This window comes from Pectinophora gossypiella, chromosome 19 (assembly GCF_024362695.1).
Source record: "Pectinophora gossypiella chromosome 19, ilPecGoss1.1, whole genome shotgun sequence".
In the NCBI taxonomy this organism is placed as follows: Eukaryota; Metazoa; Arthropoda; class Insecta; order Lepidoptera; family Gelechiidae; genus Pectinophora; species Pectinophora gossypiella.
The window spans coordinates 9,363,118-9,572,369 of record NC_065422.1 but is presented as its reverse complement, the minus strand read 5'-3'; the positions used below and the strand labels follow the sequence as shown (position 1 = coordinate 9,572,369).

The 209,252-nt window shown below is 38.3% G+C and overlaps 1 protein-coding gene and 1 non-coding gene across 5 annotated transcripts; one reads left to right on the top strand and one right to left on the bottom strand.

Annotated features, from left to right (window-relative positions):
• The first annotated feature begins 5,203 nt into the window (after positions 1 to 5,203).
• On the top strand, positions 5,204 to 5,285 carry Trnal-aag (transfer RNA leucine (anticodon AAG)). The gene has a single exon. It is a non-coding gene; the product is annotated as a tRNA-Leu (tRNA).
• A 45,577-nt stretch (positions 5,286 to 50,862) lies between these two features.
• Positions 50,863 to 208,034, bottom strand: LOC126375680 (synaptotagmin-10-like). 4 transcript variants are annotated; one of them, XM_050022760.1, is made up of 11 exons: positions 207,924 to 208,034; positions 129,711 to 129,870; positions 127,624 to 127,765; positions 95,058 to 95,201; positions 76,256 to 76,378; positions 68,314 to 68,468; positions 64,434 to 64,602; positions 61,201 to 61,321; positions 56,028 to 56,199; positions 54,886 to 55,083; positions 50,863 to 51,450 (listed from the first exon to the last, which is right to left on the bottom strand). In XM_050022760.1, exons 1-11 carry the CDS (start codon positions 208,027 to 208,029, stop codon positions 51,447 to 51,449), a joined length of 1,494 nt encoding a protein of 497 aa, XP_049878717.1. In that variant the 5' UTR covers positions 208,030 to 208,034; the 3' UTR covers positions 50,863 to 51,446. The 4 variants fall into 4 exon arrangements, with proteins under 4 accessions (XP_049878717.1, XP_049878716.1, XP_049878718.1 ...); XM_050022759.1 differs by having other exon boundaries at positions 129,711 to 129,873; positions 207,924 to 208,033; XM_050022761.1 differs by lacking the exon at positions 207,924 to 208,034 and adding an exon at positions 169,440 to 169,576 and having other exon boundaries at positions 129,711 to 129,873.
• Positions 208,035 to 209,252: the final 1,218 nt, after the last annotated feature.

The window sequence follows — 209,252 nt, the reverse complement described above, 5'->3', positions numbered from 1 at the left end:
ATAAATGTTATTGTTACCAACTTTGGCGGAGCGGTGCCTCGTAACACAGGCCCTATAAGCTTAAAAGAAGGCACCAGCCTCTAGCTGATTGTATTTTGTTTGTTGCCAATATAAAGTTTTTTTATTACAATCATCATCACCAGCCCATTACCGTCCCCACTGCTGGGGCACGGGCCTTCCCTATGGATGGATAGGGAGATCGGGCCTTAAACCACCACGCGGGCCCAGTGCGGATTGGTGGTTATTAACGACTGCTAATGCAGCCGGGACCAACGGCTTAACGTGCCTTCCGAAGCACGGAGGAGTTCGAGATGAAAACTTTTTTTTTGTGGTCACCCATCCTATGACTGGCCTTTGCGAAAGTTGCTTAACTTCAACAATCGCAGACCGAGCGCGTTAACCGCTGCGCCACCGAGCTCCTCATTACAATTTTATTACAATACTTAATGACAATTATGAGCATGTTGTTTAATTATCAGCATAATGAGCATATTTATAGGCGATAGACTGATCCCTTTTATTGCATAATATGTTAATAAGTCTCCAAGTTATCTTTCACTACGGAAGTACTTGTTGTTTATTTACACAAGAAATATAAACTCACGCCTATTTACCAATAAACTTTTATTTGTAATCATTGCTTGGTCTCCAGCCAAACAACACAAACAAACAGCCTCCGTGGTCTACTGGTTAGAGCGTTAGTCTCACGATCTGGAGCTCCGGGTTCGATTCCCGATGGGGACATTTTCGAATCGAAATCAGTTTGTGAGACTGTCCTTTGTTTGGTAAGGACCTTTCAGGCTTGAATCACCTGATTGTCCAAAAATGTAAGATGATTCCGTGCTTCGGAAGGCACGCTAAGCCGTTGGTCCCGACTATTAGCCGTAAAAACATATCCACTAACCCGCAGTGGAGCAGCGTGGTGGAGTATGCTCCATACCCCCTCCGGTTGATTGAGGGGAGGCCTGTGCTCAGCAGTGGGGCGTATATAGGCTGTTTGTTTGTTTGTTGTTGTGTGTGTCCCCATCGGGAATCGAACCCGGACCTCCAGATCGTGAGCTCTAACCACTAGACCACGGAGGCTGTTAATATATTTATTATTAAGTAATTATTATTATAAAAAAAGAAAAGAAAGCTACGCTTATAAAATACAGTTTTAACGTCAGCATTCGCCGCTCTTAGTAATCTAAAACGCAATCGACCTCATAAACATTTAATGGTAAATAAAATTCTATGACCTAATAAAATGACACTATTTCTATTTCTGTCGTGCAGTCTTTGTAAAACGTTTACGTTGTAATGAAGTGTTTTAACCTCCTAAATGTTAACATGGGATCACAATGTGATTTTTGTGTTTATGTCCCCACTGGGCTTCGAACCCGAGACCTACGGGTCGTCCACGGAGGTCACGCAATGGCCTTTACAACGGTGAACCAATTTCATATGATTTTTAATTAAAATATCAACGTTACTCGTGCACACGGGATACATTAAGCCCCTGTGAAATATATTATAGCAATTCAATTTGTACACCATTCAGCGTCTTTTGCTATTATATTTTTTGTAAACGATTTACAAAGATGTAACAAAAATGTAATAATCATCTAATCAAATAGGGTAAGTACCTGCTTTTGACATACGAGAATCAAGAAAGTAAAGCCCCTATTTTTTATATACATATGTGTGTTAAAAAGTGTACTGAGCAAAAGACTCGACATACCTACTAAGTGAGTAAACTACCTCAATAAAATACAATGTGTAATGTATCTATTCTAGAACATGTGGTAAAATAGTAAAAAATACAGACTATTCATTACGAAAATACCTATGAAGAATTCAATTTAACCTAACGCCAAAACAATCATAAAGGAAAACAATATAAAAACGTATCCCCCTATTTTCCCCACTTACGAACTAACATGATAAGCTCGTTAACCGTAATATAAGAAAATAAGAACAATGTAAAACTGCCTGTTGCTCTCTACGGGAAATCAATGCACGCACACACTCGCAACGTTGCACGTAATATAACATTGAAAAGCTGTACACATACACGGCGGAACGCACACATGCGCAACGCTAGGAGGAAAGTTCACGCACACATCTATGATTTCAGGGTCTGGATCACGCACACACACACAGGCCCGGCGTAGATACAAAGGAAGCTGCAGCTAGGTCGCCTCTGACGTCATTCGCACGCAAGGTCAATATCACCTACCTCTCCTTCTCGCTCACAGCTGAAACCATCTTCTGTCCTTGTCTTTGAAGCGCGTCTGGACTGGGGTGTGCAAGGTGTGTTTGTGTGCGTAGCTTGTGTAAATATGTAAAGAAAGGCACACCGGTGCTTTTGAAATGTTTTCAGACTTCCGACAGAAATTTTACATTAATTTTATGTGCGCGTACAATTTTAAGACTGTGCACGACACGCCTGGATTTTATTCAACTGGGACAGGGTTCGATCGATGCGTCTTTCACACTTACGAGTTATAAGAATAAAATAATTTGTTGACAGTACTTAGAATAGTTATCTACGATACCTGGATTGGAATGTGACGCCTATATACCTACGAAGAGGAAAATTTTAATGACGGATTAAATAGGCGTCGTGTCGCATCGTGACATCGTACATCTACTTCAATCGAACTCTACGCGAACGCAAGAGTATCGATACGCGTGTGCGATGACGTTAATGTGTAGTATCTGTGTAAAACGAGGTGTATGAAGTGTCCGGTTGTGTCTGAAATGTAAATAACATCTGTAGATAATCTAATACATACCATATTTTAGCAAATAAATTTGTATTGATTTGCATCAGGGGACATCCTACGGCCTGGCAAACGTATCGCACCTAGAACTTTATTGTTTTCAGAAGACCTATTTAAGTCTTGATCTATCGCCAGTGAAAAAAAACAAAATGGCGGAAAAACAATATGGCCGCCATATAAATAGGTAGGTGGGGCAGTTTCGAACAAATACAGGACACGCGAGCTTCTTTAGCAGGAAACGAACCACGCATCATCTAGTTTATACCTATTCGTAGGTACAGTTAGCTAATGAGAGAGTAGCAAATTTATTAAAACATATCCAATGAGTTTAAAATAATAGCTTAACATCGACATTGGTCGCCAATCTATCGATAAATTCTCTGAACCAAATAATTAAAATAATGGAATAAGCTCTTTATCTCCTTCAATCGAACGCAAGCTTTATTGTATTCATAATGGGGATTATTGCCTGGAATAAGGGTTATGTTACATTAAATCTTACATTTAAAAAACGGGATCTGTTAAATATTCAGGTTAGGAAACTGGACCCCGTACAAAACGAGGTAACGCCAAGGAGATGATGATGACTTAATAATGCTCATCATCAATCATTATCCTGCTTTTCACAGGGTCCGCTTACCTACCCTGAAGATTTGACAGGTCCGTTTTTTTACAAAAGCCACTGCCTGTCTGACCTTCCAACCCGCGAAGGGAAAAGCACATACCTGCGAAAATGCATTTCTCGATGTTTTCCTTCACCGCTGAGCACGTGATAATCATTTATGATCCAAACATGAATTCGAAAACATATTCGACAGTCATTGGTTTAGGCCTCTGCTGAATTCGAACCTGCGACCTCAAAGTGAGAGGCAAGCGACCTGCCAACTGGGTTACCTAATGACTAGCTACCTACCATGACTTAATAATACTAGTAATAAGTAAATAATCTGCCTAGCTGTAGAACTAGGAACGTACTCTCAGAAGTATAAATTGAACGACGTAATATATCACTTGCAGATGGGACGTTGGACCAAAAATGAGATGGATTCCGGAAAATATTCGTTCCCCGAATATTTTCCTCGGTTATTTTAGGTCAACGCACCCATTACAGCACACTTGTCGCATACACAACTGCTGTTTATGATATTACCAGGCATAATTCATGTGATGACGGCACTACAGAGCACGGAAACTGAATCTTAATCTGAAAGCACTCAGGATTGTATTGAAATGTACACGATGTCAGATTTTTTGTTTCGAGACTCGCCGCGCCGGCGACAGAAACAGATAAAAAAGGTCATATGTGAGAAAGAGATGCAGAAGGCAGGTCTCAACCTTTAGCGCTCGAACACGACTCAAGGAGGACTGAAAATTTTGACAGTTCGTACGAGGCAAAAAAATCTTGCAGTGCCTTTAACTTAGGACATAGAATAAAGAGTTAAGCTAGATTTTTCTGTATATTTTTGTGGTCGACGTCCAATACGAATTGGTGCAGGGCGAAGAATTACCAGACTTCGTCCCGTACCAGTACAAAAATAAATGTAATTACTACCAAATACTTCGCTTTTGTGTGTAGCGAGGTTTTTCAATTCCATAAAAACAGCAATTTTCTTGCTAAAGCTAATGTTTGCAATTTTTCAGGCGATGAAATTCAATGGGTTTTCGTTGTAAATGGACCTTGAACTTGGGTTATAAATTGCATGACATTAGACTTTTTTTTGAGTTTTGCATTGGACTGCATTCACAGTAGGTTAGTTAGTAGTTAGTACCTAATAAGTAGGTTAGGTACAACCACTGCCCGAAGAGGTTCGTCAGTTTTCCACAGTTTTCAAATGGATTCGTTTGGAGGTTACCTACAAAACCTTTTTTTGATAACAAAGTGATCCTATAAGTACCTATTCCGTTATTTTTTTGGAGTTTCGAAACTCTTAACACAGAATAAAACCTTTTTTTTTTTAATCTTGTCTGATTTGAATGAAATTTCCTTAGATTAGTAATTAGTGCAAAGAGTCAAAGGTCGAGGGGTAAAACAAAATTGAGTCAATTTAAACTTTGTAACTTGTTAAAGAGTTTGTAGGTCGACAACCATTATTTTTTTGTTTTACCCACAATACTTTCGAAAATAAATTATTTCATCACCCACCTTGTTCCCTTTTTATAGGAAGAAATCCTCCAGCACTCCACATCTGTCCGGCCATATAGTGAATGCCTAAGAAAATAAACTCGATGTAAAAAAATAAACATAACGTGGACATGATAAAGCTCGTAAAGGTGACATCCTACCGGCTTTATCGCTTATAAGTACTCCCTACTTCCACTGAGTAGTTCACAGAGTATAAATAGATAAGTTATTTTTAGTGATAATAAAAACATCCAAAAATATAAAATTTACTAACTAATACTGTAACAGAAGCATAATTTCGTCATGCTTGCCAAGTGGTAGCGTGGCCGAGCGGTCTAAGGCGCTGGTTTAAGGCACCAGTCTCTTCGGAGGCGTGGGTTCGAATCCCACCGCTGCCAAGCTCTTTTTGACTTTTTTTTTCAGTAATATTTTTAACCATTTTTTTTATTTTTCCGTTCATTACAATTATTAAAAAAAAACTCAATATCAAACAAGACCTATCTAGTCCACAAGTCAAGTAAATTCCTAAATACATACACATAGGACAGAATATAATGTTATCATTACCTATCCAACTGGAATTAATTTATGCATCGACTTAGGTATGCGCTTCGCATTTATTCAATATTTCTTACCTATTCCTAATCAGAATTATTAAAAAAAACATTAACATAAATATGCGCATTTAGGTTTTTTCCATAAACATAAACGTGCAAAAGGGGAGACAAAATTTGCCTTGCGGCTCGTATTCCTTTTTCAGTTACGTTTCAAACTGATTACTGACCCTTATTACCATAGCCCTTACTGTCCTTTTAAAAACGCTTGAAATCCCTTGTAATTTATTGTTAAATACCCGAAACACGTGTACTGGTACACGTCCAACATCATTGACCTGTACCATCACACTTATAGTTCCTAATGAGAGATCTTCATTAAATAGTCGGTGATAACGCCACGCGCCAGTATTTATTGAGCTCTTTTGTGGAATTTTTTTGTATGTAGTAAGAGGTCAGGTTAAAATGGACTCTGGTGCATGTACAAAACGTGTGTTTCTTGTCTATTTCCGAACGACAATGTCAATGCCATGCTGATAGTCACGTTTTCTAGGAGTTTAGGCCCTTGAAAGGTCTTTTGTAGTAGTAGTAGGCAAGTAGGAATATTTTTAGACAAAAAATTCTCTAGACCCATACAAATAATGTTACGTTCGAAATGTTACGTAATTTTAAAAAATACAGGGTGTTAGTGACGTCGTAACGAAAACTTTGAGGGATGATTGAGACCATGATTCTGAGATGATATGAAGTGGAATTTTCCGTCGCAAAAGTATGGAACAGAAAATAATAAAAAGAAAAACAAAAATTTTCATGAATTTTCCGACTGAAAATTCCACTTGATATCAACTCAGAATCATGGTCTGAATCATCCCCCTCAGTATTCGTTACGGTGTCACTAACACCCATACCTACTTGTATGGGTACAGTATGTACTTGTGCGGGGTGTAAGTGACATCGTAACGAATACTGAGGGGGATGAAACAGCTGATTATTCTGAGTTAATATCAAGTGGAATTTTTCATCGCAAAAGTATAGAATTGAAAATAATTTTAAAAAACTAAAAAAAAATCATGAATTTTGCGACGGAAAATTCCACTTGATATCAACTCAGAATCATGGTCTGAATCATCCCCCTCAGTATTCGTTACGATGTCACTAACACCCTGTATATAGAATATAGATAGGTTTCTTATTCTGCTTATAAGAGTTTTATCTTGCGTCCGACGGACGGTAAGTAGAGATACTTATCTTGTTTTTTTCTTGACGTTACTTCCCCATTTGCCTCAGACGGCATTAACTACTTGGCCAAACAAATGGGGAGCGCTATTACGGTAAAGTATCTAACTAAATATCGATTTATATACCTACGACGACATAAAAATAAGATATTTTACATGTGAAATACGACGACATAAAAATAAGATATTTTTACATGTGAAATGCTGCTAATTCCTGTAGACACCATCTAATTTTATTTTAAATTATATTAGGATGTGTCTGCAGGAATCGGGGAAGGTAACTAAGTATACTTTATTTTTAGATTTGCGTCGGAGAATAGAATAATGTTGTTTTTTTTTTACAAAAACACTATCTCTAGATCTAGCCAGGCTCATATCCGAAGGTTGCTCGAAAATACTTTATCATCATCAGCCGTACGACGCCCACTGCTGGGCATAGGCCTCCCCCAAGGATCTCCACGACGATCGGTCCTGCGCTGCCCGCATCCCGCGGCTTCCCGCGACCTTCACCAAATACTTACCTACCTATAAATGAGAATAACCCAAAATCGTGTAGGTACCTAATATCTCACACTTCATACAACAAACCTGTAGAAACCATCTAATTTTATTTTAAGTTATATCTGTCATTTTCTTATCCGCCGAAAAGAAAAGGGACGGGTAATCAACATCAAATTTTAATTATGGAACACACTTCAATACGTGCATCGTGCGTGTTGTTTTTATGATTTTGGTTTGTTTTTCTTTTTGTTTTGGATATTTTTTTTTTCTTGTCTGGTACTTATTGATTCCGTGTGGTTTCTGTCCTGTGTTAAATGTAATGTACTGTCTGTCTGTGTCTGTGGTGTCCCGAAGTAATAAATGTTTCTTTCTTTCTTTCATCTGTGTGTCGTCTGAACTCTGACACAATATGATTGAAGACTAAAGTAAGACTGACGGGGGGTGAGGGGTGAGGTAAACCTAGCTCGGACGCTGATGGGGAGCGGAGAGTTGCCGTTCTATACGTAGTATTCCTTATTCTATGCTACTGTGTAAACATGCGAAAAACAGATAAAAGGATATTGCACTCAATCCTTTCTCACTAAGAAGTATTAAAGCCAGCTTTGTTTATCCTTTTGGTCAATATAAGGAAAACCTTTACAATGATAATATTTGCGAAGGAATTCTCGGAGCCAGAATATGGTTTATAATCGTCTTATCATCCTTCAAGGATGGCGAATGAACAACATACTGCGGCACGATGAGTGGTGAGGATGGTATCCCGACGTGCCGTGAGAGTAGAAGAATGATGGGGATGACGATGACAAATTACAGGCAAGTAGCAAGTATATACAGGGTGTTAGTGACATCGTAACGAATACTCAGGGGGATGATTGAGGCCATGATTCTGAGTTAATATCAAGTGGAATTTTTCGTCGCAAAATTCATGATTTTTTTTAGTTTTGTTTTTAAATTATTTTCAATTCTTTTGCGATGAAAAATTCCATTTGATATTAACTCAGAATAATCAGCTGAATCATCCCCCTCAGTATTCGTTACGATGTCACTTACACCCCACACAAGTACATACGGTAGCCACACAAGTTGGTATGGGTGTTAGTGACACCGTAACGAATACTGAGGGGGGTGGTTCAGACCATGATTCTGAGTCGATATCAAGTGGAATTTTCAGTCTGAACATTCCTGAATTTTTTTGTGTTTTTTTAAATTATTTTCAATTCCATACTTTTGCGACGGAAAATTCCACTAGATATCATCTCAGAATCATGGCCTCAATCACCACTAAAAGTTTTCGTTACGATGTCACTAACACCCTGTATAGTATATAGTTATAGTTTATTTAGGAACCTTAACTCGTCTGTCAAATTTGTCAACTCGCGCTTTGACATTTACTCGCTCTACTCGCGAAGTTAGTATACTAGGCCTTCTGCTAAACACTATAATGTTAATTGGGCTTAACTTACGTCAGAGAAAATGAAATGCAGGATGCTTACGTTACAATGACGTCAAAATATTCCACGGTCACGTTTCAAATCACGCCGCAATGTCCCTCGTTGTTAGGATAGTCATATTAATGCAAATATTGAAGGAATCATGTTTGACCACGTATGGGATGACCTTTTTCCCGAATAAATAGACTAATAAATAGATTACATTATTATAGGTTCGGTACCTTTTAGCGATGGGCGTTATTAACCATAACTGGTTATATATGCAGTTACGAGCTCGAACAGTGATCACTCGTTTTCCACTACAACAAAAACTAGTGATATTCATAACGCCATTTAAACGATCGAAATAGGCATCAGTCTTCAATAACTCTTTTAATCACAACGCCATAAAGTTAAATCGAATTCACTCTTATGTTTAAGGCATAGCGTCGATGTTTGGCTACTTTCACTACTCACGCAAAATCACTGGTTTTACAATATTCGTAATGACAAGATGAAAACGACGTTTTACATTGACCACCTTACACATAGCTTTGACAACGTAAAGGAGTAAAACGAGTAATGTAAAAAGCGCCTAAAAAAAAAAAAGGATCGCAACAAAATTACGTGTGCGTGAAGAAGAATTAAGTTATACTGCTACCTAACCAAACGATTTTACGTTACAATTATCACGTTTGCTTCAGAACGTTGTGAAAATAACTAGTTATAAAAATCACTAGTTAAGAAACTAGTTATTGGAAATCACATAACGCTTACGTTACGTTATCTCAAAAACCGATAACGACCCATCGCTAGTACCTTTTTTTTTCTTTTTTTTGGTAACGAAGGGGAAATCCTCATGGATACCTCGCCACCCAGGGGGAGCGACGAAGTTATGTCGGACTCCTACCGACTAAAACCCCTCCGATGGACCTCTGCTGTGCATGTCGGGGAGCTCCGGGATCTCTGTCGAACGCACCGGTGCTCCCCTCGCACTTGCTTTCACTAAAGCGCGTCCCGGGGTAGATCCCCACCCCTACGCCATCCCAGTTTTACGGCGATGCGAGGCCATATCGCATTGCCGTCCATCCCGGAGATCGTGTGTTGAGTGGTTCGGGCCCCCGCCCTTATCACTCACGATCCCCAGTGTCCCCTTTCAGTCGCCTCTTACGACAGGCAGGGGGTACCGTAGCCCTATTCTTGCTCCCGGAACTACAGGGCGGATAGGTTCGGTACCTACAGGGTTGGAGGAGCTCGGTGGCGCAGCGGTAAACGCGCTCGGTCTGCGATTGTTGAAGTTAAGCAACTTTCGCAAAGGCCGGTCATAGGATGCTACTAGGCTGGATAAATGTGGAGCTTTTTCACTCGATACGAAAAAATAAGACAGCTGACCTAAAAGTGTCCTAATCGCCAAAAAATCACAAGAAAATTCCTGCAAAAGTAAAATCGAAAAATTATGCCGCAGGCAGTTAAATTCTTAATTTATTTTAGATCAAAGCAGATTTTAAATTCAATTTGTGCTGTAATCTCTCTTGTGTAAGTATGTTTTAAAATCTTTCGTGTTTGTGTGTGCAATAAAGAATATTTGATTTGATTTCAGAGTTCCTAAGCAAAATGGTTTACAAACATCTCATTGCTAACGGAGTCAAGTACAACATTGCAGCTTGGATGCAGTTTTTATGTGGCAGACCCAAGTGAGAGCCCTCCCGGGTGAGAGCCGTCAGCGCTCCCCATTTGTCCGGTCAAGTAGTTAATGTCATCTGAGACAAACCTCAGTGGGTAGGCCCGCTACAAGGTGGACCGACGATCTGGTGAAGCAGCGCAAGACCGATCGTCGTAGAGATCCTTGGGGGAGGCCTATACCCAGCAGTGGGCGTCTTACGGCTGATGATGATGATGTGATGAGACAAACCTACAATAAGATCCACCAAAAACAAAGTACAAGCGTACATTATGCTTCAGACAGACATATTATTTTATGCTTCAAATTTTAAAGTGACTTTATCGAATTATAAAGAACTTTTGATTGAAAATTGGCTGTTACTTCTTTTGAAATTGCCCTAATACCCACGTAACACGCAATGGCAGATCCTTACGTAAGCGGGGGATCGCCTATTTACTAATCCAGATTTTCTATTGCGCAACTACTAAATGAAAGCTTACTAAAATTATAATTCTTTATTATTGTTCGTCAGTGTCAAATTTTTGAGACTTTGTGAGACTGTCCTTTGTTTGATAAGGACTTTTCAGGCTTGAATTACCTGATTGTCCGAAAAAGTAAGATGATTCCGTGCTTCGGAAGGCACGTTAAGCCGTTGGTCCCGGTTACTACTTACTGATGTAAGTAAGTAGTTGTTACATGAGCCATGTCAGGGGCCTTTGGCGGCTCAATAGTAACCCCGACACCAGGGTTGATGGGGTTGGTACTCCATCTCACAACCCACTCGATAGAAGAAGAAGAGTGTCAAATTACAAGATTTAATAATAATTATAATAAAACACTTTATTACACACAACAAAACATTTACAGGATAAACTTATTCTAAGGTGGGCAAAGGCGGCCTTATCGCTAAGAGCGATCTCTTCCAGACAACCTTCGGCAAAGGATAAGGTACATTTGTACAGCTGCAGTGTAGTGCGCAAATAAGTAAAATAAAATAATAGACTCATTGTATATATACATACACAATCATATATTGCATACTAAATATATATAACACATACTATAGATATATACATACTACGGTACATATAAGTAAAAATTAAATATTAGTTGCAAGACGATGATTTAACCAAGAAAAAATTGTGAAGTTTTGTAATTCAACGCACTCGGGTGCTCTGTAAGTATACTACATTATTTCGAAGCTTCTCTGGAAACTGTAAACCAATGAGTTTCCGGCCGCTAGGCTGATCAGCTACACAGCTTCCGTCCTACCCAGATGCTGATGGTGCGTGTCTAGCTGACCTCTGAGTATGTAGTTAGAACTCACTTTTTGTCTCGCTCTTAAGGTGGTTTACGTATTTTCCTTATAATGCCTCTAGTTTCCCGCCTGTGAAAATTAGGATCACAAACTTTTTTGTACCCTTTTCCCATCGGGATTGTGAAGAAACCGACTGGATCACATCATCATCATAGTAAGTTCAAAAAAGGAGTGAAAATGACTTAAAGGTCGGCAACACATAGGGAATAACCCGGGTGCTTCAAATGTACATATGTGGTGATCACCTTACCATCAGGTGTCCCGCCATATCACTTAAAAAAAACCTTTGAATCGCTATATTATATGTATATGACCCTAAATCGAATGTGTAAGAGTTCGAACAGTATCCTGAGTGTGCTGATCGGCAGGTGGGACGCGCCTATGTTCGCGCGGTGGATGCGATTGCACACATCTGGCAATCGTTAACTTATTTTGTGTTTTCTACTAACAATAGGTTAAGACTGCATTTTTACTAACAACTATGGATTGTAAATCTGAAAATAAACGATTATTATTATTATTATTATATGTCGTGGCCAGATCATAGAATTGATCATTTCATGATGTGCTCGATCATTTCATGAACTAGTCGTATTTCATGAAATAGAATATCATTCATTGGCCACATCATAATTGTAGTTTGGCCAGATCAATGAAAACAAAATGTTTAACGATATGAGCAACTAAACGCATGACTACTTCATGATATGGCCAAACGTTGGCAATCATATCGTAAAATTAGTAACATTATCCACCGATAGCGGCGCTGGTGTCGATTATATTTAAAACTTGATTGATATTATAATCGATGAATCAATGTAATTGTAATCCATATCGAATAGGTACATAATTTTGAACCTAAGAAATTAATAGACTATTCTCATTTTTATTACACCACATAGCACGGACACCGCCTACATTAACGATATAACCAAATGTTGATTAATATATCATTAAACTTTGACGTTTTAATGATATGGTCAAGTTAAGTCGGCCATTTCATGAAAAATTTACATTTCATGAAATGGATGAACACATCATGAAATGATCAATTTTACGATCTGGCCATGACATAATATTATATTAATACGCTTACATCTTCATTTCTGGTTGACGTTGAAACTTCTATCGCGGTTCCTACTTACACACATTTATATTACGTGCAAAGCACAAACATCATTTATCAAAGTCAGGAAATTTCACTGTAACAACATATTTCAAAAGTTTCCCAAGAATAACGATTTCGGGAACGTAATGTTATACACTTTCTTTAGTAAAAGGGTTTTAAATGTATACACTTAAGCCGAGAGTTATGACTCAGCCACAAATTGTAATTCGCGGCCTTTGATATGATCGAAATCCTAGAATGGACCACGTTGAAGCATTTATGATCAGGGGGGTTAAAAAGGCCACATCGAAGCAATTCATCTAAAAATGCAACATTGCTATTTGACATTTGCGCATATAAAAGTAAGTGCATAATGCAAACAAATGTCAAAAAGAAAAAGAATTGCGCACTTACTTTTATAATATATATTATGCTACTTCTTCTTCTACCGTGTGGGTTGTGAGGTGGAGTACCAACCTCATCAACCCTGGTGTCAGGGTTACTATTGAGCCGCCAGAGGCCCTGACATAGCTCATGTAACGACTACTTACTTACATCAGTAAGTAGTAATCGGGACCAACGGCTTTACGTACCTTCCGAAGCACGGATCATCTTACTTTTTGGACAATCAGGTGATCAGCCTGTAATGTCCTAACCAAACTAGGGATCACAAAGTGATTTTTGTGATATGTCCCCACCGGGATTCGAACCTGGGACCTCCGCATCGTGAGCCCAACGCTCAACCACTGGACCACGGAGACCGTTATAATTATGCTACTTATATGTTACTATTGAATTTGTATGAAAAAGCAACCTGTGACGTCATAGAAAAATGTGACAAAATGTTGCACTTAGTATTATATTTTTCTTTATTAAAATTCATAAATAAGTTACATAGAAAAAATAAAACGTTTTTTGACACTTTTAGATCTGTCTTTATTTAAAGCGGTATTAATAAACTAACCTCATCTTCGAGACTGCTCTCAAGATCGTGTCAATGTGTCCGTTCTCATATAAAAACAGGGACATTAGCATGGGGATATTTGGGCATGGTCTTGAAGGCAGTCTCAGCTGAGATTCGTTTATTAATACCTCCCTTAGTAATCAGGATTTTATAATTTATCTTTGACCTAGGAAGCTACCCAATTACTATGATCCAAACATGAATTCAAACTCATAAAGTCGAATTCATTAGAATTCGTACCCATGACACTACAATTTTAAGACACGCGATCTCTGAACAGTCAAGTTGCAAACGATTATGAGAATCGACAGTGACGTATATAATAATTATTTTTATCACTATCACTGTCGATTTCGTCATAATTGTTTGCAACTTGGCTGTTTGGAAAACGGGTGACTTACGTGGCAGTGTCTTGGCCTATCACATATTCTTCGCTGTCTTTCTGTCCGTCCACCTGTCTTTCACCAGACTGTATCTGAAAAACCGTGGTAGTTATACTGTTGAAATTTTCAGAAATCATGTATTTCTGTTACCGCTTTAACAACAAATACTAAAAAGAAAATTAAATAAATATTTAGGGGTGGCTACAATACAACAAACGCATTTTATTGGCTGTTTTTGCCAATAAAGGCTGTTTTTGCGCGATATTGCATATTGCAACAGGCGATATGCAATTTGTGTACCCGGTTTTATCGATTTAGATGAAAATAAAGGCTTTATCGCGTCATGTTTGCATGTTGCGAGTGCGAATGACGTACCCTAGGTAGCCTGCGAACAAACGTGCATGAAATGGGGAAAGCTAAATCTATTTCAAGGGTGTCCACCGTTATTTAATCAAACCGTTGCGTAACATCGTTTTTGTCTGCATTGTAGCTGTGCCCATACCATTGGGGATTACGACACTAAATATTCCTAAGTATGTTTGTAAATCAAAAGAACAGATAACATAACATTTATAAGCTCACGACTAAAGTCAACCTTTTTTTTTTTTAGCTTCAGTAAAATGACGTTTTGTGGGTTGCCGCTTTTTGAAGAAAAATAAATTGGGATGTAACTAAGTGAGTGAGTGAATCATTCAATGAATGATCAGTTTGGTTTTGCTTTTGAAATACATGAATAATTAAAATAGAATTAAATCAAAATTTAATCAAATAATTTATTTCGAACTACTATGGTCCATATTGATGTTAGTATGACTTAATCTATGTAAATTAAGTATTATGAGTTAGTTGTGGAACGATTAGATCTTTAATCTATCACATCTCTATTGAGATTAGGCTGGCAACATTATTTTACGAAATGACATTTTGAAACGTCAGTTTACTGCAGCTGATTAAAAGTTCGACTTTATATCTCAGTTGGCGTAGTCAGTCAGACGTACTCATTCCAAGATGAAATAAGTACCACACCTCACCGAGCTTTCTGCAAACGTGATAGGTGTTGAGCCGTATTGCCGTCTATAATGATCGAGTCAACTGCGTTAGTCAAAACTGCACTTAAGATAAATTAATAACTCATTGGTGCAATATCAGTGCCGGGGTTCGAACTGGCGACGCTCCCCGATTGAGAAGTAATCCGGTGTACCACAGGACACAGTTATAAGTCTAGAAAAACAACTCCAATGCACAAATAGGTCCACTTAACTATAATACTACTTACTTAAATATAAAATCCGACCCATTTTACGACCGTCTCGAAACGCCTCCGAAAATTAGGTCCCCATTGGTCCCCCATCTATATGCATAGTGCAATACGGGACCTATTCCAGAGGTCCGGAATTCACCCAAGTCACGTGCCTACAAGGACCCGGCAACTGTTTGACCTTAGGCATCACAAAGACCTCCAAACTGTAAGGTGTGAATAAATTCATTGTTACTTTTTTATTGTTGCTAAGGAACTCTTTTGTTCGATATTTTTCAGAGTGAATAATATCAGTTCCAATCTTTGGAGGTTGTATTTTTTTTCTAGACTTATGGTGAAATGGACTTATGGAAAATGGAGGTACTTACTTCTTACTCTGTTATGAATTGGCTACTTGACAATTTTCGTATAAGTATTTTAAAAATAATATTTAAAAATACAGATGCTTATAATAATACCTCTTAAAATATTTTATTTTCTCGAAAAAGCTTTATATAATAAAAAAAAAACATTATTATTGTTCAATTATTTTAAATTCCGCGCGAAAACGGTTGGTCACATATCATTCGCCAAGTGACGTCACATTTCAACAAACAAAGAAACTGCCGAACAGTGTAACTTGAAATCCTCTTGAAACCTGACAGATAGTTGTTGTTTAATTTGTGAATTGTGACGTCACATGAAACTCAATCATGGCCGCCCGTGTTTTAAACGCATTCTTATTTTGTAAAAATAAAATATTTAAAAATGTTCTTAATAAAAAAACAATTGGATGACGATTATCGTTAAGCGATAAACTACCATATCCAACATATTTCATAAGTATTTTATTGTTACAACTGTCAATTCTGTGCTTAAACCTAGAATGGCCCCGATTCCTGCAGACACCGCCTAATTTTATTTTAAGTTATATCCGTCATTTTCATATCCGTCGAAAAGGATTCACAGCTCTTAATTTTAGGAAGAATGAGTAAATGAATGAATAACCCGGGCGAATCAAAAGGTACGTCGCTGGTATGCAATCCGTTTGACGTGCTGTCTACTTAACTATGTCGGGTTATTGACGGGTGTAAAATTTTTAGACGGTTGGTTTAGATTTGTGCTTAAAATTGACGTGTGTTCCATAAATTTTATGCTTGTCGATTACCCGTCCCTTTCCTTTTCGGCGGATAAGAAAATGACAGATATAACTTAAAATAAAATTAGATGACATTTACAGGAATTAGCACCACTAGGTTAGTAAAACCTTTTTCCTAGTAGAAATCTAGATTCCCGGTAAATTCGAATAGAAATGTTGGCGAGATTGGTTCCTCTTTTTAACGGCTGAAATGAACTAGTTTCCTTGTAACTACGCTGGAATATTTTATTAAAATGTATTTTCAATTCAATTTTTTTTTTATTTAATGGAGTGGGGCAAATGGCATATAAGATTTTGCTGTTATAGGTTAGCAATTATACCCAAATACAAAGATAAAAGGTGCATAATGTCTATGGTTGTTGATGTTGTCTGTTGGTTGATTGAGAGGAGGCCTGTGCCCAGCAGTGGGACGTGTATAGGCTATTTATGTTATGTTATGTAATGTCTGTTATCCATGCAATTAGAAGGTTAAACGAAGGAAATCTAATAGAATCCAGAAGAAAGGATAATTGAATAAATGGATCTAAATAGGAATCGAACGTATGTCCTTTGGTTTGGTCGACATAAAGTGTAGCCATTACACCACAAAAGCCGTAAAACTAGAAAACATGCAGGGTAGTCCCATTTTTGTCAATGGCACGGAACCCTGCATAATATAGCGTCCGTACGTTCGGTTTATAATTAGGTGTTTTCTAGGTCAAAAATATGTTTTTAAATTAATGATTTCTAAATGAAGACAGATCTATAGGTGACAAAAAACGTTTTATTTTTTTTCTATTTAACTTATTTATGAATTTTAAAAAAGAAAACTGTAATAATAAGTGCGATTTATGTCACGTTTTTCTATGACGTCATCAGCTACTTTTCATACAAATTCCGTAGTAACGTGACTGATTTGACTAGTTAGAAACTAGCCTATTATTGAGCATCTAAAGCTGTACTATAGGGAAATACAAATCTATAGAAATTGTTTCCACAACATTCAATTGCGCACGTTCACCATACGTCATTTACCTACAAACACGTTGCCCGCGATACTACGCAGTTTCCCCCCTGAAACTTTATCAGTGGTTTAATAACAAAACTTCGCGCGTGTAGGTGGGATAAAGAGACCACAGGCCTACCACGCTAACGGCGCGCGAGTAGTGCGAGTAAATGTCAAAGCGCGAGTTGTCAAATTTGACAGATGAGTTAAGGTTTCTCGTTCACGCATCGACTTGTTTGCGACTTGAATACAATACGTGTGTCATGCAAATGTTGTTAAAAACTAACAATTTTATCATTTCTTATGTGAATAGGTATCTGTTTGTTCTTTTTTGGTTTCCCTATAAGCAGTATACAATAAAGATAGACAGACACACACAGACAGATAGACAGATTTGGAGTGCGACGTTATGAAAAAATCGCGGTAGTCGCGTGTACTAAGGATCCTATTAAATTTTATCTTGCGTTGCGTCGCGCTTACATAGCATACTAGGCCTGTAGGAGGGTCTGTAGGAGGGATGATTCAAACCATGATACTGAGTTGATATCAAATAAAATTTCCTGTCGGAAAATTCATGTTTTTGTGTTTTTTTAATTATTTTCAATTCCATACTTTTGCGACAGAAAATTTCACTTGATATCAACTCAAAATCATGGTCTGAATCATCCCTCAAAGTTTTCGTTACGATGTCACTAACATCCTGTATACTATTTGCAGGTCTGAATCCAGCGTACCTAGGCTTAAGGATAACCATTAATGTATATTATTTTATTGCGATCACGCGAGCGATATCAGAATTTTCAAATTTATGGAATTGTTACGAGTATCACATCAAAGCTAAAAATAAACAAGTGAATTTTAAACAAACATAAATTCTATGCTAATTACGTAGGCTGCTGCCGGAGGATCGAAAAAAAACCGAAATGATTTATAAAACTATTTAATTTCAGTAATTGAAATTACAATATTTAAACTTATATTAACTAAAACTAAAAGAACCTAACTTGTTCGATACAAGAATAAGTAGTGACAATCTAAAATTATACATCAAAAAGTAAATGTCGAAATAGTGGGGAAATAATATTGAGTCTGCGGAACGTGTCGTCGCTTGTCCTCAATCTAGATGTTAACGCTAACGAAGGGTTTGCTGCGTCGGCAATAGTCTTATAGTAGGCATATGTAACACCTCCCCCCTAAGATGAGCAACTATTTTAGTACGTTCAGTGAAAATGTTGCGGGGACGTTCTCCAGGGTTTGAAGTTGTTTCTTATTTCCAGGTTTTTCATAAATATGTCGTCCAGGGGCTGGCGATGCTGGATCCTCAATCGTCTTATGATGCCATAGCCGGTAGCGACGTAACACGATGTAGAGGGTGAGTGCGCCTGCACTTAATATCACGATGTAGAAGGGTATGGTGGTGTGATACAGGGCGTTTGGTTGCGCTCGTTCCAGTTGAAGAGGAGCCTCCATCATGATCCTATCTTCTATCTCATGCAATCCCTTGAGATTAATAGAGTGGAGATTAATATGAGATGTAGTGGTAGGGCGTTTTTCTTCATCATATGGTATCTTCATAAGTTTCAGAGGCTGGCCTTTTATCTCATCGTTATCATTGGTAATAGTGAACTCCGGTGTTCGCAGGTAGCAGTTGACGGGGATAGTAGCGAGATAACTTCCCTGCAGTGAGTTGATGTCTTCTCTTCCGCAGGTTAGGCGTACTTTCGTGGGTTGTGGGAAGGACACGACGTAGTGCTGGTCATCGAGCTTCTCCATGGCTTCTCTGGATAGTGATACCTCTGTAAAGTGGCAGGAATTCTCCAGAGCTTGATTAGTAATGAGATGTTGTATACAGTCAGACTTGGTGCGAATCTGGTGGTTAATGTTCTCCTCGCAGAGATACCAGTTATTTAACTTCGGGCATTCTGCCTCTATGTACACGAACTTATTCTCAGTATTGATTGCTATGAAAGGATAAGAGGGGATGAGAGCTAAGTGCTTTTTATTAGGCACTATAGAGAGTCTATACAAGTCATAAGTACTTTTTGAAACTATAGGGAATCTAAAAATGATAACTATTTGCCTATCTATGTAATAAAACCCAGGTTTAATCATATCGTAATATTCTCTCAATTCTAAGTTTAAAATTTGATCTTTATTATAAATTAATTTTAATTTACGTATCATAGTTTCTAACACTTCTACATCTATCATAGAATGATGCGTGCTAGAGGCACGAATAAAAGCTAACGTATTTTCCAACCTAATTATTTCTGACATAAGGTCCTCTACATTTTCAGTGACTATTTCTAAAATTTGGGCAAATTTCGCATATTTAATTAAACTACTTTCTCTATAGGTTTCCTTGTCCAAGAGTAACTCTAAAGTGGCATTAATTTTATTTTGGTTCTCAATCAGCTGGGCTAATGCACTGCTGTGTCGTGACATCCATTCTTTACTCAAACTAACGTGATTATTTAACTCGGATACAACTTTATCTTGATTTTTCTGTAAGTAATTGATAGCGTTATTATATTTCAAAGCGTCAGTGTAGTCTAAGTTACCAGATATACTTTTTATTACAGAGCCCAGGCTGTCTACAAGACCTCTTTTAGCGCGGTTTGGTTCTAATGATCTTAACTGACTTAATACTTTGCCAAGCTTACTCGTAAGATAAGTTATTTGTAACTCGTATAGAAGGTAAGTGTCGTTACTAAGTCGCGAATTGTAGGTAAGTAATTGAGCCTGTAACAGATTAATTTTGTTTTCAATCTCGTCCAGTTGTACGTATTGAAGGAAAGTATGGTAATGGGTTGTCAGTCTAGTAGCTCCAAGTTTGTAAGGTAAAAGTCCAGGTCCATCGTCAAGGCTTTCAAGTCTTATCTCTTGAGGTCGAGTCAGACGGATCACCAGTAACAGCGGAATTCTGTAACAATTTAGGAACACGTTTCAGGCGCGATTTAGCCACGGGGCCACGTTTCTTCGAGGTATAAATATGTATGGGTAAGTCGGCGAGAACAGTGTCCTGGGTATAACGCGGTGCGGTTTTTTGTCGGCTCGCGAAAGGATTTTTAATAAAAACTTGTTGTTGCGGTGAATATTCTACTTCGGGCTCGCGGTCTTTATTGCGGCTCTCTATTAACGCGGTACGATTAGCAAGTGAAGATTCGTTAACTATTTCATACACTTTTTCCATTTGCTCTTTATGATTTTGCGTGTACTGTTGCAATAAGTGTTGCGTAAGATCCATGTCGAGGGTATCACGTGCGTCAAAATGTCCAGTCAGCAAGTCAAACGGTCTGCATTTAGTAAAAGAGTGTATAGAGCTATTGTAAGCGATAATTGCATATGGCATAAGATTGACAATTGGCTCGTCCTTATGTTGCAATTTTAATATTCTGAGGTGTTCAAGTACAGTCAAGTGGAAACGCTCTATGTTACCATTGTCATTTGGGGAGTGGGCAAGAACTTTATGATGATTTATCTTATGAAGTCGGGTAAATTCAGAGAAAAGTTGGTTGGTGAATTCAGTTCCATTGTCAGTTATTATAGTCATAGGGAGACCGTGATGAGTACAGTATAACAGTAACGCTTGCAAGATACTAACAGCTGTGCCGTCACGTAAATGGTACGCTTGTCCGTACTTCGTGAAAACATCGATGAAAGTTACGTATTTTTCACTTTGCACAGTGAATAAATCCATGTGAATTATCTCAAACGGTTTTGTAGCTGGAGGTACTAGATTAAATTGTGGTCTAATGGGATTCCTATCGTATTTAGCTTGTCCACATATTGTACATTCGTTAATAAATTTAGTTATGTGCTCCTTCATTTTAGGCCAGAAATATCTTCGTGATAGAGCGAGATAACACTCGTGAATGCCACGGTGGTTAGTCTTACCGTCATGGTAATGGCGAATTATGTCTTGTTGGCGAAGATATTCCTTGACGTTCTCCAGTTCAACCTTGGATAAAACAAGGTTCATAGAAGAACTTTTGAACTTGTCCTGGATGATCGGGATGATAGAGTACATGGCTAAGGGTGGATTTATTAAGATTGCGGTTTTGACTTTAGGGTTGACATATTCTTTTATAGCGTTAACTACATCGTTCTCTAGATTTGATTCGGACAATTGAACAGCTACACTCGTGTGAGTGTCGAATGGCTTAGTCATTACCGGTTTACGTTTAACGTCACTAACTACAGTGAAACGGATTTGTCGGTGAAACTTATTAAGGGGTTCGTCTGTAATTGGGACTTCTAAGATGGGATGTTCGTTAGCAGTATGTACGGTGTTAGTCGATGAGTCAGCTAGAGTCGGTGGTTTTTCAGAAGGGTTGCCTAGGAGTGAACTGAGCTCCTCAATTTCCTTAATTAAGGACTCAACCTCCTCATTATGGATCTCAATACGAGAAAGGGCGTCGGCATTAGTATTGTGCTTGCCTTTCTTGTATACAACTGTGAAGTCGTACTCACTAAGTCTTAGTCGCCATCTAGTTAGGCGTGAATTTGGTTCTTTTAAATTCATCATCCACTGGAGTGGTTTGTGGTCAGTCAGTATCCTAAACTTACGTCCAAAGAGATATGGTCGGAAGTACTTTGTAGCCCAAACTATGGCAAGAAGTTCTTTCTCGATGGTACTATAATTCATTTCGCTCTCGTTAAGAGTGCGAGAAGCGTAGCACACGGGCTTGTCCGATCCTATAGGCCCTTGGGATAATATAGCTCCAATAGCTACGTTTGAAGCATCTGTGGTCAGTATAAACTCCTTATTGAAGTCAGGGTACTGAAGTATGGGGTCATTAGTGAGAAGAGTTCTACATCTCTCGAAGCAGTTAACATAGTCGGAGTCTAACGTGATTTTTCTACCTTTTTTTAAACATTGGGTAAAAGGTTTTGTTATGCGAGCAAAGTCGGGGATGAATTTACGGTAATAACCGAGAAGACCTAGGAACTGCTTAATTTCCTTGGGGGTTTTTGGGATTGGATACCTCTGTATGGCTGAAATCTTGTCCGGGTTAGGTTTTATGCCATCACTACTGATGATATGACCTAAATAAGCCGTTTCAAGTTTAAGGAATTCCGATTTATCCATTTGGATCTTAAAATTGGATTCTCGAAGGCGTTGGAAAACCTTTTCCAGGTTAATCATGTGTTCCTGAAGGGATGTGCTGAACACAATGATGTCGTCAAGGTAGACAAGGCATATCTCGTTTTGAAGACCTCTAAGGACATTATCCATAACTCGTTGGAAGGTGGAAGGCGAGTTTTTAAGTCCCATAGGCATTCGAAGAAATTCGAAATGACCATGCTCGACGTTAAAGGCTGTCTTGGGGATGTCCTGCGGGTCCATTTCTACCTGATAGAAACCACTTGCCAAGTCTAAGGTAGTAAAGTACTGGCATTTCCCTAGCTTGTCAAGGACATCGGCAATGTTGGGTATCGGGTACTTATCATCTATAGTCTTTTCGTTAAGTTTACGAAAATCGACTACTAGACGCCATTTTTGCTTACCAGAAGCATCCGCTTTCTTGGGTACTACCCAGATGGGTGAGCTCCAGGCAGAGTCCGATGGTCGTATAATACCCTGGTCTAACATCTTAGCTATCTGATCTCTAACTTCCTGTCGGTGAACGAATGGGTAGCGATAGCTTTTCGTGTACACGGGGACCTCGTCAGTTGTTCTAATGCGATGTTTAATTTTATTGGTGAAAGTTAGGGCTTCACCATCGATATAAAAAACGTCTGCGTAACGGGAACAAAGAGTAGTGAGATTAGCTTTTTCCTCTTCGTTAAGATGGTCCGTACGCAATCGCGATACCACGTCCTGCTCGCGCAACATAGCTTGTGTGGTGCGCGTGCACTCTACGTTGAACAACTCGGCTCGGGCGGGGTGATCGAGTGAAAATATAATGTCGTTTGACGTTGTATTTTCGACTTCTAAATAGCCACGGTTATTAGATACAGTAGTTAGACACTCGTAAATCATACAGTTACAAATTACCTGCTGTGGGATGATGACGTCACCGTCGGGTGCATCAATGGGGATTCGAATCAATTTGGAAGTACCGGCGGGGATGATATCCTCATAAAGGTTAACATTATGTGAATTGTACATTCTTATTGGATTTATAGCAGATCGCGTAACTAAATTACCGTGCTTTAAGTCAATTTTTGCTTCCCAAGTCGTCAGTAAGTCCAATCCTATAAGTCCATCAAAGTAGTCATGAAAACGGTATACAAATAACTTGATACTATCGTTGTCATTGAATTCGGTGAAACAAGGTAACGTGATAGAATAGTCGTTCCTACTTGTGGCGTGAACATTCGTAACTTCAAAGGGATCGTAGTTGAGAGGAAACTGCGAAAAGTATTTTTCAACAGCTTCGGGACTAATAAAAGATTGATTTGCACCGGTATCTATTAAAAGTTTAAGTGGTGGATTTGAAATTTTTATGTACGGCTGTTGACGTTGAGTTTGCAAGTTTAATTCTATTTTGGCTTTTTTAATATCGAAGCCGTCTGAAAATCCTGCTCAACCTGGCTGGTGCCTGGCTGTGGTTGACCTTCATCGCTCAGCTGATTGTCTGTCGTATCGCAACGATATGCACTGGTGTCATATTCAACGGGATAAGTATTATCGTAATCCGCGTAGTAAACGTACTCAGGTTCGCAGTAGTACTCGGAATTGTAATATGAATCGTCGGGACTTGCACACTCATTCATGTTCATTTCGCGGGTTTTAAAATAACTTGTTGGTGGTGGATTGCCTGATTTACGCCAATCATGTCCTGTCATCATAGTATGGGGTAACTGTTTAGGGACGAAATGCTGTACACCACTCATGGGTTTAGGAAAGTTTTGCGGTGAATGATTTTTGGGTGGTAACCGGAACACGTTACTATTGGGGTTGTAATTAGGTGGTAGAGCGCGGAACATTTGTTGCGTACGAGTAGGCATACGAAGTTGCGGCTGATTTGGTGGAACGTGGAATTTAAACGGCTGAGGCGCGGGTAGCATAGCGCGTTGTGCCATAGGGGCTGGCCAGTTGAATGGTATTGGCGGCGCTTGGTAATTCTGATTAGACGGGGTGGACTGCTTGTATTGGGACCTTGGTACATCACTACGCTGTTGCAAATACATAGCGTTAAGTTCGTCCTGCACATACTCGAGAGCTTTCTCGATGGTCTCGGGACGCATACACCGTATTCGGGACCCTAAGGGTTCTTTCAACCCTCGAACAAATGCCTGCATAGCGACCTTCTTATATAAAGTTCGCTTTGCCTCAATAGTCGTCTGTATAGAGTCATGTAATGTCACGTAAGTCATTATCGTGCTGAATAAGGTTTGGCATTCCGCGTAAAATTCCTGCGGTGTTCTATTACCCTGCGTTGCTAATGAGAGGTCATTGTACAGTGCTGTCTCGTCACGTTGATCCGAAAAATTATTAACTAACGCCGTACGAATACCCAACCAATTATCAGGAATCCCATTGGGGTTGATAATGCTTGCTGCGGAACCGGTGATTTTATTAAGTATTCCGTTTAATACACACGAGTTAGTTAATTCACTACCTGGATCATTGCTCATATATTCGATTACTATCTGATCACAGATTCTAATGAATCTTGTGAGCACATTCGGGTTCCCATCAAACTCCGGGACCATGCGCAGTGCTTTGTAGACATTATCTCTATCGACTGCCATTTTTATATCCTTACCTAATGAATTTAGATTTATTATCCTATTACTATCTACTACGTGGCGGCGAGCCTGTCGAGATGCAGGTTCCCGCGGGAGGGAATTTTTCGATGGATGAAAAATTGTGTAAAACTAAAGAGAACTAGGGGGTAAAAATAGCAAGCAACACGAGAACAGTTCAAGTGTACTCACATATATCTCATCTCTGGTTCCTCTCTTGAATCGAAGTCTGGATTCTCCTCTTGGCGGCAGCTGGTTCGTAGATTCAGGATACTCAGGAACGGAGCTCAATAGCTACCCGAGAGATTTGCGGCGATCACTCTTGATGTGCGAAGAGTTATGGTGCCCACGGATCTACTCGTGAGTATCCTACCGACTGCGCCAATTACGTAGGCTGCTGCCGGAGGATCGAAAAAAAACCGAAATGATTTATAAAACTATTTAATTTCAGTAATTGAAATTACAATATTTAAACTTATATTAACTAAAACTAAAAGAACCTAACTTGTTCGATACAAGAATAAGTAGTGACAATCTAAAATTATACATCAAAAAGTAAATGTCGAAATAGTGGGGAAATAATATTGAGTCTGCGGAACGTGTCGTCGCTTGTCCTCAATCTAGATGTTAACGCTAACGAAGGGTTTGCTGCGTCGGCAATAGTCTTATAGTAGGCATATGTAACATGCTGTAATCCCTATCAAAGCAACAAAATAAATGAAGACACTTTTAAACACATTTGACACAAAATAACCCGTTCACATAAAAACAGCGGGATTTGACACAAACTCCCGCTTTCCGTCTGAAATGTTCCCAGTACATTAATATGGTACGTATTATTCTTTACTAGCTTTTGCCCGCGACTTCGTCCGCGTGGCGTGTATCTATATTACGCGGTTTAGATTTTTTCATACAAAAGTTTTTTCCCGCTAATTCCCGTTGCCGTGGGAATTTTGCAATATCCTGTTGTAACTAAGTTTTAAGTTTACTAAGGTACTTACATGCCAAATTTCAAGCGTCTAACTTAAGCGGTTTAGATTTTTCATACAAAAGGATTTTCCCGCTAATTCCCGTTCCCGTGAGAATTTCGGGAATTCCTTTCTTAGTGCACCTCTACGGTACCTAAGCTACGTCCCTTCCAAATTTCAAGTGCTTACGTTTAGCCGTTTAGGCTGTGCGTTGATATGTCAGCCAGTCAGTTTCTCCTTTTATATATTTATATAATATAGATGTCCTATATTTTACTTGTACGACTCTTAATGTGTGTGGACTGTAGGTGTACGTACAGTCATGAGCAATATCATGTACCCACTTTAGAACCCTGTCGCACTATTATATTTGACATTTAATAAGACTTACGGTTTAATTTGTCAAAAATGTTAATGTGACATGGTTTCAAAATGTATATGTCACCGTAAAATTGTAAATAACGTTAGATTATATAATTATTCGACAGTTCACAATCTCGCGAGATAGATTATAATCTAATTTCGGTGTTTAATCTTTTACGGTGACATATACATATTAGTACTCGTGACCGTAGTAGATGGTGAGAGGCCAAGGGTTCTACTTCCAATTGCAAAACACCAGTTTGTTCCTTGTCACCATTTAATTAAGTGGTTGTAATCGTTAAAATACAATTTCGCGGGAGGCGTCGGCAATTCAATTCCCTACAATATTGCCATGCAAAAAATATTATTAATTATTTTATACTTGTGTTGCCAGCAACATTACTAAGTATATTTTACTGTAATAATACGAATGGTAAACAGCCTCCGTGGTCTAGTGGTTAGAGCGTTAGGCTCACGATCTGGAGGTCCGAGTTCGATTCCCGATGGGGACATTGTCGAAATCACTTTTTGTGAGACTGTCCTTTGTTTGGTATGGACTTTTCAGGCTTGAATCACCTGGCTGTCCGAAAAAGTAAGATGATTCCGTGCTTTGGAGGGCACGTTAAGCCGTTGGTCCCGGCCATTAGCCGTAAAAACACCTCCACCAACCCGCGGTACAGCGTGGTGGAGTATGCTCCATACACCCTCCGGTTGATTGAGGGGAGGGCTGTGCCCAGCAGTGGGACGTATATAGGCTGTTTATGTATGTATGTAATATATGTAGCCGCCTGGGACTAAACAAAGGAAGGTCGTAGTTCTGACAAACTGGTAGCCCCGGGCCCTACTCGGTAAATATGGGTCTGGAATAATAAAAAGTATTTTTGGTCGTGAACGGGAAGACGATTTCTAATTAAGTTTTCGGCTATGAATCTGGCTGGATTCCTTTATCAATATCACCTCATTTGAGAAGGGCCCTTAGCTCTTCATTTGTTGAGCAAAAACCTTTCGAAGCACGTAGAAATACGACAGTCATGTCATAATTGTTTTAGGCTTTATGTTCCTTAGACGAATCAAAATATTAGATTTGAGATATTTTGCTGAACAAGCAGGTAAGGGAAAATATAAATTTATTTATAATTAATTACTTGCGACGTAGCAGCGCAACTACTTGATTGGTCGTTGTTTTTCGTCAACAAGCGTTCAGCATTCTTCTTTTGTCCGCCTAATTAGTGAATACCATCCGAGGGATCCGCAGCTGAATATCTGAAAAGGTTTGTTTTGTGTACCTAAATATCTAGTAATGATTGAGCCGTTTGCAAGATCTTTATATTTCTAACAATAAGCCTACCAACCCAAAGAAAACACACGAAAAAGACTCATTACTTTATAATAAAATAGAAAAATAACCATTGGGCCGTGTACAAGGTTCAAGTGAAATTATGAAATTTTGTTTAATTAGTGTTTAATAAAGACAGATCTAAAACTAACGAATTATTTTTTCTTATTTCTATTTAACTTATTGAAGTATGAATTTTAATCAAGAAAAACTACTACTAAAAGTCCCATTTTTTATCACGTTTCTCTAAGACGTCACAAATTCCATAATAATTTCGTAATTAGACGTTTAGTAAATAGTAACTGATTTGACTAGTTGGAAACTAGCCTATTACAACTTTCTGTGCTATCGTGTGAACCACAAATACACAATACATAGTTAGTTAGTTACGTATAGTTTTGACTATGGCATTTTTATATGCAAATATGTAAAAACAATAGTTTATAATGCATCTTTGAAATCACGACATAGCATTGCTGTATTGACATTTCATAGTATTGACATTTTCTAGGCAAGACAGGCATTTGTTTCTGTAAACAACTGGATCTGTCTAATCTTCAGGTTAGGTAAGCGGACCCTGTGAAAACGGGATAACGCTAGGACACACCCCTAACACTTCATACAAACAACCTCATTTTACACAGACACTACACATCGTCATTATGGTACACGCGCATCTGTGTGTGTGACGTCTCACGCCTATACTATTGAAGACTAAAGTAAAACCGAGGGGGTGAGGTAAACCTAGCTCAGCCGCTGGTGGGGAGTGGAGAGTTGGCGTGCTATACGCAGTCTTATTCCTTATTCTATTGCCTGAATACTTGAATAAATCTAAACTATGTTCGAGGGGGAGGGGGGGGGGGGGGTGAGGTAAAGCTAGCTCAGACGCTGGTGGGGAGCGGAGAGTTGCCGTTCTATACGTAGTATTATTCCGTAGTTAATGGCTAGGGCGATGTGTTTGAAAGAATAAAACACGTTGAAACGTTACGTCACTTAGGAAACACGAACACAAACAATGCGTATCGAAATTACCAGAGTACAAATCCCCTAGGTATTGAGAGTATACATTTTTCCAAGTCCGTTGAGATTCCAGAAAATAATAATGCACTGTTTGAATACGAATGTCGACATTTGGAGTATATTGCCAATGAGGCAAACGTCCTTCGATTGTACCGAACCTTGATAGAATGCTTGTTGACAGAATACTGGTTCTGTACGCACTTCTTTCTACGCACTGGCGTAGTAACTTTATTCTTTTACAGGTTACGTGTGTTACAGAACTCCTTTAGTGTTTTAAATAGGGTAAGAGGGCACGTTCGAAACCCGAATCATCTTACTTTCGGACAGCCTGACGATCAACTTCAAGGGTTTACAAACCAAACACTATTACTATTGAGATACCTATTACTATTGGTAGTCGTTACATAAGCCATGTCAGGGGCCTTTGGCAGCTCAATAGTAATCTAGTAGTAGGGTTGATGAGGCTGGTTATTCACCTCACAACCCACACGATAGAAGAAGATTGAGATATATCCCGACCGGGGATGGAGCCCGAGACTTTCAGACCCAGAGACCAACGCTGTAACCACTAGACCACTGAGGTCGTTTCTTTTTTGCCATATTTGGTACCTATAATCTCCTTAGACTGATGCTTTATTGCGCGAATCGTGTAAAAGTAGGCAACCCTATTGCAGTCAGCCACTCAGGTTACTTACGCTGTGTTAGCAATGCATCAGAGCATACCTTCCCCTACAGAGTAAACAGATAGACCGTATTACACGCTTCATTTACCTCCTTACACGGAACTGTGTAGGTATATCACCTGGAGCAAATCCATATGTACTATTAGCACAGAGTAAACTTCCTAACTTCATACAATATACCTTTTTTTACACAGACACTAAATTAGGCGGATAAATTAAAATGAATAATGGTGCTAATGCCTGTAAATACCATTATAGAGATCGACACTTCTTTGGACCGTCCCCTCAGGGCGACCAGAGGCACCCTGCCCTGGCGTTTCCACCAGTAATCATTACCTCCGCGCATTTCCTTTATTTTATAATTATTTTATGTCAGTGTGTATAAACTCTTAGATAACATTTGCTCTACTTTATGGTTTTTTCATCAGAACCTTAACAATTATCTTTTGTCTATGCGCCTGTGCGCGGCCATAATATTTTGTCTGTGCTCTATCTCTCTTTCTGTGGTGTTGTTATTATTGTATCGGATGCGTGTGCGCGAATTTATTATTAAATAAATAGTGTCTCTCAGACTGGACTTTAACTAATGAACCCAAATAGACTAAACCATCTAATTTTATTTTAAGTTATATCAGTCATTTTCTTATCCACCGAAAAGGAAAGGTTATATTAAAGTGTTAATATATTTAGAAATAATGACAAGATTTTTCTGTGTTGGAGTGCCCCTTTAGTTGCAAAGGGTCGTTAGGGCAACGAGTGTATTTAAAAACAACACTTTTCCCCTTTTCCGAGGCGGATTTTGTGCCCCTTTTTCTGCTCATATTATGGTTCTACACGGCTTAAAGAGTACACGAACATTTTTATGCGTCGGGAAAATGAATCAGTATTTCTCGCAGTGAAAAGTCAAAGCTTTTTGCAAAAGTCCAAAGAATAATGGAACTTTGTAATGTGGTTTTTATTTTTAGGGGTACGTTATGCAATGTTCACTTTTCCCTTTTTTCTATTAAGGTTTTCCATTCCCCTATAATTCATATAACAATTTAATTCTACCCAAGCGACTTATAACAATAACAAAACTAACTCTCTAACTCTTAAACCTCCTCTCTAACTGTAACTCTTTAAGTTACAAAAAAACATAATGGATGGCCTTACATAATTTATTTTCTATTTCAAAGGGAAATACCCAGTATTGTTGATCGGAAAACTGCATTTCTTCGGATTTTCCCGATTCCTTACTCGTGTATCACAATTATACAAGTTTGTTGTTAAGAAGCTTCCAGCTGTTCGAAGACTTTCAGAACACGCTTCCTTTCAAAGTGACTTTTAATAAATAATTTTCGACAAGCGATATCGGTGCATTGTACCTATATATGCGACCTCCATGCGGCCTAAGTTAATAATAATATGTCCTTACCTAAAATAGAATAAGGCATAATACAACGTACAGAATGCCAACTCTCCGCTCCCCACCAGGGTCTGATCTAAATTTACCACTTCCCTCGAACACAAGGCAATTTTTATTTTGTTTTGTATTTAATTTTGGCGTGTTAGGATGCCAGCCAGAAGCGGGGTTTGAGAACAAGAATCGACCTTATATCAGTTCGGTAATAGTAGTCACTAGATAATTCCATACAAAATACTTACACTTTCTACCATCGGCACGGTGTACAGAGGGATCCCATCCATATTATTATGTGGTCGACATTCCTCCTTTTCGAACCGCTAGATTCGTTTCCTCCTTCATTATGCGAACTGCTAAAGAATGGAATTCCCTTCCTGCATAATTGTTCCCAGATACATATAATTTGGGGTGTTTCGAGGCAAGAGTGGATAATAATATATGCTTTATTTCAGTTTGCGTGCTCCAGCTTACGGTCACGAGCATTAATATGTATACACTTTGGCACCATGTCACATTAACTTTTTTGACAAATTGAACTGTAAGTCTCACTAAATGTCAAATATGTTAGTGCGACAGAGTCCTAAAGTGGGTACATTATACAGGGTGTTAGTGACATCGTAACGAAAAAAAAAATGGAACGCCTATTTTATTGTACTAAAAATGATGGTGGGTGTTTTTCTTGTCGCAAATGTTTAATTAAGATTTTCAATTTTTACTGTGCCGCAATGTAAGTCGAACAACGCGCCACACAGACGCTAAACTTACGCGCGGCTACGTTACGCGTGCGTGATACGATGTTGATATCTAGGTAGGAGTTTTCATTCTCTTGTATTTAGATGCTTAGTGGTTCAACGTTTAAAAATGTTGTTTGTTGAAGTAGAACACCTACTGCCACGATTTTTCACGCACGGTACCTACCTACCAGTTATTAAAACGTTCCTAACTTATTAACAATAAAAACCCTACTCTTGCCTTACCTTAATTGTTATTCCTTCGGATGAAGTACCTAGGTAGGTACCCTAGAACATGTCACGTCACGTAGGTATGCAACATCGCGTTTCCTCCGCGGTAGGTAGGTATCACACGCACTCACAAACACAACACCTTGCTCTTTAATAAACATCAACAATCTTCCATACTTTTGCGCAGTAAATGGTCTATGATCTATCATCATAGTCGACACTACTCATTTACAGAATGAAACAAACACTCACAAACACGAAAAAAATATCCTCGAAAAACATCACGCGATTCGGGTCAAGCTTAGTATTCGACTGAGCGGAAGCGCGCGGCGGCGGCGTTAGCGCAAAGCATCAAAGGCGCCGACTAAGGGCGCCGACGACGCACCGGCCGCGGCCGAGTCGAGCCGACGACTAGAGAGAGAGAGAGAAGTATGTTTATGGTGCAAGTGACAGAGAAAGAAATAGTATCTGTTCTTATGCCTACTTTATTGGCGAGCGTTGCCCTTGACCCGTGCGCCGGCTATTCACCTGCGCATAGCTGAAGTTGTAGATACGTTATTATTATTATTGATGACATTGATAAAATTTAATAATTAGTAATTTTTATTTGTTTATTTTAAATGTGCGTTCTATGCAGCTTAAAACACAATATGGGACTGAAAAAAATCTAATTTTTTTATGAATTTGGCGACAGGAAACTTCACTTGATACCTATCAACTCAAAGAAATACCTAGTATCTGTTCGTAATGCCTACTTTATTGGCGCGCGTTGCCCTTGATCCGTGAGGCTATTCACGTCCGAGTATCCATCAAGACAGATCAAACAAGCCCTAACTCGGAGGTCTTGCGTCCCAGGATCCTTTAATTATGTCTTAGAACCTTCTTGGCCTATGTGGTCCAGTGGTTGAGCGATGGGATGCGGAGGGTCCGGGTTCGTATTCCGGTGGGGACATATCACAAAAATCTGTTTATAAGGCCTTTGGTTGGGACGTTACAGGCTGATCACCTGATTGTCCGAAAGTAAAATGATCCGTGCTTCGGAAGGTACGTTAAGTCGTTGCTCCCGTCTACTAGGTACTTATGTAAGCACGTAGCCGTTACATGAATATTGTACACAGAACAGGATAGGTTTAATTAATTCTTTACTGATGATTTAACAATGAGATTTAAAACCACGAATAACTTAGTTTTTAGTACCTCGGTACCAACATGTAACAAGAAAAATAAGATCACTCCTCTCGGACAATTTTTTTCTTTGAACATGCCGACATTGCCTACGCGGCGGAGTTGCCGAACTATCGATAGGTAGATTATCAATTGTTGAACTTGAAAATTGTCTAAACTATCGAAAGTAGTGATAGTACATTTAGATCGATACTAGCGATAGTACCGATAGGTCTTGCTTTGTAATAATAATGGGTATTGATCTAAAAGATCTATCGATAGGTACCTACTATTGGTTTTTTTTAACTAGGTATCGATAGAATATCGATAGGCAACACTCTGGCGGAGTGTCCGCCCAATTCTAGACGCGATCTCGCTCGATTTTTGTGTAGCGAGGTTTTGCGTAGGTACTTACATACTAAATTGGTGGATGGTTGACATAGTAGGTAACTAATTACCTAATCTGTGGTGGTTGTGTTAGTTGGTTGTTAGTTATTCTAATGACAACAAAGAATACAATTATTTACTGTTTCAACTGTTTTAGGTAGATAATGGCCCCGATTCCTATGAGTAAATGAATGAATAACCCGGTCGAATCAAAAAGGTATCTCGCTGGTATGCAAACCGTTTGACGTGTGCTGTCAACTTAATTCTGTCGGTTGTTTTAGATTTCTGCTTAAAATTGACGTGTATTCCATAAATTTTATGCCTGTTGATTATCCGTCCATTTAAGAATAAGAATAAAATAAATTTATAAATTTACGATAGACAGAGAAAGAAATAGGATCGGTTCGTAGTGCCTACTTTGTAGGCCGCGCCGCCGCCGCGCCGCCGCCGCGCCGCCGCCGGCGTGCGGCGCGGGGCGCGCGGAGCGGGGCGTGCGGAGCGGGGCGCGCGGCTCGGTGCGTGTGGCCGTTGACCCGTTCGAGCAGCTGTTGTCTCCATTACATCGAAAATTTTCGATAATTTGTCATTATTGTTTTTTTTATTGAAATTTGCGTTCTATGCAGCTAAAAACACAATATGGAATTGAAAATAATTAAAAACAAAACTCAAAATTTCATGAATTTTGCGACGGAAAATTCCACTAGATATTAACTCAGAATCATGGTCTGAATCATCCCTCTCAGTATTCGTTACGATGTCACTAACACCCGGTATTGCTCATGACTGTACACCACATCGATGCTTACCACCAGGGGACTGTTTCATGAAATTGAAATTACTATTTATTATTTATTAATTTTATTATTGATAATAGAGTGTGAGCCTAGAAACATTTTGTAGCTTGATATTAGTTACGTAGTGAACACCAAATTGTCGTCGATTGTAATTTATAAGTGTATGTTTTATAAAAACAGACCCCAGGTGGAACCGCATTGCACCCGATTCATTTAATAAAAAAAAATACAAAACTGAAAATGCCGATAGTGCGTACGATTCGGAAGAATCTGGGTTTATAACCTGTCCTATGTTCTTTTCTGTACGCCTGGCAACATAGACTGCTTGATTCATTTCATTTCGCTAGCAAAGGTAATATAGAACTTTATTATGTATTTTCGAAACGTTGGCTTTTATTCGTCTATGTAATATTCTGATGTTTCATCACTGTTAAGGCCCGTCTCGACCGCTCTGCCGACGCTCTCCTCTCGCTCCAGTCCCGCAGGGAAGAGTCGCTGCCGCAGCTTCTTATGCCGATGAGACAGGTGGTTTGGGGTTCTTCATAAGTAAAAGCGCCAGTAACAACTTCACATATTTATAATGAATTAACTAAGAGAGAAATTACAAATTGAATATAAATGTCGTCATTTTGACGTTAAGACGACGCGCCCGTTACGCGCGTGCGTTGTTGCGGTCCAATCCCGAATATAGCGGCGCTGGAGTCTTCCTCGCCTCCCGCTGCCCCCTTGTAGTGACGTTCCACGTCCCACAAGTGACATATGTCACGATCATTAACATGCTCCCCCCCCTTGAAAGCTGGCTTTCAAGGAGCTCATGAGAATCTCTAGGCACCAGCGGACACACTTTGGTTAGTGTCAGCCTTATCATGCCCTTTGAAGTTAGAATATCAGCAACGCGGCTGATGCAGGTCCAGGTCCAGGATGAAGAACTTTGATGCGTCCCATGACCCACTTCATGGGTGGAACATTGTCTTCCTTGACGACGATCAGGTCACTGACGTCGCAGCTATGTCCCGGAGTTTTCCACTTCGTTCTCGTTTGCAATTGAGACAGGTACTCCATGGTCCACCTGCTCTAGAAGTACTGACGGGACGTTCTAGGAGTTGGTATCGATTGAAGCATATCTTCTCGATGGTTGGTGAAGGACTCGACGTTAGTGGACGACCAAGTAAGAAGTGCCCATACGTTAAGAATGTCAAACCTAAAGGTCAGCTGACAACGGGTCAACAGACGAGTTTAAGACTGCCTCGATCTGAGAGATCAGTGTACATAGATGGTAAACTCGTGTTGCCAGCTACTCGTAATAATAAAACGGAATTTGTCGATTTAACATCCGCCCTCTAGATCCCACCGAAATTAGGCGAACACACAGGCGTAAATTGAAAAACAGTGCCCTCACCGCACGCAAATTCATCAACCTCACGGTTACAACTTTGAGCTAGTCTGTTCAACTCACCTATTATTGTACCTATGAAATTATTTTCATTGTCACAGAAAATAGTGCGTGGCTTTCCACGTCGCGCTATAAATCTTCAAAGGCAAAGTATGATTGTACTTAGGTAGAAAAACAGACAAATGTATACAAAGGCAACATTTCGATATTTTAACTACACGCCACTTGCGGCTGGAGAAATAGAAGGACTATAACAAAGTCAGTGCAGCAAGTCTAAGAGTGACACGAGGTTGATGTAAATTATAAGTATTTATAGTGATTTATATTATGTTTGAAATACGTGGACATCTTTAACAAAATAAGATTCCCGCTAAGACATGTTGTCTATAAGGTAAGCAAATTATTTACTTTGTATTTAGACTAATTTAGTAGCAGTAGTATAGTATAATTATTTATCTAGTTTATTTATTTATTTTAAAGTCGTTTATAAAAACGTAAGACATAGACATAAATTATTATAATAAGTATATTAGTATTTGTAATTTTAGTTATATAAGAATGTTTGTAATAAAATAGTATAAACTTGTATTAACAAACTAACCATTGTTTCAGGTAAAGTAACTTTATGAGGTGTTAGAACATTCACTACCCAAACACAGATTATAAGATATATTTACATTAGTTAAAATCTTTTATTATACACTTTAAATGATGAAGAAAATCCATCTTTAGATTTCCACAATTTAGGAAAAGACTTTAGTACATCTCGACAGAAATAGCATTGTACATGACAATTAAGTAGTAGCAGTAGGGTTTACACCCGTCGAGCCGGCGACAAGCCAGCCGAACATAGATTGTTGAAGAATGGGTTTGTTTCGCCCAAGTCTAATTTGCTGCGACTCCACGACTTCCCAAAAGGCATCTGCCCCTAAAAGAACATGTATCTCGGAGGGACGAAAGAAGCCTGGGTCCGCTAATAGAACATTATTAGGAATGTTAAGACGCGAGGGGTCAATTTCCACATTAGGCAGTTGATTAGTAATTTGTGGTATGACAAGACACGACAAATCAATGTGGAATGAGTTGACCTTAGACTTTACTCGTAAATTACAGACTTTATTTACACTTGTTTTACTATTATTGATTCCAGAGACCGGCATTGGTCTTACATTGTTGGAATCAAGATTCATTATACTTTGCATTTTTTCAGTTACAAAAGAAGATTGACTTCCACTGTCGAGCAGCACTTTAGCAGGGTAAGTTTTATTACTTTTCAGGTCTACTAACTCCACCTCAGCGGTACAAAGGAGCACCTGTCCCGGCGTTGCCGCAGAAAGAGACAAAGAAGACGACGGCGACACCGCGGTGGCAGGCGACGACGACTCAGCGACAGCAGGCGACGGCGGCACTGCGGCGGCGGCACCAGCGACGTGGCTGGCAACGGCGGAAGCAACATGTAAGTGCGACAACCTATATTTATTAGTATTTGTTTTACATTTATGTAACAAAGAATTATGTTTTTTCTTACAGAAGCGACACGGACCTAGACGGCACTGTGCAGGTCGGTGCCCTGTACGAAGACAGTTCTTACACAAGTTGAACTTTGAGACCTGAGCCAACCTATCCTCTAACGACATTTCTTTAAATATAGTACACTGGTATAGAAGATGAGATTGGTTACATATAATACATTCTTTATAATTTGTAGTATCGCCAAATAAAGCGACAAAAGACTTTGTAAATCTTTGTTTTTCATTCCTTGCAGCCCCACTGTTGTGGTTGTACTGCATGGTTTCCAAAACGTCAGCACGAGAGCGTAAAAACTTAATAAATTCTTTAAGAGTTGGTGATTTTTCAAGATTACTTTTGTGCTCTTCCCACTTGCGTGCTGTAGCACTGTCCAGTTTTGATGCCATCATAAAAATAATTAAGGTATCCCAGTATTCCGTGGGTTCCTCTAACTGTTCCAATGCACTTAAATTCTTTGAATAATAATCAATCATGTATCTTAACGATTTGTAAGATTCTTTTGTGATGGGATCAAAATTAAATAAACATTTGATATGATTATTTGTTAAAATTCGTTTGTTATTAAACCGCTCACAGAGAAGATTCCAAGCAGATTTATAATTATTAGCAGTGAATTCAATTGATTTAATAACAACTGCTGCAGCGCCCTCCAGTGAGGAACGCAAGTAGTGAAATTTATTTATATTTGGGACAGAATCATTTTTGTTTATCAAAGTATCAAATGAATCATGAAACTCGAGCCATTTTAAATAATTACCGTCAAAGGTCGGTAGTTTAATAGTTGGCAGTTTAATGTTACAATTATTATTTGAAGAGTGGCAGCTGCCGTGACCTGACTCGGAACGCGGGTGCCTTACTTCTTCAACTACATTATACTGATCGCAAATATTTTGCGCCAAAGAAATCAATTTACAAAAACAATCTTCAATTTTGTCTCGTTCCAGCATTTGTTCCTCAATATTAGTAGCATAAATTTCAATTTTAGATTGAATATCATCAAACTTTACAAAAAGTTCTTGAAATCGAGACAATTTCAATTGTAATTCACTTAGCATTACTTTATCAAGTTTACTAGTTTCAATTAATTTAATATTGTCCACATATTTATGAAAAATAGTTATCCTTGCCTTTATAGAGCTTCTTTGTTTAATTAAAGTATTCAATTCGCCTTCCATAATGACTACGTTACGTTATGGAAGTGACAACAGATAGACAAGTTGAACAGACAACGCAAAAATAGTAATATAAAAATTAAACCATATGCGCCGCAATGTATTGCAAAGCGGCAATGGACGCGGTGTTGACGAATCACGCGCAGTGGAGTGCAGTGCAGTGCAGAGCGCAGCTGTGCCACGGTGTCACTCACTCTCACGCGCTGCGTATAAGCCGAACCCCGGTGTGGAACCCGAAGACGGTTGTAGCTCAGCGACTCTGAAATATGTTCAGCAGAACACTTCAATATTTGTTTCACATTAATTTAAAGACTTTATAAGATCTGCCTACCCTATTAGGGACTTAGCATGAAGAATGAGTGCTTAGCAACTTATGAAATAACTTATAAACAAGTTGAATAAGATTAGAATATTAGTATGACTATGCAATAATGACAAATGACAACATAGAATTTATTGCATAACAAATAAAATTATAATTGTGCTATTATTTTGGATTGTTTCACCTAATAGCTAAAGAATAATTAAAGAAACTTAAAGACTACTATTTGGATTGTTTCACCATAGGTTTAAAAATTATAAATTAAATGTTTTATGCTATATTATTTGGATTGTTTCACCATAGCTTTAAAAATTATAAATTAAATGTTTTGTGCTATATTATTTGGATTGTTTCACCATAGCTTTAAAGTATTAGTTAATATGTATGTACCTAGCTGGATTGTTTCACCAATGGTTACATAAAATTAAGAATTATTATTTTATGTACCTAGCTGGATTGTTTCACCGATGGCAACATAAAATTATAATTACTGTGTGCTCCTAAATGGATTGTTTCACCGTTGGTAGCACAACATTATAGGAATAGTTTTGTACCTAAATGGATTGTTTCACCGATGGTAGCATAACATTATAGAATTAGTTTATGTACCTAAATGGATTGTTTCACCGTTGGCAACATAAAATTATAATTATTGTGTGCCCCTAAATGGATTGTTTCACCGGTGGTAGCACAACATTATAGAAATAGTTTATGTACCTAAATGGATTGTTTCACCGATGGTAACATAAAATTAAAATTAATTATTGTATGCTCCTAAATGGATTGTTTCACCGATGGTAGCATAACATTATAGAATTAGTTTGTGTACCTAAATGGATTGTTTCACCATTGGCAACATAAAATTATAAATGTTGTATGCCCCTAAATGGATTGTTTCACCGTTGGTGGCATAACATAATAGAATAAGTTTGGTACACAAAGTACAAAAACATTAGTTTGCTTATGACCTGCCTGATTGTTTCACAGATGGAACATAGCTAAATATTAGAAATAAGCAACAGCGGCTTGGTTAGTGCTTGCAGAAGCAGAGTAGGTTACTTGCTTGGACAGCAGATAGGCAACCTAGGGTCATGACAAACCTTAGTACTTCGTGCAAATAAAATTAAAATTAACAAATAAAAACACTATTAGAAACACTATCCAAGCCAAAGTTGTAGGTTATATGTATTAGTTATTTGGACATAGAACTTACATGGAATTGAAATTATACGTTATGCAAACGCGGCAAACAGAAATGAAAAGATGCATATGCAAATGGCGGACGACGCCGACCAAGAAGCTCACATAGCTTATTACGAAATTATAAGAGGCATATGCACACTGATCACCCAAAACGAAGCAATCTGAAACCCACTGAAACATTTTCACGAAATAAGTGACTTTAAATTATTATTTTTATACCAAAATTGGGCTTACTTCCATTTTAATCATGCCGCGCCGTGTAATCTTCACATTGTAGAAATTATGTCTCCATGTCCATATTGTTATTGTAGAAGTTGGTTGCTACTGGATCGCCTCAGACCTCAGAAGATGTACCCGAAGATTGTAGGTTTCTTTGTCCTGTCACGGTCGCCATGTTAAGGCCCGTCTCGACCGCTCTGCCGACGCTCTCCTCTCGCTCCAGTCCCGCAGGGAAGAGTCGCTGCCGCAGCTTCTTATGCCGATGAGACAGGTGGTTTGGGGTTCTTCATAAGTAAAAGCGCCAGTAACAACTTCACATATTTATAATGAATTAACTAAGAGAGAAATTACAAATTGAATATAAATGTCGTCATTTTGACGTTAAGACGACGCGCCCGTTACGCGCGTGCGTTGTTGCGGTCCAATCCCGAATATAGCGGCGCTGGAGTCTTCCTCGCCTCCCGCTGCCCCCTTGTAGTGACGTTCCACGTCCCACAAGTGACATATGTCACGATCATTAACAATCACTAATTTAAGAGCCACGCTAATGTCTGTGTAGCATTCTCCATTCTTGTCTATCAAAGGCAAATTCTTTAACTTCCTTATATGACTCGACTCATTTAATCTGTGCCATGTAAGCTCTTCTTGGTCTTCGTCATCCTCTATTTCCATGTGGCTTCCCTTCTATGAGGTATTTAATTAATTCGTCGTGTATTATTAAGTGTCCAATCATCTTGTCTCTTCTGTCCTCAATAATACTCTTACTAGCACTTCTTGTTTGTTTGTATACTCTTTTAACTTATAATATATAGGGAATTTATCGTTTATCGTTAGATAAAGCATAGGCGAGCTTATCCCTAATTGGGATTTCTTCCAGATAACCTTGGACAGCCTGAAAGAAACTCAGTGCGCCGGTGTTAACGCAATAAATGGGTTGATAACTATGTGATATGTGATGTCTACAAAATGTATACTTATTACTGATATTACTAAACACGTACATAGACTACTTATCATTAATTACATAAATAAATGTATTACAAAGTGTATTACTTCTTCATTAGTATACACTCCGTATCTGCCTCCGTGGTCCAGTGGTTGAGCGTTGGGCTCACGTTCCGGAGGTCCCGGGTTCGAATCCCGGTGGGGACATATCCTAAAAATCACTTTGTGATCCCTAGTTTGGTTAGAACATTACAGGCTGATCACCTGATTGTCCAAAAAGTAAGACGATCCGTGCTTCGGAAGGCACGTTAAGCCGTTGGTCCCTGTTACTACTTACTGATGTAAGTAGTTAGACGTTACATGAGCCATCTCAGGGGCCTTTGGCGGCTCAATAGTAAGCCTGATTCTAGGGTTGATGAGGTTGGTACTCGACCTCACAACCCACACGATAGAAGAAGAAGTAACCCTTTTTATCCAACTTATTCTTCCCATCCTCCCCAAACACCACATTTCAAAGGCCTCGAGTCTCTCTGATGTTTACTCAAACGTATCTAAAATAAAATTCGTCTTCAAAGAAAACCATTTTTTTTTTGGATAGTTTCCAGGTCAAAGATAAATTATGAAATAAAAGGTGACACAAAACGTTTCTTTTTTTGCTATTTAATTTATTTCTGAATTTCAATAGAGAAAAATTTAATAATAAGTGCGTCATTTTATCAAGTTTTTCTATAACGTCACAGGTTGTTTTTTCATATAAATTCCGTAGTAATTTCTTGTTTTGTCGTTTATTAAAAAGTAACTGATTTGACTAGTTGGAAATTGGCCTAATCAAAAATGAGTAATGAAGGATGTAATATAATTTGTACTTACTTAGCTATAAGAACAAAATAAATGTTTGCGGACGCAGGTTGATTTCCTTAGAGTATCGAAAGTGCCTATAGCCGAAACAGTGGTCACTGTTTACACTTCTTCGTCTATCGTGTGGGTTGTGAGGTGGAGTACCAACCTTATCACCCCTGGTGTCAGGGTTACTATTAAGCCGCCAAAGGCCCCTGACATGACTCATGTAACGACTACTTACTTACATCAGTAAGTAGTAACCGGGACCAACGGCTTAACGTGCCTTCCGAAGCACGGATCATCTTACTTTCGGACAATCTGGTGTTCAGCCAGTAATGTCCTAACCAAACTAGGGACCACAAAGTAATTTTTGTGATGTGTCACCACCCGGAATCGAACCCGGGACCTCCGGATCGTGAGCCTAACGCTCAACCACTAGACCACGGAGGTCGTTACTGTTTACACTTTCCAACATAGACGAGAGTTATAAAAAAATACGTTTATTACATCCATATATTTTTTTTTTGTATTATATCTACTGAAATGCTCAACTACTAGTTTTTGTAATCCGGTATCTTCTGTAAGACAGGGAGAATTTCAAGTAGGTGAAGGCCGACCTAGTAACACAGAATCTCCATCGAACCTTAATATTAGAAGCCTCTTGGAAATATGTATTCCGTCAAGGCGGTACATTAAGATGCAAGTCAGCCAAGTTCTGACCTATTTCCTACACCATGTCGTTGCCTATTTATAGAATCTGCAAAAGAGTACATGCTAACACCATCTATATATATTATAGCATTCTTCCGTCGTATGTGTTGTTAGTTGATAATGAGTAACCGTTGTGTTAGGGTTACTATTAATTCGCCAAGGCTCATGTAACGACTACGTACTTACCTCAGTAAGTACCGGCTTAAACTGCTTTAAGAAGTACGAATCGTCTTCGGACAATCAGGTAACCAATCCAAGGTACACAAATAGTTTTTTTATAATAATTCCCCACCGGGAACCCAAGACGGATGTCCCAGATGTGTGTGGGATTCGGATGAATCGGCCTGCCATTCTAGCCTTTTTGCTTCCCACAGCCTGGTAAAAAAAAAATTACTTATACCACTTAATTATTGGTTTAATAATTAAATTAAATAAAAATAAATATATAAAAATAAATGAGTTATATTTACAAATTAAATAAATAATAATTAATTAGTATTATTAACTAACAATTAAATAATAAATAATTATTGCGATAAACAAATGCAGCCAGTAATTATAATTTTATTTTTATTTATTTGTACCCAATAAAACAAACAAAAAGAATATACAATAAAAAACATACTGTACAGATATGCAGGCGTTGTTTAACTAGTTAGTACTAATCTTGTACGATTATTTTTTAAATAAATAATAATATATAAATTGTATCATGAAGTTAAAAATATTTAATATACATAAAATAGCATAAGCTCACGACTATATCCCAACTGGAGTAGTCAGAAGTACATCCATCGCAAGATGAACTAATTACCTACACCTCACAGAGCTTTCAGTTAGACTATATAAATAATGACAATGTATGATAAATACAAATAAATATATGAATATGAATATCGTGATAGGTGGCGGCTAAAAAGATTGTCTTCAAAAAAGTATATAACCTAACATAACATCCACCATTTTTATTCACTTTTAGATTTTGGTAACCCTATTACTGGCAAGTTGACACCTACATAGACCTTTTGTTTCACTAACAAGACAGTACAGACCCGTCTATTTTGAGAAAAATGAACAACTCTCTTTGATACCAGAGCCTTAACAAATACAAGATACAATATAAATAGGATTTCTATTATGATATTAATAAGAATAATAAGGATTTTTATATGGCCTATTGAGGGGTGGCATAATATTCCTGAATATATATACTTAAAGATTATTTATTTTTTCCTTGACGATGTCACTTACACCGCGTACAAGTACGTACAGGTAGCCATACAAGTAGGTATGGATGTTAGTGACACCGTAACGAATACTGAGCGGGATGATTCAGACCATGATTCTGAGTTGATATCGAGCTTTTTTTTTTAAATTATTTTCAGTTCCATACTTTTGCGACGGAACATTCAACTTGATACGATCTCAGAATCATGGTGTGAATCATCCCTCAAAGTTTTCGTTACGATGTCACTTACACTCTGTATACATACTTAATCAATTATAAGGTCCTGCCCAGTCCTTGACGAAAGAAGCAGAGGCACAAATAACCATCAGACTGGTAACCACGCGCCTAAACTTAAATTTATTTTTAATTTGAATATTTACGTGCACGAGTAACCTTGTTAATTTTACACGCATTAATGTCTGAGGCTGCGCTTGCTTTGATGCGGATTGGCTCCGATTTCAAAGAGGAACTCAATAACGTAGTTTAGCGACCTTCTTCCGAGTTTCAGATGAGCTTACTCACGGGTAGACAACAACACCAGTCTTATCTATACATTTCTTATCGTGTGGGTTGTGAGGTGTAATACCAACCTCATCAACCCTGGTGTCAGGGTTATGATTGAGCCGCAAAGGCCCCTGACACGGCTCATGTAACGATTGCTCACTTACATCAGTAAATACTAACTGGGACCAACGCCTAAATGTGCCTTGCGAATCACGGATCGCCTTACTTTCAGACAATCAGGTGATCAGCCTGTAATGTCCTAACTAAACTAGTGATCACAAAGTGATTTTTGTGATATGTCCTCACCGGGATTCGAACCCGAGATCTCCGGATCGTGAGCCCAATGCTCAGCCACTGGACCACGGAGGTCGGACTTTTACACTAAGAGGAACAGACGTATAAGGCCATGAATCGATCTAGCTCCTGTATCATTGACCAGTCTACCCAGCCGTGTGTGCAGTGCGACCGTTACGCCAGGAAACGTTTGGATAACAGCAAATGAGCTGCCATTTCCTTTTATGAAGGAAAAGTTTGAGGGCCCTTCTTAATTAATGTTATTGAGTTGCTGCTGTAATATCTGCAGCGTGCACCAACTTTCTGGAGTGCTGAGTGAAATTGATGGGTTCGTAGATTAAGATTCAATGAAGGAAGTTGGAAAATATACTTCACGAATTACAACTACCTAACATCGTTTTTGGCCTGAGATAGACTCATCTTTGAACGAGACGGTGATCATTTTGGCCCAAAACAAAGTCAGGAAGGAATATTTTTTATTAAATATATTATGTAAATGTACATGTTTGAAAACCTACAAACTATGTTAACTTGATGTGTGAACTTGGAGCACCCTGTTCACTATCTTATTAACTTGTTTGTTGCTTGCCAGTTTCTCGGAATCACCCGCTCATACGTAGGTATGATGCGCCTCACTTGTGGCGAATTACCTATTCTACCAGTTTTTTCGTCCATGTATGCGTTTGGCTTTATTTATTTGTTTATTTCAAAAATTAAGTACAAACAGTGATTATGCTAACTAACATAGCATAGCAACTTATATACTTTATTTATTCAATAGTGTAATTAGGTGTGCTCACGTGCCCTCACTGTGCGCGGGAGTTCACTGTAAAGATAGGCTACATAAGCCATCTTCGGGCGCATCAGCGTCGTGCCGACTAGGAGTCGAAGTGGTCGCCATGGCCGAAATCGGTCGGAGAGATCATTTTTCATTCAGTGTAATTAATTAGTAGTATACTTCCGAAATACAAACTGTAACAATAGCGGAATATAGCATTGAGAAAAACCTGCAAAGTTTAGCAATGCGATTCAATTGTATCATTATGTAAAATGTTTTCAACAATAAATAAAAAAAAATGTGTCGACTCGCCCCAATTACTACTGTAAGAAAGTACGTAGTCGTTACAAGAGCCATATCAGGGGCCTCTGGCGGCTCAATAATAACACGAGGGTGATGAGTTCACAGCCCACACGATAGAAGAAGATTGGACAAGTTTGGTTATGGTTTTAGGATGATTTGACCACCGACTCCTTTGAACATGAGCTAAGGGATGCATAAAAAAAAATAAAAAAAAAATTATAACCATCGCTAGCGAGCTCTAACTAAAGCAGAAGACATAGGATTTTGGCTTGATATTTTAAAACAGTTGAGAAAGTAGATCAACATAATTTGAGGTGTGTCAGAAGTGGGCCCATGTACTTCTCTTGTCCACTGCTTTTTTTTTAATGCTGCCCTTTATGCTTTGCCCTTTGTCCTTTTATTTAAAAACTGCTCAAAATTACTTGGAGGGGCTCGCCACGTTTTGTGTTCTGATACTGGAGTAAGAAAGTATACCATACGGATTGCAGATAATTGTATTTTGATACTTTCGTGTGTACCTTCCGAATAATAATTAAAGTAAGGAACGTTTTCTTGAAAACTTTGTGTTTCCAAAAAGTATCAAGTTTTGCGTAGCGATTATCGCAGTCGACCTACATCGAACCGCCTCTCTGTAATGTAATCCTCTAAGACAACGGCCTGATCTCTGTGTTCACCTGGGTGCCCTAGGCATTGTTGCCTTTATTATTATTGATTACCGGATTACCCGCTGGCTATTTGTTAAAGAAAGATAACTTTATTTCAGAAACAAGGTTAACTTAATATAAATCTTCTTCTTCTATCGTGTGGGTTGTGAGGTGGACTACCAATCCCATCAATCCTGGCGTCAGGGTTATTATTGAGCCGCCATAGGCCCCTAACATGACTCACGTAACGACCACGTACTTACATCAGTAAGTAGTAACCGGGACCAACGGCTTAACGTGTCTTCCGAAGCACGGATCATCTTACTTTCGGACAATCAGGTGATCAGCCTGTAATATCCTAACCACACTGGGGATCACAAAGTGATTTTTATGATGTTCCATCGGGATTAGAACCCGGGACCTCCGGATCGTGAGCCTAACGCTCAACCATTTGACCACAGAGGCCGTTACTACTATGAATGTTATTATACATAGTGTGGTAACAACAAGCCGGTACCTAATGTTCGATCATCTTTCAGCAAAACTAATTAGAATATTCATGTTAAGGTTCCGAACATTCCGATATCAAGAACATAAACAAGCGGCAAAGAAAGAGGGTAGACAGATATGTCTGCCCGTAGAATATTATGGATCTACCTACTCCACTCCAATCTCATCAGTCATCCCGTGATCATGGCACTTGCAACAGTGTCGAAATATCGGGAGTCTCATATCCCCATTTAAACGCGGTAAGAACCCGTTATTATGTGTTTTAATTATGTTAACGTAACTCTGTTTGTCGGTTTGTTCGTAACTGAACGCACTGGGTCGATTACGATGTATAAGATATATAAATGTATAAGATGGTATAAAATTCGAAATCCAGGGTGGGACAGAATAAGGGATTTCCCAGGCTACGTTCTTCGAATACAATATAGTTGACACTGTATAGGAGTTCTGCAATAGTATATTGAAAAGTTGTCTTGTACATGTTGCAGGGCAAAAAACAAGTATCGACTATCATGCAAGCACTTTGTGATCCCCAGTGTGGTTAGGATATTACAGGCTGATCACCTGATTGTCCGAAAGTAAGATGATCCGTGCTTCGAAAAGCACGTTAAGTCGTTTGGTCCCGGTTATTATTTACTAAGTAATCGTTACATATGCCATGTCAGGAGCTTTTGGCGGCTCAATAATAACCCTGACACTAGGGTTGATGAGGTTGGTAATTCACGTCACAACTCACACGATAGAAGATATTCATAGTAATTATTTATGAATTTTTTATATTTTTTTTTTTTTGGATACATATCATCGTTTATCCCGATTATCATGGGGCCTCTTTATCTACTTCTATGCAAAGATTATTACAAAATAGACTGTCAAGCTAAAATTCCGTTTCGAAGAGAGGCCAACACCAGCCTAATTAGTGTAGGAAAGCTAGTGAACCCCAACATTAATTCCTGAGACAACGAAACTTCGCAGTATGATAAAGTATTATGAAATAAACGTACTTTATAAATATCCAAAAAAATATAATATACTTACCGGAAATTAGGTACTTATTTAAATTCACAAATCCTGCACCGAATAGAACTTGGGCTAGCATTAGTAGCCGGGAGCAACGGCTTAACGAGCTTTCCAAAATATTGAATCATCTTGATAAAAAAAATTTACGGCATACTAATGTTTTTTTATCAGTGGTCGCTCTTAGTGTGAAAATGAAGAAAACGGTGAAGGCTGTATACCTGGGAATAGACAGAATAGACATCAGGTTGTAAGAATATATAACCACATTAGCAATGACTTGCTTGAAGTCGCTTGTCACTAACGGTTTTCCTCAGAGGAGTATACTAGGTCAATGTTAAAGGCTATGGGAATAAACAGTGATCTAAGCGATCACCAACCATCGACATCAGGTTGTAAAAATCTAAAACCACATAGCGATGACTTGCTTAAAGTTGCTTGTCACTTACGGTGTTCCGCAAGGGAGTATATTTGGTCCCTCCCTGTTTTTAATATTTATTAATGACTTTTGCAAAATACAGCCAGTTGATGGAAAGTGGAGGAAATAAAGTTTTTGATTATTTATTTATCATGGTAACTTAATTATTTAAACTGAGAACAAAATAGATAATATTCTTGTTGTTGGCGATATCACAAAAGGGTACCAAAACAACACTTTGTAGGTGAATGCGCAGTAATTTTACAAGTACATTAACAAATAAAATACCAATATGAAAATGTCAACATTTTATTCTTAAATCAGTATAAGTACTTACATCCACTTAAATACAGTTTACAGTACAAAGACTAGATCAACTTACAGTATCTGCTCATACAAAAATATTACCTCTCGACCATCCACCTTCGTTCTGACATTATCATTTCTTTCAACGTCAAGAAGAAATCAAAGGTACTAGAACAATTATTCTACACCTTAACATCTAGAGGTACTGAAAGTACATAGTGCATAGAAGTATATACTTTTTAAAACATTGATATAAATTACCTGTGTGTTTGGCAAGGAGGTGGCACGTGATTTGAGTTTTTTTTTTCCAATTAGTTATAAAATGTAACAGGGATGAATTACTTTTGTAACATTGAAGACTTCAGTACGTTAAATCACGCAGCAGGCGCATATTATAAAAAAAAAACTTTTGTATGAAGAGCAGCAGTTTGAGCGCAGGTGCGGTGGCAGCGAAAAATACGAGTACGTGATAGCCCTGTTCAAAAAACGCGTGACTTACATCGTAGCATCCCTGGTTCGATTCCCAGCTCGGGCTCTGAACCGCTGAAATCCTCGTTATGAGTTCGAATTCTTGTTTGGATCATAGATAATTAATATCATAATATAATGATTTCATTTGTACCCGGATACATGGGAGTTCATGGGACATAAACATAGCTGGCGAGGAGTAGGTGTTACACCTCTGCCTACCCCTTCGGGGATATAGGTGTGATTTTATGTTAGGTATGTGTTTCAAAAACAACATTGCAGAAACACAACGTTGTAGGAGAATATTGCACGGGAATTAAACATACTGAAACTGATTAGACGCACTGAAACTGCCCCGTACTGTCTTTAGACCTGAACCTGATCTGTTGGTGCACCAAAGACTTGACTTAACGTAGCGGGAGGCCTTAATTTTAATTTGACAAGTGTGTTAAGTTAGCAAGGTATCCGTTTAGGTTGTAGGATAACGGACGTCTTAGCGGTGACGCTCCGTCGCCCTACGTACTAATAAAGGTGAACGCGCCGCAGAAACCGCACGCGCCGAAGTCATCTTATTTTGTAAATCTTTGTATGAAATCGTATGCAACGTCGCGCACCTATCCACGCCGCATGACCCGCATTTAACCGCAAAATGCGACGACTTGCGCGTGTGCGGCCTCTGCGGCGGATCTATTTGCACGTTCACCTTAAATCTCAACGATATGGCACATTTTCCGACGTCGCAACACTGAGTACTTTGAAACCATCAACACGATGACGCAACGGACTAGTTACGTGTGACGCTTCTCTTAGCCGCTTAGCTACGCAGGCGGTGGAATTATATTTAAAATACAACTACTTATTTATTCCGATTAATAAATTAATACGTTAGAAAAACTCTGAGCTTGTGCAAAATTTTTTATAATCTTTCTTCATACTTATTTCTTTTTATATCGGCATATTAAATATGGTTGTAATCTATTTTCGAAAATACTAGATAATTACACACACATGACAGAAATAATACATCTTAACCATAATCCCTTACATTACACAGCTCAGTCCGAAGAGACAATTGGAAAATGACAAGTATATTTATAATTATTACTAGTATTATAAATATTATAACACTGACACTGTAGAAAGATCTGTGGGATTTCATAGAACATTATTTATTATAAACAGCATTCCAAAATTCTAAGTTTTTCAAAGCAGGTCACGATAAAAATTCATCATTAATATTAACAACTTGAATATATTGCATAATAAACACGATATTTTGAAAATTTTCCAAGTCTTTTCACTTCAAAATACAGTTATAATCCTGATGATTTGATAACTATGAATAATCGCTTTCCCTTAAATACTCTTAAACATAATATATTTTTATATTTAATATATATTTTAGAAACCATACAGTAAAACTCTAACATAGATGATTCTCTACATTTTGATATTCGCATTAAATGCTGACATCGATATTTTTTTCCAAAATCCAAAACAATTATAATTTGTAGTATATGTCAAATATTAAATATTATATTAAATTTTAACACGATTTAAAGCTTCATTTCCACTTATAAAGACTGTAACTTACGTAACAAACGTGATATTTTTATATACTGTGCATATTAAATGAAAATATTTTCATATAATTATAATAAATATATATAGGTATTTTTTGCAAAAATCCATCTACATTATTGTCCCACACTAAAAGACTGTTTAACATACACATACTAATAACTCGTGCATTAAAATTACCATAAGGTATTTTTAGAATAAAATTTGCTTTTCATATCGTGATATGATTATTTCTGATTATATAATTAAATATAAACACGCTTATACATTGTAAAAGACAACTATTAACATTTACTAATATATGTACATGATACGATAAGTCTTGAATTTGAAGTGTGCGTATTCAGATATACATATATAAATAGAAGTAATAGTGTATATAATATATAATATTGAGTTGGTATAATAATATATAAACGTAGATGTAAATTTATCGAAAGGAACGGAAGATTTAGACATGTATAGGATGAAAACGGTAAGTATAATGGTACAAATGAATCTACGGTTATTATATTTTTTTTCCTGGGTATATTAGCAACATCTACTAAATTATGATGGTCTAACTAAATTCTAAAGGTTAAATTCTTTGTCTACGTCAACATATATTTGCTAAATATATCGACATCTAATCAGAAATTCTACATCTGTATCACTTGACATTGATTCTTTTAAGTTAAATTATATATAATAATGCTACAGTAAATGGACAACAACCATTATTCCTCTAATCACATTTACTAATGCTATACTTTGGCATCTAGAGTGTCATTCTGGTGATATCCAGGTCTCAGGTAGTGGTACCTTTCGAAGTAGACGCCGGTACGATGACTCCGTGATATTAATTTCTGGAATCCCTTCATCTGTTGGCAAAGAAATAGGCTATAGTTTAGTCATGTTCGAACAGGTTCTTCTTGGGTGTCTATAGCTCGGCCGACCACGTATTGAATCGCGTCTGAGGCATTTACAAAAAGTCACGCAGACAACCCCTCCCCATCCCCTGCCTTATTGCAATTTTTTTTTCATGTTATTTTATTAAGACAATTTCTATAACATCCTCTAGATTCGCATCGTCATTTAAAAAGTTGCGATATAAAGTGAAATAAACAGTAAATTAAATTAGAAATAAAGGTGGTAATAATTTACCCCGTGAACAGCTTAAAAACTCATTAAAACTCGTCTCGTATTCGCTTTAATACAACCTGAAAGATCAATTTCAAGTTGTCTTAAGAAAACTAATTTGAAAGGGAATTATTAAAGTATTGTACCTTATATTGAGGTCTCAATTACTTTTGTTTGCTCATAAATAAATTAATTAAAATAATATAATAAAAAGAGGTTACCTACCAACCTACCTTTAAATGGTTCGTTATTTGGATTTTTATATTCAACGAATGATCGGAGATAGGGTTACCATCCATCCGAATTTTTCGGACATGGTCCAATACAATTAGTCCGTCTATTATCCCAAAGTCTTCATTATTCAAACACCCTTAGTTTTTTTTATGTGACTTATTGTAGGTACTTGGCCGGACAAATGGGGAGCGCTGAGGGCTCTCACCCCGTACAAAATTTATAATAATATGATAAGCGCTGAATGAGGGAAATCGACGACCATGCCGGCGGGGTCGGCATTGGGGTTTTGAAGTGTTTGTTATCGCGAGCTGATTGGCCACCTCTATGGCTAGAGTAATCGGGTCGTCGGGATCGTATGTTATGTCTTTCGTCCGATACTTTTCAGTACCGTCCCTAAGCGGGAAGTATTCAGAAGCCGCAACTACCAGGGGATTAATAATAATAATCACTTATTTTCAGATTTATAATCCATAGTTGTTAGTAAAAATGCAGTCTTAACCTATTGTTAGTAGAAAACACAAAATAAGTTAACGATATTGATACATTCGTTTAACGATTGCCAGATGTGTGCAATCGCATCCACCGCGCGAACACTCAGGATACTGTTCGAACTCGTACACATTCGATTTAGGGTCGAGGCGCCTCTCTTCCTCATTATTGTATAGAAGCAGTCTATCCTCGCTTCAGCAAACATGAGAGAAGCGCTACAGAAAAGCGTAATGACTTAAAGCTTATATTTTATTACTTTGACTCATAAATACTTTATAAGTTGGTAGCTACTCGTATTTGCTCTGTCCTTATAGCAACGATATTACTTATATTTTTAGCTAGTCTAGAAAGTCAAGATCTAAATGGATTACTACATTTTCCTCTAGAGTATTTGTCTTTGGACCTTGAACACAAGGAAAATTACATGAAAAACATACCACTGAATCGTTTCTAAAAATAACCATCACTGTAATAGATGGAAGGCTTTAATGGCTCTCAAATCCTGAGGGTGATTGATTACGTATTATGAGAATTTAATACTATGCTGACTAACGAAATTTTTAGAAAAACAAACTAGACTATGTATAATAAAAATGAAAGTTTGTAAATACACACGTTGTTAGAATCTTTAAAAAAAACTATGAAGAGCCAGTCATATTCCCCGATGGAGAAATCACTTTATGAGACTGTCCTCTGTTTGGTTAGGTCATTGCAGGCTGGAATCGCCTTATTTTCCAAAAAAGTAAGATAATTCCGTGAATGTAAGAGTACGTTTGTTATTTCTGCAGAATAATTATATAAGAAACAATGTTGGTCTCTGTAATAGTATTCTAGCTTTCCTAACATCCGTGGAAGCTAGAGGTCTATTCAGAGTCGTTCAGAAGGGCGTAGAACGTAGATCATAAGTAGTTTTTTTTTCTTCGTTTCAACAGATTTTTTTTATGTATACAATTTGCACCACTATGAGGGTGACATTATCTTTTAGAAAAATCCCTTTTCAAAATAAAGAAATAAAAAAGGGTACTTTAAGCTGTTGGTACCGACTATTAGCCTGTTTTACGGCTCCATCAACCAGCAGTGCATTTTTTTTTGACGTGACTTATTGTAGATTTGCCGCAGATGGCATTAACTACTTGGCCGGACAAAGCCAGCAATGCATCAGCTTAGCAGAGTATGCTCCATACCCCTTCGGTTGATTGAGGGGACGCCTGTGCCCAGCAACGGGACGTATACAGGGTGTTAATGTTTATGTGTCTTTGCGTTGTTGTTGTTATTCATCAGGTTAGATAAGCGGATCCCATGAAGAACGGGATAACGCTGAGATGTTGTTTGTATAGGTTCTTCCAAAGGCATGTTTAGAATTATCAAACATTGAAATCTCTAACACGTGGTTTCGCTCATATTGGGCGCACTTAATATTCATAATATCAGAATTAATATAACGAACGGATATATTAAATATAAGTTTACGCATGTTTTTAAACATAGCAGGCTGAATCACCTGATGTCATCATACCCCTTCCGGTTGATTGAGGAAAGGCGTGTTTATTATAAGCTGTTGATTTTTTATATATTTGTTTATCTTCACTTCAATGGTCACCCGGATCAAACCATATCTCACATAGTGAACGAATGCCCTCTGCACCGGTTCCCAGGTGGTATAGCCGAGTTGCACGGTGTGACGGATCCGGCAGAGACTTGGTTAGGAGAGCTTCAGCTGGATATATGATCCACGCAGGATATTTTTTTGGTTCTCTATTTTTACTCATATTTTTTTATGTAATAATTTACCATGGCATAATGTTACTTGTCCTATTATTAGTTACGCATAATATTAATTTGTCATAACTTTTTAAGCATAATTTTGAAACTCATAACTACCATAAGCATAATAATTAATGACAATAATGACATATATTCATAAGTATTATAAGCATAAAAACTATACTCCGAATAAGAATAGTTTTGGCACAACTTTGAACATTCACGAAACTTGCTTTTTCCTTGGTTGCATTTGATTCATGATTGTGACTTTTTATATTTTTTGACTCTATTTCATGCTGTTGGCCCGGTGGTCATTCAGTATACTTTTCGTGTGTAAGATAAACATACTGGCGGCGTAGGGGTGGCCCAAGGGCCACCCCCGCCGCACCCTAACCTACTGTTATGCCTTGAACAAAATTATGACAAAACACTATTATTCTAAAAAAGAATTATGGATACCTATTTATATGCGAATCAAATTTATACCGACAAATATTAGTCCAAAAATAAGTTATACCTAACAAACCAGTATTCTTAGATGTTATTATGGGAAAGTACTATTATGCTTTAAAACGTTATGCGAAAAGGATTATGATAATTAAAATTATGACAAAAACATTTATGCATTTTAAGAGAATCCCTATTTTTTTTTTGTCTGCCATACGCAATAATAATAATAATAATCTTACCTTCCATTCAAGCAGCTTAGCCCAACATTTTGATCATTCGCCGGCAGCGCGATGTTCGTCGGCGGACTCTTGTTAAGTTGGTACCACTGCGCGACGGGTTTCCGAGGGTTGTCCAACATTTCCAACCAGTGGTCGCGCCCAATACCGATCAGCGTGGAACCAATAGCTGTGCAGCCTATCAGCTCGTTCGGGCCAATCCTGGGAAAAACATATATTTTTTTAAGATATTAAGTATGTTCTTTTTAAGGAGAAGAACTCCTTGGGTGGCGGGGCGGTGATTCTGTGATGACAAAATGAAACCACCATCGTTTTGATTGATGTGCATTACAAAAATGTTCTTATATTCAAAAATAAGTAACTTACATGTTTTCGACGTAACTCCCACTAACGGCCTCTGTGGTCTAGTGGTTGAGCGTTGGACTCACGATCCGGAGGCCCCGGGTTCGAATCCCGGTGGAGACATAACATAACATAAACTGCCTATATACGTCCCACTGCTGGGCACAGGCCTCCCCTCAATCAACCGGAGGGGGTATGGACCATACTCCACCACGCTGCTCCACTGCGGGTTGGTGGAGGTGTTTTTACGGCTAATAGCCGGGACCAACGGCTTAGCGTGCCTTCCGAAGCACGGAATCATCTTACTTTTTCGGACACTCAGGTGATTCAAGCCTGAAAAGCCCTTACCAAACAAAGGACAGTCTCACAAAGTGATTTCGACAATGTCCGACCCGGACCTCCAGATCGTGAGGCTAACGCTCTAACCACTAGACCACGGAGGCTGAGGGGACATATCACAAAAATTACTTTGTGATCCCTAGTTTGGTTAGGACATTACAAGCTGATCATCTGATTGACCGAAAGTAAGATGATCAGTGCTTCAGAAGGCACGTTAAATCGGTCGTCCCGGTTACTAGTTACTGATGTAAGTGAGTAATCGTTACATGAGCCGAAGGTACATCCATCACAAGAGTTTTTACTTACACAGTTGGCTCGACCTTTATAGACGGCGATACGGCTCACCACCTATCACGTTGGTCTAACAAAGAGCTTGGTGTGGTGTAGGTACTTAGTTCATCTTGCTATGGATGTACCTCTGACCACCACAATTGGGAAATATTGTGCTTATGTTTATTTCTTACCTGTCATAATCAATGACTTTGACTAGGAGTGTGACGTCATAGACGTTTTCAGCAGGAAGGTCGAAGACCAGCGCTTCATTGTAGATTGGGCTGAGGGTGTTCTTCTTGACCGTCGTCTTTTTCTTCTTGATTCGCTTGCCTTGGCAGATCAGGCAGATCTTCACGTAAGGATCTAAAAAAAAAGAAAATGATAGTAACACCCAAATGAAACTTGAATTTATTTATCTTAAATATTCAACTTAATCTTAAAACAAAACAAGCAACACAAATTAAACGAAACAAACCTAAAAAATATTAATTTTAATATTACTTTTATTTTTAAATTGTGTAGGTGTATTAAATAGAATAATATAATTGTAAATATTGTAATAACATTTGATGTATTCCATTTTTAAATTGAACATAAGTACAATAAGTCGTTTACGGTGCAAGCTGTTCGGTTATGGAATTCTTTGCCTGAATCCATTCGAAGGGCACCGTCGTTGGATGCTTTCAAAGGGCAAGTCAAGCAGCACTTTCTCAGCTCTCTCTCCTCTTTATAACGCTTTTCTTTTCTACTCCATTCTTCTTACATCTTCTTCTTTATAAGGTAGGTAGTACTGTCATGGTTTCCTTTCTTCCATAGTAATGTATGTATGTATTTACGTATTTATATAATTATTATAATCATTATTTATTGCTTTCTATGTATTGTTTTTAATATAGTCATTTTTTTTTCTTCTTATTTTGCACTGTCTATCCCGCTACACTTTTCATTAAATTCATATCCTATACCTAAAGGTTGCCTGGAAGAGATTGCTACCTTAGCAATAAGGCCGCCTGTTGTACTACAAAATTTAATTATAATACTATTTTTATTTTTTTTATGTGATTTAAGTGCAATAAAGAGTTTTTGTATTGTATTGTATTGTATTGTATGAGGGATTTTCCAGGCTACGTTCGTCAAAAACAATATAGATGGCGCTGTACAGATTTTCCTTCGTTTAACGTTCTAATTTCATGGATATCAGACACAATTACATATTATGCATGTTTTATCTTTGTTTTTGGATATAAATTACCCTTTATTACACTCAGGCACAATTACATCTTCCACCCATTACTCATCATCATCATCATCATCACCAGCCCATTAACGTCCCCACTGCTGGGGCACGGGCCTTCCCTATGGATGGATAGGGAGATTGGGCCTTAAACCATCAAGCGGGCCCAGTGCGGATTGATGGTTATTAACGACTGCTAGTGCAGCCGGGACCAACGGCTTAACGTGCCTTCCGAAGCACGGAAGAGCTCGAGATGAAAACTTTTTTTTTGTGGTCACCCGTCCAATGACCGGCCTTTGCGAAAGTTGCTTTACTTCAACAATCGCAGACCGAGCGCGTTAACCGTTGCGCCACCGAGCTCCTCCCATTACTATTTACCCATTACTATTTTGACCTAAATAAAGAGAAGCAATATAGTTAGCAACATAATTCTCTACATAATGCGATCCAAATATCAAGCAACAACTCTAATACATGCTTCTGGCATTATATTGTATTTTGGAATAATTATGTACCCGACTGAGGAGCTCGGTGGCGCAGCGGTAAACGCGCTCGGTCTGCGATTGTTGACGTAAAGCAACTTTCGCAGAGGCCGGTCATAGGATGGGTGACCACAAAAAAAAAAAAGTTTTCATCTCGAGCTCCTCCGTGCTTCGGAAGGTACGGTAAGCCGTTGGTCCCGGCTGCATTAGCAGTCGTTAATAACCACCAATCCGCACCGGGCCCACGTGGTGGTTTAAGGCCCGATCTCCCTATCCATCCATAGGGAAGGCCCGTGCCCCAGCAGTGGGGACGTTAATGAATAGAATAGAATAGAAAAAGTTTATTATAAAAGGACGCCACACACAAAAAAAGACAACAACATCATATCAAATTTCCACTAAAACAATTACAAAAAAGCAAGACGGATGTTTGTCGAAATGACCATAAGGTGGTGGTGGACGTCCTGAGGTAAAAGGGCCTCACTCAGCACAAGTCGCGGCGTGAACCACGACGCTGATATTATGTGGACCCTGTTGGGTGACGCACGAACATCGTATTTCATAAACATGTGTTAATGGTGTATATATTCCAATTCAATTCCAAAATATACTTTATAATATATACCAAATTATTAATATATACCAAATTAATGGGCTGGTGATGATGATGATGTACCCGAGTAATGAGAAAATAGGTACCATGTTAAAGTTATACGCCAACTATTATTGTTTTTGATGTACATAGCTGGAAAGTCCATCATTTGATATTTCAGGACGAAAAATCGTCTCAGTCATATTTTTTTATTACCTAAATACTTAGTGATGTAGTGACTAGCCTCCGTGGTCTAGTGGTTAGAGCGTTAGGCTCACGATCTGGAGGTCCGGGTTCGATTCCCTATGGGGACATTGTCGAAATCACTTTGTGAGACTGTCCTTTGTTTGGTAAGGACTTTTCAGGCTTGAATCACCTGATTGTCCGAAAAAGTAAGATGATTAAGTGCTTCGGAGGGCACGTTAAGCCGTTGGTCCCGGCTATTAGCCGTAAAAACACCTCCACCAACCCGCATTGGAGCAGCGTGGTGGAGTATGCTCCATACCCCCCTCCGGTTGATTGAGGGGAGGTCTGTGCCCAGCAGTGGGACGTATATAGGCTGTTGATGATGATGATGACTTAGTGATGACCATGACGACAAAATTTACTATCTTATTATGTGTTACTTATATATAAAGAATATAGAAACAAAGAATTAGGGAAATACGAATAAGTTCTAACACTAACTTCATCCAGAAAAGTCTTTAACAACTTAATTCCAATCGACAAGCTAATCTCATAGCAATCTAGTCATATTATTCTCCGTTCTATTTCTGTACTTGTTTATTGGATTCCCATGACAGAATCCTAATTGCGACCTATTTTTACGTTATAAGTAGAAATTACTTTTACTTTCTTGGGATTGACTCTATATGTATTATTCTAGCAGCAGCATAGAAGTATTATACTGAGAATAGATCGGCAACTCTCCGCTCCCCACCACCGGCTGAGCTAGGTTTACCTCACCCCCGTCGGTCTTACTGTAATCGTGCATCAGACGTTACACAGACAGATGCGCATGTACGGTCACTAGCATTAATATGTATACACTTTGGTACCATGTCACATTAACTTTTTTGACAAATTGAACTGTAAGTCTCACTAAATGTCAAATATGTTAGTGCGACAGAGTCCTAAAGTGGTTACATTATATTGCTCATGACTGTACGATAACGTCAATGTGTAGTGTCTGAAAAACGAGAGTATCTGTATGAAGTGTCCAAGGTGAGCCAGCAGTCAGCCATAAAAATGCACTCTCATATTCTCCAATCTTTCCTTCCAGCTGTATTCGGCCATGGCGATGAGTCTCCAAACTAGGAACATGTAAGACGCGTCTTACATGGCTTATGTAATCAATCTAAGTAATGAATGTACGATTTCATTACACGTTATACACTTCCGATATAATTGTAGGTTATGGCTGTCGGTGGTCGGGCCTTAAGCTTATTGCGTTTTACATCTAGCTCTTTTCGACAATTCTAGTCAAAGCCTTTGACCAAACTGAAGACGTCCTTAGAAAAGGTTCAGTGATCTACTCTGAACCGGCATGCGTGTATGAAACGATTGATGAACGTGGAGGAAGCAAGAGAGGTTTGTCAGGATCGAAGCAAATAGAATTCCATAGTCTTTGCTTACTCCGGTGGGAAATAGGCGTGAGTTTATGTATGTGTGTATATATGTGGTCAAAGCCGTACCTTGGCGTTCACAGTACGCATCCAAATTGGCCGGTTAAAAAGGCCACATTGAAGCAATTCATCTATAAAATGTGCAATGCGCACTTACTTTTACATCGATAAGTTGTGAAATCATAATCCCTACGATTTGAATTGCTCAAAAATATCAGCTCTTGCCAATTTATTGTTACTCAGGATAAGATTTTTAAATCTGTCAAGGTAGAGACTTAGTTACATGAATACCCTGGAGCTATTCAGCCCGTTCACCTTATTGGTAGGATTCGATAATAAATGGAACTAGACTATAGGCACAAAAAGTGTAATGACGTCACATAATCTTGATCAGTGACCCGATCAGATCTCATTCATTCGAATGAGGCAATCTTCTTCGATCTCCCGAGAGTTTGGAAGTCACTGACTTTGGAATGAGGACGTTAGGAAATCGGATGTTGAACGAAACTTGTTTTATGTAAGTGCGAAAATTAAGTCTAGGTTCTATATTCTATATTACACGCTTATTTAGGATCTTACATATTTTAGCTGGCCACCAAACAACCAGACACCAGGGGTTGGAGGGGCATAAAGGCCACATTGAAGCAATTCATCCAAAAAAGCAATATTCTTATTTGACATTTGTTGACATTGGACATTTATTTTTATATGCGCAAATAGCAATATTGCTTTTCAGATGAATTGCTTCAATGTGGCCTTAATATCTCCCCGGGGTGATGTCAACTGCATACATTTTGTTGTGGCGTGACCGTGGTGGTGCCACCTTGGTGTCCAAGTAATATATGGCCTTTAGGCATTCGGTTGTACCCCAGAGCAGTACAAAAGACATAAGGTGTATGAGGTTTAAGTCTGTATTGTGGCGTCGAATAAAAAAAATTCCAGGAAAAATTAAAAGCCAGGTCAAAAGTACTCCAAACCGGCGAGCATGCATGACAGTCTTTGATGATGAGTGGAAGAAGCAGAAGTAGTGTGTCAGGATCGTATCTCTACCCAACAGGAAATAAACTTTTCTTTGACATGACTTATGGTAGATTTGCTGCAGATGGCATTAACTACATGGCCGGACTTTAAGATAACGGAAAATTCAAGATAACAGGCCTGAGGCTGCCCAGTTGGGCGCGATCCTCGGCTCAGGGCGTCGTCTGAGAGGGAGAATGTTTGAAAGAATTAATCGATCCCAGTGGGTTGACAGCGATAAGTGCTGAATGAGGGAAATCGTCGACCACGCGGGGTCGGTATTGGGGTTCTGAAGTGTTGGGTGTCGAGCTGATTGGCCGCCTGTATGGTTAGAGTAATCGGGTCGTCGGGATAGGAAATAAGCGTCATCTTATGTGTACCTGTGTACAAAAAATACAAAATCTTCTTTCTTACCGGAAGATCCATTGATGTCCATAGCCTTCAGGTTCCTTCCCTTGATTACGGTGACGGTAAGACGCCCAGCAGTGGGAAGATAGCACAGCGACAACATCAACTCGCCAAGATCTTTCTTTTCCTGCAATAAAATTAATAAGTCATAACTTTTTCCAGGACTGGGATCTGGCCTAGGTCAGATAAGATGACCTTGGTAGGTCAGGGACGACGGTAAAAAAATAGGATTGCATAATCAGAAAATTCCAGAGATTACTTGAGAGGTTTTGTTCTGTGATAAAAACGCTATAGGTGCTTTTTTGATGTGACTTTTGTATATTTGTATAAAGTGAAATAAGGTAAACGTAATATGACTGATTATCATAATATCACCAACAAAATATGTTGGGGAGGAACATCCCTTAATTCAGAAGTAAAATGCTGACACTTATCCCACACCACAATTCTTTTTTTTTTAAGAAGAAGAAGAATAATAAAATAAAATTTATTGCCAGTAATAATTTACTTTGTTTCAGTTTTACTTTGCAATAGTTTTCATTTTGTTTTAGTTTCTAATTTTCAAATTTTATTTATAGAAAGTTTCTACAATTTGTTTTTAAATTTAAATTTCTATTATTAGGTAATTATTTTATTTTTAATTATAAAAATTATTTTCATTTTTCTAAAGACTAATGTTAGCAAAAAATAAAATCAAATCATACTAAATTAAGTAAAAATTAAAATTAAAACCATTTCAGTTTGAGGATAATTTTGTCGTACACCATGTTTTCCGACAAATGCGTCGAAATGAAGAACGGTAATTTTATTTCTTTATTCCCTTGAAATTACCTTCATTTTCATCTTATAAAGCCTCTGCGTATTCCAAACCAATTTTCCTTATTTACATTTATCCATCAATTTATTATTGAATAACCTCAAGGACTGTGGACGATAAGGGCCATGAACCTTGGAATATGTCAGCCGTTTACAAAGGAAATGGCCCACAAAAGCCTTCAAGGCTTCAACGAGACCAATATTGGGGAAGAAACTGATTAATGGTTGCTAAACTATCAATAGAATGTCTGCCGTGAAAATTAAATGTGATCCTTCGTAACAATAAATAATTCTTGTCACGAAATTTTATGATAGGCCTTTTATTGTGGCTACATCAACATATGGAGGTATAATAACCCGGGCGAATGAAATAAACATCTCGCTAATATGCAACTCGTTTTACGTGTACTGTCAACTTAATTCTGTCGAGTTTTGGCCAATATCAAACTTTGGGAGGGTTTTTTAAATTTCTGCCTTAAATTTACGTGTGTTCCATAAATTGTATGGCTGTCGATTACCCGTCAACACGTATGTTACGAACTCTGGACCCAAATCTTGTAATACTAAACCGAAAAAAAGAAAACTTTCCCTATAAAGTTACCTACGCAAAGTAGATCATTAGGAAACAACTCATTCCTCAAACACTCACTTGTTTCTAAGGTAACTTTGAGGATAAAACGGGAAAAATAATGTCCAGAATAACTTTCTGCGATTACGCAACAGTTGTTATGAACCAAGCAATTAACTTGAGTGTTTGGATTATGTTTGGATCTCAACAAACGGAAACTTTTACTTCATCCCGCTGTGTATGAGAGCGTCATGGTTCACGCCGCGACTTGTGCTAAGTGAGGTGAGGCCCTTTTAACTCAGGACGACCACCACGACCTTATGATCGTTCTAATGAACATCCTTTATGCTTTTTGTACCTAATTGTTTTCTGAAAATTTTTAAATGATGCTATTGTCTTGTCTTTATGTGCGGCGTCCTTTTATAATAAACAATTTCTATTCTATTCTTTTTTTAGAGCTATGGAAAAACAAAACAAAACAACAATACATTGCCAAGATGGAAAAAACAATTTTGTGATGGTAAAATACGGGGAAAATTTCCAATATCGACAACAACTGGCTTGTAAAGAAGTGGTGCGTGCTAAATGATGTGATAAACCTTTCACCATGAAAAATAAGTACGTAAACGTATCTTTCAAAATGATTTACTGCGGATTTAGGCACATTCAAACCTAAAAAAATTAATAGTAGTAGTAGTGTTAGTAAATAAAATCAAAGGAACAATAGAAATATGGATTTCACTAGCGAAAATTATTAATTTATGGTCAGACATTGTCCTGAAGAGAGCGAAAAATGGCAATGTTGCCACATTATAAAAATACAAAAGTTACCATTTCAAAAGAATAAAAATAAAAGGTTACACACTTTTAATATTTATGTTCAAGTATTAAACAAGTAGTTTTAATGTTATCTTAAATTTTGTACCGGGTGAGAGCTCTCAGACCTCCCCATTTATCCGGCCAAGTAGTTAATGCCGTTTGCAGCAAATATATAATAAGTCATAAAACACGTAAACAGCCTATGTACGATCCACTGCTGGGCACAGGCCTTCCCTCAATCAACCGGAGGGGGTATGTAGCATACTCCACCACGCTGCTCCACTACGGGTTGGTGGAACTGTTTTTTACGGCAAATAGCCGGGGACCACCGGCTTAACGTGCCCTCGGAAGCCCAAAATCATCTTACTTTTTCGGACGGAATCACATGACTCACGCCTATTTCCCGCCGAGGTATGGAGCAACTATGGACTTTTATTTGCTTCGACAAACACACTTCTCCTGCTGCCTCCACATTACAAAAGGAAGATAAATAACCATGAAATGTACCAGTCATTTTATAGCATCTCTTGTACCTTTGTCTACCGAGATCGTTAGAAGATCGTTAGGCGATGGTATTTTGCATTTCAATCTATCTTTAATGCGCATCCTATTGAGAACGGGTGGATGGTACAGAATACGATTAATTTTATTATTATTACGACACAGCTGAAGCCGTGCTTGCCCAGTGGGTAGAACGCCTGCCTCTCACTTTGAGGTCGCTGGTTCGAATCAAAAATTAGTTTTCAAATTCATGTTCATGCTCAGCGGTGAAGGAAAACATCGCGAGGAAATCCACATTCCCGAGAAATGCATTTTCGGAGGTATGTGACCTAACCTGTATTGGGCTGGTTTTCCCTTCGCGGGTTGGAAGTCAGTCTGTAATGTCCTTACCAAACTGGGGATCGCAAAGTGATTTTTGTGATATGTCCCCATTGCGATTCGAACTTGGGACCTCTGGATAGTGAGCCCAATGCTTAACCACTGGACCAGAGAAGCCGTTAATAAAATGATAAAAACAAAGTTGAACCTAACTGACCTGCGGCGGCGCGAGGATGTTCATAGTATATTCAATCTCCTGGTTGAGGTCGGTTGCCTCCAGCAAACCCTTGAGGACGACGTGGCCAATCAGGTCGTGCCGGCTGAAGCGGTCGAAGTCATACACGGAGAACTGCAGGTACCGCTGGCGTAGCTCTTCATAGTTCACACTGCGGACAATATTTTCTGTTTGAAATGATAGGTTCATTATAAAAACTAAATGAACAGAGGTTCCCAAACTAGGCGGAGCTTGTATCTTGGGAACTTGTAAAAACTGGGGTACAAAAAGTTGGGGCACAGTTTGCCAAAGGAAAATTAATAAAATATGTTTAAGGTAAATGTGTGTGAATTGAGTAGGTATATGAATGTGTTTAGTGATATTTACCTAATAAGGAAGGTAAGATCAGGAGTACTCTAAAACGGTGAAAATGGTATGAAGAGTTCAATGAGAATAGATTTTCCAATATTATTTACATTAATCGGAATGACAAGATAAATAAGTTATGTTTCCATAAAATCACACAGAACTTTTCAAGATTCCATAAATTCTCTAATAAATAATTGATTCAGTAGCAATTTTCATATACTTTTATATTAGTTTGTCGTAGTTTATAATAGATGATATTTTTTGACAAAATAAATTGGCTATTTCAAGAATAAATTTAAGTTTAAAGTTATATACATACACAAATTTTCCTCATAATCCTTACGTGTTCTGATTTTTTTAAGTGTTAATAAAAAAATAAACTCGGCCTAAAAATCATAAAATTTCATTTAAATTAAACAGTCTATGATCGTTAGTTTGGTTAGGATATCACAGGCTGATCACCTGATTGTCTGAAAGTGATACGATCCGTGCCTCGAAAGACACGTTAATCAATCGCTAAGTAAGTAGTCTCACGTGGGTCGTGCCAGGGGCGGTACTGAGAAGTATCGACGTCCGAAGGACGTAATATACGATCCCGACGACCTGATTATATATAGCCATACAGGCGGCCAATCAGCTCGCGACACCAATCACTTCAGGACCCCGATACCAACCCCGCCGTCGTGGTCGACGATTTCCCTCAATCAGCGCTAATCGCTGTCGCTCCACTAGGGTCGATTAATTCTTTCTAATATTTTTCCTCTCAGACGACACCCTGTTCCGAGGTTCGCGCCCAACTGGGCACCCTCAGGCCTGTTGTCTTAAACGTTGTACCGGGTGAGAATACCCCCCATTTGTCCGGCCAAGTAGTTAATGCCATCTGCGGCAAATCTACAAGAAGTCACGTCAAAAAAAAATCGGGATCTTTCTCGCGTAGCATGGGTTAGCAATAATATAGCCGCAGCAAGTAACGCAAGCTTTCAAAAAAAAATCAAAATCAATGTCTTAGTTGCCTTGTGATTTATATTTTTATGTTCTTTTTATTATATTTTTTGATTTATTATTTTTACTTGAAAACAATGTTATGTTATTTTTACTGTTGTTTTTTTTTAAATATACCTAATATTTATTTATCTCCTTAAAATTTATTCCCAGAAGTTTTTTTACAATCAATCCGAGGAAATATATATTTTATTTCGTCAGAAGTATCAAGGATTCCTGGCTATTTGAGTTAGATTAATGACATGCCTTTTGGTTCTGGATTGTATCTCGACCCGTACACGAGGCTTTCACATGTCCGGAAGCCGGAAACAAGAGACCTTTCAACGGGTTCCCGGATAAACAACCGGAATGTTCTCGGCTCTTTTATCTTACCATAGAGTGCCTGGTGGATCTATAAGTCAATGCATATGAAATGCGATTTACCTTTATCTCTAAAACGCAAATTCGTGCACATGTGCATAAACCCTATCCTAAAGAGTTCAGACTTAGTCTTTGACAAATCCTGTTCGGTGTGAGGCGGACTTATCGTGTCCGAAATACAATACTGCGTTACCATAGAGTAAGGAATAATAATTACGTATAGAACGAGAGCCGTAGTAGCTCAGTTGGCAGAACGCTTGCCCCTCACTTTGAGGTCGCTGGTTCGAATCCAGCACAGGTCTAACCAATGACTGTCGAATTTGATTTCGAATTCATGTTTGGATCATAAGTGAAAATCACGTGCTCAACGGTGAAGGAAAACATCGTGAGGAAAGAAACATTCCGAAAAATGCATTTTCGGAGGTACGTGAGCTAACCTGTATTGGGCTGGCTTTCCATTTGCGGGTTGGAAGTACGGACAGGCATTCGCTTTTGTAAAAAAACCAGACCTGTCAAACCTTCAGGTTAGGTAATCGAACCCTGAGAAAAATGGGATAATGCTAGGGAGATGACTCCGCTCCCCACCAGCGCTTAGCTAGGTTTACCCCGCCCTCCACGGTCTTACTTTAGTCTTCAATCGTATGGGTGTCACACACACAGATGCACGTGTACGATAACGTCAATGTGTACTGTATGTGTAACACTAGGTGTTTTGCATGAAGTGTTCGGTGTGCGGCGTTAGTAAAATTATGAATGTGGTTAACCACAAACCAAACGCAGGCGCCAAGTTAAAGTGGGATTGGGCAGGTCAGGTATACTCATCTCCTCTGAATCTTGCTTTAATTTTAATGGACGTAAGCGAAGGAGTGCGAAGGAGCCCGCTGATTGTAGTCTCACTCGCACTTATGCGTTAGACGGCGCAAGATATAAATTAGTTTTTTTTTCTTTTTCACGTGGCTTATTGTAGATTTGCCGCAGATGGCATTTACTAAATGGAGATATCTGAAGGCACAGCCGGTGGGTATAAATTAGATATTTGTATGGTAAGTATGGAATACCCGGTATATCATGACGAAGGACTTGATGTGTGCAATTTCCGCCGTATCAACTTATTTTCTCAATTCCGCATTTGTGGGAGCATCGAAAACAAACGAGGGTCAAATACATGTTTAAGTGTTTGACAGCCAAACAGAATTCAATCGAATTATATGGGCTAGCTTTTTTTCGCGCTCATTAATTGGTACCGAAGGTCAATAAGCTCTCAAAATGTTATAAGTTTATAACAGAAATTTATAAAAAAAATACAAAAAAAAAATATCGGGAAATATCGAAATATCGGGAGTCTCACATCCTTGATTCAAACGCGGTAAAAACCCGTTGTTATGTGTTTTAATTATGACATTTATTAATAAAGAAAAATGTTATAATAAGTGCGACACTGTCACTTTTTCTATGACGTCACGGGTTGCTTTATCATACAAATTACATAGTAATTTTGTGTTTTGACGTTTAGTAAAAAGTAATTGATTTGAATAGTTGGGAAATAAGCTATTTACAAGGCGCAAACCGGGGCCGGCGATAATTTTTTTCAAGCTGACGGTGGCGCCGCGTTGCGGAGGATTTGAGAACCGCGCGGCTCCCGCGTCAAGTGCGCGCGAAATTTAAGTCGTAATTTCACGCGTTGAAAGGCGGGAGGAGCTTGTAGTTCAGGCTCCCACACACAAAAACGTTACGACGTCGCGTCGTACAACGCGCAAAATTCAAAGATGACGGATGATGAAATGGGTGGATCCAGTATCTTCTGAGTATCTGTCTTTTCTTTCTTCGTCTTCTTATTAACAGAAGTAGCAGAATGCGTCTAGTGCGTTCCATTTTTCGTAATGAACTAACATCACCCCAACTGTATCGACGGCATCGTGCTTTGCGTGGCACGTTACGATGTTGTGTTATTTTACGATGCTCATCGTAGATTTCCACGACGCGCCGTCGTATCGTGAAACGACGGCGCATCGTTGTACGACGCGACATCTTATCGTGTTTATGTGTGGGAGCCCTTAGATTATTAGCCCAAAACCCAACACATACATACATAAACTGGAATGGACTACACTGACAAGAACGTGGCTCTTAAACTGATGATGATGCAGCTTACCTGAAGAGGAAGGTCTCATTGAACACCGGATTGAGGTTCTTGCGATGTACCTTCGTCTGGAATTTCTTCTTGCGATCCGGGAGTAGGAACACCTTGATGTAAGGGTCACTGCTGCCAGACACGTCCTTGACCGGTAGGTCGCGGGCTTCGAAGATCTAAGGACAATAGGAGAACGTTAGTATGACGTTTTAACAGTTAATTATAGGCCTATCTAAATTAGAATTCTATGCGGGATCAGGGGGGTTAAAAAGGCCACATCGAAGCGATTCATCTAAAAAAACAATATAGCAATTATAACACGATTGATGGATATCTATCGCCCGATGGCTGATCACCTGGCACCATACGATTTTCATAACTAAGTACTTTATTATTCCTTATCAAAAGTAGTTGAAGTTGTTTCCTGATTACTTGTAGCTTCGCTCACACTACACACACAAACAGACATGTTAAGTATGTATGTATATTTCACTAACGATACGACGCCCAACGTACAAACCCGTTTCCCAAACGACATTATCCTGAAGATTCCAAACTTGAATTTGAAATTCGTATTTCGAATTAGGTCATAAGTTCGTTGACTCCGTAATCTGTAACATGTTCCCGCCATTTCCAGGGCAATGATTTTCTAACTTACAGCCAGCATAAAAGCTTGTGACGAGTGGTTCCGATATCCGGCGATTTGGCCTCTCGCTAACTTAATAAATGTTACAATTAGGAAAGTAAAAGTGTTTCGTATACCTACTGATAGCAAGTTTTCTTTTGTTATATATTAGCCCCGATTCCTCAGACACATGCTAATTCTATTTAAGTTATACCTGTCATTTTCTTATCCGCCGAAAAGGGAAGGGACGGATGATTGACAACCCTATTAATTTTAAAATGAATGAATAACCCGGGCGTATAAAATAGAAATCTCGCTCATATGCAACTCGTTTGATGAGTGCTGTCAACGGATTGGCCAATAGGCCAAAATACAATTTTGGAAGGGCTTTTTAAATTTCTGCCTAAAATTTATGTGTGTTTCATAAATTTTATGCTGTTATTAGGTTGCTACCGAATGCGAAACGTTACTTCAGCATTGGTAAAATAGCATCTCATTAGAGATAAAACAATAGATAGGTATATCTAACTTATACATTCCCGACGAGACCGCCTTCCCACTTTTATTTACTGACCTATCACAGCATGCGGATTTGGCTGGATGACATCTCTTTTAGAGAAAAGTCCACCTTTTGTACCAATGTTTTTGTCATTAAATGTATTCATGTGAACAATAAAGAACCTCTAGAGCCCTGTGCCGAGGTTTTTCTTGCAGCAGTGTTATGTTACCTATTGAATAAAGATATTTTTCTGAATTTGAATTTTTAATTTGTAACGTAGATAATAAAAAGATGAAAAAAAATGTATTTACGTCACTTAGAAAATAGAAGGAGAGTAGATAATAATTCAAACGGAAAGCAGAGGCCAATAGGGAATCCTACACTTTAACAGTCCGCATAATTAATCAGGAATCGAATACTCTGTGCGGACTTGTACGATATCAGAAATGAATTATTTATTACAATAATAATGAATTTTGATGAGAGTTTAAGAAGCGAAAGGGGTGTGTTTACTTTCTTCATAATAAGTAGAGTTGCGTACTCTTTACCCTACCATAATGGGAAATACGCGTAATCTTATACAGGATGTTAGTGACATCGTAACGAATACTGAGAAGTGATCCAGACCATAATTCTGAGTTAATATTAAGTGGAATTTTCCGTTGCAAAATTGATGTCTTTTTGTGATTTTTTTTTCTTTTTTTTTTTGTACGCGATTTCCAGGATATGTGTTCGGTTAATGGTTTTGATGAGAGTCTAAGAAGCGAAAGGGGTGTGTTTACTTACTTCATAGTAAGAGTTGCGTACTCCTACCATAATAGGAAATACGCGTAATCTTATACAGGGTGTTAGTGACATCGTAACGAATACTGAGAGGGTGATCCAGACCATAATTCTGAGTTAATATTAAGTGGAATTTTCCGTTGCAAAATTCATGTCTTTTGGTGTTTTATTTTTTTTCTTTTTTTTTTGTACGCGATTTCCAGGATTTGTGCACGGTTAACCTCTCATATGCCGAGATACCAGACACAATAGATTTTACATTGTGTCTGGTCGAGATCCGCGTTCCGGCGTTCGAAAGATTAAGATAGGCGCATGGAACTTAAACATAACTGGCGAGGAGTCGGTTGCTATACACCTCAGCTACCTTCGGAGATACAGAAGTGATGCTAACTTAAGTTATTTTTTTAGTATTTATGAATTATGATAAGTAGCTGAACACATTATATATGTTAGTTATTTCTTTTGTGTATGGTTATGACAGAAGCAAGAGAAGTGTACCAGGATCGATGCAAATGGAATGCCATAGTCTTTGCTTACCCCGGTGGGAAATAGGCGTGAGTTAATGTATGTATTTCTTCTGTTTTAGGTCAGCAGATAAAATAATATAGTCTACCATACGTACCTAATAAAGACCAAAATTATGTTTTTAGTTGCTATCTGTAGATCTGGTTACTTTCCTCAGAAAATATGCCTCCAATTAAGCTTTTGGTACAATTTAATAGCAAAACAATGTCTGCCAGAATGTATATTACCTTTATCCCCATTCTATCAAAAACACGCTACTAACGTACAAAATGAAAAGGAATTCTATTTACTTGATATTAGCAAATATTAACGTAATATATTTTGTCTTTTGACTCATTATTTTCTTGTTTTGTCCTCGTAGATAACTTTATGTAGAATTACCTTATATAATTTTTGTTCAATAAATATTAGTGATGTTTTACTACAATTTTATATCTCATATCACGACATTTTTACTGTAATTCCGTTATATTTCCACTTTTTTAGGTAAAGTAATTTATTTATAATTAATTATAAATGACTGTGTAGGCTGTGTAGATAGATAAATTAATTATATACGTATTTTTTCCTCCAGTTCTAACGAAATCCACTTTTTTATTCCTTTTGTGCACAGACTACTAACACAAAACAGCACTAATTAGTGGAATGCCTTTTTAAAAAAACATTGTTATTCTATTGAGAAAAGCTTTGACATGGGATCTGTACATAATATTGACTCCATAACATTCATCATCAACTCCCTAGCGATATCCCGTTTTTCCCAGGGTCCGCTTACCTAACCTAAAGATTTGAGGGGTCCGGTTTTTTACAGAAGCAACTGCCTGTCTGACCTTCTAACCCTCGAAGGGAAATCCAGCCTAATAGAGGTCAGGTCCCATACCTCCGAAAATGCATTTCTAGGGAATGTGGGTTTCCTCACGATGTTTTTCTTCACTGCTGAGCACATAATAATCATTTATGATCCAAACATGAATTCGAAAACAAATTCGACAATCATTGGTTTAGGCCTGTGCTGGATTCGAACCTGCGACCTCAAACTGAGAGGCAAGCATTCTTCTAACTGGGCTATCACGGCTCTTAAAAAAATACAATAAATGTTTTGAATTTGGAAAATAGATTGGATTCATGAATTTCCGTACAGGTTTGGGATCACTAAAGGTAGAAGCTCGTTATCGTATCCTTAAGGGTACCGGGATCTGCGGAAGGTGTTGATCCCGCAATTCTGAGGGCGTTGAACCGAATCCCGGAAAATTATGCGGGACCATGGTTGGTTAAACTTGTACTCTGTGCTCTTACTTAACATCAAAGTTTACACCAATCTATATTAAGATCTTATACTTGGTCGTATATAAGTTTAATGCTTCGGACGGTACGTGAGGCTCGAACGTAGCTAGGCAGACTGTACTTCTCTCGTGTGGATTGTGAGGTCAATGACCGACCTCATCAACCCCTATCATTATCCAATGAATCATCATTACCTCCGTATCATTATCCCGTTTTTCACAGAGTCCGCTTACTTAACCTGAAGATTTTAGAGGTCCGGTTTTTTACAGAAGCGACTGTCTGTCTGACTTTCCAATCCGCGAAGGGAAAACCAGCCCAATACAGGTTAGGTCACCGAAAATGCATTTTTCGGGAATTTGGGTATCCTCACGATGTTTTCCTTCACCGCTGAGCACGTGATAGTCATATGATCCACACATGAATTCGAAAACAAATTCGATAATCATCGGTTTAGGCCTGTTCTGGATTCGAACTCAAAGTGGGAGGGAAGTGAGAGGCGGGGGGAGTGTGAGGTGGGTGTGAGGCTGGTCTACCAACATAAGCATATAAGATGGCTAATGTAACGACTACTACATTACTCGCGGCCATGCAAGAGCCCAGTAGGGCTAACATGCGCAATGGGATACAATTTTCTCCCGGTCATTTTATCGATTCTGACGTATCATGTCGATTGGTGCTAATATCCCGAACCCAAATAAGTCATGACGTTCTGTCAAAATACGAACAAAATCACGTGCCACGCATGTTAGGGAAAATAACAAATTTATCGATATCGACAAAATTATTATGAATCAGTCGACAATTTTATCACGTTGCCGTCAATGGACACGTCATTATCATGACATTACGTAATGTTAATAAGTAATTGTTTTCTTCCGCGCTTCTGAGAGCACGTAAACCCGTCGGTCTCGACCATTGAAACAAGTGAAGTCGTTAAACTACATAATGATGAGCTCGGAAATAATGAGGAGCTCGGTGACGCAGCGGTAAACGCGCTCGGTCTGCGATTGTTGAAGTTAAGCAACTTTCGCAAAGGCCGGTCATAGGATGGGTGACCACAAAAAAAAAGTTTTCATCTCGAGCTCCTCCGTGCTTCGGAAGGCACGTTAAGCTGTTGGTCCCGGCTGCATTAGCAGTCGTTAATAACCATCAATCCGCACTGGGCCCGCATGATGGTTTAAGGCCCGAATTCCCTATCCATCCATAGGGAAGGCCCGTGTCCCAGCAGTGGGGACGTTAATGGGCTGATGATGATGATATCTACATAAATCCACATTCATAATCCCTAATGGGTTGGGCAGAACAATTTTTACCTTTTACAACATGCCCTAAAAACAGCCAAATAGGTACTATGTATTTTAATTGCTCCCAATTCAGCATGGTATTCAAAAGCAAATTACGTACCTATAATACCTTTGTACTGTAGTACTCTGTAAAGTGTTACTTCAATTATTGTCTGGATATTGTGTAGAAAATGGCAAAATCTGGTAGGTACCTAATAATTAATTTAATACGGTAATTATATTTTGAATAGTAAGTATTTTCTACATAGCCTTGTATGCCAGTGGTAATTACAAAACATGTACTTACAAGTACCTACTATACTGTACATGGGTTAAATCAGTGTTTGTCAACCTTTATAAACTTTGAAAGTTTGGTGAGCTGTGGATACTTAGTTCATCTTGCGATGGATGTGTCGTAAGCTTATGTTATGTTATATGTCAACCTTAGAACTTCTTTGTTCGGAACAGGTAGCCTAAAGTTTAAAAATAAAAAAGCAAGTAAGTACCTACCTATTTGAAAATCATTCGCACCTGCCTGTAAGTAGATTCCGTGCTTCGGAAGGTATGTTAGTAACACGGCCAGTATGTCTAACATTTTGCGTGATAAAATTTTGTTTTGTCGATTGGTGCTAATAATGTAAAATTGTAAACCCAAATAAAGCACGCACGTTAGGGAAAAACAAACTTGTCGATATCGAAAATGTATTTCATTGATCGATATATCATGTTGCGCATATTAGCTCTGCATGTCTTCCCATTTATCGGGGATGATGTTGAATGCAAGCATGTCACGCTTTGCGCAGTCCTAAGCGCAACATGGGTCGTCCTACTCTTCATAACAAGCGAAGACCTGTATTTATTAAACGCTGGCTCCGAATCTACACATGTAATAGACCCATGTGGGTTTCCTCACGATGTTTTCCTTCACCGCTGAGCACGTGATAATCATTTATGATCCAAACGTGAGTTCGAAAACAAATTCGAAAATCAATGGTTTAGGCGCCTATGCTGGGTTTCGAACCTGCGACCTCAAATTGAGAGTCAAGCGTTCTACTAACTGGGCTACCACGAGTCATTTAACTAACATAGTGAATAAATACCTACTGCATTTTAAACTAAACTTCGACGATGCAATAAAAACAAATGAACTAAGATCGCTAACAACCTACTCAGTCACCTAAACATTGTAAACGCAAAATGAAAATAGATCTAGATAGATAGATAAAATACTTTTTTGAGCACAATGGACACAAAATACAGAGATAAGGACAGCATATACAGAAAAGCACAATAGGTGGCCTTATTGCTCATGCAGCAATTTCTTCCAGGCAACCTTTGGGTACAGGAAAATAAATACAAGTCTTCCATTAACAAGCGAAGACTTGTATTTATTAAACGCTGGCTCCGAATCTACACATGTAATAGACACTTACTGGTCCGCAGATCACAAGTTAGGAACCTCTAAATTCAACAGTACCCAATTCCATTACAAGCGCGTAAAATGGAAAAATAAATAGGTATTTACTCAATTTGTGAACACAAAGCCGAAAGTTCAAAGACCTTTCTACCCTTTACAGAGTGTTATACACCCTTTTAACATTCCTCATTGTATTATAATACAAAAAAAAGCGTTATTTCCCCAATTTATTCGGAAAAAGATTGCAGAAGAAAATTTTAATTTTCCACTCCCAGCAGTTTGAGCAGTGGCTGACAGTTATTCAGTAAGTCTCCTTTCATAAATAAGTATTCAATTACATGTACCTGGTTACTCTATTATCAACTTGAATACTCTAGCGACTACGTATAGGTTGAATACCCAAAATTAAACAAACTTAAAAAACGTAATTACTACCCAAACTACTACTCCAAATCATCAACAATTTAAGAGCCACGCTCTTGTCGATGCACCATTTTCCATGCAACCCCAAACCAAAAAAAACAACTACAAACCAAATCACCACCAAACCAAACCAAACACCAAACCACTACTGCAAAACTACTCCAAATATAGACAACATTTTTGACAACTCCAAACCCAAATATGGTTAAACAATAAAGTTACGTTGCTAACACGTACTATGGTTTATATTTGCTCCTAATTCAGCAAAGAAGTTTGTTTTTCTGCAAGGCTAGCCGTCGGAAGCACAGGAAAAAGAGCCGCACAGCAATGGGGGAGTTCTTTGCCCAGCAGTGGGATACATTTACTGTCCATCATCATAAAATTATGACATTATCATTCAAGACGTTATAGTCCAAATATATATATATATATTAGGGGAATGTGAGTCCCAGATAAGCAAGCGCTATGTCATCTTTGGGGGATAACTAATGACTTTAGAGAGGCGCTCGTACAGTCATGAGCAATATCATATACCCACTTTAGAACCCTGTCGCACTATCATATTTGACATTTAATGAGACCTACGGTTTAATTTGTCAAAAAAGATAATGTGACATGGTTTCAACGTGTATACATATTAGTACACATGACTGTACATCTCACTCCTAAACAAATACTACACTCCTCCTTATTTAATTTTTAGTTATACCCGTCATTTTCTTATTCGCCGAAAAGGAAAAAGACAGATGATTGAGAACTGTTAATTATAAAATGAAAGAATAACCCGGGCGAACAAAATAGGCATCTCGCACATGTGCAATCCATTTGTCGTATGCTGTTCATTTAATTCTGTCGGATTATTGGCCAATATAACATTTTAGAACGGTGTTTTAAATTTCTGCCTAAAATTTCCCGTCCCTTTCCTTTTCGGTGGATAAGAAAATGACAGGTATACCTTAAAATAAACTTAGATTGTGTGGACTGAAATCAGTACCACTATATAGATAGGGTAGGGCTTAGAGGTGAACTTGTAGCACAAGGCTGCGATTACAATAGATCTCAAGTTGCTGTGATACAGCGCATGAAATAACGCCTGGACAAGGCCTTGAATTAATAGCACCAACCTTCACAACCAGGGCTTCAACTTCGTGGTCATACTTGAGAGCGAAGTGCAGCTTGCCACAGAACTCCAATTCGGCGCTGTCCGTCGATGACTGACGAACTAACTCGTTCTTATACAACTCCGGCTGAAACAATACACATTTTATTAATCTTCTTTCTTTAAATCTTCTAAATATATAAAAGGAGAAACTGACTGACTGAATGACTGACATATCAACGCACAGCCTAAACGGCTAAACGTAGGCACTTGAAATTTGGAAGGGACGTAGCTTAGGTACCGTAGAGGTGCACTAAGAAAGGAATTTTCGGAAATCCCACGGGAACGGGAATTAGCGGGAAAATCCTTTTGTATGAAAAATCTAAACCGCTTAAGTTAGACGCTTGAAATTTGGCATGCAGGTACCTTAGTTAAATTAAAGCTTAGTTGCAACAGGATATTGCAAAATTCCCACGGAAACGGGAGTTAGCGGGAAGAAATATTTGTATGAAAAAATCGAAACCGCATAAGATAAATGTTTTCAATCCAGCATGCATGCATACCGTAGTAAATATAAAGTTTAGTTATGGCTGTATTTTGAAAAATGGGAGTTAGGGGGAAAAAAAATTGTATGAAGAAATCTAAACTGCTTGAAATTTGATAATAATATATGCACTCCCATACACACAAAGATCTCTCTTTTATAACACGCCACGCGGACGAAGTCGCGGGCAAAAGCTAGTATCAATATATAGGGTGTTAGGGACATCGTAACGAATACTAATAATAAAAAATATTATTTTCACTTCTATTCTTTTGCGACGGAAAATTCCACTAACTATCAAGAATAATGGTCTTAATCATCCCTCAAAGTTTCAACGTGCCGTTGTAATAATTATTTTTAACAGTAATTTTATATGAATTATAAATTCACGCATATTTGATGGGATGGTCAAAGATACAATTAATATTATTATGACTCATTTAACTAACATCATCGGGAGATGATGATGATAAAAGATAAAAGATCCGCTTCCCAAACCTGAAGATTTGACAGGTCTGGTTTTTTACAGAAACGACTGCCTGTCTGACCTTCCGACCCGCGAAGGGAAAACCAGCCCGGTATAGGTTAGATCACATAACTCTCGGAAATGTGGATTTCCTCACGACGGTTTCCTTCACCGCTGAGCATCATAATCATTTATGATCCAAACATGAATTCGAAAACAAATTCGAAAATCATTTGTTTAGGCCTATGCTGGGATTGGAACCTGCGAACACAAATTGAGAGTCAAGCGTTCTACCAACTGGGTTACCACGACTCATTTAACATAGTGAATAAATATCTACTACATTTTAAACTAAACTTCGACGATACAATAAAAACAAATGAACTGAGATCGCTAACAACCTACTCAGTCACCTAAACATTGTAAACGCAAAATGAAAATAAAATTTACGGTTTTGAAAATTACTTCGCCAAATGAAAATCTTCGGTGACCGTGAACATTTAACGACCATCAATAAAAACTAATCAAGTGCAAGTCGACCTTTGATTGTGGGTTCCGTACCAGCGGTATTACTTGCTGTCGCAAGTAAAGAAGCAAACATAAGCTCACGACTATATCCCGATTGGGGTAGACAGAATAACATCCATCGCAAGATGAATTATGTATCCACCGAGCTTTTTGTTAGACCAACGTGGTGAGCCGTATCGCCGTCTATAATGGTCGCACCAACTTTGTTAGTGGAAACTGCACTTAATATAAATTAAATCAAATGTCGCTAGTAGTGTACGTAGTTACATAACAAGTAATAGCTTTATCTCTACTTATTTTGTAGTCTGGCCACTTAATAGGTATAAAGTGAAAAAAAAAGAAAGAAAGAAAGAGAAAAGAAAAGAAAGAAAAAGTAGTAGGAGTAGTGAAAGATTTAGAAAGAGAGACATAGTGAAAACATGATTATTTAAAGTTAAAGTACGAGATCTCGAAAAATGTCAGGAAATGTGTATTGTCTTGAAACTTAAAAATAAACTCATTTGAGTGCTGCTAGGGGTGCTATAGCCATGACTCTATTTTTAGAGACTCCCGCTGTCTACCTTACATTTAGTAGACACTTCAACTTACAACGTTTCTCGCTCTATTATTAATTAACCAACTGCAGCGAATCCAAAAGAAGGATTATGTGTTTGACCGCTATATATGTATGTATATAACCTATTTTCTTTATATACCTATTTTCTTGTTTCATACTTTAGAGCGTGATTTTTCCATAATCGGGTTTTAGTTTTTAAACCTTTATTTTTATTACGCTTTTCCCTATCCAATACGGATCTCTAAATGTTCGCAACGTTGCTTCTGGTAAATTTCATTCTAAAATTTTATTGGTGTCTTGTTTACTTTAGTATCTTGACTTAATAGATTTGGAGGGAGTCGGAAGAAGTTTTAATGAGTAGGTGTCATTTGAAAAGATTATTTTCCTTTTGCAAAATACTTAACTGGAAACAAATTTAAATGTGTTTGTTAAGCCTGCTAGTCTATATAAAGCACACCGCGGACACTTCATACAAAACAACTCGTTTTACACAGACACGGTAAGTGGTAATTTATGTTAAGTGTAGGTACGACCTCTGTGGTGCAATAGTTGAGCGTTGGGCTCACGATCCGGAGGTCCCGGGCTCGATTCCCGGTGGGGATACCACAAAAAATACTTTGTAATACTATGTGATTGAGGAGCTCGGTGGCGTAGCGGTAAACGCGCTCGGTCTGCGATTGTTAAAGTTAAGCAACTTTCGCAAAGGCCGGTCACAGGATGGGTGACAACAAAAAAATAAAGTTTTCATCTCGAGCTCCTAGGCCCGATCTCCCTATTCATCCATAGGGAAGGCCCGTGCCCCAGCAGTGGGGACGTTAATGGGCTGATGATGATAATATCTACATAAACCCACATTCATAATCCCTAATGGGTTGGGCAGAACAATTTTTACCTTTTACAACATGCCCTAAAAACAGCCAAATAGGTTCTATGTATTTTAATTGCTCCCAATTCAGCATGGTATTCAAAAGCAAATTTAAGAGAAGGCCCGTGCCCCAGCATTGGGGACGTTAATGGGCTGATGATGATGACTATGTGATTGTGAGCCGTTGGTCCCGGTTACTACTTACTGATGTAAGTAAGCAGTTATTACATGAGCCATGTCAGGGGCCTTTGGCGGCGGATGAGGTTGGTAATCTTATTTTTTTTTTTTTTTTATTATTTATGATCCACCTCGCAATCCACACGATAGACGATAGAACCTTACTTCTCTGGTCTACTAGAAGATCCATAATATAAAAGGGGAAACAAATACTTAAATAGATATCTCGAAAATCAGTAACGAAGACATATGAGATCCGTGGGTCCCAACACAAATAAATACTATTTCAAGCGACTTTGCTACGTAAAATATATTATTATGTGTTTTCCTAAAACACACAGCGTTTAGGTGAAGAAGCAGTCTGTGAATAGCCTTGAAACCATAAATAATTTAAGAAAACATACCTGAATCTCTATGGTTTACCGTAAGTTTCTTTCTACTGTCACCAGAGGGCGCCAGTTTCTATGCGATTGGGACGTCATCTATGACGTACTTCATAGCGTTTGTGAATTTTGCCGGTAACAGAACGTCAAAAGTTTTCTCGTAAGAAAAAGGCAAAATTAAAGTTTATTCTCATAGATTTTTATGTTAAAAAACGTAAAAGTGAGTGATAGCATCACGTAAAAGTGGTTACGAATGTAATATGGATCAACCAGTGGATAATTCAGATCCGGAGCATTATGGCGATGCAAACCAGGCGGGTCCTTCTGCTGCTCCTGAGGGAGAGCAGAATAGGACCTCGAGCGATACTGATAGCAGTTCTTCATCTTCGGAAGATGAGGAAAGTATCGTATCGCCGCCGCCTAATAAGAGACCAAAACGTAAGTCCACCAAACATGTTACGACGTGTTCCGACCCTCGTGTCGAAACTTTAATTAATCATGTAAGTTGTTTATCTGAGTATGTGTCACAAATACCGCAATATTTGCAATCTTTAAACACTAATACAAATGTAGATAACATTGCTCAGCCAGGCCCATCATCTTTTTTACAAAATCCGTGTCTGCCGGTTTCTAACTGTGTCAGTTTAGGTGAGTTAGGTTTGGAATTTGACCAAAGAAACATAGTGCCATTAGCGGACAAGGACCGACTAGAAGAATTAAAAAGACTGCAACAGTTTGATAGTCCAGCTTGGAAAAATATCCGCTATAAAAAAGCACTGCAAACTCTTTCAGCAACACCTGGTTTTGTAGGGTTGAAAGTTAATGAGGAATTTTGTCATTTTAACAAGAACAAGGATTATTTGGCATCAACAGAGAATCTGTTAGCTGGTTTGTCAAATGCTGTTTTACAACAAAGGGAACTTTTAAAGACAGGTTTACAAAACTTGGTAGACTGGGCATCGGCCAACCCCAAAGACTTGAACCCTAATTCTTTATTTGAAAAGGTTTCATCTACATTTGGTCCCGGTTCCCCAAGCTATAACATGTCTGAAACAACGATGCAAATAATCTGTGGTAAGAGATCAGAATGCATCGAGGTACGTCGGGACCGTATCCTTAAGGAAATAAAGAACCCGAATGTTAAGACAACCTTAATGAACATTCCTCCAAGTGCAGAACACCTGTTTAGCCGAGGTAGTTTGCTGCCACTTATTAACTCTCTGGGGGGAGTGCAGTCTTGGCTGAACACACCTAATTATTTAAAAGAAAAAAGGTTTTCAGAGCAACATACAAATAAAAAAGTCCAGAAGCAACCAAGCAAATTTAATAAGACAGAACAGAAAAAACAGACTCATAATAACAAGAAAAACCACACCTTTCGCCGAAACAGTGGAACAGACTCCAATACTAAGTCAAAATGACTATCTGTTGAGGGCGTTCAGAGGGGGTTGCCTGAGGGAACATTTAGCAGACTGGGAACAATTAGGTGCCCAACAATACATCCTGACAACCATTGCGCGGTGTCGGATACCTTTCAAAGACGAGCCCCCTCTACATTACCCTCACAGAAAAATTATAAAGAATTTTTCAACAAAAATATCCCCGGAGATGACATCAATGATAAACGATCTGAAGGAGAAGGGGGTATTAGAACAACCACCCATTCTAAATTCCGGCTTTCATTCGAGGATGTTTTTAGTCAAAAAGTCAGATGGAGGCACTCGGCCAATATTCGACCTCAGGGGTCTCAATGCCCACATATATACAAAACATTTCCACCTAATAATGCAAACAGATGTGAGAGACTTTTTACAGACCGGAGACTGGTTAACAAAGATAGACCTTCAAAATGCATATTTTCATATACCAATCTCGGAATCGCACAGGCGCTTCCTACGAGTCATTTACAACCAGGAAGTACTCCAATTAACTTCTCTACCGTTTGGCCTGTCATCGGCCCCCCGCACTTTTGCGGCCGTTACAAATTGGGTTGCGGAGATTCTTCGTGCCCGTGGCATCCGTCTGTTGGTGTATCTAGACGACTTCCTGTTAGTACACCAAGACCGCTCCAAATTAGTCTGTCAGGTTGCGGAAACACTGAAGACTTTGCAAGCACTGGGCTGGCATGTCAATTACCAAAAATCTGTTCTCGAACCCACCCAGGAGTTAGAGTACCTGGGGCTCTTATGGAACACCCAATTAAATATCCTGTCACTACCCTCAAAGAAAGTTACGAAGCTAAGGGAGTGCATCTCGATGCTCCTAAGCAGAAGAAGGTGTTCTCTGCGGGAAGCTCAATGCCTTTTGGGATTACTAAATTTCGCAAATTATGCCATTCCCAAGGGACGCCTACGTTGTCGCAAAACCCAAATTTTCTTGAGAAAATTCAACAAGAACAGACCCAGACAAAAAAGAGAATTGCCCCCTCATGTACTCCAAGATTTAAGTTGGTGGCTAGCTGCAATCAATCACAGCTCAACGCTACTGCACAAGCCAAAAGTAACCCACTTTCTAACCACCGACGCAGCGGATGCGGGGTGGGGAGCACATTTAAACGAATTCTTCCTGACGGGGAAGTGGACTTCAGATCAAATGAAATGGCACTCCAACATGAAGGAAATGTACGCAGTGTATGGTGCCATAGAACACCAACGTGCAATCCTTCAGAATGCTCATGTCCTGATTCAATCGGACAATCGGACGTTAGTAGCCTACATAAGAAACGAGGGGGGCACGCACTCACAGGGGATGCTGGATCTAACTACCAGGCTCCTGGAGCTAACCGAGCAGCTGAATCTGACGCTGTCGGCTTCCTACCTCGGGGAGGTTAAACGGAATAGCGGACCGCCTGTCAAGGGGTCGACCATTACCGGAATGGCACCTACTACGCCCGGCCGCGGAGGCCATATTCAAAAAGTGGGGCGTTCCAGACGTCGACTTCTTCGCGTCCAGAGAAACCGCCGTAGTAAAAAAATATGTGTCCCTAGACTCGAGAGATGGCTCGGCAATTTTTTGCGATGCCTTCAGTCAAGAATGGGTTGTCCAGCTGGGCTGGCTGTTTCCACCACCCAATCTCATACCGCGGGTGCTAGCTCATCTCAACAATGCGAGCGGGACGTTCATCCTGATAGCCCCGAATTGGAATCAGTGCTTTTGGCTACCGGACCTTCAGGCGAGAGCCCTAGAAGAGCCAATTCCTATACCGAACCTGCGGAAGGTTCTGATAGACTGGACTACAAAAACTGTTCCACCACAAATAGACAAGTTATGTCTGCAGGCGTGGAAAATTGGGGGTGGGCTGATAGGATCGCGCATTGGAGCCACGAAGAACAACAGCTCTTGAGAAGTAGTTGGCGGACATCTACTCTTACTACTTACAGCGCTCCTATTAAGAGATGGATTTCGTGGTGTGAATCTAATAGCATTAATCACAAGATTCCACATGGAAATGACATTGCAAGATTCTTAGCCAACCTTTACATAAAGGAAAACTTGGCTTATAGCACCATATTGCTACATAAATCTGCAATTTTGACATATTGTGCATCATCCGGAGAACATCTGACAAAAAATTTTCTAGTTCACCAAGTGTTAAAAGCCATATCACAAGCGAAACCAAGACCCCAAAAGCCACCAATATGGGATACAAAATTGTTATTTGATTGGTTAAGAACAACTCCGAGTACAGGTTCATTTTTTGATATTTCCAGAAGAACAGCATTGATTCTTCTATTAGCATCAGGACGTAGATTACATGATTTGACACTTCTTCAAGTCACTGATGAGAGTTGTATTCAACAAGATGATGAAATCATTTTGTGGCCAATGTTTGGTTCCAAAACAGATTCAGCTTCTCATCGTCAGTCAGGTTGGCGACTATATGCACACACTGATGTGAAGGTTTGTCCTGTAAGACATATTAAACAACTTATCCAAGCCTCTAACTCTAGACGTTCAAAAGGAGGAAATCCTTTAAGTCTATTTATCTCGGTTACTGGTGTAGTAAAACCAGCTACTAGGACCATAATAGCAGGATGGATACGGACCATTTTTAGAGAGGCTCATATAGATGCTTCACCTGGAAGTATAAGATCAGCTGTAGCTTCAAGAGGCTGGTTAGAGAATAGACCCGTAGAAGAAATTCTCCGCAGAGGGAATTGGAAGAGTATTGAAACTTTCAGTAAATATTATTGTAGGCAGATTGAAAGAACTGAAGCTAAAAGTGCTGATTTGTTGGTTTCTAATTTTACAAATGCCTAAGAATTTTTTGATTTAATTTTTAAATAACTTAGGAAGAATTTTAGTTACTTTTCGTTTTTTATTTGTTTAATATTGATTGTTTATTTTGAATATGTTTAAGACAAGCTTCTTAAATGTTTATTTTCATACATTTTCATGATATGTAAATGTTTATTTTCTTAACATAAAGTTTCTGATTATGTTAAAGTGTATTTTCTTATAGATCACATAGCGTTTGTTTTAATCACCAGCAGATAACAAACAGGTCTTCACCTAAACGCTGTGTGTTTTAGGAAAACACATAATATAAATGTTTTGCATTACAACAAAACAGTTATTATGTGTTGAATAAAACACACAGCGTTGCATCAAGGTACTTGCTGGTGGCGAAGACACTATGAAGTACGTCATAGATGACGTCCCAATCGCATAGAAACTGGCGCCCTCTGGTGACAGTAGAAAGAAACTTACGGTAAACCATAGAGATTCAGGTATGTTTTCTTAAATTATTTATGGTTTCAAGGCTATTCACAGACTGCTTCTTCACCTAAACGCTGTGTGTTTTATTCAACACATAATAACTGTTTTGTTGTAATGCAAAACATTTATATTTTGTTTCAAATATAAGCACTCAAGGTCTTGGAGGTCTGTACCCAGCAGTGGGACGTATATAGGATGTTTCACCATCATCATCATCAGGATGTTTATGTTATATAATATAAGAATTCGAACACAATGGAAAAAACACGATCAGCTTGCAAATAGAATGACACATACATACATAAACTCACGCCTATTTCCTACCGGGGTAAGCAGAAACTGTGGAATTCTATTTGCTTCGATCCTGACACACTTCTCTTGTTTCATCCACATTCATCAATCGTTTCATACACGCACGCCGGTTCAGAGAAATAGAATGAATTCAGTTCAAATTCCGTTTAGTTATTACGAATAAACGGTGCAGTTTATAATAAGTGGTGAATGTAAAGGTAGTTGAAGAATTTGTATTTAGTTAAATTAAGATTGAAGTTAAGAGCGTACGGTCGATTTTTCTTGATGAAAACTTGCACGATTGTTAAACATTCTTAGAACATTTTAGTTCGTTAAGAAACGAATACACTTCACATGTTTATACGGCAAATATATGGCCTCCGTGGTCTAGTAGTTGGGCGTTGGGTTCACAATCCGGAGGTCCTGAGTTCGAATCCCGGTACAAATCACTTTGTGAGCCCGGTGCGGTTAGGACAAAACAAGCTGATCACCCGATTGTCCGAAAGTAAGACAATCCGTGCTTCGGAAGGCACGTTAAGCCGTTGGACCGCTTGCTACTCACTGATGCAAGTACGCCTTTACGCCGATACAGGGGCCTTTGGCGGCTCATTAATAACCCTTAACCAGACAATAGAACACATTTTTAATATCTCCCAGCTTCTGATCTTGGCGTTAGGTATATAAATAAGACGCCTTTATTGCCAAACGCAATAAGACAGAGAATGATACTGTAATAACTGAGCCGTTTAAAAAAACGACGGTAAAATATTATCAAGAGTGCGATTGCGCCCATTTTCCGGGTTCGTGGTACGTGTACCCTTGCCTTTATTAAGGCTACATTGGAGATAAAGTGTAATATATTTTTAGCTTCATTTTATTGTCTTTTGAACACGGGAATAAAATTTTTATTATGAATACTATGACACAATTACTATTTCTTGCAGACAAAATAAACATATGACGTAAACGGGAGGATTCTTTTGTTTTGATAAGCCATTATTAAAAACTTCTGTATTTCTTTGTTTCGAAAACATAAGTAGTACGACGTTTGATCGCTTTTATTGATGACGTCACAGTGTACGACGACGACGAGTGTGTGACGTCACGAATAAAAAGACGAAAGTTTCTTTGGAGTTTGTATGGAAATAAACTCCAAAGAAAATTTTCGTTTCGACGTTTCGTAAAAAGTATCTCACTTGACTAGCTTGTCAAGTAACCTATTATCACCCCCACTTAGCTGTCAAGACTGTCTACTCTGCGAAATGTCTATGTTTTTAAAGTACAACCTACACACCTATACACATAGTCGTGGATGGGATGAAAACAATGTATGTGTGTCAGGGGGTGAGATGATGTAAGTATGAAGACACGTAATTCAAATACGCCCGCGCGGTGTCCAATTAATTTCTATTACATCGTCATCATTATTCTGGCCACGCTCTTATCGGTGTAGCATTCTCCATTCCTGTCTATCAAAGACCAATTCCTTCACCTCTTTATAAGACACGACGTTCGCCTTCTCTTTAATCTGTTCCAAGTAAGCTCTTCTTGGTTTTCCTCTTCCTCTTCTTCCTTGTAGCTTCCCTTCCATGATGATTTTAAGAAATTCGTCTCTAACGGCCTCTGTAGTCCAGTGGTTGAGCGTTAGACTTAGGATCCGGAGACCCCAGGCTCGAATCCCGGTGGGAACATATCATAAAAATCGCTTTGTAATAGTTTGGTTAGGACATTACAGGCTGATCAACTGATTGTCCGAAAGTAAGATGATCCGTGTTGCGAAAGGCACGTTAAGCCGTTGGTCCCGGTTACTACTTACTGATGTAAGAAAGTAATCGTTACATGAGTCATGTGAGAGGCCTTTGGCGGATCAATCATAACCGTGACACCAGGGTTGATGGGGTTGGTAATCAATTATGATCCAAACATGAATTCGAAAAACATATTCTAAAATCATTGGTTTGGGCATGTGTTGGATTGGAACCTCCGACCTCAAAGTGAGAGGCAAGTGTTGTACCAACTGGGCTACCACGGCTCTGCGTAGGTATACATACGTAGTATTGGTTATTCTATGCTCGTGACAAAGATGGTCAGTTGTTTCCAGCATCATGGCTTGAAGACATTCGGAAATTAGCTTGCAAATGGAGTTTACTACAATAACGCAGACTACAGAGTGACAGCACCGACCGGTAGAGCTTTATTCACTTTGCTTGCTTTTGAAGCGAGCGTAATATACAATCCCGACGACCCGATTACTCTAGCCATAGAGGCGGCTAATCAGCTCGCGACACCAAAAACTTCAGGACCCCGATACCGACCCCGGCGGCGTGGTCGACGATTTCCCTCAATCAGCGCTTATCGCTATCGACCCACTAAGGTCAATATTCTTTCAATTTTTTTTCCTCTCAGACAACGCCTGGAGCCGAGGCTCACGCCCAATTGTCGTTTACATATCTCGAGCCTATGGAGTCCTGGACTTTTGGAAGACGTGCGTAGGGCAGAAGCCAACGTATAAAAAAATAAATTATTATTATTATTAAGTACCAGTATTCTCTAAAGGGATGAGCAGAAGGGATGACGAAGATAGGAAGCAAATCCACTTCTTTCGTGTGGGTTGTGAGGTGAATAACCGACCTCATCAACCCTTGTATCCGGGTTATTATTGAGCCTGACACGGTTCATCTATCATGACTTATTTACATCAGTAAGTAATAATCGGGACCAACGGACTAACGTGCCTTCCGAAGCACGGATCATCTTACTTTCGGATAATCAGGTGATCAGCTATAGAGGTTGAGAAGCCAAAATAGTTTTAAGCGTATGAGACGGTCGAAAAAAATATACATACATAAACTCACCTCTTTTTCCCTCCAGGGTAAGCAGAGACTATGGAATTCCATTTGCTTCGATCCTGACACACTTCTCTTGATTTCCGCACATTCATCAATCGTTTCATATCACGCGCCGATTCAGAGTAGATCGTACTAAACCTTTTCTAAGGACATCTCCAATTTGGTCGATATACATCCATTTAGTTAAAAAAATACATTAAAATTCTCGATTCAAAGTATAACTAAGTTTGTTATCGACTAATAGTAGTACAGTCATGAGCAACATAATGTACCCACTTTAAGACTCTGTCGCACTAACATATTTGACATTTAGTGAGACTTACAGTTCAATTTGTCAAAAAAGTTAATGTGACATGGTACCAAAGTGTATACATTTTAATGCTCGTGACCGTACAGTCGATCATGACAATTGTGAAGTACCCCAGCTATTGCCACTGAATTAAGTTTCATAAAAGCGATTCTATCTCTTGTGGCTATGTGGTATTCAAATTCAGAATCCAGTAATACCGTAGTGGATCAGACCGACTTAACTTGTCAAACAATAAAGCCGCATCGTCCGACAAATGATACCAAGCGTGAATTTGGCTTCATTCTCATACCATTCGAATTGTGGACGATTGATCGAGTTTGACGCCAATGCGATAAATCTCTCGTCTGTCTATTCAGTCGTAGTAGGACCGCAAATGCTGAAGCCTCCAGGGTCCATTGGTTAAAGAATTGGGCTCACGATCTTTAGGTCCTGGCTCGATTCCTGATTCTTCTGACGTTTGGGTTGAGAGGTGGATTACCAACCCCATCCACCCTGGCATCAGGGTTACTCTTGAGCCGCCGCCCCTGACATGGCTCATGTAACGACTACATACTTACATCAGTAAGTAGTAACCGGGACCAACGGCTTAACATGCCTGTCGAAGAACGGATCATCTTACTTTCTGACAATCAGGTGATCAGCCTGTAATGTCCTAACCAAAGTAGAGATTGTTCGGCTCTTGGTTTGTGTCGACTGTATATGTAGATGGTGAGAGGTTGAGGGTTCTAAATCCAACTGCAGCAAAACACCAGATTGTTACTTTTCACTATATAATTAGATTGTTAATAAAAATACACTTTTACACTTTCGCGGGAGGCGTCGGCCATTCGATTCTTACAACATTGCCATACCAAAAAATACTAATTATTTTTATACTTGTGTTGCCAGCAACAGGGATCGTAAAGTAATTTTTGTGATGTGTCCCCACCGGGATTTGAACCCGGGACCTCCGAATCGTGAGGCTAACGCTATTGTCGAAAGTTATCTTGTGAGACTATCCTTTTCAATCACCTGATTGTCCGAAAAAGTAAGATGATTCCGTGCTTCGGTAGGCTCGTCAAGGCGTAGAGGCCTATTACTTCAAAACGCCGGAGCAACATGAGGGGGAGGGGGGATGGAGTTCGCTCCATACTTCCTCAAATATTTCTATTTTTAACTTCTTAATAAATATGGACGAGACATTGTTGTAAATATTTTCTTATGTACAATAAAATATCTTCCTTTTTATAAAATGTCTCTGTCTGGTTGTTTCTTTCTGATATCTGTGGGTTGTTTATTTAAGAAACATTCATATCTTATTTTACAAGATTTGTCTGAATATAATCTTTTTAATTTCTTGCTGTAAATATTATCTAAGATTTAAATAAAGAGTCTGTTAGACATTATTTTTGTACTGTTTCTACTGACCTTTCTTTATTAAATTATTTATTAGATTCTGTATATTAGGGTCAGTTGTTAGATAAGTAGGCACCTAATAATTATATTTCAAATTCATCTTCTTAGATCGCCTGAACAAATAATTTATTTGAAATGTTCTTTTGTCTTTGTTACCGTTTGCGAGAACTAACTATAGGCATAATACCTACTTGATACGATCTATTGATAGTTTTAACAGCTTACCACCTGAGCACGATCTAGACCTGTTTTGTTCTAAAGTATCCATGATGCGACAAAAAATTGCGAAAACTTTCTTTGAGACACAAGTGATTTATTAGCCCTAGTTTGGGAACATCAAATGTTTGTACCTACCTTACTTAACCTACTTTACTTCAATCTCGATTTTTATAATTGTAAAAGGGTAAATAACTTAGCCACTATTAGGTGGAGACTTGTAATTAGCTTTTAGTTATTGTCTGGTTATTATTTTAGAAAATGTATATGGCCGTAAGTCTTCCTCAAAAAAATAAAAATAAATTACCTTAAGATACTCCTTCACCGGAAGCATTACCCTGTAATGTAATCATTATGACTCGATTTTGAGCATTACATTACAATACTTCTCAGCTGCTTATTAGCGGTTCTCCTCCCTCACCGATGTTATGTTCGAATATGTAACATTAGGTACATTGCAGGCTGTTGTAATTATACTCCTTACTGCAATGTCCATATTTGAATTTTCCTCTATTTGTACGTAGAACGTGTCACTTCTTTATTTTCATCACAATAAACGACAACTCAAAAATAACTTATTATTTCTTATTTATTAATTCAATACAGGCGAATGTTCGCGGTGCCATGAGCGAGTACCTTAAAGGTGGGTACTGGCCGGTGTTACGGTCTGGACTTAAATTTTGTACCGGGTGAGAGCCCTCAGCGCTCCCCATTTGTCCAGCCAAGTAGTTAATGCCATCTGCGGCAAATCTACAATAAGACACGTCAAAAAAATATAAAGCATCATAAAGTTTGAATATGCATGGTTCACATCCCACACTTATTTAATCCTCCAATCTGTAACATTACCGACTACGCACGGGTAATGCTCGATTTGCCTCCCTTACTGGTGATTTGCCTGCGAGAATTCGCCTGCGAACATTATATTGTTCCCCTCTAAAGCTCGCAGGCAACGCGAACGGTTACGTTACAAATTCGAGCACTGAACCAGAGAAGGAGGTGAACCAAGCATATTTATACTTATGACGCTCAAAATCGAATCATAAATGATACATTACAGGCAAATTCTTGCGATGAAGGAGCACCTTTCTTATTCTACTTTTTGGGTTATTCTCATGTAAAATGACGTGCTAAAAAGGTCGTGAGAGTACTTTACTAACTCTGTAATAATTTATGGCTTCATAAACGCAACAACAATACACAAAATCACTTGTCCGAAATACTGTTTTCTGCTAAATTAATTGTCTAAAGGATAACGTGACTTCAAAGAGCCTCATATTAAACCTGTCAAGTTTAAACGTAGACAAGACTGGAGCAGAAATGCCATCAATGTCCCCAATAGACAAACGTTTCTACTCAACATCCTATTTCTCGCTGTTCTACCATTTCCGTGAGCTATAAATAGATACGGTAAGGGTAGAATCAAAACGTGGGCTGTCTTCATCCGTCTTAGGGCACATTTCTCAACAGTCAGATAGCGTTCATTCGAAGGAAAAAGAGTTAATAGTCAAGTGGAATTTTCTATCGTAAAAGTGAATTTAAAATAATTAAAAAAAAAAACACAAAAATCTAAGAATCACGGTCTGAATCATCCCCCTATAGTATTATATTAATTATTTTCGTGTGGATTTGTTTCTTTTGAATATACATTATTTCTTTTATTTTGTGATTCTGCTCGGAGACGATATCAAAAATAATTTAAGTAACTAATGTATGGTCATCGCCCTAAGCCAAAGAAGGCACCTCTTGTTCTAATGACTATTGAGTTCTGTACCTCCTCCTGATGTTATAATGGCTTTTATCATACAGGTCAAATGGGTTCCTCGCCGCACGTTAGGTAATACAATATGCTATACAAATATACTTTATGGCACAAAAAATAAGCGTCATTCCGGCTTTACGGGTTAAATCAAATCAAATCAAATATACTTTATTGCACAAAACTAAAATTCCAACAATCAGACATAACACATGAATACAGTACAATTTGGGCTGCCTAACCACCTAACTTGAAGATTTAACGGGTCCGGTTTTTTTACAGAAGCGACTATATTCTGACTTTCCAACCCGAAGGGAAAACCAGCCGAATACTGGTTAAGTAGGTCACATATACATCCAAAACGCATTCCTCGGATATTGTAGGTCTCCTTAATACGCTCACTGTGTGAACCACATATGAGGCAATAAATTTGAAACTCATATGTGCGTGTCCCATATGTGGGGCACTAGGGAAAGTGGGAAAATCCGACGGGAGGCTTTTCAGATTGTTTTTGTCTTGCCATAGTGTGTCTGTATATACATTTTAATGTGTTTATCGTAAAATAACATTACACGTGAGGGGTCGATATCACATTTTCAGTTACATAGTGAACGTGTTGACAATCATTACAATTAAATAGTTGGCGGCAAATGGCAGCTTTACTGCAAATTTAGCGATTTCTTTCACAATACAGATTTTTCTTTTATCGTGTGGGTTATGATGTGGATTACCAACCCCTTCAACCCTGGCGTCAAAGATACTATTGAGCCTTACTTACATTAAGTAGTAACCCGGACCTACGGCTTAATGTGACCTCTGAACCACGGATCATCTTACTTTCGGACAATCAGCTGATCAGCCTGTAATATCCAAACTAAAATATTTATCACAAAGTGTTTTTTGTGATATACTCGGGACCACAAACGAAGTCTGGCTTATAAATATCTTCTTTAGTACACAGTTACTAAGGCAGAAACTTGAAAACAATGTTTCTGTTTCTATATTTATCCCACCAACATACTAATTACGTATTATATTTACACAAGCGGAAATTAAATTAAATTCAAGGCTAAATCCGTAAATAGCTGATTAAGAGGCATAATAAAAACCTAATTAACAAACGAATTGCTTTAATTACAAGCTTAACAGGACTCTAGACAAACGGATTGTGTTTCAAAGTAACTCAAAATCTTGAGTTTCAAAGTAGTAAAAGGTTAATGAACAATAATTAGAATGAAACAACAATAATTAGAGCAACGTAAAAAACAAGTAAATTAAACTCACACTCACTCATGGTGTGCTACACACCACAGGACTATAGTGACTTAGTTTAATGGCTTGCTTCTTAAAAGGGAAGCACTGGTTCGAACCTCGCTACCGGACTTCCACCAATAACATAGTTGGCTCGCCCATTATAGACGGCAATGGGTCGTTCTTCTTTTTTATCGACAATGATCTGTCTTACGTACATACATACATACATACATAAACTCACGCCCGTAATCCCAAATGGGGTGGGCAGAGCCACAAGTAATCAAAGACAACTTGCAGCCACTGTTGATACGAAGTCCTAAGATGGATATGATGAACCTTATGGTGATAAGGGATCAGCCTATCGCCCATAACATTAGTCCATCATGTTAGAGGACGCAATCCCTCTGTCGGTCCCTCTGTCTTACGTACTGCTTTTAATAAGTTATGTTTTAGAATTTTATTTCATGTTTCCATTGTCCAAAAATATAGTTATCTTATTATACTCAAAATACAAGCAAAATACTAATCGGTCCCTCAATTAATTATTAACGTAGCTTCATTGTTTTTCACAAAATTTTGTGACAGAGTGGTATATTGAAATGCTGTCTCCGATGAAAAGGGCCACTCTGTCACAATATTTTTTGGAATGCGCATGCGCATGTAAGAAAAGTATGTTACCTAGATAAAGAGAACCACTAAATAGTCCTTTACGGACAGATCTTTATATTATTATGATGTTTTAAAATATTTATTGCCGTTATAATTTTAAAGATGTTAAGTCCGATTAATTGGAAAAATGTCTTTTTATTGTCGATAAAAAAGAAGAACGACCCCAATACGGCCACCGGGTGAGAGCCTTCAGCGCTCCCCATTTGTCCGGCCAAGTAGTTAATGCCATCTGCGGCAAATCTACAATAAGTCACGTCAAAAAAAAAACGGCTCATAGCAAATTCGGTTCATAACTTTATCACGCCTACACCGCTGGGCCAATTTGGATGAAAATTGGCACATATATAGATCGAAACCTACAGACGGTCTTTTCGGGAATACCAAGAATGGACTTAGTACAGCGATAACTAAAGGAATAATCCACTCGTGTAAACTGCATCTGTGTTCCGTATAGCCGCACCCCGGACACGTCATACAAAAAAATAAAAAAATATAAAAAATATTTATTCAAAAGACACGGTATAGCATTGCTTATTACACTGCGATATCCACACTAGGCATGCCTGTGTCGTGGGTACCACTTCAGAAAACTGTTTACTAGGACTATACCTGTCAGGGAACTACATACAAATATATAAATGAAAAGAATAAACAAGAAATAAAGAAAAACCTTCTCTTCTTCTTATCGTGTGGGGTATAAGGTGGAATACCAGCCACACCAACTCTGGTATCAGGGTTATGAGTGAGGCCGCCAAAGGCCCTTGACATGGCTTGTGTGGGGACTTTGGTAACGATTACTACATCAGTAAATAGTAACCGTGACCAACGGCCACAACAAAAAAAAAACCTTATTTTACACAGACATAACACATTGACGTTATCGTACACGCGGATCTGTGTGTGAGATGTCTGACGCGATTGATGAATAAAGTAAAACCGAGGGGGGTGAGGTAAATCTAGCTCAGCCGTTGGTGGGGAGCGGAGAGTTGCCGTTCTATAGTAATATTCCTTATTCTATGGCATACTTCTACATCAATGCCATCATCGGGCCAGAGTGAATAAGCCAATTACGGACTTGTGTTGGTTCATAGTGGTTTGAATGCATGTCTACTCCAAATAGGCTTTTAGGTCTCGTATAAGCTAAAATAGGCTGTATAGGCGGAGAAGCATTTACCCTAATTGAGAGTGTTTTAGCTCAAGTAGCTTGTTGAGAAGCCTCACAGAGGGAGATAGGTACTATACTATTATTGTAGTATACCTAACTGCCGGCTTCCCGCGTATGTTGGGTTGTGAAACCAACGACCGACCCCATCAACCCATCATGGTTACTATTGAGCCGCATAGGCTCATGTGGTGACTACATACTTTAGTAAATGGTAGTCGAGACCGACTGCCTAACGTCCCCTCCGAAGCAGGGATCATCATACTTTCCGACAATCGGGTGATCAGCTTGCAACATCCTAACCAAGGGATCGCAAAGTAATTTTTGTAATATGTCCTCTCCACCGGGTTTGGAACCCAGGGTCTTCGGATCGTGAGTCCAATGCTCAACCACTTGATTACAGATGCCGTGGATATTATTACTAGTTCGAAAATAAAACTAGATAAAATGTGACAATGATTCGGTTCTTCACACCATCTGAAGAATTCTTTAGGAAGTATAATAATCATGTTATATTCTGGTGCCCGGACAATTCTACCTGATCTTTGAAATTAAATCAAATCCAACACATGTACAGAGCATAACATTCCAAAAAGTCGGCCTTATTGCACTAAAACAATTTCTTCCAGGCCACCAGTTTTCAGTTGGTTTTTTTCCTGAAAAGGACGGAAAAGCAGAACTTACCTTGATAAGACCAATGGACGAATCAGCTCGCTCCAGACTGCAGATGCTGAACTGGATGGAAGGCAGGTCGAGTCGGTGTGACAGTTGCCGCTGGAAGGTCTGGTGGCGGGTCGGCACGATCGGCAGTGTGGTCTGACGTAATACCTACGACAATTAATAATAATAATAATAATAATAAAAAAGTTTATTTAGGTAAATTGTTATGACATTAGTATAAACCACTTTCTTCTATTCCGTGGTAAACATAACGGCCTCCGTGGTCCAGTGGTTGAGCGTTAGGCTCACGATACGGAGGTCCCGGGTTCGAATCCCGGTGGGGACATTGTCGAAATCACTTTGTGAGACTGTCCTTTGTTTGGTAAGGACTTTTCAGATGATTCCGTGCTTCGGAGGGCACGTTAAGCCGTTTGTCCCGGCTATTAGCCGTAAAAACAATCCCTAGTTTGGTTAGGACATCATAGGCTGATCACCTGCTTGGCCGAAAGTAAGATGATTGGTGGTTACTGATGTAAATAAGTAGTCATTAGTAACCCTGATACCAGGGTTGATGAGGTTGGTAATCCACCTCACAACCCACACAAGAGAAAAATAATATACCTAAACTCTATAACGGTCAAGCGATTGAGAAATTTTCAAAATTAAAATTTAATTTAAGTAAATTAATAAAAATACTAAACTTAAATTAATTTTTATTATTTCATGTTTAATTTAATTTATTTTTTACTTAAATGTTCATATAAACCAGCATCCATAACTCTGTACAACAGTTACCTACAATTTTGCATACCCTGTAATACACAGTTCATTCACCCTATATAAATCTTAGCAAGACACGTTCATAGCGTCTGGTACCAGAGCTAGTACAATAATAAAATTATGTTCCATTTTAAACCAGATTGTTTCACATAATTAATTTAATTAAATACTCGTGTATTCATAAACGGTGTGCCCAGTATAAAGTACCTACCTAATATATTCGTAAGATATTGATATATTGAGTTACAATAGCAGTTACGTGGAACAGACTAGAATTATTCACTGGTATATATTGGCATATATAATTATTAACAGCCTCCGTGGTCTAGTGGTTACAGCGTTAGGCTCACGATCTGGAGGTCCGGGATCGATTCCCGATGGCGACATTGTCGAAATCACTTTGCGAGTGTTTGTTTGGTAAGGACTTTTCAGGCTTGAATCAACCGATTGTACGAAAACTAAAGATGATTCCGTGCTTCGGAGGGCACGTTAAGCCGTTGGTCCCGGTTATTAGCCGTAAAAACACCTCCACCAACCCGCAGTGAAGCAGCGTGGTAGAGTATGCACTATACCCCCTCCGGTTGATTGAGGGGAGGCCTGTGCCCAGCAGTGGGACATATATAGGCTGTCTATCTATGTATGTATGTATATACTTATGCCACTTCAGAAAACATTGTTTTAGGTGATAATAAATAAACTTATTTCACAAACACATCAATCACTTGTGATATACCGAGCGTAATATTTTCTAGAGAAACATTCACATTATGAACAGGGGGGTTCAAATGGCCACATCGAAGCAATTCATCTAAGAGAACAATATTACAATTTGACATTTGCGCATATCAAACGTAACTGCGCAAAGCAAGCAAATGTCAAATAGCAATATTGCTTTCTGAGATGAATTGCTTCGATGTAGCCATTTTAACCCCCCAGAAAACCTTTACTTTTAAAGTTGCCCAACGCTAAATGACGCAATGATTTTTCATTTTTTAAAACTCATCACATAAGTTCACCACTATATCCCAATTGGGGTAATCAGAGGTACATTTATCACAAGATCAATTAAGTACACACGTCTCACCGAGCTTTTTGTTAGACCAACGTGATAGGTAGTGAGCCGTATCGCCGTCTATAATGGTCGATTTAACTTACTAGCTGAATGTAACGCTATCTCAGTTCAGTCGAAACTACGCGTAAAACCCAAATTTTAACCTTGACTTGAAATTGCCTGCCTACTTACAAGACGACGTAATTTCTAAGCTTTTGTGACTTAATTTTAAGAAAACGGCCCTAATACTCCCTAAATTGTATTTAAGCGGTGTGAAACGTAGAGCTAACTATTTCTTATGGAGGTTCTAGAGTGATAAAAATTTAAGATGTTGACGGCAGACGTTGTTTTGACTTACTTTTTGTAGTATAACCTTAATAAGCAAGAATTTTCTAGAAAATATATGTCAGTAAATTCAGTGCATTGTCATGTTTAATAATCGCTGAACTCAAATGGCAATATTGCACTTTTAGATAAATTGCTTCAATGTGGCCTTTTTAACCCGCTGGTAAGTCTGTACTAAATCGTATAGAAATTCGAGTAAATGAATTAGTCTATTTAAGTCTATTAAGAATTAAGGTTTTTAGACCTCTGCAGGCTATGTCACCAGGTCACCATGGAATACCTCGGCCGCACCACCAACAAAATGTATGCAGTTGTAAAAACGCAACCTCATTTGATGTCTTGTGAGTGTCTTAAGACGTAGCGTTATATGTGACAAAAAAAAGGTAGAAGCATAATTAATTCTTAATTTTTGTTCCCTAATACGCAAGAAGGACAAAAGGCAAGATGATTGGACACTTAATAAGATACGACGAAACTATTTAAACATGATAGAGGAAGCTACAAGTAAATAGAGGAAAAGGAAGACCAAAACCAAGAAGAGCTTTCATGGAACAGATTAAAGAGAAGACGAAGGAAAATCTTATAAGGAAGTAAAAATAGACAAGAATGGAAAATGCTACACTGATAAGAGCGTGGCTCTTAAATTAGTGTGTGTGATACGCAATTAAACAACAGCACATATTCACACAAAGCCTTTATTGCTTCAAGACGTTAAAGATATTTATACACGTAATTTCAACCACCTACGTATTCACTTCGAGCTATGAATAACTTTTCCTCGGCAATTCCACTTCGTTATAGAAACTAGGTAATTATTTTGCAAAGTTAACCAAAAGGTCCTTTTCGGGACAGAACAAATAGCCAAGGGCGACTTACAATGTTAGTCCAAAATATCAAAGGAATTATGTTGTAGGAATTATATTACTTATATCACGGCCTTAGGTTGTTTAGAAGAATTTCACTTCGTCGCTTTTTGTCGCTCCCGACGACCCGATTACTCTAGCCATAGAGGCGGCCAATCAGCTCGCGACACCAAACACTTCAGGACCCCGATACCGACCCCGCCGGCGTGGTCGACGATTTCCTCCAAACAGCGCTTATCGCTATCGACCCACTAGAGTCGATTAAGTCTTTCAAATATTTTTCCTCTCAGACGCCCTGACACAAGGTTCGCGCCCAACTGGGCACCTTCAGGCCTGTTGTCTTAAACGTTGTACCGGATGAGAGCACTCAGCGCTCCCCATTTGTCCGGCCAAGTAGTTGAATTCGACTTTATGAGTTTGAATTCATGTTTGGATTATAGATAATTGATATCACGTGGTATCCAGGGTTTGTGACCGATTAATGGCTATATGCTCGCCCTCTATTGTGAAGTTGGTGATTGTATATACTATATACTATGATGCTATGTGATTATGTTGTATAACCGGACTTGATGAGGGGCAGGCAGAGAGGAGTAAACGCGCTCGGTCTGCGATTGTTGAAGTTAAGCAACTTTCGCAAAAGCCGTTCATAGGATGGGTGACAACAAAAATAAAAAGTTTTCATCTCGAGCTCCTCCGTGCTTCGGAAGGCACGTTAAGCCGTTGGTCCCGGCTGCATTAGCAGTCGTTAATAACCATCAATCCGCACTGTGCCCGCGTGATGGTTTAAGGCCCGATCTCCCTATCCATCCATAGGGAAGGCCCGTGCCCCAGCAGTGGGGACGTTAATGGGCTTATGATGATGAACCGGACTTGTTAATATCGGGCGACGGTAAACTATACGGTGCGTTACAAACAGGGTGCAACTATAGCTTCTTCTATCGTGTGAGTTGTGAGGTGGATAACCAATCTCATCAACCCTGGTGTCAAGGTTATTATTGAGTCGTCGAAGGCCCCTGTCGTGATTCAAGCAAGGACTACGTACTTCCTTCAGTAAGTAGTAACCGGAATCAACGACTTAACGTGCCTACTGAAACACGGGTCGTCCTACTTCTAGACAATCAGCTGATCAGCCTGCAATGTCCTAACCAAACTAGGGATCACAAAGTGATTTTTGTCCGTAACGGGATTTGAACTATAGCAAAGAATAACTCCGCCCTCCACCGATTTGTATGTTGCGCCTACCTCTCCCCTTCCAGGAGGAAGGGGGAACGCGCGTAATATGTCTCCCTCGCAATTGCACGTTAGGTTAGGTTAGGTTAGGGAGTGTCCTGTGTCTATCAGGCCATCCACTACCGGGTCGCGGAAGCATGCTTCGGCGATTCCTGGGTCCCGGTAACACCGTGGACGGGACGGAACACCGTTGGGTTTTAGTGGGTATACCGGGTGGCGACACCCGGGGAGTCCCACATAACCACGTCGCCCCCCCCCCCCCCCCGGGTGGCGTGGTATGCGTAATGCATTTCCAAACGTTAAAAAAAAAGGGAGTGTCCTGTGTATAGTCGCGTCAGTGCGATTTTGAAACGTGACTCAAGGTTCATTGCTCAAGGACCGTCCAAGTATAATCTTATTAATCACTGACACCGTTTCTGTACCCGAAAATTAATTAATTAAACCTTGTCGTGGATTCCTTTACAAGAACTTATAAAACATAATCAATTATATTAGGTAGGTGCAGAATTAATAAATTCATTTATTAAAGGGAATCAAATAATTCGTTTATTATGCCTGGAAAATTCGCGTGCCATTAGTATAATTATGTTTTTACATTTTCAACCGAGATGTTTTAGAGAAAAGCCAGGTCAAGGGTAGTCTATACCGGTGAGCAGGCATAAAGACTTTGATGAGAGTGTGAGGGTAGTAAGTGGAATTCCGTAGTCTCTGCCTTCCCGAAGGGGAATGCCCGTTCCGCATAAATATGCGTGATCTTATTGTATCTAAGTAGCATTTTAATTAAAGCCTAGCAATTTAAAGCCTATATACGTCGCGTTGCTGGGCACATGCTGCCTCTCAATAAATTGGAAGAGGTGTGCATACTCCACACACTAATCCAGTGCGCATTAGTGGTGTTTTTGCTATGAACCCGCGACCAACGTCTTCACATGCCGTGTGCTTCCGTCAAAGGATGGAATCGGAGTGCCGAACAGAGCATAGTAACCCGCTAGCCACAAGTTGGTAGCGTGACTAGGGATTCACGATCCACTTGAGACATGTTAGAAGTTGTATACCTATATGCGTCTCGCTGTGTAAACTTCGATAGCGCGTTTTAGGACTGCATTATTGAATGTAGAGCCATCTGTTGCATGTGGGCGGAACTGGCTAGTCAACTAGTTGGGTCCGCCACAGAATCATCTCAGTTTTTCGGACAATCACATAAGTAAATCTGCAATGTCTGTGAAAAGTGATTTCGACAATGTCCGCAACATCGCCTGTTAATCGAATAACTTTAATTAAAGGAATTGTTTCAAAATATATAACAATTACCTGCAATTAACCTTTACAAAGTTAGAGACAAACTTGGCTATAAAAGCCTGTAATGTAAACCTGTTTTAGTATAGTAAATGGAGGTGATTAATAACAGACTGGGGACCATTTATATCGTTTAGTCGTCGGTGGGTAGATAAAACTTCTCACCCTCGTCTAGACAGCGACAGGTTGAGGATAGTGCCTATGATATAGTTAGGCGGTTAAAGAGGCCACATTGAATCAATTCATCCAAAAAAGAAATTTTAATTTGCCATTTGACATATATTAACATTGCGCACTTACTTTTTTTATGCGCAAATGTCAAATTTATGGAAAGGCGATTTGGATGCGTTTGAAGGGAATTGGTAAGACTACTTGGATAAGGAATTGTGGAAGAGGAGAGGGGAGGAATTTGCTCAGCAGTGGGTCGCGATAGAATAGAGAACAAAGATACAAATAGAATAGAACATAAATAGTTTAAAACACATAATAACGGGTTTTTACCGCGTTTAAATCAGGGATATGAGACTCCCAATATTTCGACACTCCACTTTAATAATCCACAAATATTATCGACAGAACGTCATTAATCCCCAGACTCGTAAAAGAGGCTATTGAAATCAGAAAACACAAAAAAATATATATTATAGAGAAGACTTTAAGGGTTCAAATTATCGAGCATGTGGAATACAGTGGCAGGTGTTGTAAAAAGCTCAAAACGGCCTAATGTGGTGACAAAACGTGAGGACACAGAGAGTGCGGTTTGTCGTAGTGAGTTTGGTGCGAGTTCAGATGGTTCCGAACATTCCGACATCAAATACAAACAAGCGGCAAAGAAATAGGGTAGACAGATATGTCTGCCCCTAGAAAATTATGGATCTACCTACTCCACTCCAATCTCATCAGTCATCCCGTGATCATGGCACTTGCAACAGTGTCGAAATATCGGGAGTCTCATATCCCTGCTTTAAACGCGGTAAGAACCCGTTATTGGTGCTAATTCCTGTAAATACCATCTAATTTTATTTTAAGTTATATCTGTCATTTTCTTATCCGCCGAAAAGGAAAGGGACGGGTAATCGACAAGCATAAAATTTATGGAACACACGTCAATTTTAAGCACAAATCTAAACCAACCGTCTAAAAATTTTACCATGTCAATAACCCGACACAGTTAAGTAGACAGCACGTCAAACGGATTGCATACCAGCGACGTACCGTTTGATTCGCCCGGGTTATTCATTCATTTACTCATTCTTCCTAAAATTAAGAGCTGTGAATCATCCGTCCCTTTCCTTTTCGACGGATATGAAAATGACGGATATAACTTAAAATAAAATTAGGCGGTGTCTGCAGGAATCGGGGCCATTATGTGTTTTAATTATGATAATACGACGTAAACTTAAAACAATGTAGAAATAGTTTATTATAAAAGGCCACACACAAAAACAAGACAATAAAAATAACATCATTTAAAATTTTCACAAAACAATTACGAAAAAAGCGAAACGGCAACATTGCTTTTTAGATGAATTGTTTTGATGTGGCTCTTAAACCCAAAGTCGTTCTATCTTGTCGCGGACTATTATTTTAAACCGGCTATTATCTTTAAGAGCTTCAGAGAACAGTACCCAATCCATATAAAAACACGGGCTTGGTGAAAATATTGGGCAGAATAGCTCATCGTAGGGCGCGGCCACAATTTTGTGATTGTATATGTCACCGTAAAATTGTAAATAACGTTAGATTATAATCTATCTCGCGAGATTCTGAACTGTCGAATAATTGTGAAACGTAATATACTGCTTACAATTTAACGTATTATTATTCGTCAGATTATAATCTATCGAAGTAAAACTGTTAAATCACAATCTTACAATTGTCAAATTGTCAACTGTCCGACGGCTGTCCCTGATTGGTCGGCCTTACAGTAGACCGTTCTGTGTCCATAGAGTTAGGAATAAAACACAGGTGTCAGTCAAATAAAATAAATGCTCTTCAAGATTGTGAAATCAAGTACGTATTTATTAATTATTTAGTAAGTAATCAATAATTCTGACATCACATGGTAAGAAAAAATGTATCAAAATTAAAAAATCTGAAACGTATAATTCAGTATACTTTTCGTGTGTAAGATAAACATGTTGGCGGCATAGGGGTGGCCCAAGGGCCACCCCCGCCGCACCCTAACCTACTGTTATGCCTTGTAAAAATTATGACAAAACACTATTATTCTAAAAAAGAATTATGGATATCTATTTATTAATCCCAAAAATAAGTTATACCTAACAAACCAGTATTCGTAGATGTTATTATGGGAAAGTAAAACTATTATGCTAAAAAACGTTATGCAAAAAGGATTATGATAATTAAAATTATGACAAAAACATTTATGCATTTTAAGAGAATCCCAAATTAACATTATGCTCACTCTAATAGTTTTGTAACTCTATGGTATAGCACGCGAGGTGCGTTTCGTATCACAATTTGACGGTTTCACTTCGATAAATTATAATCTACCGAAAAATAATACGTTAAATTGTAAGCAATATGATACGATTCATAATTATTCGACAGTTCACAATCTCGCGAGATTCAAAATCGATAGATTATAATCTAACGTTATTTACAATTTTACGGTGACATATATAATGTAAAAGAGCCGATGCGATGTGACTTAAGGCCACGCATGCTTGCCGCATCGAGCCGATACATACATACATACATAAACTCACGCCTATTTCCCACCGGGGTAAGCAGAGACTATAGAATTCCATTTGCTCATTTCGAGCCGATAGATTGAGTAGTTTAACAAATTCAAACTGTAAATTAGATATCGACCCCTCACACAATAAAATTTATATACTTAGACACACAGAAAAGCCTCCCGTCGAATTTTCCCATTTTCCCTAGTGCCCCACATATGGGACATGCACAGTGAACGTGTTAATAAGCCCTAGAAGATAACAGCAGCTTTAAAATCAATACCGCGTTTTGTAATAGATAAGGTGGTAGAAGTTTTATAACGTTTGAGCAAATATAGAGAGAAAGTAAAAAAAAAAACTGAAAGCGAGCGACAAGGAACACCGAATCAGGTTTTGGGTTGTCACAGTACATTTAACAGCAGAGTGATGTTAGCAAATATCAGGGTCTGTCTCAATATTCAGTTGTCTTGTTTTTTTTTATCTAAAAAGCTTTTCTTCCGCTTTTTTTTATTCGAAATTTCATATCTATATCAAGAACGAGATGTTTGTAGGATTTTCCTGGCTATGTCAAAGGTGTCTAACAGGTCGGAAACAATACCAAAAATTCACAGCACGTAGTCCTGTTGGCCCTAGCTAATGGTGCATATTAGTAATCATTAACCCAAGTCGTCTTTGGGTGTAAGTCATGTTAACACTTTCAAGGACAGAACGTCTAATGAAGTTCCGATTCCAAGTTGTCATATTCTCATACTACCTATTATGAACCATCAATGACCCATGGTCTCTGTCCGTGTCCGTGTCTGAGAGGGTTATACCTTTCACGGACAGAGATCATGGGTCATTGATGGTTCATAATAGGTAATATGACACATTCCTTACTTGCTCTTTGTAACTTCTACGTCTCTGCGCTCTACAAGAATGTGATGCAGCCTTAACACGTTCATTGTGTAACTGAAAGATATCAACCCCTCACGTGCAATGATATCTTTCGATAAACACATTAACATTTGTATACACATTAAAATATGTACATAGACACACTATGGCAAAAAAAACAATCTGAAATTTCTCCTGTCGGATTTTCCCACTTTCCCTAGTGCCCCCCATATGGGACAAGCACGTATGAGTTCCAAGTTTATTGCCTTATATGTGGTTCATACATTTTGCACTACACGTATAATAAGTCTTACGCTTTCATACATAAACAGCGTCATACAAAAATACGACGAAAACTAGACGCTAACTTAACTATACAATCATACTCAGCGGTATATAGATTCTATATATTATAATCGTCAAAAATTGCGTAGGTACGCTCGTTATCTTAGCATCTACAGCATTTTACTAGCATCTACAGCAGCTACGGTGCCTTCGCGGGTTGGAAGGTCAGACAGGCAGTCGCTTCTGTAAAAAACCGGACCTGTCAAATCTTTAGGGTAAGTAAACGGATCTTTTATCTTTCATCATCTCCCGATGATGTTAGTTAAATGAGTCATAATAATATTAAATGTATCTTTGACCATCCCATCAAATAGGTATGCGTGACTTTATGATTCCTATAAAATTATTGTTAAAAATAATTATTACAACGGTACGTTGAAACTTTGAGGGATGATTAACCCTTTCATGGACAGAGACCATGGGTCATTGATGGTTCATAATAGGTAGTATGAGAGTGTGACAACTTGGAATCGGAACGTCATTAGACGTTCTGTCCATGAAAGTGTTAAGACCATTATTATTAGTAGTCATCAAGTGGAATTTTCCGTCGCAAAAGTATGGAAGTGAAAATAATATTTTTTTTATTATTAGTATTCGTACTATGTCACTAACACCCTATATATTGATACTAGCTTTTGCCCGCGACTTCGTCCGCGTGGCGTGTTATAAAAGACAGAAAGAAAACGGGATAATGCTATAGAGAAATGATCATGTTAAATCTACGATACTTCAATGGTGTTATGAAGTAATGTCGTTCTTGTATTGACAAGCATCTTCGTGAGATTGTATTTCTGAACAGTAATTTCACTCCCGCATACCACGTCTTTGCTACACAGTCTCTGTTTGCCTGTTTGATGTACTGTATACACATTTACAGGGAAGACAAACCGCTGCGGGGTTCCTTATTAACGGAGGTAAGGAGGCTTAATGAGTTCAACAAATATTTGTTTTCTGTCTCAGGTCCTCCTAACGAACTCACAATTAAACTGTCCCATTCTACTTTCGATATTCGCCCCGAGATGGAGACGATACTGCGCAAGGTTATAGTTTATCACTCTAACGCTCAAATAGCTCGTCGTTTTAGGAACTTTGAAGTAGATATTATAAGCTGTTATGTGTGTTGTTGTGTAGTATATAAATAGTTATAATTCTATTTTTCTGACCTTCCAACCCGCGAAGGGAAAACCAGCCACCGTACTGGATTCGAACCTGCGACCTTAAAGCGAGAGGCAAGCGTTCTACCAACTGGACTACCACAGCTCTACATAATAGTTGATACACAAAAATTATACAGGAAATAAATTAAATTACCCACATTACGATGGATATCAGACTCAAATGACATAGCACGTGTATCCATTTTCATTTTGCCTCTAATATTATGTATAATTAAGAGACATAGGTATTTCTGTTGAGTTTTCCTTATCAACAATAATAAAAGGCATTTATTATCTGGGTTTCCCCCCGCACCTCCATCCGCAGCCTTCAAATATCGAATGGAAGAAAATAAAAAAGAAACATTAGAGTATAACACAATATTTGGAATATAAATTATGCGTATGAAAAAAACATTATTAAATCCACCACAGGCTTCGTCAAAAAGGAACTAAAAACAAGAATAAACCATAAAACCACAAAAGTTTCGTCAAAAAAAAAACGAATCAAATGTTTCGTGATTTGTTTCGTTCGTTTCTTATTTAAGTACTAATTACTCGTATATATCGCGTGCGGAGTATTTATTCCACTTTTTCTTCCACTTAGGGATTAGTTTCCGTAATAAAAGTTATATTTTCTTCCTTGATACTCAAACTATTTCGATGCTAAATTTAACCTTTACTACTTCCGTAGATTGAACATCAACGCTCAAAAAGCGGGACGCAAAGTTACTGTTAATATAGTGACGTTGACAGTTCCCACTAAAATTATTATTTTAGTTTAAAATACACTAAAACAAGTACCTACTCCCGGTCAATCCGAGTCGCAGTATAACCCGACCGCGTTACGAATCACCACGTGTTAATGTACGTAATAAGACGATGCGTACTTTCTTAATTTGACACGATATTATTGAGTGTATATACTGCTGTGTACGAATATATAGCTAAACAAGCGCCAAGTTTTCCCCGCATTTTTGTATCAAGCGCTGTATCTACGGTAGTGATAAATCAATGGTAGAAAAGTAACATACAGACAGAGTTACTTTCGCATTTATAATATTATAGTATGGATATGGATAGGACATGTCATGATGCCTGATTCAACTTATTTATTTTGTGAAACCCATTTATTGTGCATTATTTTGTGAAACCCATTTATGTACATTGTGGAGAACAAATAAAAAGATCTTTATTATTAACTAATTTAGTAAACAACAATCATTGCTGAGCATAGGCCTCCTGCCTTTTGCACCACCCTTTCCGATCTTGCGCTAACCTCATCCACAAGTTTCCCGCCCTTTTTCCTTTAATATTAAATTAATTATTCATATTTTTATTAAGTTATTTATAATGAATATACTGTTAGATAACCATTTATAAATTATTAGGATAAAATATAGCACTTCTAACTGGTGACACCGAACAATATTCCGTAAAAAGAATTTCACACAACCACTCCGCAGCGCGTGTCGAATCAAAGTGAGCTCCGCGTTAGCGACTCTTCTCTCCATGCATGCAGAGAATGGTCCATGGCATAGTATAGGAAGACCAGAAGGCTCTGCACGGTAACATCGCGCGCGACGCGAAATATATCGAGCCCTTCGACCAATAGCCGTTTATCGTCCATCTACGTCGATAGCATTCGTATCATTTATTGATCGAAGCCCTCAATATAATTCGCGCCGCGTGCGGCGCGGTTGTCATGCAGACCCGGCAGTTATGCTCAAAACTAACAGCTAGCTTTTCAAGGTTAGCCCAGCTGACGACAATCTGAGACAAATAATCTTATATATCAATATAAAATAACGGTCAAAAAAGACAACTATATAAAAAACCTACTCAGGCGCCACTTTACAGTAGATAAATACCTACACTCATTAGATAACTGCGAGTGAAACGAACTCAACAGTATTAGGTTGCATGCAAATAATCTTTATACTTTTAAAATTCAGCATGTAACCTTAAAATGTACCCAATTTTTATTTTGAAATAAACAGTTTATTCAAAATCAATTTATTCAAACAATTAGAAACAAAACAAACACATCTTATAAATAAAACACCTCCTCCAATGCGTCACATCACACAAAACAATAAACAGTTAAACAGTACGTGACAAATAATAGTAATTAAACAAATTAGTCAGTAATTCTCTTTTCCAATAATAAAATTTACGTCCTTGGAATGGTAACACTTGACACATATATAAAAATCATTAAAACTATAAGTAAATTTTTACAAGTTCAAAACTTCCTTGCAAAGTAAATTAAAAACATTGGTCGCGGGTAATTTATTTTTTCCGAAATGGCAACGCAGGGTACGATGACGTCAGCTGGGCTAACCTTGAAATGTTAGCTGTCACTTTTGAGAATACCTGGTTTTGATACCATGGGATGGTTAATAAAGCCTTGGATGATCAGTTGGCTAACAGGCTGTTACTTCAGCTACAGCAGCGTCATTTAGTTCTGAGCTCATCCCTAACAATATATTTTTCCACTATACTTCAGAAACTCGCGACATAAGGCCCAATAAAGGTCATTCCTCACAAACCCTCAGAGATTGAATCTTGATTGAATCATCCACTACGCAGCTACAAATCAACCGGGTACTCAATTAAATTATAAGAAAATAAACTAGCCAAGAAGTCACAAAAGATATCAAACTCCCTAATGTAATAAATCCATTAAAATAATGCTCCAAACAGGATCATGCTGGAGAAAATACCGAGAATGGCTGAAGGTAAAAACTTTTCTCATAAAATTATAGCTGAAATATTGATTACCGCTTAAGAGATAGAATTATTCAATTATAAAATTATGTCCAAGGTCAAAATGAAAGAATGAAAAAATCAACTTTTTAGTATAGTTATAGTAAGAAAGAAAGAAACATTTCTTATATACAGGGTGTTAGTGACATCTTAACGAAAACTTTGAGGGATGATTCAGGCCATGATTCTGAGTTGATATCAAGTGGAATTTTCCGTCGCAAAAGTATGGAACGGAAAATAATTTAAATAAGCTCTAAAATTTTCATGACTTCTCCGACAGGAAATTCCACTTGATATCGACTCAGTATCATGGTCTGAATCATCCCCTTCAGTATTCGTTACAGTGTCATTAACACCCATACCTACTTGTATGGCTACTGTATGTACTAGTATGGGGTGTAAGTGACATCGTAACGAATACTGAGTGGGATGATTCAGCTGATTATTCTGAGCTGAAATTGTACTGAAATTGAAAATAATTTAAAAAAACTAAAAAAAAAATCGTGAATTTTGCGACGGAAAATTCCACTTAATATTAACTCAGAATCATGGTCTGAATCATCCCCCTCAGTATTTGTTACGATGTTACTAACACCCTGTATAAAGAAGTAGGTTAGGACGCCCTAAGTAGTCAAACGAATTTTGCATAGTATAATATATACTTTAAAGGTATTCGTTGCAAAAGCAATATTATAAAAAAGCCCGTCAAGGAGAAACTGTGACTTTGCAGTTGAAAAACTATTGTTGCCATACATTGACATAGGTCGCGATTAGTTTACCGACTGCAAATAAGTTTGTAATCGCCAAAAACGTATTTTTTAATCATAATCATTAATCATAATCATTTATTGCAAGTCACAGTTTGGAACGTAGTTTGTTTGTTTTTATTGTGTTGGAACAGCGAATTGTCAGTTTTCGGATTTTTTTCTTTGCTTTTACTGTAATAACTTTCATTTCACCAAATTTCGTGATTCAAGGTCTAGAATGAGGGACTTTCCAGGCTAGGTTCACTAAAAACAGTATAGATGGCGTTGTACAGCTTTAACCTCTTAAGACCGAGATTTCCAGACACAATAGTTTAACAATGGGGTTTGGATTTATAAAGAACATTCGGTCTTAGGAGGTTAACGTGATATGTTCTCATTTCTCGGGTACATAATTATGCCAAAATATAAAGTCATCGAAGAAGCATATAGGTATATAAAAATAATAAATAAAATTGTTGATTGATTTTGGATCACATTATGGACAGACTTATATTGCTTGTCTTTATTTAGATCAGAATAATAATGGGTGAAAGATATAATTAATGGTTAAATAAACTTACCTTGTGAAGTTTGACCATAATTATACTAGTCGCTGCATCCGAAGAGATTCATGTTTACCAGGTAGTCCATTCTTCATTGTACCAGGCACCGCGCACAACTTCAGAGCAATAAAAAGTAAATCCCCACTCCCCTCACCCCTCTGTATATCTGTCAGTTCCGTGAGCTGTCATTTTTTCAGAGCCGATTCGCAAAGACAAAACAGGGGTAAGCGAGGGTTGGGAGGGTTCATGAATCTCTTCGGATGCAGCGACTAGTATAATTATGGTCAAACTTCACAAGGTAAGTTTATTTAACCATTAATTATACGTCGTCGCTGCATCCTCGAGATTCATGTTTACCAGGTAGATGCTTAGCGCTCTTTGCGATATCATCAGAATCAGAGCTGGAAGGCTGTGAAATGGAAAGATTATTGTTACAATCAGAGTAATTTATTGTATTACCTTTTGTTTAACAATCTATTAATTGGTTATTACCATGTTAATCAGAATCACAATCAAACACTACCTCTGCAAATGCGCTTTCGTTGGTGTTGCTAATCGTTGGTCGATTGTAAAATTTTGCAAAGACTAGAGAGCTGCCGCTCCAACCTGCACTCTTTTTAATAGCCTCTATTGAAACGCCCCTACGGTGTGCTACAGATGTAGAAGCATGACGAGTGCTGTGGCCTGAGAACACCGCAGTGTCGATGCCGCTTTCACCCAGTGTCTCTTTAATCCAGCGGCTAATAGTGCTGGGAGTAGCATTATGATGTGGCTTTCTGATTGTTAAAAAGAGGCGCTCGGTAATTTCGGTACGTCTTAGTGGTTTGGTAGCGTTAAGGTACGCTGAAAGCGCATTTGCGGGGCATATTTCCACCCTATGAGGGAAGAAAGGAATCACTAATCTAGGTATTGGTCGCCCAGGGCCGGAAGTTTTCAAAAGATCGTTGATTACGATTTCGACGGAGGAGTCTTTAAACTCTATATTCGATAGACGGATTAAAGACAATGTCTGTACTCGTTGTCCTGAAGACAATGCGAGGAGAGTGGTAGTCTTTTTGGTTAGCTGGCTCAAGGGAAGCTCCTCGTTGGGGTACCAATGGGATACGAAATCCAAGACTGAACTTGGATTCCAGGTATTGTGATAACGCGGCAGGCTAGGTCGCGATCTAAAGACTCCTCTGACAAACCTTGCAATTAGATCATTTCCACTCAGTGATTTGCCGAATAAAAGTGAAAGCGCGGAACGGTAAGTATTAATACAGGAATATCCAGCGCCCTTATGAAATTGACTTGACAAAAAATCCAGTATATTTGGTATATTAACTTTGAAGAAGTCACATTTATTTTGTTTACAAAATTCCCACCATCTTTTTAATACCACATCGTACTGTTTAAGTGAGTTTTTAGACAGTGATGCTATCATCACTTCTATTGCATCTGGCTTGAGTTTTTGTTTCGAGTACTTCGACCTGATACAAGGCACGATACCAGGGTAAGTGTCCTCCATAGTGGGTGCGGATCCCTGGAAGGAGATAACAGTAAATTTTGATTTGGATGATGAAACAGTGGGTCCGCGCACATTAATTTATTGAGCAGCGGATACCAAGGCTGACTAGGCCAGTGAGGTACCACAACAATACCGCAAGCTTGATCTTCTACGATTTTCCGTAGGCATTTCAAAATCAAAGAGAACGGTGGAAACGCGTAAAAGAATTCCGCAGCCCAATTAATTGTAAAGGCATCGATGTTCGATGCGGATGGGTCCCTCTTCCAAGAGATGTATTTTGGACATTTTGCATTTAAACGTGATGCAAATAGATCTACTTCGGGCCGACCGAAGTTTTCAGCAATAGTTATAAAAGTTGTTTGAGAGAGGTCCCATTCGATATCGACATTGGTGCACCTTGACTCTTCGTCAGCTGCAGTGTTCTCTTTTGATTTAATGTACGAGGCAAATACGAATAGTCGCCTTTCCTCGCACCATTGCCATATATCGCGAGCGATGTCATTTAGATATTTGTACTGAACACCGCCCATTCTATTAATGTACGAAATGGCAACTGTATTGTCTATTCTCAATAATAGTTCGGTATTGCGTAAATCGCGTGCAAAGCATTTAAGGCCAAAGAAAGCTGCTTTCAGCTCAAGATAATTAATGTGGAATTCCTTTTCTTCTTCGTTCCAGAACCCGTTAGCTCGTTCCCCTTTACATACGGCACCCCAACCTGTAAGGGATGCGTCAGAAAATATTTCTAAGCTATACGACCCGCGTCTTATTGGGCTACAGGTAGACTTAATGTGTTGTTCCCACCAGTCAAAATCTGGCTTCAGGGAGGCCTCCAAGGTCATAATTCGATCATATTCTTCTGAGAATTTTTTTAAGGCTAAGAATTTTGCGCTCTCGAATCGCTTGGTGTATACCCAACCGTAATCCACTGCAGGGCAAGCTGAAGTGAGAACTCCTACAAACTTAGCGAAATCCCGTATAGGTAGGGAAGACTTTCTGGAGGTTAGTTTTACCAGATCTAATATTTTTTGACGTTTGTTGTTTGGAAGACCTACGGTCATGTTTTTAGAATTTAGTTCAAAACCTAAGAAGGTGCGGATCTGGCTAGGGATCAATTGGCTTTTTTTTGTGGTTTATTACGAATCCGAGCGATTCCAAGAGTTCCGTGCAGTTGCGGACACATAAGTGGCATTCTTCGTATGTGTATCCTAAGCAGAGGATGTCATCTAGGTAAATTACTAATAGACAACCTTTGCTACGTAAGTGAGCTACGACAGGTTTCAACAGCTTTGTAAAAGCGTACGGAGCTGTACATAAGCCGAAGGGCAGACACTGGAACTCATACGTTTTTTTACCAAACCTGAATCTTAAGAACTTTTTATATGAATCGTGCATAGCTATTGCGAAATAAGCGTCTTTAAGATCGATACTGGCCATGTAGCATAGGGGTGACAATAGTTTAGTCGCAGTTCTAAGATCTTCCATCTTGAAGTGCTCTGTATCGATGAATTTATTTAATGATTTTGTATTTAAAATAAACCTGTGGGTACCATCACTTTTAGGTCGAAGAAATATTTTCGAAATGAACTGATTTTTGGTATCGCTACAAGGTGCGATGGCACCCATGTCGATGAGTTTTTGAATCTCTGCACGTAACATCAGGTGTTCTGTTCTTGAGAACTCTGTATTAACCGGCTCCGTATGCTGTATTACGGGTTCCTTGAAAGGAATTTTGTAACCTGTTACTATTTGCATCACGACAGGGTCTGATGTAATAGTTCGCCACGATTGAGAAAAGTGTTTTAGCCGACCTGCATGACTCACCTCTACTGAGATTTCTTGTTCGTCGCTTTGGGGGCATTCTTCGATGATGTCTGGTAGTTCTGCCGGCGATCCGACGACTGGCCCGTCCGCCTCGACTGTTGGTAGTTGGGACGATATTTGCCACGCCCTGTTTTGCCCCCTCGGAGGCCTTGGCGAGGAGGCCCTCTCCAGTTTCCCTGGCTGGAGCCTTGTTTTTTGGAGGCAGAACCATCAGTCTTTTTGATTTGGAGACCTGATCTCTCAGCAGCTTTTAATGCTTTGATTTTCTCCCCTAAGCCCTCTCCGTAGAGGAGGGTGTCTCTCTTGGTATCTTGGATAAGATTCAGGAACTTTTTGTCTAAGGTGGGTGTAATCAGTTTCTGGCGATTAACCGTATTCTCGTAATGCAGGTCCATGAGTATTTGATTTGTCTCTGACAAGGTTTTAATCAGATCTATCCTATCCATGTCACCCCCAATCAGATCTGAGATTGTGTTTGTTAGATTGGCTATACCTAGGCCCAGATGATGCTGAGCCTTTTCCAAGCGCTTATCCCTATTCCGAGCCGACTCCGTTAGTACCGCTGCTATCTCCTGATTCAATTTAGGGGCTTTAACCAAAGTGAAGTTAGCGGGTGTGAGGACCTTGTCCAGTAATGCTTGCTTATGGTCTTTGTTGAGCCCCTCCGATAGTATGCGACCCCAACGTTCAGAGACTTCGCATTGAATTTTCGGACCCAGAATTTCGGGTTTGCCTTTGGAGTCGCCCAAAGCCTCGAGTATATCGTCTGGTAGGTATGCTGGAGCAATCGTGGCCTCAACGATTTGGGCACCAGAAGTAGGGGCCATGTTTTCTACAGGTGGTGATGGAGAGCGGCGTCCTTCGACCGAGTCCTCCTCGGACCTGTGGACGTCAGCGGCCGTAACTACGGACTTGGGTCTCTGAGCCGTGTCAGATTCAGCGGAATCGTGCGATATGTCTTCGCCATATTCTGAAATACGAAAGCTGCGGTCGTGATCTCGTCAAGACACAATGCAGGAAGTCAGGGACTGTAATCTCGTTACAGTACTGTAAAAGTAAGTATGGCCACGTGGGTATTTAAGAAACAAAAGGACTGTAATCTCGTTACAGTACTGTATAAGTAAGTATGGCCACGTGGGTGTTTAAGAAATAAAAAGACTGTAATCTCGTTATAGTACTCAATGGAAGCGAGAATGTTCCAAGATTTGATGACTGTAATCTCGTTACAGTACTGTACCATCCGATAGGTATCTAAAGCGATGAATTTTGTAGGTATAAAATGACTGTAATCTCGTTACAGTACCGTTTAAGTTTATTACAAAGTCATGGGTAGGACCCGAGTTAAAATGATCGTCATCTCGTAACTATACTATGATAATGATCAGCTTAGCTTTGAGCATGGCTTGGGGTAGACCATGATCGCGTCATAGTACCTAGATTGTTTGTTTCATAGACTAGTATAGTATATGACTATGTTCCTAGTGGGTAATAATAATAAAGAACACACGGCTGTGCTGAATATTTTATGTACATAAGCACTTTGTTGTTGTAATCACTTTACATTAAACGAATATAAGTTCTATTTGCATAGTATAACTATAATTGCGTTAAACACGAAAGCAAACCGGTGTGTTATACAACTCTGCCTACCCCTTCGGGGATACAGGCGTGATGCCATGTTGTGTTTGTAACGCGAAAACATAATTCCTTATTGTTGAATGGCATCGCAAATAGGTAGGTAGGTTAAGCTACCGAAGTTCACTAAGCTTAAAAATCATAATAACGCGATAATAACTACTAAAAGAAGATCGTTAATCATGTTTCACTTGCATAATATATGTTTATATGCTTAATTCTTATTTCATATTTGGAATATTACGGTTAAGAACAGTAATGTATTATAAGTTATTTATCTGAAGGTATTTCGAAGAAATATTTTTCCCTCGGATCGCGGTAACGAGGATCGTTCACAAATTAATTAAAGATGATATGATAGGGTACTAACCTTCCTCGCTGTCGCTGTTATCCGTATCGAAGTATCTGGAGATATTCTTCTCCAGTCTCCTCAGTTTTTTACGTAACGCGCGCGGCACTTTATTACGTTTTCGTTTAGGCATAAGTACTGCCTTTAACACTTGTAATAATAAAGAAAAGAAACGAAATTCGCTGGTAATCGAAGTTATCGATCGATGCGTCGATGCGTCGATGCCCGCACAAGAAAAACGAATGACAGCTCACGGAACTGACAGATATACAGAGGGGTGAGGGGAGTGGGGATTTACTTTTTATTGCTCTGAAGTTGTGCGCGGTGCCTGGTACAATGAAGAATGGACTACCTGGTAAACATGAATCTCGAGGATGCAGCGACGACGTATAATTGTGGCTGGGTGTAATAAAAAGGGTCATCATTTATATCCAAAAACAAAGATAAAAGATGCACAATAATATGTCTGTTATCCATGAAAGTAGAAGGAAAACGAAAGAAAAATAGTACAAGGCCATCTATATTGTTGATTTAGAAGCCTGATTTTTTACAGACATAAGCATTGGATGTTACTTAATTTCAACTTGATACCTCCACGTGAAAAAGATTCTCGTCCGAGAAAACAGACAAGACTGACGGACAACAAAGTGATCCTATAAAGGAATCCATTTTCCTTTTGACCATGGACCTCAAACGGTAATGGGATTTGGCCAAAGAGCGTGGTGAAGCCGTTTCCGTGGTAGACCATACCCCACCGATACAATACAAAAAGGGCCGATAGTTGGCACAACGTTCGTGCCCCACCCATCATGGTCCACATAACACCAGCGTCGTGGCTCACGCCGCGACTTGTGCTGAGTGAGGCCATTTAATCTCAGAACGTCCACCACTTTTTTCGTCCACACCTAATGATCATTTCGACGAACAACGTTTTTGCTTTGCTGTATTTAATTGTTTTGTGTAAATGATCAGCCTGCAATATCCGAACCAAACCAGTTCTTTTTCTGATTACGAGAGGGTAAGTACTTGGCGAAATTCTCCGCATCCATGCCCCCTTTAACGATTGGCACATCATCTTCCCTCTTTGCAATCCTACCTATAACTAGATGCCTTCCCACAACAGGTTAGGTTAGGATGTCCCCACCGGGATTCGAACTACTACTACCGCACAACTGGACCAGGAGGCCGTTAAGTTATAGCAATAAGAAAACTGATTCTAGGACTAGGGTTCCTTTGTCCTACTTCTTATTGTCCTATTTTTTACGTTTTATGTGCAACAAATACAAATTGCATGCGTATAATATGCAAATTATCTACACTATTGTTTTCGTACCAAAAAAATTCTATTCTCTGCCAGAAGAACAAAAATCACAAAAAGCATTTTTCAGCACATTCTCCTTTATTTTAATTCCACCCCGTATGGCCACAAAGACTCTCAAGGTCTTCACTGATTAAAAAGCCCAGAATGGTACAATGGACCCGGATAAAAACGAAAATTAATACGAAAAGGCGAACGGAAAAGAATTTTCTAAATACCTCTATTAAAATTTGTACTTTAATACAATTCAATTCAATGATTTATTTCGGACAATTCACTAATCCATAATTACAAAATCAGAATACTAAATTACAATGGAAACGTGACAAAATGTCAAACATTTTTCTTTATTCAAACACATAAATAATTTAAATAGAAAGAAAAACGTTTTTTGATACTTTTAGATTTGTCTTTAGTAATCAGAATTTTAACATTTATATTTGACCTTGGAAACTACCCAAATTAAAACTTTACGTATTTTGCCTGAGCTTGAGAGTATAAAATAAATAAATCAAGAGTGAATCAAACAAAAGCTTTAACTTTTGCGGGTAAACGCAAAAATAGTGCGAACTCTAATTTCAGTTGCGAATGTATTTTCCTCGACTTACACTCAGCGCCTTGTCTGAGAGGATAATATTGGAGAGAAACTGGTTCTAATTCCTGTAAACATCATCTACTAAGTAATTTTATTTTAAGTTATATCTGTCATTTTCTTATCTTCCGAAAAGGAAAGGGACGGGTAATCGACAGGCATAAAATTTACGGAACAGACGTCAATTTTAAGCACAAATCTAAAACAACCGTCTAAAAATTTTACATTGGCCAATAACCCGACAGAATTATGTTGACAGCACACGCCAAACGGTTTGCATACCAGCGAGATACCTTTTTGATTCGCCCGGGTAATTTATTAATTTACTCATTCTTCCTAAAATTAAGGCCTGTGAATCATCCGTCCCTTTCCTCTTCGGCGGATAAGAAAATTACAGGTGTAACTTAAAGTAAAATTAGGAGGTGTGTGCAGGAATCGGGGCCACTATCTACCTAGCCAGCGGGGTTAGTAACACGCCGAGTGAGGCCATACAATGCGTTGTGGGCCGTTGCGACGCCTGCGTGCTGACGGTCTGTCATTCTACATCACAACGATGTGCCGTACGATGCGATGCTACGTCATCACTACATGAACATAAGCTCACGACTATTGGGGTAGTCAGAGGTACAATCAAAGAGCAAAAGTGCAGTCGCTGAGCCCAGCGAGTTATTTGTAAACAGTGGTGAAATTATGAACCATTAGTTGTCATAATTATAATGTTATCATCATCAGCCCATTAACGTCCCCACTGCTGGGGCACGGGCCTTCCCTATGGATGGATAGGGAGATCGGGCCTGAAACCGTCACGCGGGCCCAGTGCGGATTGATGGTTATTAACGACTGCTAATGCAGCCGGGACCAACGGCTTAACGTGCCTTCCGAAGCACGGAGGAGCTCGAGATGAAAACTTTTTTTGTGGTCACCCATCCTATGACCGGCCTAAAGTTGCTTAACTTCAACAATCGCAGGCCGAGCGCGAAAACCGCTGAGCCCCCGAGCTTCTCATTAATTATATAATTATATTAATTATAATTTGTCTATTACAGAAACGATATTGCAACCAGGAGATCTTAAGTGCAACCAGTTAGTTTATTACTTTGCAAGAAACTGATTGGGCTTTTGCACGTTGTCCTACATCCATCGCAAGATGATAACCTTCACCTCGCCAAACTTTCTGTTAGACCAACGTAATGGATGGTGAGCCGTATCGCCGTCTATAATGGTCGATTGACTGCTCATAATTCGTGTTCCTCTCATCACTAGTACGTTTAACAAATATTTGTAACAATGGCGTTACGTCGACGCAACGCAACGGAACGGCAACAACCTCATGGCCTTTTGCAAACATAACACACCATAATAATAAAATCCGAAGAATATTCGTCGTACTAGACATGATCCAAAGTTTTGTCTTTCGACTGAAACTCTGTACGTCGCACGTCGTACAAAATAATGTAAAATTATTCATAAAGAATGTTGGAACTAAAAGCTAATACATTTTAAGCAGTGCCAAGGCAAATTGACGGATTGTTTTTGTTTTAACAAGTCGTGTTTGGAGAGTAAAATATAGATAAACACACATACTTGTACACACAAACTTCGCAACGCTGAATTAATTGTGCACTTTAAAAAAGATAGAAATTTCAAATTTTTTTTTAAAGAAATTCTGGTCCATATGCTGGCCATTGCCATTCAACGCGGTAATGCGGCTAGTGTTGTGGGCACCTTTGCTCCGGGAACAGTGAGGGGCGGGTTATTTAATGACTAGTTTTTAAGTTTGTTTTTGTGACGTATTAAACTTTACATTTATATTTGAATAAAGAATAATATTACTTTAAAAATTTATCTCAAGAAATCCTTATTTTTACGGTCTATTAAACGATATAGAGAAGAGAAAGAAATTTAATTTACTTATTTTAGGCGACATGGGCAGGTGAAAGATTTTGAAGGCAAGTGAACGACCACCTGTAAAGTTATATTACTTCGGGTCACTTATTTCAAACAGTATAATCACCTCCCAGACGACGTCGTGTCCACCTGGGTACCCTCAGGTCTATAGTCCTATTTTTTATCACGACAAAACCAAATTAGCACAATAGACAAACTGACAAGCTGGAAGAATGTTAAAAGACTATTAGAAAAATATTTCAACGTAAGTAACTCATTCGAAGTGTCTTGGGCCTTTTAAGACGATATGTACTGGAACGGCAAGGCAGCTGCAAAATATTTGTGAGCTTATCATAAATGGGGGTTAAAAAGGCCATACAAATAAAAGCAATATTGCAATTTGACATTTGCGCATATAAAAGTAAGTGCGCAATGCAAACACGTGTCAAATAGCAATTTTGCTTTTAAGGTGAATTGCTTTGATGTGGCCTTTTTAACCCTGGCTTGCGTAGAGGTCGTGTCTTGGGGGATAAAAAGGCCACATTGTTTCAATTCATGTAAAAAATAAATATTGCAATTTGACAGTTGCACATAAAAAAAGTGAGTGCGCAATAGCAATAAATACCAAATACCAAATTTGCTTTTTCAGATGAATTCCATCAATATTATAGCCCTTTTAGACTCCCAGAGTAGCATATGCGAAATCTTAGACATAATTAGCAAGACATTTTTATTTAAAATTAATGATGTTTGGAAAAAGTGTATCAAAATCGTGGCAAATGGAAAACCAACGGCTGCATATTCATGAGGAATACTACTTAGCATAATCTTATGTGTAAGTAATATGAGTCACAGTGCAACCTGCTATTATGTTTGCCCTTGAAAGGTCTTATTATTGTCATTCATTACGTCCTATTTCAGAAACGATTCCTAAAAAAAAAAATATTTTTCTGACATGTTAACATAACTGCCATATAGTTAAATAATAGAATGGTTGAATTCTAATACAAAATTAGGACGCCGCGCCCCTGGATACTTTACATCATCATCATCCTATGGATGGATAGGGAGATCGGGCCTTAAACCATCACGCGGGCCCATTGCGGATTGATGGTTATTAACGACTGGTAATGCAGCCGGGACCAACGGCTTAACGTGCCTTCCGAAGCACGGAGGAGCTCGAGATGAAAACTTTTTTTTGTGGTCACCCATCCTATGACCGGCCTTTGCGAAAGTTGCTTAACTTCCACAATCGCAGACCGAGCGCGTTTACCGCTGCGCCACCGAGCTCCTCAGATACTTTACATACTAATTTCTAAACATCATAATTAAAACACATAATAACGGGTTCTTACCGCGTTTAAATGGGGATATGAGACTCCCGATATTTCGACACTGTTGCAAGTGCCATGATCACGGGATGACTGATGAGATTGGAGTGGAGTAGGTAGATCCATAATTTTCTACGGGCAGACATATCTGTCTACCCTCTTTGTCTTCTTTATATCGGGAGTCTCATATCCCCATTTAAACGCGGTAAGAACCCGTTATTATGTGTTTTAATTATGATAATAACAGCGTAAACTTAAAACAATGTTCTAAACATCAATCAAAGAATGAATGCTTATGCATATTAAATTAACATCGGTATCGCGTTGGCCTAACAAAAGCTCGGTGAAGCATTGTTCAGATTGCGTCACGGAATAGAAAGATATTGGAAGGGCCAAGTGAGCGCGAAACGCGCACCACAAAACTATGAACAAGTTCATACTTCAACTTTGCAGTCCACTCGTCCGTAAACTTTACGACACTCGAAGCTCCGCGATAGTATATTAAAAGGTTGTATTGTACATTATAACCTGCAGGGCAAAAATCATGCAAGGAGATTCCACATTATCACAGGAGTGTGTGTGGTGTGTTATGAGTGTAGTTAAGTTTAGTAGGTAAAGTGTGTAGTATAAGTCAATTTATAGGATTTTAGTGGGTGGAGGGTAGTTGTTGTAAATGCTGGTACTTAAACAAAATTAGGGAATGAGCGCGACGCCAACAAACTACGGTTGTAGTTTGGCGATAGTATTAAAATGTATATGTATGTAATTTTGTTTATAAATAAATTTAAAAAAAGAAAGCTATAAGACTTAGTACGATCGGCTATTTATCAAAGAAAAATGCCTTTGTATGCGTACATACTTCACATACTTCTCTTGTTTCCTCCACATTCATCAATCGCTTCATACACGCACTACTACTTACTGATACTTACTGACAGTTGGTGATACTTTTGTGTGCAAATAAAATTGCAGCCTATCACATAAAATGTACATTTCCAGTAAAGTGGCTATGGAATTTGAGAAGCAATAGAGCTATCGTAGTTGTCTGTTTGCAGGAGTAGTAGAAGAGAGTGGGGTTGAACCGGCGACGGCGGTTTTTATACAAAATGTGCGTTAGGGCCTTGCCAACCTCTTTCTCCTATTCCATGGGTTGCGTAACCAAGAAGACACCGGATGATGTAGCATTTATACATTTTTTGTGTCCGAGTGCGACAATGTGGCCCTATATGCAATGGGGCTATCTCTGACTACCCAATTCCGAATTTAGCTGTGAAATTATGTTATGTTGAAAGAAACGACAAAAAAGCAAAAAAAAAATCTCCAATGTGCGTCTAAATCCCTCGGATTTACCTACTTACCTTTCTTTGTCTATTGTGAAACGTAATAATTTAGCGGCATTTGGAAATTCTTTTCTTCGAATAAGTCTCTAAAACATTTTCTAACAATTCGTTTTCCCCACAGAACAGGTATTATGTTTCCCGGAAAAGCTATACGTATAATAAGTTGTAGAAGCACGTTATATCTGTCACGCTATAACACGTGGCTAAGTATAATATTATTTCAATTTTACATCCTCACTCACATTGGAAAGTCTGACAGGCAGTTATCAGCATCTCCCTAGAGATATCCCGTTTTCACAATAATATTTTAAACCAACGCGATAATAATAAATCCCAACAAAAACATTTTCATGTAAAAATGTTGCCAAGACGAGATCATATCGATCACAATTCAAATTCAAATTCAAAAATATTTATTTTTCAAAATTGGCTTACAAAGTTAGCGCTTTTTGAACGTCAAAAAATTAAATTACATATTGGCCCCGATTCCTGCAGACACCGCCTAATTTTATTTTAAGTTATATCCGTCATTTTCATATCCGTCGAAAAGGAAAGGGACGGATGATTCACAGCTCTTAATTTTAGGAAGAATGAGTAAATTAATGTGTCGGGTTATTGACTGACGTAAAATTTTTAGACGGTTGGTTTAGATTTGTGCTTAAAATTGACGTGTGTTCCATAAATTTTATGCTTGTCGATTACCCGTCCCTTTCCTTTTCGGCGGATAAGAAAATGACAGATATAACTTAAAATAAAATTAGATGGTATTTACAGGAATTAGCACCATTATGTAACTAGCTGTAATACTACTACCACATCGGAACCTGTAACGCTGAGGGAAAGACGTGGCCAGAAAACCTCCCAGCACAGGGCCCTAGTCCTACTGTTTCATGTTTTCCTTTCTTTTCTTTTTTTTTTAATACAGTTTGTATTACATAATTTATAGACTTAAATACAATGGTATTCCAATTACAGTCGGTGGAAGGAAAGTGACAAAAAGTCAAAAGATCTCCAACTATAAATTCACAAACTCTATACGTTAGGCAAAATATGGGGCTTGGCCGTTTCGTTTACACAGTTAGCTCGACCATTATAGACGGCGATACAGCTTACCACCTATCACGTTAGTCTAATAGCAAACTCGGTGAGGTGTGGGTACTTAGTTCATCTTGCGATGGATGTTCCTCTGACTACGCTAATTTGGATATATTCGTGAGCTTATAAATTTTATAAAAGAACGCGCCAAAAAACCAGAACAAAGTGCCTTAAAGAGATCAATATAAAAAGTCGTTGAATTGTTTGTAAACTTCCGCCAACCGAGATAACTTTGTTAAGACTCCGGAAAGCCTTTAGGCAATTCCAAAAACACATTTTAATTTTATAGTTGCGAAAGCCTTACTTTATTATACCTACAGTTTAATGTTTGCGTTCAATTAAAAAGAATGTTGAAAACCGCCACGTGTAATTTTAAACCGGTAAGCATTACTTTCTTAAGAGTAGAAGGATGGTGTGTCAATATTGTTGAAATGGAAGTAAGTAGTCTGTGCCTACTCCAAAGGAAAATAAACGTACATAACCCTAACAAACAGCCTATACAGGGTTAGTGACATCGTAACGAAAACTTTGATGGATGATTCAGAATTGATATCAAGTGAAATTTTCCGTCGAAAAAGTATAGAATTGAAAAAAATACATTAATTTTGCGATGGAAAATTCCACTTGATAATAACTGTGAATCGTCCATCAAAGTTATCGTTACGATGTCACTAACACTCTGTATACGTCCCACTGTCGGGTACAGGTCTCTCCTCAATCTACTGGAGGGGGTATGGAGCATACTCCACCACGCTGCTCTGTGGTGTTTAGGCTAGTAGCCCGGGACCAACAATTTAACGTACCCTCGGAAACACGGAATCATCTTACTTTTAAGGACAATCAGGTGATTCAAGCCTGCAATGTCCAAACGAAGAACAGTCTCGCAAAGTGATTTCGACAATGTCCCCATCTGGATTCGAACCCGGACCTCCAGATCGTAAGCCCAAAGCTCTAACCACTAGACTATGAAGGCTATCACTTCTTTCACCCTAAGGTAGCCTGGCAGAAATTGCTGTTTAGCATTAAGGCCGCCTATTGTGCTCATTTTATCCAGTTGTGTTGCAGGAAAAAAAAATATTACGACCCTGTTTTCTTCTATCGTGTGGGTGGTAAGGAGGATTACCAACCTCATCAAGCCTGGTGTCAGGGTTACTATTGACCCGCCAAAGGCCCCTGACATGACTCATGTAACGACTACGTACATAGATCAGTAAATAGTAACCGTGACCAATGGCTTAACGTGCCTTCCGTAGCACGGATCGTCTTAGTTTCGGACAATCAGGTGATCCTGTAATGTCCTAACCAAACTAGGGATCACAAAGTGATTTTTGTGATATGTCCCCACTGGGATTCGAACCCAGGACCTCCGGATCGTGAGCCCAATGCTCAACCACTAAAACACGGAGGCCGTTACAACCCTGTCATAGAATAAGGAATAATACTATGTATAGAACGGCAACTCTCCGCTCCCCACCTGCGTCTGTGCTAGGTTTACCTCACCCCTTGAACATAGTTTAGTCTGTCAGACGTCACACACACAGATGCGCGTGTACGATAATGTCAATATGTAGTGTCTATGTAAAACGTGGTTGTTTGTATGAAGTGTTCGGGGTGTGACCCTGTGAAAAACAGGATCATGCTAAGGGAATTTGAATGATTGTTGCAATAAAAAAATATTGATTAGTTGACTCAGCAGGGTCCGTCGTTTTGCGACATAAATATTCGTGTTATTCATCACCAGCCCATTAACGTCCCCACTGCTGGGGCACGGGCCTTCCCTATGGATGGATAGGAAGATCGGGCCTTAAACCATCACGCGGGCCCAGTGCGGATTGATGGTTATTAATGACTGCTAATGCAGCCGGGACCAACAGCTTAGCGTGCCTTCCGAAGCACAGAGGAGCTTGAGATGATTTTTTTTTGTGGTCACCCATCCTATGACCGGCCTTTGCGAAAGTTGCTTAACTTCAACAATCGCAGACCGAGCGCGTTTACCGCTGCGCCACCGAGCTCATCATCAATTCGTGTTATTATTGAACGTGATTTATAAACAAAGACTTGAAATTTTTTCAAGCATTTTATTTAACACAAAAGCAATAACAAGATTCTTTATTTCAGCTTTTCTAGTTCTTCCACAATTAACCACAAAAATTGTATTAATTTTCTTGGCAGCGTTGAACTATTCCTTAATTTTAGAATTGGACCCATCGTCTGCAGATGTTGTAGGGACTACTCAGGACAAATTACTTGCCTCATTTCGACTAAAATTAAAACTAATTTGAATTTTCTAATTACTTAACACGTTCACTGGCCCCGATTCCTGCAGACACCGCCTAATTTTATTTTAGGTTATATCCGTCATTTTCGTATCCGTCGAAAAGGAAAGGGACGGATGATTCACAGCTCTTAATTTTAGGAAGAATGAGTAAATTAATGTGTCGGGTTATTGACTGACGTAAAATTTTTAGACGGTTGGTTTAGATTTGTGCTTAAAATTGACGTGTGTTCCATAAATTTTATGCTTGTCGATTACCCGTCCCTTTCCTTTTCGGCGGATAAGAAAAGGACAGATATAACTTAAAATAAAATTAGATGGTATTTACAGGAATTAGCACCAATGTGTAACTAAAAATTAGATATCGACCACTCACGTGAAATGTTATTAACCAATAAATACTTTAGAGTTTATGTACAAAAATAAAAGAATCTGAAAAGCCCCTCCGTCGGATTTTCCCATTTTCCCTAGTGCCCCACATATGGGACATGCACGTATGAGTTCCAAATCGATTGCCTCATATGTGGTTCATACACAAAGAACGTGTTAAAACTATTTTACTCTATTGTAAGCGATTGGTAAAGTAAACATTTGACATTAATATAAGTAACCTAACCCCAACCGTATTTAAAAACACTTCTTTTGTTACTGAAGCTAATCACCTGATTGTCCGAAAGTATGATCATCCGTGCTTCGGAAGGCACGTTAAGCCGTTGGTCCCGGTTACTACTTATGATGCAAGTTAGTAGTCGTTACATGAGCCATCTCAGGGGCCTTTGGCGGTTCAATAGTAACCCTAACACCAGGGTTGAGGAGGTTGGTAATCCACCTCACAACCCACATGATAGAAGAAGACTTGTGGCTATTGAAAGGATTATCAACGGAATCGATACAATTGCTTCTAACTATTGAAAGAAGAAATATATCGATAGTATAGTATCAATAGTTTTGAACTATCAATAGTGACTTACTGTTGATACTATTCATACAGTATTATTATTATTATTATGTTTGTCATTTCCATATCTCGGGACTATGGAGTCCCGGACTTTTTTGGAAGGCGTGGGTGGGTCCGAAGCCAACACGTAGAGGCCCCCTTAAGACAATTTAATCTATTATTATTTTTATTAGTATTGACACTATTGTTTTTTTAAGTATATATCGATTATCGATAGTGGCCGTGTTAACACTACTGCTTACGGGACACACAAGGATATGCGCTCATCATCAAAATATTGTCGATGTCATCTGTTTGTGAACTGTCAGCGTTGACCGCAGCACGAACGTCCGTGCCTTAGGGAGTTGCAACCCTAATCCTGTTGAGACGCCAGACATAATAGATTCTGCATCGTGTCTCGTGTAGGTCTGCCTTCTGACAACCTTAAGGGTTAATGCCACATAATAATATTTGGAATACTCGAAGTCCAATGGCGAGGGATTTATTTAAGAATCTATTAAATTAATTCAGCATTTCAATAAAAATCCTCAAATTCATATTATAATATTGATTTTTAATATGAAGAAATAAGTTTGAGGACTTTTTTTAGATTTTCTGAAATAAAGATTTAAAAACTTCTAAATAGTTAATACTTAGTCTCTTTTCTTGTTAGAAACTTCTAGTAAGTACTAACATAAGTAAGTACAGTAAAAAGAACAATTATAAGAAAAAAAAATATTTTGTTTACTGTAACTAAGGGTTTTCAGAATTTGACAAATATAAAGAAAGAAACGTTAATAATTGTTCTTTTTAATTGTAAAGGTTCTTTCTGAACAATCTACCTACACAAAAATTGAAAGCAAAAGTTAAACTTTAAACAATGGAGCATTCTTGAATTCACTCAGTTGTTATAGAATTGTAATAAAAAAAAAACACGAATTCGTGTTTCTTTAAACAACCGTACTTATAAGAAGCTTTTTTAAATGAACCAACTTTACACACTCAAAACACTGAAATACTGGAAGAATACGTGTAGTGGTTATCGGCTTGCTTCTGGCGCCGCTGGTTCACACCACGGTACCAGACTTACACCAATGAGTTTATTAATTTATTACATTACATTTACATTTTTATTACATTTGTCTTGACCATTATAGACGGCGAAGATACGACTCACCTATCACGTTGGTCTAACAGAAAGCTCAGTGAACTGTGGGTATTTACTTCTTCTTGCGACGGATATACCTTTGACTAAGATTAGAAATTACATTTTACTTAAAAAATATATATTTACTTTTATGAGTAGATCACGCAGAGTTCTGTTACTTCTTGCAGAAATTCAATCAGATTTGTCATCAGTATTTTCCAGGAATATTACCAGTAATTCACACACCAACATATACATGATGTTAGTGCAACTTTGAGGGATTCTGAGTTGAATATCAAGTGGTATTTCCTGTCGCAAAAGTATTGAACTAAAAATAATTTAAACTTTCTTGCATTTTCTGATAAGAAATTCCGCTTGATATAAACTCAGAATCATGGTCTGAATCACCCCTCCAGTATTTGTTACGGTGTCACTAACACCCATACACACTTGTATGGCTACCTGTACGTATTTGTACGGAGTGTGAGAGACATCGTAACGACAGAAAATTCCATTTGATATTAACTTAGAATCATGGTCTGCATCATCCCCCTCTGCATTCGTTACGATGTCACTAACATCCTGTATTCAATCTCTGAGAAATTGACAAATAAAACATGAAACTCTTACCTTCTTAGCAGGGTCTTTGTGTTCCTGGACATATTCCTGTTTAAGGGGCTCGGACTGAAGGTCGGGGAGGGAGTGGCTGATGCGGATGGCAGCCTGTCGCGATAAGGAGTCGCAGTTGCTGTCTTCAGAGTCGCGCCTAGTCCTGTTGACAGACAACCTTTATTAACAAAATAAAAAATGTAGAATTATCTTTCTCTCGTCAAGTTGGTACATACATACACACATAAACACACGCCTATTACCGGAGCAGGCAGAGACTATAGAATTCCATTTGCTTCGATTGTGACAGACTTCTCTTGCTTCCTCCACATTCATCAATCGCTTCATACACACACGCCAGTTCAGAGTAGATCGTACTAAACTTTTTCTAAGGACATCTCCAATTTGGTTAATATTAGTCCTTCTAGGTCTTCCTCTGCTAGGCCTACCATCAACTTTTGCTTTCGCAATTCTATTGTCCTTCATCCGCTTGACGTGTCCAAACCAACCTAACATTCCCTTCTCAATCTAGTTGTCAAGTTGGTAATTTTGACTAATAAGTTGAGTACAATAAGATTCCCATTGACATTCAGAATTTGCCTTTCAACTGTTTTAAAACGATGAATGATTATTATAAGGTTAGTGATTATTTAGAAGATATGAATACATGGAATTAACTGTCTGAGAACTGATATTAGGCAGCTAAGTTACTCAATTGTATAACAATAATTTATGTTTTTTTTTTTTAAAGAACGTCTAGGTCCCTGTGCCGAGGTTTTTCTTGCAGCTTCTTTTACGGGTTTTTTTTTTGTACGGATTGTGAGAAGCTGCAGTAGTTTTTGGGCGGATGAGACGGTCGTTATGTAAAAATTGACGATTCAAAGTGTAACTATGTTACCTACTGAATAAAGATATTTTTGAATTTGAGTGCGTGTGAACAAAAGGCTGTGGGCTGTCTTAATGCTAAACTGCTCTGCCCATCGCGTTAGGGCTCGTGCGTGATCTTCTGCATCTATTATTAAATAGAATGCTTAGTTCAGTACAAATAACAATAGCTTCAATGCGCGGTGCGAATCAGATCTGTCAAAGTACAGCAACCAGTGCTGTGACATTCATTAGCATAGTGATGTAGTCGAGATTGCGTCGATCGATTCTATTCTATCTGACAGTTTGTACGTTCAGAAGTCCATTGCTCCCTTAAAATTCAAGACACGTATTCTCCCGTTGGACCATCTGGTCTGCATCATAAGTGGACCGAAGCGTCTCACCGTGTGAATACCAATCCAAAGAGCATAGCCACAGTTTTATGGACAGGACCAACCTTGTTATTTCTAAATGTTACAAATAAATGACGCTGAAGCTACGATGCCATCAGTATGATCTGTAACGTCAATACATTACAAAAAAAACTGTGTCTTTTAAATATTTTTAGTCCCACATTGGCCCCAATTCCTGCAGAGAACTCCTAATTTTATTTTAAGTTATACCCGTCATTTTCTTATCCGCCGAAAAGGAAAGGGACGGATGATTGTCAACAAGTTAATTTTAAAACGAATGAATAACCCGTGCGAACACAATAGGTATCTGGCTGATATGCAAACCGTTTGACGTGCAGTATACTTAATTCTGTCGGGTTATTGGCCGATGCAATTTTTTTAGACGGTTGTTTTAGACTTCTGCTTAAAATTGACGTGTGTTCCATAAATTTTATGCCTGTCGATTACCCGTCTCTTTCTTTTTCAGCGGATAAGAAAATTACAGGTATAACTTAAAATAAAATTAGATGGCGTCTGCAGGAATTAGCCACAGCACCATTGTGATTTAAGATTCCAATTTTAAAAAATAAAATGATAAATTGTTAAAAATCATCAATGTACATTTTTCCGTAAACAGCTGTGCAGGGTCAATGGCCGCGCGTAGCACGTCGGCGCTATTCTACAAACTAGGCACTACAAACCGATCCTGATTCTTTGTCTGTCTAGCGTACGTAACCGCCTAGAGTTAGAATATTTTTTTCGAAGGGAAATTACACTTGATATCAGCTCAGAATCATGGTCTGAATCTTCCCCCAAAGCTTTCACTAACACTACCCTGTATAGAATACACACCTGCCCATGATCCAGCGCCAGGTGGCGGCACACTGGTAGCCGACGGCAGCCAGCAGCACGGCAGCCATCGCCGCGAGCAGGAGCACTGCCGCGTAGTCTACCGAGCTGCCGCGCAGCAGTGACTGGCCCGCGAGCCCTTCTGGTGGCCACACACCTGCTGCTGCTGCAACAAATAGAATAATGCTGGAGAAGTCCTAGTCGGTGGCATATGCTGGGTGAAATGAGGCGTATGAGCCGTTCGTTATGTAAAAATTGACGACTGAGGTTGGTATTTTACCTCACAACCCACACGTTAAGAAGAAGACCAACTGAATAAAGATATTTTTTAATTTGAATTGAATAGTAAAAAAAAAGAAAATAATGTATTTTTTATAAAGAGAACGTCACAGTAACGATACAAAAACATCAAAAACATTACATTGATAAATAAACAGAACAAAAATGTTGCTTGTAATTGTCATTTGACAATTATTATTTTTTTGGGTGAATCTTCAAGGCCATTTTTATGGGCCTTTGGCATAACATAAATAATAACACACCTAGCATCACGCCTAAAGGAGTAGACAGAGATGCAATAGTATACTCTTCGCCAGCTATGTTTTAAGTCCCATAGACCTTCGACAGCTCAGTAATAACCCCGTCACCAGTGAAGTTGGTCATCCACCTCACAACCCACACGAAAAGAAGATAAGGCTAGTCAATTATTTTTATCTTCTTCTTCTATCGAGTGGTGTCAGAGTTACTATTGAGCAACCAAAGGCCCCTGACATGGCTCATATAACGACAACTTTCTTGCAGCTTCTTTTCCCTGGCTATACAGGTTGTGAGAAGCTGCAGTAGTTTTAGGCGGATGAGACGTTCCTTATGTAAAAATTGTCGATTCAAAGTGTAACTATGCTACCTACTGTAACTAATTTATATTTTTTAAGTTTGATGTGTAATTTTAATTTTACTTTATTTTTAAATACTTAAGTACCCTTAATTGTATAAGTTATGTACGCCGTAATTGTCATATATATTAGTCACAATACCGTAACCTTATAAATGTAAAAAATGATTTAATGTATGTGATGTGGTTGTACTTTATAAATAAATAAACTTTCAGTCAGTAAGTAGTTACTGGGACCAACGGCTTAACGTGCCTTACGATCACCTGCACGGTTCATCTTTCGTACAGGTGATCAGCCTGTAATGTCCTAACCAAACTAGGGATCACAAAGTGATTTTATAATTTACAAAAACAATTTCGAGCGCCCTCCATTTTACTTGATGACTTTAGAAAATTTTCGTTTGACAAAGTACTTACTTATATAACAAGATTAAGGAAATTTCAAGCATATTAAGCATTAAGGTAACAAAGTTACAAAGATTAGATACTTGTGTGTATGACAAGCTTGTTACGAAGCTCCGCCAAAACCCTATCACTTCTTGGCAGAAAGTAGCAGAGCAGATTTCGAAGCAAAATGATGCGTTTAAGTTATTATGACTTTGTGGCTTTCGTGGAGTGTGCATTGCAACGGTAAATAAAAAACGTAACATAACAAGATAACATACGCCCACGACTATATGACAATTGGAGTAGTCAGAGGTATATAAGAAGACAAGGCTACTCCATTAATTTTATCTTCTTCTTATAAGTAAGTAAGTAATACATCAACCCACGCGATGGGTTGTGAGTTGGAATATCAATCTCATCAACCCTGGTGTCAGGGTTATTATTGCGCCGCCAAAGGCCCCTGACATGGCTCATGTAACGACTACTAACTTACATTGGTAAATAGTAACCGGGACCAACGGCTTACCGTGCCTTCCGAAGCACGGATCATCTTCATCATCATCAGCCGTACGACGCCCACTGCTGGGCATAGGCCTCCCCCAAGGATCTCCACGACGATCGGTCCTGCGCTGCCCGCATCCAGCGGCTTCCCGCGACCTTCACCAGATCGTCGGTCCACCTCGTAGCGGGCCTACCCACTGAGCGTCGTCCGATCATTTCAAGATCGGATCATCTTACTTTCGGACAATCATCAGATGATCAGTCTGTAATGTTCTAACCAAACCAGGGATCACAACGTCACTTTTGTGACATGTCTCCACCGGGATTCGAACCCGAGGCGTCCAGATCGTGAGCCCAATGTTCAACCACTGGATCACGGAGGCCGTTAAGTAAAATTTGCTGACGAGTGGAGTGCAAAGTTGAAGTATGAACTATTTGCTCATACTTGTATGGCGCGCGTTTCGCGCTCACTTGGCCCTTCCAACCTCTTTCTTCTATTCTGTGGTTTAATGCCGTCGAAGAAGAATATGGTCGAAGATGGGAGCTATCGGTACGGCAATGCAGGACGGAAGGGACAAGTCACAGGGACTGTAACCTGGAACCTGACAGAGGGCAGCTGTAACTGTCAGTACTATTCAGAGGCGGAGGACAGGAGTCCTAGTATGGCTTTGTAATAGACTACTCTGGGCGCCATCCCACTCGCGTCAGTCAGGGTACTGCGGGGCGGAAGGCAAGAGGGAAACCACTGCCCTATTTTTCCCTAAACAAGTGGCATGGAAACTGCTGCACCGACAAGAACGTGGCTCTTAAATTGATGATGATGATGAATGCCACGGTGATACCTACCTACATCTAGCGTACTCATACGCCGACTTATAATGTCAGTCGAGGCTAGAGCTAATATGAATTCTTGTGAAACATTCCATAATTGATAATAAAGGTTACTGACTATTAACATGACTGACGTGTAGGTATATGACACGCTTGTGGTTAACACGGCATCCTAATTGCTGCCTCCGTTGTTTCAGTTGGTAAAGGTTACACGTTCCATTATTCAATAAAAGTTTCAAATCGAACTATAATAAATACTAGAGATACGTAGAATATTCATTTGGTAGTTGGCCACGTCGTCGTTATACATACATACATAAACTCACGCCTATTTCGCACCGGGGTGAGCAGAAACTATATAATTCCATTTGCTTCGATCCTGACATACTTCTCTTGCTTCCTCTACATTCATCAATCGCTTCATACACGCCGGTTCATATTCAAATTCAAAAATATCTTTATTCAGTAGGTAACATAGTTACACTTTGAATCGTCAATTTTACATAACGAACGTCTCATCCGCCTAAAACTACTGCAGCTTCTCACAACCTGTATAGCCGGGGAAAAGAAGCTGCAAGAAAAACCTCGGCACAGGGCCCTAGACGTTCTTTAAAAAAATAAAAATAAACATAAAATATTGGTATACAATTGAGTAATTTAGCTGCCTAATATCAGTTCTCAGACAGTTAATCCCATGCATTCATATCTTCTAAATAATCACTAACTTTATAATAACCTATTTTGTAAAGTTTTTGTTTAACTACTGTCTTAAAACAGTTGAAAGGCAAATTCTGAATGTCAATGGGAATCTTATTGTAAAAACGTATACATTGCCCCTTAAAAGATTTAGTTATCTTATGTAATCGACTGACTTGTAAAGCAAGTTTATTTTTATTCCTGGTATTAACAATGTGCCGATCGCTAGTTTTTGCAAATAATCCTATATGTTTTTTTACGTATATTAAGTTTTCAAAGATATATTGTGATGCCAAAGTTAAAATATTAATTTCTTTAAATTTATTTCTAAGTGACATAGTAGATGTGCGGCCGAATATTCAGTTCGGTAATAGCCAAAGTAAAGAATAATCGTTTATTCGGTTAAACCACGATTCTGTGCATCTCTAATATACCGTTTAGAGACTTATTTCACCATGTTTATAATATCCATCATCCGAATTCGTACAAAAGTGCACGCAAGGTGATTCTAAACTCTACCCTATTGAGAATTCGGTCTTGAGTTTAAAGTATGTATGTGTCTGGGTCGATCCACACCGTATTGTCTAAAGCATAATGTTTGATGTAGTCATGAGCAATATCATGTACCCATTTTAGAACCCTGTCGCTCTATCATATTTGACATTTAATGATATTTTATTTTTTTTTGTTTTGGTTTTCCCCGAAGGGAACTATGCCCATACAGCCATGTCTTACGTATTTTTTTGTCTTGATGATTAATGAAATGATGAAAGGTGATGATGATGAAACCTAAGCCCCCACCCTCGGAGTAGACTCCTACTTCGAACCCCAAACGAATTAACTTTCGAGTTATGAAGCGGCTTCTTGGCACGAAGCGAAAATAGGCAGTTATTGAATACTCTGATATAATAACAGTCGCGAATGTCTTCCGACTAACTTAATGCGATCATTAACCACAAAACACCACTTCGTATTAATTATTTAGATTATATCAACGAAGAAAGCAACTGTCCCATTCCCGTTTCCCGCCAAAAAGCCTGACATTTAATGAGACTTACGGTTTAACTTGTCAAAATAGTTAATGTGACATGGTTTCAAAGTGTATAGTAGTACTCGTGACCGTAGATTATATAATATAGTTCTCTATCTTTCACCTACGTCAAATATAATCCCCATAAGTCTTATCTCAGAGGTATCAACAATAATTCAATGAATACTCATCCTAACTTCTCGGAATTGAGTTGGAACAATACAGTGTGAGATACAATCACAATTAAGCCAGCTTTAACGTGTCAGAGGCCGTGTGAGCGACGAACTTTATCTCACAGAGTCGCTGTCATAGTGATGTGACTACTGAGCGAATCTTAAGGGTGTTACGACCCTTGCTTGCTATATAATTTTCAGCGAATAGATGACGTAAGCAAAGCCACTCCATTCGATGATCGACATGTATTTTATCTCATACTTAGATAAACTAAGCTAAATAAGCTCTACACCTTTTTGCCGCTACTTGAAGGTCTAGAGAACCTACAAACAATAAAATATATTATAAACCCTTCCTATTTACTTCAGGTTTACTCTGGGTCTGAAGCTATTGACAACTTCCTATTTAAAAGTTCTTTTTATGACTTATAACTAAAAACTAATATAAAAAAAAATAAGGAGAGGTTTTACGTTTATTTGTAACATAAATTACAGAAACTTAGTAAATACTTTTGTATAAGGATATATATTTCATCAATAATTTAAAACAGCCTCCGTGGTCTAGTGGTTAGAGCATTAAGCTCACGATCTGGAGGTCCGGGTTCGATTCCCGATGGGGAGATTGTCGAAATCACTTTGTGAGACTGTCCTTTGTTTGGTAAGGACTTTTCAGACTTGAATCACCTGATTGTCCGAAAAAGTAAGATGATTCCGTGTTTCGGAGGGCACGTTAAGCCGTTGGTCCCGGCTATTAGCCGTAAAAACACCTCCACCAACCCGCAGTGGAGCAGCGTGGGGGAGTATGCTCCATACCCCCTCCGGTTGATTGAGGGGAGGCCTGTGCCCAGCAGTTGGACGTATATAGGCTGTGTACTTATGTATGATGTATGTACAATAATTTAAAGGGTGAGAGCCTTCAGCGCTCCCCATTTGTCCGGCCAAGTAGTTAACGCCATCTGCGGCAAAACTACAATAAGTCACGTCAAAAAAAAAGTATCTGTCTATCTTATTATTGTATACTGCTTATTGTCATGATCACTCATATTTTAAAAGAAGTTGAATTAACATGAATATTAACTAGATTAAAGTTAAAAGTTGCGAAACGATGGAATTTATATGGACTATTAATTTACCTGCACTTTTATCGTTCAAGCAAATGGGCATATAATTTAAAAGTATTTTAATGATTTAAAATATTATTAAATAGAATTAATATAAAATATTTATAATTGTAAATGTTAAACAACTGATTCTTAATTTAAAAACGCACGCTACTAGCGAAACCTTACCTCCAACATAACCATAAATGTCACCGACATTTGACAAAACGACTCTCAACTCGAGCTTTTGAGTGTCTCACTCAACTTGGGTCGAAATACGAGTCGTCACATCACTAAAACGTCATACTTGTCACTCAAGGAAATGTTTGCGCGGTATAATTCAATTAGTGAAGTGCCATATTGTATTTAATGTAACTACACTGTTGCCGGGCAAACATTATAATGTCGGATAATTATTGTTTCGCAGTATTAGTACCTACCGCAACTGATTAGATTAATTAATGTTCTATCTATGCTCTTCCTGAAATTAATGGAAGTTAGTTTTTGGAAATGCCGTAATTAAAGTCGCTACGGTTTGATAAGAAATTTATCTGTCTATCTTTCCCCTTCTCTCCTTCTTCTTTTCTCTCTTCTTCTTTTGTCGTCTTTCTTTCTTTTTATTTTTTTTAATTATATGTCTACCCTGACACCAGGGTTGATGAGGTTGGTAATTCACCTCACAACCAACACGATAGAAGAAGAAGATGTCTATCTTTTGTCTTTTCTTGTCATTGTGTGTCTTATTTTAAATAATAATTTTACAAAAAGCGAACTTCGTCTTTATTATATTCTAAAGGCACAGGGGTGCCAAAAGTTTTTCTTACAGCTTCTTTCCCCGGCTACACAGGTTGTGAGAAGTGCAGTTTTAGGCGGATGAGACGTTCGTTAATTAAAAACTTACGAATCAAAGTGTAACTGTGTTACCAACTGAATAAAGATATTTTTGTATTTGAATTGGTAACAACGCAGAAATTCAGAATCAACCAAACCAGGATTCCAAACAATGTTCTAACGACATTGTTAGTCAATAGCCTGTTAGTATACATGACAGTGAACAAAGTCAAAAGGTTCTACAAAGCCGCTTACACAGAGTACTTAATATAGAGAGATACCGCGCGAGCATAGCCGGTGGGATTGAAATATGCACAAAACGAAATATTTTACTGAAGCACGATCATGTTAAAAAACTTTTAAATTCATTCATTGTTTCTTTGATATCGCGCAACCACAACAAACGCTTGTGTTACTACGCAATGAACGGCGGGTAAATCGATGTAATAAACCGGAGGGGAAATGTCTCGCTTGTGTGAGTGAATTAACAGGCGCCATGCGTCGACTCATGTCATTTAGTGCTGAATGCATATCTCCCTTGTTTCTATCATCTGTGGTTACTTAGCTAGGTCGTTTCTAAACCCTTCCACATACAACACAACACATTTAACATTTGCTAGAGCATTTTCATAGAACCGTACTTCATTATTTTTTCTTTTCCTATTCACTTTTATAACCCAAAATCTCTGAAACTGCGAGGTCACTCCCACAACACGAGGCATAGGAGCATGACAAATTACTAACTTGCGCGTTCACAATTTTGTTACTGTTGCCAACCCAACAAATTTATTGTTTAGGAAAATTTTACTATGGCATTTTTTTCTCTTTTTGCTACGAACTAAACCAACGACTGTATGTGTGCTCCTCAATTTTAATTTTTAATTAATTAATTAAGAATAAAAATCAGTGCGTGTCATTATAGTAGTGCATTAGTGGACCCACAATAGTGCCACAGAACAATAAACACAAGTTCGTACCGAACAGTTACTGTAACATACACATTGTATTGATAGAATAGAATAGAAATAGTTTATTATAGATGGACGCCACACACAAAAAAAAAGACAACAACATTAAATCAAATTTCCAATAAAACAATTATAAAAAAGCAAGACAGATGTTTGTCGAAATGATCATAAGGTGGTGGTGGACGTCCTGATAAAAGGGCCTCACTCAGCACAAGTCGCGGCGTGAATCACGACGCTGGTATTATGTGGACCCTGTTGGGTGACGCACGAACATTGATCATTGAATGTGTTGAGTAATAACCCTATAGAGACATACTTGATCTTCTTTTATCGTGTGGCTTTTGAGGTGGATTACCAACCCCATCAGCCCTGGTGTCAGGGTTATCATTGAGCCGCCATAGGCCCCTGACATGACTCATGTAACAACTACGCACTTACATCAGCAAGTAATAACCGTGACCAACGGCTTAGCGTGCCTTCCGAAGCACGGATCATCTTACTTTTGGCCAATCAGGTGATCAGCCTGATTTTTGTGATTTGTCTCTATCGGGATTCGAACCTAGGACCTCCGGATCGTGAGCACAACGCTCAAGCACTGGACTACGGAGGCCTGAGGAGGATATACACGATGCCAAATATTAAAGTAGGTACAACAAACACAGACAGGCAAATATTTTACATAAATCTGCTTGTAAAGTGTACCTAGACAGATATGTCACGTTCAGTCTAGACATTTAAGAGTCTGCTCAGCTTTCTATTATTGCTTGTGCAAATATATTTGTTGACTATCGAACATGACTCTTTTATTGTATATTAAAAAAGCGAACAATTATAGAACACGCTACTGTGGTCCTGTGATAGACCGGTACCCGATCAGCTCGCGGCACCAAACACTTCAGGACCCCGATACCGACCCTGCCAGCGTGGACGACGACCCGAGTCGATTAATTCTTTCAAATATTTTTCCTCTCAAACGACGCCCTGAGCCGAGGGTTGCGCCCAACTAGGCACCCTCATTCCAGTTGTCTTAAACGTTGTACCGGGTGAGAGCCTTCGGCGCTCCCCATTTGTCCGGCCAAGTAGTTAATGCCATTTGCGGCAAATTTACAATAAGTCACGTCAAAAAAAAGTGATAGACCGGCTTGCGACTCATTCGGGGGTGCCAGTTCGAGTTATTAATTTATGTTAAGTACAGTTTTCACTAACACAGTTGGCTCGACCATAACACAACGATACAGCACACCACCCATCATTGGTCAAACAGAAAGCTCGGTGAGGCGTGGGTACTTAGTTCATCTTACGATGGATGTTCCTCTAACCACCCCAATTGGAATATATCTCTATCTTATGTTATTCAATATTCTACATACTCTATACAATATTCTACATCTACATCATACTCATACATCATACTCTATATTAAGAATTCTACTCTCGTGTATAAGAAACTAATCGGTAATATTTGTGTTTAAAAATTTAGCAAGATGATCTATGCTTCGGAGAGCACGTTAAGCAGTCATTCCCGGCTACCATTTACCTAAGTAAGGGTGCAATCATCACACGAGCCCTGTCAAGTTTTTGGCGGCTCAATAGTGACAGGGATAAAAATGTATGGAATTGACATAAGCAGACATGTCATTCCCATACATTTTTATCTCCGTCTCTGTCGTTTGTCATAACAGTTTGCAACTTAGCTAAGGCTCCTGGTGAACTAGATAACTACAGTTGCGCCACCATGGTGTCCTAGTGATATAGGGCCCTTACGATTGTACGTTAATATTTATTTATTTATTTTATTTATTTATAAAGGTACATACAACATTACAGTGTAACCCAATGCGCTGTATGACGTGAAAAACCAATATAAAAACTAATGTAACAAAAAAAACAATGAATGAAAAAAGAAACAAAAAGAAAAATAAGACTATGAATATGAAAAACACTGAAAATAAAAAAAATCAATTTCAAAATTAAAAGGTAAACTATCACACAAAAAAATAAAAATAATAATGGAAAAAAAAACAAAACAGTAAATCATAAATTAACATGTCCTTTAAGCAAAATATCCCAAAAAATTTGTAGATTTTCATGAAAAAAAAATAAAACCATCTTCTTACAACCTTAGAAAAATCACAGAAACATCAAATCTCGACGACTATTGATTTCAACATTAGACGACCGTGCCTCTATTATTCCAACGTTGATATCAAAATATGAGAATCCATTAAAAATAATAAGCATTATATCTGATCTGTCTAGGGGACGTATTATGAAGGTTTACATCATATTCGAGTAACAGTAAAGCTGAATGCACATAGAAGCGGTGTCAGAAGGCCCCGGTAGCAGACACTTACACATACATAAACTCACGCTTATTTCCCACCGGGGTAAGCAGAGACTATAAAATCCGGTTTGCTTAGATCCTGACACACGTCTCTTGCTTCCTCCACATTCATCAATCGCTTCATACACGCACGCAGGTTCAGAGTAGATCGTACTAAACTTGTTCTAAGGACATCTCCAATTAACTTTTTTTTTCTTTTCCCAGTAGCAGAAATGTATCCAATGTGAGTTATCATCGTCTCCCTAGCATTATCCCGTTTTTTCACGGAGTCCGCTTACCTAAACTGAATATTTGACATGTCCGGTTTTTTACAGAAGCAACTGCCTGTCTGACCTTCCAACACGCGAATGTTATATACATATAAATATATATGTATAACTCAGGCAGTATACATATATATCGAGGAGTATATATATATACTAGCTTTTGCCCGCGACTCCGTCCGCGTGGCGTGTTATAAAAGGAGAAAGGTTAAAAAATGCTTAATTTTATTATTTTTAAATGAGGTTACAGTATAAGTAGCTCAGTTAAATAATGAATTGTTATTAATTTCTAGATTATTAGTTTATGATTTGGTTTGATATTTTAGGAAAATACGATCAGTTTCGAAAATTTAAACAAAATTTAAAAATTACAACAGAAATACGCCGTGAAACGTCCGCCTAGAAAATTCAACAGAAAACTACCTACGAAAGATTTGAACCATCCAAGAATAGTGAAAAGTTCGCCCGCAAAATTCAATATTTGACACGACCATCAACGACGTCTGCCCTCACGCGTCTGCCGCGTTCCGGTTGCTCACTCGGGTATTTGCCCCCCTCCGCGCCTCGCCACCGCTGTCGCCGCCCCACAAACGCCGCCGCGGCCGCGACGTTTCTTGGTTGCCACTACCGCGAGCTATAAATTTCAAGCCTCTAACTCGCTTCCCGTTTCCAGGGAATTTTTTAACTTTGCATTCACTAAGGTATATAATATATGCATGTCAAATTTCAAGCATCTAACTTATGCAGTTTAGATTTTTTCATACAATTTTTTTTTACCCGCCAATTCCCATTTTTCAAAATACAGCCATAACTAAAATTTATATTTACTAAGGTATGCATGCATGCTTTTATTCGTAGCATGCATGCTAGATTGAAAACATCTATCTTACGCTGTTTAGATTTTATCATACAAATGTTTTTTCCCGCTAACTCCCGTTCCCGTGGGAATTTTGCAATATCCAGTTGCAACTAAGCTTTAAGTTAATTATGTAAAACCCCATTGTACTACATGGAATGCAATAAATTAATTTAATTGAATTGAATTGAAAACATCTATCTTACGCGGTTTCGATTTTTTCATACAAATGTTTTTTTCCCACTAACTCCCGTTTCCGTGGGAATTTTGCAATATCCTGTTGCAACTAAGCTTTAAGTTAACTAAGGTACCTGCATGCCAAATTTCAAGCGTCTAACTTAAGCGGTTTAGATTTTTCATACAAAAGGATTTTCCCGCTAATTCCCGTTCCCGTGGGAATTTCGGGAATTCCTTTCTTAGTGCACCTCTACGGTATCTAAGGTACCTGCGAGCCAAATTTCAAACATCTAACTTGAATGGTTTAGATTTTTCATACAAAAGGATTTTCCCGTTAATTCCCGTTCCCGTGAGAATTTCGGAAATTCCTTTCTTAGTACACCTCTACGGTATCTAAGGTACCTGCATGCCAAATTTCAAACGTCTAACTTGAGTGGTTTAGATTTTTCATACAAAAGGATTTTCCCGCTAATTCCCGTTCCCGTGGGAATTTCGGGAATTCCTTTCTTAGTGCACCTCTACGGTACTTAAGGTATCTGCATGCCAAATTTCAAACGACTAACTTGAGTGGTTTAGATTTTTCATACAAAAGGATTTTCCCGCTAATTCCCGTTCCCGTGAGAATTTTGGGAATTCCTTTCTTAGTGCACCTCTACGGTACCTATGGTACCTGCATGCCAAATTTCAAACGTCTAACTTGAGTGGTTTAGATTTTTCATACCAAAGGATTTTCCCGCTAATTCCCGTTCCCGTGGGAATTTCGGAAATTCCTTTCTTAGTACACCTCTACGGTATCTAAGGTACCTGCATGCCAAATTTCAAACGTCTAACTTGAGTGGTTTAGATTTTTCATACAAAAGAATTTCCCTTCACTACTCTGCTCCTATTGATTGTAGCGTGATGAAAAGTATACTATAGCCTGTCCAGGAGTGTGAAGAATAATTGTACCAAGTTTCATTAAAATCCGTCCAGTAGTTTTTGTTTCTATAAGGAACATACAGACAGACAGACAGACAGACAGACAGACAGACAGACAGAAAGACAGACAGACAGACAAAAATTTTACTGATTGCATTTTTGGCATCAGTATCGACCACTTATCACCCCCTGATAGTTATTTTGAAAAAATATTTAATGTACAGAATTGACCTCTCTACAGATTTATTATAAGTATAGATATATGTATATACTATACACAGTAGTGATGTATGTTATTATGTTATGTAATAATAGTAACGGTAATAACTGTTGCAATTCATATAATGTTCGGTTTTATGTACACATTCACACAGAAATGCAGGACGTATCTACGGCGCGGTGCAGTTTCATACAAGCTCCCGCTTTTCACCACGGAGCGCGTCCAATCTCTGTGTGTCGAGGCCTTAAAGCTAGTCTCAAGGTTTAGCGAAAGATAATGACATCTGGATTGAATAAAAACAAATCTTAATAGAACTTTTGGAGCGCAAATATTCGTACGTGTTTGATTAAACTATAATAGGTATTCGAGAACGGTTCTCTATTTTTACTCATAAAATTTTATGTAATAATTTACCATGGCATACTATTACTTGTCCTATTATTAGTTACGCATAGTATTAATTTGTCACAACTTTTTAAGCATAATTTTGAAACTCATAACTACTATAAGCATATTAATTAATGACAATAATGATATTTAAGCATAATTATTATAAGCATAACGACGGTAAAAAGCAATCCTGCTGTAAACCACACCCTGGCCAATTTTTTTTTATTTTTGATTCGGAATCAGAAAAAAATTCTGCGTCGAATGGTCCTATTCCCATGGCTCTACGACCTCTAGAAATTTCTGTACAGCGTTGGGATTTTGCTTATTTTTCCAAAAAGACAACTGAATATTTGCTGTAAATAGCATTAAAAACAGCATTTTTCTGTGATATGTCTTTTACACCAATTTTGCTTTTGCAAATAATTTGATCTTTGTAGTTACAGCACTATTTAATGGTGAACAGTGCGGGTTACTGCATAATTGCATAACACATTTAAGTAACGTACTGTGTTTACTACATTTATTAGACAATAATCTGTTGATCGGCGTTATTTACTACATTTTAAACCAGTATGATATTACAGACAATGACAACTTACGCCAATTTAAAAACATCGTTATTTACTGGTCATGCGCATTTACCGCCATTATAATACACGGTCGCGCGTATATGACCGCGGGTTACCGCGTCGCTCACTTACTCCGCGACAGTCGGGAAGGAGTGACATATTTACTGTAACTATGTTTCGCAACCAATATGGAGTCATTTTTTAATTATTTATTATTACTTATACGAGTGGGTCACGGGATTGTCCATTTGGAGTTGGTCTAACCCTTATTTCTGCCACTAGCGAGGTCAAGGCCACCGGGTGGTTACCCGTTGGGAGAGGCCCGGTGAGCGCACGTCAGCTTGTGGCGATGGTTGAGCCCGGTGTTGGAGGGCTGCTCCATCATCTTGCTCGGTCTGAAGAAGGTGGACGCTTTGGGGCGACGACTGTTAACTACCACTTGGAAACGTCACTCATCCTCGAAGGTGACCACAATACTAACTATTCAGCGAGGAGTAGTAGATGTGGACAGCCTCGTTCCAGTCGTTAGCAGTCCAATGGAGATGGTCAGTACCGCCACTGAACTGGATTAGTAGTGAGGCCAAGCCTCTCACTATAATGGGCACCGGGTCTATCTTGCTTCGGATGGCGTCCAGGATATCGTAGAGTAGCTGGATAGTCTGCTCCAGCATCTCCAGCTTATTCACTGTAGGAAGTAATGTCTCCGCTTGGCCTTCTTCTCCTATAGAAGGGCGGCGACCGCTGTTGTTGTAGCGGTTGGTGTTGGTCGGGGTGGTTCGGAATCCACAGCGGCAGACAGGGCGGGTTTTGCCTTCTTGCGTGAGTGCTTCGACCTGTGCGGTTTATGCCCATCTGGATCGGTTGCCGCTGCCATGTGCGAATTCTGGGCTGTCAGTTCACTGGGATGCTTCGCGACGGTAGCTGCTGCTGTGGGTTACGAGGCTCTTGCACTCGTTGATGGCGTAGTGCCCCCCTTCATGTTGCGCAGCTCGCGCACCTTTACCGGGCAGGATGAGCTGTTAGCCGGGTGAAGTCCCCTGCAGTTGCAACAGGTAGTCGGTTCCTCACGGGGAGGCATGCAGTCTTTCGCCGCATGGCTCTCACCGCATCGCACGCAGGCTATAGGATGATGACAGTTGTGGCTGCTGTGCCGGAATTATTGGCAGTGGTGGCACTGTGGCACTTGGGTCTTCTCCATGGTTTGACTTTTATACCGGGCATGCATAGGAGTTCGGAGGTTTCGTAGATCTTTTGGAACCCCAGTGTTTGCCAGATCTCCACGAAGAAGATGCAACCAAGCTTGCCTGTGCGGGCCTGGATGGGGCGGATATACTCCTGTTCGTAGCCTCGGTTCTTCAGCTCCTCCTCGAGTTTTGCGATGTCGGTATCCACCGGTAATCCGCGGGTCGCCAGTTTCAGCGAATGATCCATCGGGGGTGTGTACATGAAACAAAAGAGTCCAGTGTCTTTCTCCAGGTTGGTGACGTAACGCTGGTAAAGCCTGAACTCCTCCTCGGTTTTCGCCAGAAAGCGTACTCTTTTGCCGTACGGACGCGCGTTGGGAACATGGCCTAACTTATCCCACACCTGTCTGAAGTGGTGCGTCCAATTGAGCAGATGATCCACCACTGTGGGCGGAACCTTCTTGCTCGCAAACGTGAGCAGCGGTTGCAGTCTCACCGGAGCGAGAGCAGGCGCAGGCGTGGGCGACATCCACAGGGATGGACATGGAGGCGCATGTGGGGGTGAGCCAGGGGTAGTGTAAACCGCCACGTATGGGCGATGTCCAAGGAGGGCATGGAGAAACCGGAGATCGGTATAGGTTTTGCTGCGTTGACTGCCGTTCTGGCGGTGTTGTTATCCTCTTATTCCTGACATGTTCTGCTCTAGGGAGTTGGGGTAGGGGCAGTGGAAATGGGGATGGCCGAAGATCTCCGCTAGCGAAGTATGGCGCGGGCGTCGTATTTGATGTGCGGCGAGTTGCGGCTCGAGGCAGCGGCTGGCGCCATAGGGATGCGCGAGCGAACAAATGTGCGCGTTCGTTCCTTTATCACGCCTGCCATTGGGAGAGCCATGCTTCGATCTTAACGGCCTAGGCGTGGCAGGACTGTACCGGTACGAAGCCTAGCGGGCCGTCCCACAGGGCACTAGCTACCACTCCCTTCCCGGTGAGACTCGCTGGTTTAGGAGCGGTAACGGTGGTATCGTTTGTCACCGCGCAAGAGGGTACTTTAAAATACACCTCCTACTTCACGCCTCAGGTCGCAGAGTGGGTAGCCACAGAAAAAGGTTGGCTTCCGAGTAACTTCAAAGCTTTAAGTACAGCGGCTAATCTGCCTAACTGGGCACCCTCAGGCCTGTTGTCTTATATTTTGTACCGGGTACGAGCCCTCAGCGCACCCCATTTGTCCAGCCAAGTAAATAATACCATTTGCGGCAAATCTACAAAAGTATTTTCTTCAATAGATACCTAGGTAGGAGTAGTGTATAATGTTTTTGATCTCACAATTTACCTGTTAAATAGTATAGCACGCTACAGGTAGTATTTTCCGTGCTTTAAACGGTCGGAGTACACTATTGTTGCTTAGGTGTACGCAAGATGGTAATTTTTAATTTCATAATTTAGCTATTTATTTTAGGTTTATGTTCTTTAACATTTTAAAATGACTTCATATAAATATCATTCCATACTTACATCATTTTAATTTTATTACCATTTCACAACTTCTGTTAGTTAAGACAATTAAGTGCACCAACTAACACAGACCTATGACATTTACATCAAAATTGCTATATAAGAATAGTTATTATAAGTGAATTACAGCAATTTTGCGTATAAATAAAGTACTTGATTTTGAGTGGCCCATACATTTACCTGCTTCATTTACAGCAACTTTGTGTAACAGAAAAAAAAGTGTGATTGCTGTAACCCACACAAACATAGGCTTAAACTAACTTCTAGTAAGTTTTAGGTATTAGACTTGATAGATAATCAAAAAATACATTTTGGTTCTAAAAATCACATTTATAGGCGTAATAGTTTAGGAGATATGATTTTTTTTTCAAATTTTTCAAAAGTTTTTGGGCTCTGGTGAACATTTTGCATTTTGTGGGTTACAGCAGGATTGCTTTTTACCGTCGATAAACACTATACTCGGAATAAGAAAAGTTTTGGCACAACTTTGAACATTTTCGAAACTTACTTTTCCTTGGCTGCATTTGGTTCATGATTGTGACTTTTTATATTTTTTGACACTATTTCATGCTGTTGGTCATCATTCAGTATAAGGCCTGGTCCCAAGGGCCACCCCCGCCGCACACTAACCTACTGTTATGCCTTGTAAAAATTATGACAAAACACTATTATTCTAAAAAAGAATTATGGATATTTATTTATATGCGAATCAAATGTATACCAACAAATATTAGTCCAAAAATAAGTTATACCTAACAAACCAGTATTCCTAGATGTTATTATGGGAAAGTATTATTATGCTAAAAACGTTATGCAAAAAGGGTTATGATAATTAAAATTATGACAAAAACATTTATGCATTTTAAGAGAATCCCTTCGAGAACAGCTTTTTTTGCAGTCGAGTCAAAAAATTGTGAGATTGACAGTCGCTTTTATATCAAATCAAGCGAGAACAAAAAAAGACTAAAGTAAGACCCAGTAGGGGTAAGGTCGGCGCCCGATACGAAATGGTGCGGGGCGAAGAGTTACCGCTCTAAACGTAGTCTTATCTAATCTAACCTACAAGATATCACTGCTGGGGCAAACACCTCCCCTTCCTCTTCCCACTTTTCGCATTGACCGAGTCCGAATTCCAAAACTATATTCAAAAATGGAATCGCTGATCTGTCTCGTAAAGCCGCCAGAGACATAAATGGGATTGAACAGGACATGTTTGTCGCATGCATCCTGAGCGGTGGGCACGGATCGTCACGCATTGGATGCCTCATGACGGGTACAGGCGTCGTGGTAGACCTCGAAAGAGACGACGCGACGACTTGGATCCTTGCCGGAGGGACTGGCAGTTCGCATACGTAGTCTTTTATGTCTTTTATGACCTAGATGGGTAATAGGCGTGACTTTATGTACTTACATATGGTGCTTAAGAACATAGTTTGAGAAATAAAATCCAACAATCAAACAAAAAAAAATGAAGAAAAAACCTCTACTCTCGTCCACATCATCATCATCCCCCTAGCATTATCCCGTTTTCCACAGGGTTGCTAACCTAACCTGAAGATTTGACAGGTCCGGTTTTTTACAAAAGCGACTGCCTGTCTGACCTTGGAACCCGCGAAGGGAAATCCAGCCCAATACAGGTTAGGTCACATACCTCCGAAAATGCATTTCTCGAAAATATGGGTTTTCTCACAATGTTTTCCTTCACAGCTGAGCACATGATAATCATTTATGAGCAAAACATGAATTCGAAAACAAGTTTATGCATATGCTGGATTCGAACCTGCGACCGCAATGTGAGAGATAAGGGTTCTACCAACTGGATTACTACAGCTTTCAAACTGTAGTCTAGTCCACATAATTTCACAAATAATAGTCATTACCATAACGAACGTTCATGTAATACCTGTAATACCTTTATCCACGTAACACAGACAAAGTATTCAATAAAGTCCATATGTACGTGCGGGTTTATTGGCTCATCGCAGTGGCGTAGCTAGGGGGGTGACACCCGACGCGGATATCGGAGTGTCACCCCAATAAAGACTACTGGGGGGTTAAAATGGCCACAGCGAAGCAATTCATCTAAGAAAGCAATATTGCAATTTGACATTTGCGCATATAAAAGCATGTATATTTTGCAATCTGAGCAGTTTGCACTTCCTTCGTCTCATTTACGAGCAATAACAAATATTTGTATAGTATTTTATAACAGGTGTCACCCGCAAACAAGTGACACCCCGTTCGGGTGACCCCCAGCCCCTAACCAGGTACCTACGCCTGTGCCATCGAGCCAGCTCAACCACCGACGCGGTTCAAATTCACTGAACCCGGGTGAATTCGCTATTTACGGCAGTCGCTTATAGAGTTTTATTTGTCCATATATCTATGTTATGTGTACCAGCGGTTAGTAAGTTAAAAGACACGTGTATGTAAAAGGGGTACACCCATCGCTAGATGAACTAAGTGCCCACACCTCACCGAGCTTTCCGTTAGACCAACGTGATAGGTGGTGAGCCGTATGGCCGTCTATAATGGTCGAGTCTACCGTGGAGGTGGGTTACCTACCTCATCAACCCTGGTGTCAGGGTTATATTGAGCCGCCAAAGGCCCCTGAGTCATGTAACAACTGCTTACTTACACAAGTTATAGTTAATCCATTAACAAAAACATACAAGTTTGAACTTCATGTAATTAGCCAAACCACTTAGCGCCGGTTGTAACTATGTCCGAGTGAGAGCCTTCAGCGCTCCCCATTTGTCCGGCCAAGTAGTTAATGCCATCTGCGGCAAATCTACAATGAGTCACGTCAAAAAAAAAAAAAAAGGTTGTAACTATGAGTAAGTTGTGAAACTATCAAAACTTTCGGCCCTACATAGCTATTTATACTATTTAGCCAGATGTGTGGTTTGATGGTTCTCGACCTAGAAGACCCGGGTTCGATTCCCAATAACATTGTTAAATCACTTTTTAAAACTGTCCTTAGTTTGTGATGTCTTAAGATATTGTAGGCGGAATCATTTGATTATGTCAAAGTTTGATAATTCCTTCTTCTTTCTTGACATGACTTATCGTAGATTTATCGCAAATGGCATTAACAACTTGGCCGGAACAATAACTTGGCGGAAACCATTGCGTGCTTCGGAAAGCGCGTTGAAGACATTGATCCCAATAACTAGGTCGTTGTTTTATAAGACATGTCAGGCGCCTGATGTGGCGGTTAACGCAAAATTCCACTTGATATTAACTTAGAATCATGGTCTGATTCATTCATGTCATGATCTCAAAGTTTTCGTTACGATGTCACTAACACCCTGCATTTATTAATCAGATACGAAACTTCATAAGCGGAAAAACGCCAATTCATTCTTCTACAGCATCCATCGTGCATTTTACTGTAAATGTCAAATTGTATAAAATGTTTAATATGTATCCAGTAGAGCAAATATTAACGCGTATTTCATTTCAGTCCATTTGTATATATTGCGATGGATCAGCGAAACTTTTTTCTATTATTGCAGCTTATACATTTCAAAATACATTTTCTTGAACACATTGACGGAGCAATATTGGAAGGATTCCTCCGCATCACATGCACACACGTACGGTCGCGAGCATTAATATGTATACACTTTGGTACAATGTCACATTAACTTTTTTGACAAATTGAACTGTAAGTGTCACTAAATGTCAAATATGTTAGTGCGACAGAGTCCTAAAGTGGGTACATTATATTGCTCATGACTTTACGTTCATAAACTTTAATCTATTATACGGCCTCCGTGATCCAGTGGTTGAGCATTGGACTCACGATACAGAGGCCCCGGGTTCGAATCCCGGTGGGGACATATCACAAAAATCACTTTGTGATCCCTAGTTTGGTTAGGACATCACAGGCTGATCACCAAATTTTCCATAAGTAAGATGATCCGTGCTTCGGAAGGCACGTTAAGCCATTGGTCACGGTTACTACTTACTGATGTAAGTATGTAGTCACTGGATTTTCGTATTTGGCAGAACGACATGACTTATTTGGGTTCATAATATTAGCACCAATCGACAAAACGATATAATTATATCGTCAGAATCGATAAAATTACAGTGACAAAATTTGATTACGTCGCACATGACCGACAAGCTGAACGCGTAAAAAAATAAATATATATTCGTAAAAAAATTCTTCCCTTTAATGTCTGCAAAAGGGAATTTAAGGAACTATTTTATAAAGTATTTTGTCCTTTATTTGTATTTTGTAATATAAACAAAAGAGTATCACATCGATTATATCAGGGTGTTTCTCTCGCGTAAATTGAGAATTAATTTCGGCAAAATTTATACGGTTTTTTTTTAACGGCAAGGGATTAAATTTTACATATGACTAAAATATAACTCTGTGTAGGTATTTTATTTGGCACATGCTCCATTTCATTGAAATAAATATTGTTATTTAATTATAATGTATTTTCTGGCTTACAAAATCAGTAAGCTCAACAAAAATCTACAGGGTGTTAGTGACACCGTAACGAATATTGAGAGGGGTGACTCAGACCATAATTCTGAGTTGATATCAAGTGGAATTTCCTGTCGGAAAATTCATGAAAATTTTTGAGTTTTTTTATTTAATTATTTTTAGTTCCATACTGAGTTCCATAATGAGGAAGTGCTAGTAAGAGTAAGGGAAAATACACAAATACTGAGAATTATTGAGGAAAGAAGAGGCAAAATGATTGGACACCTAAAAAGACACGACGAATTTATTAAAAACATCATAGAAGGAAAGCTAGAAGGAAAGAGAGGGAGGGGAAGACCAAGAAGAGCTTACATAGAACAGATTAAAGAAAAGGTTAACGTCGTGTCTTATAGGGAAGACAAGAAATTGGCCTTTGATAGACTGGAATGGAAAATGCTACACGAGAGCGTGGCTCTTAAATTGATGACGATGACTTTTGCGACTGAAAATTCCACTTGATATCAACTCAGAATCATGGCCTGAATCTTCCCTGTTGGTGCGTCGTCTCGTCTCACTATCGTCACTCATGGTTGCGTGATTTCAAAATAAACGTCGATTCGTATAAATACAATCGCTGTGTATTCGTTGTTAACAAAAAAGGTTAGAAAAAAATAATGATCACTAAGATACGCATCGATGGAAATGGAAGGGTAATCCCTAAGTGATGTGACACGTTCGCTACTTTTCTTAATAACAATCCCTTTTCAAAAAAACAATCATTTAACTGACACTTGGTGTTGTCATTTCAATCGTAAAACCACCCAATCCCATTGTCAATTGAATCGACATACAACCACATGACACATGGCAGGTGTCACACCTCTTTGATTTTACCCAAGCGCATCGCTTGACGTTTCCAAGAATCAAAATAAACGCATTTGACATTTGATCTTCGACATTTTTGTTCTGGGAATTAATAAAAAACAAAAAACTAAAGTTGTTCAGGTCGGTCATTGCTCTAACAATCACAATTTACCCGAGAGAAGACCATCATATTCCCAAAAAAATATATTTGCGATAAATCAGTCAAACAGACCCGAACTATGGAAAGATATTTATCAAGGTTTTGAATAGGTTGTATTGTCGAGATATAAGTAGGTAAACATGATATATACGTATATACGTGATTAGCTTTGTATACAGACCCTTTACATACCTCTGGATAGTTATATTACACAATAGTTGAGTATAAAGGGTCGAAGCGGTGAATAAAATGAGGTTATTCGATAGGTATCTTTATATAAGTACCCTTGAAGAACCCAGCTACTTTGTGAATACTAGCCCGACTTGGCAACCACAGTGCTCACCATTTGTCCAGTTAACTTGTGCTTGACAACGAAATCTACTACAAGCCATATCAAATAATATTTTTCCATATTTAATATATTTTTGTAATTATAAATGTATATGTAGAAATAATTAAAATACATAATAACGGGTTCTTACCGCGTTTAAATCAGGGATATGACACTCCCAATATTTCGACACTGTTGCAAGTGCCATGATCACGGAACGACTGATGAGATTGGAGTGTAGTAGTTAGAATCCGTTATTATGTGTTTTAATTATGGTAATAATCGCGTAAACCTAAAAGAATGTATGTAGAAATATACCTACAACTCTAAATATAAAAATATAATAATACTATAATGTATATTTCTAATACTTTTGAAGTATTTTTAGGACTAATTTTTAAATTAATAGGCATTGCTTATTATATTATTAATAGCTTGTCAATATTTTAATCCTCTTCCTATTTTTACTATCATAATGTCATAGAAAACTGACGCAGATTGCCGTTGCTTGACATTGTTTGTGATTGATTGATTATGTTTTGATTGATTGATTTGTATGCCGCAAGACAAAAATGAGGCTGTACCAAAAAGTATGGCGAATGGAAATGTCCTTAGAAAAGATTTAGTACGAACTACTTTGAACCGGCGTGCGTGTATGAAACGATTGAAGAATGCGGAAGAAGCAAGAAAAGTGTTTCAGGATCGTAGCATAGTCTCTGCTTACCCCGATGGTAAACAGCTGCGTGAGTTTTGTATGTTTACCAAAAAAGGAATAATCCGACACCACTTTCACACGTGTTGCTTACTTTACCAAATATTTTGTCCCAAATGAATTTGAGGACAAAAACGAAAAAAATATAAAAGAAATTCTCGCAACTAAATTGAATAACTTTTTCTCAAAACAAGCACCTTCCTCAAACATATTTTTACTTGATTAAGAATTATGAAAATACTCGAGACAAACAGAAGTTTTTCATATTTTACGGCCAAACTTTGTCTTTTACGGGCGCGACCTCGTGTTGTACCAAGACATAAATCCGCCGCGCCTAAGGTCGTTGACCTGTCACTGCACAAGTTTAAATATTTACCCCAAGTTGAAGTGGGGCGTGAAGTATTCGTAAACAAGTGAGCATTGTGGCTTGGGGTTTTGAAGTATACTTGCCTTTTCGTTTTCGCTGTCTTTTTTTTCTTTGATGGTCGGAAATACTGCTCTATAAGATGAGAGATTATTATACTATACAGGCTGTTAGTGACATCGTAACAAAAACTTTGAGGGATAATTCAGACCATAATTCTGTGTTAATATCAAGTGGAGTTTTCCGTCGCAAAATTCGTGATATTTTTTAGTTTTTTTTTTTAAATATTTTCAATTCTATATTTTTTTGATGGAAAATTCCACTTGATATTAACTCAGAATAAATAAATATATTAGATTATATATTTTTTTTGAGATCATATCATAATCTCAACTTTAAAGGTCTCAAAAGCCGCAAACATAATATTAACTTCGTACATTACAATTTCAGAAAAAATATTATGTATTTTGTCAATGGCAAACACGAGCTACGCGGGAGCAGAGCGCTACGTCGTAGACATCCATCATGCTACGCGAAATGTCATAGCTAATAATATTACACAACTTTGAAGGTAACTAAAATGTAATCATAAGGGTATTACAAAGGTTCAGTTGATAGTTTGTTTCATATTTTAATGTAATTTATTTGGTAAATCGTGGAGTACAGATTACTAAATACTTAAATAATTACTCCTAGAGAAAGGTTTGATAACTCGAATAAATACATAAAAAAATTATAAAAATAAAATACCTTTCCTTAGCGTTTATAACCTAAGTAAGCGAAGCGAAGTCTGAAGCCTGTTATAAACGCCTGTTAGTTTAATGTGCGTTTAAAGCATCAAAAGTTGTTTTTTTTTTCAGGCAACAGTAATTTGAATATTAGCGGTTTCTCTAAGTGTATATGGAAGAAAAATTTAAACAAATCCATACTAATATTATAAATGCGAAAGTAACTCTGTTTATCTGAGAGAGATGTCTGTTACCTTTTACGCTTAAACCACTAAATCGATTTACATAGATATTTTTTTTTGTATAGGCATAGTTTGAGACCTAGGAAAGAACAAAGGATGGTTTTTATTTCGGAAATTGCCCCTAAGGGGATGAAAGGGGGATGGGAAAAAATGCCGCGCGCGATAAACGAACTCCACGCGGGTACAACATCCTGCCTGTTGACATACGAAAGGAGTTCAATAGGAGTAAATTGTGCACTTTTTTTATTTAAACATCGTTATGTTTACTACGTAATATTATTAAGCGTACTCCACCCCCACAGTCAAACTGAGAAAATAGTTTTACTTGGTTTTTACTACGACATTCCGCGTAGCATGTAGCGCTCTGCTCCCGCGTAGCTCGTGTTGTGTAGCTCGTGTGGATTGGTAATCCACCTCACAACCCACACGATAGAAGAAAAACCTGGACAAAACATACCCAGCGATACGTAACCGTCGCATAACGACCAGGGAACTGTCACCGCCTTTCACGCACACAAGAATAATGAAAAATGCCCTCTCCCCTTGATTATACGACACATTACCAACCACTCCGTTATGATGAGGGTCGACGGCCTTCACACACGTTCACGTTAAATACCTACTGAAGTTTCACTTTAGTAACAACTTTAAGTTAATGCGTTGTGGGTGCTTTTGCGGGACTGAGAGAAAAAGAAAAATCATACATTGACCTGCAAAAATATTAAACATTTAATATTTCTCTGAACTACAGAAGTTCTCTCTCACTATTTAAGAGCTGCACCCTTATTGGTGCAGTAATCGCCATTTCTCTCTTCTCTCCGCCAAATCCTTCACCTGCTGATACGACACGACCTGCACCTTCTCTTTTACTTGGTTCATAAATATTCTCCTAGGTCTAAACCTTCTTCTCTTTCCTTATTTTTTTCCTACTATGACGTTTTTTTTTATAAACGAATCGTGTCGTATCAGGTGGCTGTGGTGGGTTCCTTTTTTTGACGTAACTTTATTATACATTTGCCGCAGATGGCATTAACTACTAAGCCGGACAAATGGAGAGCGCTGAAGGCTCTCACTCGGTACAACGTTTGAGACAACAGGCGTTATTATACAGGCAATTAGGCGTGGTGAGGGTGCCCAGTTGGGCACGAACCTCGGCTCAGGGCGTCATCTGAGAGGAAAAATATTTGAAAGAATTCGATATAGGAATTTGACGAGAATCGATAGCGATAAGCGCTGATTGAGGGAAATCGTCGACCACGCCGGTGGGGTCGGTATCGGGGTCCTGAAGTTTGTCAGTTTTCCTAAGGAAGAGTAAGTTTAAAAAAAAAACAAAAATCATAAGTCCATCATATTTTTCTTTTTGTCGTGTTCACCATTATAGGACCGATACTCACAATATAATGTAGATTTTCCTCAGACGATCATCTATCAATACTTGGCCGAACAAATGGGGAGCGCTGAGGACTCGGTAGGTCTATAAACACTTTATGATTCCAATATCAAGGTTACCAAGGTTTCTTCTGAAGACTTATGTCTACCCCGAAAAGGACTATGCGTACTTTCGAGCATTTAAACGAGAATCCCCACAACTTAAGTCGTAGTTAATTGCCAGTTTGCTAAGAACCATTTATCACCTAAACTTGGAAGCTAAGCCAAAAGGAGATTCAAGTACTTAGTAAGATTTAAATGTAAGTAACTGTAAACATCTGTCTAATATTATAAATGGAAATGTGTGTCTGTCTGTTTATTTGTCCGTCTTTCACGGCAAAACGGAGCGACGAATTAACGTGATTTTAAGTGGAGATAGTTGAAGGGATGGAGAGTGACATAGGCTACTTTTTGTCTCTTTCTAACCCCCCACTTCCCAAAAATGGCGGATGGAAGTCTGTAAGAAGCAATCCGCAATTTCAAGGTAATATAACATAAATAGCCTATATATACGTCCCACTACTAGGCACAGGCCTCCCCTCAATCAACCGGAGGGAGCATGGAGCAATTTATACATTGTTTTAAGTTTACGCGGTTATTATTATGTGCTTTAATTCTGGAGCAATTTCTCGCAATTTTAGGGTAGAAAACTAAAAATTGGTTTGCGGACTGTTTGAACAAAAAAATCGTGCGTCGTGTTTTTTTCTTAATTCTGCCTCCATCCCTATAAAGAGGGTGTGAAAGTTTTCGATATTTTCAAAGTAGGAAGCTGAATATAGATATATTAGGAAAGGGGAACCGTGTCACTACGAATTTAATGCGAGCGAAGCCGCGGGCAAAAGCTAGTGATTCATAAAATGCGTGAAACTCGGTTCAGAGCGTTACCTGTGAGGATTAGGGGGGAGAGAAGCGACCTGGAGTGGGTCGATAGCGATAAGCGCTGGAGGAAAAAGCATAACATGCAAGCAGCAAACAGGAGTGGCTGCAAGTTGTCTTTGATTACTTGTGGCTCTAGTCTCTGCCCACCCTATTAAGGGTTACGGGCGTGAGTTTATGCATGTAGCAAAAATGGCTGCGTAGTGTGAATTTGTGTATATCTATGTATAATACCAGACATGTCTTGCGATGATTACGCACTTCACATTTTTATACTAGTCTTCTTCCATCGTGTGGGTTGTGAGGTGGAATACCAACCTCATCAACCCTGGCGTCAGGGTCATTATTGAGCCGCCAAAGGCGCTGACATGGCTCATGTAACGACTACTTCGACGACTACGACCAACGGCTTAACGTGCCTTCCGAAGCACGGATCATCTTACTTTTTGGACAATCAGGTGATCAGCCTGTAATGCCCTAACTAAACCAGGGATCACAAAGTGATTTTTGTGATATGTCCCCACCGGGATTCGAACGCGGGGCCTCCCGCTCGTGAGCCCAACGCTCAACCACTGGACCACGGAGGCCGTTACTACTAGTGAACAATTTAAAGCCTCGTTTTCACTAATATAAAAATATCGAAAACGAGGCTTTAACAATACCAGGCCGATGCATAACAGAGTACACTTCAAAAGCATCGTATGCAACAGTGCACGTGCACGACAAAGCCAAACTTACAACGTTCTAGTGCATCCCGCATAGCTTTGATAAGTACTTTGTTTTTTGAAACAGAGGATTTTAGCTGTTTTTACAATTGCAACCATTCTCTTTTATTAAATTGTATTCGATACCCTTTGTACAAAGCTAATTACATAGCCCTGTAGTATGCTAGAAACGACACAATTCCTCTGATGGTGTTTACTACATGCCCAAGAAGATAAGAAATCTGAACGCGTTCTGATTTTTAAACGGTTTTTAGTTTGACCCGTTTGTTTTATTATTTCTTGGGTCTTTAGTGCGTTTCAACTTGAATCTGAAAATGATTGTCCGAAAAAGTAAGATGTTTCCCCGTGCTTCGGAGGGCACATTAAGCCGTTGGTCCCGGCTATTATCCGTAGAAACACCTCCACCAACCCGCATTGGAGCAGCGTGGTGGAGTATGCTCCATACCCCCTCCGGTTGATTGGGGGGGGCTGTGCCCAGCAGTGGGTAACATAAGCTGTTTATGATATGTTAGGTATGTTATAATTTCCATAGATATTTTGATGGTGATTTATACGAGTATGTGGTGTGTCGTAAAGGTGCCATATATTTTACGGCACTCCCAGAGGTCATTAAATTAAACTGAGAATGGCACAATGTGCCATAAACCTGTAACTTTGATAGCACGGCAATTCTATTGTTTTTCAAAACCATATTACATTACAGGGGGGTTACAATGGCCACATCGAAGCAATTCATCGAAAAAAGCAATATTGCTATTAGACATTTTGTTACATCGCTCACTAACTTTTATATGTCAAATAGCAATATTGCTTTCTTAGATGAATTGCTGCGATGTGGCCATTTTAACTCCCCTGTTCTATATTATATTTGAATGGGTTACATACTAACTCACGCCGATTTCCCACTGGGGTAAGCAGAGACTATTGAACTCCATTTGCTTCGATCCTGACACACTTCTCTTGCATCCTCCACATTCATCAATCGTTTCATACACGTACGCCGGTTCAAAGTAGATCGTACTAAACTTTTTCTAAGGACATCTTCAATTTTGCTAACATACGTCCTTCTAGGTCTTCCTCTGCCAGCCCTAGCACTGTTTGTTGGTATATACCGCACATTCTTTGATTGTATAAAAAACCGGATCTGTCAAATATTTAGGTTAGGTTAGGTGGAACCTTAAAATTATTTGTTTATGTACTTATGTATGTAAAAAAATGCCTCAATATGTAATCAACGACACTACGCTGTACGCTGGTATTGTTATTATTAGATCATTTCTTGCTTAAGTTCCATATTTTATTAATAATTATGTATTTGTAAGTTAGATAGACGACACTACTACTTTTGACAACTTTAAAGTTTTTTTTTTTTTCAACCGCGACACAACTGAGTAAAAGCAAAAGCGCTTTGCAAAGTAAAACCGATTTGTCCCGTCAATTTAGAGCTACAAGTTATTCAATTTAGTTTGTTACGCTAAAGCCGGGCTTCAGTAAAAATACAAGATTTACGGTACGGTAAAACCGGTACAGTTTACCGGTAGGCACCTAACCAAGCGGCATAGATGCTCACTGATGTGAACGTGAGCTATGGGTTGGCAGATTACTACCCGTCAGTTAGCAAATACATTTTTTTATTTATTTTGTCAAGGGTAATCGATTTACTGCATCGTTCCTTTTCACTCTAAAATGCTAGAGTTATTTATGCATTACTAAAGCATGCTCAATAGAGATGTGCCACCTAGTCACCGACTATTCGGCCCATATCACAGTCGGTAACTATTCAGCGAGAAAAATGGCTGACTGTTATATAAAGCTAAGATATATGTTTTATTCTATATTATTATTTTTATTCTTGTATGTAGTGCAAAACATATAAGTAGGTAAGTATCTAAGATAATTATATATTTTATATAATTATTTACTTGTTGAATTAATAGGTTATAACACCGCATTAGGATTTGTAAAAGTTTTCTTTTACTTTTATTCGGAAGCTTTTAAAGGAACGCGCAGACTGTGTCTCCCACTTATTCGATAGGTGGAACACGGTAAGGATGAGTTTTTTTTTATATAAAGTGTCCTGGGGTGTGGTATTAATAGTAATTCACATTAAAAGTCTTAACCTTGATCCCCCTAGCATTATCCCGCTTTTCACAGGGTCCGCCTACCTAACCTCTTTAGGACCTGTCAAATCTTTATTTGACAGGTCCGGTTTATTACAGAAGCGACTGCCTGACTAACCTTCCAACCTGTACGGTTTATATCGCACATCGTTACAAAGGGAAGCCAGCCTAGTACAGTGGCTAGCCCAGTACAGGTTAGGTCACATACCTCCGAAAATGCATTTCTCGGTAATGTGCTCACGATGTTTTCCTTCAACGTTGAGCACGTAATAATCATTTACGATTCAAATATGAAATCGAAAACATATTCTATAATCATTGGTTTATTCCTGTGCTGGATTCGAACCAGCGACCTCAAAGTGAGAGGCAAGCGTTGTACCAACTGGGTTACCACAGCTCTTAAAAAAGTCTTAACCTTGATATTCACTCATAACTGACAAAACAACCGTGGTATACAAAATAGCGACACGCTCATATTTTACGAGTCATTTAGCTGAAACCGTCATATAATGTACAAATTACACAATTGTGGTGTCCATTTTACTGTGATGACCCAATTGCGCCGAGATTTTAAGGCTTCTTAGCTAAATAGGACAAGGTTTTTATATGAAAAGAGATCTTTTCATAAAAAGTAATTATGTTTCTTAACAAATGCCACCATAAAAACCCATATTATTATTCCCCGTTGTGATAGGAGGATAATAGTTGTCAAAAGATAAATCATACATAATGTTATAAGCTAACGACTGTATTTTCAATTTAGTATCCCATCAAAAACATAAATGTGAAATGAGAGCCAAGTTCAATATTATGGTATACCTATGCCTTGGTTGTTGACTTCAACGACAAAAGAAGTGAGATCTAAATGGGTGCCAAGTTCAATGGTCAGTCCTAAAATTTACTTATAACAACATAAAATATAATTTCTTCTCACTTTAATTATTTATTAAATAAAAATACATAAACAAGTACATTCCATCCAACTACAATTGTAACAACACACATATTATTAAAAACAAAACATAAAAAAGGGATAAAAAGCTATAAATAAAAAATGTCCTCCAGCTGACCACATCGAGGCAAATTCCCCAGAATACTGGCCACGTTGCCCCTCTGCACCGCCAAACTGACCCTTTGGGCAAAATAACTGCCTGCTCTAGGGGTATTTCTTCTTATAAGTCAAGATAATACATTGTCACCTAAGGTCCGACTTGGCTAGTTATTATATACGTACTTATGTGAAATAGTTTTTGAATTATGAGGGGGTCAAAAGTGGGTCCAAATGTTTCGTGTAATATTACACACGGTGCTGCTCGCCAGTTCTGTTACTTGAACTTGGCTTGACACGCTCCCGCGTGTCTAGATCTCAGGGTTACTTCCATCAAAAGTACCCACATCACCGAGCTTTCTGTTAGACCACAGTGACAGGTATATTTTGACATTCGCAAGGGAGTCACAATCTAAAGGGTAGTACTTTCTGTTGACCTAAAATAATTAAATTAGGCGAGAAGCAATGTCTTATTAGCGTTATCAAAAAACGTCATCATCATCCCCCTAGCATTATCCCGTTTCTTCACAGGGTCCGCTTACCTACCCTGAAGATTTGACTGGTTACCTTCCAACCCGCGAAGGGAAAACCATCCGAAAACATAAAAAAAAGTTTTTATTGTTGAGATTATGAGCTTACCCACTAGCAGTTGGTGAGCTGGCCTGTGTCAATGAATGAGAACCTATTTCAGGCAAAGATAAAGTATAGTTCTTCCAGTTTACTATTTATTTAGTTCTATGTTTTGTGGGGTTTTTGATTGTTACAAATTATGAAGGAATTTATTGTGTCTTTTTTTGAAAAATAAACATCTATTCTATTCTACATACTTTGTAAGGAATCTTCCCAGTATAAGAACTCGATTCCGACTTTACTTTTGAATGACAATAAGGCAGGTGCAGATGCTACTATGCTTATTTGCATCTGATGGTAACTTGTAGCCGTAAAGCGTATGAAATTACGTCTAGACTCCTCTAATACCTATTCTTAAACCGACTAACTTAAAGTTTTTTATTGTAAATGCTCTGAGGCGCATGAACATTATAATTTTTCTTAAAATAAGTACTTATAAAAAAAACCATAACATTGAACTTTTACAAACATATTATTAGCTATACCTCTACTGTGTATATTTAAATATATTACATTTTTACATTTGTGTTTAAATATATAAAGTTTTTTATTTTGTACTATTTGTGCCTTCCCACTTTTATTGACCTCTCACACCATGCGGGGTTGGCTGGAAGAGATATCTTTTAGAGACAAGTCTACCTTTTGTACCCATTTTTGCTTTTTTTGTCATTAATTTAGAATTTTTTTATTGTGTACAATAAGGAGTTGAATTAAATTAATTAGCATGGCTTTACATTGGCAGTGCGAGTGAAGTGATGGATGAAGCAAGTAGGTGTAAGTATTTTTTTTTTATATTGTGATTATTTTTGTATATTGACGTAATTGTTGAAGACCTCGAGGTCGAATCAAAAACCACAGCTCGAATCAAGCTCTGTCCGAATGTGCCCCTGAACTGCCAGAGATATTATTTGCATCATCATCATCATCATCATCATCAGCCGTATGACGCCCACTGCTGGGCATAGGCCTCCCCCAAGGATCTCCACGACGATCGGTCGGATTATTTGCATATTACGTTCAATCGTAAAGTCATTCAATCAGACTGGTAAAGGCGTTCAATCGTACTCGTAAGCGCGTTCAATCGCGCATCAAGCCGCGTTCAACCGGACAACGGCCAGTTAGCAGTAAAACCCTCATTTAATTAAATTGATCCGAAAAACATTACCGCTTCAAAAATACTTGGATTTTACGAGTGTTTCTTTTTTACACATTCGTGTTTTAAGTTGAAAATGTGAGCTTAGCCCCGGTTTGCTTTTCTAACGGATTTTAGATTTGAACTCTTTAGTCTTTGGAATATTGTACGGTCACGTATTATATAGTTTAGAACCATGTCGCCATAACTTATTTGACCAACTGAATTCGAAGACTTACAAAATGACAAATAAATCAATATCATAGAGTTCTAAACTGTAGAATTGTGTAGTTGTGGTTTATTTTGCAATCCAGGGAATCTTATGTTGGCTGGCGAGCTTCACCTACTACTACAATTTCTCAAGTTTTCAAATATTCAAATTATAAACTGGATGCTGACAAAAATTGGAATGTTTTTTATAATTTTCTTTCCCCAGCCTCCGAGGCTGGACGCCGCAACGCAAGTGCATGGACCCCGCAACGCAAGTGCCTGGACCCCGCAACGCTACTGCCTCGACCCCGCAACGCTAATGCCTCGGCCCCGCAACGCTAATGCCTCGACCCCGCAACACGAGTTACTAATAAGCGCACTTCCATTTATTCCTTAATTAAACTCAAATTAAATGCTATGGAAATACTGTCCTGTGACGTCATCTATAGAAGCGGTCAAACTTCGTACTAATTGTTACTTAATTCAAAGATAAAAATCGAAAATAAGTCGAAAAGTAAAATGAGATATACTGGTTTCTATTTTGAAATTAAAATATCCTATTCCAAATACTCTTTGCCATGGATACAAAGATGATAAACAAGTAAACAAGCTAAGAGAAAAAATAGTAACTATTATTAGTTAGTACCTATGTACTAAGAACAGCTCGTTAATTCGCAAACAAAGTTCATGAAATAAGTGGCGGGCGTTCAAAGTGTTACAGGGATAGGCTTTTAAGACGCAATAAGGTTATGACGCCTAATGAATGCTGATTATAAGAAGGGATGTAATAGGATTATTAATTAAGACATATTTTTAACACAAACTAAGGACTTTTTTACCTCATTTTCTTTCTTAATTTCTTTTTTAATTCTTGCTAAAACCTTACCTGCTTCAAAAATTAATACGATTTTGTTTAAAAATAACAGGGGTCTTAGCTTAAGTTGCAAACAATTACGAAAAACAACAGTATCAAATCAAATTATGTATAAAGGATTGAATAAGGTAACATGTGAATCCTTAACATTTCAATGTTCGACAATTTACTAAAGCTCTGTTCCATTTCATCGTCGGACAAAATCTTAACAAAAATATACAAGAAATTGTGTGACAAAGTATCTATAACAGCATAAAATGTCCATTATATCTAAGGTTGTGAAGCCCTAAATCATTATAAATAAGCAGCGGGCTGGAACGCGTTTATCAACGTCGTTTCCGTTCGAGAGGTATTGTCCAAAACCGACGAATTGACAAGGTCTGCACAGGGTTGTAATATAAAAGATATTGTACCCTCAAATAGCCCTTGTAGATCAGAAATGTTTGCGCGTGATAGACAATTTCATTGTTGCAACGACATAGTTCAATGTCGAAATAACTGTTTTGAAAAATACTTTTGTTTTTTATAAAAGGACGCCACACACAAAAACAAGACAAATAAAATTTCATATTATATCTTTCTTTTATTTACCAAATTGGAGATGTGCTTAGAAAAGGTTTAGTACAATCTATTTTGAACCGGCGTGTAGGAAACAATTGATGAATGTGGAGGAAGAGAGAGAGTGCAGGATCGAAGAAAATGGAATTCCATAGTTTCTGCTTACCCCGGAGGAAAATATGCGTGAGTTTATGTACGAGTATGCCTAGTTATTATTTTGCCCAGAGAGTTAGTTTGGTGATGCAACGTGCAATACCCAAAGGTAATTTCTTCGTTCTAATTCAATAAGCCCAAAATTCTTCTATTACTAACAGAAATTAATATTTAATTAGTTGTTTTTACTCTCTGAAGTCTCAATTAAGCTACAGTCATCTTACTGATATCACACATCTGTGGCTTACGAGTAACTTGATCGTATCCAATAAAAAAAAACCATTAAGGTGCAAACTCTTCAAAATATAAAAATACAGGTAGCAAATATACACATGACATAAAATTCGGTGTCAGAAAATATGTATATAAGACAATTACCGATGTCTTTTGATATTATAAAAGGAAAAAGGGCAAAAATATATGGGATATAATCCCTTATCCAAACATTTGATGTTGGTATATTTCGCTGTCGTATCGTTCTGATTAACGTGGAAAATTCTGTTCTGCATACACACACATAAAATGGTACGTATAACCTAATGAGGAAAACTTGTGGCAATTTTTAATATGAACTAAGGTGGTTATTGCTTTTTTTTTGACTTGACTTATAGTAGATTTACCGCAAATGGCATTAACTACTTGGCCGGACAAATGAGGAGCGTTGAAGGCTCTCACCCGGTACAACTTTTAAGACAACAGGCCTGAGGGTGCCCAGTTGAGCGCGAACCTCAGGGCGTTGTCTGAGAGGAAAAATATTTGAAAGAATTAATCGACCATAAAGGGTCGATAGCGATAAGCGCTGATTGAGGGAAATCGTTGACCACGCCGGCGGGGTCGGTACCTAACCTCCTAAGATGAGGTGAGGTGAGCTGCGACGGTAATTCTCCGCCCCGCACCATTCGTATCGGGTGTCGAGCTAGATTTACCTCACCCCCTCTGGGTCCTACTTTAGTCTAAATTGCTGTAAGCCTCTAAGGAGGAAGGGAGAAAGCGCGCTAGCTTTATCTCGCACACACTTACGCATTTGACAGCACACGGTAATGTAATAGAATCCAGAATTATAATCCGCTAAACATTTATTCACTCCACTAGGTATCCAATTAATACATACTATAAAAAATCTACTGTCCACTGTCACTCTGCGTACGATCCTTTTTAACGCTAGCTTACTACCTACTGCCGCACGTTACCCCGGCCTTCCATGCAACCCTCGGATCCCCACTTCTTTCTTACCCTACCGAGTACTACTTTTACGTAGTACGCTGTGTTGCCATTTAATATCTTAAATTACTTATAATAAAATATGAAATCAGACATACTAAAACTTAAAATAGTTACAGTAAGAATTAAAATTGTGTATGGAGTCCATGGTTGTGTATCTATTATTCGAGCCCTACATTCCAACAGGCGATAAAAGGATTAGAAGAAGAGAGGAGATGGAGTCCAGGGTTTGCTCGTGATAAGCCTATCGCCCAATCAATAATGCGTTTTGTTTGAAACGTTAGAGCGCGGACCTCAATTCAGGGCGTTGTGTGAGAAAGTTATAACCCTCTGCTCACCCCAATAACAACCGAGAATCTAGTTAATTACGGTGTATATTAAATATTCACTAACACATAACTGGTAAAACCTTGTAGATAGATAAAATACTTTATTGAGCACAATGAACACAAGATATTACAGAAATAAGGACAAGAAACAGATACAAAAAGACACAATAGCGACGTTATTGCTCGTGCAGCAATTTCTTCCAGGCAACCTTTGGAGTTAAAATTTTTTGGAATATAATAAAAGTAGCGTGTTAGTGCATTCTAACATTATAAACAATTAAATGAACTACCTAAATGAAATACGTACATTAAACTATCTATAATATGTGGGATCGTCGGGCGAGAATTAAACACGATAGCACCTTTAACACTTTTTTTATTAACCTTCTCCTAACAAACACGCAGACATCACACTTTTTTAATTTAAAATATTCTTAACGCAGATCAAAAACACCCTTCCACCTCGACTCTCACCCAACGTCTCCTTCTTTTTTCAAAATCCCTCATCTCAATCCGTTCACACCGTTCATTGCACTCCGTTCATTTCAAGGCACTTTCTTTATTCGTCTTCGTTCAGAAATCAACATTCAGCCTCTTACTTATCCCACATACATAATTATATGAATGTATATGAAAATAATTATAAAATAACCACCAATAAAAATAATAATTACCTGTACTATCTGATTTCTTTGTGTGTTTCTTTCTGTGTTCTATTGTGTACAAATAAATAATAAAATAAATAAAATATAAATATTGGCGTACCTATAATAATATTATATTATAAATATAATTAAATAATTACACGTACTTACATATAATATTACTATGGAACACTCAAGCAAATATGGCAACCTTAATATGCGTAATATATTATATACAAACTTTATGTAAACTAACTTTGCCAAATTTCAAGTTAAATTATATTAATACGTTATGTTTGAATATCGGAACATACCTACGGATGGAAATCTGTTCTCTGGTACGAGTACACAGCTACTAATTTCTCGTCTGGTAAGCAACAACTTCGTTAGTTTAGTAGGGTTTTTAGGCGAATAACTACACCAGACACATCATACAAACAACCTCGTTTTACACAGACACTACACATTGACAATATCATACACGCGCATCTGTGTGTGTGACGTCTGTCGCCATACGATTCAAGTCTAAACTATGTTCGAGGGGGGGGTGAGGTAAATCTAGCTCAGACGCTGGTGGGGAGCGGAGAGTTGCCGTTCTATACGTAATATTATTCCTTATTCTATGACTATGTAAGCACCTTTTTTGCTAACAAAACCTTGCAATAAACGGGCTGGTTTAAATTCACTTCAAAAGTTATCTCAATTTTTACCCGGGTTTAACTTAATTGAAATAAGTAAACCAAAGATTTCTTTTTAACGGCCTCCGTGGCCCAGTGGTTTGAGCGTTGAGCTCACGATCCGGAGGTCCCGGGAACAAATCTCGGTGGGGACATATAAAAATCACTTTGTGATCCCTAGTTTGGTTAGGACATTACAGGCTGATCACCTGATTGTCCGAAAGTAAGATGATCCGTCTATCGGAAGGCACGTTAAGCCGTTGGTCCCGGTTACTTACTTACTGATGTAAGTTAGTAGTCGTTACATGAGCCATGTCTTTTGGGGCCTTTGGCGGCTCAATAGTAACCTTGACACCAGGATCGATGGGGTAGGTAACAACCCACACAATAGAAGAAGAACCAAAGCTTTGTTGAAGAAAATCATATCAAAATGTGTTTTCTTTTTTTTTTTCAAATACGCGCTTATGTGTTTTCATTATAAAGCGACAATATTAAGTATTATTAGAAATTACTGTGGTAAATAGCGCGAATGATAAAAATTAAAACGTATGTTCTTTCTTTTTTTCTTTCAATAAGGTTTTTTTTTATTTTATTAAGAAAAGAAAGAATATAATTATATACAGAATGTTAAAAAAATCGTTTCCCTCATACTACTTATTTACCGGCGTAATTTCTTATAAGCCTACGTAACGTAACGTTATGTTTATGGGAACGTGAGAAAAATACAATATGGCCGCCTACACTTGGTTCACATACGGCTTCATGCGAAATCACCAGCGACACATTATCCAATACATTGAGTTAATTCCATTTCATTTTCCTCAAACAAGATCTTTGTTTTTTTTTTCTTTTGTAAATTGAGATTGATATCTATTTAGGCAATTATTGTTATTTGGCATATTTTTTTACATAAGCAGCTGGACGGTTTCGATACTTTTTGCGCGAACAGGCCAGTGACCTCTGGCCACATTTTCAAGCAATTGATACGCTTTTTCATGTGTACATGTTGTTAAATGTGGTCCAAAGAGAGAGATGTATGGGGGTGGAGTGAAGACGTAGTGTGTGGCAATGAACCGATATTATATTATATAATTATATTGAGGCGAATACACTACACTGCCTGTTTTTCTTTTCTTATGCTCTGGCCTTTTTATCGGCCTAAAGATTAGGTAATAAAGCTCTTTTTACATTAGCTTTGCGCCTTTTTACTGCCGGGAACGTTCCCAAAAAGGGAACACCACAGGTTACAAATGTAACGGTAAGTAGCGACATCCACCGGTGTCCGGAAACCGCACACCACCACACTTAACCCTTTCTTTGCTGCAACGTCTTACGATAAGCCGTCGGTGCTTCGTTTGCACGAAACCTAACCACTACTTGCTAACAAGCATATTTTATGATAGCTTCGCATAAACCAAGTAAATTAGTTTTAAAAATCAATCTAACTTTAAGCGGGGCCTGATTTACTTCAGGACGCGCGACACAAAACCGTAACGTAACTAAACTGCCAAAAGTTTTGAAAGTTTTGACGTGTGTGGTTATTCACACTTCCACAGAATATAAAGTGTCTCTTCTCTCTAGGATGAAAAGAAAAGTTAAGAATGCCCCTCAACATAGAGAATTTGTTATCAAGGGATTTAGATGATATATAAAAAACACTCTTATTATCTAAATTTTCGTTTAGTTTGTCAGTTCCAAAACTAGCCTTTGTCTCTTTCACTCATCGCTGGTAAAAAACACAACGATTTTTAACACGTTGGCAGTCCAGTGAATCATATACGGGTCATGACGGACTAGCTCCATACGTCCGTGACCCATACATGGGTCTCTAAGAGATGACCAGGTACGCACTAAGGGCGGGTCTCAAGTAACTTAGCAAAGGTTTGTATTACAGTATGTTTGATGAATGCTACTGTCCACCTGTTTGAAGGTTGAAGTGACTGAAGGTTTAGTAAAAAAATATCTTTTAATATCAGCTTTACTTTTTCAATTAACTAAATAGACATCAGCTGACAAGAATTAAAGTAATATGCGGGACTTACGAGGACGTCAAACCATTTTGTATGGGGACTGTCAACGTGTTAAAACGGTCAAACTAAATTAAAATTAAGTTTTTTTCGCGAGATTCAACACCTTAGGGCCTTCAAATTAGTCGCTACTCGCGTTGTAGCAACGCGTGACACCCACGCGACCATCCCGCGTTTTTATAAATCCATACAAAGTATGAAACACGTGTAAGTGTGTGCGTGTATAAGTTTAGTGTATATAATACAAATTTATAAGTGTATAATAATTTCCACAGTACTTAAATGTTGACCATCTATATGACAATTGTTATACAAATCTGTTAAGTAGGTACTTACCCGTTAAAAGGCAGATAGACAGAGTTTCTTTCGCATTTAAAATAGTATGTAAAATATAATAATTGTGTAGCTCAGTCACGCGTGGTTTTAATTCATCATGCGACGGATGTAACTCTGATTAACCCAATTCGAAATGTAGTTGACATAATATGTTTGTTGTTAACTAGTTAACTATGTACTTAGTGTAATAAGAAATAAGCTCACCTTTCGTTATATGTTTTCATCGTTTCGTTTTTCCTTGTATGTGAACAATAAAGAATACCCACAAGCTAAATTAGTAGTAAGTGCTTACCTAGTTAGAGCGAATTGTAATTCTGTTAATGTAAGTGTAACAATACTGGATTGCAACATTTAGCAAATTAAAAGAAAACAGTACGCAGTTGTGTGCGTTTGTTTTGATCACGGAATAAAATAAAGAGGTTGGTAGGGCCAAGTGAGCGCAAAACGCGCGCCATACAAGTATGAGCAAATAGTTCATACTACAACTTTGCACTCCACTCGTCCGCAAACTTTACGACGCACAGAGAACCGCGAAGGTTGTCTTATGCATTATAAACTACAGAGCAAAAACTCAAATATCGACGATCATGCCAGAAGATCCCTCCTTATAACAGGAAAGCTAAAAACCTTAGTGTGGTCGGCTATTTATCAAAATAATACGTTTTATATACTATGTAACGACAAGTAAAGATACCATTGCAGCCTATCACACAAAATACACATTGCCGGTAAAGTGGCTATGGAATTTGAGAAGCAGTAGAGCTATCGTAGTTGTCTGTTTGCAGGAGTAGTAGAAGAGAGTGGGGTTGAACCGGCGACGGCGGTTTTCATACAAAATGCGCGTCGCGTTCCGTGGTTTTAATATAGCAAAGCGTCTTTCTCCTTTAAATGATAAAACCTTAAACAATCATCGTAAGAAAAAAATAAATAGGTATTTTTCTTACACGTAAATCCTTGGAATTAATCTCAAAAATACAGATCTATAGTGTAATCTAAAATTAGTAAATAAGTAAATCAATTGTGAAAAATAAAACAGTTTCTTATCAAAAACTCACCATAAAAGACCCTGTACAATTAAAACAACACAACACCACTCCAACTTGAATCTTATCTTAAAGACCTGTTGCTTCAAATCAACAAGTTTAAGAACACAAAACGGTTGGAATACAATCGGTCAGAAACACAACCGACCAATGTTATAAAATTACTGAGCTGTTTTTTGTTACAACAATTCAAATGCTCTGTGAATACTTACGGATTAAGTGTTCCGTGGCTAAAGTGCTTTATTATTATGGTGCGAATGATATGTTACCACTACCAGTATGTTTTTTTAGAATGAAATGAAGGCAGTGAAACAAAAATTTCAAAACCGCGTGAATGTATTTGTTTATTTTCAGAACATAATTATTACGACATTATATACGTTATGTTTTATGTTTTCAAAATCTCATCGTAGGCCAAGTTCAGCGCCATCTATGGGGCACCTGGTAGAATATATAAATTCCTTCCGGGGGGGTTTAAATGGCCACATCGAATTTTTAACCCCCCTGCTATATCTTTACTTGAACTACATTTTTGAGAAATTCTTGACACTTGTTTGCATTGCGCACTTAGTTTTATATGCGCAAATTGCTTTTTTAGATGAATTGCTTCGATGTGGCCTTTTTAAGCCCCCAGAGCCCTATCTCACTAGGACACCGTGGGGGCGCGAAATCGTATACAATCGTACAAAGGGAACCTCACCAGCAGGCCTAGCACGCTAAGTAAGCGCGACGCGACGCGAAGCGAGGTAAAATAAGGTTCTTGGTACACGCGACTACCGGAACATCCGCGACTATTTTAAAGATGTCGCACTCCAAAGGAAATATCTTATTATTGTATATTGCTTATAGAAGAGCCAAGAAAAAGATATACCTATTTTTATAACAGATAAGAAAATTTATAGTTTTTAACATAATTTATGTAACACTTATTATATTCAAGTCGAGAGCAAGTCGATGCGTGAACGAGGAACCTTAACTCGTCTGTCAAATTTGACAACTCGCGTTTTGACATTTACTCGCTCTACTAACGCCGATAGCGTGCTAGGCCTGCTGGTTTCGCAACCAATTGAAAACGCACTGAAAGTTGGGAACTAAGTTGGTAACTTTGTAGATAGATAGATTTCCTTACTTACTAACTAAATAAGTAATGTATTCATTTTTGAACGTATATTTCGTTTTTGTAATTTTCTTACGGAATCCTAGAAAGTATGTTGTGAGTGATTATATTAAAAACATATTATGAACGATAAAAAATCCAGCTGTTATCAACATCCTGTGTGTAGTCGACTGTTTGAAAGAGACCAATAAGTATAGATTATTATGTACCTATAGCACACACTGGACACTCCATACAAAAATTTCGTCCTTACCGTGTGCCGCCTACAGCGTAAGTGGGAGCGAGACATAGTCAGCGCGCTATCTCCCTTAGTCTTTAGCGGCTTACGGTCATTTAAGATTAAAGTAAGACCCCAGAGGGGGTGACGAAGTGGTGCGGGCGGAGAGTTATCGTTCTATACGTAACGTAGTATTATTCTTCATTATACCTACAATTATACAAAGTTTTCAAATGTGTTGTTTTTCTAGTCTAACATCCAAGATAGTAGGTGGAACATAGAACAGAAACAGGTATGGCCAGCCAAGTAGTCAGAAAATAAACAAATTAAAAAAATAGATATACAGGCTGTTAGTGATATCGTAGTAAGTAGTCGTTATATGAAACATACTAGAGGCCTTTGGCGGCTCAATAATAACCCTGAGACCAGGGTTGATGAACTTGGTAATTCACCTCACAACCCACATGATAGAAGAAGAAGAGTGACATCCTAATGAAAACTTTAAGGATCATCCCTCAGACCATGTTTCTGAGTTGATATCAAGTGGAATTTTCCGTCGCAAAGTTTTAGTATTCATAAAATTATTTTCAATTCTATGCTTTAGCGATGGAAAACTCTACTTGACGAATCATGGTCTGAAACATCCCCTCAATATTTGTTACCCTGTTACTAACACCCATATGTACATCATAGGATAAGAGGATTTTCCATGAAAATTTTAGTGTTAAGAAAATTCATGAAAATTTTAGTGTTAATTTTTAATTTTTTTCAATTCCATACTTTTGCGACAGAAAATTCTACTTGGTATCAACATATAATCATGGTCGGAACCATCCTTTAAAGTTTTCGTTACGATGTCCCTAACATCCTGTATACATATTATAATAAAACAATGTATCTACGGCTCCGAGAACTGAGTGCTATTTGATACTTCAAATAAAGATTTTTAATTAAGTAATTTCCTTTTCAGAAGTAAACAAAAATAGATAAAAGCATACGCATTTGGATATAAAAACAGAGTGCTTAAGCAATTTATTTAAGTACAAAATACGAAATACAAGGTCTATAAATAAAATAAAGATGTACATTTCAATGTCGTATCAGAAATAGCTTGCGCGCGCACACTCGTGTATCCCGGTTGATCATGACCCAAATTTGGGTCACCCGGGAACCAAACTTGACCCGGACATAGGTAACTCTTTTCTCATTGGGGAAGGGCAACCGGTTACAAAGGTAAAGGTAAATTTAACCTTCAGAGTACCTCGGGAAACTTATCACGTTTAGTATTTGTTCTTCGGGAAAAATTATTAAAAAGATAATTTAAAAAGAAAAAGTACATACTGGTCACGGTCACATCCTTCCAGTTTTTTTTTATATAGTGTTTATTTAATTTTATTTATTCAGTAAACCAACAGATTTATAATAAACAGTTTACATTATAGTTACATTACATTGTTCATAAGCCAATTGCAGGTTTACCAAAATTAATAAGGAAGTATAAATATTACGCGAAGGCCTTGAGATTGAGATTAACGTTTCATAAGTGAAGAAGTGAAAGCTCAGAGAGGAAGCTTTTGCTCAGCAGTGGGACAATCCAGGCTCAAAAAATAAATAATATGGTGCAGCATTAAAAGTGAAGTGTGTGAGTCTATGTGCATGCATATGTATCGGTGAATTTAATTGTTTACATGCAAATATATTTTTTTAAATATTTAAACGCGGGATGGTTCAGACCATGATTCTGAGTTAATATCAAGTGGAATTTCCTGTCGGAAAATGCATTAATTTTTTTGTTTCTTTTTAAATATTTTCTGTTCCATACTTTTGCAACGGAAAATTCCACTTGATATCAACTCAGAATCATGGTCTGAATCATCCCTTAATTTTTTCGTTTCGATGTCACTAACACCCTGTATGTATGATATTATGTTGTTTAGTTTTTTGTTTGAAGAAAATATGTCGAGTCCTAAATAGTACATGTTGTAAGTCGTTCTTACAATATAAATACGATACAGTATAAAGACCATGACCATAACTGCATGAGACCTGTCCTCCCCTTCCTATAGATACCTTATACGTAGCAGCAAAGCTCAAGGTTTCCGAATAATGGTGTAGAAGCAATTAGTTTGCGCCTCAGCAAACATCCATGAGGCGCTGAAACAACGCGGTAATCCCAACAGCATCCTGAATGCATTATTATATTGGACACACAGAGCTCCATAAGTTCCCTGCGAAAAACTGATGCACACTTTTAGTAGCAACAAACTCACGACCTCTGAAAGTTTCTTAACATATTCGATTATAATCAGACGTCTAATATAAAAGTCAAATAATTTTCACAAAATAGTAAATTAATTTTGACACCCACTTCAAAATTCACACAGGTCGAAACGTAATTTAAAGATTAACAAAATTCTTATAACGTAAAGTCGAATATAGTTTTAATAGTATTTAAGTTCATAATAAGTTCAAATATACAATTACTGTCGCTTTATCGTGCATAATAATGGTTCCACCAGAATTGTTGAGCACTTTCAAAATTTCTTCCAAATAATATTCTATGAACAGATCAACGGACTCTGTATTTGCAAATTATTAAAATTAGGTATCTATCAGTGAAATTAAATAACGATAAAAGATTTACAAGGGTCGTTTTCTATAGAAAGCCATCTTTATCCTCGAACGAAGATTTGCATTATAAAGATCCTTGGAGTTTTCAAAGAAAGAAAGATCTCGAGCGATCTCTAAGCATTTTGCGACGAGTTTTCTTGTAATAAATTATACGGAAAGAAAATTATTTACTCTCTTAAGTGCAAAGTTTTGCGAGGGTATTATGAATTATGTAAACTTAATAAAACAGTTTGTTAGAGAACTTACACCCTTACTTGGTAGTTAGGTCCCAGTCGACTTTTACAACATGCTCGGGATTCAAAGGAACGTTTCTTTTTTTTTCTATTAGTCACAGTGTTTTTGCTTTTGTATTTATGACGTGACTTATTATAGATTTGTCTCATATAGCATTAGGTAACTACTTAGCCGGACGAATGGCTCTCACCAGGTACGGTCACGAGTACACACTTTGAAACCATGTCACATTAAGTTTTTTAAGAAATTAAACCGTAAGTCTTATTAAATGTCAAATATGATAGTGCGACAGGGTTCTAAAGTGGATACATGATATTGCTTGCAGTTGGACGCAAGCCTAGGCACAGGGCATCATCTGAGAGGATTCGGTTCGAACCTCGTACTGGACTTGTACCAATGAGTTATTTAATTATCTTAAGTGCAGTTTTCACTAACACAGTTGGCTCCATTATAGACGGCGATACGGTTAACCACCTATCACGTTGGTCTAATAGAAAGCTCGGTAAAGAGTGGATACTTTGTTCATCTTGCGATAGATGTACCTCTAACTAGCCCAATTGGGTATACGTCATAAACTTACGTTTTGTGTATTAACTACTTGGCCGGACAAATGGGGAGCGCTGAAGGCTCTCACCCAGTACAACGTTTAAGACAACAGGCCTGAAGGTGCCCTGTTGGGCGCGGACCTCGGCTCGGGGCGTCGTCTGAGAGGAAGAATATTTGAAAGGATTAATCGACCCTAGTGGGTCGATAGCGATAAGCGCTGAATGAGGGAAATCGTCGACCACGCCGGCGGGGTCGGTATCGGGGTTCTGAAGTGTTTAGTGTCGCGAGCTGATTGGCCGCCTCTATGGCAAGAGTAATCAGGTCGTCGGGATCGTATATTACGTCCTTCGGACGCCGATACTTTTCAGTACCGTCCCTAAGCGGGATGTATTCGGAAGCCGCAACTACCAGGGGAGTTCTATACAAAGTATCACTCCTTATTGTATGGTTATAGTTACAGAATCCTTTCTGTTCCACTAAACATGTATGTACTTAAATCCAAAAATAAACAAAAACTGATCGTTTAGTTAGTTAGTTATTCACGAATGGTTTGTGTTCATTCCAGCGGAACTATTTCAAATGTACGCCTGCGATATTTCAAACAAAGTATTTCAAAATTAATACTATGTTAGAAAGTTTCGATATCTCAATAGATATCACGATTACAAAAAAAAATACCAATTGAAAAATAACTCTGGCTGGTAACAGAGCAGAATTGTTGGAGTGAAATATTGTACTAAACTTTTTCTTCCTAGCGTTATTCCGTTTGCACGGGGTTTACCTGTTGGTTTAACAGATCCGGTTTTTTATAGAAACGACTGCCTGTCTGACCTTCCAACCCGCGAAGGGAAATAAACCAGTACAGGTTAGGTCACATATTTTACCTCCGAAACGCATTTCTCGGGAATGTGGGTATTATCACAATGTCTTCCTATTAGATTCGACTAGATTGTTAAAATCTTTAATATAAGTGAGCTACAAACACAGAGCCACAATTCCACCAAAAAACGACTTGTCTTCAGATAAAAACGTGTCATGTTTTTGAAAAATCACTATTTTCTTGGACAAAACTTTGATTTCCTTCAATTAATTTCAATCCAGATAAACCTGGTTTGCATGTTTTACCTGGATTGATACTAGCTGATCCGTTTCAAAGTTTTTTTATCACGTCTTTTTTAGACGTGACTTATTGTAGAAGTGGCATTAACTACTTGGCCGGATGAATCACGTCCGAATGTGTTTCGAATGCGACTTTTAAAAAAGGCATACGTCGTTTTCACTATAACAATTAAACGTTGGAATAGGTCAATTGAAACATTTTAATTACTTCCAATTTACAATTATTCGTTACACGTGCCGCGAAAATTGCGAAATTATTTTTGAATGTAATAGACCGTTATGGTGGTCATACTAATTAGATCGTGGGTCTTTTCGGTGTGTTTAGGGTGCTTACAGTCGATGGTGTCGATGACGTCATCGACACGGGGCTACGACGTCGTTGACATGCCGCAGCAACGGTTGACCAAACCTATTAGTGAAACATCTTGAATTTGTTCGCGATATGTGTGCCTAGGCCTTCCTTTTCCAACTCTACCCATCCACCCGCATCCACACTCGCATCCTAAATCTATTTTAAAATAATATCTTATAACATACATACATAAACACCCTATATACGTCCCACTGCTGGCCACAGGCCTCCCCTCAATCAACCGGAGGGGGTATGGAGCATAGAGGCCTGTGCCCAGCAGTTGGATGTATATATAAACCTATGTCAGCCTCAATCGATAATTTCTTTATAACTATATCCCATACCACTCTTGTTTGGTTAAAAAAGGAGCAGCGTGGTGAAGTATGCTCCATATCCCCTCCGGTTGATTGAGGGGAGGCCTGTGCCCAGCAGAGGGATGTATATATAAAACCTGAGTTAGGTATCTATAACTTACTTTACGTCTAGGGCTCTGTGCCGAGGTTTTTCTTGCACCTTCTTTTCTCCGGCTATACAGGTCGTGAGAAACTGCAGTAATTTTAAGCGGATGAGACGTTCATTAAAGGTTTATGAGGGACATAATTGTTACAATTTCTCAACCAAGAGTCGATGACCGATGAAATAGATACAACTAAATACACAAACTACGCTTTGAAACTTCAAGACGTCAAAGATTTGGCTACCAAAGTTTAGACGCAGCATGAATGGGTATATTCATTACATTTACATTTTCATTCCAAACTGGATGATACGATCAAAATGAGAGAAAACATTATTTGAGGTCAGTGACCGATAACGACCATGTTTTAGAAGTAATCAATCTTAGACACTTCAGGTGTCTTTAATGGTATTTTATTACCCAGCGGCAGTTTAGGTTAGTTCCTAACTAGTCAAATCAGTTACTCTTTACTAAACGCCAAAACACAAAATTACTATGGAATTTGTATTTGCCATACAACCATAAAGTTGAAGGTGCAATTTATATGAAAAACATACTGTGACGTCATAGAAAAACGTGATAAAATGTCGGACGTTATTCTTGATTAAAATTCATAAATAAGTGAAATGGAAAAAGAAAATGTTTTTCATTACTTTTAGATCTGTATTGAACGGAGTAAACGACCCAATTTGAACAGATAACTAGCTTCGATCGATATTTAGCATTCAATTACTATCTAACGTTCTAACCACTAGACCACGGAGGTTGCTAAGTCCCGACGACCCGATTACTCTAGCCATAGAGGCGGCCAATCAGCTTGCGACACCAAACACTTCAGAACACCGATACCGAACCCACCGGCGTAGTCGACGATTTCCCTCATTCAGCGCTTATCGCTATCGGCCCACTAGGGTCGATTAATTCTTTCAAATATTCTTTCTCTCAGACGACGCCCTGAGCTGAGGTTCGCGCTCGACTAGGCACCCTCAGGCCTGGTACTTGATGATAAAATGACATGGGCAGTCCACATTAAATACATTCGATCCACATTAAATACATCTTCTTTTTAGAAGCGACTGCCTGTCTGAACTTCTAACCTGCGAAGGAAAAACCAGGCCTCCGAAACACATTTCTCGGGAATGTGTTTTTTTCACCGCTGATAAACATTTAAGATCCACGCATGAATTCGAAAGCAAATTCGAAAATCATTGGTTTAGGCCCATGCCGGGATTCGAACTTGCGACCTCACAGTGACAGCCAAGAGTTCTTCCAACTGGGCTACCACGGTTTTATACATACATACATAAACTCACGCCCGTAATCCCTAATGGGGTGGGCAGAGCCACAAGTAATCAAAGACAACTTGCAGCCACTGTTGATACGAAGTCCAAATCACGGTCCTTCGTATCACGGTTTTATAACTTAATAAATTAAAAATAAATCTCAATTATAAACATCTGTTCTTGATACGTGGACCTTGACCACTGCACCTAGTCACAATCGATGCAGCGTCAATGTTCAATTCATTGAGTTGGCATGAATGTGCTGCGCGCATGCGTATTACGTCATCAACCCCCCCTTCATCCAGGTGATCTTGACCCGGAAGTAGGTCAGGAGCGAGTCCCGCGCAGCTCGCAAAACCCCGACCTTCGTCACTTCCTGCCGCCATTTGTAATCGAGAACGTTCCACAGACAAGCTACGGCCAGTGATGTGCCGACAGTAAAAAGGCACAAAACTTATGTAAAAAATAGTTTTATTACCTGAACTTTAGGCAGATAAGATCAGAGTACAAGAAAGAAAAATTTGAAAAAGAATAGCAGGCAGTGTCCTTCCTAATATAGAGTTTTGCGGGAACATTCCAGGGGACGACACATCATAATCTAATAATATTTCGAAAGGCATGTTATAACATTGGTCCCGGTTACTAATTACTTACTGAAATTTGATTTTTGTTTTTATATCACTAACCCGCGCTTAGGGAAACTCACAAGGACAAATAACTCCAAAAAACTGCATCGCACGGGATTTGAACCAAGCAAGCCGGGACAAACGTGTTAACCATTACACCACTGGGTTAACACGCTCGTCCCGGCTTGACAAGGGCAGCGGGTTCAAGTACCGTCCGAGTCAGATTTTTTTTTTTTCGATTTAAATTTTCCCTTTACTGAAACTTACTGAAGTCGTTTGAGGCCATTGACATGGCTTATCGTCAGGCCTCATATATCTTTTTCAGATGATTTGTACAGTCTTAGAGACACATTTTTTCATGACATAAGCCACGCCAGAGGCCTATAGAGGCTCAATAATAACCCTGAGGGTTGCTGAGGTTGGTTATCTACCTCACAACCCACACGATAGAGGAAGATTTCTATCGAAGGATTTCATACGACCATTGCCATAGAGTGGGGGGTAATGCGCTTCATAGAGAAGGAGGTTCATAATATTGCAAGGTTCAAAGTGGTACCATAACAGCGATGGGGTAGGTACTTAGCTAGAGTGCATCATATATTATGAACGTATCATTAACCAGCTTTGCCAGACGTCCCGTTCTTGATGGTTTTTAGTCCAAAGTTAAATATCCCTTTAATATCCGCTATAGCATTATTGGCCCCGATTCCTGCTGACACCTCCTAATTTTATTTTAAGTTATACCTGTCATTTTCTTATCCGCCGAAAAGGAAAGGGACGGATGATTGACAGCTCTTAATTTTAGGAAGAATGGGTAAATGAATGAATAACCCGGGCAAATCAAAAAGGTATCTCGCTGGTATGCAAACCGTTTGAGGTGTGCTGTCTACATGAATCTGTCGGGTTATTGGACAATGTAAAATTTTTAGACGGTTGTTTTAGATTTGTGCTTAAAATTGACGTGTGTTCCATAAATTTTATGCTTGTCGATAACCCGTCCCTTTCCTTTTCGACGGATAAGAAAATGACAGATATAACTTAAAATACAATTAGATGGTGTTTACAGGAATTAGCACCACTCTAGGCGTTAAAATAAATAACCTCTGATTATATAAACGCAATAAGTCACGTCAAATATAAGTAATTATCAAATCGTCGTCTGGGGCCTTAGCCAAGTTACAATTCAATATTACTAACAAAATAATTAAGTTTCCTTTGGAAAACAGCATAATCAAAACAATAATGCATAACTCAAGGAGATTCGCCCAATCCCGTCAATCTCGAATGGGATCTCGACATATTATATTTCGGGATTGATCCCGAAAAAATTGACGAGATCTCGCGAGATCGGGATGCCGCGAGATCGGGATTGCATTAACAAACAATCGCGTAACATTTACGCACTTTTCCTATCACTAACATAACGCTACAGTCTTACCAGTATTTATGAACATATCCTTGGAGAAATCCTTGGAAGTTAATGTTTGCAGCCGTTTCGAAGATACAAAGAAATGAGACAACTTCGCAAACAAGTTGCCCAACAAAAGGCGAATGGCGTTTGAGCAAGAGGGAATACGAATGAGATACTTCCACTCTTTCTTTCTATAGATAATGTTATAATGGTGCTTACAGACTAAAGCGTTAGAATTAAAACACATAATAACGGGTTCTTACCGCGTTTAAATGGGGATATGAGACTCCCGATATTTCGACACTGTTGCAAGTGCCATAATCACGGGATGACTGATGAGATTGGAGTGGAGTAGGTAGATCCATAATTTTCTACGGGCAGACATATCTGTCTACCCTCTTTCTTTCGAAATATCGGGAGTCTCATATCCCCATTTAAACGCGGTAAGAACCCGTTATTATGTGCTTTAATTATGATAATAACCGCGTAAACTTAAAACAATGACTAAAGCGTTTACTAAGGCGTAATGTTTATGGGTTCTCAATTTACTATTTTCTACCAAAACATCTTATGATTCTAGTGAATATCATCAGGATAATCACCGCAGCTTATACCTAGCGTTATCCCAGGTCCGATTTTCACAGGGTCCGCTAAAATAACCTGAAGACCTTATCTTACTTTTCGGGACAACCGAGAGTGATTCAGACTGCAATGTTCAAGCCAAACAAAGACCTATGTCACAAAGTGATTTCGACAATGTCCCCATCGGGAATCGAACCCGGACCTCCAGATTGTGAGTCCAACAATCTAACCACTAAATCTAGTTTAAAAAAAAATGCAAGCAATTTCTCCAGTCTGTGCGTACTGTGAACCAGTGTGTATGAACATCAACATCAAAGAAAGCATTTTGTGCGTTTCTGTAACCCTTTTCATTTCGTCGCGGTAGGTTCGCGTTTAACCCGCAGTGGAGCAATGTGGTGGAAGCGTTTGGGATAGTACTCCGGAAACAGCTTCTTAACATTCGTCTCGAAGCACGGAATCGTCTTATTTTTTCGGATAATCAGGTGATTCAGCCTACAATGTCCTAGCCAAACAAAGGACAGTCTCACAAAGTGATTTCGACGATATCCCCATCGGGAATCGAACCAAAATACAAGCCAGTGTGAATGAACATCCACATCAAATAAAGCACCTTGTACGTTTCTGTAACCCTTTTCTTTTCGTCCAGGAAGGTTCGCGCTTCAAAGCGTCTCGCTTGATGGAAAACAATGATACGACACGAACAAAACAACCCACGTATGTATACATAATTATAATGTACCATCTGCATAGTTCCACTAATAATTGTGTGCTTTAGAGTTCATATAACACAATATTTTCTTAATTTTCTATTATGTGCTCAGACACGTTGCCATAGCAATAAATTTTCTGAGAAGCACCCAACTTTAGTTTGACCTTACCAACTTTCGTTTAGCAGTACAACAAGTGATATTAATTAAAAAGAAAGATAATAAACGAAGAGACAACAAGATTACTAATAATTACTTTTCCGCTGAACTGAAAAGAAAACACGTAAAACTCATTCAGCTGCTTATTTAGTTAAAACACATAATGGTGCTAATTCCTGTAAATACCATCTAATTTTATTTTAAGTTATATCTGTCATTTTCTTATCCGCCGAAAAGGAAAGGGACAAGCATAAAATTTATGGAACACACGACAATTTTAAGGACAAATCTAAACCAACCGTCTAAAAAAATTTACATCAGTCAATAACCCGACTCAGTTAAGTAGACAGCACGTCAAACGGATTGCATACCAGCGACGTACCTTTTTGATTCGCCCGGGTTATTCATTAATTTACTCATTCTTCCTAAAATTAAGAGCTGTGAATCATCCGTCCCTTTCCTTTTCGACGGATATGAAAATGACGGATATAACTTAAAATAAAATTAGGGGGTGTCTGCAGGAATCGGGGCCATTAACGGGCTTAATGCTTATCTAGTTACATTATATTGGCATACTATCTTTTTAGGTTCCTTTGAAGAAACAACGAAACCCTTGTACGATCACTTTGTTGTCACTCTCATCATCTCTCTATCGTTATCCTGTTTTTCCCCAGGGTCCGCTTACCTAACTCGAACTACAGGTCCGGTTTTTACAGAAGCGACTGCCTGTCTACCCTTCCAACCCTAAGGGTAAACCAGTTCAATACAATACAATAAGGAAAAGTATTTCTCAGGAATGTGGATTTGCTCACGATGTTTTCCTTTATCGTTACGTGATAATCATTTATAATCCAAATATGAATTCGAAAACGAATTCGAAAATACTGGCCCGTGCTGGATTCGAACCTGCGACTTCACAGTGAGGTTCAAGCGTTCTTCCAACTGACCACCACGCTCTCATGTCACTCTAACTTTAACAATTGTCCCTTTGGAACGACTTTACTCAAACTAAAGGGTCTAACGTAGTAAATATAATGGTTACGAAAGATATTTTGACGCCGGCATAATCCGATAACCGTGGGTAACGGAGTAAGCAAAATACAAGTTTTAGGATACCGCATCTAAGACTTCTTTTGATGTGACTTATTGTATATTTGCAACATTTCGCATTAACTACTTGGCCGAACAAATTGAGAGCACAGTTGGGCGCGAATGTCGGTTCGGGGCGAATTCGGAGAGAGTTTTATATTTAAAAGAATTAATCGATTCTCCCTTCAGTAGTAGGCCGGAGTGAGATGGTAGCTGTGTTCGGATAGGGACACAGACCTACGGGGTATAATGTAAAACCCTTTTCCAGGGATACGGGTAAAGACCTCAACGGTTGCAGAGGCGAAGATGGGAGTCATCGGTACGGTAATGCAGGACGGAAGGGGCGCGTCCCAGGGACTGTAACATAGAACCTAACAGAGGGCAGCAGTAAATGTCAGTACTATTCAGAGGCGGAGGACAGGAATCTACTCTGGGCGACATCCCACTCGCGTCAGACAGAGTACTGCGGGGCGGAAGGCAAGAGGGAAACCACTGCCCTATTTTCCCCTAAAAAGTAGCATGGAGAATGCTACACCGACAAGAGCGTGGCTCTTAAATTAGTGATGATGATGAATCGATTTGTCGATTGGTCTAGTGATTAGAGCGTTAGGCTCACGATCTGGAGGTCCGAGTTCGATTCCCGATGGGGACATTGTCGAAATCACTTTGTGAGACTGTCCTTTGTTTGGTAAGGACTTTTCAGACTTGAATCACCTGATTGTCCGAAAAAGTAAGATGATTCCGTGCTTCGGAGGGCACGTTTAGCCGTTGGTCCCGGCTATTAGCCGTTAAAACACCTCCACCAATCCGCAGTGGAGCAGCGTGGTGGAGTATGCTCCATACCCCCTCCGGTTGATTGAGGGGAGGCCTGTGCCCAGCAGTGGGACGTATATAGGCAGTTTATGTATGTATGATGAATCGATTTTAGTAGGCAGATAATAAGCGCTGAATGGTTTTTAAATTGACTAAAGGATTTTGGTCTTTCTAACAAGAAAACATAGGCAGATATGTAGCTTCTATGCAGTTCCCGGAGCAAATAAAGACACAGAACACTTGCTGCTTGTCTTTTCGAGCATGTCGTAAATCCGACAATGGGATTATGTCATTTCTAACACGATGGACTAATGTTCTAGGCGATAGGCAGATTTTTGTCACGTGATAAGCCGTTCATATATATATAAGTAAACCAGAAACGTATAATAATTGTGGGTGTGCATGAATAAGATTGTCGACGTTAAATAATTCGTTACGTACGAAACCCTCCGTGCGGGAGTCTGACTCACGCTCGACCAATACGTATCCTACCCAAAAGGTTCATGTAAAAAAATGTTGGATCATATATCTTTTTTACTAGTATGGCGGAGAGTATGCGAGCTATAAAAATGGGTGAATGTAATAAATGTGAAGGTAATGCGAAATTACTTTTTGTGTAATAATGTGCATTTTTCCTCTTGTCACACAGGCATATGAAAATCCCGTCATATGCTTTCTATCCGACTACAGCAAAGTACGGTCACGAGCACTCATATGTATACACTTTGGTACCATGTCACATTAACTTTTTTGTCAAATTGAACTGTAAGTCTCACTAAATGTCAAATATGTTAGTGCGACAGACTCCTAAGGTGGGTACATTATATTGCTCATGACTGTACAAAGGAAGGGTTATGATTGTAGCAGCCAATGTATGTTTTTAAGGATGTTTCACCGTGATATTTAAATTATCTAACCGATTAGAATTTTATCAATAAAATAAAAGAATAACTGAAAAAAATATATATATATTATCTTTCTGTATCATAAAATAACAACCGGTACTGTAACATTTCTTTATTTAAAAAAAGTGCATAGTAGGTATGTGTTTCACACACTACTAACCTAACCTAACTAATAAATAAATACATACATTTATAAACTCAAGCCTATTTCCCACCGGGGTAAGCAGAGACTATGGAATTCCATTTGTTCGATCCTTGCACACTTCTCTTGCTTCCTCCACATTTATCAATCGTTTCATACACGCGCGCCGGTACAGAGTAGATCGTACTGAACCTTTTCTGAGGACATCTCCTATTTGGTCAATGTACAGTAATGTGTAATATCATGTACCCACTTTTAGAACCCTGTTGCACTATCATATTTGACATTTAATGAGACTTACAGTTTAATTTGTCAAAAAAGTTACTGTGACATGGTACTCGTGACTGTACGTCATTCTAGGTCTTCCTCTGCCATCCTACCAGCAACCTTCTTCTATTCACTTGTTCAACCTTTTCATTCCCAATCGTAATTCACATTCACACACATTCTCTTCGCTTTCCACCATCAAAACTAAAAATCCAATCAAATATACTTTATTGCACACATGAATACAGCATATCTATTTCTATTTCTCTTTTGTTTTGTATTTTGTTTTTTCCTGTTTGTGCAATAAAGTATTTATGTTATGTTATGTTATGTTATGAATACAGTACAATTAAAACTAAGTAACCAGTAAAAAAATATCAAGTAAATAAACTTACTTGTAACTGTTCTTCAAAGTTTTTAATGAGAATTTTTAATTACTTTAGGAAGTATTAGACTTAGAAAGACGGAATTATGCTTAAGACTTCCTTTCATAATATAAGCAAGCACTTTAGGGGATATTTAGCCATTCAACCCTTAAATGGTTACACGTGGACAAAACCAATATAACAGTTGCTCGTAAAATACAACACAAGCAAAACCAATCGCACTTAATTTCACTAGCTTAAAAATAAGAAAAAGAAATACACTTCTTAAGACGCCATGCTTTTAAAGTAAGTCGGTGGGAAAACATTCGATCCCCGCTTACTAGATCGTTGAACCGTTATAAAAAGGCTTTCAGATCAATTAGGATTTGCACTAAGCTTCTTCTTCTATCGTGTGGGTGGTGAGGTGGATTACCAACCTCATCAACCCTGGTCTCAGGGTTATTATTGAACCGCCATAGGCGTTTGACATGACTCATGTAACGAGTTTTTACATCAGTAAGTAATCAACGGCGTAACGTGCCCTCCGAAGCACGGATCATCTTATTTTTGGACGATCAGGTGATCAGCCTGTAATGTCTTATAAAGTTATAACCAAATAGGATAGGTATCACAATTCGGATGTGCCCCACCGGGATTTGAACCCAGGACCTCCGAATCGTGAGCCCAAAAGCTCAAGCAATTGGACCACGGAGGCCTTTAGATATGGAAACGATAATAATGTAATGGCTGTTACAACTTACTACTGTAAATACAATATTTTGCCTTTGTTGTATTTATAGTATCGTTGAACGCGTGGGTGTGGCTAGCGTATCTGCCGGGGATGCCGTGGTATCGATCGCATAAATGTTAAACGTTACTTTACAAATACTTGTCTGTTGACCCGAGAGCAGAGTAGACGTCAACATTAGAAGACAACCCACAGCAATAAAGAAAGAAAGAAAAAATATTTAAAATTATTTCGGAAGGCACGTTAAACCGTGCCTACTAACATGTAAGTTAGTAGTCGTTACATGAGCCATTTTAGGGGCCTTTGGCGGCTCAATAGTAACCCTAACACCAGGGTTGATAAGGTTGGTAATCCACCTCACAACCTACACGATAGAAGAAGAAGTTTCCATATCTCGGGTTTATGGAGTCCCGGATTTCTAGAAGGCGTGCGTAGGGCCGAAGCCAACACGTAGATGCCCCTTAAGACAATTCAATATAAATGTGGTGTGACACCAACCGATGATTATCCCTGTATGCACTATGGGAGTGCACCCAAAGACGAACTCCGGTTCGTATAGAACTATTTCATAGTTTATGGTAATTATTATTATTATTTTATACTTACAGGAAAAGTTTTACTGTAAAAAAATACAGTAGTTTTACTTTGTCCGTTATGTCCGCATGATGAGCACTTTGTAAATAAGTACACAAACTGGCCAATCTTTTCAGGGAAATGGCAAGTCAAATAATAAAATAGATACAATAGTAATTTTGGCACCCAAAAACATACATACATACAATATCATGCCTATTTCCCGTTCAGGTGCACAGATATTACGGAATTCTACTACACAACAAAAAAAATACGATTTATTAAGTACTTATTTATCCAAAACTAAGTACCTCCAGAAAATAAAATCACAAAAACACATCATTTCTGCTTCAAATTACTCAATTTCCCGACTTTAAATTAAAAAACCTTTTCCAATGCAAAACCGAAATTTATTTTTCTAAACTCGAAGGAATTGTACAATATTTTTCTCATCGTCAACAATAAAGCAAGTAAATATATTTTCAATTTCACCGCTTCACTACTGTCAGCAAAATGGCGAATCAACACAATATCCTGATATCGATTTAATCTAGATGGGACATTGAGATGGAACGCAATAGGGGAAATTTCATCAAATGAGTTCCGGAGGATACAAAAGACGGATATCGTGCTTAGAAGTTGGTGAAATCAAAAGTTGCCCAAGTTCAAGAAGAGTTCGTCTACTAGGGTTCAAACAAGCACGGCAATCGTCACATTTCCGAATACAAATTCCAATTTACATGTCCATCAATTATTACATTTATCGTGTATCAGAATTCAAATTGAGAACTTAGAACTTTATTGTTGTCTGGTTTACGCGGGAATCAATTCTAAATTCAAATTCCGATACATAATAGAAGGACTGTACATTATTACCACTTTAGTATTGCGTTTCAAAATGGCTCCAAATTGTCTTCTGTGGCTTTGCCCACTCCAATAATCAGTTACGTAAGGTGCCATACAATTTTGGATGAAGTAAATGAAAATGACCTTATTAAAATTCATAAGGGATGGACCAACGTTAAAATCCTTCAACAAGTTTTATCAAAGGAAACTATCTTACTAAGTATATAGTATCTTTTTCAAAATGTTTCCTTTTAACCACGCAAGAGAAGTAGCTAAAAACTACAAAGATGAATTTGCTAACATCCAAATAAAAATATTCCAAACATAAAAACTTGCTTAAGGTACGATGTAGCTTTTATTCGGATCTTAAAAAAATATGGCTTCAACGAATTCTTCATATTCTTTATAAGGAAGAATTTAATATCCGTGTATCAAGTGTTATGGTACATTACATCGTAGCTATATAATGTAATAATGTCGACTTCGCTTATGAAATTCACCTCCAACATCCAGTAAGTGCGTTTCCCCACGATGCGTTGCTGCGACGTCGCGTCGGAGCGGTGACGCACCATTGTACATGTCACACATAAACTCACGTCCGTATTGTGATGAATAGGAGGTCTAATAGCCCACTTATAAGTGATTCGTCTAAAAAGCTGCCTCTGTGGTCCAGTGGGTGAGCATTGGGCTCACGATCCGGTGGCCCCGAGTTCAAATTCGAGGGGACACAGGTATCACAAAAACCACTTCGTGATTTCTAGTTTGGTTAGGATTACAGGCTGATCACCTATCTGACCGAATGTAAGATGATCTAAGCTTCGAAAGGCACGTTAAGCCGTTGGTTCCGGTTACTACTTACTGATGTAAGTATGTAGTCGCTACATGAGCCACGTCAGGGGCCTTTGGCGGCTAAATGATAACCCTGATACCAGGGCTGATGAGGCTGGTAATCCAACCTCACAACTCACACGATAAGAAGAAGATTTAAAAACAATGTCAAATAGCAGAATTGCTTCGATGTGGCATTTGTAACGCTCCAGAGCCACAAGTAATCAGAAAATAACCTGCAGCCATTTTTGATTGAAAATCCTATGATGAATAATATACGATTAACCTCCGTCGTTCCACATATTATCATAACGATGAACGTCACGTGGTCTTGGCACTAAATACCAGACATGTTGCGTTATAGCAACGGAGCAACAACAGTGGGGTTTCTCTCTAACCTAAGTAATAGCGACCGAATATTATTTGAGCTTTGTTGCAAGGCCAACGCTAATGGAAACCATAATTACTTAGTGTTGATATTGCATACAACTTACGAGGCTAAGAGCTCAAGTACGTAATCGGAGACGTAGAGTAGGTACAATTATTAAACTATTGTACGCGTTAATACATACAAAAGGTGGACTTATGTCTAAAAGAGATCTCTTCCAGGCAAACCCGCATGGTGTGAGAGATCAATAAAAGTGATAAGGCACAAAGTGTACAAATAAAAGAAACGTATAAAATAAAGAGACCAAAGATATGTCTCTTTAAAATTAGCGGTATACAGCTTAGTACGAAAGAGACAAGAGATGTATCACTCTAATTATGCTACGTTTAAAGGAATATTGTTCACGGCAACGTGAACGCATCCAAAATTCTCACCGACGGCAACACCGACAAGTTCCGGTTCCGGCGGTCTATCTTGTCTATGACATCCACTCTCGTCTATCTTGTCTATTCTCTACAACAATCGCATACGCGCCACGATATATATAAACATAATACCAATTGCCATTGATACAAATTCAAATCAATAAACGATTGTCCCCCTCCTTGAGGGGGATTCTTCCGAGGTTTTTCTTGCAGCTTCTTTTCCCCGGCTATACAGGTTGTGAGAAGCTGCAGTAGTTTTAGGCGGATGAGACGTTCGTTATGTACAAATTAACGATTCAAAGTGTAACTATGTTACCTACTGAATAAAGATATTTTTGAATTTGAATTTGACTTCTCAAGAAAGAAACAGTTTCTATTAGATTTATTTTAACAAGCAAATACTAAGTAAGAGTAAGTCTTTTCTTAATTAATTAAATATTTTATAAAAAGAATAAAATAAAAACATACGAAATTATGTTTTCCTTTATGTTTTCTAACTAAATATTAATGTTATGTGTGTATATTTTAATGTTTTAAATGTATATGTGTGTCGTAGATTTTACCTAAATAAACTTTTTTATTATTATTTTTTTTTAATTTATCTGTGTATTACAAGACCCGAAACACGGGCGGCCATGATTGAGCTTCGTGTGACGTCACATATCACAAAATAAACAAAAACTGTCTGTCAGTTGTTTATTGAAAAATGACATCACTTTGAAAAATGTCACGTGACCATCTGTTTTCGCCGGAAATTTGAAATAAATGAAAAAAGTATTTTTTTTTTGTATAATATAAAGCTTTTTCGATAAAATAAAATATTTAGGTATAAAGTAAGCGTTTGTAATTTTTTAAATAATTATCCGAACTTGCTGCTGTCTTGTTGGTTGCGCCACCAACGAAACATCAGGTGTTAAATACATACATTTTGGCGCGACTGTCGTGGCGCCACCATGGTGTCCTAGAGAGATATCGGCCTTACATACATACTTACATAAACTCACGCCTATTTCCCACCGGGGTAAGCAGAGACTATAGAATTCCATTTTGCTTTAAATACCGCTTTTGCAATTCTATTATCCTTCATCCGCTCTACGTGTCCAAACCAACCTAACATTCCCTTCTCAATCCTAGTCACTATATCGTCTTTTACACCACATCTCTGTCTTATCACACTGTTTCTCACTCTATCACTCAACCTAGATATCGGCCTTATTCAAGCTTATTTCATTACAAATGAATTCAGTGTTTAATGATTGCAACAACAACAGAAACATTAAGTTATCATAAGAATACATCAAACTGGTTAAACTTTCAGCACGAGCCGTACTAATAATACCCGGGTACGCCACGTGTTGGAAACCTCTTACCCGGTTTTCCGGTTTCATTGTCATTCAACTCATGAACTTACCCGGAAATGTAAGAATATTATTGTAATAGTTAAGGTAATCAGAAACGGGAAAACCACTATTTTTACAATACAATAATCTTTTTATTGCACTTAAATCATATTAAAAATACATCAGGTATTATAATTAGATTGGTAGTCCAACAGGCGGCCTTATTGCTGAGGTAGCAATCTCTTCCAGGCAACCTTTAGGTATAGGAAATGAATGGATGAAGATGATGATTTTTGTTTGGTGAAATTCAATTTTAACTGCAGAATCTATAATTAAGTACCTCTAATTTTTCTTACTTTTATGTGTGAAATGGGTATCGTCGCGGACTCTTTAGTTGGGCAGCGACTGGCTGGTCTCCAGCCAGTTATGGAATGACATAAATTTTGATACGTTTTTTTCTCTGTTATGATTCTGTCGGTGCTCCCTTGCTGTTACTATATTATACTGTTACTATACGTTACTACATTATATTTGGCTTTTCTCATAAAATTTCGTTTTATGCGGCCTCTGTGGTCCATTGGTTGAGCGTTGGACTCACGATTCCGAGGCCCCAGGTCCGAATCCCGATGGGAAGATATCACAAAAATTACTTTGTGATCCCTAGTTTAGTTAGGACATTACATGCTGATCACCTGATTGTCCAAAAGTAAGATGATCCGTGGTTCAGAAGGTACGTTAAGCCGTTGGTCCCGGTCACTATTTACTGATGTAAGTGAGTAATTGTTATATGAGCCATGGTTGATGAGGCTGGTTTTTCACCTCACAACCCAAACGATATGAAGAATTTCATTTTATTACCTACCATCACGTCACTATCAGTCCGATACGGATAATACATATACATATATACAGGGTGTTAGTGACATGATAACGAATACTGAGGGGAATGATTCAGACCATGATTCTCAGTTAATATCAAGTGAATGTTCCATCGCAAAAGTATAAAATTGAAAATAATTTAAAAAACACAAAAAGTAATTATGAATTTTACGACGGAATCAGGGTCACTCAGAATCATGGCAAAACTTTATCCGGGTAAAATGGTAATGTTTTATTAGTTCCATTAGTAAGACGAGTAAAATGAGTACCGGGTTTTGGGTTCGTTTTTATTGCGTTCACGTACCCGGATGAATTTGATACCCGGATAAACTCTACCGTGATCGAACTTATAAGTATCCGAATAAACGTATATAGTATTTGAGTGAACTTGGGCAACTCCCAGTTGGTCTTGACCCGGTTATCCGGGTAAGACCCAGTTGCAATGCTTTCTGTATTTTACGTTGAATTTGAGTGATGATGATACATTTGCTCGTTTATAGCATTCGTGGGTTATTGTGTTTTGATGAAAGCGAGATCTGTCTTGGAAATAGTAAGAAATATACGTGTATTTTTGTGTACCAAAAGGACGTTATGAAACTACTGTTTATTTACGTACTTTTAATTTGGATTTTTTTGAGTTAATTTCAAATCAAATCAAATCAAATATACTTTATTGCACATAACATACAAAACAAATTCACACAGATGAAGATAGATACAGTACAATCTGGTGTCCCCACGTCAAACGAAAAATTGTTTGTGAGACTGCCCTTGTTTTCGTCAGGATAGTGCGGGCTGTAATCAATAGATTATCAGATATTTATGTGCTTCAGAATTGCAGAGAGCACACTAAACACCACAGTCCCGGATACTATTTACTTAAATAAATAGGTATATAGTAGTTAAATCAGGGGCCTTTGGCGGCTCAATAGTAACCCTGACACCAGGGTTGATGAGGTCTTTGATCTCACAACTACGTGTTCTATGCCGATCTAGGAGCGGATAAAAAATAGAACACGATAGAGTAATTCATCTTCATCTGGGGACTTCGTATCAGAAGTGGATACTAACTGTCTTCTGATTGCTTGCGGCTATGTTATATATATACGTATAAAAGTATAAAATCGATGTCACTAACTATATATGGAGATATCATACTATATAATATGATATCTCCGTATATAGTTAGTGACATCGCTCATTATTCTGAGTTAATATCAAGTGGAATTTTCCATCGCAAAAGTATAGAATTGAAAATAATTAAAAAAAAACTAAAAAGAAAACTTTAATTTTGCGACGGAAAATTCCACTTGATATTAACTCAGAATCGTGGTCTGAAGAATCATCCCCCTCAGTATTCGTTACGATGTCACTAACACCCTGTATGTAGAATTAAGTAGTTAATTTTACGTAGCCAATCGAAAACTATACATAGGTACCAAGTTTTGTCAGAATCAGCATCAGTTTTCAGCATTACTCTATACGTGTCTATAGTATAGGCTGCGAGAAATTATCTATTGTATGTAAATATAAGTAGCTTTTTTTATGGCTTTATCCGAAAAGTAGTATCCCGTCCCAGTGGAAGTTACTATCTTAAGGAAATAAAATGCCTAAATAATCTTGGGCATAATCAGATTACTTTTAAGCATTTCCCAAGGATTCCGCCTAAGCCTCCGTGTCGCCAACGAAACGTTCCATTTATTCTAATGGATAATATTAACTCCCTCAGCGTCTGTTGGAAATATTATCCCTATTTATATTTTGACGTGAAGTATTGTCCCTCATCATTACCGTTTCCCTAGACACTATAGTGCGCAGTTTAAAACAACGTAAACAGTACACTTGGAATCAGGGCTCATAATGCAGTGTGGCGTTTTCAATTTGAGAATCATCATCTCCTTAGCGTTTAGCGTTTTACAGGGCTCGCTTTCCTAACCTGAACATTTGACAGGTCCGGTTTTTTACATAAGCGACTGCATGACCTTCCAACCCGCGAAGGGAAAACCAGCCCAATACAGGTTAGGTCACATACCTCCGAAATGCATTTGTCGAGAATGTGGGTTTCCTCACGATGTTCTCCTTCGCCGCTGAACACGTGATAATAATTTATGATCCGAACTTGAATTCGAAAACATATTCGAACCTGCGACCAACTGTGCTACCACGGCTACAATTTGAGAAGTAAGTATTTACCTAATTATTTCGACTATGCCACTACATAATTTTTCAGGAGTTTATTAAAAGAAGCAAACAACACACTTGAGATCTGCAAACTACTGGATCATAGTTATAGTTTCACACAATGTCCAGACTGTATACACACATAACAAAAAATAAACATATTACTTACTTCACTTATTAATTATAATATATTAATGTTTCACTTATATTTTACTTTTATATTTGTATTACATTCAATGTTCCTTAAGAAGTCTGAACTTAATTGCCTTGTAAAAATAAAGTAACTACCAACATAAGCGGTAAATGTTGTATAATTAAGAATGGTTATGGAGGAGCGGATCCTGTTAGGTGTTTTTGCACTTACTAGCAGGCTCCAACCCTGACGATTGCTAATTAAGGTTATTGTAAACGAAATAAACTTTATTTTATTTTTTATTTATTGTACCTGAAAGCTCAGACGAGTATAAACGCGACAGTGCCGAATTTCTGTTATAACTGTATTCGCAAACGCTAAATAGGCGAAAAATTCAGCGTACTCACTTCAAAAAGCTCTGTCCTCTTTGTAAACTGCAAAGAAAGTGGCCTCAAGATTGGTTAATCTTTGCCCGTCAACTTGTAAAGTAATCTTCACCTAAGTCTACCACCTTCTTTGCATAATCAGGCTTTTGCTGAGACACCGTAAACATTGACCTTCACACAAACTCAAATCATTTCAAGTGACAACAATTTTCCAAGTACTTATACAGAAGTTTCTAATGTTATTATAATATTTTAATAATTACTGGCATTTATAGATCAAAACTCTTTGTTATTTCATAACTTTAACGTTGATTTAAAACAGACAAGTTATTTAGGGGTTTTGATTCATACTACGCAAATTCTCGTACATTCTAAAGCATTTTCTGGATCAAACAATCACACCAAATCAAATATGCTTTATTGCACACAAACAAAACATACAAACATTTAGCAACAGTATAAATGGGCGGCCTTCGACAATGATTGTCGAATTGTTTGGATCATAAATGATTATCACGTGCTCAGCGGTGAAGAAAAACATCGCGAGGAATCCCACATACATACATACATACATAAACTCACGCCCGTAATCCCAAATGGGGTGGGCAGAGCCACAAGTAATCAAAGACAACTTGCAGCCACTGTTGATACGAAGTCCTAAGATGGATATGATGAACCTTATGGAATCCCGCATTCTCGAAAAATGCCTTTTCAGAGGTATGTATGTGACTCAACCTGTATTAGGCTCGTTTTCCCGTCGCGGGGTAAAAAACCGGACCTGTCAAATCTTCAGGTTAGGTAAACGGACCCTGTGAAAAACGGGGATAATGCTAGAGAGATGGTGACAACTGGGCGGCATTGTTGCTCTGAAGCAATTTCTTCCAGGCAACTACCAGGAATCAGCCATAAAAACCTTGGATGCGGAACAATGCAACAACAATCTGCGTATGTATAATCATAATCATATGTCATTTGTCGTAACTTTTGATACAAATAATTAATAATACATAATAAGGACCCTATCTTACAATGACCAACAAAATGTATGCAGTTCTATAAACACTACCTCACCTGAGTTACTCAAGTTGCAAACGATTCCGAAAACTACAGTGACAATGATAAAAATGTATATATACATTATGCCCAAGTTCACAGTGACAGTGTTAAAAATGTATACATACAACAACAACTTGGGTAACACAGGTGAGATAATATAGTTGTGTCAATCATAAGGTGACATGTTGGTGCCATATGTTTTTTGTAATGGCGTGACCGTGGTAACGTCACCATGGTGTCTTAGTGAGATATGACTATAATGATCAATATTGGTGTGGACATCTTCAGTAGGCAGACTTTTTAGACAAGATGCCCGAGATTCGAAACAGTTGAATGGATTTTATGTTCATTTTTTACTCCCAGACCACGACGAGAGAAATCAATGAACCTTCAAAGTCAATATACATAAAGAACCAAATTGAATTGACCGATCCTGCATAGGGTACTTAAACATTTCAAGGTTCTATTTACATGGACCCGGAAACACGAAAATACTTTCAAGGAAACAGATCATTCGGCCTTGTCAGGTACGTTATGCACATAAATCGTCTAATGACCAGCTAATGGTCAACTCCAATAAAAAATAACATACGCAAAGGTGAATAGTATACACATCCACTCGTCGCCAGTAATGTTTACTTAAGTCCCATGCAAAACGGGGCGAGCCTAATGCCAATATAATCGGGCACAAACATTTTTTTTTTGACGTGACTTATTGTAGATTTGCCGCAGATGGCATTAACTACTTGGCCGGACCAATGGGGAGCGCTGAAGGCTCTCACCCGGTACAACGTTTAAGACAACAGGCCTGAGGGTGCCCAGTTGGGCGCGAACCTCGGCTCAGTGCGTCGTCTGAGAGGATGGGTACAAACATGAATCCAAACTCATAAATTCGAATTGAGTGGTTTAGAGCCGAGCCGAGATTCGAACCCGTAGCACTGACCATGTAAGTCACTCGTTCTCCGAACTGGCCTATCATGGAGTGTAAATGTATACTGATTTTTGTTAATCTGATTTATTATATAACTATTTGTTTTTTTTTTTTTTTAAAAAAAGGTGTTGTTCCTCACTCACTGCTCACTCATTAACGGCCTCCGTGGTCCAGTGGTTGAGCGTTGGTCTTACGATCCGGAGGTCCCGGGTTCGAATCCCGGAGGGGACATATCACAAAAATCGCTTTGTGATCCCTAGTTTGGTTAGGACTTTACATGCTAATCACCTGATTGTCCAAAAAGTAAGATGATCCGTGCTTCGGAAGGCACGTTAAGCCGTCGGTCCCGGTTACTACTTACTGATGTAAGTAAGTAATCGTTACATGAGCCATGTCAGGGGCCTTTGGCGGCTCAAAAAACCCTAGTTAGGGTTGGTGGGGTTGGGAATTCACCTCACAACCCACACGATAGAAGAAAAAGCTCACTCATTTGAATTTAAATACTTGTTAAAGTCGTTTAATTTTTGGATTAAGTAGATAGATTTCAATTAAATGTAAAGTTTATAATACAAATCTAAGAACTTTAGATTTTTAAGACGATATGCACCGTCAAGAAAGCGGTTTTTTTATTTAAAAATACTTAAAAGAAAAACAATTAAGTTTTTTTATAAAAAATATATAAGTTGCTAACCATTTAATAGAAAATGACTACAAAATAAACTCTTTAAACTCATTGTAAGCGCAGCTAGCCGACAGTAAAATAATATTCATTTCATTTAGAATAATTAAGTTTGAATATATTATTAACTGAGTCGCTGAGACTGTTTCTCGGAAACCCACTGATTCGAGTAATGAAAACTAATTCTCACTAATAAAGATAAATTCTGGCTATCATAAACATTCGCTGATCACGCGTATTATGTCCACGTGTAAAAAAATATTAGCAATATCTGTTTTCCTGAAAACGTATAAGCTTTCCGTGTTATTCGTTTGTGGCCAATTATCAAGTGAGAAGCATTTATTGGCTCCGAAATATTACCGTCCCTCGGCCTCTATAGGATTACGAAAGCAGTATATATAAAGCAAAGGTTGGTGGTAGGGCTGGCTGAGGAAGACCTAGAATAAATTGGAAACGTCCTTAGAAAATGTTCAGTACGATTTACTCTGAAGCGTCGTGCGTGTATGAAACGATTGACAAATGTGGTGGAAGCAAATCAAAATGATCAAAGCAAATGTGGGAAATAGGTGTGAGTTGATGTAAGTAAATCTGGTAGTAATTTGTAAATTGTTTTAGGTTTACGCGGTTTTTATCATAATTAAAACACAATACATACTAACGGGTTCTTACCGCGTTTAAATCAGGGATATGAGACTCCCGATATTTCAACACTGTTGCAAGTGCCATGATCACGGGATGATTGATGAGATTGGAGTGGAGTAGGTAGATTCATAATTTTCTACGGGCAGACATATCTGTCTACCCTCTTTCTTTGCAGCTTGTTTATGTATTTGATATCGGAATGTTCCGAACCATCTGAACTGGCACCAAACTCACTACGACAAACCGCACTCACTGTGTCCTCGCGTTTTGACACCGTTGTAAAAAGCTTAAAACGGCCTACGTTTTAAGCTTTTTACAACACTTAGGTAACGCTGGATTCCACATGCTCGATAACATGGCACTTGCAACAGTGTCGAAATATCGGGAGTCTCATATCCCTGATTTAAACGCGGTAAGAACCCGTTAGTATGTGTTTTAATTATAGTAATTTGTAAATCCCAACTTAAGCCTCTGTGTACCTCTGTGTTAGTCAGTTAGCACGTCAGATGGGTTTCACTCGGGCGTATTACTCTATTGAAGCATCACGCAACCATTAACTAACGTGCATAATCCCTACTAGAACAGACACAATCTCCAATCAAAAGTGTCTCTTCAATTTATTGTACATACAGGTTGTTAGTGACATCGTAACGAATACTGTGGGGGATGATTCAGAACATGATTCTGAGGTAAGATCAAGTAGAATTTTCCTTCGTACATAATAAGTAGGCTTGGGTGTTAGTGTCACCGTAACGAATACTGAGGGAGATGATTCAAACCATGATTCTGAGTTGATATCAAGTGGAATTCCCTATCGAAAAAAATCATGAAAATTTTAGTGTTTTATTTTAATTATTTTCAGTTCTATATTTTTGCGATGGGAAATTCTACTTGCTATCAACTGAGAATCATGGTGATGATGTCACTAACACCTTGCATACTAGCCATCCGGCCCGGCTTAGCTTTAATTTTTTTTTCCATACAATTTTGCAACCTCTATTTCACCTCTTTGTAAGGGTTGTTAAAAAATAATGAATAATGAAATATTTTCAAATAATTTTCATACAAACTTTTCTACCCCTTTTTCATCCCTTAGAGGTTGATTTTCGCAAAATCCCAAGATCGTAGTGAGCACCTACGTCCTAAAAGGAACCCACGTGCGAAACTTTAGTTCCGGAGATTTCGTGATGGGTCAGTCGGTGACCTTTCGCTATTGTATATATTAGGTGTTACTGCAAAATGGATTTACCCAGCGATGGTGGTAAATGTCAAAATGATGGTTAGCTGTACACGCATGCGATAACCTCAAAAACGCATTGGCCTCACGATCCGGATGTCCTCGGTTTGATTTCCGGTGGAGACATGTGTAACTAATTCTACCATCGCAGATTCTACCATTCAAAAATCTACATACTAATATAACACAATAGACCATCAAGAAATGGAGACCTTCATCAAACAAAATGGAATTTTGAGGTCTCTAAAATTAAATAGATTACTTAATATTATTAATTTGAATCAGAATTTTAAATTCATGATAGAGGCATTCGGTAACAAATAGAAGGGATTTTGAAGTCCCTGAAAATAAATAAATTACGTGATTTATTATTTTTTTTACTGTGAATTGGATTTTTAAATAACAATTAAATAAAAATAGGTTTGTATTTGACCAGAATCTCATCTGATGGTAAGTATATGTGTGGGGATGTGTGATTTGATTTCGGATCGTTTTGTTTTGAGTGTTCCTTGGCTCTCAGTCTGCCCCAATAAATCACGAGTGTGAGTTTACGTATGTTGATTTAATTATTTTGACAATAGTCACGCAGTGGTAGTACCCCGAATGTTGTTATATAAAATATTTTTCTGAAACGAACGTAATAACTGCTTTTATTGATTCAAATTACCCGTGTCCAATAAACTGTATAAGGTCAGTTACCTTGTATTGTTTCAAACCAAGCCATGTAAACAAAAAAAAAACATTAAAAAAATAAGACATGCCACACACCAACATTTTTTTTTTAAATATGATTTTATTTGATTGCAAAAAGGTATACAATTTTACGTACATGTCGCTATTCATTTTTTATATAATTAATTGTAAATTTAAAGTTATTTTCTATAATAAAAACAATAGAACAAATTTTTTTTTACTTTAAAAAGAATAATTGAACGTAATCATACAAAATTCATTTTATATTTTATTAAAGACATCATTAGTTAAAAACAGTTCTTGATAGATCCTTTCATTCTTTCTTTATAATATTTTATTCTGTTTGACTGGACTCTCTTGTCCGGTCAATGACCTCTTATTAATCTTCTCGTCTTGAGATTTATCTGATACGTATAATCTACTTTATTACCACACGAAGACTAAAGACCAATAAGTTATTGATTTATCATAAGTGCAGTTTTCACTAACACAGTTGGTTTGACCATTATAGTCGGCAATACGGCTCACCACCTATCACGTTGGTCTAACAGAAAGCTTGTTGTGGATATTTCATGTAAGTACCTCTAACATAACATAACATAACAAATACTTTATTGCACAAACAGGAAAAAACAAAATACAAAGCAAAAGAGAAATAGAATTAGTACAATACCCCACTCAGGATATAGTCGAGAGTTTACGTTAAGTTAATCCGCGTCAAGGTCATAAAATTTCATCGCGTAACATTTAATCTGCGCTGCGATAGAAATTATTCTAATTGACAAACCATAATAATAAAATTAAATGCAAAGTCAGCGACACCCAGCGCCACGCCTTGACCGCAGGGCTCTTTACGTAGAGTGGACTAGTCTTAATAAACCTTTTCGTCATGCTGTCAACAGCTATAGCCGTTTGTGTCACTATTACTTACTGGGGGGTTAAAAAGGCCACATCCATGAAATTTATCGAAAATAGAAATATTGCATTTTGCGCATATAAAAGTAAGTGCGCAATGCAAATAAAATGTCAAATAACAATATTTCTTTCTTAGATGAATTGCAACTATGTGGCCTTTTTAGACCCCCCAGTTAATAAAAATAAAAATAAAATGCATTTATTTAAGGTAGGCACCCATATTGTAAGATATAATTATGTCCCATATATTAAAATTAAAAATAATAATAATAATGAAATAAAGTTAAAAATTATTAAAATCAAAACTTAAAATTAAAATCATATTTATTAAAATGAAAAATTAATTAATGTTGAGTTGAAAATAAATATAATAATAAATATAATACATAGCTGTTGACAGCTATAGCATCGGTGACATTTTATATAGAAATATACCAATGTAATTTGACAGTGTTAACCGTTATGTCGTTACTGCATTTGAAACGACGTTCGATCGATACCTGTCCCGACAGAACGGTCACATACGTCTATACAAAATACTTGTGTCAAAACATGTTGAAAAACTGACGTGTTAAAGACGACCCTCCTTTCATTGACACAGTAATTACACATTTTGTTAGAATAAGCGACAGTGAGGAGCTCGGTGGCGCAGCGGTTAACGCGCTCGGTCTGCGATTGTTGAAGTTAAGCAACTTTCCCAAAAGCCGGTCATAGGATGGGTGAACACAAAAAAAAGTTTTCATCTCGAGCTTCTCCGTGCTTCGGAAGGCACGTTAAGCCGTTGGTCCCGGCTGCATTAGTAGTCGTTAATAACCATCAATCCGCACTGGGCCCGCGTGGTGGTTTAAGGCCCGATCTCCCTATCCATCCATAGGGAAGGCCCGTGCCCCAGCAGTGGGGACGTTAATGGGCTGATGATGATGAAGCGACAGTGTATCATGGTAATCAAGAATAATAACCAGCTTGGAACAACCAGGACTTGAAATCGGTTACACTACACAAGCGGTTAAGGTGTCGCTACCGTTTTACGTACCAATAGGAAATCGGTACCGCAATTTCATACCGGTATAATAATTACGGTAGCTTACCCTTTACCGATAACTGTATCGTTTCTAAGCCCTGGTAACAACACATAATTACAAAAGTATTTAATTAATAATTGATGGAAAACCCATAACGGTCCAATTAGTTAGCAAGGTAATCCACTGAATTTTAATTTATTTTCCAACATGATAAATATAATTAAAGTTGATATGATAAATGACGGTCCATCATCTGTCACCGTGATCAAATTCATAATATTTTAAATAATAAATGTCAGGCTAAGAAAATTGTAAACTGCGAATTCGAAGCGCACATGTATTAAACAAAATGAGCTTATCTGATTTATCTATGCGTATTATGATGTCCTTTGTTTGGTAAGGACATTGCAGGCTTGAATCACTTGATTGTCCGAAAAAGTAAGATGATTCCGTGTTTCGGACGCTAAGCCGTTGGTCCCGGGCTACTAACCCAAACACTTCCACCAACCCGCAGTAGAGCAGCGTGGTGGAGTATGCTCCATACCCTCTCCGGTTGATTGAGGGAAGGCCTGTGCCTAGCGGCGGGACGTGTATAAGCTGTTTATTTTATGTATGTAATATGCTCAATGGTTACCTGGAAGAAAAAGATGCTTCAGCAATAAGGCCGCACTTAACCGTCTTTGAAATACAAACTTTTTACTGTAATATAAAAAGTCGATCAGAACGGTGGGCCTGCATAGTGTCAATAAAGATCGCAATGACGGTCGCATCAATATAAATTCCATTGATCTACAACTGTGCAGTATTAGATCGATGATAAATTCCGATGTTGCAGGCAGGTGTAATTGGAACTCGGTCCTTGGGCTTATTACTCATGGAAGATATGACGTTTTCCTCCAAGGTCAATAATATATACACTACGTATATTATAGTGCACTATAATACTACACTATACTATAGTGCACTATAACATTACACTATACTATAGTGCACTATAATATTACACTATACTATAGTGCACTGTGCTACACTAGGCTATCATAGTATTACAATATGATGATTGACCTCACTTACCTTGGTGTCAAGGTTGTTATCAAACCGCCGGGGCCCCAGACTTGGTGTATAGACTTAACAGAAACCGCAACCAACAGTTTGCATAACCTATTTACATAATTCACTCCTATAATAATCCTTTTTGAAGTGGACAAAGCAACAAGTCAACAGCAGTTAACCTACAGCCACAATTGGTATTAGAGCCTATGGTCTTCGAAAAATAAATCCATAATGTTGGGAGGACATGGGAGAATTTCAGTGGCCGCCACACATAGAAAGACGAGAGCAAAAGCTATGCTATATCTTATTGCAATAAATTAAAGTTGCTTTGCTAATGTAAACATATTGCTCTGTCTTAATTAATCTGTAAGAAATATATTATATTTTTTCATTTTGAGTTTTTTTTTTGTATAGTGCTAACAAGTACACATTTGATAACACAGATTTACCTTAAATAGTATTATCATTATTTTTGATACTAAAAAGCCACCTAATTTTAAAGAACGTACCCGTAGGAATTTTTAGACGAATATAAATAATTTCGAATAAAATTTATTTAATCATTTTAAAACATAAAACGTGTGAATTCACCAGTTGTTTTATTATTAGTATTTATTAAAAATAATTACAATAATACAAACAGGTTTTACATTGTTTGAGGTTTACGCGGTTAGTATCATAATTAAAACAAATAACACCGAGTTCTTACCGCGTTATTATCAGGATATGAGACTCCCGATATTTCAACACTGTTGCAAGTGCCATGATCACGGAACGACTGATGAAATTGGAGTGGAGTAGGTAGATCCATAATTTTCTAAGGACAAACATATCTACCCTTTTTCTTTGCCGCTTGTTTCTACATTTGCTGTTTGTTTGTTTGGAGTCTCATATCCCTGACAATGACGCGGTAAAAACCCGGTATTATTATGTTTTAACAGTTTTTAAAGTCGACGGTGCAACAAAAACCTTGGTTTGTCCGTACACCGGCAGTCAACATCGTTGCTTCCAAAACATACCGTGTAAACTCGTATAAAACAATCAATAATCGACGAATATTAATGGTCCATTTGCTTTTTCTCACGCCTGTTTACCTTGTGGAATTAATTCGATTTTAGAGAATAAAATGAGCCTTTTTGTCAGGATCTCTCTCTCTTTATTTAAGAGCTGCGCTCTTGTCGGTGGAGTAATTACTTTCATTACTACATAAATAGGGTGTCTCGAACTGTAATCAGTTCTCGAATTTAAATAATCAAATTCATAATAATATTAAAATACATCATATCGATTTTATTTTTACTCGAGTGAGTAATCGATTTGTAGGTTATTTATGTCATAACAATACTGGCCAGAAAAAAGTTGATGCTTTTGGCGGGCTGTCATTACGAAAAAACTAAATAATTTTGAGAGAACAAATGAAAGTGCATTAGAACAGAGAACAGAAATCAGTGAACATTCAGATTATTCAGAAACAGATCAGAGCAGAAGCAACAGTGTGTTTTCGGATATAACAGTCAACAACGGTTTTACCAGGCTTCCTGTCGATGCGCAGGAAGAGTGTTCGGTTGGGTCTTATGATACTTATATATTTTCCTAATTACTTAGATATCGGTTATGCTATAGGTATTTGTATTGTTTGGTATAGTTCGACAAAGGGAGCAAATGAAATTGCATTAAGATGAGAGAACAGAGGTCAGTGAATATTCAGATTATTCAGAAACAGATTAGAGAAGAAACAGTGTGTTTTCAGGTATAACAGGAAGAATATTCAGTTAAGTCTTATAATACTTATATATTTTCCTAATTACTTACATATCAGTTATGCTATATTTGTATTATCCGATACAAATCGATAAAGAGAACAACAGACAGTAAACAGTAAAACGGATAGTAAAACAAACAGTAAAACATTGCAGTAGGTAATATCGTTGTGGTGATTTATCCGGTAATCAGATGAATTTATCAAGGCATTCTGAGTGGACAGGGATGGCTGTAAGGGGCGGTTGGAGGCCATTCGCGGGGTTTCACCCCATATTCAAACATCGTGGGCTTTTTGCCCTATATTCAGACGGCTATGGGCACGTTGTCCATTTGTGGGTATTTTGCCCCATAGGTATTCATATAACTATGAAACATTCTAATCATATATTAAAACATCGTTGGTTTTTTACCCTATATTTAAACAGCTATGGGCACGTTGCCCATTTGTGGGTATTTTGCCCCATAGGTATTTCATATAACTATGACACATTTCAGTTTTGGAATGTGATTCAGAATTCAGATAATTCGTGACCTTACATGATTATGTATGGTTCACGACATGGTGGAGATGCTGGGATATCTTGAACATGTAATTTAGTGTTATGATACCCAGTACAAAATCAGTAGACACAGAACAGTTGACATCAAATCAGATGGACCTAATTAGATGGACCAATTCAGTTGTTAAATCAGATGGACCTAATTAGATGGACCAATTCAGTTGTTAAATCAGTTGGCTCAAATCAGATAGGCCAATAACAGTTGTTAAATCAGTTAGCTCAAATCAGATGGACCAATAACAGTTGTTAAAACAGGTGACTCAAATCAGATGGGCCAATAATAGTTGACTTAAATCAGATGGGCCAATAACAGTTGTTAAATCAGTTGACTCAAATCAGATGGGCCAATAATAGTAGTTAAATGAGATGGACCAAATCAGTTGTCAAAGCAGATTGACCAGATTATTTGCGAATCAGATCAACCAAATCAGTTGATAAATCAGAAGGACGAAGCCAGTTGTTAATGTTATCGACATCACATCGGATAGACCATGTAACTGTTGACCATAACAGTTATCAACATCAAATCGGATTGACCATGTTAGTTATCAACATTAAATCAGATAGACTATACCAGTTATCAACATTAAATCAGATTGACTATACCAGTTATCAACATAAAATCAGATTGACTATACCAGATATCAACAAATCATAAATCAGATCATGAAATCAGATCAGTTGAATTGTGTTGTTAAGTTTGTTGTCAGTCAGTTCATTTACGAGTTTCGAAAAGTACTAATTCATTGATTTTATGTTTTTGGGGTACAAATTTTATTATGTTTTACTTCAATTTATATTGCAAAAATTCAGTGTAAACATGTTCGAAATAGTCAGTAAGTATTGTCATTAGAAGGAATACCAACCAGTTGCTAAGAGTTAAGACCAAGTTTTCAATTAAATATCATATATTAACCAATTCATATACAACAGTTATAGAACATGAATCAACAATCGTGCTATCAGTGGCGCAGAAGCAATCCGGGAGTCATTATCCACAGCTAGTGGATGCCTTCCAGGTTATTATTCAGTACAATTAAGAGTTCTTTGTTGTTGACGAGCTTCGGGAGTTGGAGAAGATTAAACAGCAGTTTAATGAGGTAAACCATACGCTGACGCATACCAGGGAGCTGTCAATGATATCAGCAGCCTCGATCTCTTCAGTCGCAGATCAGGATATTCAGGTGAGAGCCTAATTGCCCTCTATTAAGCCGTATCTTCAGTAGCAACAAATTGGAATGCCTCCGATTTTTACACCTTTTTCAGTCGTTAGTTGTCAGCACAAAGCAAACATACCAACATCATCTGGAGAAAGCTGTGATATTAGATATATTAAGTTGTTATGTTACTGTTACTTTCCAGTTACCCAGAATAGACGTATCTGCTTATTTTTATCAAAAACATCAGCCAAGTTTTCAGTCAGTGCGCTGTCTCATAATCAACAACAGCTTCAGCTAAATTAACAGGACAGAGAAATGAACCAGAGTTTCTAATTCAGCAAACTGCCGTTGCTCAAGTTGTTCCGAACATAAAGTAGCAACTTGCACAGTCTACTCAAAACCTACAGCAGAGTTTAGAATGCTAAACTTAATCAAAACACAGGTGTATTTCATAATTCTCGCGTCGGGGCAGTGTCTCGAACTGTAATCAGTTCTCGAATTTAAATAATCAAATTCATAATAATATTAAAATACATCATATCGATTTTATTTTTACTCGAGTGAGTAATCGATTTGTAGGTTATTTATGTCATAACAATACTGGCCAGAAAAAAGTTGATGCTTTTGGCGGGCTGTCATTACGAAAAAACTAAATAATTTTGAGAGAACAAATGAAAGTGCATTAGAACAGAGAACAGAAATCAGTGAACATTCAGATTATTCAGAAACAGATCAGAGCAGAAGCAACAGTGTGTTTTCGGATATAACAGTCAACAACGGTTTTACCAGGCTTCCTGTCGATGCGCAGGAAGAGTGTTCGGTTGGGTCTTATGATACTTATATATTTTCCTAATTACTTAGATATCGGTTATGCTATAGGTATTTGTATTGTTTGGTATAGTTCGACAAAGGGAGCAAATGAAATTGCATTAAGATGAGAGAACAGAGGTCAGTGAATATTCAGATTATTCAGAAACAGATTAGAGAAGAAACAGTGTGTTTTCAGGTATAACAGGAAGAATATTCAGTTAAGTCTTATAATACTTATATATTTTCCTAATTACTTACATATCAGTTATGCTATATTTGTATTATCCGATACAAATCGATAAAGAGAACAACAGACAGTAAACAGTAAAACGGATAGTAAAACAAACAGTAAAACATTGCAGTAGGTAATATCGTTGTGGTGATTTATCCGGTAATCAGATGAATTTATCAAGGCATTCTGAGTGGACAGGGATGGCTGTAAGGGGCGGTTGGAGGCCATTCGCGGGGTTTCACCCCATATTCAAACATCGTGGGCTTTTTGCCCTATATTCAGACGGCTATGGGCACGTTGTCCATTTGTGGGTATTTTGCCCCATAGGTATTCATATAACTATGAAACATTCTAATCATATATTAAAACATCGTTGGTTTTTTACCCTATATTTAAACAGCTATGGGCACGTTGCCCATTTGTGGGTATTTTGCCCCATAGGTATTTCATATAACTATGACACATTTCAGTTTTGGAATGTGATTCAGAATTCAGATAATTCGTGACCTTACATGATTATGTATGGTTCACGACATAGGGCGTGTAGAACGGTGGATGCCCCAATCGGCTTCCGTTCCGCAGTACACCGACCAATTTCTCAATCGGTGATGTTCTAGCTAGAACCCTACCAGAATCCATTTCCTCGGCCTCCAACCAGTACTGATACCCTCAGGATATGAGTATAAAATGTTTAATTAAAAACATAAAATGCAAAATAAGCAGGCTCTTCCACTCTTAAGTACTCTTTACTTATAGTATTTACATTTTTAATTATAGACCGCTCAATTATATTTTTGTATAAAAATAGGAACTGGATCTCACGGATACTGCTGTTTTTTTTTTTAATTACTTTTCTCGCTAAGCTGCAATCCTCATATTGATTAGAAGGCTCAGTTCAGCAGCATTCGTGGTAAAAAATATTCGTTTAATAACCGATGTAGAAACAAGAATTAGTTTATTTTTCCTACTTCCACAGCCAAATGTCGTACGATATCTTGCTGGGTCATGCTGAAGATGACAAGAGCATTTTTGTTCTGCAAAAGCGAGCGATTCGTATGATTTACAAATTGGGACCCAAGACGTCACTTAGAAAGAAATTTAAAGAAATTACTATTTTAATTTTCACTTCACAATATAAGTATCTACCCCCTCCGGTTGATTGAGGGGAGGCCTGTGCCCAGCAGTGGGACGTATATAGGCTGTTTATGTATGTATGTATAGGTATAAGTATCTAATAATATGTAAAAACAATATAGACTAGTTTGGAAAAATAGTGATCGACACATTGTTAATACCCGTAATAAAAATACGTTAGCTTTAAATGTCCCTCGACTGAACAAGAAATCTTGTAAAAAACAATGTATAGATCTATACGTTTTTACAATAAGATTCCCAACAATCAGAATTTACTTTTGAACAATTTTAAGACACAATAATTTAACAACAATTTTTATTTTTTTTATAACAATTTTTAATATCAAATATAAACTTTGTAAAAAAAGGCTGTTAAAGATTATTTAAAAGATATGAATGCATGGGATTAAACAGTTATATTAAGCAGCGTAATTACAAAATTGTAAAACAATATTTTATGGTTTTCTTTAAAGAACCTCTAGGACCCAGTGCCGAAGCTTTTCTTGCAGCTTCTTTCCCCCGCCTATACTATATAGGTTGTGAGAAGCTGCAGTAGTTTAAATGACGATTCAAAGTGTAACTAAGTTCCCTACTGAATAAAGATATTTTTGAATTTGAATTTAACAAATGATTATTTCTTTAACTAAAATAGAACGGAAAAGAATTTTCAAAAATATTTTAAGTTAATACACAATAAACAAAACATTTGAATTTAAATTTCGAACACATTACAAATCAAACCATAAAATACACGTTTAAAATTCGAAAAATTGTCTTTAAAAAATATACTTAAAAAATATTCTTCTGCACTTTTATGACACATTTTTTATTTTAATTATTAATTAGTAAAAATGTGACTGACCTTCGTTCCCGCGAGTGTCCCGGGAGTCGTCGACGATCAACAGGTGCGGGCGACGCGCTCGCTCGAGCTCGAGCTCGGCGGTAGGATCGACTCGAGGTACGCCCATATCGGCCGGCGGTAGACGCGCGAATGACTCGACTCGACTCTGGGGCCCTACTCCGCGTACTCGGGACGACTCTATTTAGCTATGTATGCCTGTCTAGTAATATACCTACAGCTATCCACGTTCGTACGTCATGTCGATTGTTGGTCAGGTAGGATGCGCCGCGACAAGGGCCGCGACAAGGTTACAGCAGTATTTGGGGGTGCGTGACGTCGTCTTATCTGATCTTGATCCTGTTGGAAAATTACGCTTTGTTTATAGTAATTGCTTGGTAACTTTACTACGATAGCGGGTAGGAATTTTCCCTATGAAGGAATTATAATAAAGAGATTTTCTCGGCTTAAATACTAGGATTTAGTTTTTTTGTAATAATATGTAAAAATTGGTTGCGCATACCTACATAACATAAATAAATAACCTATACGGCGTGAGTTTATTTATGTATGTTAACACATTCACTACGTATGAACCACATGTGGAACAATACATTTGAAACTCATACGTGCATGTCCCATATGTGGGGCACTAGGGAAAATGGGAAAATCCGACGGTAGGCTCTTTTTTGAGTAGGTGTATTATATGTAACTGTCTACCCTAGTACTTCATACGTATGTAAATGTACTCCCATGCTGCACGCAGAAATCAGAAATCAGAATCATTTATTCAACGTAATTATCATGGATAAATTGTTGAAGGTCAATGTAACATTTTTGAATTTACGTCATTTCGCAAGGTGTTATGGTTGAGGAGAAGAAATGACAAGAAACTGCAACAGCAACACATCTTTTAAATCAATGAGGGTACATTACAAGTTATTTAACCTCTCATATGCCGAGATACCAGACACAATAGATTTTACATTGTGTCTGGTCGAGATCCGCGTTCCGGCGTTCGAAAGATTAATAACCAGAGGAACACATTAAATACCAGACATTTTTATCATTTAGGTAATCATTAATCTTATAATAAGCTTTTTTACATAAAGTAAGCTTCACGTAAGGTTTAAATTTATTATCTGACAAATTTAAAATATTATCTGGTATTTTATTGTAAAACCGTATACATAACCCCAAAAAATATGAATTTAATTTACTTAATCTAGAATTTTGAACAACAATTTTATTTTTATTCCTTGTATTGTAAGTATGCCTTTCACAGTTTCTCGGAAGGAGAGATACATTTTTACGTACATACATAATGTTTACATACACACTATCTGGAAGATA

What these genes read in the sequence shown, in the direction of transcription:
- LOC126375680 (XM_050022759.1), bottom strand. Translation starts at nt 208,029, where the DNA reads ATGGGCGTACCTCGAGTCGATCCTACCGCCGAGCTCGAGCTCGAGCGA. An exon ending in TGGCGCTGGATCATGGGCAG is followed by an intron (nt 127,766 to 129,710) that starts GTGTGTATTCTA and finishes GTCTGTCAACAG; the next exon opens with GACTAGGCGCGACTCTGAAG. An exon ending in GGACATCAATGGATCTTCCG is followed by an intron (nt 56,200 to 61,200) that starts GTAAGAAAGAAG and finishes CTTTTTTTTTAG; the next exon opens with ATCCTTACGTGAAGATCTGC.